Here is a 288,358-nt window from a genome sequence, read left to right on the forward strand (position 1 = left end):
ATCTTCACACCAACACCTGCATAATGTTGACTTGGTTCTGCACTGTTCTTGTACTGTACATCTTATGATTTACTCATTGCAAATATTTGTATACCTAATTCATGAAAGGCCACGTACCAAAAGTGTATATAAAACTATACAAAATTGCAGACTGCATGAATGAATGACTGGGTAAGTGAGGGTTTGGTCCAGTAAGACGCAGCAAATATGCACTACTTGGGGATTGGCCGTACAAGCTTCCATCCACTAGAGAACAGGTAACACATAAAAGCCTCCCTCATCCCAATGAAGCACAGCATAAAGCTCTGCACAGCAAAGTCCCCTCTCACAGAATAGGCACAGCAAGAGCATAAGAAATGAAATATTTCTTCTTTCACAGAACAAATACAGCAGTGGTACCAGCAGCACAACCCTCACCCACCTATTGCATTATGAGTGGCAGAGGAAAAGGAGCAGTGCAGTTTTCAAAGAAGGTGCAGCAGCACAGAGTTCAAGAGGCATATGGAGAAAGACGGCAGGGTGCAGTGCACTGCAAAATCTCTCCACTTGCTTCACATTCTCTTGAGCAGCCACTATGGATCACTAAGGGCCTGATTACAACTTTGGAGGAGGTGTTAATCCGTCCCAAAAGTGACGGATATACCACCAGCCGTATTACGAGTTCCATAGGATATAATGGACTCATAATACAGCTGGTGGTATATCCGTCACTTTACCGTCACTTTTGGGACGGATTAACACCTCCTCCAAAGTTGTAATCAGGCCCTAAGTCTCTTTCTCATCCCCACATGCTCCCCTAAGCATTCCCTTCCTTCCCAGCACAGCACCTCATTCGTCATCTCACTTTCCCATGTCAATATCCTCATCTTCAGCAAACTCCTCTCCCAGGGCCTCCTACTCCACTATGTATGTCTCTTTTACTGTGGTATCTCACTACTCATATCACATTCCTCTGAACACATCCTCCTTACCTCCAACTTCATTTTCCAGGGACATGGCCAGCAATATGGTGTAGCAGAGGTAACAGCAGAGTGCCCCGTTCCTTCTAAAATGAATCCAGCAAAATCATGAGGCTGAATTACAGGTGGCTACCTCCACAGATTATAAATAAACGGTGCATCAAATGCTGAGACAACAACCATTCAAGAGACAAAGAAGAGAAAGGAAAGGAAGTAAGGCAGAGTAACACAACAGAATCCCCATGGACTTGAGTGCCTGAGTCGGAAGAGGAAGATGAGGACTTGGATTGTATTAAGGCAAAGACAAAATGGAGTCAACACCACCTGCCTGTACTGCTAAGGAGTGAGAGGGAGCTGAAACCACCAGCAAACAGAAACTGAAAGGAGACTGGCTGGGAAGAACATCACCATTTGCTCCGCGAGGGAAGAGGCTTGAGGTATCAGCTGGCACTACTCCTCCCGAACTTGCAGGACGAACACAGACAAGAATGCTCCTGAGTGGAAGCAGTAGAGAGGACAGGTGGAGCGGGAGACAATAATGTCACAGAACGAGAGTATTGGGAGTAGTTCAACCCACACACACTCCTGTTTGAGTCAGAAACTGTACACCCACAAACTGTGTGATGCCAGATTGAATAAGACTGGTTTTCTTCCCTTCCTCTCCTACAGTGGTGGTATTGTCTCCCAGTCCACAAACTGTGTGGGGGATTTAGTAGAGAAAAAGGGACTCTTTGGCCTGTTCAGATTGCGCTATATTGGCGCGTAATCTCCAGCTTAGATGAGGGTGTAAGAAATGGCTGTTCGTCAGAGGGAGTTCCTTTTACAAACTAGGTGACATCACACAAATTATAGTGTCATGCTTCATCATATGACCACCTAGCCCCACCCAGGTAAAATGATACTACCTGGGCGGACTCAACCTCGTTGTTGTAAGAATTACAGAGGGAGTTCTGAAATAAAATTTTACTGGATAATACAAGGGATCCATATGAATAGTAAAATTTCCTTACAAAACACCTATTTGTTAACCATTACTTTAATCAGGGTGTTTGCAGGCAAGGATAAAAGCAACGTGTAGGACTCCGTCGAGAATTATGACTCAAGGGGTCTAAAAGTGGTAGGGGACCAACATGGTTCTGCCCTCGCTAAGAGCTGGGAGGTCTGGGGCATTTGTCAGGGTCAGGATCCCTACAGAGAAAAGAGCAGGCAGATAAGTGCTCAGTAATTATTATAAAGAGGGGGGTCTACCTGGATACTTTGAACAAGGCCCTACAAGATTGGGTGACTCGTCCCTGGTCTGGAACTAAACGGAGGGGGGTTACCCCTTATAGTCACACTTACTCCACAGGGTGCAACCGGTGGTTTCACCTAGATTCTGCGTTCCTGCCGCTCATCTAAGCTGGAGATTACACACCAATAGAATACAATCTGAACAGAGCTAAAGGGTCCCTTTCTCTCTACTAAATCCCCCACACAGTTTGTGGAGTGGGAGACAATACCACCACTGTAGGAGAGGAAGGGAAGAAAACCAGTCTTATTCCATCTGGCAGGAATGGAGTGAAATGGGAGAAAACACTAACAGGCTGGGAAGTGGGTGCACCAGTCCTTGGGACTCGCTTCGAAGTCGACCCCCTCCCCTTGTAACTAGAAAGAAACATTAAACCAAGCTAATAGAGAGCAGAGAACAAGTTCTGAAGGGACTTAAAGCTGGGCCCTGCACAGGAAGGACTCAAATCAAAAGGCCTACTGTAGGAGGCTGGCCTGGCTTGTAGTGGGTACCAGAGGTACTTACACCTTGTGCCAGGTCCAGTTATCCCTTATTAGTGTAGAAGAGGTGTTTCTAGCAGCTTAGGCTGATAGAAGGTAGCTATAGCAGAGCAGCTTAGGCTGAACTAGGAGGCATGCAAAGCTCCTACTATACCACTGGTGTCATATGCACAATATCATAAGAAAACACAATACACAGATATACTAAAAATAAAGGTACTTTATTTTTATGACAATGTGCCAAAAGTATCTCAGTGAGTACCCTCAGAATGAGGATGCCAAATATACACAAGTTATATGTACACAATACCAAAATTATGCAGTAATAGCAAAAGGAAGTAATGCAAGCAGTGTAAAGTTACAATAGATTGCAATAGGAGCACATAGGTATTGGGGCAACACAAACCATATACTCCAAAAGTGGAAAGCGAACCACGAATGGACCCCAAACCTATGTGAGCTTGTAGAGGGTCGCTGGGACTGTAAGAAAACAGTGAGGGTGAGGTAAATAGCCCACCCCAAGACCCTGTAAGGTAGGTGTAAAGTGCACCTACAACCCCCAGAGAGCACAGAAGTCGTGATAGGGGGATTCTGCAAGGAAAACCAACACCAGCAAAGCAACAACAGTGGATTTCCGGACCTGAGTACCTGTAAGACAAGGGGACCAAGTCCAAGAGTCGCGACAGTGTCGAGAGTGGGCAGGAGCCCAGGGAATGCCAGCTGAGGGTGCAAGGAAGCTGCCACCGGATGGAAGAAGCTTGGTGTTCTGCAAGAACGAAGAGGACTAAGAACTTCCCCTTTGGAGGATGAATGTCCCACGTCGTGAAGAAGCTTGCAGAGGTGTTCCCATGCAGAAAGACCGCAAACAAGCCTTGCTAGCTGCAAGGGTCGCGGTTAGGGTTTTGGGATTCTGCTGTGGCCCAGGAGGGACCAGGATGTCGCCACTTGAATGAGGAGACAGAGGGGGCACCCAGCAAGTCAGGGAGCCCTCACAGAAGCAGGCAGCACCCGCAGAAGTACCAGAACAGGCACTTAGAAGGAGTGAACCGGAGTCCACCCGAAGTCACAAAAGGGAGTCCCACGACGCCGGAGGACAACTCAGAAGGTTGTGCACTGCAGGTTAGAGTGTCGGGGACCCAGGCTTGGCTGTGCACAAAGGAAATCCTGGAAGAGTGCACATGAGCCAGAGCAGCTGCAAATCACGCAGTACCCAGCAATGCAGTCTAGCGTGGGAGGCAAGGACTTACCTCCACCAAACTTGGACTGGAGAGTCACTGGACTGTGGGAGTCACTTGGACAGAGTTGCTGAGTTCCAGGGACTACGCTCGTCGTGCTGAGAGGGGACCCAGAGGACCGGTGATGCAGTCTTTTGTTGCCTGCGGTTGCAGGGGGAAGATTCCGTCGACCCACGGGAGATTTCTTCAGACCTCCTGGAGAAGAAAGGAGGCAGGCTACGCCCAGAACATGCACCACCAGGAAACAGGCGAGAAAGCCGGCAGGATGAAGCAATACAAGGTTGCGGTTTTGCAGGCGTCCTGAGCAGTCAGCGGTCGATCCTTTGGCAGAAGGTGAAGAGGGAAATGCAGAGGAACTCTGGTGAGCTCTTGCATTCGGTATCTAAGAATTCCCCAAAGCAGAGACCCTAAATAGCCAGAAAAGGAGGTTTGGCTACCTAGGAAGGAGGATAGGCTAGTAAGAAAGGTAAGAGCCTATCAGAAGGAGTCTCTGACGTCACCTGCTGGCACTGGCCACTCAGAGCATTCCAGTGTGCCAGCAACACCTCTGTTTCCAAGATGGCAGAGGTCTGGGGCACACTGGAGGAGCTCTGGCCCCCCCCCTTGGGAGGTGCAGGTCAGGGGAGTGGTCACTCCCCTTTCCTTTGTCCAGTTTCGCGCCAGAGCAGGGCTGGGGGATCCCTAAACCGGTGTAGACTGGCTTATGCAGAGATGGGCAGCATCTGTGCCCATCAAAGCATTTCCAGAGGCTGGGGGAGGCTACTCCTCCCCAGCCTTCACACCTATTTCCAAAGGGAGAGGGTGTTACACCCTCTCTCATAGGAAATCCTTTGTTCTGCCTTCCTGGGCCAGGGCTGCCTGGACCCCAGGGGGGCAGAAACCTGTCTGAGGGGTTGGCAGCAGCAGCAGCTACAGTGCAAACCCTGAAAAGGCAGTTTGGCAGTACCTGGGTTCTGTGCTAGTGACCCGGGGGATCATGGAATTGTCACCCCAATGCCAGAATGGCATTGGGGTGACAATTCCATGATCTTAGACATGTTACATGGCCATGTTCGGTGTTACCATTGTGAAGCAATACATAGGTAGTGACCTAGGTATAGTGCACATGTGTAATGGTGTCCCAGCACTCACAAAGTCCGGGGAATTTGCACTGAACGATGTGGGGGCACCTTGGCTAGTGCCAGGGTGCCCACACACTAAGTAACTTTGCACCCAACCTTCACCAGGTGAAGGTTAGACATATAGGTGACTTATAAGTTTCTTAAGTGCAGTGGTAAATGGCTGCGAAATAACGTGGACGTTATTTCACTCAGGCTGTAGTGCCAGGCCTGTGTAAGAATTGTCAGATCTCCCTATGGGTGGCAAAAGAAATGCTGCAGCCCATAGGGATTTCCTGGAACCCCAATACCCTGGGTACCTCAGTACCATATACTAGGGAATTATATGGGTGTACCAGTATGCCAATATGAATTGGTGAAATTGGTCACTAGCCTGTTAGTGACAATTTGGAAAGCAGAGAGAGCATAACCACTGAGGTTCTGGTTAGCAGAGCCTCAGTGAGACAGTTAGGCATCACACAGGGAACACATACATATAGGCCACAAACTTATGAGCACTGGGGTCCTGGCTAGCAGGGTCCCAGTGACACATAACAAACATACTGACTACATAGGGTTTTCACTATGAGCACTGGGCCCTGGCTAGCAGGATCCCAGTGAGACAGTGAAAACACCCAGACATATACTCACAAACAGGCCAAAAGGGGGGGGGGTAACAAGGCTAGAAAGAGGCTACTTTCTCACACAACCCCCCCCCCCAAACGAAGGACAATAATGCTAACCTTGGACAGTTGAGACTTTATTGTCTAAGTGGTGATAAGTGGAGAGTAGCTCTGCAATAAATTGGTTACTCCCTTTATCATCCACTATATAGTTACTTCCCTGTGGGGATATAAACCACCCTGTTTGAAGTTTGTTAGCTAACCAACAATGTGAAGATATATTTTCAGAGTTCCTATCAGTAATTTTTAGTTTAGAACAGTGGGCATTGTCCACTGGACCTATTTCTAGTGATGAGAATGCCAGACAGGGATGCTGTCTCAGTAAAGCCATAGCTGAGGAAAAACTTTGTTTATATGGCTGTAAGAGAGAACAGGGATGCTGTTTCTCTCTAGTTGGAGCAGGGCAGGGATGCTGTCCTATGAGCTCCACACTAGGGCAGGGCTGCTGTCCTAAGTGTTGTGAGGCAGTGCAGGGTTGCTGCACTAAAGTTTCTCTGGGTGGGTTGGAGGGATGCTCCATGTTAACTACAATAATGGACTTTTTCTCACCAATATTAGTTATCCCCCAGAGAGGTACTTCCACCTCAGGGAGTACAGCTATGCCAGCTGATGATTCCCTTGGTACAGGTGCCACTCCAGGAGAGGTTTCTCCCACCAAAGGAATGGTATCCTGAATGGCAGGGTGGGTAGGGGATACTGTGATACCCTTTTTACCTGTTGTTGGAGAAGGATCTTGAGTTTTCAGGCCTTTTTCTCTCCTTTGCTTTTTCATTTCAGTAGAAATGAGAGGGAACACATCCTCAGGGATACCCAGCATGGCTGCATGGGTATAAAACTCTACATCAGCCCAACCTGAGGTCTTTAGGTCATTACCTAAGAGACAGTTTACAGGTAAGCTAGGTGATACTACCACCTGCTTAGGGCCAGTAACTCCACCCCAACTAAGCTGAACTATAGCTAAGGGAAGAAACTTAGTGGAGTTATGGACATCAATAATCTTGTACTGTTGTCCAATGATGTGTTGTTCAGGAGCCACTAGGTTTTCAGTCACCAAAGTTATAGTGGCACCTGTGTCCCTGTAGGCTTGGGCCTCAACACCATTTATTGAAACTGTCTGCCTGTACTTATCCATTGTAAGGGGACAAGCAGCCAGTGTGGCAAGGCCAATGCCACTTGGTGTGACAGAAACTGTCTTGGGACTGACTACCCCAGTTTTTATGATGGACCCATAAGTGAACCCAACTACACCCTTACTTTGACTGTTGCCAGGAGTCCCACCACTATTACCACTACTGCTAGGGGCACTAGAGTTTGATATATTAGTGGTGGTTGACTCAGGGGGTTTACCTGGACAGGACTTATCCCCTTGCCAATGGCCTTTATTTTTACACACATAGCACCAAGGCTTTTTAATGTGTGTATGTGGTGAAGAAGAGGAAGAATTTGATTTATCCCCACCCCTGAAGAGTGTTTAGGATTTGAAGAAGGATCTTTGGTTTTACCCTTATCCCCATGCTTATCCTGAGATTTCTCACCATCTTTCTTCTTGCCATCCTTGTCACCCCCTGTATGAACTTTTCTGTTCACTCTTGTTCTGACCCATTTGTCTGCCTTCTTTCTTTCCCAATTCTTGGGGAGAGGTCAGATCTGAGTCCACTAGATATTGGTGTAACAAGTCAGACACACAGTTATTCAGAAAATGCTCTCTCAGAATAAGATTATACAGGCTTTCATAGTCAGAAACTTTACTGCCATGTAACCACCCCTCCAAGGCCTTCACTGAACAGTCAACAAAGTCTATCCAATCTTGTGAGGACTCTTTTCTGCTGTCTCTGAACTTAATCCTGTATTGTTCAGTGGTTAAGCCAAGTCCATCCAAGAGTGGATCCTTCAAAACTGCAAAATTATTGGCATCACTTTCTCTAACAGTCAGGAGCCTATCCCTACCCTTTCCATTGAAAGATAGCCGTAGGATAGCAGCCCACTGCCTTTGAGGGACCCCCTGTACCATACAGGTCCTCTCAAGTGCAGCAAACCACTTGTTAATGTCATCCCCCTCCTTGTAAGGGGGGACTATCTTGTGCAGATTCTTGGAATCATGCTCTCTCACAGGATTGCTATCAGGAATACTGCTGCTGCCACCATGGGGTACAAACCCCAACCTCTGTCTCTCCTTCTCCAGGTCTAGGGATTCCCTGTCTAGAGCCAGCTGTTGCTGTTTAAGCTTCAGCCTGGTCTCTTCCACTCTCAACTTTTTGAGTTCCATTTCTAACATGTTGTCTTCAGGGTGGGTGGGTTGGGAATGTTTAGACACTGAGGATATATTGGAACCACCAGAGGGAGACCTGTCCCTAACAGCTTGCACTCTAACAACCTGGCCTTCAGGAACAAAAACATCCCTACTATGATGGGAGCTTCTATTACTACCAGCATTGCTATGTGGTCTGCTAAGGGGCAGATTTGGAAGAGAACCCTGTACACCTCCCTCCAGGGGCTCCCCTGAGTCAGAGTGTGAGTTATCTACTAACTTCTCAGTTGAAGTGCCAGCTAGGGACTTATCATTCTCAATGAGCATGTTAAACAGAAATTCTCTAGAAGGGTTCTTTCCTACCACTAAACCTCTATCAATGCAAAGACTCCTTAGGCTCTTAAAGTTAAGATTGTCATATGTTGTATTGAGCATTTTAAGAGAAGTTCCTACATCAGACATGATAGAAGAAGGTTTAGAGACAGTGAGTGGAGAGATAAAGTTTCAGGACTTTTTAAAGAACAGGAAAAAAAAACTTTCCAAACTTTTTGAAACTTTTAGAAAGTTTAGGAGTACTTTTCAGCACTTAGCAGAAAGTGTAAGAGAAGAAAAGCCAAACTTTTTGGTTAGGTGTACATACACTGAACTTGTTTTGTATATTTTTCTCTTATGAAAAGTACAATATGACAAAGTGGTAAGCAGTTACAAGTACTTATCCCAAAGCTGCACAACCAATGTAGGAGGCTGGCCTGGCTTGTAGTGGGTACCAGAGGTACTTACACCTTGTGCTAGGTACAGTTTTCCCTTATTAGTGTAGAAGGGGTGTTTCTAGCAGCTTAGGCTGATAGAAGGTTGCTATAGCAGAGCAGCTTAGGCTGAACTAGGAGACATGCAAAGCTCCTACTATACCACTGGTGTCATATGCACAATATCATAAGAAAACACAATACACAGATATACTAAAAATAAAGGTACTTTATTTTTATGACAATATGCCAAAAGTATCTCAGTGAGTACCCTCAGTATGAGGATGCCAAATATACACAAGATATATGTACACAATACCAAAATTATGCAGTAATAGCAAAAGGAAGTAATGCAAGCAGTGTAAAGTTACAGTAGATTGCAATAGGAGCACATAGGTATAGGGGCAACACAAACCATATACTCCAAAAGTGGAATGTGAACCCCGAATGGACCCCAAACCTATGTGAGCTTGTAGAGGGTTGCTGGGACTTTAAGAAAACAGTGAGGGTTAGGAAAATAGCCCACCCCAAGACCCTGTAAGGTAGGTGTAAAGTGCACCTACAACCCCCAGAGAGCACAGAAGTCGTGATAGGGGGATTCTGCAAGGAAAACCAACACCAGCAAAGCCAGAACAGTGGATTTCCGGACCTGAGTACCTGTAAGACAAGGGGACCAAGTCCAAGAGTCGTGACAGTGTCGAAAGTGGGCAGGAGCCCAGGAAATGCCAGCTGAGGGTGCAAGGAAGCTGCCACCGGATGGAAGAAGCTTGGTGTTCTGCAAGGACTAGGAACTTCCCCTTTGGCGGATGGATGTCCCACGTCATGAAGAAGCTTGCAGTGGTGTTCCCACGCAGAAAGACCACAAACAAGCCTTGCTAGCTGCAAGGGTCGCGGTTAGGGTTTTTGGATGCTGCTGTGGCCCAGGAGGGACCAGGATGTCGCCACTTGTATGAGGAGACAGAGGGGGCGCCCAGCAAGTCTTGGAGCTTTCACAGAAGCAGGCAGCACCCGCAGAAGTACCGGAACAGGCACTTAGAAGAGGAGTGAACCGGAGTCCACCCGAAGTCACAAAAGGGAGTCCCACGACGGCGGAGGACAACTCAGAAGGTTGTGCACTGCAGGTTAGAGTGTCGGGACCCAGGCTTGGCTGTGCACGAAGGAAATCCTGGAAGAGTGCACAGGAGCCGGAGCAGCTGCAAATCACGCTGTACCCAGCAATGCAGTCTACTGTGGGGAGGCAACGACTTACCTCCACCAAACTTGGACTGGAGAGTCACTGGACTGTGGGAATCACTTGGACAGAGTTGCTGAGTTCCAGGGACCACGCTCATCGTGCTGAGAGAGGACCCAGAGGACCGGTGATGCAGTCTTTTGTTGCCTGCGGTTGCAGGGGGAAGATTCCGTCGATCCACGGGAGATTTCTTCAGGGCTCCTGGTGCAGAAAGCGGTTGTGAAGCGGTGGGATAAGTACTTGCAACTACTTACCACTTTGTCATATTGTACTTTTCATAAGAGAAAAATATACAAAACAAGTTCAGTGTATGTACACCTAACCAAAAAGTTTTGCTTTTCTTCTCTTACTCTTTTTCTAAGTGCTGAAAAGTACCTCTAAAACTTTCAAAAAGTTCTTAAAAAGTTGTAAAAGTTTTTTTTTCTGTTCTTTAAAAAGTTCTGAAACTTTTTCTTTCTTTTTCTGTCCCTTAAACCTTTTCTATAATGTCTGGTACAGGCCAAACTGTTGATCTGACCAAACTTGCTTATGATCACCTTAGCTGGAAAGGAGCAAGGAGTCTCTGCATTGAAAGAGGTTTAGGGGTAGGGAAGAATTCCTCTAGAGAACTGTTAGTTAATATGCTCATTGAACAAGATAAGACCTTAGTTGGCACTTCTGGTGAGAGATTAGCTGATGGTTCCCACTCTGATTCTGGGGCACCCCTGGTAAAGGAGTTAGAAGGGAACCTTCCCAACCTGCCCATTAGCAGACCACCTAGCTGGGTTGGTACTGATGTGAGTTCTCATCATAGTATAGAGGTAACTCCTTTAGGCCAGGTTGTTAGAGTGCCATCTGTTAGGGACAGGTCTTCCTCTGTTCATTCTCACCATTCTTCTGTGTCAAGGCATGCCCAACCCACCCTCCCTGAAGACAGAGTGTTAGAAAGGGAGCTCAATAGATTGAGAGTGGAAGAATCCAGGCTGAAGCTCAAGAAGCAACAGCTGGATTTAGATAGACAAGCATTTGACTTAGAAAAAGAAAGACAGAGGTTGGGGTTTGGACCCCATGGTGGCAGCAGCAGTATTACAGATAGTAATCCTGTAAAAGAGCATGATTCTAGGAATCTGCACAAGATAGTTCCCCCTTACAAGGAGGGGGATGACATTAACAAGTGGTTTGCTGCACTTGAGAGGGCCTGTAATGTACAGGGGGTCCCTCAAAGGCAGTGGGCTGCTATCCTATGGCTATCCTTCAGTGGAAAGGGCAGGGTTAGGCTCCTTACTGTTAAGGAAAGTGATGCCAATGATTTCAAAGTTCTTAAGAATGCACTCCTTGATGGTTATGGCTTAACCACTGAACAGTACAGGATCAAGTTCAGAGAAACCAAAAAGGAGTCTTCACAAGACTGGGTAGACTTTGTTGACCATTCAGTGAAGGCCTTGGAGGGGTGGTTACATGGCAGTAAAGTTTCTGACTATGAAAGCCTGTATAACTTAATCCTGAGAGAGCATATTCTTAATAATTGTGTGTCTGATTTGTTACACCAGTACCTGGTAGACTCTGATCTGACCTCTCCCCAAGAATTGGGAAAGAAGGCAGACAAATGGGTCAGAACAAGGGTGAACAGAAAAGTTCATTCAGGGGGTGACAAGGATGGCAAGAAGAAGGATGGTAAGTCTTCTGACAAGGGTGGGGACAAATCTAAAAATGAGTCTTCATCAGGCCCACAAAAACACTCTGATGGGGGTGGTGGGCCCAAATCCTCTTCAAATCAAAACAAAGAAAAGAAACCATGGTGCTATTTATGTAAAATAAAAGGCCATTGGACAACAGATCCCAGTTGTCCAAAGAAAAGCACCAAGCCTCCCACTACCACAACCCCTACTGCTACACCTAGTGCCCTTAGTAATAGCAGTGGTGGTGGGAGCAAACCTACTAATAGCCAATCCAAGGAAGTAGCTGGGATCACTTTTGGTAATTTAGTTGGGGTTGGTCTTGTTAGGGAGACCACAGAGGCTGTGTTAGTCTCTGAGGGGGCCATTGATTTGGCCACCTTGGTTGCTTGTCCCCTTAACATGGATAAGTAAAAGCAACTGCCCCTAATAAATGGTGTTGAGGTTCAGGCCTACAGGGACACAGGTGCCAGTGTTACAATGGTAATAGAGAAACTGGTCCACCCTGAACAACACCTACTTGGTCACCAGTACCAAGTGACTGATGCTCATAACAACACTCTTAGCCACCCCATGGCTGTTGTGAATCTCAACTGTGGGGGGGGTTACTGGTCCAAAGAAAGTTGTGGTTGCCTCAGATTTACCTGTAGACTGTCTACTAGGGAACAATTTAGAGACATCAGCTTGGGCAGAAGTGGAGTTGGATGCTCATGCAGCAATGCTGGGCATTCCAGGGCATATTTTTGCTTTAACCAGGGCTCAGGCCAAAAAGAAAAAAGGACAGGGTGTAGGAGGCTGGACTGGCATGTAGTGAGTACCTAGGAGTACTTGCACCTTGCACCAGGCCCAGTTATCCCTTATTAGTGTATAGGGTGTCTAGCAGCATAGGCTGATAGATAATGGTAGCTTAGCAGAGCAGCTTAGGCTGAACTAGGAGACGAGTGAAGCTCCTACAGTACCACTTAGTGTCATATGCACAATATCATAAGAAAACACAATACACAGTTATACTAAAAATAAAGGTACTTTATTTTTATGACAATATGCCAAAGTATCTCCGAGTGTACCCTCAGTGAGAGGATAGGAAATATACACAAGATATATATATACACAATACCAGAAATATGCAGTATAGTCTTAGAAAACAGTGCAAACAATGTATAGTTACAATAGGATGCAATGGGGACACATAGGGATAGGGGCAACACAAACCATATACTCCAAAAGTGGAATGCGAACCACGAATGGACCCCAAACATATGTGACCTTGTAGAGGGTCGCTGGGACTATTAGAAAATAGTGAGGGTTAGAAAAATAGCCCACCCCAGGACCCTGAAAAGTGAGTGCAAAGTGCACTAAAGTTCCCCAAAGGACAAAGAAGTCGTGATAGGGGAATAAGGCAGGAAAGACACAAACCAACAATGCAACAACAATGGATGTCCAGTCGAGGGTACCTGTGGAACAAGGGGACCAAGTCCAAAAGTCACAAGCAAGTCGGAGATGGGCAGATGCCCAGAAAATGCCAGCTGCGGGTGCAAAGAAGCTTCTACTGGACAGAAGAAGCTGAGGTTTCTGCAGGAACGAAAAGGGCTAGAGACTTCCCCTTTGGTGGACAGATCCCTCTCGCCGTGGAGAGTTGTGCAGAAGTGCTTTCCTGCCGAAAGAACGCCAACAAGCCTTGCTAGCTGCAAATCGTGCGGTAAGCGTTTTTGGATGCTGCTGTGGCCCAGGAAGGACCAGGATGTCGCAAATTATGTCAGGAGAGAGAGGGGACGTCGAGCAAGACAAGGAGCCCTCTTAGCAGCAAGTAACACCCGGAGAAGTGCCAGAAACAGGCACTACGAGGATGCGTGAAACGGTGCTCGCCCGAAGTTACACAAAGGAGCCCCACGTCGCCGGAGACCAACTTAGAAAGTCGTGCCATGCAGGTTAGAGTGCCGTGGACCCAGGCTTGGCTGTGCACAAAGGATTTCCGCCGGAAGTGCACAGGGGCCGGAGTAGCTGCAAAAGTCGCGGTTCCCAGCAATGCAGTCTAGCGAGGTGAGGCAAGGACTTACCTCCACCAAACTTGGACTGAAGAGTCACTGGACTGTGGGGGTCACTTGGACAGAGTTGCTGGATTCGAGGGACCTCGCTCGTCGTGCTGAGAGGAGACCCAAGGGACCGGTAATGCAGCTTTTTGGTGCCTGCGGTTGCAGGGGGAAGATTCCGTCGACCCACGGGAGATTTCTTCGGAGCTTCTAGTGCAAAGAGGAGGCAGACTACCCCCACAGCATGCACCACCAGGAAAACAGTCGAGAAGGCGGCGGATCAGCGTTACAGAGTTGCAGTAGTCGTCTTTGCTACTATGTTGCAGGTTTGCAGGCTTCCAGCGCGGTCAGCAGTCGATTCCTTGGCAGAAGGTGAAGAGAGAGATGCAGAGGAACTCGGATGATCTCTTGCATTCGTTATCTAAGGAATCCCAAGAGACAGAGACCCTAAATAGCCAGAAAAGAGGGTTTGGCTACCTAGGAGAGAGGATAGGCTAGCAACACCTGAAGGAGCCTATCACAAGGAGTCTCTGACGTCACCTGGTGGCACTGGCCACTCAGAGCAGTCCAGTGTGCCAGCAGCACCTCTGTTTCCAAGATGGCAGAGGTCTGGAGCACACTGGAGGAGCTCTGGGCACCTCCCAGGGAGGTACAGGTCAGGGGAGTGGTCACTCCCCTTTCCTTTGTCCAGTTTCACGCCAGAGCAGGGCTAAGGGGTCCCTGAACCGGTGTAGACTGGCTTATGCAGAAATGGGCACCAAATGTGCCCATGAAAGCATTTCCAGAGGCTGGGGGAGGCTACTCCTCCCCTGCCTTCACACCGTTTTCCAAAGGGAGAGGGTGAACACCCTCTCTCAGAGGAAGTCCTTTGTTCTGCCCTCCTGGGCCAGGCCTGGCTGGACCCCAGGAGGGCAGATGCCTGTCTGAGGGGTTGACAGCAGCAGCAGCTGCAGTGAAACCCCGGGAAAGGCAGTTTGGCAGTACCAGGGTCTGTGCTACAGACCACTGGGATCATGGGATTGTGCCAACTATGCCAGGATGGTATAGAGGGGGCAATTCCATGATCATAGACATATTACATGGCCATATTCGGAGTTACCATTGTGAAGCTACATATAGGTAGTGACCTATATGTAGTGCACGCGTGTAATGGTGTCCCCGCACTCACAAAGTCCGGGGAATTGGCCCTGAACAATGTGGGGGCACCTTGGCTAGTGCCAGGGTGCCCTCACACTAAGTAACTTAGCACCCAACCTTTACCAGGTAAAGGTTAGACATATAGGTGACTTATAAGTTACTTAAGTGCAGTGTAAAATGGCTGTGAAATAACGTGGACGTTATTTCACTCAGGCTGCAGTGGCAGGCCTGTGTAAGAATTGTCAGAGCTCTCTATGGGTGGCAAAAGAAATGCTGCAGCCCAGAGGGATCTCCTGGAACCCCAATACCCTGGGTACCTCAGTACCATATACTAGGGAATTATAAGGGTGTTCCAGTAAGCCAATGTAAATTGGTAAAATTGGTCACTAGCCTGTTAGTGACAATTTGAAAGAAATGAGAGAGCATAACCACTGAGGTTCTGATTAGCAGAGCCTCAGTGAGACAGTTAGTCATAACACAGGGAACACATACCTATAGGTCACAAACTTATGAGCACTGGGGTCCTGACTAGCAGGGTCTCAGTGACACATAACAAACATACTGAAAACATAGGGTTTTCACTATGAGCACTGGGCCCTGGCAAGCAGGATACCAGTGAGACAGTGAAAACACCCTGACATACACTCACAAACAGGCCCAAAGTGGGGGTAACAAGGCCAGAAAGAGGCTACTTTCTCACACAGGGTGACTTGGATCCTGGAAGAATGGACCAAGTGCTCCCTAGAGCTAGGGTTAGTAAAGGTAAGACACTAGCTACTATCCCTCCCTCTACAGTGGATTCAACTTCTGAGGAAGAAGAATTTCCACCCTGTGCAGAACCTACACCAGAGGAGCTGGAAGCAGACACTGCTGAGCTTTTGGGTGAAGGGGGGCCTGCCAGGGAGGAGCTGAGTGTGGCACAGCATACCTGTCCCACACTAGAGGGTCTAAGGCAGCAAGCTGTCAAACAAGCAAATGGGGATGTCAGTGACTCTCACAGAGTTTACTGGGAGGACAACCTTTTGTATACTGAAGCAAGGGATCCAAAACCTGGAGCTGCCAGGAGATTGGTGATTCCTCAGGAATACAGAAAGTTCCTCCTAACTCTAGCCCACGACATTCCCTTAGCTGGACATTTGGGGCAAATGAAAACTTGGGACAGGCTTGTCCCCTTGTTTCATTGGCCTAGAATGTCAGAGGACACAAAGGAATTTTGTAAGTCCTGTGAAACCTGTCAAGCCAGTGGCAAGACAGGTGGCACTCCAAAGGCACCCCTTATTCCACTGCCTGTGGTTGGGGTTCCCTTTGAAAGGGTAGGGGTTGACATAGTTGGCCCCCATGACCCTCCTACTGCTTCAGGCAATAGGTTTATCTTGGTGGTAGTGGACCATGCCACCAGATATCCTGAAGCAATTCCTCTAAGGACCACTACAGCTCCTGCAGTGGCAAAGGCCCTCCTGGGAATCTTTTCCAGGGTGGGCTTCCCAAAAGAGGTGGTATCAGACAGGGGAAGCAATTTCATGTCTGCTTACTTAAAGGCCATGTGGAAGGAATGTGGTGTGACATACAAGTTCACCACACCCTATCATCCACAAACAAATGGACTGGTTGAGAGGTTTAATAAAACCCTCAAAGGAATGATAATGGGACTCCCTGAAAAACTCCGGAGGAGATGGGATGTCCTGTTACCTTGCCTCCTTTTTGCTTACAGGGAGGTACCCGAAAAAGGAGTGGGCTTCAGCCCCTTTGAACTCCTATTTGGACACCCTGTAAGAGGTCCTCTAACACTTGTGAAGGAGGGTTGGGAACAACCTTTAAAAGCTCCTAAGCAAGACATAGTGGACTATGTACTTGGCCTAAGATCCAGAATGGCTGAGTACATGAAAAAGGCCAGTAAAAACCTTCAGGCCAGCCAAGAGCTCCAAAAGCAATGGCATGACCAGAAGGCTGTTCTGATTCAGTACCAACCAGGGCAGAAAGTGTGGGTCTTGGAAGATAAATGGAGTGGACCCCACATTATTGTTGAGAAAAAGGGTGAAGTCACCTACTTAGTTGACTTAGGCACTGCCAGGAGTCCCCTTAGGGTGCTCCATGTCAATCGCCTGAAACCCTACTATGACAGGGCTGATCTCACCCTGCTCATGGCAACAGATGAAGGACAGGAAGAAGAGAGTGACCCTCTCCCTGATCTCTTATCTTCCACAGAACAAGATGCTCTAGTGGAAGGTGTAGTTCTGGCAGATTGTCTTACTGCTGAGCAGAAAGACCACTGCATAAATCTCCTGGGTCAGTTTTCGGAACTCTTTTGTACTGTGCCAGGCACCACTTCTTGGTGTGAGCACACTATAGATACTGGAGACAGCTTGCCTGTCAAAAGTAAGATCTATAGGCAGCCTGACCATGTCAGAGACTGCATAAAACAAGAGGTTCAGAAAATGCTTGAACTGGGAGTGGTTGAGCACTCTGAAAGTCCATGGGCCTCTCCTGTGGTACTTGTACCAAAACCTCATTCCAAAGATGGAAAGAAGGAAATGAGATTTTGTGTAGACTATAGAGGTCTCAACCAAGTAACTAAAACTGATGCTCACCCTATACCCAGGGCAGATGAGCTAATAGATACACTGGCATCTGCCAAGTATCTAAGCACCTTTGATTTGACTGCAGGGTATTGGCAGATCAAGTTATCAGAGGATGCAAAAGCAAAAACTGCATTTTCTACCATTGGGGGGCACTACCAATTCACAGTAATGCCTTTTGGGTTGAAAAATGCACCTGCCACTTTTCAGAGGTTGGTGAATACAGTCCTGCAAGGGTTGGAGGCTTTTAGTGCAGCATATCTAGATGATATAGCTTTTTTTAGCTCCAGCTGGGATGATCACCTGGTCCACCTATGAAAAGTTTTGGAGGCCCTGCAAAAGGCAGGCCTCACTATCAAGGCTTCAAAGTGCCAGATAGGGCAGGGGAAAGTGGTTTATCTGGGACACATGGTAGGTGGAGAACAGATTGCACCACTTCAGGGGAAAATCCAAACTATTATAGATTGGGTTCCCCCTACAACTCAGACTCAGGTGAGAGCCTTCTTAGGCCTCACTGGGTACTACAGGAGGTTCATAAAGAACTATGGCTCCATTGCAGCCCCTCTTAACGACCTCACATTTAAGAAAATGCCTAAAAAGGTATTATGGACAGCAAACTGTCAGAAAGCTTTTGAGGAGCTCAAGCAGGCCATGTGCTCTGTACCTGTCCTGAAAAGCCCCTGTTACTCCAAAACATTCATTGTCCAAACTGATGCATCGGAATTAGGGATAGGGGCAGTCTTATCACAACTTAATTCTGAGGGCCAGGATCAACCTGTTGCTTTTATCAGCAGGAGGTTGACCCCTAGAGAAAAGCGTTGGTCTGCCATAGAGAGGGAGGCCTTTGCTGTGGTCTGGGCACTGAAGAAGTTGAGGCCATACCTGTTTGGCACTCACTTCATTGTTCAGACAGACCACAAACCTCTACTTTGGCTAAAACAAATGAAAGGTGAAAACCCTAAATTTCTGAGGTTGTCCATATCCCTACAGGGAATGGACTATACAGTGGAACATACACCTGGGAGTACCCACACCAATGCAGACGGACTCTCCAGATATTTCCACTTAGACAGTGAAGTCTCATCAGGTCATGGCAAGTCTTATTGTCCTTCGTTTGGGGGGGGGTTGTGTAGGAAAGTACCATCTTGCCTCGCATGTTACCCCCATATTTCACTGTATATATGTTGTTTTAGTTGTATGTGTCACTGGGACCCTGCCAGCCAGTGCCCCAGTGCTCATAAGTGTGCCCTGTATGTGTTACCTGTGTTATGACTAACTGTCTCACTGAGGCTCTGCTATCCAGAACCTCAGTGGTTATGCTCTCTCATTTCTTTCCAAATTGTCACTAACAGGCTAGTGACCAATTTCACCAATTTACATTGGCATACTGGAACACCCTTATAATTCCCTAGTATATGGTACTGAGGTACCCAGGGTATTGGGGTTCCAGGAGATCCCTATGGGCTGCAGCATTTCTTTTGCCACCCATAGGGAGCTCTGACAATTCTTACACAGGCCTGCCCTTGCAGCCTGAGTGAAATAACGTCCACGTTATTTCACAGCCATTTACCACTGCACTTAAGTAACTTATAAGTCACCTATATGTCTAACCTTTACCTAGTAAAGGTTGGGTGCTAAGTTACTTAGTGTGTGGGCACCCTGGCACTAGCCAAGGTGCCCCCACATTGTTCAGGGCAAATTCCCCGGACTTTGTGAGTGCGGGGGACACCATTACACGCGTGCACTATACATATGTCACAACATATGTATAGCGTCACAATGGTAATTCCGAACATGGCCATGTAACATGTCTAAGATCATGGAATTGTCACCCCAATGCCATTCTGGCATTGGTGAGACAATTCCATGACCCCCCGAGTCTCTAGCTCAGACCTGGGGACTGCCAAACTACCTTTCCCAGGGTTTCACTGCAGCTGTTGCTGCTGCCAACCCCTCAGACAGGTTCCTGCCCTCCTGTGGTCCAGCCAGGCTTGGCCCAGGAAGGCAGAACAAAGGACTTCCTCAGAGAGAGGTGGTAGTGTAGGAGGCTGGACTGGCTTGTAGTGAGTACCAAGGGGTACTTACACCTTGCACCAGGCCCAGGTATCCCTTATTAGTGTATAGGGTGTCTAGCAGCTTAGGCTGATAGATAATGGTAGCTTAGCAGAGCAGCTTAGGCTGAACTAGGAGACGAGTGAAGCTCCTACAGTACCACTAGTGTCATATGCACAATATCATAAGAAAACACAATACACAGATATACTAAAAATAAAGGTACTTTATTTTTATGACAATATGCCAAAAGTATCTCAGTGAGTACCCTCAGTATGAGGATAGCAAATATACACAAGATATATGTACACAATACCAAAAATATGCAGTATAATATTAGAAAACAGTGCAAACAATGTATAGTTACAATAGGATGCAATGGGGACACATAGGGATAGGGACAACACAAAAGAATACTCCAAAAGTGGAATGCGAACCACGAATGGACCCCAAACCTATGTGACCTTGTAGAGGGTCGCTGGGACTGTAAGAAAACAGTTAGGGTTAGAAAAATAGCCCACCCCAAGACCCTGAAAAGTGAGTGCAAAGTGCACTAAAGTTCCCCAAAGGACATAGAAGTCGTGATAGGGGAATTCTGCAGGAAAGACACAAACCAGCAATGCAACAACAATGGATTTCCAGTCGAGGGTACCTGTGGAACAAGGGGACCGAGTCCAAAAGTCACAAGCAAGTCGGAGATGGGCAGATGCCCAGGAAATGCCAGCTGTGGGTGCAAAGAAGCTGCTACTGGACAGTAGAAGATGAGGATTCTGCAGGAACGACAAAGGCTAGAGACTTCCCTTTTGGAGGATGGATTCCCCACGCCGTGGAGAGTCGTGCAGAAGTGTTTTCCTGAAGAAAGACCGCCAACAAGCCTTGCTAGCTGCAAGTCGTGCGGTTAGCGTTTTTGGATGCTGCTGTGGCCCAGGAGGCACCAGGATGTCGCCAATTGCGTCAGGGGACAGAGGGGGTGCCCAGCAAGACAAGGAGCCCTCTCAGAAGCAGGCAGCACCCGCAGAAGTGCCGAAACAGGCACTACGAACAGGAGTGAAACCGGTGATGCAGTTCTTTGGTGCCTGCGGTAGCAGGGGGAAGATTCCGTCGACCCACGGGAGATTTCTTCTGAGCTTCTAGTGCAGAGAGGAGGCAGACTACCCTCACAGCATGCACCACCAGGAAAACAGTTGAGAAGGCGGCAGGATCAGCGTTACAGAGTTGCAGTAGTCGTCATCGCTACTTTGTTGCAGTTTTGCAGGCTTCCAGCGCGGTCAGCAGTCGATTCCTTGGCAGAAGGTGAAGAGAGAGATGCAGAGGAACTCTGATGAGCTCTTGCATTCGTTATCTAAGGAAATCCCCAAAGCAGAGACCCTAAATAGCCAGAAAAGAGGGTTTGGCTACTTAGGAGAGAAGATAGGCTAGAAACACCTGAAGGAGCCTAGCAGAAGGAGTCTCTGACGTCACCTGCTGGCACTGGCCACTCAGAGCAGTCCAGTGTGCCAGCAGCACCTCTGTTTCCAAGATGGCAGAGGTCTGGAGCACACTGGAGGAGCTCTGGGCACCTCCCAGGGGAGGTGCAGGTCAGGGGAGTGGTCACTCCCCTTTCCTTTGTCCAGTTTCGCGCCAGAGCAGGGCTAAGGGGTCCCTGAACCGGTGTAGACTGGCTTATGCAGAAATGGGCACCATCTGTGTCCATGAAAGCATTTCCAGAGGCTGGGGGAGGCTACTCCTCCCCAGCCCTAACACCATTTTCCAAAGGGAGAGGATGTAACACCCTCTCTCTGAGGAAGTCCTTTGTTCTGCCTTCCTGGGCCAATCCTGGCTGGACCCCAGGAGGGCAGAAACCTGTCTGAGGGGTTGGCAGCAGCAGCAGCTGCAGTGAAACCCCGGGAAAGGCAGTTTGGCAGTACCCAGGTCAGAGCTACAGACCTGTGGGATCATGGGATTGTGCCAACTATGCCAGGAAGGCATAGAGGGGGCAATTCCATGATCTTAGACATGTTACATGGCCATATTCGGAGTTACCATTGTGAAGCTACACATAGGTAGTGACCTATATGTAGTGCACGCGTGTAATGGTGTCCCCGCACTCACAAAGTCCGGGGAATTGGCCCTGAACAATGTGGGGGCACCTTGGCTAGTGCCAGGGTGCCAACACACTAAGGGGGTCATTCTGACCCTGGCGGTCATGGACCGCCAGGGCCAACGACCGCGGAAGCACCGCCAACAGGCTGGCGATGCTTCCTGGCCAATTCTGACTGCGGCGGTAAAGCCGCGGTCAGAAAAGGGAAACTGGCGGTTTCCCGCCGGTTTTCCCCTGGCCATAGGAATCCTCCATGGCGGCGCTGCAAGCAGCGCCGCCATGGGGATTCCGACCCCCTTCCCGCCATCCTGTTCCTGGCGGTTCTTACCGCCAGGAACAGGATGGCGGGAACGGGTGTCGTGGGGCCCCTGGGGGCACCATAATGATTTTCAGTGTCTGCTTAGCAGACACTGAAAATCGCGACGGGTGCCACTGCACCCGTCGCACCCCAGCAACTCCGCCGGCTCCATTCGGAGCCGGCTTCATCGTTGGTGGGTCTTTCTCGCTGGGCGGGCGGGCGGCCTTTTGGCGGTCGCCCGCCCGCCCAGCGGGAAAGTCAGAATGACCGCCGCGGTCATTTGACCGCAGTGTGGTCTTCTGGCGGGGGAACTTTGGCGGGCGGCCTCCGCCACCCGCCGAAGTTGGAATGACCCCCTAAGTAACTTAGCACCCAACCTTTACCAGGTAAAGGTTAGACATATAGGTGACTTATAAGTTACTTAAGTGCAGTGTAAAATGGCTGTGAAATAACGTGGACGTTATTTCACTCAGTCTGCAGTGGCAGTCCTGTGTAAGAATTGTCAGAGCTCCCTATGGGTGGCAAAAGAAATGCTGCAGCCCATAGGGATCTCCTGGAACCCCAATACCCTGGGTACCCCAATACCCTGGGTACCTCAGTACCATATACTAGGGAATTATAAGGGTGTTCCAGTATGCCAATGTAAATTGGTAAAATTGGTCACTATCCTGTTAGTGACAATTTGTAAAGAGAGAGCATAACCACTGAGGTTCTGGTTAGCAGAGCCTCAGTGAGACAGTTAGGCATCACACAGGGAACACATACCTATAGGCCACAAACTTATGAGCACTGGGGTCCTGGCTAGCAGGGTCCCAGTGACACATAACAAACATACTGAAAACATAGGGTTTTCACTATGAGCACTGGGCCCTGGCTAGCAGGATCCCAGTGAGACAGTTGTAGGAGGCTGGACTGGCTTGTAGTGAGTACCAAGGGGTACTTGCACCTTGCACCAGGCCCAGTTATCCCTTATTAGTGTATAGGGTGTCTAGCAGCTTAGGCTGATAGATAATGGTAGCTTAGCAGAGCAGCTTAGGCTGAACTAGGAGACGTGTGAAGCTACTACAGTACCACTTAGTGTCATATGCACAATAACATAAGAAAACACAATACACAGTTATACTAAAAATAAAGGTACTTTATTTTCATGACAATATGCCAAAGTATCTTAGAGTGTACCCTCAGTGAGAGGATAGGAAATATACACAAGATATATATACACAATAGCAAAAATATGCAGTATAGTCTTAGAAAACAGTGCAAACAATGTATAGTTACAATAGGATGCAATGGGGAAACATAGGGATAGGGGCAACACAAACCATATACTCCAAAAGTGGAATGCGAACCACGAATGGACCCCAAACCTATGTGACCTTGTAGAGGGTCGCTGGGACTATTAGAAAATAGTGAGAGTTAGAAAAATAACCCTCCCCAAGACCCTGAAAAGTGAGTGCAAAGTGCACTAAAGTTCCCCTAAGGACAAAATAGTCGTGTTAGAGGAATAATGCAGGAAAGACACAAACCAGCAATGCAACAACTGTGGATTTCCAATCTAGTGTACCTGTGGAACAAGGGGACCAAGTCCAAAAGTCACAAGCAAGTCGGAGATGGGCAGATGCCCAGGAAATGCCAGCTGCGGGTGCAAAGAAGCTTCGACTGGACAGAAGAAGCTGAGGTTTCTGCAGGAACGAAAAGGGCTAGAGACTTCCCCTTTGGTGGACGGATCCCTCTCGCCTTGGAGAGTTGTGCAGAAGTGTTTTCCCGCCGGAAGGACGCCAACAAGCCTTGCTACACGCAAATCGTGCGTTTGGCGTTTTTGGACGCTGCTGGGGCCCAGGAGGGACCAGGAGGTCGCAAATTGGACCTGAAGAGAGAGGGGGACGTCGAGCAAGACAAAGAGCCCTCACTAAAGCAGGTAGCACCCGGAGAAGTGCCAGAAACAGGCACTACGAGGATGCGTGAAACGGTGCTCGCCGAAGTTGCACAAAGGAGTCCCACGTCGCCGGAGACCAACTTAGAAAGTCGTGCAATGCAGGTTAGAGTGCCGTGGACCCAGGCTTGGCTGTGCACAAAGGATTTCCGCTGGAAGTGCACAGGGGCCGGAGTAGCTGCAAAGTTGCGGTTCCCAGCAATGCAGCCCAGCGAGGTGAGGCAAGGACTTACCTCCACGAAACTTGGGCTGAAGAGTCACTGGACTGTGGGGGTCACTTGGACAGCGTCGCTGGATTCAAGGGACCTCGCTCGTCGTGCTGAGAGGAGACCCAAGGGACCGGTAATGCAGCTTTTTGGTGCCTGCGGTTGCAGGGGGAAGATTCCGTCGACCCACGGGAGATTTCTTCGGAGCTTCTGGTGCAGAGAGGAGGCAGACTACCCCCACAGCATGCACAAGCAGGAAAACAGTCGAGAAGGCGGCAGGATCAGCGTTACAGAGTTGCAGTAGTCGTCTTTGCTACTATGTTGCAGGTTTGCAGGCTTCCAGCGCGGTCAGCGGTCGTTTCCTTATCAGAAGGTGAAGAGGGAGATGCAGAGGAACTCGGCTGAGCTCATGCATTCGTTATCTAAAGTTTCCCCAGAGACAGAGACCCTAAATAGCCAGAAAAGAGGGTTTGGCTACCTAGGAGAGAGGAAAGGCTACTAACACCTGAAGGAGCCTATCAGCAGGAGTCTCTGACGTCACCTGGTGGCACTGGCCACTCAGAGCAGTCCAGTGTGCCTGCAGCACCTCTGTTTCCAAGATGGCAGAGGTCTGGAGCACACTGGAGGAGCTCTGGACACCTCCCAGGGGAGGTGCAGGTCAGGGGAGTGGTCACTCCCCTTTCCTTTGTCCAGTTTCGCGCCAGAGCAGGGGCTAAGGGGTCCCTAAACCGGTGTAGACTGGCTTATGCAGAATTGTGCACATCTGTGCCCAACAAAGCATTTCCAGAGGCTGGGGGAGGCTACTCCTCCCCTGCCTTCACACCATTTTCCAAAGGGAGAGGGTGTCACACCCTCTCTCAGAGGAAGTTCTTTGTTCTGCCATCCTGGGCCAGGCCTGGCTGGACCCCAGGAGGGCAGCTGCCTGTCTGAGGGGTTGGCAGCAGCAGCAGCTGCAGTGAAACCCCAGGAAGGGCAGTTTGGCAGTACCAGGGTCTGTGCTACAGACCACTGGGATCATGGGATTGTGCCAACTATGCCAGGATGGCATAGAGGGGGCAATTCCATGATCATAGACATGTTACATGGCCAGATTCGGAGTTACCATTGTGAAGCTACATATAGGTAGTGACCTATATGTAGTGCACGCGTGTAATGGTGTCCCCGCACTCACAAAGTTCAGGGAATTGGCTCTGAACAATGTGGGGGCACCTTGGCTAGTGCCAGGGTGCCCTCACACTAAGTAACTTTGCACCTAACCTTTACCAGGTAAAGGTTAGACATATAGGTGACTTATAAGTTACTTAAGTGCAGTGTAAAATGGCTGTGAAATAACGTGGACGTTATTTCACTCAGGCTGCAGTGGCAGGCCTGTGTAAGATTTGTCAGAGCTCCCTATGGGTGGCAAAAGAAATGCTGCAGCCCATAGGGATCTCCTGGAACCCCAATACCCTGGGTACCTCAGTACCATATACTAGGGAATTATAAGGGTTTTCCAGTAAGCCAATGTAAATTGGTAAAAATGGTCACTAGCCTGTTAGTGACAATTTGGAAAGAAATGAGAGAGCATAACCACTGAGGTTCTGATTAGCAGAGCCTCAGTGAGACAGTTAGTCACTACACAGGTAACACATTCAGGCACACTTATGAGCACTGGGGCCCTGGGTTACCAGGGTCCCAGTGACACATACAACTAAAACAACATATATACAGTGAAAAATGGGGGTAACATGCCAGGCAAGATGGTACTTTCCTACACAACCCCCCCCCAAACGAAGGACAATAAGACCAGCCATTACCTGATGAGTCTTCATTGTCTAAGTGGAAATATCTGGAGAGTCCATCTGCATTGGAGTCGCTACTGCCAGGTCTATGTTCCACTGTATAGTCCATTCCCTGTAGGGATATGGACCACCTCAACAATTTAGGATTTTCACCTTTCATTTGTTTTAGCCAAAGTAGAGGTTTGTGGTCTGTCTGGACAATGAAGTGAGTGCCAAACAGGTATGGCCTCAACTTCTTCAGAGCCCAGACCACAGCAAAGGCTCCCTCTCAATGGCAGACCAACGCTTTTCTCTAGGGGTCAACCTCCTACTAATAAAAGCAACAGGTTGATCCTGGCCCTCAGAATTAAGTTGTGATAGGACTGCCCCTACTCCTAATTCAGATGCATCAGTTTGGACATAGAATTTTTTAGAGTAACAAGGGCTTTTCAGGACAGGTGCAGAGCACATGGCCTGCTTTAGCTCCTCAAAAGCTTTCTGACAGCTTGCTGTCCATAATACCTTTTTAGGCATTTTCTTGGATGTGAGGTCATTAAGAGGGGCTGCAATGGAGCCATAGTTCTTAAGGAACCTCCTGTAGTACCCAGTGAGGCCTAGGAAGGCTCTCAGCTGAGTCTGAGTGGTAGGGGGAACCCAATCAATAATAGTTTGGATTTTCCCCTGAAGTGGTGCAATCTGTTCCCCACCAACAAGGTGTCCCAGATAAACCACCTTACCCTGCCCTATCTGGCACTTTGAAGCCTTGATAGTGAGGCCTGCCTTTTGCAGGGCCTCCAAAACTTTCCATAGGTGGACCAGGTGATCATCCCAGCTGGAGCTAAAGACAGCTATATCGTCCAAATATGCTGCACTGAAAGCTTCCAGCCCTTGCAGGACTGTGTTCACCAACCTCTGAAAAGTGGCAGGTGCATTTTTCAAACCAAAAGGCATTACAGTAAACTGGTAATGTCCTCCAATGGTAGAAAATGCAGTCTTAGGTTTAGCATCTTCTGACAATTTGATCTGCCAATACCCTGCAGTCAAATCAAAAGTGCTTAGATACTTGGCAGATGCCAGTGAATCTATAAGCTCATCTGCCCTGGGTATAGGGTGAGCATCAGTTTTGGTTACCAAGTTGAGACCTCTATAGTCTACACAAAACCGCATTTCTTTCTTTCCATCTTTAGAATTGGGTTTTGGTACCAGTACCACAGGAGAAGCCCATGGACTGTCAGAGTGCTCAACCACTCCTAGTTCCAACATTTTCTGAACTTCTTGCTTTATGCAGTCCCTGACATGGTCAGGCTGCCTATAGATCTTACTTTTGACAGGTAAACTGTCTCCAGTATCTATAGTGTGCTCACACCAAGAAGTGGTGCCTGGCACAGTAGAGAAGAGTTCTGAAAATTGTCCTAGGAGATTTATGCAATTATCTTTCTGCTCAGCAGTAAGACAATCAGCCAAAACTACACCTTCCACAAGAGCATCTTGTTCTGTGGAAGAGAAGAGATCAGGTAGAGGATCACTGTCTTCTTCCTGTCCCTCATCTGTTGCCATGAGCAGGGTGAGATCAGCCCTGTCATAGTAGGGTTTCAGGCGGTTGACATGGAGCACCCTAAGGGGACTCCTGGCAGTGCCTAAGTCCACCAAGTAGGTGACTTCACCCTTCTTTTCAACAATTGTGTGGGGTCCACTCCATTTATCTTGGAGTGCTCTTGGGGCCACAGGCTCCAAGACCCACACTTTCTGCCCTGGTTGGTACTGAACCAAAACAGCCTTCTGATCATGCCATTGCTTCTGGAGCTCTTGGCTGGCCTGAAGGTTGTTACTGGCCTTTTTCATGTACTCAGCCATCCTTGATCTGAGGCCAAGTACATAGTCCACAATATCCTGTTTAGGAGCTTTTAAAGGTTGTTCCCAACCCTCCTTCACAAGTGTGAGTGGACCCCTAACAGGGTGTCCAAAAAGAAGTTCAAAGGGGCTGAAGCCCACTCCTTTCTGGGGTACCTCCCTGTAGGCAAAAAGGAGGCATGGTAGGAGGATATCCCATCTCCTGCGGAGTTTTTCAGGGAGTCCCATAATCATGCCTTTGAGAGTTTTATTAAATCTCTCCACCAGTCCATTTGTTTGTGGATGATAGGGTGTTGTGAACTTGTACGTTACACCACACTCCTTCCACATGGCCTTTAAGTATGCAGACATGAAATTGCTTCCTCTGTCTGATACTACTTCCTTTGGGAAGCCCACCCTGGAAAATATTCCCAGGAGGGCCTTTGCCACTGCAGGTGCTGTAGTGGTCCTTAAAGGAATAGCTTCAGGATATCTTGTGGCATGGTCCACTACCACTAAGATAAACCTATTGCCTGAAGCAGTAGGAGGGTCAAGGGGGCCAACTATGTCAACCCCTACCCTTTCAAAGGGAACCCCAACCACAGGCAGTGGGATAAGGGGTGCCTTTGGAGTGCCACCTGTCTTGCCACTGGCTTGACAGGTTTCACAGGACTTGCAAAATTCTTTTGTGTCCTCAGACATCCTAGGCCAATGAAACAGGGGAACAAGCCTGTCCCAAGTTTTCATTTGTCCTAGATGCCCAGCTAAGGGAATGTCATGTGCCAGTGTTAGGAGGAACTTTCTGTACTCCTGAGGAATCACTAATCTCCTGGCAGCTCCAGGTTTAGGATCCCTATGCTCAGTGTACAAGAGGTTGTCCTCCCAGTAAACTCTGTGAGAGTCACTGACATCCCCATTAGCCTGTTTGACAGCTTGCTGTCTGAGACCCTCTAATGTGGGACAGGTTTGCTGTGCCACACTCAGCTCCTCTCTGGCAGGCCCCCCTTCACCCAAAAGCTCAGCAGTGTCTGCTTCCAGCTCCTCTGGTGTAGGTTCTGCACAGGGAGGGAATTCTTCTTCCTCAGAAGTAGAATCCACTGTAGAGCGAGGGATAGTAGGAAGTGGTTTGCTTCTACTAGCCCTAGCTTTAGGGAGCACTTGGTCCATTGTTCCAGGATCCAAGCTTCCCTGTCCTTTTTGCTTTTTGGCCTGAGCCCTTGTCAAAGCAAAAATATGCCCTGGAATGCCCAGCATTGCTGCATGGGCCTCCAACTCCACATCTGACCAAGCTGATGTCTCCAAATCATTCCCTAATAGACAGTCTACAGGTAAATCTGAAGCTACCACAACTTTCTTTGGACCAGTTACCCCCCCCCAGTTGAGATTTACAACAGCCATGGGGTGGCTTTGTGTTATGTTGTGAGCATCGGTTACTTGGTACTGGTGTCCAAGTATGTGTTGTTCAGGGTGCACCAGTTTCTCAATCACCATTGTGACACTGGCACCTGTGTCCCTGTAGGCCTGGACCTCAACACCATTTATTAGGGTTAGTTGCTTGTACTTCTCCAAGTTATGGGGGCAAGCAACCAAAGTGGCTAAATCAATAGCCCCTTCAGAGACTAAAGTAGCCTCTGTGGTCTCCCTAATCAGACCAACCCCAACTAAATTACCAAAAGTGAGCCCAGCTACTCCCTTGGATTGGCTATTAGTAGGTTTGCTCCCACCACCACTGCTATTAGTAGGGACACTAGGTGTAGCAGTAGGGGTTGTAGTGGTAGGAGCTGTGGTGCCTTTCTTTGGACAACTGGGATCTGTTGTCCAATGGCCTTTTATTTTACATAAATAGCACCATGGTTTCATTTCCTTGTTCTGATTAAAGGCGGATTTGGGCCCACCACCCCCACCAGAGTGTTTTTGTGGGCCTGATGAAGACTCATTTTTAGATTTGTCCCCACCCTTGTCTGAAGACTTACCATCCTTCTTTTTGTTGCCATCTTTGTCACCCCCTGTATGAACTTTTCTGTTCACTCTTGTTCTGACCCATTTGTCTGCCTTCTTTCCCAATTCTTGGGGAGAGGTCAGATCAGAGTCCACCAAGTACTGGTGCAACAAATCAGACACACAATTATTAAGAATATGCTCTCTCAGGATTAAGTTATACAGGCTGTCATAATCAGTAACTTTACTGCCATGTAACCACCCCTCCAAGGCCTTCACTGAATGGTCAATGAAATCAACCCAGTCTTTTGAAGACTCCTTTTTGGTCTCTCTGAACTTTATCCTGTACTGTTCAGTGGTTAAGCCATAACCATCCAGAAGTGCATTCTTAAGAACTTGGAAATTATTGGCATCATTTTCTTTCACAGTAAGGAGCCTATCCCTACCTTTTCCACTAAATGATAGCCATAGGATAGCAGCCCACTGCCTTTGAGGGACATCCTGTACAACACAGGCCCTCTCAAGTGCAGCAAGCCACTTGTTAATGTCATCCCCCTCCTTATAAGGGGGAACTATCTTGTGCAGATTCCTGGAATCATGCTCTTTTGCAGGATGACTATGGGGAATACTGCTGCTGCCACCATGGGTATCTAAACCCAACTTCTGTCTTTCCTTCTCTAATTCAAAAGACTGTCTATCCAAATCCAGCTGTTGCTTTTTAAGCTTCAGTCTGGTTTGTTCCACCCTCAACTTATTGAGTTCCCTCTCTAACATTCTGTCATCAGGGTTGGTGGGAGGGACATTTCTAGAAACAGAGCTATGATGGGAATGAACAGAAGGAGACCTGTCCCTTACAGAAGCCAACTTAACAGCTTGGTTTACAGAAACATTACTACCAGTATGGTGAGAATAAATGCTTTTGCTATGATGTGAGACAACACTATTTCCTTGGTGTGGCTCATCATCATTACCATCTATGCTAGATTGTCTAGTAATGGGCAGGCTAGGAAGTTTCTTTCCTGAATCTTTTCCTGGGGGAGTCCCTGAATCAGATTGGGAACTATTAGGTACTTTTTCAACAGATGGGCCACCTCTGGCCTTATCCTGTTCTCTAAGCATGTTAATTAACAGTTCCAAGGCAGGATTCTTCCCTACACTCAAACCTCTCTCTATACAGAGACTCCTTGCTCTTTTCCAGCTAAGGTTGTCATATGCAAGTTTGGACAGATCAACACCTTGGCCTGTGCCAGACATTTTTTAGAGAGAGTTAAAGTGATAGAGAAAGAGACAAAAGTTTTCAGAACTTTTTGGAAAGACAGAAAAAAAAACTTTTAAGAACTTTTTGAAAGTTTAGGAGTACTTTTCAGCACTTAGAAAAGAGTGAAAAGAGGAAATGCAAAACTTTTTGGCTATGTGTATATACACTGACCTTGTTTTGTATATTTTTCTCTTATGAAAAGTACAATGACAAGAGTGGTAAGTAGTCTCAAGCACTTATCCCACCAATGCACAACCAATGTAGGAGGCTGGACTGGCTTGTAGTGAGTACCAAGGGGTACTTGCACCTTGCACCAGGCCCAGTTATCCCTTATTAGTGTATAGGGTGTCTAGCAGCTTAGGCTGATAGATAATGGTAGCTTAGCAGAGCAGCTTAGGCTGAACTAGGAGACGTGTGAAGCTACTACAGTACCACTTAGTGTCATATGCACAATATCATAAGAAAACACAATACACAGTTATACTAAAAATAAAGGTACTTTATTTTCATGACAATATGCCAAAGTATCTTAGAGTGTACCCTCAGTGAGAGGATAGGAAATATACACAAGATATATATACACAATAGCAAAAATATGCAGTATAGTCTTAGAAAACAGTGCAAACAATGTATAGTTACAATAGGATGCAATGGGGAAACATAGGGATAGGGGCAACACAAACCATATACTCCAAAAGTGGAATGCGAACCACGAATGGACCCCAAACCTATGTGACCTTGTAGAGGGTCGCTGGGACTATTAGAAAATAGTGAGAGTTAGAAAAATAACCCTCCCCAAGACCCTGAAAAGTGAGTGCAAAGTGCACTAAAGTTCCCCTAAGGACAAAATAGTTGTGTTAGAGGAATAATGCAGGAAAGACACAAACCAGCAATGCAACAACTGTGGATTTCCAATCTAGGGTACCTGTGGAACAAGGGGACCAAGTCCAAAAGTCACAAGCAAGTCGGAGATGGGCAGATGCCCAGGAAATGCCAGCTGCGGGTGCAAAGAAGCTTCGACTGGACAGAAGAAGCTGAGGTTTCTGCAGGAACGAAAAGGGCTAAAGACTTCCCCTTTGGTGGACGGATCCCTCTCGCCTTGGAGTGTTGTGCAGAAGTGTTTTCCCGCCGGAAGGACGCCAACAAGCCTTGCTACACGCAAATCGTGCGTTTGGCGTTTTTGGACGCTGCTGGGGCCCAGGAGGGACCAAGAGGTCGCAAATTGGACCTGAAGAGAGAGGGGGACGTCGAGCAAGACAAAGAGCCCTCACTGAAGCAGGTAGCACCCGGAGAAGTGCCAGAAACAGGCACTACGAGGATGCGTGAAATGGTGCTCGCCGAAGTTGCACAAAGGAGTCCCACGTCGCCGGAGACCAACTTAGAAAGTCGTGCAATGCAGGTTAGAGTGCCATGGACCCAGGCTTGGCTGTGCAGGAAGGATTTCCGCCGGAAGTGCACAGGGGCCGGAGTAGCTGCAAAGTCGCGGTTCCCAGCAATGCAGCCCAGCGAGGTGAGGCAAGGACTTACCTCCACCAAACTTGGGCTGAAGAGTCACTGGACTGTGGGGGTTACTTGGACAGTGTCGCTGGATTCGAGGGACCTCGCTCGTCGTGCTGAGAGGAGACCCAAGGGACCGGTAATGCAGCTTTTTGGTGCCTGCGGTTGCAGGGGGAAGATTTCGTCGACCCACGGGAGATTTCTTTGGAGCTTCTGGTGCAGAGAGGAGGCAGACTACCCCCACAGCATGCACAAGCAGGAAAACAGTCGAGAAGGCGGCAGGATCAGCGTTACAGAGATGCAGTAGTCGTCTTTGCTACTATGTTGCAGGTTTGCAGGCTTCCAGCGCGGTCAGCGGTCGTTTCCTTATCAGAAGGTGAAGAGGGAGATGCAGAGGAACTCGGCTGAGCTCATGCATTCGTTATCTAAAGTTTCCCCAGAGACAGAGACCCTAAATAGCCAGAAAAGAGGGTTTGGCTACCTAGGAGAGAGGAAAGGCTACTAACACCTGAAGGAGCCTATCAGCAGGAGTCTCTGACGTCACCTGGTGGCACTGGCCACTCAGAGCAGTCCAGTGTGCCTGCAGCACCTCTGTTTCCAAGATGGCAGAGGTCTGGAGCACACTGGAGGAGCTCTGGACACCTCCCAGGGGAGGTGCAGGTCAGGGGAGTGGTCACTCCCCTTTCCTTTGTCCAGTTTCGCGCCAGAGCAGGGGCTAAGGGGTCCCTGAACCGGTGTAGACTGGCTTATGCAGAATTGGGCACATCTGTGCCCAACAAAGCATTTCCAGAGGCTGGGGGAGGCTACTCCTCCCCTGCCTTCACACCATTTTCCAAAGGGAGAGGGTGTCACACCCTCTCTCAGAGGAAGTTCTTTGTTCTGCCATCCTGGGCCAGGCCTGGCTGGACCCCAGGAGGGCAGCTGCCTGTCTGAGGGGTTGGCAGCAGCAGCAGCTGCAGTGAAACCCCAGGAAGGGCAGTTTGGCAGTACCAGGGTCTGTGCTACAGACCACTGGGATCATGGGATTGTGCCAACTATGCCAGGATGGCATAGAGGGGGCAATTCCATGATCATAGACATGTTACATGGCCAGATTCGGAGTTACCATTGTGAAGCTACATATAGGTAGTGACCTATATGTAGTGCACACGTGTAATGGTGTCCCCGCACTCACAAAGTTCAGGGAATTGGCTCTGAACAATGTGGGGGCACCTTGGCTAGTGCCAGGGTGCCCTCACACTAAGTAACTTTGCACCTAACCTTTACCAGGTAAAGGTTAGACATATAGGTGACTTATAAGTTACTTAAGTGCAGTGTAAAATGGCTGTGAAATAACGTGGACGTTATTTCACTCAGGCTGCAGTGGCAGGCCTGTGTAAGATTTGTCAGAGCTCCCTATGGGTGGCAAAAGAAATGCTGCAGCCCATAGGGATCTCCTGGAACCCCAATACCCTGGGTACCTCAGTACCATATACTAGGGAATTATAAGGGTGTTCCAGTAAGCCAATGTAAATTGGTAAAAATGGTCACTAGCCTGTTAGTGACAATTTGGAAAGAAATGAGAGAGCATAACCACTGAGGTTCTGATTAGCAGAGCCTCAGTGAGACAGTTAGTCACTACACAGGTAACACATTCAGGCACACTTATGAGCACTGGGGCCCTGGGTTACCAGGGTCCCAGTGACACATACAACTAAAACAACATATATACAGTGAAAAATGGGGGTAACATGCCAGGCAAGATGGTACTTTCCTACAACAGTGAAAACACCCTGACATACACTCACAAACAGGCCAAAAGTGGGGGTAACAAGGCTGGAAAGAGGCTACTTTCTCACAGGTAGTCTGCCTCTTCTCTGCACTAGAATCTCCGAAGAAATCTCCAGTGGGTCGACAGAATCTTCCCCTTGCAACCGCAGGCACCAAAGAACTGCATCACCTGTCCTCTGGGTCTCCTCTCAGCACGACGAGCGAGGTCCCTTGAACTCAGCAACTCTGTCCAAGTGACTCCCACAGTCCAGTGACTCTTCAGTCCAAGTTTGGTGGAGGTAAGTCCTTGCCTCCCCACGCTAGACTGCATTGCTGGGAACCGCGTGTTTTGCAGCTGCTCCGCCTCCTGTGCACTCCTCCAGGATTTCCTTTGTGCACAGTCAAGCCTGGGTCCCCGGCACTCTAACCTGCAGTGCACGACCTCCTGAGTTGTCCTCCGGCGTCGTGATACCCTCTTTTGTGACTTCGGGTGAGCTCCGGTTCACTCCACTTCGTAGTGCCTGTGCCGGCACTTCTGCGGGTGCTGCTTGCTTCTGAGTGGGCTCTTTGTCTTGCTGGACGCCCCCTCTGTCTCCTCACGCAATTGGCGACATCCTGGTCCCTCCTGGGCCACAGCAGCATCCAAAAACCCTAACCGCGACCCTTGCAGTTAGCAAGGCTTGTTTGCGGTCTTTCTGCACGGAAACACCTCTGCACGACTCTTCACGACGTGGCACATTTATCCTCCAAAGGGGAAGTTTCTAGCCCTTGTCGTTCTTGCAGAATCCACAGCTTCTACCATCCGGTGGCAGCTTCTTTGCACCCACAGCTGGCATTTCCTGGGCATCTGCCCACTCCCGACTTGATCGTGACTTTTGGACTTGGTACCCTTGTTCCACAGGTACTCTCATCAGGAAATCCATCGTTGTTGCATTGCTGGTGTTGGTCTTCCTTGCAGAATTCCCCTATCACGACTTCTGTGCTCTTTGGGGAACTTAGGTGCACTTTGCACCCACTTTTCAGGGTCTTGGGGTGGGCTATTTTTCTAACCCTCACTGTTTTCTTACAGTCCCAGCGACCCTCTACAAGGTCACATAGGTTTAGGGTCCATTCGTGGTTCGCATTCCACTTCTAGAGTATATGGTTTGTGTTGCCCCTATCCCTATGTGCCCCCATTGCATTCTATTGTGACTATACATTGTTTGCACTGTTTTCTATTACTATTACTGCATATTTTGGTACTGTGTACATATATCTTGTGTATATTTGCTATCCTCATACTGAGGGTACTCACTGAGATACTTTGGCATATTGTCATAAAAATAAAGTACCTTTATTTTTAGTATATCTGTGTATTGTGTTTTCTTATGATATTGTGCATATGACACTAGTGGTACTGTAGGAGCTTTACTCGTCTCCTAGTTCAGCCTAAGCTGCTCTGCTAAGCTACCTTTTCTATCAGCCTAAGCTGCTAGACACCCCTCTACACTAATAAGGGATACCTGGACCTTGTGCAAGGTGTATGTACCTCTTGGTACCCACTACAAGCCAGGCCAGCCTCCTACAGCCTGTTAGTGACAATTTGGAAAGCAGAGAGAGCATAACCACTGAGGTTCTGGTTAGCAGAGCCTCAGTGAGACAGTTAGGCATCACACAGGGAACACATACATATAGGCCACAAACTTATGAGCACTGGGGTCCTGGCTAGCAGGGTCCCAGTGACACATAACAAACATACTGACTACATAGGGTTTTCACTATGAGCACTGGGCCCTGGCTAGCAGGATTCCAGTGAGACAGTGAAAATACCCTGACATATACTCACAAACAGGCCAAAAGTGGGGGTAACACGGCTAGAAAGAGGCTACTTTTTCACACCTACAGACGACAGGGGAGAGGATTCCCCCTCCCCCTTCTTTCTTCCCCACCCCAGAAGCAAAGATCTCTAAAGGGAAAGGGCAATAAAACACAGTTGGGTCAATGAACAGTGGTAAAAACAGAGACATGGGCCGCCTCCTTGTATGCCCTTAGGCATACCATAGTACAGAGCATAGGAAAAACGAGCAACCAAAACAGAGTCTGTAGTAGAAGGAACACCAAAAAGGCACAATAACATGGACCCACAGCACAGCCAGAGAGCAGAAAGGTGAAAGAGACCACACAAAGAACATAGTACATTGGGAGTACTGAACAAAACTGTGGAAGCGGAAGCTGCAAACAGAGCAGAGCAGAAGCGGGCGGTGCAGAGTGGAGGAGCTCGCAGTCCGCAGCCCGCCATCCGCACTCGGCACTTTTCGGCAACCATCCATCCAGGTCCCAGACCCAGCCCCCCTTCGCTAAGGAGAGGAGGAGGGAGAGGAGAAAGTGGTGAGGTGAGGTGAGTGGGGCTGAGGGGCGGCCGCAAGATGTTGTGAGGAGGTCGCGGCAGTGAGGGATTGGGTGTGCCGGGTTGCAGGGGATCGGAGGGGTGTCGAGCTGGGCTGTGTGGCTGCGGGAGGTGTCTGAAAACAGTGGACAGCTGACACAGGGGCTGGCAGGATTGGCCAGGCGGGGGCGTATCTGTGGCACATCTGTGGGTCTCACAGTCACTCACCTGGATTGCCGTCTCTGCTGCCACTGCTGCCGCTGTTGCTGCAACTGTCACCTGCCTCCTGCCTCCCTTCCTGTTCTCCCTCTTCGGTTTTCCGCTCCCCTTACCCCCTTGTCCTCGCTCCTCCCTGTCTCTGCGACTGGGGGCTCTGCTCCCCCTTGCCTTGCATCTTGCTCCTCGAGCCCCCAAGCTCCTGATCCCCTGAGCCTCCCCGCTCCGACCAGGCTCCTGGTGCAGCCGACAAGCAGTAAGGGCAGGCAGAGGGGAGAGGGTGGCAGAGGGAGTTGGAGCTGATCAGGGCAGGTGGCGAAGCAGGGGTCTGCTCTGCCTTGACCATCCCCATCCCCTGCCTCTCCCCACCCTTTGTGCTCCCGCAGCTCAACAGGCTCATTGGTCCCGTGCATTTGGATTTCCTGGCCCCCTCCATCCTCAGGAGACCATTCTTGGAGCAGCTAGAAGGGTGTGCCCCAGCATCTGCTGAAGCGGCCCTCCTAGGGTGGGTGCGGCTTGCGGACGGCTGGTGACCCTCACCTGCCAAGCCAGCAGCACTAGTAGCACCAGCATCAGTACTTTCAGGTACTCTTCAATCTGCACCTGTCTCTGCCCCAGCGGAATCCAGTGTGACAGATTTAACAGCTGACCAACAACTTTTCTGCGCCACTACTTTTACTACCTCTACTACCTCTAACACCTCACCAGCTCAAGCCCACGGGGCTTGCAGGAGGCAAAAGAAGGGAAGGAAGAGAAGGAAGGGGAATACATGACCATGCGGTCAGGCAAAACAAGAAAGCCCCCCCCCCCAAACAAAACTGCAACAGGAAAAAGGAAGAGGAGACCTCAAGCTCCAGACAGCCATCACGCGGCACAGAATGCTCCACCTCTTATTGAGAGTGAGTCAGAGCCAGACCAGGAAGGGGAGCAACCTATCCCTAGACTTCACGCTCGGCACAGTGTGGAACCCCAAAACAGCATGGAACAATCTACAAAAACATTGCAACACTAACTGCCAACCGAAAATTTACACCAAGTTCTCCTTTCTAAAAAATGGCGGATCTGTCCTCCTTTCAAATAGCAATGACACAAAGGGGTTACAGTCACCACTAATTCACAAACACAGCAGAAAGCTCTCCATCTCCAAACGACCCTGCCACAACAGGGGCCACACCAATCCTAAGCCCTACTCAGCCTCTTGTAACCAGCACAACCTTGTTGCTAATGGAGCAATCCGCTCAATTCTTCAGGGCAGAGGTCCATGAGGAGCCTAGGCAGGCTTCAGCAGAGTGCGACCCACTAAATCCACCTAGCGCTCGGTTGACTAAAAGCAGCTCAGCTCGCCTTCATCAACACTAAAGGCCAGCTGCCCACAGACGTTCCGGCCACAACTTTGGCTCCAGATACTGCTTGTCAGGGAACCACAACAAATTAAGGATCTCAGCCCCCTTCCCCATTATCTCTTCCAGCAAATAGGAAAACAGAGGGTCCCAGCAGGGGGGGCGAACAAAGAAACCCTACCCTTTTTAAAGATGCAAGAGTGGGAGGACATGCTTGTCGCATACTCCCAAGATTCCCCTTCTGATACTCGATTTACTTTAGATCCTAGATAGCAGTCTACAGATGATGGCGCAAGGACCAACATGACCACTGATACAAACATTCCACCCGTCAGTCAGCCTCTCCCAATGATGGCGTAAGGATTAGAGTAAGCACAGACACAAGCACTGCATAAAAAACAGGTCAGGATCCTGTTACAAACTGCCATAATCCGCGTAAGGATTGCGCCTGGGCTTCCCTGCTCAAAACCATGCTGCTTCTAGTCGAAACGCTTCATTATCAATTGGACAAAATGAATGTTCAGCTAACTTTGCTCATCACCTTGGCAGTATTCGTAGCGGGAATAGATGAGAAACTAGGTGACCTCAAATACCTCTTCACGCAGTCACAAGAAAACCCCACAAGCACTTTCATGAGCTGCTCACGTGGGCTAATAATAGACAAACTAGCCACACTACCTTCCATGCTCAAAAACCTCTGTGCGTCTCTAAAAGTGGGAGCCTCCAGTCATTATGCACATTCGCACCTCAAATCTGACCCTTCCGCACATGTCTTGAAAAAAATCCACCTGGATCCATCTGAGACTACAACCATCGGCCTCGGAACAAGAAGTGATGACAGGCAAATGGTTCCAATCAGGCGTCTCCTGCAACAGCAACCCCTCTCAACCTGCCTCCAACAGCAACTGCCCCCCAACTTCTAAGGAACCAGCTCCAATCTGGCAGTCCTGTGGATGGCAACGTCATGGTGAAACCTAATGCCAAGCAGAGATGCACCCCGCTGAAGAAGGGCCGCAGGAAGGGACTTGCAGGAAACGAGAGAACATAGTAGACAACCACAAACTAACAATACCCGTCATTTGGGCCTCCAATGAAGCCATGTTTCCGGGATCACCTGCCCCAGCAACAATCTCTGAGGACCCATCCTCAAATTTGGCTATCAAGGATAGGAACGCAGCCACAAACTACCTCACTTGGCCAGCAGAGGGGGTGGACAATGCTAGGGCACTGCAATCCCAGCAGCTCCTGCGTACCGCTGTGGCTTTAACTCCCGGAAGTTATAGTCAACCTACACAAGCAACTTCCTCCATTTCCTCCCCTGCTCAGTTAATGGCACCTCTTCTACAGGAACAGGGAGCGATTATTATACCTCCTAGCCCCACACATCATGTTCAAGTGGGGAGTTCTACAATCAACAGGTCCAAGACCTGCTGGAATCAGGGAGGGGGTTCCTCTTGAGGGAACCCTCTGCACACGGTGCAGAAGTTTGAAACTCAACCAGATCCCCTAACCACCAATATATACATTTTTCATCCTCACTACAAATCCATGGGAGTGGGCGATATCTTGTATAGGGGGAACATTCTCCGGCTTCTATCACACTTTCCCTCTACAAGCGGCCTGAGCACAACTGATCTCCTAGCAGTGGAATTTCTCCACCCAACCAACGCTACTGCCCTTGACGCCACCAAGGCCACGTGGAAGACAAGACTAATCGTCCACAATCCTATGAGAAAGAGCAACCTTTGAATGCTGGGGCAATAGTATTATCACGCACCGTTAGGTTGGCTACCCAACCCCTTTACTAACACAGGGTTTCGCCTTCAAATCAGACCCTCAGAGCAGGGACACACACTCCATACTTAGGATTGCCCAGGGCTGCTCTCCTGTGACCTCAAGTTCCTCTACTACTGCCAGGGGTGAATCTTGGCCCCAAAAGCTCTCCAACGCAGCCAATTTCTCTTTAAATAACAACTTAAGGAGGCTTTAAAAAACAATTAACAACTGCAATAGGCCAGAGTGACAAACCTCAGACAAAAAGCTTAGCCCCATATCATCAAAGGATATCCTCTGCCTGTGTTCTTGGAATATAAATAGCCTCCTTTCCAAAGTTTTGGACCATGATTTCATCCAATATATCAGCACCTTTGACATCATATCAATGCAGGAAACTTGGCTGGATGAACCATTCCAATTGCAGGGCTATATGTGCTTCTTCACCCCAGCAATCAGGAAGGCAAAGTATGGTCACCTTCAAGGTGGCCTGGCTACTATTTATGTCTCTTTAGCACTATCAGTCAGAGTCACCCCTTTGCTCTCCATCTGCTCCTTTATCAATATTGTGACAATTGTCACAAGGAAGAGTGTGCCCACAGTAGAGATAGTCCTCGTAAAGACCTACCTCCACCCCAAACTTAAATCCAGTGACGCCAATAACCTAGTGGTACTACTCGAGAATCACATAAGCAGTGGTGGCATAGCCGATAAGGCCGATATCATAATTTTAGGTGACTTTAATTTGCACATACTAGGATCCTCCACAGACAAAACCACAATTGCCCTCTCTAGCGCTGGGATCTTCCTACACAGGGGGCCAACAAACTCGGCCACCCCACAAAGACCAGCAGGTCATTGTTCAATGGCCTAGAATTGTTACAGCTAAAAGCCCTGAGTGGCAGATTTATTGAGGACTTGCCTCCAGCAGCATCATATTTTTTTACCACAGCCTCAACTCCAATTGAGTATGCATTTGTCACTCTTTCACTGTTCAAACAAGTAGCTTCGTACCATCTAGGCAACAGGAGTGAGAGCGACCACTGCCCATAGGAATAAGCCATCATCCTGGGTCAAATGTGGGCAATCAAACATATATCTTGTCACCAAAGCAGCAATGGATCTGGCACTTGAATTTGAAACAAAAAACGACAGTGAAGTGCAGAAATGGGAACAACTAACAACCAGGCTAAGTGGAATTTTTGAGGAGCCAATCACCAACAGGCGACTGCCACCTCTCTCAGCACTAACTTACCTGACACAAGCCCATAGGTGAGCACTACGAGACCCAAAGAGGAAAATAAACTCCAGTATAAGGCGTCTCCGTAGCAGCCCTGGCAATCCAGACCTGCTCACAATCTTAAGGCACCACAAACAGTCATTGAACAAGCTAAAATGGGCAATCAATAGGAAACGTAGTGAAGACTTGTGGGCCAGGCTACACTCGGACACAAAGAGCAACAACAGCGCCCGCTTCTGGTGCACAATATGCAACCTGACGCACCTATACCACGGCGACATTACATCGCATATACCTGAACTTGTTTGGGCCCAACATCCTGGAGTCCACTTCAATGGCCAGACATCACTCAGCATGGCCACACAAAGCATGACTTCTACAGGAATTCTCCTTTCACACAGGCCCTCACTAAAGTCCACACTTACACTACTTACTGACTCGGTTACAATAAAAATTAGATAGCCAGGGTAGGGGAAAAGGTGCCCCGGGCACGAATGAACTTCCACTCTCAGTTTCTAAGCATAACAGACCCTTCTGGGAAAAGATTTTCGAACCTCTCTACCTGGAAATAGGTCTGACAGGAACCATTCCACAGTCCTGGAAGGGGTCCATAATCTCCCCCATTTTCAAAACCAGGTACAGATCACTCCCCAATAGCTATCGTCTGATTGCCTTAATTGACAATGACGCAAAGTACTTTGCTGGTCTCTTACTGGATCATCTGCTTGCATGGACTACTGAAAAGGGAATAATCCCCAAGATCCAAACAGTATTTTCCAAACAGACTGGCACCATCACGAACATCATGGCCATTGTCCTATTAATTAAGAAAGCTATAACACTGAAAAGTCAGCTCCATCTATGTTTTGTTGACCTCAAGTCCGCATTTGACCACGTGGATTGGAATCTGTTGTGGAAGAAGCTTAAAACCTGGGGGCTTCCATATCCACTCCTATGCCTGATAATAGCCCTCCATTTGGACACATGGGTCCAGATAAAACTGGGTACAGGCCTCATCTTTCAAGGCAGATCCCCACTACCAAAGGCTTAAAACGGGGTTGTGTTTTGGCCCCAACACTATTCAATCCATATTTAGCAGACTGAGCAGGCTCACTCACCCTCACAAACTCGCACCCCCCAGAAATCAGGGACTTGGAACTACCATGCCTCATGTACGGTGGATGATCTCGTATTGATCAGTCATACAGAAATTGGCCTTCAGAGACTATTAAATGCTACTCAAAATTACTCAGCCACTAACACCTTAAAAGCACACTTTGGAAAAGCATGTACATTGTCAATCAGATCTAAGTCACCTTCAAGAGCGTGGTTTTGGGGTAAGACACGACTTGCTCAAACAGACAAGTATAAACGTTTTGGAGTTGTTATTGACAAATCAGGGAACTTTGTGCATCAACAAAAATGCATAATGGCGAAAAGCCTAGCTATAGCGCTAGCCTTACCAAGACTAAAAATTCATCTGAATGATCCTTCATACACCCCCTAATAAAAGTACTGAAAGCCAAGCTCCATCCCACAATAACGTATGAGAGCGAAGTACAAAGAGGCAGGGATATAGACATCATAAACCATGCAGTGAGCAAAGTCTATCGGATGATCTTCAACATCCCCAGATTCACCTCCCCCACCCAAATGAGATTGGAGTTTGGCCTACTGGATCAATCTCTGGCCCTACGAAGTGCATATACAAACTTCTGGAGTAAAGCCTGTGGTACCACTCCAGACTCTCTTAACTACTATATGTGGCAAGAGCTCGAAAGTAAGAACAGCTCCCCGTTTAGAATCCACCTAGATGATTCACTTAAGACGACTGGGCTCACCGACCTTTGAAGGATCTCAATCCCGCACAGCGCCGTTAAGAAAGCAGTTGGGAAATCAATTGGGTTTCAGTTACTACTGGATGAGAAAGCAGCCTTCTCACGGAGGTCTCATGCATGGATGACTGCACACATACATGCCTCTGGCACCACAGTAATATCTAGGCCAGGGCTTCTCGAGACGAACAAAGGAGCAATTTTTAAAGTATTGTCTTGGCCTCTTACCACTTGCTTTATATGCAGCCCTTTGGCTGAGGGATGTAACCAATTCTATCTGGCGTCTGTGTAATGAGGACACGGAAGACCTCTTACATGTCCTCTGCTCATGCAACTGTCTTGCACCAGAACGAAAAGCCTTACTAAAGAACAAACTCAACGAAAAGGCATACGGCCACAGAGACAAGCGGTGTTGGTGTGCTTTGCGTCTGGGGACCTGCAGCTGAATTGTGCTTTAGTAAAATTTCTATTGCTGGTGACTCAAAAGCAACATTTAATTAACTAGTACCACCATCCCTGAGACTCAAAAGAGGACAGTTCTCACCGTTTCACATCGGTCCCTAACAGTATCAAGCAACACTCTATCCACAATGGAGCCAGTAAAGTTTTAAGAAGCAACTGTTCCATTATGTTTTAAAACAAGTTCATACAGAGTGCAGATCCAAACGATTGGAGAACGCACAAAATGATGATTTAGTAATATCGCAAATGCATTTTAAAAGTTTTTGTTTCTTTTTTCACTTTTATGGTTTTAAATAACTAAACAATAAAATATTACCTACCTTACCTACCTACTGAACAAAACGCAGAGTGAGCACTGGACAACAAATAACAAAATATCTTAAATAGAGCACCAGCATACATCAAGAGATCAGACACCCAACCAGGTCTGCTATGGATTTCACAGAGTCTCAGTTGGCTACAATAGCTTGCTTTCTGAATCAAGACACTATGGTGGTCATTACAACCCTGGCGGTTGGTGTTAAAGCGGCGATAAGACCGCCAACAGGCCGCGGTAAAATTTTAGCAATTACGACAGTGGCGGAAACCGCCAACAAAGACAGCCACTTTAACACTCCGACTGCTACGGCGGTACAGACAAACAGCGTGGCGGTCACCGCCAACAGACAGGCGGAGGACAAAGTACCGCCCACAGTATCACAACCAACCAATCCGCCACCTTTTCCGGGGCGGATTCACCGTGGATAAAAACACGGCGGAAACAGGATTCCGAAGGGAAAACGCTCACCTCTACACACCCTACGAGGAACTAGGACACCATGGAGCCGAAACTCCAAATTCTCCCTGCGATAGTCTCCTGCTCCTCTACCAGGAGCATGAATGCCGGCGGCGAAGACCACGGTGAGTACTGCACCTACGACACAGGGGAGGGGGGAGGGAAAAAACAGGGACACACACACACGCAACACCCCCACCCACTACAACACACACACTAATACATATTAATACATGATAGACACCCCCCCCCAAACCACCCGGAAGAATGCAAAGACAAAAGGAAATGAGTGTAACCATTGTAATATATTAAAAGCAAGTATGCAAAAAAAAATATATATACACCATTAAAAAAATATACACCAAGCATAGTAGTCCAGGTAGTGCTCCAATTAAGTCAGTGGAACACTGGGCCCACACAAGATCCCCGACCATGACGGAGAGAACACTGCAGGGGCATCAGACAGCAAAAAAACAGGCACCTCAGGGGGAGGGAAAGGGGGGGCACCTCAGCCGGTTGAGTGCACAACGCCAAATCCATGAGATGGCCACATGCCCACTGTTCAATCCTGGGGAGTGCAAAGCCACAGTCTCTCAAGTCTATACATTGGGTGGGTTGCCCACTGTTCAATCCTGGGGAGTGCAAAGCCACAGTCTCTCAAGTTTCTACAGTGGGTGGGTTGCCCACTGTTCAATCCTGGGGAGTGCAAAGCCACAGTCTCTCAAGTCTCTACAGTGGGTGGTTTGCCCACTGTTCAATTCTGGGGAGTGTAAAGCCACAGTCTCTCAAGTGGATAACAGTCACCACAGGTTCTGGAGGGGGCATTGTGCCCAGAGTGCTTCATCCTGCCAAGGACTGAGGTAGTGGATGTCATTCTCCACTGGTTCTGGAGGGGGCCTTGTGCCCAGAGTACTTCATCCTGCTAAGGACAGAGGTAGTGGATGTATCTCCCCACTGGTTCTAGAGGGAGCATTGTGCCCAGAGTGCTTCATCCTGCTAAGGACAGAGGTAGTGGATATATCTCTCCACTGGTTCTGGAGGGGGCATTGTGCCCAGAGTACTTCATCCTGCTAAGGATAGAGGTAGTGGATGGATCTCTCCACTGGTTCTGGAGGGGGCATTGTGCCTAGAGTGCTTCATCCTGCTAAGGACAGAGGTAGTGGATGTCATTCTCCACTGGTTCTGGAGGGGGCATTGTGCCCAGAGTGCTTCATTCTGCCCGTGACGGACTCGGTAGCATCAGTGCCCTTGACGCTCATGGGCCAGCGTTGCTTGAGGTGGCGGTGCCCTGTTCAGCGGTGCTTGAGACAGCGGTGCCCTGTTCAGCGGTGCTTGAGATGGTGGTGCCCTGTTCAGCGGTGCTTGAGACGGCGGTGCCCTGTTCAGCAGTGCTTGGAGCGGCGGGCTCCTTTGCAGTGACTCAGCTGCTGGCGGTCCATCATGTCCCAGCAGGGCTTGTGCTGGCAGTCCTTCTTGGCCCAGCGGGGCTTGTGCTGGCGGTCCTCTCTAGCCCAGCGGGGTTTGTACTGGTGGTCCTCTCTGTCCCAGCGGTGCTTGTGCTGGCGGTCCTCTCTGTCCCAGCGGTGCTTGTGCTGGCGGTCCTCTCTGTCCCAGCGGGGTTTGTGCTGGCGGTCCTCTCTGTCCCAGCAGGGCTTGTGCTGGTGGTCCTCTCTAGCCCAAGGGGCTTGTGCTGGTGGTCCTCTCTAGCCCAGCGGGGCTTGTGCTGGCGGTCCTCTCTGTCCCAGCGGGGATGATGGCTGTGGCCTCCTGGTCAGCGGGGATGATGGCTGTGGCCTCCTGGGCAGCGGGGATGATGGCTGTGGCCTCCTGGGCAGCGGGGATGAAGGCTGTGGCCTCCTGGGCAGCGGGGATGATGGCGGTGTCCTCCGCTGTGCTGCTCTTCCCAGACTTTCCTGGTTTCATTTGGCCCTTCCCCACCTTGGAAGGTGTCACAGCTGACTCCACACTCCCACCGGGACCTCTGGGAGCGGCTTTGGTGGCTGGAGTCTTCCCCCTCTCCCGCCGGGCACTGGCCAACTTCTGATGCGTCACAGGTGGGGGACTCTCTGTGCTGTGGGTCCGTGCCACACTGGCTGCCCTGGTGGCCGGTGCACTCCAGATTCCGGTGACTACAGGCACCACTGGTCCCGGAGATGTTGTGGCTGAGGTGCTAGTTCGGGACCTAGGAGACGGACTGGGTAGGGGAGGTGTGGGAAAGAGGTCAAGGTTGGACAGGAAAAGATTTTGGGAGACACTGGGACGGGTAGCTGGAGGGGGTTTGGGAGTGGAGGAAGAGGTTGTGGTTGTAGGAGGTGTTCGTTTGCTGACTTTGGGTGAAGGCGCATGCGCTGGAGGCTGTTGTGAGGTGGATGGCTGTTGGGTGCACGTGAGCGGGTGTGGTGGTGGGTGTGCTGGTGATGGCAGTAGTTGCTGTACAGGTAGTGCATGCAGTTGTGAGTGTAGACCAGACTGGGAGGGAGGAGGGAGACGAGGAGGAGGGGGACACAGTGGAGGCAGTGGATGTTGGTGTGTCTGCATGTGTCTGATGCTTGTGTGAGTGCCTGTGGGATGTGTGGTGCTTATGTTTGCTTGAGCTTCCCTTGTGTGTTGACGTGTGTGCATGCTGGTCTAGAGGTGTGCTTGGTATAGGCTGGGGTACAGGGGATTGGGTCTGGGTGGAGGAAGTTGGAGGGGGGAGGCTAGAGACAGGGACAATGGCTGCCATCAGTGCTGAGGCCAGAGTCTGAAAAGCTCGCTGAAGGGCCGTCTGACCAGAATGAATGCCCTCCAGGAATGCATTGGTTTGTTGCAACTGCCTTTCTACACCCTGGATGGCATTCAAAATTGTAGACTGCCCAACAGTGAGGGACCTGAGGAGGTCAATGGCCTCCTCACTGAGGGCAGCAGGGGTGACTGGGGCAGGGGCTAAGGTGCCTGGGGCGAAGGTGATGCCCACCCTCCCGGGTGAGCGGGCACGGGGTAAAGGCTGAGGGGCTGCTGGGAGGGCGGTGCTGGAAGGGGGGGTGGCGGCTGTGCCTGCAGATGGGGGGCCACAGATGTTGCCACCACCACAAAGGAGCTCCCATCAGACGACGAGTCCGTGTCACTGGTCTCAGCTCCTGTCCCCGCTGTGGAGCTCCCCTCACCCTCCGTCCCACTGGTGAAGTCGGATTCCGTAGTGTGGCCCTCCATGGCCATGTGGGATGCAGCCCCCTCGTGCTCCGGTGCCACTGCTCCTCCGCCTGATGATGCTAATGCACACAAGAACAGGGAGACCACAAAAAAGGGGTGACGACAGTAGAAAGACATGTTCCGTGCATGCATTACCGCTACCGTTGGCGGACACGACAGACACACAAGCCCCCTGCACTACGCCGCGCTCTTTGGCTCCACTGTTCAATTCCTGGGAAATGGCCTACTAGGCTATGGACGACATCTGCACACATGGATGACACAGGGGCATGACTAGGTGTACTTGGCACTCTACAGAGGTGCAGTGGGGTGCCACATGGCCTGCCTTACGGAGGGACCTTGCCTACAGAACTCGTCCTGGCCTAGGGAAACCCACAGCCTACCTCCCCCACCCAGACCCCTCCACTGCATGCAAAATCAGCAGGATGAGAGTGTACTCACCCCCTTGTGGCTGCTGTGATGCCCTCAAGCGCCCATCCAACTCCGGGTACGCCACCGCCAGGATTCAGAACATCAGGGGGGTCATGGTGCGATGGGCACCCCTCCCACGTTGGGAGGCCATCCCCAGCTGAGCCTCCGCCGTCTTCTTGCTCCAGCGGCGAATGTCCTCCCATCTTTTCCAGTAGTGGGTGCTCCGTCTGTGGTAGACCCCCAGGGTCCGGACGTCCTTGGCGATGGCATGCCAAATATATTTTTTCTGGTGGGCGCTGACCTACATGATTTGTACTGGGGGAAGAGAAACTTATTACCAACTGCACAGTCATTGGCCCCCATCCCTACCCTTGGCATGTGGCACATGCACTCACCGTTGTTTCATGCACGCGCACTCTCCCCCCTTCCATCTTACATCCACCCCTCTCCACACAGGCATAGCCCATACAGCATGCTCCCAGTGTACTTACCTGCTTGTCTGGAGGACCGTAGAGTAGCGTGTACTGGGGGAGGACCCCATCCACGAGTTTCTCCAACTCCTCCGATGTGAAGGCAGGGGCCCTCTCCCGAGACACTCGAGCCCTTGTCTCTTCCAGACCGAGGTCACAGCAGCACTTGCAGTGTAGGTCCTCTCCAGTCGAAGATCAGATATCGAGTGATTGAACAGATAGAAAATGGCGGTCACGTCCGCGGTGGTGAGTACCGTCACCACCAGCGTACATCGTCATTGGCTCCTGGGACCCCTAGTGTCCAATGTTAACCAATGCAGCATTGTGCGGTCTTCGACCGCCTATCGCGACGGTGTACAATGCCAGCGCAGTTACCTCACATCCCATTGTCCCACTTTAGAGGTCAGGCAGCCGCCATTTCAGGGGCCCACATGGCTTCATTTTTAACTGCGTCACACATACCTAGGCCTAGACTCAACACACATACAGGCCTCTTTTTAGATTATGATTGGTGTTCTGTGTAAGCTGTGTGTACGTACCTCTGAGTTGTTTGACTCTGTTCTCGCTGTTGTCCTTTATAGGCACCGTCCGCTGGGACACGTGAGGAGATGGCGGCATCCTCCAGTGTATCGACCGTTGGTGGACCTGTTGACAATTGAGGAAAGACATGTGATCATCACATACAGGCTTGACCGTGCCACAATCCAGGAACTGTGTACCCAGTTGGAGCCAGACCTGATGTCAGCTATCCGCCATCCCACAGGAATCCCCCCTCAAGTGCAGGTGCTCTCAGTGCTCCATTTCCTTGCAAGTGGGTCATTTCAAACAACAGTGGCCATAGCATCAGGGATGTCCCAGCCTACGTTTTCCAACGTGTTGTCCAGAGTGTTGTCTGCCCTGCTGAAACACATGCGGAGCTACATCGTTTTCCCTCAGGTGGAGGATTTGCCTACAGTGAAAGGTGATTTCTATGCCCTGGGACATATCCTCAACATCATAGGTGCCATTGATGGGACACATGTGGCTTTGGTCCCCCCGACAGGAGTGAACAGGTGTACAGAAACCGGAAGAGTTATCATTCGATGAATGTACAGATGGTATGTTTGGCAGACCAGTACATCTTCCATGTGAATGCCAAGTTCACTGGGTCAGTGCATGACGCCTACATCCTGCTGAATAGCAGCATCCCTTATGCGATGGGTCAACTCCAGAGGCATCGTGTGTGGCTATTAGGTGAGCACCTGGAAGCAAGACAGTGGGAATGGTTGTCTGGGTCTGGGGATATCCCTACAGGGTAACAGTTGTCCCTCGCCATTTGCAGGTGACTCTGGTTTTCCTAACCTGTCATGGCTAATGACCCCAGTGAGGAATCCCAGGACAAGGGCAGAGGAACGCTACATTGGGGCCCATGGGTGAACTAGGAGGGTGATCGAGCGGACCTTCGGCCTGAAGGCCAGGTTCAGGTGCCTCCATATGACAGGTGGATCCCTATTCTACTCACCAAAGAAGGTGTGCCAGATCATGGTGGCCTGCTGTATGCTTCACAACTTGGCTTTGCAACGACAGGTGCCTTTTCTGCAGGAGGATGGTCCAGATGGCGGTGATGTTGCAGCTGTGGAGCCTGTGGACTTTGAAGACGAGGAAGCAGAAGAAGAAGACATGGACAACTGGGACTCAGTGATCCAGCAATATTTCCAGTGAAACACAGGTAAGAATACAAACCTGCCAACTACATGTACTTAAACACTACTACCTCTCTACTGTCTGTCGTTTTCTCCCAGTGTATGGTCACTGAGCTGTCACTTTCCCTTACGATTTCACAGATGTGAGTCCCAATGTGTGACATCTGCTTTGATTCCTCATGGACTACAGCTGTGTGACATAGGTATGTTGACATTACAAATGAAAGAGCTTTTTGCCACAGTAATTGCTAATACACTATTCCGAAATCACAGACTGACTCCAGATTGTTTTGTGCTTTAAGGGTGTTTATTTAAGTGCTCAATATTGGAGGGGGTAGCAAAATGGTGAGGGGTGATGGTGGAGGAATGTCCATGGCAGAGTCCAGTCTATTAGTCTCACAGGTGCATTGCCCTAATGGGCATAGGAAGTGGATCTGGGGCAGTTTAATGATGGACAGGGTGACAAAGTGGGATAGTAGGATGACATTCAGGGTAGTCTCATTTCTTGGCGGGGGTCTTGGCATCGTTCTCTGTCTTTGTCCGGGATCTCAGGGACCGTTTGTGAGGTGTTTCTCCCTCTGCAGGGGGTGGGGTGCTGGTGTGGTGGTCCTGTGGCGGTGCGTCCTGTCCACTAGCGCCGGCGGAGGTGGTGGGCAGTTCATCATCCATGCTAGTGTCAGGGGCCCCTTGTAGTGCCACAGTGTCCCTCCTGGTGTTGAGTACTTCCTTCAGCACCCCTACGATAGTGCCCAGGGTGGAATTGATGGCTCTGAGTTCCTCCCTGAAGCCCGAATACTGTTCCTCCTGCAGGTGCTGGGTCTCCTGAAACTTGGCCAGTACCGTTGCCATTGTCTCCTGGGAGTGGTGGTAGGCTCCCATGATGTTGGAGAGGGCCTCGTGGAGAGTGGGTTCCCTGGGCCTGTCCGCCCCCTGTCACACAGCAACCCTCCCAGTTCCCCTGTGTTCCTGGGCCTCCGTCCCCTGGACCGTGTGCCCACTACCACTGACCCCAGGTCCCTGTTGTTGTTGGGGTGTTGGGTTATCCTGGGTTAACTGTAGTGGTGGACACACTGCTGATTGACGTGTCCTGGGGACGGAGGTATGGGCCCGCTGGGTGGGTGCTGCGCTGGTGTTTCCAGAGGGGGGAAGGTCTGTGGTGGCCTGTGACTGGGTGAGGGGCACCGACTGTCCAGAGGTCCCCGATGGGCCCGGCTGGTCATCTAGATACAGTTGGACAGAGGTGCTGTCATCACTGTGGGCCTCTTCTGTTGGTGGTGTGGACAAGTCTGGACCCTCCTGTCCGGTGACGTTGGGTAGGGGTCCTGCAGAGGTTTAAAAGGATGTTTATTACATCTGTGTGTGCCATGGTGTGCAATAGGCGGGTGACTGTGTGCCCCGGTGCTTGTATTCCTGTGTGGGACCTTGTGTGATGATGGTTTAGGGGGGTGTATGGGTATGTGCAGTGGGCATGCTTTAGTGATGGGTGTCCATGCTTTGTTGTTGCATGCAGGGCTTGGTGTTAGGATGTGTGGTTTGTGATGTTGGGACATTTGTGAGGAGTTAGAGTGATGGGGGTGAGGGTGGGGGTATGTGCTGGCATGCAGGTAGGGTGGGGGATGTAATAGTTAAGATTTGACTTACCAGAGTCCATTCCTCCACCTACTCCTGCGAGGCCCTCAGGATGCAGAATCACCAAGACCTGCTCCTCCCATGTTGTTAGTTGTGGGGGTGGAGGTGGTGGTCCGCCACCAGTCCGCTGAACCGCAAGGTGGTGTCTTGAGACCACGGAACGCACCTTCCCCCGTAGGTCATTCCACCTCTTCCTGATGTCCTCCCGATTTCTTGGGTGCTGTCCCACTGCGTTGACCCTGTCCACTATTCTTCACTATAGCTCCATCTTCCTTGCAATGGATGTGTGCTGCACCTGTGCTCCGAATAGCTGTGGCTCTACCTGGACGATTTCCTCCACCATGACCCTGAGGTCCTCCTCCGAGAACCTGGGGTGTCTTTGCCGTGCCATGGGGTGGTGTAGGTGATGTGTGGGGTGGTGTGGGGGGTGATAAGTGTGCTGATATTTAATTATGTGTAGTGTGAGGTGCGTAGAAGTTATGTGGGTGATGGTGTTGTGTGCCTGTGGATGCTAGTATTGTTGATGGTGGTGTCTCTCTCTGGCCTTCTCTCAGTAATTGTGGTCATAGGGGTTTGTGGGTGATGTGGGTGTGTGTTTTATATTGTATTGGGTGTGTTGGAGTGGTGTGTGTATGTGTATCAGGTGTGTGTATTTCGAATTGTCCAATGTGGTAGTGTTTTGTATATGTGTGTGTATTTTGAGCGTGGATTCGTGGGTCGTGATAGTGTGGGCGTATTTCTGTTGGCGTGACGGTGGAGGATTTGTTTTCGCCAGTTTATCACTGACCTTTGGTGTGGCGGACTTGTGTGTGGTCTCTGAATTTTGGCGGATTCCGTGCTTGTGGGTCATAATAGCTGTGGCGGATTTCCGCTGCCGCGGCGGTGTGTTGGCGGTCTTCTGCACGGCGGTAAGTGGCCTAAAGTAATGAACTCAACTTTGGCTCAACATACATAGATTGGGTCAAAGCAGAGAGATGTCTTACAGATGGAAATTTTGAAAGGGACACGAAACAGGTATATACCTTGTCGCCCTTCCTTTTTGCCCAGGACTTGGAGCTCAGGTCAGACTTGGCAGAATGGGTTATTAAAATAGGAGACACTGGGCACAGGACCAGGTGCAGACAGAAATGATGGTCTAGAAAGAGAAACCAAGAGTAAAATTGGAAACACTAAAACTGCAATATGAGCAAGGAGGGCTGCCCCGCCTCAATTTAAAATGAGTACAAAGTGCCCACTAGCACCATCTGGGACTGTGGTGGGTACTAACCCAAACAGAGAAACCAAATTATTGGAGGGATATTATGGGAATAAAGCATATAAAGCACTGGTAAATATATTCAAGCTAAAAGAAAAACCACACACGGGACAAACATACCTGATAAAATACGTATGGAACTGGACAGTGAATAAAGTATTTTTCCTTTTTATTTGTGGGTACTCAGTCCCACCCGGGCATCCTCTTGTCGCCACTTGCTGGGGGCAGTCAAGGGAGCCCACCCTCGCTGCCTTGCCAGCTCACTAGGCAGGCAGCACTCCTCCATGGGAGCCTGCAGCTTCCTTCTGCCCAGGCTCATCGGGGTAGCCTCCCGCCCACCCACACAGGCTCAGGGATTGAGGTGAGCATGCCACTACTGAGGGGAGCGTGATGGAGCTTCCCCTGCACCTGCCTGCTGGGACGCAGTGGTGTCCTCGATTTCCTTTGGTGGTGGGGGTCTGGAGATAGGGGTCTCAGCCCCCTATCTGTAGCCTGACCTGGGGGTTGGGATCCCACGGACACCAGGTCTCTGGGGGGGCTTGGGGGGGGAGGGGGCTCAATGCACTCCCCCTCGCCGGGGCTTAAAGTGTGAAGGATTCCTTGCTGTGACCCCGGGGTCCCGGCCAATCCTGGGGGCTTGAAGTGCTCGGGCAGTGGAGCTCCATGCATTCCAGCTCCTTTGTCTACTTGTATCTCAGGCCCAAATGGGCCATTTTACATGCTTTTGGGCTTTTTTGCTCTTAGTGGTGAGCCTTAGCCATATACAGTACTTTCTTTAGGCCTCTTAAGTAACACACTTTGCAGAGGGCTGTAGGAAAGTATCATCTTGCCTGGCATGTTACCCCCATATTTCACTGTATATATGTTGTTTTAGTGTATGTGTCACTGGGACCCTGCCAGCCAGGGCCCCAGTGCTCATAAGTGTGCCCTGTATGTGTTCCCTGTGTGATGACTAACTGTCTCACTGAGGCTCTGCTAACCAGAACCTCAGTGGTTATGCTCTCTCTGCTTTCCAAATTGTCACTAACAGGCTAGTGACCAATTTCACCAATTCACATTGGCATACTGGAACACCCTTATAATTCCCTAGTATATGGTACTAAGGTACCCAGGGTATTGGGGTTCCAGGAGATCCCTATGGGCTGCAGAATTTCTTTTGCCACCCATAGGGAGCTCTGACAATTCTTACACAGGCGTGCCACTGCAGCCTGAGTGAAATAACGTCCACGTTATTTCACAGCCATTTACCACTGCACTTAAGTAACTTATAAGTCACCTATATGTCTAACCTTCACCTGGTGAAGGTTGGGTGCAAAGTTAGTTAGGGTGTGGGCACCCTGGCACTAGCCAAGGTGCCCCCACATTGTTCAGGGCAAATTTCCCGGACTTTGTGAGTGCGGGGACACCATTTCACGCGTGCACTATACATAGGTCACTACCTATGTATAGCGTCACAATGGTAACTCCGGAAGTGGCCATGTAACATGTCTAAGATAATGGAATTGTCACCCCAATGCCACTCTGGCATTGGGGAGACAATTCCATGATCCCCTGAGTCTCTAGCACAGACCCGGGTACTGCCAAACTTCCTTTCCCGGGGTTTCACTGCAGCTGCTGCTGCTGCCAACCCCTCAGACAGGTTTCTGCCCTACTGGGGTCCAGCCAGGCCTGGCCCAGGAAGGCAGAACAAAGGACTTCCTCAGAGAGAGGGTGTTACACCCTCTCCCTTTGGAAAAAGGTGTCAGGGCTGGGGAGGAGTAGCCTCCCCCAGCCTCTGGAAATGCTTTGATGGGCACAGATGGTGCCCATCTCTGCATAAGCCAGTCTACACCGGTTCAGGGATCCCCCAGCCCTGCCCTGGCGCGAAACTGGACAAAGGAAAGGGGAGTGACCACTCCCCTGAACTGCACCTACCGGGGAGGTGCCCAGAGCTCCTCCAGTGTGCTCCAGACCTCTGCCATCTTGGAAACAGAGGTGTTGCTGGCACACTGGACTGTTCTCAGTGGCCAGTGCCATCAGGTGACGTCAGAGACTCCTTCTGATAGGCTCTTACCTGTGTTACTAGCCTATTCTCCTTCCTAGGTAGCCAAACCTCCTTTTCTGGCTATTTAGGGTCTCTGCTTTGGGGAATTCTTCAGATAACGAATGCAAGTGCTCATCAGAGTTCCTCTGCATCTCTCTCTTCACCTTCTGCCAAAGGATTGACCGCTGACTGCTCAGGACACCTGCAAAACCGCAACAAAGTAGCAAAGACGACTACTGCAACCTTGTATCGCTTCATCCTGCTGGCTTTCTCGCCTGTTTCCTGGTGGTGCATGCTCTGGGGGTAGCCTGCCTCCTTCATGCACCAGGAGCTCTGAAGAAATCTCCTGTGGGACGACGGAATCTTCCCCCTAAAACCGCAGGCAACAAAAGACTGCATCACCGGTCCTCTGGGTCCCCTCTCAGCATGACGAGCGTGGTCCCTGGAACTCAGCAACTCTGTCCAAGTGACTCCCACAGTCCAGTGACTCTTCAGTCCAAGTTTGGTGGAGGTAAGTCCTTGCCTCCCCACGCTAGACTGCATTGCTGGGTACTGCGTGATTTGCAACTGCTCCGGCTCCTGTGCACTCTTCCAGGATTTCCTTCGTGCACAGCCAAGCCTGGGTCCCCGACACTCTAACCTGCAGGGCACAACCTTCTGAGTTGTCCTCCGGCGTCGTGGGACTCCCTTTTGTGTCTTCGGGTGGACTCCGGTTCACTCCTCTTCTAAGTGCCTGTTCCGGTACTTCTGCGGGTGCTGTCTGCTTCTGTGAGGGCTCCCTGACTTGCTGGGCGCCCCTTCTGTCTCCTCATCCAAGTGGCGACATCCTGGTCCCTCCTGGGCCACAGCAGCATCCAAAAACCCTAACCGCGACCCTTGCAGCTAGCAAGGCTTGTTTGCGGTCTTTCTGCGTGGGAACACGTTTGCAAGCTTCTTCACGACGTGGGACATCCATCCTCCAAAGGGGAAGTTCCTAGTCCTCTTCGTTCTTGCAGAATCCACAGCTTCCTCCACCCGGTGGCAGCTTCCTTGCAACCTCAGCTGGTATTTCCTGGGCATCTGCCCACTCACAACACTGTCGCGACTCTTGGACTTGGTCCCATTGTCTTACAGGTACTCAGGTCTGGAAATCCACTGTTGTTGCTTTGCTGGTGTTGGTCTTCCTTGGAGAATCCCCCTATCACTTCTTCTGTGCTCTTTGGGGGTTATAGGTGATCTTTACACCTACTTTTCAGGGTCTTGGGGTGGGCTATTTTTCTAACCCTCACTGTTTTCTTACAGTCCCAGCGACCCTCTACAAGCTCACATAGGTTTGGGGTCCATTCGTAGTTTGCATTCCACTTTTGGAGTATGTGGTTTGTTTTGCCCCTACACCTATGTGCTCCTATTGCAATCTATTGTACCTTTACATTGCTTGCATTACTTCCTTTTGCTATTACTGCATATTTTTGGTATTGTGTATATATCTTGTGTATATTTGGCATCCTCATACTGAGGGTACTCACTGAGATACTTTTGGCATATTGTCATAAAAATAAAGTACCTTTATTTTTAGTATATCTGTGTATTGTGTTTTCTTATGATATTGTGCATATGACACCAGTGGTATAGTAGGAGTTTTGCATGTCTCCTAGTTCAGCCTAAGCTGCTCTGCTATAGCTACCTTCTATCAGCCTAAGCTGCTAGAAACACCTCTTCTACACTAATAAGGGATAACTTGACCTGGTACAGAGTGTAAGTACCCCTTGGTACCCACTACCAGCCAGGCCAGCCTCCTACATTGGTTGTGCAGCGGTGGGATAAGTACTTGCAACTACTTACCACTTTCTCATTTTGTACTTTTCATAAGAGAATAATATAAAAAACAAGTTCAGTGTATGTACACCTAACCAAAAAGTTTTGCTTTTCTTCTCTTGCACTGTCTGCTAAGTGCTGAAAAGTACTCCTAAGCTTTCAAAAAGTTTCAAAAAGTTGAAAACGTTTTTTTTCTTGTTCCTTAAAAAGTCCTGAAACTTTTTCTATCCTTTATCTGTCTCTAAACCTTTTTCTCTCATGTCTGGTGTAGGAACCCCTCTTAATTTGGTCAGTACAACTTATGACCACCTTAACTTTAAGAGCCTAAGGAGTCTCTGCATTGATAGAGGTTTAGTGGTAGGTAAGAACCCTTCTAGAGAGTTACTGTGTAATATGCTTATTGAGAATGATAAGGCCAAGGGTGGCACCTCATCTGAAAAGTTGATAGATAGCTCACACTCTGACTCAGGGGAGCCCCTTGAGAGAGTGTTACAGGGTTCCCTTCTTAATCTGCCCCTGGACAGAACACCTAGCATAGCTGGTAGTAATAGAAGCTCACATCACAGTAGGGATGTTTTTGTTCCTGAAGGCCAGGTTATTAGGGTGCCAACTGTTAGGGACAGGTCTCCCTCTGCTCATTCAAATCTTTCGTCTGTGTCAAAACATTCCCAACCCACCCACCCTGATGACAAGATGTTAGAAAGGGAACTCAATAAGTTGAGAGTGGAAGAGACCAGGCTGAAGCTTAAACAGCAACAGCTGGCTCTAGACAGGGAATCCCTAGACTTAGAAAAAGAGAGACAGAGGTTGGGGTTTGGACCCCATGGTGGCAGCAGCAGTATGCCTGATAGCAATCCTGTGAAAGAGCATGATTCTAGGAATCTGCACAAGATAGTTCCCCCTTACAAGGAGGGGGATGACATTAACAAGTGGTTTGCTGCACTTGAGAGGGTCTGTATGGTACAGGGGGTCCCTCAAAGGCAGTGGGCTGCTATCCTATGGCTATCTTTCAGTGGAAAGGGTAGGGATAGGCTCCTTACTGTTAAGGAAAGTGATGCCAATAATTTTACAGTTTTGAAGAATGCACTCTTAGATGGATTTGGTTTAACCACTGAACAATACAGGATTAAGTTCAAAGAAACCAGAAAAGAGTCCTCACAAGACTGGGTAAACTTTGTTGACTATTCAGTGAAGGCCTTGGAGGGGTGGTTACATGGCAGTAAAGTTTCTGACTATGAAAGCCTGTACAATCTAATCCTGAGAGAGCATATTCTGAATAACTGTGTGTCTGATTTGTTACACCAATATCTAGTGGACTCAGATCTGACCTCTCCCCAAGAATTGGGAAAGAAGGCAGACAAATGGGTCAGAACAAGAGTGAACAGAAAACTTCATACAGGGGGTGACAAGGATGGCAAGAAAAAGGATGGTAAGTCTTCAGAAATGTTGGGTGGGGACAAATCTAAAAATGAGTCTTCATCAGGCCCACAAAAACACTCTGGTGGGGGTGGTGGGTCCAAATCTTCTTCTAATCAAGTAAAGAAACCATGGTGCTATTTATGTAAAGTAAAAGGCCACTGGACAACTGATGCCAGTTGTCCAAAGAAAAGCACCAAGCCTCCCACTACCACAACCCCTACTGCAACCTCTAGTGCCCCTAGTAATAGCTGTGGTGGTGGGAGCAAACCTACTAATAGCCAATCCAAGGGAGTAGCTGGGCTCACTTTTGGTAATTTAGTTGGGGTTGGTCTTGTTAGGGAGACCACAGAGGCTGTGTTAGTCTCTGAAGGTGCTATTGATTTGGCCACCTTGGTTGCTTGTCCCCCTTAATATGGATAAGTACAAGCAACTTCCCCTAATAAATAGTGTTGAGGTTCAGGCCTACGGGGACACAGGTGCCAGTGTTACCATGGTAATAGAGAAACTGGTATACCCTGAACAACACCTACTTGGTCACCAGTACCAAGTGACAGACGCTCATAACAACACTCTTTGCCACCCCATGGCTGTTGTGAATCTCAACTGGGGGGGGGTTACTATTCCAAAGAAAGTTGTGGTTGCCTCAGATTTACCTGTAGGCTGACTACTAGGGAATGATTTAGAGACATCAGCTTGGGCAGAAGTGGAGTTGGAGGCTCATGCAGCAATGCTGGGCATTCCTGGGCATATTTTTGCTTTGACAAGGGCTCAGGCCAAAAAGCAAAAAGGACAGGGTGACTTGGATCCTGGAACAAAGGACCAAGTGCTCCCTAAAGCTAGGGTTAGTAAGGGTAAATCCCTACCCACTATCCCTCCCTCTACAGATGATTCAACTTCTGAGGAAGAAGAATTTCCCCCTGTGCAGAACCTTCACCAGAGGAGCTGGCAGCAGACACTGCTGAGCTTTTGGGTGGAGGAGGGCCTGCCAGGGAGGAGCTGAGTGTGGCACAGCAAACCTGTCCCACATTAGAGGGTCTCAGACAGCAAGCTGTCAAACAGCAAAATGGGGATGTCAGTGACTCACATAGAGTTTACTGGTAGGACAACCTCTTGTACACAGAGGCAAGGGATCCAAAACCTGGAGCAGCCAGGAGATAAAGGCTCCCCTTATTCCACTGCCTGTGGTTGGGGTTCCCTTTGAAAGGGTAGGGGTTGAAATAGTTGGGCCCCTTGACCCTCCTACTGCTTCAGGTAATAGGTTTATCTTGGTGGTAGTGGACCATGCCACAAGATATCCCGAAGCTATTCCTCTAAGGACCACTACAGCTCCTGCAGTGGCAAAAGCCCTCCTGGGAATCTTTTCCAGGGTGGGTTTCCTAAAAGAGGTTGTATCAGACAGGGGTAGCAACTTTATGTCTGCATACTTGAAGGCCATGTGGAAGGAATGTGGTGTAACATACAAATTCACCACACCTTATCATCCACAAACAAATGGACTGGTAAAGAGGTTTAATAAAACTCTCAAAGGAATGATAATGGGACTCCCTGAAAAACTCAGGAGGAGATGGGATGTCCTGTTACCTTGCCTCCTTTTTGCTTACAGAGAGGTACCCCAGAAATGAGTGGGCTTCAGCCCCTTTGAACTCCTATTTGGACACCCTTTAAGAAGTCCCCTAACACTTGTGAAGGAGGGTTGGGAACAACCTTTAAAAGCTCCCAAGCAAGACATAGGGCCTCATTATGACCCTGGCGGGCGGCGGAGGCCGCCCTCCAGGATCCCGCCCTCCAAATTACCGCGCCGCGGTCAAAAGACCGCGGCGGGTATTACGAGTTTTCCCCTGGGCTGGCGGGCGGTTCCAGTAAAACCGCCCGCCAGCCCAGGGGAAAACGACCTTCCCACGGGAAGGTGCGACGGGTGCAGTGGCACCCGTCGCGTATTTCAGTGTCTGCAAGGCAGACACTGAAATACTTTTCGGGGCCCTCTTACGGGGGCCCCTGCCGTGCCCATGCCATTGGCATGGGCACGGCAGGGGCCCCCAGGGGCCCCGCGACCCCCCCTACCGCCATCCTGTTCATGGCGGCTTTCCCGCCATGAACTGGATGGCGGTAGGGGGGGTCAGAATCCTCATGGCTGCGGAGCGCGCTCCGCAGCCATGGAGGATTCCAAAGAGCAGCGGAAAGTCAGCGGGAGACCGCTGACTTTCCGCTTCTGACCGCGGCTGAACCGCCGCGGTCAGAATGCTCATTGGAGCACCGCCAGCCTGTTGGCGGTGCTCCCGTGGTCGGTGGCCCTGGCGGCCACCGGCCGCCAGGGTCAGAATGACCCTCATAGTGGACTATGTACTCGGCCTAAGATCCAGAATGGCTGAGTACATGGAAAAGGCCAGTAAAAACCTTCAGGCCAGCCAAGATCTCCAAAAGCAGTGGCATGACCAGAAGGCTGTTCTGATTCAGTACCAACCAGGACAGAAGGTGTGGGTATTGGAGCCTGTGGCCCCAAGCGCACTCCAAGACAAATGGAGAGGACCCCATCTCATTGTTGAAAAGAAGGGCGAGGTCACCTACTTAGCTGACCTGGGCACTGCCAGGAGTCCCCTTAGGGTGCTCCATGTCAATCGCCTTAAACCCTACTATGACAGGGCTGATCTCACCCTGCTCATGGCAACAGATGAAGGACAGGAAGAAGAGAATGACCGTCTCCCTGATCTCTTCTCTTCCACAGAACAGGATGCTCTAGTGGAAGGTGTAGTTTTGGCAGACCGTCTTACTGCTGAGCAGAAAGACAACTGCATAAATCTCCTAGGTCAGTTTTCTGAACTCTTTTCTACTGTGCCAGGCACCACTTCTTGGTGTGAGCACACTATAGATACTGGAGACAGTATGCCTGTCAAAAGTAAGATCTATAGGCAGCCTGACCATGTCAGGGACTGCATAAAACAAGAAGTTCAGAAAATGCTTGAACTAGGAGTGGTTGAACATTCTGAAAGCCCATGGGCCTCTCCTGTGGTGCTTGTACCAAAGCCTCACTCCAAAGATGGAAAAAGGGAAATGAGGTTTTGTGTAGATTACATAGGTCTCAACCAGGTAACTAAAACTGATGCTCACCCTATACCCAGGGCAGATGAGCTCATAGATACACTGGCATCTGCCAAGTATCTAAGCACCTTTGATTTGACTGCAGGGTATTGGCAGATCAAGTTATCAGAGGATGCTAAAGCAAAAACTGCATTTTTGACTATTGGAGGGCACTACCAATTCACAGTAATGCCCTTTGGTTTGAAAAATGCACCTGCCACTTTTCAGAGGTTGGTGAATACAGTCCTGCAAGGGTTGGAGGCTTTTAGTGCAGCATATCTGGACGATATAGCTGTCTTTAGCTCCACCTGGGATGATCACCTGGTCCACCTGCAAAAGGCAGGCCTCACTATCAAGGCTTCAAAGTGCCAGATGGGGCAGTGGAAGGGGAAAATCCAGACAATCATGGATTGGGTTCCCCCTACAACTCAGACCCAGGTGTGAGCCTTCTTAGGCCTCACTCGGTATTACAGGAGGTTCATTAAGAACTATGGCTCCATTGCAGCCCCACTTAATGATCTCACTTCCAAGAAAATGCCTAAAAAGGTATTGTGGACAGCTAGCTGTCAGAAAGCTTTTGATGAGCTGAAACAGGCCATGTGCACTGCACCTGTCCTAAAAAGCCCATGTTACTCCAAGAAATTCATTGTTCAAACTGATGTATCTGAATTAGGGGTAGGGGCAGTTTTATCACAACTCAATTCCGAGGGCCAGGATCAACCTGTTGCTTTTATCAGCAGGAGGTTGACCCCTAGAGGAAAGCGTTGGTCTGCCATTGAGAGGGAGGCCTTTGCTGTGGTCTGGGCACTGAAAAAGTTGAGGCCATACCTGTTTGGCACTCACTTTATTGTTCAGACAGACCACAAACCTCTACTTTGGCTAAAACAAATGAAAGGTGAAAATCCTAAATTGTTGAGGTGTCCATATCTCTACAAGGAATGGACTATACAGTGCAACATAACCCTGGGAGTACCCACTCCAATGCAGATGGACTCTCCAGATATTTCCACTTAGACAATGAAGACTCATCAGGTCATGGCTAGTCTTATTGTCCTTCGTTTGGGGGGGTTGTGTAGGAAAGTACCATCTTGCCTGGCATGTAACCCCCATATTTCACTGTATATATGTTGTTTTAGTTGTATGTGTCACTGGGACCCTGCCAGCCAGGGTCCCAGTGCTCATAAGTGTGCCCTGTATGTGTTCCCTGTGTGATGACTAACTGTCTCACTGAGGCTCTGCTAACCAGAACCTCAGTGGTTATGCTCTCTCTGCTTCCCAAATTTGTCACTAACAGGCTAGTGACTAAATTTACCAATTCACATTGGCATACTGGAACACCCTTATAATTCCCTAGTATATGGTACTGAGGTACCCAGGGTATTGGGGTTCCAGGAGATCGCTATGGGCTGCAGCATTTCTTTTGCCACCCATAGGGAGCTCTGACAATTCTTACACAGGCCTGCCACTGCAGCCTGAGTGAAATAACGTCCACGTTATTTCACAGCCATTTACCACTGCACTTAAGTAACTTATAAGTCACCTATATGTCTAACCTTTACCTGGTAAAGGTTGGGTGCTAAGTTACTTAGCGTGTGGGCACCCTGGCACTAGCCAAGGTGCCCCCACATCGTTCAGGGCAAATTCCCCGGACTTTGTGAGTGCGGGGACACCATTACATGCGTGCACTATACATAGGTCACTATCTATGTATAGCGTCACAATGGTAACTCCGAACATGGCCATATAACATGTCTAAGATCATGGAATTGTCACCCCAATGCCATTCTGACACTGGGGAGACAATTCCATGATCCCCCGAGTCTCTAGCACAGACCCGGGTACTGCCAAACTACCTTTGCCGGGGTTTCACTGCAGCTGGCAAAATTACTGTATACAAACTGGCTAAATTACTGTATTCAAATTTGTTTGTATCCAAGCTATCGGTTGAGGGGTATGAATATTGGTCCAAAACTATTGATTTGAAAAGTGTTTGGGGAACAAAAAATTGGCAAATGCGGGGTAGGCACACATTGTTTAGGGCATGTATTATTCCTGTCCAGATGATTTTCTTAAATGACACTGTACAACAGACTAGCTGTTTAGGCTTAGCAACGATTAAGGAGTTAAATATGCCTGGCATACCTGTCCCTTCCAAATTGAAAGATTGGCAACATTATATAAATGCCACGTTTAGTGAGCTTACAGACTGGGTCCAGAATGGTACGCTTAACACTTCATTGACACGTCCGGGTGGGTGGTTATTGTGGCCCATAGACACTAATGGGTGTCATCAACATTTTGTCACCTCTTCGGGAGGTTTCAGGACTAGTAGGGCGGACCCTCGCTACACATCACCAGAGCATGCTGATATCATTACTACATATAGCATGGGGAAACTTTGTCAACAATGGTTAAAGTCATCCACGCTAGATGCAGTTAAGACACATCTCACTTTGCTGTCTAAGTATACTGACTTGCAAGATTTTTTGTCAGGTCCAAGAGTGCTCCGGAAGAAACGTTTTTTATATGTAGTGTACAATGAGATATGGAAACTTTCACAACAGGAGGCAGCGGCCCGGTTGCGGCAGATAGATCAGGAAAATTTGAAACAAGCATTGTCTGTTGTGGATAATGGGATGCATACCCTGTCCGATCGTGTATATACGACTGACAATATTGTTTCCTCTGCTATAGACATTATTAGATCAGATATGTCTTCTTTATATCATGGGCAGAGTCAAACGCGGTCCATTATGCAGTTGGGTTGGACTCTACAGGCATTGAAGGCGGGTCGCGTTCCGTGGCAGCACATCAGGGCCACAGAGATATTTTTTCCCTTTAATTTGACACATCATCAGCAGCTGATGGCTAAAAAGGAGGCGACATATGTCATGTTGAATATTGAAAAGTTGGAGAAGTTGCCTTTTACTGTGGCTGAGATTCCGTCGGCTGAATGGTTAATACACGGGGTTATAAATTTGCCTATTTCTACTCTGCAGTTCACTTCTTGTTTGAAGCATATTCCGGTGGGCAGATATGAGAAATTGGGAGACAGTTACATACATGAGGTGTGGGAGCTTCCCTTTTTATACAGATGTCTTAATGGGATGAGAGAGGTTTTTCTTAGCGGTAGTGAATGTGAAACTTCTGTCAGCCATTCGATGGTTTGTAAGCAGCTGTCCTTGTATGGGGCGTGTAATGCCTCGGTTGCGAATTTAGCTTACTATCTAAAGGGAGTTCCAGTCCCCGTAATTAAAAACACATTGCAGGTGCTTTCAAACGGCAGCTACGTCCTTCTTAACAGTGAAGCCTGTTGTGGCATGCGTGCCGGAATAGTTTACGTGGTCGTTGTCACCAAGGCCGTTACGTGCTGTGGGAATGTGTTGTTTCCCCCCACTCAATTTAGGGAGGTAGCGGACATCTGGCCTCACATTGTTACTTCCAAGGTGAATTTCGACAAGTTGAGTCGACTGAAGGCTCTATTGTTTCAAAAGCATGTGGCCCTTACATCTGCCCGCGAGACCTACGCACTTCAGGTGGCGAGGTCATAGGCGGAAATACAGTCCCTTTTAAATACTAACTTTCCGAGCCACTTTGGTGAACTCATGGGACGTATATTTAATGCGTCCAGCACTGCTGGAATTGCACATTTTTTCAAAGTCGTTGGTGTTGGGTTTGCTCATGCCTTCTCTTCCATATTCGGTTTGATACCTTCGGCTATACATTCTATTTTCGGAAGCATCTTTGGGGGATTTCCGATCACTTTGGCTTTATTGACTGGTGGTTTGCTGTTGCTGTTGTTCTTCCGCAATGGCTGTCCCGCCGCGCAGCTGTGTCGTGAGCGCATGATGCAGCATTTTAGAGCAACACTCCTGGGACATTTGGAGTGTGACTGGTCTCTGTCATTCCGACCAGTTTTGAATAGTGTGCAACCCGTGTTTCGGTGCCTCTGGTGCTCTTTTGAACATGCAATGGCTCTCTGTTTCTCACTGCAGCGCCCCCCAGTGGTTTATGCTAATCTGTTGATGTTCCCGATGAGGGCTCATTCCCAGACATGTGCACTGCGGTTGCGTTTGCTTCGTGAGGCAGTTTACGAGATTCCCTTCCTGGAGGAAGATGGTATTGTCTCGTTCATAGGCCCTACACGGGATGCCGCCTTGGATGGTTCTGGGGCTTCGGAGCACACCTGCTCCATGATAGTATTTGGCGTGGATTTTCCGATGTTGATATCTGCCGAAGTGGAGGATATCCTGCTTTCCGTGGCTTCCTTTTGAAATTGGATTTTCTTCTAAATTGACATTATGTTGATTTGGCTTTACCGTCACATGCTTAAAAATTCAAGTGTGCTTTGCTGTCCTCTGGACTTGTCGAAATATATATTGTGTATTTTTTTATCTGGGGCATGTTATTAGTGTTTGATTAGAACCACTTACTACCGACATGGGGAGGGTGTAGTGTGGTCGGGTATATGTATCCTTTGCGCGTTTGCTTCAGGCGTTAGGCCTTTGTGCACTTTGCCCTAGGTATATTTTATTCCTTTGCTTGCAGCATTGAGCCCTTGTGCACTTTGCTCTAAATGCATTTTATTCAGCTTCGTACTGTTATTTTTCAAATAGCCAGTTCTACGGTCTTGTTTTATTTTTGATATCACACTGTTTAGCCTACTTCTGCGCTGGAGTTCTCAATAACACATTCTTGCTCACTCTGGGCTCCAGTCAAGGATACAGTCTGGTACATTGCCGATAGACGTGGTAGGAGTTTAGTCTTTGAATACATTCTTGCGTAGGGACATTTCGTGATCACACTGACATGTTAGTTATAAAAACACTTCCTTGTCCTAATACACGCAAGAGGGAGATTCCGACCAGGGAACCACAACTAGACGCTGACTGCCCTGTTGCAGATGCTGAACCAGATCACAGGCCTTTGCTCAGGTATGAGGGTTGATGTCTTCCCGGGGATTCTGAAAGGCAAGTTAATAGCTTAACATGCTGTGCTCGAAATATAACTTAATGAGAGAGAATAGAATCTATTAACACCATTATAGCGTTATTCCTATGTTTCACTCTCATTGTGACTATTTCAATCTTACTGTGTTGTATGGTTCTGGTTATTGCGGCTCACGCCTTAATATCTAAAATGCAGTCGTTTTATTAAAAACAATTTATAAAACCTAAACTGCCTCTGTCATTTGTATATGAGATCATACTGTAAATGAGAGAGCTGGTTGGGACCTGAGTGACCACGACTTCCCTGAGAAGTTCTATAGATGTCATGCGCTCGGCTGCCCAATCATCCCTTCCCCTTGGGAGAGATGAGGCACTGCTAGTTAGCCGGAGCAAAACCGGATTGAAGGTGACAGAGGTCCTTCTAAGTGGGTAAGACTCAGTCCCCCACACCAGGAACGACCCTGCTTCCTAGAAAATCCAGTAGTCTCATTTAATAATATATAAAATAATGAGGGATAATGAGAGCCCACGCGACACCATCATGCCTCAAGGATCCCAAAGAAATTCTGAATCTACACAATATACTTAATTTTGACCCAGTTTCACAAATGATGATCTCATTATATGAGAAGGGTCTTCACGGGAATACCCCAGAAGAAGCGTATCAGAGTAACTATTGAGAAAAAGTGAATGGTCCTCTAACCCCCCTGTCAATTTCACCATGAATTATGCCACTTTAATACTTTAAAAACTGCTTCTTAGTTGAAGATGACCTTTTTCTCCAGATTGGAGGTAGGGACTAGCACGTGAAGTTCTGGAGCCATTGGTGTGGCCAATTTAGATGTATAGACCGGGCCTGATTCACAAACTGCACTTTGTAGTGCTACAAAACGTACTACAAAGTGTAAGTTTTGCCTATATTTATTTGCGTGGAGTTCTCCGGCCCGACTGCGGGGTCTCCACACATGTAAGTACAGTTTTGTAGTAGTAAATGTGGGAGGGACACAGAAGAGTGGGTTGGAAAAGGGCAGACTTAGTACTAAAGAGGGTGGGATTAGGGAGGAGTAAGCGGGATTTCGGCAGGGCTAGGAGAGGGTTTAGGGAGGGATGTCACCCACCCACACAAGTGTAAGCCGATTACTTTATTCTGGGAGTGGAGACAAGTACCTTACACTTTTGAAGTAAGTTTATGAATAGCAAAAGTAGTAAACTTATTACTAAAGTGTAACTTACCTTCGTAAAATCAGGTCTCTTCTGTTTAAACAGTTCACACTGGATCACCCCTTACTAAACCAAGATAGTAGTCTAGCATTGCCACATTGATGGTATGCTGCTTTTATGAGAGGATGATGATTTAGAAGCACAGCCCTTTCTAGAATGGTTAAATGAGTATGATCAATATCTTACATTTACCATGACCCAAGCCAGGTATTAACAGTCTATTTAGATCTCTGTTTAGAACCCAAGAATTCGAAACTTACCACCAAAGTTTTCTGTGAACCTACAGACAAACCACTCTAGCACTGGTAAAGACCATTTACCAATAGGTCAGTTTGTACAACTACAGGATAACTGTACAACACTAAACACTCATGATAGGCATAGACTTCCAAAGAGAATTTAGGGGAGACGCTCTACCCAGAAAGCTTTATAAAGAAGGCAATAAAACAGACATGTAAGAATCAGTGTGAAGCCTTCCTAGAAACACATTAAAGAGGAGTAACTGTCTAACATGCATTACTAACACTTCCACTCAACCCAACCAGATTAGACAATCAATTAACAAAACATTGGGGACTTACAAACACACCCATGAAAGCCAGTACTTGGATTCAGGTTTAACGTCTTAACTGCTGGGCCTTTACACCCCCTAGTCCTGAGCCTTTTTTTGGCTATTAGGGGGTAGTTTGTGTTTACGCCTCCATAATGTTTTGTCTACATAATATACCCACGCCAAATATGGGTCCTTTTTCCAACATCCTTGGGAATATAAAGACACCCAGGGTCTGTGGGTTCCCCTGGAGGGGACCGTCAAAATACCAAAACTATAGCTAAATTATGAGTGTTTAAGAAAAATAGGAAAAAGTGCTCGTGATATGTATCATAAAAATGGCATCAACGAACGGTTTGCTGTGCTAAAGTCCCCATCTTCCTAGCTTTCAGGAACATGCAGAGCTCAATCAAAAAACGAATTTTTCACCATAGTTGGGCCACAGTTCAAAGAGGTAGCCCATTTTTTGTGCTTTCAACCTACTTCCAGTTTGCAGTGTGAACTAGTGTGAAATCCATGGATGATCCAGGAAAGCTATTTTTTCTGAAAAGTATACAAAATTCCAAATTCAGAAAGGGGGTCATATGTGTAGATCCCTTAAGGTTTTCCCAAAGTAACTAACTGTTGAATTAAAGAAATATTGAATGTGAGTAGGAAAAACATGTGTGACAATGATTTCATCTGTAACTTTTTGTCTTGATGGCATATTTACAAAAGCAATGTACAATTATGTTTGCTAGACCTTTTTGGTTGTGGGGATATATAGGGTTTGTAGGTTCTCCAGGAATCTGAGGAACCTAGAGACAACAACTGAGCTGTACTGTACAATGGTTTTTCGTTGTTTATGGACAGTAGAACAATTCACATGGTGAAATATGTAGACTGAAAAATAGGTATCTAGGTAACCTACGTACTGCTAAAACGGGCACAAGGTATGAGGTTTAGGAGCAGTGGTTATTTGTACATTTCTGAATTTGTGGGTACCCGTACGAGCATATGATTTAAAGGGTATTTTTCAAAATGTCCTCTTTCTCACACACTGGCTTACATTTGGAAGGTACAAACGAAGCAAAATCGAATTGGTAATAACAAATATTCTACTGTTCTATGCTTCTGTGTGTTTCTGATAAAAATGGTACCTCATTTCTGTGCGTAGGTCCAGTTCCTGCAACAGGAAACAGCCCAAAACACAACATGGATAAATCATATTCTTCCACTCCAAGCTGACCATTTTTTTGCAAAGTGGGTAGCTACTGATTTTCGGCCCTAGGTCAGCCTGCATCTAGCAACCTAGCAAGCTTGTACATTTTTTCAAACTAGGCACCTAGGGGAATCTGAGCTGGATTGACTTGCGTGGCTCTCACCAGGCTGTTTTACCCAGATTCCTTTTCAAATCTCAATCTTTGTCTAAAAAAACACAGTTTCCTCACATTTCAGTCATGGAAAGTTCTGCAATCTGCGGGGAACCACAAACTTCCTCCACCCAGCATTGTTCTAAATCTTCCCATAAAAATGGTACTTCACTTGTGTGGGCTGGCCCAGTGCCCGCAACAGGAAATGGCCCAAAACGCAACATGGATACTTCACAAAATTCCACTCAAAACTGACCTGTTTTTTGCAAAGTGTGTAGCTGTGAATTGTGGGCCCTGAGGCGGCACCTAGGGAAACCTAGCAAAACTGCAAATTTTTAAAAACTAGACAACTAAGGGAGTACAGGGTGGTGTGTCCTGCGTGGATCCCATGAGGTTTTTTACCCACAATGCCAAGCATGCAATACATTTCTGTGATGGAAACTTCCAGAATCTTCAAGAATCCACAAAATTCCTACCACCCAGGATTGCCCTACTTGTGCCGATAAAACGTTAAACCACTTGTGTGGCTGAGCCTAGTGCCTGCGACAGGAACGGATCAAACCAAGGTCAATGAAAGCCCTTGCATGGGGACTCCCAGTGACCTCGGTTTGATCTGTTCCTGTCGCAGGCACTAGGCCCAACCACACAAGTGGGGCTGCATTTTTACTGACACAAGTGTGGCAAAGGTGTGTAGTAGGAAGTATGTGGTTCTTGTGGATTACAGATGTTTCCATCACAGAAATGTATGATTTCAGGCAAAATCTGTGGTTTGCAGGTTAGAAAATCTTGCAGGATTCACAACACACAACCCTGGAATCCCCGGACTGTCTACTTTTGAAAAATGCCTGTGGTTGGTAGGTTTTTTATGGGTGGAGGCTGAGCACTGCCTCAAATCAAGCAACTACCTCTATTGCTGATGGCTCCCTGTCGCACTTTAGGACCTTTTGTGTCAAGGTCTCTTGGCCCACCCACACAGCTGAGGTATCTTTTCAGGGACTTGAGGGAATGCTGTATGGTAGGAAAGCTGTGGCTCCTTGCAGATTTCAGAGGTTTTCATCTCAGAATTTCAAGGAAACCATGTTTTTGTAGTAAATGTTTGACGTTAGCAGGGCACTGTAAGTGAGAAAATGGTGTCAGATGCATGGAAAGCAGACCACCCTGTACTCTCCCAGATGTCTAGTTTTCAGAATGGTTCGGGCCTCGTAGATATTTCCAGATGACAGCTTACCCAAGTCCAAAAGTGCACCATTCAGTATTGCGAGTGGGACAATATTGGGAGTTAGCCACACTCTCCTGGCCCGTATGTAAAAAAACACCCAAAAGAATCAAATGTCCTCACGCTTGCCATTGGAATGGGATGCTTAAGTCCACAGGAGAGTAGAAAGACTGTTGAGGTTTTAGGGGTGAAGGTGGGGCTAGATGTTAGGATGGGCAAAACCTATCCCATTAGTTTATTAAAAGTATATATTCCTGCCAAACAGTGGGCTTTATGTCCAATGGGGAGTCACATGGGGGTAAATATAACATGTAACCCCCAAGGGAGGGCAGAAAGAATGTTGCCTCATTTTCTTTGGGGGGGGCATGGCCATGGCCATGCTGGGCAGCCCCAGCCCTATATTTAAAAAAATATATCCCTGGCGTCTAGTGGGCTTTTTGCATCCTGGGCAGAAGATCGGGGTAATTACACCCCCTTCCGCCACAGAGGGTGCAGAAATACTGTTGCCCCATTTAGCTGGGGTGGGGGCACAGCCATGCCCGTGGTGGGCAGCCCCACCCATATCGTTTTAAAAAAGAAAAACCTTTCCTGGCATCCCTGAAAGAGCAGAGTACGGTTATTTACCCCCATCTGACCCTTGGAGGGATTTGGGGGGGCAGAAAGGCTGTTGCCACATTTATTTGGGGTGGGAGCATAGCCATGTAAGCTGAGTAGCCCACATGCTTATATATATTTATTTTTAAATCCCTGGTATCTATTAGGCTTTCTGCCACGGCGGACAGAGTGGGGTGGATAATTATCCCGATATACCCCCCAGGGGGGGCAGAAAGACTTCAGCTCCCTTTATTTGGGGGTGGGGGCATAACCATGCCCATGCATGGGCAGTGCACCCCTAAATTTTGTATATGACAATCAATGCTCGGGGGGGAGATGAGATATGAAGAAAACACTGATTCAGCCAAACATGCCCATCGGCCCAATTCACTTTCACTTTTCCTGCAATTACATCAGCGCACCCTGCGCACTGATCGTCATTGCAGTAAAAACAAGCATTTACAAAGCAACGGGTCTCGTGTTTGCTCATGTTAGAGCTGATCGCGTTGTAAACTCCTAACCCGACTTTTCACCTATCGGGCAAAAGTGTATTTATGTACATAACCCAAAAAAGTGAAATTAACTATGTAAAGCGCTCGACTTCTGCCAAGAGAGATCGCGCTCGTAAATTAGAGAAAAAGAAGTCCACGAGCCCGATGGAAAACAGCGAGCCTCGCATGTTTTCTGTACTTGGTCGCTGCGCTCGAGGAGGGCTAGCTACCGGAAAAGACATGACGTATGCGTGCCTTCGACTAATGAAAGCAAGCAGATTTTATAAGGCAAGCCCACGAACCAATAAAAAACACTGACGTGAAGTTGACAGGGCTCCGAGCCCTTTTCTAAATACTAAAGCGTCTCGCTGCGATACGCATGCGCGAGCGCATGCAACGCAGGCTCGACCCTAAAAAAGGTCTGGAAGCCTGATGTTAAAAAAAACCTAAAACATAAAGGACTCTCTCTGGTGCTGCACAGAGGGTCCTTTATTACACACACACACACAAACAGTGAAGGTAGTGTGGATGTCAGCCATTGCCAAATGACCACACTTAAAAGATTTTAAAAGAAATTTGCTCATATGCCCTGAAGCTTAAATTATGTTAGGCTAATCACATGAAAAGCGAGCATGACAAAATTAGAATTTAAGAGCAGCAGGAGATGTTGAATTCTCACAACAAAATTGGTCAGCTATTTTTCAGAGGAAAACATAGCAAAAATGACATTAATTAGACAGTTCTAGAAAAAAAATCACTAACTTTGAATGTAAGGCTTCCACAAACTTAATTTTACAGAAGAAGCAGCAAAGATGGATTTTACGCTTCGATTGAGTAAAATGTTTGAAATATGGAATAAAGGGCCAGATGTAGCAATTTCCGATTTTGCGAATCGGAAATTGCGAGTCAGTGCGACTCGCAATTTCCAATTTGCAAAATCGGATGCAGTACGGTGTCTCAGACACCGACTGCGAGTCGCTATGGGGTCGCAAAGACCCACCTCATGAATATTAATGAGGTGGGTCGCATTTTGCGACCCCATAGCGAGTGCCTGCACTCACAGGGATGGTGGCCTGCTGAAGTCAGCAGACCTCCATGTCTGTGACTGCTTTTTAAATAAAGCATTTTTTTAATTTATTTTGCAGCCCGTTTTCCTTAAAGGAAAACGAGTTGCAAAATAAAAAAAATAACAAAACGATTTGGTTTCGGTTTTTCAGAGTAGGCAGTGGTCCATTGGACCACTGCCTACTCCGAAAACCCCTTTTTGGCAACATTCACAAAGGGGAAGGGGTCCCATGGGGACCCCTTCCCTTTTGCGAATGGGTTACCACCAGTGTGACACTGGTGGTAACTGCAAATTGCTTTGCAACCGCATTCGCGGTCACAAAGCAATTTAGCATAGCGATGCGAGTCGCAAATAGGAAGGCGACACACCTTCCTATTTGCGAGTCGCATTCACAATTTGCGAGTCGGTACCAACTCGCAAATTGTGAATGTGCATTGCAAAAGGCATTTTGCATGGCGCAAACTGCGATTTTCGCAGTTTGCACAATGCAAAATGCTTTCTACATCTGGCCCCAAATGACCAAAAATGAAAGTACTGTATATGACAATGACACATTGAGATACGAGTTCATATCTACTACCTAGACAAAATGCTCCATACATTAGCATTAGTATTGAAACTATTACGTTCTACATTGGTGATTCTACCTAAACTGCAATTACTATAGCGCAATGTGAATTATGAATATGTTGGAGAAAGAAAAAGAGTGACAGTACGTATAGAGACACTGTAAGAAATAAGCCACTAGTACTGCGGCCTGCACAAGTAATTGGTCCACATTTCCACACCAATGGGAACCAAATACCAGAAGGTGGTAGAAAGGCTGTTGCCACATTTATTTGGGGTGGGAGCATAGCCATGTAAGCTGAGTAGCCCACATGCTTATATATATTTATTTTTAAATCCCTGGTATCTATTAGGCTTTCTGCCACGGCGGACAGAGTGGGGTGGATAATTATCCCGATATACCCCCCAGGGGGGGCAGAAAGACTTCAGCTCCCTTTATTTGGGGGTGGGGGCATAACCATGCCCATGCATGGGCAGTGCACCCCTAAATTTTGTATATGACAATCAATGCTCGGGGGGGAGATGAGATATGAAGAAAACACTGATTCAGCCAAACATGCCCATCGGCCCAATTCACTTTCACTTTTCCTGCAATTACATCAGCGCACCCTGCGCACTGATCGTCATTGCAGTAAAAACAAGCATTTACAAAGCAACGGGTCTCGTGTTTGCTCATGTTAGAGCTGATCGCGTTGTAAACTCCTAACCCGACTTTTCACCTATCGGGCAAAAGTGTATTTATGTACATAACCCAAAAAAGTGAAATTAACTATGTAAAGCGCTCGACTTCTGCCAAGAGAGATCGCGCTCGTAAATTAGAGAAAAAGAAGTCCACGAGCCCGATGGAAAACAGCGAGCCTCGCATGTTTTCTGTACTTGGTCGCTGCGCTCGAGGAGGGCTAGCTACCGGAAAAGACATGACGTATGCGTGCCTTCGACTAATGAAAGCAAGCAGATTTTATAAGGCAAGCCCACGAACCAATAAAAAACACTGACGTGAAGTTGACAGGGCTCCGAGCCCTTTTCTAAATACTAAAGCGTCTCGCTGCGATACGCATGCGCGAGCGCATGCAACGCAGGCTCGACCCTAAAAAAGGTCTGGAAGCCTGATGTTAAAAAAAAACTAAAACATAAAGGACTCTCTCTGGTGCTGCACAGAGGGTCCTTTATTACACACACACACACAAACAGTGAAGGTAGTGTGGATGTCAGCCATTGCCAAATGACCACACTTAAAAGATTTTAAAAGAAATTTGCTCATATGCCCTGAAGCTTAAATTATGTTAGGCTAATCACATGAAAAGCGAGCATGACAAAATTAGAATTTAAGAGCAGCAGGAGATGTTGAATTCTCACAACAAAATTGGTCAGCTATTTTTCAGAGGAAAACATAGCAAAAATGACATTAATTAGACAGTTCTAGAAAAAAAATCACTAACTTTGAATGTAAGGCTTCCACAAACTTAATTTTACAGAAGAAGCAGCAAAGATGGATTTTACGCTTCGATTGAGTAAAATGTTTGAAATATGGAATAAAGGGCCAGATGTAGCAATTTCCGATTTTGCGAATCGGAAATTGCGAGTCAGTGCGACTCGCAATTTCCAATTTGCAAAATCGGATGCAGTACGGTGTCTCAGACACCGACTGCGAGTCGCTATGGGGTCGCAAAGACCCACCTCATGAATATTAATGAGGTGGGTCGCATTTTGCGACCCCATAGCGAGTGCCTGCACTCACAGGGATGGTGGCCTGCTGAAGTCAGCAGACCTCCATGTCTGTGACTGCTTTTTAAATAAAGCATTTTTTTTATTTATTTTGCAGCCCGTTTTCCTTAAAGGAAAACGAGTTGCAAAATAAAAAAAATAACAAAACGATTTGGTTTCGGTTTTTCAGAGTAGGCAGTGGTCCATTGGACCACTGCCTACTCCGAAAACCCCTTTTTGGCAACATTCACAAAGGGGAAGGGGTCCCATGGGGACCCCTTCCCTTTTGCGAATGGGTTACCACCAGTGTGACACTGGTGGTAACTGCAAATTGCTTTGCAACCGCATTCGCGGTCACAAAGCAATTTAGCATAGCGATGCGAGTCGCAAATAGGAAGGCGACACACCTTCCTATTTGCGAGTCGCATTCACAATTTGCGAGTCGGTACCAACTCGCAAATTGTGAATGTGCATCGCAAAAGGCATTTTGCATGGCGCAAACTGCGATTTTCGCAGTTTGCACAATGCAAAATGCTTTCTACATCTGGCCCCAAATGACCAAAAATGAAAGTACTGTATATGACAATGACACATTGAGATACGAGTTCATATCTACTACCTAGACAAAATGCTCCATACATTAGCATTAGTATTGAAACTATTACGTTCTACATTGGTGATTCTACCTAAACTGCAATTACTATAGCGCAATGTGAATTATGAATATGTTGGAGAAAGAAAAAGAGTGACAGTACGTATAGAGACACTGTAAGAAATAAGCCACTAGTACTGCGGCCTGCACAAGTAATTGGTCCACATTTCCACACCAATGGGAACCAAATACCAGAAGGTGGTATTTGAGTCACACAGCGTAGCGCAGCAGAGCAGCCCAAGGCCTACTCAAGTGAGATGGTGTGGGCTACTAATCAACATTCGCTGGCATACAATAATAACACTCAATACATAATTGTCTGGTCTGTGCTTTAGAAAAAGAAACGGACATTTATTACACACACACAAACACACAAACACACACACACACACACTACTAAATACTATGCAGTAATTTACAAATGCACCTAAGGCAGGATGACATTGTGTTATCACCTCTGACCCCTAAAGGCTAATATAAATACCTCAGATAAGTCTATTGCCTTGGTCAAAGGTTCAAGATCAACAAACCACATGTCAAACATCATCCTTTTTAGTAAATGCAACAATAAATAATAAGCATGCATGCATACACTTATTAAGGTTCATAAAGCATATGCACATTGATCAGTAAACAATGTCAGCAATATCATATCAATAAAGCATTTATAAATAAACTTCATATGTGTCTGTGTGCTTTTTTATATAGTCTCAGATCATGAAAACACAATCATAAAGACAGCCCCTAGACGGAATCAAATTTTGATCACACCATATGTGACCACAGACTTAACCCGTAGAGTGGACTGTACAACATGTATCTTCCTTAAGACACCTTCAGGCCACACTAACAGCAGCCACAGACTTCACCTAGAGAGGACGCTGCACTCTCAGCTGTAGAGCTCCAGCTCCAGCCTAGGGAGTACTTGGAAACCGAAGAAAAATCCCGGGTTAGTCACTTTCATGTGCTCCCTTGTAAACTTCCTGAGGGACGCTGCTGTGCCTCTGCTGCTTCCTTGCATTCTTTTCATATTGTTGCCGTCTTGGGACCACCAAAAGCACCAGAAATGATTTTGACAGTTTCAAGGCCCGCAATGCATTATGGGGCCCTTCCTCGGGAGAGTGCATATTAAATTGGAGACTCTGCTACTTCTCTTTGTTGTGTAACGCGGGATGTCCTTTTTCCTCTTTTTGTTTTTGTAAGGGTGTGTGTGTGCTCAGTAACACCTGCGCAACCCCGGGAGCTGGCAGTTCTCTTTCCTTGCTTCCTCTTGCAGATAGGGCTCCTCCTGTGGTGGTGTTCATCCCCTGCCCCCAGACATGGGCATGGTGCGTTGGGCAGGCTCCCATCCGGTGTGGGGGAGAGCTGCTGCACTCCCCCATCCCATCCCTCTTTGCTTTGTTGGGGGTCTAGAGGTGGGAGACCAGGGTCCCTCCCTTGACTCCATGGGGCTGTGAGAAAGTAGCCTCTTTCTAGCCTTGTTCCCCCCACTTTTGGCCTGTTTGTGAGTGTATGTCAGGGTGTTTTCACTGTCTCACTGGGATCCTGCTAGCCAGGGCCCAGTGCTCATAGTGAAAACCCTATGTTTTCAGTATGTTTGTTATGTGTCACTGGGACCCTGCTAGTCAGGACCCCAGTGCTCATAAGTTTGTGACCTATAGGTATGTGTTCCCTGTGTGATGCCTAACTGTCTCACTGAGGCTCTGCTAACCAGAACCTCAGTGGTTATGCTCTCTCATTTCTTTCAAATTGTCACTAACAGGCTAGTGACCAATTTTACCAATTTACATTGGCATACTGGAACACCCTTATAATTCCCTAGTATATGGTACTGAGGTACCCAGGGTATTGGGGTTCCAGGAGATCCCTATGGGCTGCAGCATTTCTTTTGCCACCCATAGGGAGCTCTGACAATTCTTACACAGACCTGCCACTGCAGCCTGAGTGAAATAACGTCCACGTTATTTCACAGCCATTTTACACTGCACTTAAGTAACTTATAAGTCACCTATATGTCTAACCTTTACCTGGTAAAGGTTGGGTGCTAAGTTACTTAGTGTGTGGGCACCCTGGCACTAGCCAAGGTGCCCCCACATTGTTCAGGGCCAATTCCCCGGACTTTGTGAGTGCGGGGACACCATTACACGCGTGCACTACATATAGGTCACTACCTATATGTAGCTTCACAATGGTAACTCCGAATATGGCCATGTAACATGTCTATGATCATGGAATTGCCCCCTCTATGCCATCCTGGCATAGTTGGCAAAATCCCATGATCCCACGGGTCTCTAGCACAGACCCTGGTACTGCCAAACTGCCTTTCCCGGGGTTTCACTGCAGCTGCTGCTGCTGCCAACCCCTCAGACAGGTGTCTGCCCTCCTGGGATCCAGCCAGGCTTGGCCCAGGAAGGCAGAACAAAGGACTTCCTCAGAGAGAGGGTGTTACACCCTCTCCCTTTGGAAAATGGTGTGAAGGCAGGGGAGGAGTAGCCTCCCCCAGCCTCTGGAAATGCTTTAATGGGCACACATGGTGCCCATTTCTGCATAAGCCAGTCTACACCGGTTCAGGGACCCCTCAGCCCTGCTCTGGCGCGAAACTGGACAAAGGAAAGGGGTGTGAACACTCCCCTGACCTGCACCTCCCCTGGGAGGTGCCCAGAGCTCCTCCAGTGTGCCCCAGACCTCTGCCATCTTGGAAACAGAGGTGCTGCTGGCACACTGGACTGCTCTGAGTGGCCAGTGCCAGCAGGTGACGTCAGAGACTCCTTCTGATAGACTCCTTCAGGTGTTGCTAGCCTATCCTCTCTCCTAAGTAGCCAAACCCTCTTTTCTGGCTATTTAGGGTCTCTGCTTTGGGGAATTCCTTAGATAACGAATGCAAGAGCTCATCAGAGTTCCTCTGCATCTCTCTCTTCACCTTCTGCCAAGGAATCGACTGCTGACCGCGCTGGAAGCCTGCAAAACTGCAACAAAGTAGCGAAGATGACTACTGCAACTCTGTAACGCTGATCCTGCCGCCTTCTCGACTGCTTTCCTGGTAGTGCATGCTGTGGGGGTAGTCTGCCTCCTCTCTGCACTAGAAGCTCTGAAGAAATCTCCCGTGGGTCGACGGAATCGTCCCCCTGCAACCGCAGGCACCAAAGAACTGCATCACCGGTACCCTGGGTCTCCTCTCAGCACGACGAGCGAGGTCCCTTGAATCCAGCAACTCTGTCCAAGTGACTCCCACAGTCCAGTGACTCTTCAGTCCAAGTTTGGTGGAGGTAAGTCCTTGCCTCCCCACGCCAGACTGCATTGCTGGGAACCGCGACTTTTGCAGCTACTCCGGCCTCTGTGCACTTCCGGTGGAAATCCTTCGTGCACAGCCAAGCCTGGGTCCACGGCACTCTAACCTGCATTGCACGACTTTCTAAGTTGTCCTCCGGCGACGTGGGACTCCTTTGTGCGACTTCGGGTGAGCACCATTTCACTCCTCTTCGTAGTGCCTGTTCCGGCACTTCTGCGGGTGTTGCCTGCTTCTGAGAGGGCTCCTTGTCTTGCTGGGCGCCCCCTCTGTCCCCTGACGCAATTGGCGACATCCTGGTCCCTCCTGGGCCACAGCAGCATCCAAAAACCCTAACCGCACGACTTGCAGCTAGCAAGGCTTGTTTGCGTTCTTTCTTCAGGAAAACACTTCTGCACGACTCTCCACGGCGTGGGGCATCCATCCTCCAAAGGGGAAGTCTCTAGCCCTTGTCGTTCCCGCAGAATCTTCAGCTTCTACTGTCCAGTAGCAGCTTCTTTGCACCGACAGCTGGCATTTCCTGGGCATCTGACCATCTCCGACTTGCTTGTGACTTTTGGACTTGGTCCCCTTGTTCCACAGGTACCCTCGTTTGGAAATCCATTGTTGTTGCATTGCTGATTTGTGTCTTTCCTGCAGAATTTCCCTATCACAACTTCTGTGCTCTTTGGGGAACTTTAGTGCACTTTGCACTCACTTTTCAAGGTCTTGGGGTGGGCTATTTTTCTAACCCTAACTGTTTTCTTTCAGTCCCAGTGACCCTCTACAAGGTCACATAGGTTTGGGGTCCAATTGTGCTTCGCATTTACTTTTGGAGTATATGGTTTGTGTTGCCCCTGTCCCTATGTGTCCCCATTGCATCCTATTGTAACTATACATTGTTTGCACTGTTTTCTAATACTATACTGCATATTTTTGGTATTGTGTACATATATCTTGTGTATATTTGCTATCCTCATACTGAGGGTACTCACTGAGATACTTTAGGCATATTGTCATAAAAATAAAGTACCTTTATTTTTAGTATATCTGTGTATTGTGTTTTCTTATGATATTGTGCATATGACACTAGTGGTACTGTAGGAGCTTCACTCGTCTCCTAGTTCAGCCTAAGCTGCTCTGCTAAGCTACCATTATCTATCAGCCTAAGCTGCTAGACACCCTATACACTAATAAGGGATACCTGGCCTGGTGCAAGGTGTAAGTACCCCTTGGTACTCACTACAAGCCAGTCCAGCCTCCTACTGGGGCGCAACAGCATCCCCTGATCTGCAGCGGCTGTGAGGGGTCCCAGAATTGAGGGTCCCAGGCCCATGTGAATGAAATCCAGATCGGAGGTTGAGATCTGAGGGCCCTTGGTGCCATGGAAAGGGATCCCCAAGTACACCTTCTCCCGGGGTAAAGATTATGAATTCCTCCTTCCGGCGGCCCCTGGCCCACCCCAGGGGTAGGGAGTTGTCTTGGTAGTGGAGCTCCATGTGCTCCTAGGCCCCACTGGGGGTCAAAGGTCGAATCATTCTGCATATATCTCAGGCCCCACTGGGCCATTTTGCATGTTCTTGGGCTCATTTTGCTCCCAAGGTGCAAGCTAATTTTACTCCCAAGGGGAACTATTGCCACCTGGAGCTCTTTTCACAGGCCTCCTAGCCTCCAAAGTGGTAAAGACCTCTAAGGTGGCAAACTTTGCAGAGGAGGTGGTTCTAATGACCTATTGCGCCAGCTTCTCTCCCTTTTCTTCCTCTGGGTCTTCTCTCGTTCCTGTAGTAGAAGTCCAAATCTTTCCCCAAACTAGTCCTTAGAAGGTGATCAGCTTCCCTTATCCTGGGGAGAGCCACACTGATCCTGAGGGCACTTGTAGTTAGAGTCCTGCGTCCAGATGGCCACCAGGGGGTTTCTCCTTCCAGATGTCCATGGCTGCCACCTCCAGTCCCAGTGTCCAGCACAAATTCACACCGAAGAGAGAGCTCTCCCCTTGCATAAAACCTTTTAACTGGGAGCAGAAGGTTCCAGAAGCAAGGCACCTCTGGCAGATCCTGGGGTGCCACATCACCTCTCCTCCCCTGTACCATCCTTCCTGCACAGCCTGCTGGGACATTTCAAAATGGCATCATCCAGGAGTCACTAGTCACATTTGCTCTGGGGGCCTCATCTCCGCCCCTGGCTGAAATCACTGCCAGGGTTTTTACAACCAAATCTTCAAAGGCAGGCCACTCCTGTGTTGGCTCCATGGGCTTCTTCCATTGTTAAGCAGGCTTGGGCTGGTCATTCCCTGGTACTGTGTGACTGCTGATTGAGTGATGCAGGTCCTTCATCCCAACCCCTTTCCTTCTCAGGGGCTGAGTCAATCTCTGTTAATTGCTCCCTTTGCGTAGGCCTCTGTTCCTGCTGTTGGAGACAAAAGTAAATAACTTGGCACAGCAGTGTGACAAAAGGCCTGTACTCTGATCCTGAGTTGAGCCAGAGAAATACGATAATCATGGATGACCTATAAGTTGTACAGATATCTTTTTGGAACTCTCATATTTGGGTTTGGCATATAGATTCTACCCCAGTTTGATAAGTAGCTGGTCTCTGTAGGCCAAAGGGAAGCTGCACTTTAAGGCAGTCTTCCGCATAGGTGTATATTGGCGTACCACTGGAGACAAGACAGTAAACTACACTGACTTTCCCTAAGAGTGTACACTAACATTACGAGACCCACCCCAGGTCAATATCTAATCCTGCAGAGTTCCCTCTGCTAAAGGCTACCGATGTCACTGGCCTGTGCACTATGGAGTTTCCCACACGCAGCCCTCACACGTGCACATCTCTGTGCACACATATTCACGTATTACCAGCTAAGTGCCTTGCTTCCTCACAGCGGGCTTATTTTAGAAGTCGGGCACTCGCACTAAACGTGTGCAGTTCATTTACAGTGAGTTTCCAGTTGGTGAGCCCTGGGTTGTAAGACTCGCCCACAGTTAAAAGGTCAAAAAATTAGGTGACCAAAAAGTGAAAAATCCAGATGGATTTGATGGGAAGAACCAATCAACTTACATGACACCGCCAGCTGATTATTACGAATAAGAGTTAGCCACTATGCTTGGGTAATCTTTGCACTGTCAACAATAACAAGAGATGAGAGGTTCTGACCAGACGCCCTTTCTCATCTGTTGTCCTCTGCTTCAGATACCTTACCCTGTCCATCTGCTGCCAAGACCAATGACCTCACTCAGCCATAAGGCCACCTCTCCCTATTGGAAACCCAGATTGCACTAAGAACCCTCTTGGTTTTAGGCTAGATGCACCCAAAACACTAAGGGGGTCATTCTGACCTTGGCGGTCCATGACCGCCATGGCGGAGTGCGGCGGAAGCACCGCCAACAGGCTGGCGGTGCTTCCGGGCGATTAACCCAGGCTAGTAACCAATTTCACCAATTTACATTGGCATACTGGAACACCCTTATAATTCCCTAGTATATGGTACTAAGGTACCCAGGGTATTGGGGTTCCAGGAGATCCCTATGGGCTGCAGCATTTCTTTTGCCACCCATAGGGAGCTCTGACAATTCTTACACAGGCCTGCCACTGCAGCCTGAGTGAAATAACGTCCACGTTATTTCACAGCCATTTACCACTGTACTTAAGTAACCTATAAGTCACCTATATGTCTAACCTTTACCTGGTAAAGGTTGGGTGCTAAGTTACTTAGCGTGTGGGCACCCTGGCACTAGCCAAGGTGCCCCCACATCGTTCAGGGCAAATTCCCTGGACTTTGTGAGTGCGGGGACACCATTACATGCGTGCACTATACATAGGTCACTATCTATGTATAGCGTCACAATGGTAACTCCGAACATGGCCATGTAACATGTCTAAGATCATGGAATTGTCACCCCAATGCCATTCTGACACTGGGGAGACAATTCCATGATCCCCCGAGTCTCTAGCACAGACCCGGGTACTGCCAAACTACCTTTGCCGGGGTTTCACTGCAGCTGCTGCTGCTGCCAACCCCTCAGACAGGTTTCTGCCCTCCTGGGGTCCAGCCAGACTTGGCCCAGGAAGGCAGAACAAAGGACTTCCTCAGTGTTACCTGGTAAAGGTTTGGTGCTAAGTTACTTAGTGTGTGGGCACCCTGGCACTAGCCAAAGTGCCCCCACATTGTTCAGGGCAAATTCCCCGGACTTTGTGAGTGCGGGGACACCATTACACGCGTGCACTACACATAGGTCACTACCTATGTGTAGCTTCACAATGGTAACTCCGAACATGGCCATGTAACATGTCTAAGATCATGGAATTGCCACCCCAATGCCATCCTGGTATTGGGGAGACAATCCCATGATTCCCCGGGTCTCTAGCACAGACTCGGGTACTGCCAAACTGCCTTTTCAGGGGTTTCACTGCAGCTGCTGCCAACCCCTCAGACAGGTTTCTGCCCTCCTGGGGTCCAGCCAGGCTTGGCCCAGGAAGGCAGAACAAAGGACTTCCTCAGAGAGAGGGTGTTACACCCTCTCCCTTTGGAAAAAGGTGTTAAGGCAGGGGAGGAGTAGCCTCCCCCAGCCTCTGGAAATGCTTTCATGGGCACAGATGGTGCCCATTTCTGCATAAGCCAGTCTACACCGGTTCAGGGATCCCCCAGCCCTGCTCTGGCGTGAAACTGGACAAAGGAAAGGGGAGTGACCACTCCCCTGACCTGCACCTCCCCTGGGAGGTGCCCAGAGCTCCTCCAGTGTGCTCCAGACCTCTGCCATCTTGGAAACAGAGGTGCTGCTGGCACACTGGACTGCTCTGAGTGGCCAGGGCCAGCAGGTGACGTCAGAGACTCCTTCTGATAGGCTCCTCCAGGTGTTGCTAGCCTATCCTCTCTCCTAGGTAGCCAAACCTCCTTTTCTGGCTATTTAGGGTCTCTGCTTTGGGGAATTCTTTAGATAACGAATGTAAGAGCTCATCAGAGTTCCTCTGCATCTCTCTCTTCACCTTCTGCCAAGGAATCGACTGCTGACCGCGCTGGAAGCATGCAAAACTGCAACAAAGTAGCAAAGACGACTACTGCGACCTTGTAACGCTGATCCTGCCGCCTTCTCGACTGTTTTCCTGGTGGTGCATGCTGTGGGGGTAGTCTGCCTCCTCTCTGCACTAGAAGCTCCGAAGAAATCTCCCGTGGGTCGACGGAACCTTCCCCCCTGCAACCGCAGGCACCAAAGAACTGCTTCACTGGTCCTCTGGGTCTCCTCTCAGCACGACGAGCAAGGTCCCTTGAACTCAGCAACTCTGTCCAAGTGACTCCCACAGTCCAGTGACTCTTCAGTCCAAGTTTGGTGGAGGTAAGTCCTTGCCTCCCCACGCTAGACTGCATTGCTGGGAACCGCGTGTTTTGCAGCTACTCCGGCTCCTGTGCACTCTTCCAGGATTTCCTTTGTGCACAGCCAAGCCTGGGTCCCCGGCACTCTAACCTGCAGTGCACGACCTCCTGAGTTGTCCTCCGGCGTTGTGGGACCCTCTTTCGTGACTTCAGGTGAGCTCCCGTTCACTCCACTTTGTAGTGCCTGTTCCAGCACGTCTGCGGGTGCTGCTTGCTTCTGAGTGGGCTCCTTGTCTTGCTGGGCGCCCCCTCTGTCCCCTCACGCAATTGGCGACATCCTGGTCCCTCCTGGGCCAAAGCAGCATACAAAAACCCTAACTGCGACCCTTGCAGCTAGCAAGGCTTGTTTACGGTCTTTATGCGTAGGAACACCTCTGCAAGCTTCTTCACGACGTGGGACATCCATCCTCCAAAGGGAAAGTTTCTAGCCCTCTTCGTTCTTGCAGAACCCACAGCTTCTACCATCCGGTGGCAGCTTCTTTGCACCCTCAGCTGGCATTTCCTGGGCATCTGCCCACTCTCGACATTGTCGCTACTCTTGGACTTGGTCCCCTTGTTCCACAGGTTCTCTCGTCAGGAAATCCATTGTTGTTGCATTGCTGGTGTTGTTGTTTTTGGCAGAATTCCCCTATCACGACTTCTGTGCTCTTTGGGGAACTTAGGTGCACTCTGCACCCACTTTTCAGGGTCTTGGGGTGGGCTATTTTTCTAACCCTCACTGTTTTCTTACAGTCCCAGCGACCCTCTACGAGCTCACATAGGTTTGGGGTCCATTCGTGGTTCACATTCCACTTCTAGAGTATATGGTTTGTGTTGCCCCTATCCCTATGTGCTCCCATTGCATTCTATTGTGACTATACATTGTTTGCACTGTTTTCTATTGCTATTACTGCATATTTTGGTATTGTGTACATATATCTTGTGTATATTTGCTATCCTCATACTGAGGGTACTCACTGAGATACTTTGGCATATTGTCATAAAAATAAACTACCTTTATTTTTAGTATATCTGTGTATTGTGTTTTCTTATGATATTGTGCATATGACACTAGTGGTACTGTAGGAGCTTCACTCGTCTCCTAGTTCAGCCTAAGCTGCTCTGCTAAGCTACCTTTTCTATCAGCCTAAGCTGCTAGACACCCCTCTACACTAATAAGGGATACCTGGGCCTGGTGCAAGGTGTAAGTACCCCTTGGTACTCACTACAAGCCAGTCCAGCCTCCAACATTGGTGGCAGCGGTGGGATTGGAACCCACACCTCCAAAGAGACTGACTATGACAGCCTGTATAACTTAATCCTGAGAGAGCATATACTTAATAATTGTGTGTCTGATTTGTTGCACCAGTACCTGGTAGACTCTGATCTGACCTCTCCCCAAGAATTGGGAAAGAAGGCAGACAAATGGGTCAGAACAAGGGTGAACAGAAAAGTTCATACAGGGGGTGACAAGGATGGCAAGAAGAAGGATGGTAAGTCTTCTGACAAGGGTGGGGACAAATCTAAAAATGAGTCTTCATCAGGCCCACAAAAACACTCTGGTGGGGGTGGTGGGCCCAAATCCTCTTCAAATCAAAACAAAGAAAAGAAACCATGGTGCTATTTATGTAAAATAAAAGGCCATTGGACAACAGATCCCAGTTGTCCAAAGAAAAGCACAAAGCCTCCTACCACTACAACCCCTACTGCTACACCTAGTGTCCCTACTAATAGCAGTGGTGGTGGGAGCAAACCTACTAATAGCCAATCCAAGGGAGTAGCTGGGCTCACTTTTAGTAACTTAGTTGGGGTTGGTCTTGTTAGGGAGACCACAGAGGCTGTGCTAGTCTCTGAGGGGGCCATTGATTTGGCCACCTTGGTTGCTTGTCCCCTTAACATGGATAAGTACAAGCAACTTCCCCTAATAAATGGTGTTGAGGTTCAGGCCTACAGGGACACAGGGAAACTGGTCCACCCTGAACAACACCTACTTGGTTACCAGTACCAAGTAACTGATGCTCATAACAACACACTTAGCCACCCCATGGCTGTTGTAAATCTCAACTGGGGGGGGGGGTTACCGGTCCAAAGAAAGTTGTGGTTGCCTCAGATTTACCTGTAGACTGTCTACTAGGGAATGATTTAGAGACATCAGCTTGGTCAGATGTGGAGCATGCAGCAATGCTGGGCATTCCAGGGCATATTTTTGCTTTAACCAGGGCTCAGGCCAAAAAGCAAAAAGGACAGGGTGACTTGGATCCTGGAAGAATGGACCAAGTGCTCCCTAAAGCTAGGGTTAGTAAAAGTAAAACACTACCTACTATCCCTCCCTCTACAGTGGATTCAACTTCTGAGGAAGAAGAATTTCCACCCTGTGCAGAACCTACACCAGAGGAGCTGGAAGCAGACACTGCTGAGCTTTTGGGTGAAGGGGGGCCTGCCAGGGAGGAACTGAGTGTGGCACAGTATACCTGTCCCACACTAGAGGGTCTAAGGCAGCAAGCTGTCAAACAAGCAAATGGGGATGTCCGTGACTCTCACAGAGTTTACTGGGAGGACAACCTTTTGTATACTGAAGCAAGGGATCCAAAACTTGGAGCTGCCAGGAGATTGGTGATTCCTCAGGAATACAGAAAGTTCCTCCTAACTCTAGCCCACGACAATCCCTTAGCTCGACATTTGGGGCAAATGAAAACCTGGGACAGGCTTGTCCCCTTGTTTCATTGGCCTAGAATGTCAGAGGACACAAAGGAATTTTGTAAGTCCTGTGAAACCTGTCAAGCCAGTGGCAAAACAGGTGGCACTCCAAAGGCACCCCTTATTCCACTGCCTGTGGTTAGGGTTCCCTTTGAAAGGGTAGGGGTTGACATAGTTGGCCCCCTTGACCCTCCTACTGCTTCAGGCAATAGGTTTATCTTGGTGGTAGTGGACCATGCCACCAGATACCCTGAAGCAATTCCTCTAAGGACCACTACAGCTCCTGCAGTGGCAAAGGCCCTCCTGGGAATCTTTTCCAGGGTGGGCTTCCCAAAAGAGGTGGTATCAGACAGGGGAAGCAATTTCATGTCTGCTTACTTAAAGGCCATGTGGAAAGAATGTGGTGTGACATACAAGTTCACTACACCCTATCATCCACAAACAAATGGACTGGTTGAGAAGTTTAATAAAACTCTCAAAGGAATGATAATGGGACTCCCTGAAAAACTCCGCAGGAGATGGGATATCCTGTTACCTTGCCTCCTTTTTGCTTACAGGGAGGTACCCCAAAAAGGAGTGGGCTTCATCCCCTTTGAACTCCTATTTGGACACCCTGTGAGAGGTCCTCTAACACTTGTGAAGGAGGGTTGGGAACAACCTTTAAAAGCTCCTAAGCAAGACATAGTGGACTAGGTACTTGGCCTAAGATCTAGAATGGCTGAGTACATGAAAAAGGCCAGTAAAAACCTTCAGGCCAGCCAACAGCTCCAAAAGCAATGGCATGACCAGAAGGCTGTTTTGGTTCAGTACCAACCAGGGCAGAAAGTGTGGGCTTGGAGCCTGTGGCCCCAAGAGCACTCCAAGACAAATGGAGTGGACCCCACATTATTGTTGAGAAAAAGGGTGAAGTCACCTACTTAGTTGACTTAGGCACTGCCAGGAGTCCCCTTAGGGTGCTCCATGTCAATCGCCTGAAACCCTACTATGACAGGGCTGATCTCACCCTGCTCATGTCAACAGATGAGGGACAGGAAGAAGAGAGTGACCCTCTCCCTGATGTCTTCGCTTCCACAGAACAAGATGCTCTAGTGGAAGGTGTAGTACTGGCAGATTGTCTTACTGCTGAGCAGAAAGACCACTGCATAAATCTCCTGGGTCACTTTTCTGAACTCTTTTCTACTGTGCCAGGCACCACTTCTTGGTGTGAGCACACTATAGATACTGGAGACAGCTTGCCTGTCAAAAGTAAGATCTATAGGCAGCCTGACCATGTCAGAGACTGCATAAAACAAGAGGTTCAGAAAATGCTTGAACTGGGAGTGGTTGAGCACTCTGAAAGTCCATGGGCCTCTCCTGTGGTACTTGTACCAAAACCTCATTCCAAAGATGGAAAGAAGGAAATGCGGTTTTGTGTAGACTAGAGAGGTCTCAACCAGGTAACTAAAACTGATGCTCACCCTATACCCAGGGCAGATGAGCTCATAGATACACTGGCATCTGCCAAGTATCTAAGCACCTTTGATTTGACTGCAGGGTATTGGCAGATCAAGTTATCAGAGGATGCAAAAGCAAAAACTGCATTTTCAACCATTGGAGGGCACTACCAATTCACAGTAATGCCTTTTGGGTTGAAAAATGCACCTGCCACTTTTCAAAGGTTGGTGAATACAGTCCTGCAAGGGTTGGAGGCTTATAGTGCAGCATATCTAGATGATATAGATGTCTTTAGCTCCAGCTGGGATGATCACCTGGTATACCTATGGAAAGTTTTGGAGGCCCTGCAAAAGGCAGGCCTCACTATCAAGGCTTCAAAGTGCCAGATAGGGGAGGGCAAAGTGGTTTATCTGGGACACCTGGTAGGTGGAGAAGAGATTGCACCACTTCAGGGGAAAATCCAAACTATTATAGATTGGGTGCCCCCTAAAACTCAGACCCAGGTGAGAGCCTTCTTAGGCCTCACTGGGTATTACAGGAGGTTCATAAAGAACTATGGCTCCATTGCAGCCCCTCTTAATGACCTCACATCTAAGAAAATGCCTAAAAAGGTATTGTGGACAGCTAGCTGTCAGAAAGCTTTTGAGGAGCTGAAGCAGGCCATGTGCTCTGCACCTGTCCTGAAAAGCCCCTGTTACTCCCAAAAATTCATTGTCCAAACTGATGCATCTGAATTAGGGGTAGGGGCAGTCTTATCACAACTTAATTCTGAGGGCCAGGATCAACCTGTTGCTTTTATCAGCAGGAGGTTGACCCCTGGAGGAAAGCGTTGGTCTGCCATAGAGAGGGAGGCCTTTGCTGTGGTCTGGGCACTGAAGAAGTTGAGGCCATACCTGTTTGGTACTCACTTCATTGTTCAGACAGACCACAAACCTCTACTTTGGCTAAAACAAATGAAAGGTGAAAATCCTAAATTGTTGAGGTGGTCCATATCCCTACAGGGAAAGGATTATACAGTGGAACATAGACCTGGGAGTACCCACTCCAATGCAGATGGACTCTCCAGATATTTCCACTTAGACAATGAAGACTCATCAGGTCATGGCTAGTCTTATTGTCCTTCGTTTGGGGGGGGGTTGTGTAGGAAAGTACCATCTTGCCTGGCATGTTACCCCCATATTTCACTGTATATATGTTGTTTTAGTTGTATGTGTCACTGGGACCCTGCCATCCAGGGCCCCAGTGCTCATAAGTATGCCCTGTATGTGGTACCTGTGTTATGACTAACTGTCTCACTGAGGCTCTGCTAACCAGAACCTCAGTGGTTATGCTCTCTCTGCTTTCCAAATTGTCACTAACAGGCTAGTGACCAATTTCACCAATTCACATTGGCATACTGGAACACCCTTATAATTCCCTAGTATATGGTACTAAGGTACCCAGGGTATTGGGGTTCCAGGAGATCCCTATGGGCTGTAGCATTTCTTTTGCCACCCATAGGGAGCTCTGACAATTCTTACACAGGCCTGCCACTGCAGCCTGAGTGAAATAACGTCCACGTTATTTCACAGCCATTTACCACTGCACTTAAGTAACTTATAAGTCACCTATATGTCTAACCTTCACCTGGTGAAGGTTGGGTGCAAAGTTAGTTAGGGTGTGGGCACCCTGGCACTAGCCAAGGTGCCCCCACATTGTTCAGGGCAAATTCCCCGGACTTTGAGATTGCGGGGACACCATTACACGCGTGCACTACACATAGGTCACTACCTATGTGTAGCTTCACAATGGTAACTCCGAACATGGCCATGTAACATGTCTAAGATCATGGAATTGCCACCCCAATGCCATCCTGGTATTGGGGAGACAATCCCAGACCCGGGTACTGCCAAACTGACTTTTCAGGGGTTTCACTGCAGCTGCTGCTGCTGCCAACCCCTCAGACAGGTTTCTGCCCTCCTGGGGTCCAGCCAGGCTTGGCCCAGGAAGGCAGAACAAAGGACTTCCTCAGAGAGAGGGTGTTACACCCTCTCCCTTTGGAAAAAGGTGTTAAGGCAGGGGAGGAGTAGCCTCCCCCAGCCTCTGGAAATGCTTTCATGGGCACAGATGGTGCCCATTTCTGCATAAGCCAGTCTACACCGGTTCAGGGACCCCCCAGCCCTGCTCTGGTGCGAAACTGGACAAAGGAAAGGGGAGTGACCACTCCTCTGACCTGCACCTCCCCTGGGAGGTGCCCAGAGCTCCTCCAGTGTGCTCCAGACCTCTGCCATCTTGGAAACAGAGGTGCTGCTGGCACACTGGACTGCTCTGAGTGGCCAGGGCCAGCAGGTGACGTCAGAGACTCCTTCTGATAGGCTCCTCCAGGTGTTGCTAGCCTATCCTCTCTCCTAGGTAGCCGAACCTCCTTTTCTGGCTATTTAGGGTCTCTGCTTTGGGGAATTCTTTAGATAACGAATGCAAGAGTTCATCAGAGTTCCTCTGCATCTCTCTCTTCACCTTCTGCCAAGGAATCGACTGCTGACCGCGCTGGAAGCCTGCAAAACTGCAACAAAGTAGCAAAGACGACTACTGCGACCTTGTAACGCTGATCCTGCCGCCTTCTCGTCTGTTTTCCTGGTGGTGCATGCTGTGGGGGTAGTCTGCCTCCTCTCTGCACTAGAAGCTCCGAAGAAATCTCCCGTGGGTCGATGGAATCTTCCCCCCTGCAACTGCAGGCACCAAAGACTTGCTTCACTGGTCCTCTGGGTGTCCTCTCAGCACGACGAGCGAGGTCCCTTGAACTCAGCAACTCTGTCCAAGTGACTCCCACAGTCCAGTGACTCTTCAGTCCAAGTTTGGTGGAGGTAAGTCCTTGCCTCCCCACGCTAGACTGCATTGCTGGGAACCGCGTGTTTTGCAGCTACTCCGGCTCCTGTGCACTCTTCCAGGATTTCCTTTGTGCACAGCCAAGCCTGGGTCCCCGGCACTCTAACCTGCAGTGCACGACCTCCTGAGTTGTCCTCCGGCGTCGTGGGATCCTCTTTCGTGACTTCGGGTGAGCTCCGGTTCACTCCACTTCGTAGTGCCTGTTCCGGCACTTTTGTGGGTGCTGCTTGCTTCTGAGAGGGCTCCTTGTCTTGCTGGGCGCCCCCTCTGTCCCCTCACGCAATTGGCGACATCCTGGTCCCTCCTAGGCCACAGCAGCATCCAAAAACCCTAACCCCGACCCCTGCAGCTAGCAAGGCTTGTTTGCGGTCTTTCTGCACAGGAAAACTTCTGCACGACTCTGCACGACTCTTCACGACGTGGGACATCCATCCTCCAAAGGGGAAGTTTCTAGCCCTTGTCGTTCTTGCAGAATCCACAGCTTCCACCGTCCGGTGGCAGCTTCTTTGCACCCACAGCTGGCATTTCCTGGGCATCTGCCCACTCCCGACTTGATCGTGACTCTTGGACTTGGTCCCCTTGTTCCACAGGTACTCTCGTCAGGAAATCCATTGTTGTTGCATTGCTGGTGTTGTTGTTTCTGGCAGAATTCCCCTATCACGACTTCTGTGCTCTTTGGGGAACTTAGGTGCACTTTGCACCCACTTTTCAGGGTCTTGGGGTGGGCTATTTTTCTAACCCTCACTGTTTTCTTACAGTCCCAGCGACCCTCTACGAGCTCACATAGGTTTGGGGTCCATTCGTGGTTCACATTTCACTTCTAGAGTATAATGTTTGTGTTGCCCCTATCCCTATGTGCTCCCATTGCATTCTATTGTGACTATACATTGTTTGCACTGTTTTCTATTGCTATTACTGCATATTTTGGTATTGTGTACATATATCTTGTGTATATTTGCTATCCTCATACTGAGGGTACTCACTAAGATACTTTGGCATATTGTCATAAAAATAAACTACCTTTATTTTTAGTATATCTGTGTATTGTGTTTTCTTATGATATTTGCATATGACACTAGTGGTACTGTAGGAGCTTCACTCGTCTCCTAGTTCAGCCTAAGCTGCTCTGCTAAGCTACCTTTTCTATCAGTCTAAGCTGCTAGACACTCCTCTACACTAATAAGGGATACCTGGGCCTGGTGCAAGGTGTAAGTACCCCTTGGTACTCACTACAAGCCAGTCCAGCCTCCTACACATGCCTGTCCCCTATTCAGATTTATAGTCTCTAGCTTTAATTGTGCAACAAACTGAACCACCTCATCTGGGGCCAGATGTATCAAAATATTTTGCACTCGCAAACGGCAAAATCGGCCGTTTGTGAGTGCAAAATAGTGGTCTGCAATGCATCAAAGGCATTCGCAGACCACAAAATAGAAATCGCAAAAATTTCGATTTTTTGTGTTGCGACCTGGATTTTGCGAATCGAAATTTGCGATTCGCAAAATCCAGGTCGCAAGGCAATTGTGCAAAAAATCGCAAATTGTGATTTTTCGCAGAATGGTATTTTGCACATGCAAAATACCATGGTCTGCAACCAGGTGGTAACCTGGTGCAAAATTAAAAAATGCAGTAAAACTGCATTTTTAAATGTAACATGTAAAGCACACATGCCCTTCTGGCATGTGTGTACTTTACATGTTAAAAAAAAAAAAAATGGGGTGCAGGAGAGGGGGCCTTAGGCCCCCAGCACCCTGGCCTTTTGCATTTCCAAAATTGCGATTTCTGGTTCAGAAATCGCAATTCTGGAAATGCAAAAAATTTGCAGCTATGGGCCAACAGGCCCATAGCTGCGAATGGGGCCAGTATCGCAATTTGCGATTCGGTAATTGCATTTGCGATTTTTAAGAAATCGCTATTACCGATTCGCAAATGTGATACATGGCCCTTTGCGAGTCGGTAATAGCGATTTCTTAAAAATCGCAATTACCGAATCGCAATGGGCCAGAATCATACATCTGGCCCCTGGCTCCTTAAAGTTATGCACAGTATTTTTATGCATGATCTTTAGTAGTGCAAGGATTTTCACTCTTGCTGTTGCCTTCAACAACTTTAAATCATCTATTCACTTACCCAACTCCCATTGTGTGCCCTGTGTTGCGTTAGAATTGTCTGACCTAATTGTAAAAGTATACATATTAGCTCCCCAAGGTCCAGTCTTAAGTGCAGCACAAGGTATCTGCTCTTTTACTGTGTATTCCAGAACTTAACCAGAATCTTTCTGGGGTTTTTTCTTACTGGGCTAACTTTAAATCGGTCATGATGCATTCTCTGAACTTCCTTTGACAGATCTATACCAGAGTTAGCAATCACTTCAGACTCCTCCAGGAGGCTTAATACAGGTGATTTTCTGTAACTCTCCTCTGCGCCTTCTGTGACATTGATAATTCTTACATTGTTTCTCCTTGCACTGTTACCCAACCTCTCCATCTTTTCCAATATCACCCTATTCTTCTGCGTCAATTGCTTTGTCTCAGTGTAGGTTCCCTCTGCAAGAAGTTTTAGTTAATGAACTACTTTCCCTAGGACTTCAGTGTTTTCTGCCAAAGAGTCTAGTTTTTCTTTTCAAATGTAGCACAAGTATTTTGAATGCTCCTCTTATTTGCCTCTGAGTTCTCGAACCCCCTTTTCATCTTCTCAGATAGTCCCAGTTGCTTTCCTCAAATACTTTCATCTTCACTCTTCCTCACTCCTGTTGCCCCTTGCGAGGTCTGCTCATCTGTGTGACCTATTTCTTCTCCTGGTGGCTTTTATTGCCAAGCTGAGGCATCTTACCCCCCCCCCCCCCCCTGTCCAGCCCACCACTTCAGATCAAATCTGGTAAGACTTGAAATCTATTTCTAGTCCTAATTCCAACACTACAAATTTTCTCTTCCAATCGTGGCACCAACTTGAACCCTACTACCTCCCTCAATGCTGCTCCACTCTGCTCACCAGCCATATACTCTTTAGTAATGCCTCTCACACTCATCTCTTCAATGGATCTCTGCTCATTCATAGTTCTAATCCCAAACCTCTTGTGTGGTTTGGGTGTTATTCTTAAAAAAGCTATTAGTGAAGGAATCACTTTTACCCTCCGAGTGTCCCCTAGGCGTTTATCTTCTTTCACCCTTAAAGGTCCTATGAGGCCCTATGAGGTTTCATCACAAGTTTCACAAAATTCAATGGCTGTTGGGAGTCACTTCTTCTCCCTCTCTGGTTAGTGTCTTTAGCCATTCCCTTTACGACAATAAGGAACATACTAAGTGCCAAGGCAACCAGTAATCCAAGGAAAAGACGGTACAGAGGGTAAAACAAGCTGTGCTGGTGTCTTCTTAACCTTCACCAGGTCTCCGGTACCTAAGTCAACCAGGACTGTTCGGTGGATATTGTGCTATACTCTCATAGGTTGAGGAAAGGCAGCAGCAGCTGTTGCACTGACTTTCACCAATTCCACATCATCAACATAGTATTACCATTAAAGACCCAGTTGAGGTCAGGAAGAACCCATCAACCCCTGACTCACGAAGTTAGTAAACGTTCAAAACAAATGGTCTCAACACAGGGTCAAAACCCTCAAATGAGTAAAATAACAAAGTCCCCTAAACCAGGAGCCCTTCAAGAGAGTCCTATCTAACCTCTCCAATAATGCACTTTTTCGGGGAAGCTAAGGCACATCACAAATTTGATTTTCCTAAAAGATATTGTTGCAGCAATATATGTAACACCCAAAATGCCAGCTAGCCTGCCACATCCCCTAACATCCCAAAAAGTTGATGAAGGACTAGAGGCTCAAGGACAAGTTAAAGTCACTCTTGGCGCACAACAAGAAGTTATGCAAACCACAACAGCCCAATTAAGTCATATAAAACAAATGCAATCATAAGCATGTACAGATAGGAAGCAGCCAACACTAGAGTCTGTAGTAGCCGCTAAAACAATACTAGTGGAACTTAGATTCATGCACCTCACCAACAGCATTCCACACCGTGCCCGGCTGATGGGAATAATTTAGACCATGTCAAATTCTGGAACAGTAAACAAAATTCTACAGCAGAGAATAACATAGTCCAAGAAGCACAGGGCACCTATTGGTCACACTCAATCCCCATTTCAAACAACATTGACTTAGTCCAGGCTCTAGAAGTTAGAACAATAGTTTTCAACAATCTCCAGGACCATATAATGGCAGACTTATTGGGGAAACAATTAAACATAAGAAAGGCAATGAGTAAATCACAAAGGCATCATTTTAGAACATCTCTCAAATGAAGCAAGTATAACAAACATAAGAGCCAAGTTGGCAGGCAAACCAACAGCCTTTGATCAGAAAATAAAAAGTCCTAAGGACCTCATTACTCAGGATCAAACAGTGGCATCAGAAGTCACAGATAATGTACAATTTGGAAAAAAGAATCAAAGCCCAGGGAACTGGTGGCACAGTAAACCAGCCCATACAAGCAGATAAAACCCCAGACTAGTTAAATTTGCTCTTAACAATGCTAGAATCTTCAATACGTGTTCCAAATCTCCAGTATGACAAACTGGAGGTCCAGGTAGACCTTATGAACCTAACAGCCTCTTATATTTCTAGCTTAAATACAAAACTGGAATATATGATAAACCTGATCCCTATGGTTCAAGCGGTATACTCACCGTCCCTGAGGACGTCCTGGTATGGCCCGATAGTAGACAAACTGCCTACATTGCCAGAAATCCTTTAAAGCTTTCTGGAAATTAAAAGTAAAACAAGTCTCATCACCAAACACCCAGCAGGCTCTTCCTTTAGTGCCCAGCATGGACAAGAACAGGAACAAGCGTAGGGCCAGCAGCCTGCAACACCAAAGTCTGGCTTCTGCCAAGAAGACAGCACAAATGCTAGAAATAAAAAAGTAGCACAAGGGTGTGCAATCCCAGGCCTCCCCACTGGAGATATTGCCCCCTATGAAAAACGAAAGCCCACACCTCCGCTAAACTCACCAACAGACAATGCAAACAGGCGAGGAAAGCTAGGAATAAGACACAGAAACCTATAGATCTTGTATCAAAGGGGATATATCCATTTTTCATAACAAGGCGAAATAACAGTGAAAGGCGCTCCTCAAGCAGTGGAGCAAGACTCTCTAATCGACAAACAGTGGACAAGCGATTCCATAACTGCTGCTTCATGGCCTTCACCGAATGAATCAATAAATAAGTCAGAGGTCCACAATTAAACTTGCAAACTAGATGAAACACACAGCAATACCCGCAAAACATCGAAGAAAGATATGCCCCACACTAGCAGCTCAGCAACCTCGCATTCAGCAACTCATAAAAACACAAGGATCTCAATACAGGCAGCCATAAGCGACTATATCGCTATGCCACATAAGCCCTTCCCCTTCAGGTCAAAGCTAGAAATCCCTCCCCCCAAATAAAAGGAAGTGGGATTCACAATCTGACTTATCATGAACAGACTGAAAAAGAGGTGCTGCAAATTATTATCAATAGAAAAGCAGCTCAAGGCCGAAGCATGATACAACATAATAAGTGGGCAAACTGCATGACAACAATTTCGACTAAACGGCGGCATGCATCTGCCAGGAAAGCTCAAACAAAACTATCATGTGTGATAACAACATCTAATGAAGCAACGCCCCCCCCCCAAATATCAAAACAACACAAAAGGAAAGTTATGTAGGGTGTCTTGCAGTAATCAACTGATACTTGAACCTGAATACACCACACAAGGTCCACATGATATCCTCAATATAGGTAATATCCTGAGGTTAATGGCTGAAATCCCCGAGTTGAACGATATAAGCTCCCCGAGTGTACTATTGGTGGAATTCCTGGCAAATAACAACTCCCAGTTACCAGAACTCACACTAACAACATGGAGATCCAGGAAAATAGTGACATCAATTTTAGCATTCACCAACATCTTTGAAAAATTGGCAATAGTAATAGGAAGAAGTAGCAACTCAAGATATCCTTTCCCCTTGGTACAGAGGATGAAAACCCCAGCCACTGGAAGAACTGTTCCCACCTACTCAGTCCTGCGGATTGCAAGAAGTAACATCATCATTAAAACAATGGGGAAAGCCAAAGAGGGGACGTCAGGGAACACAATAGAAGCACAGTGGAACTGGATTTCTGCAGCACTAAACTCTCCCCAAAAAACACATGAAGCAGAAATCGAGGAACAACTAGATTTGAAGCGTCTGTCTCTGCGCCTAAGGTCATGGAACATAGCTGGGCCAAAATCTTACTACACGACAGTTCTCCACCAGACATTTGGAAAAACTTTGACATTATAACCCTGCAGGAAACAGGGTCTCTTGTAGCACTCCCAGTTGGTGGCTTTGTACATTATCATATTCCGGTCACCAAATCACAACATTATGGAAAGACTAAAGGGTGCCTCGCAGTATACATATCGCTCAGTTTAGACATCTGTACCCACACATTACCCTCTGCAGATCCTGGTCTACACATGATGAAGTAAGTAACAAATGTGTAGAGCGCACAATTGCCCTGAGGCTTCTTGGCACTAGCGTTCCCAGTAGAATTTACCAAAAGACAAGTCCGTATATAAAAGTTGCAGAAAACAGACAGGTTTTAAGCATTTTCCGAAACAGAGGTAAACTATCTAGATATCTCAGATCCCAAGGCAGAGAATTCCAGAGTATGGGTGCACAGTAGGTGTAACGTCGACCCCCTCGAACCCCCACCCCATCTAGCTTTATTTATTTTGGTGACCTCGCAAGTTTGGCAGAACTAAATCGGAGAAAACGAACTGGTGTATACGACACAAAAAATGTGCAAAGATATTCCGGGCCAGTCCCGTGAAGAGCCTTGTACACAAGGCATTGCGCTTTGAATTTGATCCTATCCCTCACCAGTAGCCAATGGAAGCTGCTACTGGACTGCAAGACTGGTAAGAATTGGTTTTTTTTCAACAGTATCCTAGCGGCTGCAGTTTAAAGCAGTTTAACTTTTTTTTAACAAACGCTTCTGAGTGCCCAGATCGAAAGAATTGCAGTACTCTATTTTCGAAAGTGACCAGTGTCACAAAGAGTTTTTTGTAGCTGTTGGGAAATAAAAGGAAAAAATATTTTTTAAGATTCTAAGAAAAGAGACACAGGTTGAGATAATCCGATTTATTTGTTCAGAAAAAGATAGCTTATCATCAAATATGACTCTCAGATTTCTCACTTGTTGTACTGGGGCGAGCAAAGCACCCAGGTTGGAAGGCCACCAAATAGTGTTCCAAAAAAGTCGCTTCCTTACTGAAGAGTAATACCTCAGTTTTATCATAGTTTAATTGTAAACAGTTTTCCTGCATTCAACTATTTGACAACAATTTGTGTATCATCTGCATATGAAATAACAAGAAACCATTACTACGAATGCAATTGGCCAGAGGGGTGACATAAATATTAAACAGGGTGGGGCTCAGTGAGTAACCCTGAGGCACCCCACATGGGAGAAGGAATGATTTGGATACAGAAATGCCTAAGGTCACTGATTGCTTTCTACCTTGTAAAAAAAGAGCTCAGCACAGCAAGTGCATCATCTCTGAAGTCAATCGCTTCTAGCCTATTGACAAGAAGTGAATGGTACACAGTACTGAAGGCAGCGGAGAGATCTTAAAGAATCAGCACTGCCTCCCTGTTAGAAATGGGGTCTTTGGTTGACAGTCAGGTTACCCCCTGTTCAAGCAAGGACCCTCACTCTAGTTAGGATAAAAGAGAATCACCCTCAGCTAACCCCTGCTTACCCCCTTGGTAGCTTGGCAGAGCAGTAGGCTTAACCTCAGAGTGCTGGGCGTAAAGTATTTGTACCAACACACACAGTAACTTAATGAAAACACTACAAAATGACACAACACCAGTTTAGAAAAATAGGAAATATTTATCTAGACAAAACAAGACCAAAACGACAAAAATCCAACATACACAAGTCAAGTTATGATTTTTAAAAGGTTTAAAATAAAAAGAGTCTTTAGGTAGTTGTAACAACACACTAGCGCTGCTAGCGTGTAAATGTACCTGGTTTGCGGCAAAAATAACCCCGCACGGGCGGTGTGCGTCGAAAATAACCCGTCACGGGTATATGCGTCGAAAACAGCTCGGCTCGGCGAGGCGCGTCGAAAAAGCCAGCCACGCGACGGTCCGAAGTCCCGCGGCGCTGGTTGCGATCTCTCAGCCTTCGTCAGCGATGCTGCGCGTCGTTTCTCCTGCTCCGGGCGTCGATTCTCCGGTCGCGTTTCCAGCGGCGTCGTTTCTCAGCTGCGGAGCCGGCGTCGCGTCGTTTTCTCAGCCGCGATCGGGTTCGCGTCGATCTTTTCTCCGCACGGTGCTCGGTGCGTGTATTTTTGTCCTTAGGCTGCCAGCCTCTCCTTTCAGGGTCCCAGGAACTGGAAGGGCACCACAGAGCAGAGTAGGGGTCTCTCCAGAGACTCCAGGTGTTGGCAGGAAGAAGTCTTTGCTATCCCTGAGACTTCAACAACAGGAGGCAAGCTCTACATCAAGCCCTTGGAGATTTCTTCTTCAAGATGGAAGGCACACAAAGTCCAGTCTTTGCCCTCTTACTCTGGCAGAAGCAGCACTGCAGGAAAGCTCCACAAAGCACAGTCACAGGCAGGGCAGCACTTGTTCCTCAGCGATCAGCTCTTCTCCAGGCAGAGGTTCCCCTTGATTCCAGAAGTGTTTCTAAAGTTTGTAAGTTTGGGTGCCCTTCTTATACCCATTTTAGTCTTTGAAGTCACCTTTCTTCAAAGGGGACTCACACCTTCTTGTGAAATCCTGCCTTGCCCAGGCAAGGCCTCAGACACACACCAGGGGGCTGGAGACAGCATTGTCAGAGGCAGGCACAGTCCTTTCAGATGAGAGTGACCACTCCACCCCTCCCTCCTAGCAGAGATGGCTAATCAGGAAATGCAGATCACACCCCAGCTCCCTTTGTGTCACTGTCTGGTGTGAGGTGAAAAACAACCCAACTGTCAGACTGACCCAGACAGGGAATCCACAAACAAGGCAGAGTCACAGAATGGTTTAAGCAAGAAAATGCTCACTTTCTAAAAGTGGCATTTTCAAACGCACAATCTCAAAATCAACTTTACTAAAAGATGCATTTTTAAATTGTGAGTTCAGGGATCCCAAACTCCACCTGTCCATCTCTTCTCTAGGGGAATCTACACTTTAATCATATTTAAAGGTAGCCCCCATATTATCCTATGAGAGAGAGACAGACCTTGCAACAGTGAAAACGAAATTGGCAGTATTTCACTGCCAGGACATATAAACCACATTACTATATGTCCTACCTTATCCATACACTGCACCCTGCCCTTGGGGCTACCTAGGGCATACCTTAGGGGTGCCTTACATGTAAGGAAAGGGAAGGTTTAGGCCTGGCAAGTGGGTACACTTGCCAAGTCGAATTTACAGTGTAAAAATACACATACAGACACTGCAGTGGCAGGTCTGAGACATGATTACAGAGCTACTTATGTGGGTGGCACAACCAGTGCTGCAGGCCCACTAGTAGCATTTGATTTACAGGCCCTGGCACCTCTAGTGCACATTACTAGGGACTTACTAGTAATTCAAATATGCCAATCATGGATGAACCACTTACATACAATTTAAACAGGAGCACTTGCACTTTAGCACTGGTTAGCAGTGGTAAAGTGCCCAGAGTAACAAAAACAGCAAAATCAGAGTCCAGCACACATCAACAACCTGGGGAACAGAGGCAAAAAGTTAAGGGAGACCACGCCAAGGATGAAAAGTCTAACACGTGTCCCCCCCAGCTAAAAGTGGGGAGCAACTACCCAACCTCATGGGAGTTCTCATCACTAAGGCGGAAGAACCTGGACAGACCATCAGCATTGGCGTGTTCTGTACCGGGTCGATGTTCCACCGTAAAGTCCATCCCCTGTAGGGAAATGGACCACCTCAACAGTTTTGGGTTCTCACCCCTCATCTGCATTAACCATCTGAGGGGTCTGTGGTCGGTCTGAACTCGGAAGTGAGTCCCAAACAAGTAGGGTCTTAGCTTCTTCAGTGCCCAGACCACAGCAAACGCTTCACGTTCTATGGCACTCCACCTACGTTCCCTGGGTAGTAACCTCCTGCTAATGAAGGCTACGGGTTGATCTAGGCCCTCTTCATTCAGCTGTGAGAGTACTGCTCCAATACCATGCTCTGAGGCGTCTGTCTGAACAACAAACTCCGTGGAGTAGTCAGGTGCCTTCAGCACAGGTGCTGTGCACATGGCAGCCTTCAGGGCATCAAAAGCGTTCTGGCAGGCCTCTGTCCAGATCACTTTCTTGGGTTGCTTCTTAGAAGTCAACTCAGTTAAGGGGGTAACAATGGTACCGTATCCCTTAACGAACCTCCTATAGTATCCTGTGAGACCTAAAAAGGCTCTCACTTCAGTCTGGGTCTTGGGAGGCTCCCAAGCCAGAATCGTGTCAATCTTAGGCTGTAGGGGTGCCACCTGGCCACTCCCCACCTGGTGTCCTAAGTACACAACAGAACCCTGCCCTATTTGGCACTTGCTCGCCTTAATAGTGAGGCCTGCCTTCTGCAGGGCCTCTAACACTCTCCAGTGGTGTTGCAGGTGTTCCTCCCATGTGGAACTAAACACAGCAATGTCATCCAGGTAGGCGGCACTGAACTCATCCAGTCCTGCCAACACCTGGTTGACCAACCTCTGAAAGGTGGCAGGGGCATTCTTCATCCCAAAGGGCATCACATTGAAGTGGAAGTGCCCATCGGGGGTAGAGAATGCTGACCTCTCCTTTGCCCCTTCAGTTAAGGCAATCTGCCAGTACCCAGATGTTAAATCAAACGTACTGAGGTACTTGGCAGCTCCTAACCGATCAATGAGCTCATCAGCTCGGGGGATGGGGTGTGCGTCAGTCTTGCTGACCGCATTGAGACCCCGGTAGTCCACACAGAACCTAAGTTCTGGAGTGGCACCAGGAGCAGTAGCCTTTGGGACCAAGACCACTGGGCTGGCCCAAGGACTGCTGGAGTGCTCAATAACCCTTAGGGCTAACATTTTGGAGACTTCCTCCTTAATGCAAGCCCTCACCCTGTCAGTCACCCTGTAAACCTTATGTTTAACAGGTGTACTGTCCCCAGTGTCCACATCATGTGTGCACAGGTGTGTGACTCCTGGGATCAGGGAAAACAGTGAGGCGAACTGTCCCAGCACGTGGCGACAGTCCCTCTGCTGTTCCTCAGTCAGGGAGGGGGAGAGGATCACTCCCTCCACAGACCCATCTTTCTCTCCTGCAGACAGGAGGTCAGGAAGAGGCTCACTCTCTTCCTCCACCCCGTCATCTGTCGCTAGGAGCATGGATAGCTCAGTTCGCTCAAAGTGGGGTTTGAGGCGGTTGACATGTAGGACCCTCAAGGGGTTCCTGGGAGATTGCAAGTCTACCAGATAGGTGACCTCGCTCTTTCTTTCCACCACCTCAAAAGGCCCAGTCCACTTATCTTGGAGAGCCCTAGGCTCTACTGGTGCCATGACCCACACTTTTTGTCCAGGCTGAAACTCAACCAGAGTGGCATTCTGGTCGTACCACCGTTTCATGTCCTCCTGGCTTGCTTCCAGGTTCTCCTGAGCGAGACGCCTGAAGCGGGCAGTCTGGTTTCTTAGTGCCAGCATGTAGCTAAATACATCCTGGGGTGGTTTACTAGGAGCTTTCTCCAAAGCCTCCTTCACCAGACTGAGCGGTCCCCTCACAGGGTGGCCATAGATGAGCTCAAAGGGGCTAAAGCCAAGTCCCTTTTGAGGCACCTCCCTGTAAGCGAACAGAAGGCATGGCAAGAGGACGTCCCACTTACGCCTCAAGGGCTCTGACAGGCCCTGAATCATGCCTTTCAAGGTGCGGTTGAATCTCTCAACCAGACCATTACTTTGGGGGTGGTAAGGGGTGGTGAACTTGTAGGTTACCCCACACACCTTCCACAGAGACTTCATATAAGTGGATATGAAGTTTGTACCCCTATCAGATACTACCTCCTTGGGGAACCCCATGCGGGTAAAAACCCCCATCAAGGCACGTCCCACCACGGGGGCGGTGACCGTCCTTAGAGGAATAGCTTCTGGGTACCGTGTGGCATGGTCCACCAAGACCAGGATGAACCTGTTGCCCAGGGCTGTCTTGGGATCCAGAGGCCCCACAATGTCAATTCCTACCCTTTCAAAGGGAGTACTGACTACCGGTAAAGGTTGGAGGGGAGCTTTGCATTTCCCCCCACTCTTGCCACTTGCCTGACAAGTCTGACAAGATCTACAATAAGCAGCTGACTGCTTGTTCATCAAGGGCCAGTAAAAGTGGGAGACAAGCCTCTTATAGGTCTTGTCCTGCCCTAGATGTCCTGCCAAAGGCACATCATGAGCCAAACCCAGTAGGAAGGTCCTGAAGCCCTGGGGTACCACCAGCATACGAGCTGACCCCGGCTCAGGAACCTTAGGCTCACTATACAGGAGGCCATCCTCCCAATAAATCAGGTGAGTACCTGGCGCTCCGCCAGCCGCCTGGGCTGCAGCCTGCTGCCGCAGTCCCTCAAGAGTAGGGCATTCCTTCTGCGCTGTGCAGAATACTTCCCTGGTGGGTCCCCCTTCCTGCTGCCACTGCGACAGCTCAGGGACCTCCCCCAGTTCAGCCACCTGTTCCCCTGTAGGCTCCGGGGCATCACCCTCAGGCTCTGCCTCCTCCCGGACCGTGGGAACTTCTGGGGCGGGTTTCCCGCGCCTCCTGCCTTTCCTCTTCTTGGCGGTCCCCTGGGCCACTGTTTCAGGCTCCAGGGGCTCTTGACTACCCTGATTGGCTGCCATAGACCGGGTGGATACGCATACCCACCCAGGCAGACCCAACATCTCCAAGTGAGACCTGTGTTCCACCTCCTTCCAAGGGGAATCCTCCAGGTCGTTGCCTAGCAAACAATCAACAGGCATGGTTGGACTCACAGCTACTTTCCAGGAACCTGAGACCCCCCCCCATTCAAAGGGAACCTGCGCCACTCTGCAGAGGCGCTCAGAGTTGTCTACTGCAACTACTTGGTGAAGTACCCGGGGATCAATCTGCTCTTCAGACACCAGGTGACTCCTCACTGTAGTCACACTGGCTCCTGTGTCTCTCAGAGCCTCCACCCTCTGTCCATTGATGGTCACCCATTGCCTGTACTTCTTAGTGTTATCAGGCACTAGGTTTCTCTGGACCATCTCACTGTCCCCTAGTGAGACAAGGGTCATTTCTGCTGGTTCCCACCCACCTGAAACCAACTCCTCCCCAAGCGCTACACTGGCCAAACCCTGGGACGGTGCACCAGTGGGTGCCGGTGTACTTTTGGGGCATTTGGGGTCCCCCCTCACATGACCCACCTGGTTACATGAATAGCACTTACGTAGGGGACCACCTGCCATTGGCTTCCCTCTGGAGAACCATGGCTTGTTTTCACTGGGGGGTTGGGAATTCTTACCCTGGGAATCAGTTTGGGGCCCTTTAGAGAACTCATCCTGTTTGCCCTTACCCCCCCCTTTCGTCTGAGAGGGACCCTGCCCACCCTTGGCGTGGTCTCCCCCATACCTCTTCTGGACCCTGGTGCTCTCCCAGCGGTCCGCTTCCTGTGCAAGCTTCCTGGGGTCAGTCAGCTTGCTGTCAATGAGGTGCTGGCGCAGCTCTGGAAAACATAAACTGTACAAGTGCTCCCAAGCAATTAAATTGTAAAGCCCCTCATACGTGTTTACCTTACTGCCCTTCACCCAACCATCCAGTGACCTGCAACAAGAATCAACACATTCCAACCATGTTTGGGATTCCTTTCTCTTGTAGGATCTAAACTTCTCTTTGTACTGCTCAGGGGTGAGACCATACCTGGTAAGTAAGGCCTCCTTCATGGCAGGGTAGGTGAGACTCTGAGCATCCCCTAAGGCCGTCAGTGTGTCCCTCCCCTCTGCCTCAAAATGCTTCCACAGGGCTGCCCCCCAATGAGCTTCAGGGACCAGGTTCATGTGGAGAGCTGACTCATAACCCTTGAACCACAAGTAGATATCATCCTCCCTCTTATAATCCCTCACAAGGTCTTTTGGGATGTGTACCCTTCTCTCAGGCTGCACTGTAGAATTGCTGCCACCATCCCTACTGGACTGACTCCTCTGATCAATCTCTTTTAAACTGAGCTCATGAGCCAGGTTTATCTTCCTTTCCTCAAGGGCCAGCTTCCTCTGTTCCATCTCTAGACTGAGCTTTGTCAGCTCCAACTGGTACTCCCTCTCTGCCTGTCTGTCCTGTAACTCTCCAGGTGTCAGACTCTTGGAGGACACACTGCTACCTGCCCTGGAGATTCTCCCCTGAGACATAGCAGGCCCACCCACTACATCAGTGTGAGTGACTTGCAACTCCTCTTCTCCCTCTGGCTCCTCATCTGTGTGCCCCTCAGCTGCTTTGGCTGCCACCCAGGCCCTCAGCGCCTTTTGCAGCTCATCCTTCTTGGATGAGCTCTCAATGGGACAGCCAACATTCCTACAAAACTGCTTCAACTGAGCCACCTTGTAGCTCTCCAATTTCTCCAAATCAAAAGCAGTTTCAGCTAGGGCATCTCCAGACTGAGACATGATGAGAGGTTAAAAAGAAAATATGCACAGTTCCAAAAACAGAAAAGCAAGTTCTCAAATGAAGTTTCAGCAAAGTCAATCCCGGGATCAGTGAAAAAAAGAAACTGAATGCAGAGAAAAACAGTCCAAGTAAAAAACAAAAAATCACAAGACTAGTAGTATGTGGTCACGTAGTGGTCTGAGATCAAAACAGTAGTGTACACTTAATTACTGTATGTCAAGTACAAATACAAGTCCAAATCCCGACCGCTGGTCACCAATGTTAGAAATGGGGTCTTTGGTTGACAGTCAGGTTACCCCCTGTTCAAGCAAGGACCCTCACTCTAGTTAGGATAAAAGAGAATCACCCTCAGCTAACCCCTGCTTACCCCCTTGGTAGCTTGGCAGAGCAGTAGGCTTAACCTCAGAGTGCTGGGCGTAAAGTATTTGTACCAACACACACAGTAACTTAATGAAAACACTACAAAATGACACAACACCAGTTTAGAAAAATAGGAAATATTTATCTAGACAAAACAAGACCAAAACGACAAAAATCCAACATACACAAGTCAAGTTATGATTTTTAAAAGGTTTAAAATAAAAAGAGTCTTTAGGTAGTTGTAACAACACACTAGCGCTGCTAGCGTGTAAATGTACCTGGTTTGCGGCAAAAATAACCCCGCACGGGCGGTGTGCGTCGAAAATAACCCGGCACGGGTATATGCGTCGAAAACAGCTCGGCTCGGCGAGGCGCGTCGAAAAAGCCAGCCACGCGACGGTCCGAAGTCCCGCGGCGCTGGTTGCGATCTCTCAGCCTTCGTCAGCGATGCTGCGCGTCGTTTCTCCTGCTCCGGGCGTCGATTCTCCGGTCGCGTTTCCAGTGGCGTCGTTTCTCAGCTGCGGAGCCGGCGTCGCGTCGTTTTCTCAGCCGCGATCGGGTTCGCGTCGATCTTTTCTCCGCACGGTGCTCGGTGCGTGTATTTTTGTCCTTAGGCTGCCAGCCTCTCCTTTCAGGGTCCCAGGAACTGGAAGGGCACCACAGAGCAGAGTAGGGGTCTCTCCAGAGACTCCAGGTGTTGGCAGGAAGAAGTCTTTGCTATCCCTGAGACTTCAACAACAGGAGGCAAGCTCTACATCAAGCCCTTGGAGATTTCTTCTTCAAGATGGAAGGCACACAAAGTCCAGTCTTTGCCCTCTTACTCTGGCAGAAGCAGCACTGCAGGAAAGCTCCACAAAGCACAGTCACAGGCAGGGCAGCACTTGTTCCTCAGCGATCAGCTCTTCTCCAGGCAGAGGTTCCCCTTGATTCCAGAAGTGTTTCTAAAGTTTGTAAGTTTGGGTGCCCTTCTTATACCCATTTTAGTCTTTGAAGTCACCTTTCTTCAAAGGGGACTCACACCTTCTTGTGAAATCCTGCCTTGCCCAGGCAAGGCCTCAGACACACACCAGGGGGCTGGAGACAGCATTGTCAGAGGCAGGCACAGTCCTTTCAGATGAGAGTGACCACTCCACCCCTCCCTCCTAGCAGAGATGGCTAATCAGGAAATGCAGATCACACCCCAGCTCCCTTTGTGTCACTGTCTGGTGTGAGGTGAAAAACAACCCAACTGTCAGACTGACCCAGACAGGGAATCCACAAACAAGGCAGAGTCACAGAATGGTTTAAGCAAGAAAATGCTCACTTTCTAAAAGTGGCATTTTCAAACGCACAATCTCAAAATCAACTTTACTAAAAGATGCATTTTTAAATTGTGAGTTCAGGGATCCCAAACTCCACCTGTCCATCTCTTCTCTAGGGGAATCTACACTTTAATCATATTTAAAGGTAGCCCCCATATTATCCTATGAGAGAGAGACAGACCTTGCAACAGTGAAAACGAAATTGGCAGTATTTCACTGCCAGGACATATAAACCACATTACTATATGTCCTACCTTATCCATACACTGCACCCTGCCCTTGGGGCTACCTAGGGCATACCTTAGGGGTGCCTTACATGTAAGGAAAGGGAAGGTTTAGGCCTGGCAAGTGGGTACACTTGCCAAGTCGAATTTACAGTGTAAAAATACACATACAGACACTGCAGTGGCAGGTCTGAGACATGATTACAGAGCTACTTATGTGGGTGGCACAACCAGTGCTGCAGGCCCACTAGTAGCATTTGATTTACAGGCCCTGGCACCTCTAGTGCACATTACTAGGGACTTACTAGTAATTCAAATATGCCAATCATGGATGAACCACTTACATACAATTTAAACAGGAGCACTTGCACTTTAGCACTGGTTAGCAGTGGTAAAGTGCCCAGAGTAACAAAAACAGCAAAATCAGAGTCCAGCACACATCAACAACCTGGGGAACAGAGGCAAAAAGTTAAGGGAGACCACGCCAAGGATGAAAAGTCTAACACTCCCCATCACTGTCCACCATCTTTCTTATTTCCTCAGTTGCTACGATTAATGTAGACTCTGTACAATGATTGGGTCTGAACCCATAATGAGATGAGTTCAAAAGCAGAAATGTAGAAAAGCCATGATTTCGTCATTCATGGCTTTTTCTAGTATTTTAGCAGGAAACTGCAGGCGTGTAATTGGACGATAGCTTCTCACATCTTGAGGGTCCAAGGAAGGTTTCTTTAGCAGAGGAAGGGCGGAAGCTGTCTTCCATATTGCTGGGAAATATCCTGTTGTTTGGTTTAGCACTTCAATAAGATGAGTTGATACTGTGTTTCTTGCGCAAAATGTGAGGGGCCATGGGTCAGAGGGTGCCCCTGATTTAAATACCTCAATAGGTTTAGCAACCTTCTCTACCGAAAGAGAAGTACATTTTGTGAAGGTGACAAAAATCACCTGAGTATCAGTACAAGAGCGAGTAGAATTCCTGGCGTCACCTAATGAATTATTGTTAATTCTGGGTAAACTGAAAAACTAGGCTCACCTTCTCCAGAAAAAAAGTCTGCTCGTTTGTCGCAAAAGGATACGCTCTGAGTATTAATGTTGACATTATGTAAGTTAGATAGAGCATTTAAGGTTTTAAAGAGCTCTCTGGTCGAGTTTTTGGGCAAGCTATTTTTTTCAAAAAAGTATTTAGATTTAACAGAAGTGACTAAGGCTTTATATTACTTAAGAAGAGCTTTAGATTTGAATTTTCCATCTGGACTGTAATCCCTTCTCCACCTACTTTCTTGGTGTCTGCATTTTGTCAAAAGATAACAGACCCCCCCCCCCCCCCCAATACTATTAATTGATGTTTATGTTCAGCCTAACTCTGCGAGAAACAAAAAGCTTTTGGAAGTAATAACTTTGAGCCAAACTGACCTGACACAAGCAAATCCAACATGGAATTGTTGCATAGGCTCTCATTATTCTAATGAGACTACTGGATTTGAGCGGCAGAATCTCCTGCGAGGTGTGAAACTGAGTCTTAACCCACTAGAGGTGACACCTGTTGCCCCAATCCGGGTTTTGCTTCAGCTAACTAGCAGTGCCTCATCTCTACCCAAAAGCAGGGATGATTGGGCAGCTGAGCGCATGACACAATTGACTCCTCAGGGAAATCGTGATCACTCAGATCGCATCCGTTTCTCTCAGTTACATTAGCCTCACATGTACAATGATAAACAGAGCCAGTATATGTTTCAATAAGGTTTTAATTAAGCAACTGCATCTTAGATAATAAAGCATGTACTGCAATAACCAGGACGATAAAGCCTGACAGGATTAAAATTGTGACAAGGAGAGTGAAGCATAGAAATAACACTACAATGCTGTCACTAGAGTCAACAGACTAATTCCTACCTAAGCTATATTAGAGCACAGCATGATAGGCTCTAGTTCTGCCCTTCAGGTTCCCCTGGAAAGACATCATCCCCCATACCTGAGCAAAGGCCTGAACTCTGCATAAGCAGCTGTAGCGAAGCGTTCAGCAATCAGCATACAGTTGTGGTAATCTGGCTGGCATCTCCCTTTAACGTGTATGGGACAGGGAAGTGTTTTTATAATAAAACAGCTGATGTTCTGAGAAAATATTCCTATGTAAGGATGTGTATGTTTCTATGAATACCAGAGGCAAAGCGTTTCCACGTTTTACTGGCAACCTATCTTACTGCAGCCTTGAGAGAGGCATAGAGTGCTTGTTTAAGAACACAGTGCTGGACTAAGTAAAGAACAGCTAGATAGAGAGAAATAAAACAAGACCGCAAATGTGGCATTTGTTAAAATAATAAACAAAGCTGAATAAAATATATCTAGGTTAAAGTACACAACGGCAGGCCTACTGTGCTAAAATAACGTGCATGGAGCTATAACTAAAATAGCTACACAATGGGATATCATTTTAACAGGAGATTTCAACACAAACTTGATTTATTCCCCGGATAATCATGACATGCTGGCCGCAGAGAACTTCTTCTGCCAAGTCCCAGCTCAGGCAAACCACGTCACTAAACAGTGTTCTTTAATTGGCTAAGAATTTCTTGCAACCCTGGAATACTCTGGCACGAGAGTTCTGAATGGACAGTCCCTTGAAGACACCCCACCCAACTACATTTATTTTGGCCCGAATTCAAGATCAATTATCGACTACACAATAGTCTCACTGTCACTAATTCCGTTGACCTGGTAATATAAAATTTTAAGTTCCACAGAAAGTAGTCATTCATATCAGACACTAACTTTAGAGTTAATGCCCCAACGACATGCACAGGCCCCAGCGGACATGGGTCTATTAGACTTGGTAAACTTAAAGCTTCTGAGCTGGAACAGCAAATCTATAGTAGAATTTGCTATCTTGCCGATAAGCCTTATGAACAACAATTTAAGTATCAACAGTAACCACATAGAAGGATGGATAAAGTTCTGCATGGAATTATTAGCACAAGCTGGGCCCGGGAAAACTCTTCTACCCAAAACAAGACACCAAAATACGCTTTTGGCTAAGAGCATTGTTATAAAAAAAAAGAGCTGAGAAAATTTACCAGATTCCTAAGAACTTGAACCCAGCAGTGTTCCCTCTCAGAAAGAATTAAAACTCTTAAAAAACAAAATGAAAACAAATCCGGGAGGATAGGAAGGCTGCTAATGAGGATTCCTTGTTGAAACTAATGTTTAACACCAGGCTGACAAATTCCATGAAAATATGGTAAACGGCCTCAAAAGACCAGCGAATGCAATAAGCTACTCCAGCATACCAGAGGCGCAATGTGTTTCTCCAGCGAAGATATGCCACTGTCGACCAGTGAGGTTAAAAAAGTTATACGTGCAGGACAAAGCGATAGAGCCCTAAGCCCCAACGGTATACCACATGCCATCTTCAAAGAAGACCCCGAGTATTTGTCAAGGGTGCTATCAGCTCTTTTCAAAGAAGTTCAGATAAAAGTTGCTATAACAGAGAGTTGGTGTAGCTCCATTGTAAATCCAATGCACAAAAGAGGAGACAGGGTCAACCCTGCAAATTATAGGCTCATTGCGCTCTTGGACGTAGAAGCAAAATATTACACCTTGCTAGTATTTGCAGATCTAACTGACTGGTCAACCTTGAACATTATTCCATTGAACCAAACAGGCTTTCAGAAAGCCACATGCACCATAACAAATATTCCAGCAACCACTCTTACGACAGAACAAAGTGAAAGATCAAGGAAGAAGTCACATCTCTGCTTTGTCGATCTTAAGCTTTTGACTCTGTCAATAGAGGACTACTATGGTACAAACTAAGGAAATTAGGAATTCCACCAAAGCATCTCCGAGCTATACAACAGCTGTAGTCAGAAACCTGGAACCAGGTGAAAATAGGCAGAGATATAAGGACATCCCAAAAAATCCCCACCAATCAAGGTTTAAAGAAGGGATGCGTGTTGGCGCCTTATCTTTTTAATTTATTCATGGCAGATTTTTCTCCATCACTAAACTGACCAGGTAAACTCGCATCCGCCTCGACTTGGTTTACTGAGACTGACCCACCTTTTTATGCCGATGACATAGTGCTGTTCAGTAAGAAGAAAGTAGGCCTGCAAAGACTAGTAAATGTACTGGCCACCTATGCCATGACAAACCATCTAGAGGTTAACACAGCAAAATCTAAGACAATGTCTATTACAAGACAGCCAAGGAGCGCCTCCTGGAGGTGGTAGATACCTACAAGTACCTTGGCATTTATTTATACTCAAATGGTAATTTTTCACACCAAAAACAATATACGCCACTAAAAGTGAAGACTTTAATTTATGCCTTACATCTTTTAGCAAAAAACTTGGATGGCCCCTCCTTTCAGATGCTGTTAGCAAAATTACTCCCTACGGTCAAGATGCAGTCCTAGACAAATTGCAGACTAACGTATTCAGGTGAGCATTTTCTCTGCCACAAGTTCGCCTTGAGTTTGGCCTTAAAAAACAAGACCTGGAGAGAAGATCTACTACAATTAAATGTTGGCATAAAATCCGCCAATCGCAGGACGCCCTATTAAAGAGTGCTTTATGGGAGGCCATGCAAAATGACCTACAGTCAGTCTATCAAAAATATTTAGACAGCTCAAAATTATGGGCTTGACCGACCTATGGGCCATGAATACAACTTATACTACCTTCAAAAATTTAGTCAACAAAGCAGCTAAACTACACTTGTCTAGTAGATAAAATCCTCTTCAGCGCCTGATTCCATGCCTGGACAGTGATCAACAGCTATGGCCCCCTGAAAACAGCAGTGTATCTTGGCATCCCTTATCCAGCTTACATGAAACACAGACTAAAGGCCATCTGCTTCGGCCACACGCCGGCATTGGCAAGCCGGCCTGAATGGGAATACAGTGGGCCTATAGAATGCAGATTCTGTAAAGCACCAAAGGAGGATTTCATCCACCTAGTCTGCACCTGTCCTACTTTGCACCCACTCGGAATTAGGGGCCAGATGTAGGAAAACCCTGCATTGCGACTGGCAAATTGTGATTCGCAATGCAGGATGCAGGATGGTGTCCCTGACACCATCTGCGAGTCACAAGGGGGTCGCAAAGGCCCACCTCATTAATATTAATGAGGTGGGTCGCCATTTGCGAGCCCCTTGCGAATCGCAGCACTCACAGGGATGGTGGCCTGCTGGATACAGCAGACCACCATGTCTGTGACTGCTTTTAAATAAAGCAGTTTTTGTTTTTTTGTAATGCAGCCCATTTTCCTTAAAGGAAAATGAGATGCATTACAAAATGAAAAAAATGAGACATTTCAGTTTCATTTTTTCAGAGCAGGCAGTGGTCCATAGGACCACTGCCTGCTCTGAAAAAATGTTTTCAAGGCCATTCACAAAGGGGAAGGGGTCCCTTGGGGACCCCTTCCCTTTTGCGAATGGGTTACCACCAGTGTGACTGGTGGTAACTGCGACTACTTTGCGACGGCGTTCGCGGTCACAAAGCAATCCTGCACCCCTTCCTATTTGCAACTTGCAGTCCCGTTTTGCGAGTCGGTAACCAGGTTACCGACTCGCAAAATGGGAATGGGCATCGCAATGTGAGTTTTACCCGTAAAACCCTTTCTACATCTGGCCCAAAGTTACTAAAGAACAAGTTACTTACGTTCGGTAACGCCTTTTCTGGTGGATACATTAGCTACCTGTGGATTCCTCACCTAAAGAATTTTCCCCACGCGCCAGCTTTAACGGAAATTTTCTTCTAGCTCTGCACGTCGACGTCACAATTGCCCGACTCCACGCGACGCCGTATGACGTCATCCAGGCAATAAGAAGCCCTCGTCGACGTGCAGACGTCAGTTATCACCATTTTTTATGTGCCTTTGAGGCGAACAGATGAACATTGACTTTGCAGAGAAATATAATTACATCAAATAAAATTATATACCAACATTTATTGCAAGAATATAAAACAATACTAATGGAAACAACACACTCATATGGAACAAATATATATATATACATATACATATCCAAACATGTTTCCTTTGAAAAATACCATATATATAAAGAAAAATATATATATACATCTCATTGTGAGATACAAATATACAATAAACCGGTGCTCACCCAAGGAATTTGTGGTAAGACCAATCAGGCAACGGGGAGGCGGGAGGGACCATGAGGAATCCACAGGTAGTTAATGTATCCACCAGAAAAGGCGTTACCGAAGGTAAGTAACTTGTCCTTCTGATGGATACAACTACCTGTGGATTCCTCACCTAAAGAATAGAGTCCCAAAGCAGTACCACCTCCGGAGGTGGGTGCCTGAACGGTCAAACCAAGAAATCCTGCAGCACTGAGCGGGCAAAATGGCCATCCCTCCTGACCTCAGAGTCCAAACAATAATGTTTGACAAAGGTATGGAGGGACACCCAAGTTGCCGCTTTGCAGATGTCAACCACAGGAACACCCCTAGATAAGGCTGATTAAGCAGCCTTAGCCCTGGTGGAATGAGCTCGGAGTCCTACAGGGGGTTCTTTCTTTGCTAAGGAATAACAAAGTTTGATACAGAGAATGACCCACCTGGACAACTTTCTCTTGTGGACTGCTCTGCTTCTCCTCTTCCCCACGTATCCAACGAAGAGCTGATCGTCTTGCCGGAACTCCCTCGTCCTGTCGACAAAGAAGCTCAACGCTCTTCGTGGATCCAACCGGTGAAGCCTCTCTTCCTCCTCAGATGGATGAGGCGGAGGGTAAAAGGAAGAGGGAGTAATGGACTGCCCCAAATGAAAGGGTGTAACAACCTTCGGGAGGAAAGCCGCCTTGGTCATTAACACCACTTCTTCTCTAAAAAAGGAAAGATATGGGGACTCTACACTAAGAGCCTGGAGCTCACTCACTCTTCTGGCCGATGGTATGGCCACTGAAACACAGTCTTTAAAACTAGGAATCGTAAGGAACAAGAGTGCATCGTCTCAAATGGCGATCCCATAAGAAAAGTCAATACTAAATTAAGATCCCACTGAGGCATAACAAATGGAATGGGCGGAAACTTATTAGTGAGACCCTTAATGAACCTCAATACTAAAGGTGACCTAAACAGAGAGGGTTGGTCTGGAAGGCACAGAAAAGCCGACAGCACTGATAAATAGCCCTTAACTGTGGCAACTGCACAACCCTTCTATGCCAAGGTTAAAGCAAATATCAATACATCAGACAAATGGACCTTCAAGGGATCAATTTGGTTCTCTCAACGCCAACTGACAAATCTGGCCCACCTGCTTGCATAGATTGATTTGGTGGAGTGTTGCCTGGCCGATAAAATTACATCCACCACCTCTGGCAGGAGAGAAAAGGAACCCAGATTGCCCAGTTCAATCTCCAGGCATGAAGGTGCAGGCTCTGGAGGTGGGGGTGTAGAACCTGCCCCTGCAACTGCGAGAGGAGGTCTGCCCTGTAAGGGAGACGGAGCGGAGGGCACAGAGAGAGTTGGAGAAGGTCTGAATACCACACCCTTCTTGGCCAATCCGGGGCTATTAAGATGACTTGGGCCCAGTCTTGGCGGATCTTCCTCAGAACCCGAGGAATCAAGGGTATGGGGGGAAACGCATAAAGCAACTGACCCTTCCAGGACATCTGAAACGCGTCCCCCAAAGCTCCTTGCACTGGATACTGGAGGCTACAAAACGACGGGCAGTGCGTGTTCTCCTGAGTGGCAAACAGATCTATCTGAGGAAGATGTAAAGAACCAGATCCGGATGAGGATGCCACTCGTGATCGGTCGAGATGATCCGACTGAGACCGTCCGCACGCACGTTCAGAACTCCAGCCAAATGATTTGCTACCAAGCAAATCTTGTGGTCCTGAAGCCAGGACCAGAGTCGAAGAGCTTCTATGTAGAGAAGGTACGACCCCACTCCTCCCTGCTTGTTTATATACCACATCGCGGTACTGTTGTCCGTCAGGACCTGAACTGACTAACCGCGAAGGGAAGGGAGGGAGGCCTTGAGAGCCAGACATATTGCCCGCAATTCCAACAGATTGATGTGAAACCTCTGTTCCACCGGAGACCAACAACCTTTGATCTCCAGGTCCCCCAGATGAGCTCCCCACCCTAGAGTGGAAGCATCTGTTACAACTGTGGCTACTGGCGGAGGCAGCGAGAATGGCCTTCCTTGCGACAGGTTGCCGACCGCAGCCAACCACTGAAGATCCGCTGCAGCGTTTCTGGAGATCCTTATCGAATCCTCGAGGTCTCCTTTGTGCTGAAACCAATGCCAGCGGACGCACCACTGAAGAGACCTCATATGCCAGCATGCATGCATGACCAGCAAAATGCAAGAAGCGAACAAACCGAGCAGCCGAAGGACCTCGAGGACTGGAATGACCGCTCCATCTTGAAACATTGGAATCAACACCTGAATGTCCTAAATCCGCTGCAGCGGAGAAAAGGCCTGATTCAATGTTGTGTCCAGTACTGCCCCTATGAACAGGAGGCATTGAGAGGGCTCCAGGTAAGATTTGGGCACATTCACTGAGAAACCCAGGTCGAACAACAACTGAGTTGTCGACTGCAGGTGACACTGCAAGAGCTCCGGAGACTTGGCTTTGATCAATCAATCGTCCAGATAAGGAAATACTGCTATTCCCTTTCTTCTGAGCTCCGCTGCTACCACTGCCATCTCCTTCGTAAAGACTCGAGGTGCCGAAGTAAGACCAAATGGAAGGACCACAAACTGATAGTGTTGCGACCCCACCACAAACTGGAGATACTTCCTGTGCGACTTGAGGATCGGAATATGGAAGTACGCATCCTGCAAATCGACAGACACCATCCAATCTCCTTCGTTCAACGCCAAAAGAACCTGTGACAAGGTCAGCATCTTGAACTTTTCCTGATTGAGGAACCAATTCAAAATCCTCAGGTCCAGGATTGGCCTCAACCGACCATCCTTTTTGGGGATCAGGAAGTACCTTGAATAGGAGCCCTGACCCCTCTCCTGCTCTGGAACCAACTTCATTGCGCCTTTCGACAAAAGGGACATCTCCTCCTGTTGCAATAACAGAAAATGGTCGTCCGAACAGGAGGATGGGCGGGGAGGGAAGGGAGGAGGAAATTCCCGAAAGGGAAGAGCATACCCCTTCTCCACAATGCCAGTGACCCAGGAGTCTGATGTTATGGACTCCCAGATGCGAATAAAGTGAGTAAGTCTCCCCCCTACCGGAGATGTGTGAGCAGGGGGTGGTGGAGGACTAAGGCTGCTTCCCTGCTGCACCCCTCCGGAGGAAGAGGAAGAGGCAGAGTGCTGCTGGGTCGCACCTCTAGTGCGTACTCTACCCCTGCCCCTGAAGGATCTGTAAGGAAGAGTTCCTGCAGATTGTTGTCCTGCCGCATGGAGCCTGCCACGAAAGGAAGCGCCACAACCAAAACCTCTAAACCTCCTAAACGATCTGAAAGCAGAGGAAGTGGCTGCCTGGAGACCCAATGACCTCGCCGTGGCTCTACTCTCTTTAAAACGTTCTAGAGCAGAGTCGGCTTTTGATCCAAAAAGTTTGTCTCCATCAAATGGCAGGTCCAGGAGAGTAGTCTGAACATCAGGGGAGAACTCTGACGATCGCAGCCAGGCCTGCCACCTCATCGCTATGGATGTGCCCATAGCTCTGGCCACCGAATCCGAGGTGTCCAGCCCAGATTGAATTACCTGGGTCGCCGCCGCCTGAGCGTCCGACAACAGGTTCAACATCTCCTGTGACAAACCAGGGTGGCCCTTAGCCTCATCCATAAGGGCATGAATATAACGCCCCAAAATGCAAGTCGCATTGGTAGACTTTAAAGTCATGCTACAAGAAGAAAAGGTATTTTTTGCTGCCTGGTCCATCTTCTTAGACTCTCTGTCTGCAGGGGCCCCGGGGAACAAACCAGGAACAGAACGGGAGGAGCACGACGCCTGGACAACCAAACTCTCAGGAGTTGGGTGCTTGGTCAGAAAGTCCAGATCACCTGGTGCTACACGATAGCGTCTCGCTACCGCCCTGTTGACGGCCGCCGAAGACACTGGGTTTTTCCAAATATCCTAAATAGGGTCCGAAAGAGCCTCATTGAAAGGCAAAAGAGGCTCCGCCATCGCTGAATGCAGCACTTCGGTCAGGAGGTTTGTCTTCACCCACGCAGCAGGAAGTGGAAGGTCCAAAAAGTCTGCTGCCTTCCTCACCACGGCATGAAATGAAGCAGCCTCCTCCGTATACTCCCCCGGGGAAGCCAGGTCCCATTCCGGGGAACTGTCCAGGCCACTTGCTGTATCAAAGCCTTGTAGGTCCCCTGAAGGCTCCACGATTTCACCCTCCAAATGCTGCCTCTCATACTCTTCTTCTTCCAGCAGCCTTAAAGCCAACCTCCTGGATCGGAGCCTGGACTCGAGCCCCGGTGTCGATAAGGCGTCGGCCGATGCCAAAGATCTTCAACGGCACCGACCATCCGAGCCATCTGACGCGGGACCCTCCGTGCCACAGGTAACTTCACAGTCGACTGGATCCGTGGCGAATCCATCGGCGCCGAAGCAGTTCCTCCAGAAGGAAGAAAGGGCATAAAGGGTGTTGGCTTGTAAGGAGCCGGAGCACCCAAGGTAAAGGCCAAAGGACCTGACGGACCCGCATGCCCACCACCAGGCGCCATGGTGGCAAAAAGGTTAAACATTGCATTAAAAAATGCTGCGGGGTCCGTGCCCGGGCCCGGGAAAGCCGGATAACTTTGAGGAAATGGTGCCGGAGGGGAAGACGATGATCTTCCAGGCATCTCCTGCTCCGGAGAAGCCCTCGGCTCCTGATGTGGTTCCACTTCATACCGACAGTGGAGACGTCGGAGAAGCTGGAGACGTCGGAGGAGGAGGTGAGACAGTCGGGCTGATCTCATACATCGGCTGGCGGCGAACAGATGGCGAACTTGAACGGGAACGTTCTCTGCTCGATCGGTGCCGTGAGTCATGACGATGCCGAGAGTCCCTAAGGCGCCGATGAGTCTTCGAAGATCTTGAAGAAGACTCTCTCCGATGATGCCTCTCCTTCCTCTTCTTAGAAAGAGCAAGAAACTATTTTGCCTCTTGTTCCTTAAGGGCCTTAGGATTCATGCGTTGGCATGAACCGCATGACTCGACCTCATGGTTGGAACTAAGGCACCATAAGCAATTTTTATGGGTGTCCATGACCGACATTCGACCCCCACACTGTTTACAGGGTTTAAAACCCGACTTCCTTGGTTGTGACATAGTTACACCGGAGTGAAACTGTAGCTCCTTGGTAGCCTCGAAGAAAAACCGTTACTTGAAGGCACGGAAAAAAGGAAACTGATGTCTGCACGTCGACAATGGCTTCTTATTGCCTGGATGACATCATACGGCGTTGCGTGGAGTCGGGCAATTGTGACGTCATTGTCGACGTGCAGAGCTAGAAGAAAATTTCCATCGAAGCTGGTGCATGGGGGAAAATTCTTTAGGTGAAGAATCCACAGGTAGCTGTATCCATTAGAAAGAGGCTTTCAATGACAGAAGCATACTCTCATGCAGAGGTGCCATAATAGCGAGCCTCGACCCTGATGGCCCACAATTAAACTGTAAACTGGTTAAATATCTGCTGATGGCGCATGTCTGATCTCTCCACATAGCAATTGCTATTAACAATCCTGGAGTTGGAGAGATCAATGCTAGATTCCTGGAGGGAAGCTTAGAGGGGGCAGCATTTACAAAATGTAAGTACACCTTTTCCAGTTTTTCCTTTTAACTATTAAAGAAGTGTGCATAGGCATTTTTCATGTACTTTTACCTTATTCATCTTAAATTATAATTGTGATATTGTTATACATTTAATTAACTAAAACAATAAACGTTTCATTTGACACTCCCTTTACGCCACCAATGCACTTGCAATGGTGTTGCTACCCTTCACAATATTGGCAAGGCACTCCTGCCCAACCTCAAGCTATAATCGCTATCCCTGCTGCCCTTCCTACTCCATTCTTCCGTCAACTCTTACTTCAATTCTTTAGCAAAACCCACTTTCAGAATATTAGGACTTACTGTCTATTATGCGGATAGCAGCAGCTCCTCCTGACCCACCTCTCAAAATTCACCAGGGTCCATCTCACGCACACTCGACTTTCACCAAGGGAAGAAGAGAAACTAGCCCGGTATGAATGCTGGATCTGATATCCAGCCAGGAAGTCCTTTATCACAGATCGCATGTCCTGAAACTGATGCACCTTCTATTGCAGCACTGCACCCAGGGCACAAGTCGGGGGTAAAAGGGGATGAACAGCGTCCACCCACTGTTTTAACAGGGTGGATGCCCCCGCCAAGAAGCTGGACCCGAGTATAATATTATGGAATTCTCCCAATGTAATTTGGTTCTGAGTCCTGTTGTTTCAGAGTGAGCCTGGCTTAGAGCTATCTGAGCCTCACAGACAGGTGCCAATACAATGCCGAGGAAATATAGGGCCAGGTTATGTTTTCACAAGTATTTAAAAGAAACTACAATTTGGGGGCAAGCTTTTGAATCTCTTCAATTGCTGTGTATATGCATGCACTTTGAGAGTGCTGGATGTATTGGTCTGGACGAGTATCTACATGCACAAACAAATACAAATATTTTTTTAATGAAATTTTTTATAGCGCTACTCATTCCAAGTAGGGTGTCTGAGTGCTTTACATCACATGCACACATTTTAAATTGACAATAAATCCTAAAAGTGTGTAAATCAATGTATAGGATTGTGACTGTAATTGTATTTATATAGCGCTTACTACCACAACGAGGCATTGAAGCGATTTTCAGTGAATAGCACGCTACTCTGGAACCCAAAAGGGAATAATGGTGGAATATTTTAAGGAAATATGAGGATGAGTTACAGACAGTGAGGATAACAAGTTGTAAAAGTTACTTGCCCTTCATAGATCACTGTGCTTTCATGACTAACTGCTGGAAATATACATCTCTGAGGCAGGATCACCTTTATGTTACATTTATAGACTTATGAGCGGCCTTTGACCTGGTACCAAGAGACACCTCATGGGGGGGGGGGGGTTTAAAAGCCTATGGCATTCCTGGTTGCCTTTTGGGGATTCTGAGAGATTTGCACCAAGACACATATGCAAAAGTTAGATGAAGTAGAGGATGGGACCGCACATCTAGGACCCCCATAAGGCGAGGAGTTAGGCAAGGGTGCATGCTCACACCAACACTATTTAGTTTGTACATAAACAGCGCACTGAAAAGGTTGTTGCAATGTAGGCACAATGCGCTTAAAATCACTGTGGCTCCTGTTCCACTTGTTATGTTCATGGATGACATGCTCCTAATATCAAGATCCCCTATGGGATTACAATTTGAGCTGGATACTTTTGCAGCTTTCTGCCATGAAAGGGGATTAGAAATAAATCAAAGTCCAAGTTTATGGTGATTAACCCACATCGGTCCTTTAGAAAAAAGGTGACAATTTCTTGTGTCTCACTTGAACAAGTTAAAAACTTTGACTATTTGGGGGTAAGGCTGGCAGATAATACACACTCAGGACCACAATTAGACAAAAGTAAGACCATTCTATTTCAGATGGCAATGGCCATAGGGGGAAGATATAAAGCAACCGAGGGGGGCTCACTGTAACTTGTTTTAAATGTTTAAGGGGCCGCGGCTGTGTCAGCAGCCATATATGGGGCTGAGATATGAGGTTATGCGAATGTAACACTACTGTCTCAGACAGAAAATAAGGCCCTCATTATGACACTGGCGGTAAATCCCACTTACCGCCATGCTGACTGCCGCCAACATACCGCCGCGGATATCCACTTACCATATTATGACACACACTCACCAATCCGTCACTATTCAGCCACAGATGCAAATCCGCCAGACCAAAGGTCAGTGATAAACTGGCGGTATCAAAACCCTCACCGTTACGCCAATGGAAAAAACGCCCACCACATCATGACCCAAGAATCACCACAGTGGACATTCAATGGCGGTAAACCATTGGCGGTACATACCGCCACACTCAAAATACACACACACATACAAAACAAAACCACATTGGACAATTCAAACTACACACACCTGACACACATACACACACCACACCCACACCACTATAAAACACCCACCCACATTACCCATAACCCTTTACGACTACAAACAATTGCCACTAGAGAGAGACAGCAAGACCACAGACAAGACCAGAGACACACACCACTATCACCTATACACAACCCACGCACCTTACATGACACACCCCAACACATCACCCTGCATACCCTCACCCACACCAGTCACACTACACCCATGGCACCACAATAACACCCCAGATTCTCTGAGGAGGAGCTAAGGGTCATGGTGGAGGAAATGATCCGGGTACAGCCACACCTATTTGGATTACAGGTGCTGCATATCTCCATTGTTAGGAAGATGGAACTATGGCGGATGATTGTGGACAGGGTCAACGCCGTGGTACAGCACCCCAGAACAAGGGACGACATCAGGAATAGATGGAACGAACTACAGGGGAAGGTGCGTTCCAATGCAGCAAGACACCAACTCGCTGTACAGAGGACTGGAGGTGGACCCCCATCTCCTCCCCCATAACTAACAACATGGGAGGAGCAAGTCTTGGCAATCATGCATCCTGAGGGCCTGGCAGGAGTAGGAGGAGGACTGGACTCTGGTAAGTCAACTCGCTATTACTATCACCTCCTACCTGCATGCCATCACATACCCCCACCCTCACTCTCACTCCCATCACTCCACAACCTCCCACACACTCCAGCCGTCACAACCCACCCATCCCAATGCTAAGCCCTGCATGCACCACCAATGCATGGACACCACTCACAGACCTGCATGGACACCAATCATTAAAACATGCACACTAGAGACAATCAGCTAGCCCAACAAATAACAACTCACACAAGGCAAAGCTGCCAGGGCAAATACAACCATAGAGGGCAACCCACCCATGCACAATACGTCACACTCGGAAACGATTACACTGCATTTACATACCCACAGGTATCCCAGCCAATGTCACTGGAGAAGAGGTGCCAGCAACATCCAGTCACCCCACATAAGAGGCCCACAGTGATGACAGCAGCTCTGGTCACCTGGATCTGGATGACCAACCTGGCCCATCAGGCACCTCCGGAAGTGGGAATTCACAGCCTGCCAGTGACAATGTCAAACATGAAACTGTCAATGAATTGTTATATAACACTGTCTTACCTGTGTGTCATTGGAAGTTTTGATGAATTACTGCAGTTCTGTTGTCTTCATCCTCTGCCTCATCTTCACTGTCCACAGGGTCCACTGCTGCCACACAGCCATCTCCAGCCTCCTCCTCCTGCAGAAAAGATACATGACGTCCCAAGGCAAGGTTGTGCAACATACAGCATGCCACTATGATCTGGCAGACCTTCTTGGGTGAGTGGCACAGGGATCCACCTGTTAGATGGAGGTACCGAAACCTCGCCTTCAGGAGGCCAAATGTACGTTCAATTATCCTTCTTGTTCGCCCATGTGCCTCATTGTAACGTTCCTCTGACCTTGTCCTGGGATTCCTCACAGGGGTCAGTAGCCATGAGAGGTTGGGGTAACCAGAGGGTAACCAGAGTCACCTGCAAATATCGAGGGACAACTGTTAGCCACACACTAACCCTTATGGCCCACACCATACGCATACACCAACATCCACGGGGTGGGAACCAGGGTTCACCTACTAGCCACACCCTGTGCCTCTGGAGTTGGGACATCACATTTGGGATGCTGCTTTTCCCCAGGATAAAAGCATCATGCACCGAGCCTGGATACTTAGCATTGTTATGGGAGATGTACTGGTCCGCCAAACGCACCATTTGCACACTCATGGAGTGAAAACCTTTTTGATTTCTGAACACCTGTTCATTTTGCCGGGGGACAACAACTGTAATATGTGTCCATCAATCGCCCCAATGATGTTGGGGATATGTACCATTGCATATAAGTCAGCCTTCACTGTGGCCATATCCTACACCTGGGGGAAAACAATTTAGCTGCACATGTGTTTAATCAGGGGAGATAACAGTCTGGTCAGCACTATTGAGAACATTGGCTGTGACATTCCTGCTGCCACACCCACTGTCACTTGGAAAGAACATGTTGTGAGAAAGTAGCCTCTTTCTAGCCTTGTTACCCCCACTTTTGGCCTGTTTGTGAGTGTATGTCAGGGTGTTTTCACTGTCTCAATGGGATCCTGCTAGCCAGGGCCCAGTTCTCATAGTGAAGGCCCTATGTTTTCAGTATGTTTGTTATGTGTCACTGGGACCCTGCTAGCCAGGACCCCAGTGCTCATAAGTTTGTGACCTATATGTATGTGTTCCCTGTGTGATGCCTAACTGTCTCACTGAGGCTCTGCTAACCAGAACCTCAGTGGTTATGCTCTCTCTGTACAAATTGTCACTAACAGGCTAGTGACCAATTTCACCAATTCATATTGGCATACTGGAACACCCTTATAATTCCCTAGTATATGGTAACTGAGGTACCCAGGGTATTGGGGTTCCAGGAGATCCCTATGGGCTGCAGCATTTCTTTTGCCACCCATAGGGAGCTCTGACAATTCTTACACAGGCCTGCCATTGCAGCCTGAGTGAAATAACGTCCACGTTATTTCACAGCCATTTACCACTGCACTTAAGTAACTTATAAGTAACTTATAAGTCACCTATATGTCTAACCTTTACCTGGTAAAGGTTGGGTGCTAAGTTACTTAGTGTGTGGGCACCCTGGCACTAGCCAAGGTGCCCCCACATCGTTCAGGGCAAATTCCCTGGACTTTGTGAGTGTGGGGACACCATTTCACGCATGCACTATACATAGGTCACTACCTATGTATAGCGTCACAATGGTAACTCCGAACATGGCCATGTAACATGTCTAAGATCATGAGGGTCCCCTCTCAGCATGACAAGCGTGGTCCCTGGAACTCAGCAACTCTGTCCAAGTGACTCCCACAGTCCAGTGACTCTTCAGTCCAAGTTTGGTGGAGGTAAGTCCTTGCCTCCCCACGCTAGACTGCATTGCTGGGTACCAAGTGATTTGCAGCTGCTCCGGCTCCTGTGCACTCCTCCAGGATTTCATTCGTGCACAGCCAAGCCTGGGTCCCCGACACTCTAACCTGCAGTGCACAACCTTCTGAGTTATCCTCCGGCGTCGTGGGACTCCCTTTTCTGACTTTGGGTGGACTCCGGTTCCCTCCTCTTCTAAGTGCCTGATCCGGTACTTCTTTGGGTGCTGCCTGCTTCTGTGAGGGCTCCCTGACTTGCTGGGCTCCCCCTCTGTCTCCTCACCCAAGTGGCGACATCCTGGTCCCTCCTGGGCCACAGCAGCATCCAAAAACCCTAACCGTGACCCTTGCAGCTAGCAAGGCTTGCTTGTGGTCTTTCTGCGTGGGAACACCTCTGAAAGCTTCTTCACGACGTGGGACATCCTGTAGGAGGCTGGACTGGCTTGTAGTGAGTACCTAGGGGTACTTGCACCTTGCACCAGGCCCAGTTATCCCTTATTTGTGTATAGGGTGTCTAGCAGCATAGGCTGATAGATAATGGTAGCTTAGCAGAGCAGCTTAGGCTGAACTAGGAGACGAGTGAAGCTCCTACAGTACCACTTAGTGTCATATGCACAATATCATAAGAAAACACAATACACAGTTATACAAAAAATAAAGGTACTTTATTTTTATGACCATATGCCAAAGTATCTCAGAGTGTACCCTCAGTGAGAGGATAGGAATTATACCCAAGATATATATACACAATACCAAAAATATGCAGTATGGTCTGAGAAAACAGTGCAAACAATGTATAGTTACAATAGGATGCAATGGGGACACATAGGGATAGGGGCAACACAAACCATATACTCCAAAGGTGGAATGCGAACCACGAATGGACCCCAAACCTATGTGACCTTGTAGAGGGTCGCTGGGACTATTAGAAAATAGTGAGGGTTAGAAAAATAGCCCACCCCAAGACCCTGAAAAGTGAGTGCAAAGTGCACTAAAGTTCCCCAGAGGACAAATAAGTCGTGATAGGGGAATAATGCAGGAAAGACACAACCCAACAATGCAACAACAATGGATTTCCAATCTAGGGTACCTGTGGAACAAGGGGACCAAGTCCAAAAGTCACAAGCAAGTCGGAGATGGACAGATGCCCAGGAAATGCCAGCTGTGGGTGCAAAGAAGCTTCTACTGGACAGAAGAATCTGAGGTTTCTGCAGGAACGCAAAGGGCTAGAGACTTCCCCTTTGGAGGACAGGTCCCTCTCGCCTTGGAGAGTCGTGCAGAAGTGTTTTCCCGCCGAAAGAACGCCAACAAGCCTTGCTAGCTGCAAATCGTGCGGTAAGCGTTTTTGGATGCTGCTGTGGCCCAGGAAGGACCAGGATGTCGCAAATTGCATCAGGAGAGAGAGGGGACGTCGAGCAAGACAGGGAGCCCTCTTAGCAGTAGGTAGCACCCGGAGAAGTGCCAGAAACAGGCACTACGAGGATGCGTGAAACGGTGCTCACCCGAAGTCGCACAAAGGAGTCCCACGACGCCGGAGAACAACTTAGGAGGTCATGAAATGCAGGTTAGAGTGCCGTGGACCCAGGCTGGACTGTGCACAAAGGATTTCCGCCGGAAGTGCACGGAGGCCGGAGTAGCTGCAAAAGTTGCGGTTCCCAGCAATGCAGTCTGGCGTGGGGAGGCAAGGACTTACCTCCACCAAACTTGGACTGAAGAGTCACTGGACTGTGGGAGTCACTTGGACAGAGTTGCTGGATTCGAGGGACCTCGCTCGTCATGCTGAGAGGAGACCCAAGGGACCGGTAATGCAGCTTTTTGGTGCCTGCGGTTGCAGGGGGACGATTCCGTCGACCCACGGGAGATTTCTTCGGAGCTTCTAGTGCAGAGAGGAGGCAGACTACCCCCACAGCATGCACCACCAGGAAAACAGTCGAGAAGGTGGCAGGATCAGCGTTACAGAGTTGCAGTAGTCGTCTTTGCTACTATGTTGCAGTTTTGCAGGCTTCCAGCGCGGTCAGCAGTCGATTCCTTGGCAGAAGGTGAAGAGAGAGATGCAGAGGAACTCGGATGAGCTCTTGCATTCGTTATCTAAGGAATCCCAAGAGACAGAGACCCTCAATAGCCAGAAAAGAGGGTTTGGCTACCTAGGAGAGAGGATAGGCTAGCAACACCTGAAGGAGCCTATCACAAGGAGTCTCTGATGTCACCTGGTGGCACTGGCCACTCAGAGCAGTCCAGTGTGCCAGCAGCACCTCTGTTTCCAAGATGGCAGAGGTCTGGGGCACACTGGAGGAGCTCTGGGCACCTCCCAGGGGAGGTACAGGTCAGGGGAGTGGTCACTCCCCTTTCCTTTGTCCAGTTTCGCGCCAGAGCAGGGCTAAGGGGTCCCTGAACCGGTGTAGACTGGCTTATGCAGAAATGGGCACCAAATGTGCCCATGAAAGCATTTCCAGAGGCTGGGGGAGGCTACTCCTCCTCTGCCTTCACACCATTTTCCAAAGGGAGAGGGTGTAACACCCTCTCTCAGAGGAAGTCCTTTGTTCTGCAATCCTGGGCCAGGCCTGGCTGGACCCCAGGAGGGCAGATGCCTGTCTGAGGGGTTGGCAGCAGCAGCAGCTGCAGTGAAACCCCGGGAAAGGCAGTTTGGCAGTACCAGGGTCTGTGCTACAGACCACTGGGATCATGGGATTGTGCCAACTATGCCAGGATGGTATAGAGGGGGCAATTCCATGATCATAGACATATTACATGGCCATATTCGGAGTTACCATTGTGAAGCTACATATAGGTAGTGACCTATATGTAGTGCACGCGTGTAATGGTGTCCCCGCACTCACAAAGTCCGGGGAATTGGCCCTGAACAATGTGGGGGCACCTTGGCTAGTGCCAGGGTACCCTCACACTAAGTAACTTAGCACCCAACCTTTACCAGGTAAAGGTTAGACATATAGGTGACTTCTAAGTTACTTAAGTGCAGTGTAAAATGGCTGTGAAATAACGTGGACGTTATTTCACTCAGGCTGCAGTGGCAGGCCTGTGTAAGAATTGTCAGAGCTCCCTATGGGTGGCAAAAGAAATGCTGCAGCCCATAGGGATCTCCTGGAACCCAATACCCTGGGTACCTCAGTACCATATACTAGGGAATTATAAGGGTGTTCCAGTAAGCCAATGTAATTTGGTAAAATTGGTCACTAGCCTGTTAGTGACAATTTGAAAGAAATGAGAGAGCATAACCACTGAGGTTCTGATTAGCAGAGCCTCAGTGAGACAGTTAGTCACTACACAGGTAACACATTCAGGCACACTTATGAGCACTGGGGCCCTGGGTGACAGGGTCCCAGTGACACATACAACTAAAACAACATATATACAGTGAAAAATGGGGGTAACATGCCAGGCAAGATGGTACTTTCCTACACAACCCCCCCCCCAAACGAAGGACAATAAGACTAGCCATGACCTGATGAGTCTTCATTGTCTAAGTGGAAATATCTGGAGAGTCCATCTGCATTGGAGTGGCTACTCCCAGGTCTATGTTCCACTGTATAGTCCATTCCCTGTAGGGATATGGACCACCTCAATAATTTAGGATTTTCACCTTTCATTTGTTTTAGCCAAAGTAGAGGTTTGTGGTCTGTCTGAACAATGAAGTGAGTGCCAAACAGGTATGGCCTCAACTTCTTCAGAGCCCAGACCACAGCAAAGGCCTCCCTCTCAATGGCAGACCAACGCTTTTCTCTAGGGGTCAACCTCCTACTAATAAAAGCAACAGGTTGATCCTGGCCCTCAGAATTAAGTTGTGATAGGACTGCCCCTACTCCTAATTCAGATGCATCAGTTTGGACATAGAATTTTTTAGAGTAACAAGGGCTTTTCAGGACAGGTGCAGAGCACATGGCCTGCTTCAGCTCCTCAAAAGCTTTCTGACGGTTTGCTGTCCATAATACCTTTTTAGGCATTTTCTTGGATGTGAGGTCATTAAGAGGGGCTGCAATGGAGCCATAGTTCTTAATGAACCTCCTGTAATACCTAGTGAGGCCTAGGAAGGCTCTCACCTGAGTCTGAGTGGTAGGGGGAACCCAATCAATAATTGTTTGGATGATTTTCCCCTGAAGTGGTGCAATCTGTTCCCCACCAACAAGGTGTCCCAGATAAACCACCTTACCCTGCCCTATCTGGCACTTTGAAGCCTTGATAGTGAGGCCTGCCTTTTGCAGGGCCTCTAAAACTTTCCATAGGTGGACCAGGTGATCATCCCAGCTGGAGCTAAAGACAGCTATATCGTCCAAATATGCTGCACTGAAAGCTTCCAGCCCTTGCAAGACTGTGTTCACCAACCTCTGAAAAGTGGCAGGTGCATTTTTCAATCCAAAAGGCATTACTGTGAACTGGTAATGTCCTCCAATGGTTGAAAATGCAGTTTTAGGTTTAGCATCTTCTGATAATTTGATCTGCCAATACCCTGCAGTCAAATCAAAAGTGCTTAGATACTTGGCAGATGCCAGTGTATCTATGAGGTCATCTGCCCTGGGTATAGTGTGAGCATCAGTTTTGGTTACCAGGTTGAGACCTCTCTAGTCTACACAAAACCGCATTTCCTTCTTTCCATCTTTGGAATGGGGTTTTGGTACAAGTACCACAGGAGAAGCCCATGGACTTTCAGAGTGCTCAACCACTCCTAGTTCTAACATTTTCTGTACCTCATGCTTTATGCAGTCCCTGACATGGTCAGGCTGCCTATAGATCTTACTTTTGACAGGCAAGCTGTCTCCAGTATCTATAGTGTGCTCACACCAAGAAGTGGTACCTGGCACAGTAGAGAAGAGTTCAGAGAATTGATCTAGGAGATTTATGCAATGGTCTTTCTGCTCAGCAGTAAGACAATCTGCCAAAACTACACCTTCCACAAGAGCATCTTGTTCTGTGGAAGAGAAGAGATCAGGTAGAGGATCACTGTCTTCTTCCTGTCCCTCATCAGTTGCCATGAGCAGGGTGAGATCAGCCCTGTCATAGTAGGGTTTCAGGTGATTGACATGGAGCACCCTAAGGGGACTCCTGGCAGTGCCTAAGTCAACTAAGTAGGTGACTTCACCCTTCTTTTCAACAATTATGTGGGGTCCACTCCATTTATCTTGGAGTGCTCTTGGGGCCACAGGCTCCAAGACCCACACTTTCTGCCCTGGTTTGTACTGAACCAAAACAGCCTTCTGATCATGCCATTGCTTCTGGAGCTCTTGGCTGGCCTGAAGGTTTTTATTGGCCTTTTTCATATACTCAGCCATCCTTGATCTGAGGCCAAGTACATAATCCACTATATCTTGCTTTGGAGCTTTTAAAGGTTGTTCCCAAACCTCCTTGAGAAGTGTTAGTGGACCCCTAACAGGGTGACCAAAGAGGAGTTCAAAGGGGCTGAAGCCCACTCCTTTCTGGGGTACCTCCCTGTAGGCAAAAAGGAGGCATGGTAACAGGATATCCCATCTCCTGCGGAGTTTTTCAGGGAGACCCATAATTATGCCTTTGAGAGTTTTATTAAATCTCTCCACCAGTCCATTTGTTTGTGGATGATAGGGTGTAGTGAACTTGTAAGTCACACCACACTCCTTCCACATGGCCTTTAAGTATGCAGACATGAAATTGCTTCCTCTGTCTGATACTACTTCCTTTGGGAAGCCCACCCTGGAAAATATTCCCAGGAGGGCCTTTGCCACTGTAGGTGCTGTAGTGGTCCTTAAAGGAATTGCTTCAGGATATCTTGTGGCATGGTCCACTACCACCAAGATAAAGCTATTGCCTGAAGCAGTAGGAGGGTCAAGGGGGCCAACTATGTCAACCCCTACCCTTTCAAAGGGAACCCCAACCACAGGCAGTGGAATAAGGGGTGCCTTTGGAGTGCCACCTGTCTTGCCACTGGCTTGACAGGTTTCACAGGACTTACAAAATTCTTTGGTGTCCTCAGACATTCTAGGCCAATGAAACAAGGGAACAAGCCTGTCCCAAGTTTTCATTTGTCCCAGATGTCCAGCTAGGGGAATGTCGTGGGCTAGAGTTAGGAGGAACTTTCTGTACTCCTGAGGAATCACTAACCTCCTGGCAGTTCCAGGTTTAGGATCCTTTGCTTCAGTGTACAAGAAGTTGTCCTCCCAGTAAACTCTGTGAGAGTCACTGACATCCCCACTAGCCTGTTTGACAGCTTGCTGTCTTAGACCCTCTAGTGTGGGACAGGTATGCTGTGCCACACTCAGCTCCTCCCTGGCAGGCCCCCCTTCACCCAAAAGCTCAGCAGTGTCTGCTTCCAGCTCCTCTGGTGTAGGTTCTGCACAGGGTGGAAATTCTTCTTCCTCAGAAGTAGAATCCACTGTAGAGGGAGGGATAGTAGGAAGTGGTTTGCTTCTACTAGCCCTAGCTTTAGGGAGCACTTGGTCCATTGTTCCAGGATCCAAGCTTCCCTGTCCTTTTTGCTTTTTGGCCTGAGCCCTTGTTAAAGCAAAAATATGCCCTGGGATGCCCAGCATTGCTGCATGGGCCTCCAACTCCACATCTGACCAAGCTGATGTCTCCAAATCATTCCCTAATAGACAGTCTACAGGTAAATCTGAAGCTACCACAACTTTCTTTGGACCAGTAACCCCCCCCCCAGTTGAGATTTACAACAGCCATGGGGTGGCTAAGTGTGTTGTTGTGAGCATCGGTTACTTGGTACTGGTGACCAAGTAGGTGTTGTTCAGGGTGGATCAGTTTCTCTATGACCATAGTTACACTGGCTCCAGTGTCCCTGTAGGCCTGAACCTCAACACCATTTATTAGGGGTAGCTGCTTGTAATTATCCATGTTAAGGGGACAAGCAACTAAGGTGGCTAAATCAATAGCCCCCTCAGAGACTAATATAGCGTCGGTGGCCTCCCTAACCAGACCAACCCCAACTAAGTTACCAATAGTGAGCCCAGCTACTCCCTTGGATTGGCTATTAGTAGGTTTGCTCCCACCACCACTGCTATTAGTAGGGACACTAGGTGTAGCAGTAGGGGTTGTAGTGGTAGGAGGCTTGGTGCTTTTCTTTGGACAACTCGGATCTGTTGTCCAATGGCCTTTTATTTTACATAAATAGCACCATGGTTTCTTTTCCTTGTTTTGATTAGAAGAGGATTTGGGCCCATGTAGGAAAGTACCATCTTGCCTGGCATGTTACCCCCATTTTTCACTGTATATATGTTGTTTTAGTTGTATGTGTCACTGGGACCCTGGTAACCCAGGGCCCCAGTGCTCATAAGTGTGCCTGAATGTGTTACCTGTGTAGTGACTAACTGTCTCACTGAGGCTCTGCTAATCAGAACCTCAGTGGTTATGCTCTCTCATTTCTTTCCAAATTGTCACTGACAGGCTAGTGACCATTTTTACCAATTTACATTGGCTTACTGGAACACCCTTATAATTCCCTAGTATATGGTACTGAGGTACCCAGGGTATTGGGGTTCCAGGAGATCCCTATGGGCTGCAGCATTTCTTTTGCCACCCATAGGGAGCTCTGACAATTCTTACACAGGCCTGCCACTGCAGCCTGAGTGAAATAACGTCCACGTTATTTCACAGCCATTTTACACTGCACTTAAGTAACTTATAAGTCACCTATATGTCTAACCTTTACCTGGTAAAGGTTAGGTGCAAAGTTACTTAGTGTGAGGGCACCCTGGCACTAGCCAAGGTGCCCCCACATTGTTCAGAGCCAATTCACTGAACTTTGTGAGTGCGGGGACACCATTACACGCGTGCACTACATATAGGTCACTACCTATATGTAGCTTCACCATGGTAACTCCGAATATGGCCATGTAACATGTCTATGATCATGGAATTGCCCCCTCTATGCCATCCTGGCATTGTTGGTACAATTCCATGATCCCAGTGGTCTGTAGCACAGACCCTGGTACTGCCAGACTGCCCTTCCTGGGGTTTCACTTCAGCTGCTGCTGCTGCCAACCCCTCAGACAGGCAGCTGCCCTCCTGGGGTCCAGCCAGGCCTGGCCCAGGATGGCAGAACAAAGAACTTCCTCTGAGAGAGGGTGTGACACCCTCTCCCTTTGGAAAATGGTGTGAAGGCAGGGGAGGAGTAGCCTCCCCCAGCCTCTGGAAATGCTTTGTTGGGCACAGATGTGCCCAATTCTGCATAAGCCAGTCTACACCGGTTCAGGGACCCCTTAGCCCCTGCTCTGGCGCGAAACTGGACAAAGGAAAGGGGAGTGACCACTCCCCTGACCTGCACCTCCCCTGGGAGGTGTCCAGAGCTCCTCCAGTGTGCTCCAGACCTCTGCCATCTTGGAAACAGAGGTGCTGCTAGCACACTGGACTGCTCTGAGTGGTCAGTGCCACCAGGTGACGTCAGAGACTCCTGCTGATAGGCTCCTTCAGGTGTTAGTAGCCTTTCCTCTCTCCTAGGTAGCCAAACCCTCTTTTCTGGCTATTTAGGGTCTCTGTCTCTGGGGAAACTTTAGATAACGAATGCATGAGCTCAGCCGAGTTCCTCTGCATCTCCCTCTTCACCTTCTGATAAGGAATCGACCGCTGACCGCGCTGGAAGCCTGCAAACCTGCAACATAGTAGCAAAGACGACTACTGCAACTCTGTAACGCTGATCCTGCCGCCTTCTCGACTGTTTTCCTGCTTGTGCATGCTGTGGGGGTAGTCTGCCTCCTCTCTGCACCAGAAGCTCCGAAGAAATCTCCCGTGGGTCGACGGAATCTTCCCCCTGCAACCGCAGGCACCAAAAAGCTGCATTACCGGTCCCTAGGGTCTCCTCTCAGCACGACGAGCGAGGTCCCTCGAATCCAGTGACGCTGTCCAAGTGACCCCCAGAGTCCAGTGACTCTTCAGCCCAAGTTTGGTGGAGGTAAGTCCTTGCCTCACCTCGCTGGGCTGCATTGCTGGGAACCGCGACTTTGCAGCTACTCCGGCCCCTGTGCACTTCCGGCGGAAATCCTTCGTGCACAGCCAAGCCTGGGTCCACAGCACTCTAACCTGCATTGCACGACTTTCTAAGTTGGTCTCCGGCGACGTGGGACTCCTTTGTGCAACTTCGGCGAGCACCGTTTCACGCATCCTCGTAGTGCCTGTTTCTGGCACTTCTCCGGGTGCTACCTGCTTCAGTGAGGGCTCTTTGTCTTGCTCGACGTCCCCTCTCTCTGCAGGTCCAATTTGCGACCTCCTGGTCCCTCCTGGGCCCCAGCAGCGTCCAAAAACGCCAAACGCACGATTTGCGTGTAGCAAGGCTTGTTGGCGTCCTTCCGGCGGGAAAACACTTTTGCACGACTCTCCAAGGCGAGAGGTATCCGTCCACCAAAGGGGAAGTCTCTAGCCCTTTTCGTTCCTGCAGAAACTTCAGCTTCTTCTGTCCAGTCGAAGCTTCTTTGCACCCGCAGCTGGCATTTCCTGGGCATCTGCCCATCTCCGACTTGCTTGTGACTTTTGGACTTGGTCCCCTTGTTCCACAGGTACCCTAGATTGGAAATCCTCAGTTGTTGCATTGCTGGTTTGTGTCTTTCCTGCATTATTCCTCTAACACGACTCTTTTGTCCTTAGGGGAACTTTAGTGCACTTTGCACTCACTTTTCAGGGTCTTGGGGAGGGTTATTTTACTAACTCTCACTATTTTCTAATAGTCCCAGCGACCCTCTACAAGGTCACATAGGTTTGGGGTCCATTCGTGGTTCGCATTCCACTTCTGGAGTATATGGTTTGTGTTGCCCCTATCCCTATGTTTCCCCATTGCATCCTATTGTAACTATACATTGTTTGCACTGTTTTCTAAGACTATACTGCATATTTTTGCTATTGTGTATATATATCTTGTGTATATTTCCTATCCTCTCACTGAGGGTACACTCTAAGATACTTTGGCATATTGTCATAAAAATAAAGTACCTTTATTTTTAGTATAACTGTGTATTGTGTTTTCTTATGATATTGTGCATATGACACTAAGTGGTACTGTAGTAGCTTCACACGTCTCCTAGTTCAGCCTAAGCTGCTCTGCTAAACTACCATTATCTATCAGCCTAAGCTGCTAGACACCCTATACACTAATAAGGGATAACTGGGCCTGGTGCAAGGTGCAAGTACCCCTTGGTACTCACTACAAGCCAGTCCAGCCTCCTACAGCCCACCACCCCCACCAGAGTGTTTTTGTGGGCCTGATGAAGACTCATTTTTAGATTTGTCCCCACCCTTGTCAGAAGACTTACCATCCTTCTTCTTGTTGCCATCTTTGTCACCCCCGTATGAACTTTTCTGTTCACCCTTGTTCTGACCCATTTGTCTGCCTCCTTTCCCAATTCTTGGGGAGAGGTCAGATCAGAGTCCACCAAGTACTGGTGCAACAAATCAAACACACAATTATTAAGAATATGCTCTCTCAGGATCAAGTTATACAGGCTGTCATAATCAGTAACTTTACTGCCATGTAACCACCCCTCCAAGGCCTTCACTGAATGGTCAATGAAATCAACCCAGTCTTGTGAAGACTCCTTTTTGGTCTCTCTGAACTTTATCCTGTATTGTTCAGTGGTTAAGCCATAACCATCCAGGAGTGCATTCTTAAGAACTTTGGAATCATTAGCTTCATTTTCTTTCACAGTAAGGAGCCTCTCCCTACCTTTTCCACTAAATGATAGCCATAGGATAGCAGCCCACTGCCTTTGAGGGACATCCTGTACAGCACAGGCCCTCTCAAGTGCAGCAAACCACTTGTTAATGTCATCCCCCTCCTTATAAGGGGGAACTATCTTGTGCAGATTCCTGGAATCATGCTCTTTTGCAGGATGACTATGGGGAATACTGCTGCTGCCACCATGGGTTTCTAAACCCAGTTTCTGTCTCTCCTTCTCTACTTCTAAGGTCTGTCTATCCAAATCCAGCTGTTGCTTCTTAAGCTTCAGTCTGGTTTGTTCCACTCTCAATCTATTGAGCTCCCTTTCTAACAATCTGTCATCAGGGTGGGTGGGAGGGACATGTCTTGAAACAGAAGTATGATGAGAATGGACAGAAGGAGACCTGTTCCTTACAGAGGGCACCCTAACAGCTTGGCTGACAGTGTAATGTGAGAGCACATCATCTGTATGATGTGACTCCACCTCAGTACCAACTATGCTAGACTGTCTAGTAATGGGCAGGCTAAGAAGTTTCTTTCCTGAATCTTTTCCTGGGGGAGTCCCTGGATCAGATTGGGAACCATTAGCTACTTTTTCAACAGATGGGGCACTTTTAGCCTTATCTTGTTCTCTAAGCATGTTAAGCAATAATTCCAAGGAAGGATTCTTCCCTACACTCAAACCTCTTTCTACACAGAGACTCCTTGCTCCTTTCCAGCTAAGGTGGTCATATGCAAGTTTGGACAGATCAACACTTTGGCCTGTGCCAGACATTTTTAGAAAGAGTTAAAGTGATAGAAAAAGGATAAAAAGTTTGTCAGAGCTTTTAGAAAGACAGAGAAAAAAAACTTTTAAAAACTTTTTAGAACTTTTTAGAAAGTTAGAAGTACTTTTCAGCACTTAGAAAAGAGTGAAAAGAGGAAATGCAAAACTTTTTGGTTATGTGTATATACACTGAACTTGTTTTGTATATTTTTCTCTTATGAAAAGTACAATGACAAGAGTGGTAAGTAGTCTCAAAGCACTTATCCCAACGCTGCACAACCAATGTAGGAGGCTGGACTGGCTTGTAGTGAGTACCTAGGGGTACTTGCACCTTGCACCAGGCCCAGTTATCCCTTATTAGTGTATAGGGTGTCTAGCAGCATAGGCTGATAGATAATGGTAGCTTAGCAGAGCAGCTTAGGCTGAACTAGGAGACGAGTGAAGCTCCTACAGTACCACTTAGTGTCATATGCACAATATCATAAGAAAACACAATACACAGTTATACTAAAAATAAAGGTACTTTATTTTTATGACAATATGCCAAAGTATCTCAGAGTGTACCCTCAGTGAGAGGATAGGAAATATACCCAAGATATATATACACAATACCAAAAATATGCAGTATAGTCTTAGAAAACAGTGCAAACAATGTATAGTTACAATAGGATGCAAAGGGGACACATAGGGATAGGGGCAACACAAACCATATACTCCAAAAGTGGAATGCGAACCACGAATGGACCCCAAACCTATGTGACCTTGTAGAGGGTCGCTGGGACTATTAGAAAATAGTGAGGGTTAGAAAAATAGCCCACCCCAAGACCCTGAAAAGTGTGTGCAAAGTGCACTAAAGTTCCCCAGAGGACAAAGAAGTCGTGATAGGGGAATAATGCAGGAAAGACACAAACCAACAATGCAACAACAATGGATTTCCAATCTAGGGTACCTGTGGAACAAGGGGACCAAGTCCAAAAGTCACAAGCAAGTCGGAGATGGGCAGATGCCCAGGAAATGCCAGCTGTGGGTGCAAAGAAGCTTCTACTGGACAGAAGAAGCTGAGGTTTCTGCAGGAACGCAAAGGGCTAGAGACTTCCCCTTTGGAGGACGGGTCCCTCTCGCCTTGGAGAGTGGTGCAGAAGTGTTTTCCTGCCGAAAGAACGCCAACAAGCCTTGCTAGCTGCAAATCGTGCGGTAAGTGTTTTTGGATGCTGCTGTGGCCCAGGAAAGACCAGGATGTCGCAAATTGCATCAGGAGAGAGAGGGGACGTCGAGCAAGACAAGAAGCCCTCTCAGCAGCAGGTAGCACCTGGAGAAGTGCCAGAAACAGGCACTACAAGGATGCATGAAACAGTGCTCACCCAAAGTCGCACAAAGGAGTCCCACGTCGCCGGAGAACAACTTAGGAGGTCGTGCAATGCAGGTTAGAGTGCCGTGGACCCATGCTGGACTGTACAGAAAGGATTTCCGCCGGAAGTGCACGGAGGTCGGAGTAGCTGCAAAAGTCGCGGTTCCCAGCAATGCAGTCTGGCGTGGGGAGGCAAGGACTTACCTCCACCAAACTTGGACTGAAGAGTCACTGGACTGTGGGAGTCACTTGGACAGAGTCGCTGGATTCGAGGGACCTCGCTCGTCGTGCTGAGAGGAGACCCAAGGGACCGGTAATGCAGCTTTTTGGTGCCTGCGGTTGCAGGGGGACGATTCCGTCGACCCACGGGAGATTTCTTCGGAGCTTCTAGTGCAGAGAGGAGGCAGACTACCCCCACAGCATGCACCACCAGGAAAACAGTCGAGAAGGCGGCAGGATCAGCGTTACAGAGTTGCAGTAGTCGTCTTTGCTACTATGTTGCAGTTTTGCAGGCTTCCAGCGCGGTCAGCAGTCGATTCCTTGGCAGAAGGTGAAGAGAGAGATGCAGAGGAACTCGGATGAGCTCTTGCATTCGTTATCTAAGGAATCCCAAGAGACAGAGACCCTAAATAGCCAGAAAAGAGGGTTTGGCTACCTAGGAGAGAGGATAGGCTAGCAACACCTGAAGGAGCCTATCACAAGGAGTCTCTGACGTCACCTGGTGGCACTGGCCACTCAGAGCAGTCCAGTGTGCCAGCAGCACCTCTGTTTCCAAGATGGCAGAGGTCTGGAGCACACTGGAGGAGCTCTGGGCACCTCCCAGGGGAGGTACAGGTCAGGGGAGTGGTCACTCCCCTTTCCTTTGTCCAGTTTTGCGCCAGAGCAGGGCTAAGGGGTCCCTGAACCGGTGTAGACTGGCTTATGCAGAAATGGGCACCAAATGTGCCCATGAAAGCATTTCCAGAGGCTGGGGGAGGCTACTCCTCCCCTGCCTTCACACCATTTTCCAAAGGGAGAGGGTGTAACACCCTCTCTCAGAGGAAGTCCTTTGTTCTGCCATCCTGGGCCAGCCCTGGCTGGACCCCAGGAGGGCAGATGCCTGTCTGAGGGGTTGGCAGCAGCAGCAGCTGCAGTGAAACCCCGTGAAAGGCAGTTTGGCAGTACCAGGGTCTGTGCTACAGACCACTGGGATCATGGGATTGTGCCAACTATGCCAGGATGGTATAGAGGGGGCAATTCCATGATCATAGACATATTACATGGCCATATTCGGAGTTACCATTGTGAAGCTACATATAGGTAGTGACCTATATGTAGTGCACGCGTGTAATGGTGTCCCCGCACTCACAAAGTCCGGGGAATTGGCCCTGAACAATGTGGGGGCACCTTGGCTAGTGCCAGGGTACCCTCACACTAAGTAACTTAGCACCCAACCTTTACCAGGTAAAGGTTAGACATATAGGTGACTTATAAGTTACTTAAGTGCAGTGTAAAATGGCTGTGAAATAACGTGGACGTTATTTCACTCAGGCTGCAGTGGCAGGCCTGTGTAAGAATTGTCAGAGCTCCCTATGGGTGGCAAAAGAAATGCTGCAGCCCATAGGGATCTCCTGGAACCCCAAAACCCTGGGTACCTCAGTACCATATACTAGGGAATTATAAGGGTGTTCCAGTAAGCCAATGTAAATTGGTAAAATTGGTCACTAGCCTGTTAGTGACAATTTGAAAGAAATGAGAGAGCATAACCACTGAGGTTCTGATTAGCAGAGCCTCAGTGAGACAGTTAGTCACTACACAGGTAACACATTCAGGCACACTTATGAGCACTGGGGCCCTGGGTGACAGGGTCCCAGTGACACATACAACTAAAACAACATATATACAGTGAAAAATGGGGGCAACATGCCAGGTAAGATGGTACTTTCCTACACATCCATCCTCCAAAGGGGAAGTTCCTAGTCCTCTTCGTTCTTGCAGAATACAAAGCTTCTTCCATCCGGTGGCAGCTTCCTTGAACCCTCAGCTGGCATTTCTTGGGCATCTGCTCACTCTCGACACTGTCGCGACTCTTGGACTTGGTCCCCTTGTCTTACAGGTACTCAGGTCCGGAAATCCACTGTTGTTGCATTGTTGGTGTTGGTTGTCCTTGCAGAATCCCCCTATCACGACTTCTGTGCTCTTTGGGGGTTGTAGGTGCACTTTACACCTACCTTACAGGGTCTTGGGGTGGGCTATTTTTCTAACCCTCACTGTTTTCTTACAGTCCCAGCGACCCTCTACAAGCTCACATAGGTTTGGGGTCCATTCGTGGTTCGCATTCCACTTTTGGAGTATATGGTTTGTGTTGCCCCTATACCTATGTGCTCCTATTGCAATCTATTGTAACTTTACGCTGCTTGCATTACTTCCTTTTGCTATTACTGCATATTTTTGGTATTGTGTACATATATCTTGTGTATATTTGGCATCCTCATACTGAGGGTACTCACTGAGATACTTTTGGCATATTGTCATAAAAATAAAGTACCTTTATTTTTAGTATATCTGTGTATTGTGTTTTCCTAATATATTGTGCATATGACACCAGTGGTATAGTAGGAGCTTTGCATGTCCCCTAGTTCAGCCTAAGCTTCTCTGCTATAGCTACCTTCTATCAGCCTAAGCTGCTAGAAGAACGAGTTACTTACCTTCGGTAACGACTTTTCTGGTGGATACATTAGCTACCTGTGGATTCCTCACCTCATGAATACTCCCATGGCGCCAGCATTCGACGGAAATCTTCTTACTAGTCTCTGCACGTCGACGAGGACGTCACTCTAGCCCACGCGACGCCGTCTGACGTCATACAGGCAATAAGAGGTCCTCGACGACGTGCGGACGTCAGTACCAATCATTTTTTACGTGCATGAGAACAACCAGGCAATGCAATGAAAGAGCAAGGCAACATCCCATTATATTGTAAAAACACACAACAGTGTATGAATAACTGTAAATCTTTTTATATAAATATATATAAAACTTTCTCTTTTAAAATATATACACACACCAAGTATATACACAAAGATATATACATATATACATATATATAAATATATTATATACACATCTATTGCACCCTCAAAGACCAAGAGGAGCGCACTCAAGGATTACTTGGTAAGACCAGAAAGGCAACGGGGAGGCGGGTGGGACCGTGAGGAATCCACAGGTAGCTAATGTATCCACCAGAAAAGTCGTTACCGAAGGTAAGTAACTCGTTCTTCTGATGGATACAACTACCTGTGGATTCCTCACCTCATGAATAGAGTCCCAAAGCAGTACCACGCCCGGCGGTGGGTGCCTAAATGGTCAAACCAAGAAATCCTGCAGCACTGACCGTGCAAAATGGCCGTCCCTTCTAACCTCAGAATCCAAACAGTAATGCTTTGCAAAAGTGTGAAGGGACGACCAAGTTGCGGCCTTGCAGATGTCGACCACAGGAACACCCCTGGCCAAGGCCGAAGTGGCCGACTTAGCTCTGGTGGAATGAGCTCTAATGCCCTCAGGAGGATCCTTCTTTGCCAAAGAGTAACATATTTTAATGCAAAGAACAACCCACCTGGATAGTGTTCTCTTGTGGACTGCCTTTCCTCTCCTCTTGCCCACGTATCCAATAAACAGCTGATCCTCCAGCCTGAAATCCTTTGTTCTATCAATAAAGAAGCTCAACGCTCTCTTTGGATCCAGACGGTGCAGTCTTTCTTCCTCTTTGGAAGGATGAGGCGGAGGATAGAACGTGGACAAAGTAATTGCCTGAGCCAAATGGAAGGGTGAAACAACCTTCGGGAGGAAAGCAGCGTTGGTCCTCAACACCACCTTATCCCCATAAAAAGTTGTATAAGGGGGCTTTACTGATAAGGCCTGCAACTCACTCACTCTCCTTGCTGATGTTATAGCTATCAGGAAGACTGTTTTTAAAACCAAATACCTCAAGGGGCAAGAATGCATAGGTTCAAAAGGGGACCCCATAAGGAAAGTCAGGACCAAGGACAAATCCCATTGCGGCATAATGAATGGCTTTGGAGGATATTGATTTAGAAGACCTTTCAAGAATCTGATAACAATAGGGGATTTAAATAAAGATGGTTGGTCTGGAAGACATATGAAGGCTGACAAGGCCGATAAATAACCCTTAATGGTAGCCACTGCACAACCTTTCTGCGCCAGAGATAGAGCAAAAGACAAAACGTCCGATAGATGAGCATGCAAAGGATCAATCTGCCTCTCTCCACACCACGCAACAAATTTAGACCACCTATTAGCGTAGATAGATTTAGTGGAGTGTCGCCTGGCCGCTAATATAACATCCACTACCTCAGGCGGGAGAGAGAAGGAACTCAGGTTGCCCCGTTCAATCTCCAGGCATGTAGGTGCAGACTCTGGAGGTTGGGGTGTAGAACCTGCCCCTGCGACTGCGAGAGGAGGTCTGCCCTGAAAGGGAGACGGAGCGGCGGGCACATTGAGAGTTGGAGAAGGTCGGAGTACCACACCCTCCTTGGCCAATCCGGAGCTATTAAGATTACTAGAGCCCGGTCTTGGCGAATCTTCCTCAATACTCGAGGAATCAAGGGTATGAGAGGAAACGCGTAAAGCAACTGGCCGCACCAGGTTATTTGAAACGCGTCCCCCAACGCTCCCTGCATCGGATACTGAAGGCTGCAGAACAACGGACAATGCGCGTTCTCTCGAGTGGCGAACAGATCTACCCGAGGAAACCCCCACCTCTGGAAGATTAAACGGACTTGATCTGGATGGAGACGCCACTCGTGGTCTGCCGAGAAGTGGCGACTGAGACTGTCCGCACGCACGTTCAAAACTCCGGCCAGATGGTTTGCTATCAAGCAAATCGGATGGTCCTTTGCCCAGGACCATAGTCGAAGAGCTTCTCTGCAGAGAAGGTACGACCCCACTCCTCCCTGCTTGTTTATGTACCACATCGTGGTAGTATTGTCCGTTAGGACCTGTACCGACTGACCACGAAGGGAAGGGAGGAAGGCCTTGAGAGCCAGACGTACAGCCCGTAACTCTAACAGATTGATGTGAAACATCTGTTCCTCTGGAGACCAAAGACCTTTGATCTCCAGATCCCCCAGATGAGCTCCCCACCCTAGAGTGGAAGCATCCGTTATGACTGTGGCCACTGGTGGCGACTGCTGGAACGGCTTTCCTTGTGAAAGATTGTTGCTTGCAATCCACCACTTCAAATCCACAGCAGCATCTCTGGAGATCTTGACAGTACCCTCTAGATCCCCTCTGTGTTGAGACCACTGCCTTCGGAGGCACCACTGAAGAGCCCTCATGTGCCAGCGAGCATGCGTGACCAACAGAATGCAGGAGGCAAAAAGACCGAGCAGACGAAGGACCTTGAGGACTGGAACTACCGCTCCATTTCGAAACATTGGAACCAAATCCTGAATATCTTGAATCCGCTGAGGCGGAGGAAAGGCCCGACCCAATGTTGTATCCAGTACTGCCCCTATGAACAGGAGGCGCTGAGAGGGCTCTAGGTGAGATTTGGGCTCGTTCACCGAAAAACCCAGGTCGAACAACAACTGAGTTGTTGACTGCAGATGATGCGACACAAGCTCCGGGGACTTGGCTTTGATCAACCAGTCGTCCAAGTAAGGGAATACTGCTATCCCCTTCCTTCTGAGTTCTGCCGCAACCACCGACATCACCTTCGTGAAGACTCGAGGTGCTGAAGTAAGACCAAACGGAAGGACCGCAAACTGATAGTGTTGCGATCCCACCACAAACCGGAGATACTTCCTGTGTGACTTGAGTATCGGTGTAGGAAAGTACCATCTTGCCTGGCATGTTATCCCCATTTTTCACTGTATATATGTTGTTTTAGTTGTATGTGTCACTGGGACCCTGGTAACCCAGGGCCCCAGTGCTCATAAGTGTGCCTGAATGTGTTACCTGTGTAGTGACTAACTGTCTCACTGAGGCTCTGCTAATCAGAACCTCAGTGGTTATGCTCTCTCATTTCTTTCTAAATTGTCACTAACAGGCTAGTGACCATTTTTACCAATTTACATTGGCTTACTGGAACACCCTTATAATTCCCTAGTATATGGTACTGAGGTACCCAGGGTATTGGGGTTCCAGGAGATCCCTATGGGCTGCAGCATTTCTTTTGCCACCCATAGGGAGCTCTGACAATTCTTACACAGGCCTGCCACTGCAGCCTGAGTGAAATAACGTCCACGTTATTTCACAGCCATTTTACACTGCACTTAAGTAACTTATAAGTCACCTATATGTCTAACCTTTACCTGGTAAAGGTTAGGTGCAAAGTTACTTAGTGTGAGGGCACCCTGGCACTAGCCAAGGTGCCCCCACATTGTTCAGAGCCAATTCACTGAACTTTGTGAGTGCGGGGACACCATTACACGCGTGCACTACATATAGGTCACTACCTATATGTAGCTTCACCATGGTAACTCCGAATATGGCCATGTAACATGTCTATGATCATGGAATTGCCCCCTCTATGCCATCCTGGCATTGTTGGTACAATTCCATGATCCCAGTGGTCTGTAGCACAGACCCTGGTACTGCCAGACTGCCCTTCCTGGGGTTTCACTGCAGCTGCTGCTGCTGCCAACCCCTCAGACAGGCAGCTGCCCTCCTGGGGTCCAGCCAGGCCTGGCCCAGGATGGCAGAACAAAGAACTTCCTCTGAGAGAGGGTGTGACACCCTCTCCCTTTGGAAAATGGTGTGAAGGCAGGGGAGGAGTAGCCTCCCCCAGCCTCTGGAAATGCTTTGTTGGGCACAGATGTGCCCAATTCTGCATAAGCCAGTCTACACCGGTTCAGGGATCCCTTAGCCCCTGCTCTGGCGCGAAACTGGACAAAGGAAAGGGGAGTGACCACTCCCCTGACCTGCACCTCCCCTGGGAGGTGTCCAGAGCTCCTCCAGTGTGCTCCAGACCTCTGCCATCTTGGAAACAGAGGTGCTGCTGGCACACTGGACTGCTCTGAGTGGCCAGTGCCACCAGGTGACGTCAGAGACTCCTTGTGATAGGCTCCTTCAGGTGTTAGTAGCCTTTCCTCTCTCCTAGGTAGCCAAACCCTCTTTTCTGGCTATTTAGGGTCTCTGTCTCTGGGGAAACTTTAGATAACGAATGCATGAGCTCAGCCGAGTTCCTCTGCATCTCCCTCTTCACCTTCTGATAAGGAATCGACCGCTGACCGCGCTGGAAGCCTGCAAACCTGCAACATAGTAGCAAAAACGACTACTGCAACTCTGTAACGCTGATCCTGCCGCCTTCTCGACTGTTTTCCTGCTTGTGCATGCTGTGGGGGTAGTCTGCCTCCTCTCTGCACCAGAAGCTCCGAAGAAATCTCCCGTGGGTCGACGGAATCTTCCCCCTGCAACCGCAGGCACCAAAAAGCTGCATTACCGGTCCCTTGGGTCTCCTCTCAGCACGACGAGCGAGGTCCCTCGAATCCAGCGATGCTGTCCAAGTGACCCCCACAGTCCAGTGACTCTTCAGCCCAAGTTTGGTGGAGGTAAGTCTTTGCCTCACCTCGCTGGGCTGCATTGCTGGGAACCGCGACTTTGCAAGCTACTCCGGCCCCTGTGCACTTCCGGCGGAAATCCTTTGTGCACAGCCAAGCCTGGGTCCACGGCACTCTAACCTGCATTGCACGACTTTCTAAGTTGGTCTCCGGCGACGTGGGACTCCTTTGTGCAACTTCGGCGAGCACCATTTCACGCATCCTCGTAGTGCCTGTTTCTGGCACTTCTCCGGGTGCTACCTGCTTCAGTGAGGGCTCTTTGTCTTGCTCGACGTCCCCTCTCTCCGCAGGTCCAATTTGCGACCTCCTGGTCCCTCCTGGGCCCCAGCAGCGTCCAAAAACACCAAACGCACGATTTGCGTGTAGCAAGGCTTGTTGGCGTCCATCCGGCGGGAAAACACTTCTGCACGACTCTCCAAGGCGTGGGGGATCCATCCTCCAAAGGGGAAGTCTCTAGCCTTTGTCGTTCCTGCAGTATTCACAGTTCTTCAGCCTAGTAAGAGCTTCTTTGCACCAACCGCTGGCATTTCTTGGGCATCTGCCCATCTCCGAGTTGCTTGTGACTTTTGGACTTGGTCCCCTTGTTCCACAGGTACCCTCAGTCAGGAATCCATCGTTGTGGCATTGCTGATTTGTGTTTTCCTTGCATTTTCCCTCTAACACGACTATTTTGTCCTTAGGGGAACTTTGGTGCACTTTGCACTCACTTTTCAGGGTCTTGGGGAGGGTTATTTGTCTAACTCTCACTATTTTCTAATAGTCCCAGCGACCCTCTACAAGGTCACATAGGTTTGGGGTCCATTCGTGGTTCGCATTCCACTTCTGGAGTATATGGTTTGTGTTGCCCCTATCCCTATGTTTCCCCATTGCATCCTATTGTAACTATACATTGTTTGCACTGTTTTCTAAGACTATACTGCATATTTTTGCTATTGTGTATATATATCTTGTGTATATTTCCTATCCTCTCGCTGAGGGTACACTCTAAGATACTTTGGCATATTGTCATAAAAATAAAGTACCTTTATTTTTAGTATAACTGTGTATTGTGTTTTCTTATGATATTGTGCATATGACACTAGGTGGTACTGTAGTAGCTTCACACGTCTCCTAGTTCAGCCTAAGCTGCTCTGCTAAGCTACCATTATCTATCAGCCTAAGCTGCTAGACACCCTATACACTAATAAGGGATAACTGGGCCTGGTGCAAGGTGCAAGTACCCCTTGGTACTCACTACAAGCCAGTCCAGCCTCCTACATTGGTTGTGCAGTGGTGGGATAAGTGCTTGAGACTACTTACCACTCTTGTCATTGTACTTTTCATAAGAGAAAAATACACAAAACAAGGTCAGTGTATATACACATAGCCAAAAAGTTTTGCATTTCCTCTTTTCACTCTTTTCTAAGTGCTGAAAAGTACTTCTACACTTTGGAAAAAGTTCTTAAAAGTTTAAAAAGTTTTTTCTGTCTTTCCAAAAAGTTCAGAGAACTTTTTTCTCTTTTTCTATCACTTTAACTCTCTCTAAAAAATGTCTGGCACAGGAAAAAATGTTGAACTGTCCAAACTTGCATATGATCACCTTAGCTGGAAAGGAGCAAGGAGTCTCTGCATAGAGAGAGGTTTGAGTGTAGGGAAGAATCCTTCTTTAGAACTGTTAATTAATATGCTTAGAGTACAGGATAAGGCCATAAGTGCCCAATCTGTAGAAAAAGTAGCTAATGGTTCTCAATCTGATCCAGGGACGCCCCCAGGAAAAGGTTCAGGAAAGAAACTTCTCAGCCTGCCCATTACTAGACAGTCTAGCATAGTTGGTACAGAGGTTGAATCACACCATACTAATGGTGTGCTCTCACATTATACTGGTAGCCAAGCTGTTAGGGTGCCCTCTGTAAGGGACAGGTCTCCTTCTGTTCATTCCCATCATACCTCTGTATCTAGAAATGTCCCTCCCACCCACCCTGATGACAGATTGTTAGAAAGGGAGCTCAATAGATTGAGAGTGGAACAAACCAGACTGAAGCTCAAGAAGCAACAGCTGGATTTGGATAGACAGTCTTTAGAAGTAGAGAGGGAAAGACAGAAGTTGGGTTTAGAAACCCATGGTGGCAGCAGCAGTATTCCCCATAGTCATCCTGCAAAAGAGCATGATTCCAGGAATCTGCACAAGATAGTTCCCCCTTATAAGGAGGGGGATGACATTAACAAGTGGTTTGCTGCACTTGAGAGGGCCTGTGCTGTACAGGATGTCCCTCAAAAGCAGTGGGCTGCTATCCTATGGCTATCATTTACTGGAAAAGGTAGGGATAGGCTCCTTACTGTAAAAGAAAATGATGCCAATAATTTCCAAGTTCTTAAGAATGCACTCCTGGATGGTTATGGCTTAACCACTGAACAGTACAGGATAAAGTTCAGAGAGACCAAAAAGGAGTCTTCACAAGACTGGGTTGATTTCATTGACCAGGCAGTGAAGGCCTTGGAGGGGTGGTTACATGGCAGTAAAGTTACTGATTATGACAGCCTGTATAACTTGATCCTGAGAGAGCATATTCTTAATAATTGTGTGTCTGATTTGTTGCACCAGTACTTGGTGGACTCTGATCTGACCTCTCCCCAAGAATTGGGAAAGAAGGCAGACAAATGGGTCAGAACAAGAGTGAACAGAAAAGTTCATACAGGGGGTGACAAAGATGGCAACAAAAAGAAGGATTGTAAGTCTTCAGACAAGGGTGGGGACAAATCTAAAAATGAGTCTTCATCAGGCCCCCAAAAACACTCTGGTGGGGGTGGTGGGTCCAAATCCTCCTTTAATCAGAACAAGGAAAAGAAACCATGGTGCTATTTATGTAAAATAAAAGGCCATTGGACAACAGATCCCAGTTGTCCAAAGAAAGGCACCACAGCTCCTACCACTACAACCCCTACTGCTACACCTAGTGTCCCTACTAATAGCAGTGGTGGTGGGAGCAAACCTACTAATAGCCAATCCAAGGGAGTAGCTGGGCTCACTTTTGGTAATTTAGTTGGGGTTGGTCTGATTAGGGAGACCACAGAGGCTACTTTAGTCTCTGAAGGGGCTATTGATTTAGCCACTTTGGTTGCTTGCCCCCATAACTTGGAGAAGTACAAGCAACTAACCCTAATAAATGGTGTTGAGGTCCAGGCCTACAGGGACACAGGTGCCAGTGTCACAATGGTGATTGAGAAACTGGTGCACCCTGAACAACACATACTTGGACACCAGTACCAAGTAACCGATGCTCACAACATAACACAAAGCCACCCCATGGCTGTTGTAAATCTCAACTGGGGGGGGGTAACTGGTCCAAAGAAAGTTGTGGTAGCTTCAGATTTACCTGTAGACTGTCTATTAGGGAATGATTTGGAGACATCAGCTTGGTCAGATGTGGAGTTGGAGGCCCATGCAGCAATGCTGGGCATCCCAGGGCATATTTTTGCTTTGACAAGGGCTCAGGCCAAAAAGCAAAAAGGACAGGGAAGCTTGGATCCTGGAACAATGGACCAAGTGCTCCCTAAAGCTAGGGCTAGTAGAAGCAAATCACTTCCTACTATCCCTCCCTCTACAGTGGATTCTACTTCTGAGGAAGAAGAATTCCCTCCCTGTGCAGAACCTACACCAGAGGAGCTGGAAGCAGACACTGCTGAGCTTTTGGGTGAAGGGGGGCCTGCCAGAGAGGAGCTGAGTGTGGCACAGCAAACCTGTCCCACATTAGAGGGTCTCAGACAGCAAGCTGTCAAACAGGCTAATGGGGATGTCAGTGACTCTCACAGAGTTTACTGGGAGGACAACCTCTTGTACACTGAGCATAGGGATCCTAAACCTGGAGCTGCCAGGAGATTAGTGATTCCTCAGGAGTACAGAAAGTTCCTCCTAACACTGGCACATGACATTCCCTTAGCTGGGCACCTGGGTCAAATGAAAACTTGGGACAGATTGGTACCATTGTTTCATTGGCCTAGGATGTCTGAGGACACAAAAGAATTTTGTAAGTCCTGTGAAACCTGTCAAGCCAGTGGCAAGACAGGTGGCACTCCAAAGGCACCCCTTATCCCACTGCCTGTGGTTGGGGTTCCCTTTGAAAGGGTAGGGGTTGACATAGTTGGCCCCCTTGACCCTCCTACTGCTTCAGGCAATAGGTTTATCTTGGTGGTAGTGGACCATGCCACAAGATATCCTGAAGCTATTCCTTTAAGGACCACTACAGCTCCTACAGTGGCAAAGGCCCTCCTGGGAATATTTTCCAGGGTGGGCTTCCCAAAGGAAGTAGAATCAGACAGAGGAAGCAATTTCATGTCTGCATACTTATAGGCCATGTGGAAGGAGTGTGGTGTAACTTACAAGTTCACAACACCCTATCATCCACAAACAAATGGACTGGTGGAGAGATTTAATAAAACTCTCAAAGGCATGATTATGGGTCTCCCTGAAAAACTCCGCAGGAGATGGGATATCCTTCTACCATGCCTCCTTTTTGCCTACAGGGAGGTACCCCAGAAAGGAGTGGGCTTCAGCCCCTTTGAACTTCTTTTTGGACACCCTGTTAGGGGTCCACTCACACTTGTAAAGGAGGGTTGGGAACAACCTTTAAAAGCTCCTAAGCAGGATATTGTGGATTATGTACTTGGCCTCAGATCAAGGATGGCTGAGTACATGAAAAAGGCCAGTAAAAACCTTCAGGCCAGCCAAGAGCTCCAGAAGCAATGGCATGATCAGAAGGCTGTTTTGGTTCAGTACCAACCAGGGAAGAAAGTGTGGGTCTTGGAGCCTGTGGCCCCAAGAGCACTCCAAGATAAATGGAGTGGACCCCACACAATTGTTGAAAAGAAGGGTGAAGTCACCTACTTGGTTGACTTAGGCACTGCAAGGAGTCACCTTAGGGTGCTCCATGTCAATCGCCTGAAACCCTACTATGACAGGGCTGATCTCACCCTGCTCATGGCAACAGATGAGGGACAGGAAGAAGACAGTGATCCTCTACCTGATCTCTTCTCTTCCACAGAACAAGATGCTCTTGTGGAAGGTGTAGTTTTAGCTGACTGTCTTACTGCTGAGCAGAAAGACAATTGCATAAATCTCCTAGGACAATTTTCAGAACTCTTCTCCACTGTGCCAGGCACCACTTCTTGGTGTGAGCACACTATAGATACTGGAGACAGTTTACCTGTCAAAAGTAAGATCTATAGGCAGCCTGACCATGTCAGGGACTGCATAAAGCAAGAAGTTCAGAAAATGTTGGAACTAGGAGTGGTTGAGCACTCTGACAGTCCATGGGCTTCTCCTGTGGTACTGGTACCAAAACCCAATTCTAAAGATGGAAAGAAGGAAATGAGGTTTTGTGTAGACTATAGAGGTCTCAACTTAGTAACCAAAACTGATGCTCACCCTATACCCAGGGCAGATGAGCTTATAGATACACTGGCATCTGCCAAGTATCTAAGCACTTTTGATTTGACTGCAGGGTATTGGCAGATCAAATTGTCAGAAGATGCTAAACCTAAGACTGCATTTTCTACCATTGGAGGACATTACCAGTTTACTGTAATGCCTTTTGGTTTGAAAAATGCACCTGCCACTTTTCAGAGGTTGGTGAACACAGTCCTGCAAGGGCTGGAAGCTTTCAGTGCAGCATATTTGGACGATATAGCTGTCTTTAGCTCCAGCTGGGATGATCACCTGGTCCACCTATGGAAAGTTTTGGAGGCCCTGCAAAAGGCAGGCCTCACTATCAAGGCTTCAAAGTGCCAGATAGGGCAGGGTAAGGTGGTTTATCTGGGACACCTTGTTGGTGGGGAACAGATTGCACCACTTCAGGGGAAAATCCAAACTATTATTGATTGGGTTCCCCCTACCACTCAGACTCAGGTGAGAGCCTTCCTAGGCCTCACTGGGTATTACAGGAGGTTCATTAAGAACTATGGCTCCATTGCAGCCCCTCTTAATGACCTCACATCCAAGAAAATGCCTAAAAAGGTATTATGGACAGCAAGCTGTCAGAAAGCTTTTGAGGAGCTGAAGCAGGCCATGTGCTCTGCACCTGTCCTGAAAAGCCCTTGTTACTCTAAAAAATTCTATGTCCAAACTGATGCATCTGAATTAGGAGTAGGGGCAGTCCTATCACAACTTAATTCTGAGGGCCAGGATCAACCTGTTGCTTTTATTAGTAGAAGGTTGACCCCTAGAGAAAAGCGTTGGTCTGCCATTGAGAGGGAGGCCTTTGCTGTGGTCTGGGCTCTGAAGAAGTTGAGGCCATACCTGTTTGGCACTCACTTCATTGTTCAGACAGACCACAAACCTCTACTTTGGCTAAAACAAATGAAAGGTGAAAATCCTAAATTGTTGAGGTGGTCCATATCCCTACAGGGAATGGACTATACAGTGGAACATAGACCTGGGAGTAGCCACTCCAATGCAGATGGACTCTCCAGATATTTCCACTTAGACAATGAAGACTCATCAGGTAATGGCTAGTCTTATTGTCCTTCGTTTGGGGGGGGGGGGGGTTGTGTAGGAAAGTACCATCTTGCCTGGCATGTTACCCCCATTTTTCACTGTATATATGTTGTTTTAGTTGTATGTGTCACTGGGACCCTGGTAACCCAGGGCCCCAGTGCTCATAAGTGTGCCTGAATGTGTTACCTGTGTAGTGACTAACTGTCTCACTGAGGCTCTGCTAATCAGAACCTCAGTGGTTATGCTCTCTCATTTCTTTCTAAATTGTCACTAACAGGCTAGTGACCATTTTTACCAATTTACATTGGCTTACTGGAACACCCTTATAATTCCCTAGTATATGGTACTGAGGTACCCAGGGTATTGGGGTTCCAGGAGATCCCTATGGGCTGCAGCATTTCTTTTGCCACCCATAGGGAGCTCTGACAATTCTTACACAGGCCTGCCACTGCAGCCTGAGTGAAATAACGTCCACGTTATTTCACAGCCATTTTACACTGCACTTAAGTAACTTATAAGTCACCTATATGTCTAACCTTTACCTGGTAAAGGTTAGGTGCAAAGTTACTTAGTGTGAGGGCACCCTGGCACTAGCCAAGGTGCCCCCACATTGTTCAGAGCCAATTCACTGAACTTTGTGAGTGCGGGGACACCATTACACGCGTGCACTACATATAGGTCACTACCTATATGTAGCTTCACCATGGTAACTCCGAATATGGCCATGTAACATGTCTATGATCATGGAATTGCCCCCTCTATGCCATCCTGGCATTGTTGGTACAATTCCATGATCCCAGTGGTCTGTAGCACAGACCCTGGTACTGCCAGACTGCCCTTCCTGGGGTTTCACTGCAGCTGCTGCTGCTGCCAACCCCTCAGACAGGCAGCTGCCCTCCTGGGGTCCAGCCAGGCCTGGCCCAGGATGGCAGAACAAAGAACTTCCTCTGAGAGAGGGTGTGACACCCTCTCCCTTTGGAAAATGGTGTGAAGGCAGGGGAGGAGTAGCCTCCCCCAGCCTCTGGAAATGCTTTGTTGGGCACAGATGTGCCCAATTCTGCATAAGCCAGTCTACACCGGTTCAGGGATCCCTTAGCCCCTGCTCTGGCGCGAAACTGGACAAAGGAAAGGGGAGTGACCACTCCCCTGACCTGCACCTCCCCTGGGAGGTGTCCAGAGCTCCTCCAGTGTGCTCCAGACCTCTGCCATCTTGGAAACAGAGGTGCTGCTGGCACACTGGACTGCTCTGAGTGGCCAGTGCCACCAGGTGACGTCAGAGACTCCTTGTGATAGGCTCCTTCAGGTGTTAGTAGCCTTTCCTCTCTCCTAGGTAGCCAAACCCTCTTTTCTGGCTATTTAGGGTCTCTGTCTCTGGGGAAACTTTAGATAACGAATGCATGAGCTCAGCCGAGTTCCTCTGCATCTCCCTCTTCACCTTCTGATAAGGAATCGACCGCTGACCGCGCTGGAAGCCTGCAAACCTGCAACATAGTAGCAAAAACGACTACTGCAACTCTGTAACGCTGATCCTGCCGCCTTCTCGACTGTTTTCCTGCTTGTGCATGCTGTGGGGGTAGTCTGCCTCCTCTCTGCACCAGAAGCTCCGAAGAAATCTCCCGTGGGTCGACGGAATCTTCCCCCTGCAACCGCAGGCACCAAAAAGCTGCATTACCGGTCCCTTGGGTCTCCTCTCAGCACGACGAGCGAGGTCCCTCGAATCCAGCGACGCTGTCCAAGTGACCCCCACAGTCCAGTGACTCTTCAGCCCAAGTTTGGTGGAGGTAAGTCCTTGCCTCACCTCGCTGGGCTGCATTGCTGGGAAGCGCGACTTTGCAAGCTACTCCGGCCTCTGTGCACTTCCGGCGGAAATCCTTCGTGCACAGCCAAGCCTGGGTCCACGGCACTCTAACCTGCATTGCACGACTTTCTAAGTTGGTCTCCGGCGACGTGGGACTCCTTTGTGCAACTTCGGCGAGCACCGTTTCACGCATCCTCGTAGTGCCTGTTTCTGGCACTTCTCCGGGTGCTACCTGCTTCAGTGAGGGCTCTTTGTCTTGCTCGACGTCCCTTCTCTCTGCAGGTCCAATTTGCGACCTTCTGGTCCCTCCTGGGCCCCAGCAGCGTCCAAAAACGCCAAACGCACGATTTGCGTGTAGCAAGGCTTGTTGGCGTCCATCTGGCGGGAAAACACTTTTGCACGACTCTCCAAGGCGTGGGGGATCCATCCTCCAAAGGGGAAGTCTCTAGCCCTTGTCGTTCCTGCAGTATTCACAGTTCTTCAGCCTAGTAAGAGCTTCTTTGCACCAACCGCTGGCATTTCTTGGGCATCTGCCCATCTCCGAGTTGCTTGTGACTTTTGGACTTGGTCCCCTTGTTCCACAGGTACCCTCAGTCAGGAATCCATCGTTGTTGCATTGCTGATTTGTGTTTTCCTTGCATTTTCCCTCAAACACGACTATTTTGTCCTTAGGGGAACTTTGGTGCACTTTGCACTCACTTTTCAGGGTCTTGGGAGGGTTATTTGTCTAACTCTCACTATTTTCTAATAGTCCCAGCGACCCTCTACAAGGTCACATAGGTTTGGGGTCCATTCGTGGTTCGCATTCCACTTCTGGAGTATATGGTTTGTGTTGCCCCTATCCCTATGTTTCCCCATTGCATCCTATTGTAACTATACATTGTTTGCACTGTTTTCTAAGACTATACTGCATATTTTTGCTATTGTGTATATATATCTTGTGTATATTTCCTATCCTCTCACTGAGGGTACACTCTAAGATACTTTGGCATATTGTCATAAAAATAAAGTACCTTTATTTTTAGTATAACTGTGTATTGTGTTTTCTTATGATATTGTGCATATGACACTAGGTGGTACTGTAGTAGCTTCACACGTCTCCTAGTTCAGCCTAAGCTGCTCTGCTAAGCTACCATTATCTATCAGCCTAAGCTGCTAGACACCCTATACACTAATAAGGGATAACTGGGCCTGGTGCAAGGTGCAAGTACCCCTTGGTACTCACTACAAGCCAGTCCAGCCTCCTACAATCGGGATATGAAAGTAAGCATCCTGCAAGTCGACAGACACCATCCAGTCTTCCATGTTCAACGCCAAAAGCACCTGTGCTAGGGTCAGCATCTTGAACTTTTCCTGCTTGAGGAACCAATTCAAGATCCTCAGGTCCAGAATTGGTCTCAAACGACCATCCTTCTTGGGAATCAGGAAATACCTTGAGTAAACTCCTCGACCCCTTTCCTGCTCCGGGACCAACTCCACCGCGCCCTTTGAAAGGAGGACTTGCACCTCCTGTGCTAGCAACAGGAGGTGTTCTTCTGAACAATACGAAGGGCGGGGCGGGATGAGGGGCGGGAACTCCCGAAAGGGAAGGGTGTAGCCTTTTCCCACAACACTGAGAACCCAAGTGTCCGATGTAACAGTCTTCCATTTGGTGAGAAAATGCTGTAATCTTCCCCCTACAGGAGAGGAGTGAGTGGGAAATGGTGGAAGCCTAAGGCTGCTTCCCCTGCTGCACCCCGCCAGAGGATGAGGAAGAGGCAGAGTGCTGCTGAGAGGCTCCTCTGGTGCGGACCCTACCTCTCCCCCTGAAAGATCTATAGGGATGGGAAGAAGCAGGTTGCTGATATCTCCCCCGAAAGGAAGAGGAGGAAGAGCCACGCCCAAATCCACGAAACCTCCTGAAGAATCTGGAAGAGGCCGTGGAAGAAGGAGCTTGGAGCCCTAACGACTTAGCCGTGGCCCTGCTTTCTTTAAAACGTTCCAAGGCCGAATCAGCCTTAGCTCCAAACAGTTTGTCCCCATCAAACGGGAGATCCAACAATGTGGACTGTACATCTGCCGAAAAGCCCGAGTTACGGAGCCAGGCCTGTCTCCTTGCCACCACAGTTGTGCCCATTGCCCTGGCTACCGAGTCGGTGGTATCCAGTCCCGTCTGGATAATTTGGGTCGCAGCAGCCTGGGCATTTGAGACAAGATCCAAAAGACCCTGGGGAAGCTCTGTAAACGAAGAGGAAATGTCATCCATCAGAGCATGAATATACCTCCCCAGGATACAGGTTGCATTGGTGGCTTTTAACGCCAGACTGCAGGATGAAAAACTCTTCTTCGACTGCGCCTCTAGCTTCTTTGAATCTCTGTCCCCAGGCACCGTCGGAAAAGAACCAGGCGCTGACTTGGACGAACAGGAGGCCTGCACCACCAAGCTCTCCGGCGTAGGGTGCCTAGATAGGAAACCAGGGTCAGTCAGAGCCGTCCGATACCTCCTGGCCACGGCTCTGTGAGCTGCTGGGGAAGATGCCGGCCTCTTCCACACCTCTAACACCGGATCCAGCAGAGCGTCATTAAATGGTAGCAGAGGCTCCGCCGCGGCTGAGGCCGGATGTAACACCTCTGTCAAAAGATTTTGTTTTGCCTCCACCACCGGCAAAGGCAGGTCCAAAAAACTAGCTGCCTTCCGTACCACTGCATGAAAGGAAGCAGCCTCCTCAGTATATTCCCCCGGGGACGAAAGGTCCCACTCAGGGGAAGTGTCCAGCCCACTGGCCGACTCCAGTCCACGCAGCCCATCACCCGAGTCCTCTAGCTCTCCTTCCTCTAGGGCTCGTTGGTACTCCTGCTCTTCCAATACACGGAGAGCACGTCTCCTTGAATGAAGTCGTTGCTCAATACGCGGAGTCGACAATGCCTCCGCCGAAGTCGAAGATCGGCGCCGATCTTCAGAAGCCACCGACGCCGCATCCGGCGCCACAGGTAACTTCGGCGCCGACGGAAGAGCAACTGCCGCAGATGGACCCACCGGGACGAAAGGTCCCACTCAGGGGAAGTGTCCAGCCCACTGGCCGACTCCAGTCCACGCAGCCCATCACCCGAGTCCTCTAGCTCTCCTTCCTCTAGGGCTCGTTGGTACTCCTGCTCTTCCAATACACGGAGAGCACGTCTCCTTGAATGAAGTCGTTGCTCAATACGCGGAGTCGACAATGCCTCCGCCGAAGTCGAAGATCGGCGCCGATCTTCAGAAGCCACCGACGCCGCATCCGGCGCCACAGGTAACTTCGGCGCCGACGGAAGAGCAACTGCCGCAGATGGACCCACCGGAGTCACAGGCCGAAATCCCGATGTCGACGGGATGGAAATCCCCGGGGCCAATCCTTCTGAAGCCACCGGAGCGGCCACCGGCGCCGACAGTGGCGCCGAGCCCACGTTCCCAAACGGGAGAAAGGGCATAAAGGGTGCCGGCCGAAGAGGCGCAGGATCACCCAAAGAAAAGGCCAAAGGCCCAGCCGGAGCACCCCCTGGAGCCATCTGTTGGAAGATGGCATACATCGCATTCAAGAATGCGGAACTATCGGCTCCAGGGGTGGGAAAAGCCGGATACTGGGGTGCCTGTCTCGGAGGCGACCCCGACGCCGGCCTCGGCGTCTGCGCTGGAGAAAACACTTGAGGCTCCAATACCTCAATCACCGACGCCTGTCCAGGTGAAGTTGGAGACGCCGGAGAGGGCAACGGCGTCGAAGGATGCGGCGTAACCGTGGGACTGACCTCCCATGTCTTTCGGCGCCGATCCGGAGACCTGGAGCGAGTCTCCTTTGAATGACGCCGAGATTCTCTACGGCGCCGGGAGTCTCGATGACGCCGATGTCTTGGGGAAGAAGACTTCTTGTGATGTTTCCCCTTTGACTTGCCCATAAACAGCTTCGCCTCCTGTTCCTTGAGGGCCTTTGGATTCATGTGCTGACATGAATCACAAGTCGAGACGTCGTGGTCGGAGCTCAAACACCAAAGGCAATCGGAATGAGGATCCGTCACCGACATCTTGCCTCCACACTCACGACAAGGCTTAAATCCAGACTTCCTCTGCGACATTATTTCCACAGCGAAAGACTACGCTAGCAAGATATACACTGTAACCGCAAGAGTAACAGTTGCTCCCTCGAAGATAACCGTTTCGAATGCACGGAAAAAAGGGAACTGACGTCCGCACGTCGTCGAGGACCTCTTATTGCCTGTATGACGTCAGACGGCGTCGCGTGGGCTAGAGTGACGTCCTCGTCGACGTGCAGAGACTAGTAAGAAGATTTCCGTCGAATGCTGGCGCCATGGGAGTATTCATGAGGTGAGGAATCCACAGGTAGTTGTATCCATCAGAAACACCTGTTCTACACTAAAAAGGGATAACTGGACCTGGTACAGAGTGTAAGTACCCCTTGGTACCCACTACAAGCCAGGCCAGCCTCCTACAAAGACCCCATCCACCAGTCTCTCCAACTCCACCGAGGTGAAGGCAGGGGCCCTTTCCCCAGTCACACTCACCATGGTAGGTTCCTGACACAGGTCACAGCACCACATGCAGTGTAGGTCCTCTCCTGTTAAAGGTAAGGTAGCAAGTGAGTGAACAAATAGAAAATGGCGGTAACGTCCGTGGCTGTGCATACCGTCACTGCCGGCGTACATCATCATTGGCCACTGTACCCCTTAGGGCCCAATATTATCCAATGAGGCGTTGCACGGCGGTTCCCGGCTGTCTCCCACAACGGCGCACAACGTCAGCAGAATGACCTCATTTCCACCTGTCCCTCCACACAGTACAGGCGGACGCCATTTCGGGGGGGGCAGGCCCTGTATTATAACTGCATCACAGTTCACAATTGTACATACAGGACAGATGCCACTTATACATTTCAAATTAACTTCATGCATTGTAGTGTTGTGGCTATAATGTACAGTTTGTGACCAGCTCCTCCTCTTATGTCCCATAGATTGACACCGCTGCGGATGAATAGGAGTTGGAGACATAACCCCGTGTATAGATCCCTGGTGGACTTGGCAACAATGGAAGACAGGCACATTATCCTCACCTATTGACTTGGCAGGGCTACAATCACAGAGCTGTGTGCCCAATTGGAGCCTGACCTGATATCTGCTATCCGTCACCCCACTGGGATCCCCCCTCTTGTGCAAGTCCTATCTGCGCTCCATTTCTTGGCAATTGGTTCCCTTCCAAGTGACAGTGGGCTTGGCAGCAGGAATGTCACAGCCAATAAACACACATGCAGCTACATTGTTTTCATCCAGGTGGAGGATTTGCCCACACTGAAGGCTGACTTCTATGCAATGGGACATATCCCCAACATCATGGGGGCAATTGATGGCACACATACTGCATTTGTTCCCCCACGGCAAAATGGACAGGTGTTCAGAAATCAAAAGAGTTTTCCTCAGTGAATGTCCAGATGGTGTGCCTGGCGGACCAGTACACCTCCCATGTCAATGCTAAGTATCCTGGGTCTATGCATGATGCCTTTATTCTGAGGAATAGCAGCATCCCAAATGTAATGGCTCAACTGCAGAGGCAAAGGGTGTGTCTAATAGGTGAGCCCTGGTTCCCACCCAGTGGACGTTGATGTTTGGGTATGGTGTGGGCCATATAGGATATTGTGTGGCTACATTTTGTCCCTCAATATTTGCAGGTGACTCAGGTTACCCCAACCTTTCATGGCTACTGACCCCTGTGAGGAATCCCAGGACAAGGGCAGAAGAACTTTACCATGAGGCACATGGGCGTACAAAAAGGACTGCAGAACATACCTTTGCCCTCCTGAAGGCCAGGTTTCGCTGCCTCCATCTAATATGTGGATTCCTGTGCTACTTACCGAAGAAGGTCTACCAGATAATCGTGGCATGCTGCATGTTGCATAACCTTGACTTGAGACGCCATGTGCCTTTTCTGCAGGAGGAGGAGGTTGGAGATGCCTGTGTGGCAGCAGTTGACCCTGTGGACAGTGAGGATCAGGAGGCAGAGGATGAGGATGAGGACAACAGAACTGCTGTGATTCGACAATACTGCCAATGAAACACAGGTAAGACAGTCTAACTTCACATTTCAATGTAATTTGGGGCATATTTATACTCCGTTTGCGCCGAATTTGCGTCGTTTTTTTAGACGCAAATTCGACGCAAAACCAACGCCAACTAACGCCATATTTATACTATGGCGTTAGACGCTTCGGGCGCCAAAGTGCCCGGAGTGTGCGTCATTTTTTAGCGTGAACCCCTTCCTTGTGTTAATGATATGCAAGGGAGGCGTTCCCGTCTTAAAAAATGACTCCCAGGCCTTTACGTGGTATTTATACTCCCGGGCAAAAGAGACGCCCGGGAGTGGGCGTGGCCAAAAACGGCGCATTTGCGCCGCTTTTTAACGCCTGGGTCAGGGATGGCGTTAAGGGACAAGTGGGCTCAAAATGAGCCCAGAGTGCCCTCCCCTGCCCCCAGGGACCCCCCCTGCCACCCTTGCCCACCCCAGGAGGACACCCAAGGACGGAGGGACCCATCCCATGGACATTAAGGTAAGTTCAGGTAAGTATTTTTTTTTTTTTTTTTTGTGGCATAGGGGGGCCTGATTTGTGCCCCCCTACATGCCACTATGCCCAATGACCATGCCCAGGGGACAGAAGTCCCCTGGGCATGGCCATTGGGCAAGGGGGCATGACTCCTATCTTTACAATGATAGGAGTCATGTTGATGGGGGATGGGCGTCGAAAAAATATGGCGCAAATCGGGTTTAGACGATTTTTTAGCGTCAACCCGACTTGCACCATTTTAAGACGCCCTAGCGCCATTTTCCCCCTACGCCGGCGCTGCCTGGTCTACGTGGTTTTTTGCCACGCACACCAGGCAGCGCCGGTCTGCTTGCGCCGGCTAACGCCATTCCATAAATACGGCGCCCGCATGGCGCTTCGGAATGGCGTTAGACGGCGCTAAAATTTTTGACGCTAAACTGCGTTAGCGCAGTTTAGCGTCAAAAAGTATAAATATGGGCCTTTGTTTGTTTCACATTGTCACTGGCAGGCTGTGATTTCCCACTTCTATGCCCACTCACTGTACCTTTTTGAATACTCTTTTTGCAGATGTTGGTGCCCCACTATCACTCCTGGTGTGTTCACTGCAGCCAACTACAGGTCTATACTAGGTGCACATTACAGGGGTGGTGCCGAGAGCTCCTCCAGTGTATCCCAGACCTCAGCCATCTTGATTTCCAAAGTGTGGGGACACTCTGGAGGCCTCTGAGAGGCCAGTCCCAACTGGGAACGTCAGAGACCCCTCCTGATAGGTCCATACCAGATAAGGTAGCCAATCCCCCTCTCAGGGCTATTTAGGGTCTCTCCTGTGTATTTCTCTTCAGATTCTTCTTGCAAGTTTCCATCAGGAATCCTCTGCAACTACTACTTCATCCTCTGACCTCGGATCGAACGCAGACTGCTCCAGGAACAGCTGTAACAGCAACAAAGTATCCAGGAGGGCTACTTTTCCTCTGCAACTTCAGCTCCAGCCAGAAACTGCAACAGTTTCCACGGTGTGCACGCTCTGGGGACTCCCTGTCGTCATCCTGCACCAGAAGGACCAAAGAAATCTCCTGTGGAGTGACTGAGTCACTTCCTTGCTCAAGCAGGCACCTTCTAAGTCGACAACCGATTCTCCTGGACTCCTCTCCTGGCGACGAGTGTGCTCCTTGGAACACAGAGGATGGACCCCTTCGACACAGACTGTCCTGAGGTCCTGCTGTCCCAAGTTGGAGGAGGTAAGACCTTGCCTTCCCCGAGAACAACAGTACCCCTGTGGACTGCGTCTTCTTCACCTCCTGAGGCCTCTGAGCACTCTTTACAAAATTCCTTAATGCACAACCAAGCCCTGGTCCACAGCACTCTATCCTGTGACGCTCAACTCGCTGAGATGACCTCCGGCGGCGTCTTACCCTCCTTTGTAGTGCTGCACCAACTGCATTTTGAACCTCCTTTGTCCCCGTGTCCTGGGACTCACATGGGTGCAGTCTGATCTTCTGAGGGCTCTCTGAAGTGCTGAGAGCCCCCTCTTCCTCCTCACACAGAGTTGAGGCACCCAGGTCCATACAGCGCCACTATGACTCAAAACGCGACTTTGCCAGAACCAAGGCTTGTTGGAGAAATCCTGTGCCAAAACTCGCCTGCATCCAACTTCTCTTCGTGGGACATCCAGTGCATCATGCAGGAACCCTCTGGCATCTTCCTAGGGTGCATTCCTGCAGTCTTCAAATAACCAGGGACTCTTCTTTTGCACCCTCTTCTAGGATGGCAGGGGCTCCTGTCCTTCCTGGAATTTCTTTCGACTTTTGGACTTGGTTCCCTTCCTTTGCAGGTCTTCTGGTCCAGGAATCCAGCAGTTGTTCTTTGCAGACTTGGTTGGTTGCTGCAAAATCCCAATCACGAGGTGTAGTGTGTCCTAAGAAAACTTGCAGTACTTTACTCCTGTTTTTTTGGGCTCTGGGGTGAGGTAATTTGCTTAACTCTACTGTATTCTTACTCTCCCACCGATTCTGCACACACTACACTTGTCTAGGGGGAATTTGTAATTCGCATTCCACTTTCCTAGTATATGGTTTGTGTTGCCCCAGCCCTATTTACTCCCATTGCATTCTATAGTAATTCCTATTGTTTGCATTGGTCTATGACTAGTTACTTGTCTAATTTTGGTGTCTAGTGTATATATTGTGTATAATACTGATCAGTATAGGGAAAGGTGCGGAAGACATTGTGACACAAAGGTTTAATTAGCTGGAGCAGTGTAGATGAGCGTGATGCCTGCTGAAACCCCCGAACAACGTGGAAAAGTTCATGATATTATTTTCAAGCTTGTTTGTGTAGGATACTCCGTCTCAACCTTGAGAACGAGAGTACAGGGAGTAGATGGAATGAAAACAAAGGCTGGGGAAGGGCAGAGCAGCCAAGAGACAAGTACTGATAACATAGCTAGAAAATGCCAGAAAGAGATAAAATCCAAGCTTTGAGTTATTTAAGCACTGAAGTGCGGGTGAGGGATTTGAAGCTCGCAGATGGGGTTGTGAAAGCTGCCATGCCCCAGCTCTGCCTCCCTGTTTTGCTGTTCAGTGACCGTGATGCTTGAAGGGGAGAGAGGTCCAAGCAGGCAGTAGAGGGCTTCCCAGCATTTCATGGACTAAGTTAAGTTCCACACAGGGATGAAAGGCCTTTGTTTCTCTGCTCTATTTTTTCTGATTGATTATTATGCTTGCACTGTGTTTATCTGTGGCAGTCGTGTTGTAAAGTTTGGAACTGGAATGGAAAACGCTCTGGTGGTGAGGAGCCACCCCACTGGCTCCCCAGATCTTCTCGCTGTTGGAGATGGTTGCCTAAGCCAGGCCGGAGTAGCAGAATTAACTTTTACAAACTTTACACACTTTACAGTAACCAGTGCTTGCTTGTGGTTGGATTAAATTGTAGTTTTCTTTAAAAATCTGTATCTCTGGAACCCTCCGGTGGATTTTACTCATCCTGGACTCTAAAAATGAATAGAAATGTAATCTGTTTTTATAAAATGGTGTGTTTCTTTTGTGTTGTCTGGCTTTCGTATGTTGTTGTTTGGTACTGTTAAATGCTTTACACTAGTTCCTTTGTTCAAGCCTTGCTGCTCGAAGCCATAGCTACCCAGGGCTGAGCTTAAGATCGTACAAACAAGTCTGTCTGGGCCCAAGACAGTTTTTGTAAGTGTATTCCACGGCAAGGACACACAACCTTACCATATGTAGGAGGCTGGCCTGGCTTATAGTGAGTACCTGATGGTACTTACACCTTGTGCCAGGTCCAGTTATCCCTTATTAGTAGATTAGTAGTGTTCTAGCAGCTTAGGCTGATAGAGGTAGCTATAGCAGAGCAGAGCAGCTTAGACTGAACTAGGAGACATGCAAAGCTCCTCCTATACCACTTATATCATATAGCACTATATCACAAGAATCACAATACTCAGAGTTACTAAAAATAAAGGTACTTTATTTTAGTGACAATGTGGCAAAAATATCTCAGAGGATATACTCCCTTAGGAGGTAATAAAAATACACAAAATATACACACAAACCAAGATCAGGTAAGTAAACAGTTAGAAAAGTAGTGCAAACACTGTAGAATACAATAGCATGCAATAGGCCTAGGAGCAACACAAACTATATACTAAGAAAGTGGAATGCGAACCACTTAAGGACCCCTGGTCTAGTGTAGTGTGTAGAGGGTTGCTGGGATTGTAAGAAAACACTAAGGGTGTACAAGATTCCCCACCCCAGGACTCTGAAAAGCAGGAGTAAAGTGATACTACTTTCCCAGAAACACACTAAACTCGTGAAAGAAGATTCTGCAAAGACCACAACAGACTGCCAAGCACTGAAGACGGATTCCTGGACCTGAGGACCTGTAAAGGAAGGGGACCAAGTCCAAGAGTCACAAAAGTGTTGAGAGGGGGCAGGAACCCTCCAAACCTCGGATGAAGGTGCAAAATGGCTGCCTCCGGATAGAAGATGCTGAAGATTCTGCAACAACGAAAGGTGCCAGGAACTTCTCTTTGTGCAGAAGAAGTCCCACGGAGTGCTGGAGGATGCAGAGCTGTTTCTTTGGAGAAAGACCACAAACAGAAATTGCTAGCTGCAAAGGTCGTGGATGAAGAAAAAGGGTGCTACCCGGGCCCAGGAAGGACCAGTAGGTCGCCACTTGGAAGAGGAGGCAGAGGGGGCCCTCAGCAACACAGAGAGCCCACACACAAGAAAGCATGACCCGCAGAAGTATTTGAACACAATTTCAAGAAAACTGAGCACGGCAGTCATCTAAAATCTACAAAAGAGGGTCTCACGAAGCCAGTGGTCAATTCAGCGAGTTGAGCAATGCAGGACAGAGTGCTGGGGACCTGGGCTATGCTGTGCATGAAGGATTCCTTGCAAAAGTGTACAGAAGCCCTACCAGCTGCAGTTCACGCTGTACACAGGATTACTGTCTGGTGTGGGGAGGCAAGGACTTACCTCCACCAAATTTGGAGCCACGCTCGTCAGGATGAGAGGGGTCCCTGAGTACCGGTGACGCTGAAGTTTGGTGGCTGCTGGAGTAGGGGGAAGATGCCGTCGACTCACAGGAGATTTCTTCTTGGCTTCCAGTGCAGGGTGAAGGCAGACAGCCCTCAGAGCATGCACCACCAGAAAACAGTCGAGAAAGCCAGCAGGATTAGGCGCTACAATGTCGCTGGTAGTCTTCTTGCTACTTGGTTGCAGTTTTGCAGGCGTCCTGGAGCAGTCAGCGGTCGATCCTTGGCAGAAGTTGAAGAGGGAGATGCAGAGAAACTCTAGTGAATTCTTGCAAGTCGTTATCTGAGAAAAAGCCCACAGAGAGACCCTAAATAGCCCTCAGAGGAGAATTGGTTACCTAGTGAGGTAAGCACCTATCAGGAGGGGTCTCTTACGGCGCCTGCTGGCACTGGCCACTCAGAGGCCTCCACTGTGCCCTCACAGCTCTGCATTCAAGATGGCAGAGGTCTGGGACACACTGGAGGAGCTCTGGGCACTACCCGTGGAGTGGTGATGAACAGGGGAGTGGTCACTCCCCTTTCCTTTGTCCAGTTTTGCGCCAGAGCAGGGTCTAGGGGTTCCCTGAACCTGTGTAGACTGGCTTATGCAAGGAGGGCACCATCTGTGCCCTTCCAAGCATTTCCAGAGGCTGGGGGAGGCTACTCCTCCCCAGCCCTTAACACCTATTTCCAAAGGAAGAGGGTGTAACACCCTCTCTCAGAGGAAATTCTTTATTCTGCCTTCCTGGGACTGGGCTGCCCAGACCCCAGGAGGGCAGAAGCCTGTCTGTGGGTTGGCAACAGCGGTAGCTGCAGAGAAAACCCCAGAGAGCTGGTTTGGCAGTACACTGGGTCCATGGTGGAGCCCCGGGATGCATGGGATTGGCACCCCAATATCAGATGTGGCATAGGGGGACAATTCCATGATCTTAGACATGTTACCTGGCCATATTCGGAGTTACCATTGTGAAGCTACATATAGGTATTGACCTATATGTAGTGCACGCGTGGAATGTGTCCCAGCACTCACAAAGTCCGGGAAAATTGCCCTGAGCTATGTGGGGGGCACCTTGGCTAGTGCCAGGGAGCCCTCACACTTAGTAACTTTGCTCCTAACCTTCACCAAGTGAGGGTTAGACATATAGGTGACTTATAAGTTACTTAAGTGCAGTGAAAAATGGCGTGTGTGTTATTTCACTCAGGCTGCAGTGGCAGTCCTGTGTAAGAATTGTCTGAGCTCCCTATGGGTGGCTAAAGAAATGCTGCAGCCCATAGGGATCTCCTTGAACCCCAATACCCCAGGTACCTAGGTACCATATACTAGGGAATTATAAGGGAGTTCCAGTGTGCCAATTAGAAGTGATGAAAATGTTCACTAGCCTATAGTGACAATTTTAAAGGGAGAGAGAGCATAAGTGTAGGAGGCTGGACTGGCTTGTAGTGAGTACCAAGGAGTACTTGCACCTTGCACCAGGCCCAGTTATCCCTTATTAGTGTATAGGGTGTCTAGCAGCTTAGGCTGATAGATAATGGTAGCTTAGCAGAGCAGCTTAGGCTGAACTAGGAGACGTGTGAAGCTACTACAGTACCACTTAGTGTCATATGCACAATATCATAAGAAAACACAATACACAGTTATACTAAAAATAAAGGTACTTTATTTTTATGACAATATGCCAAAGTATCTTAGAGTGTACCCTCAGTGAGAGGATAGGAAATATACACAAGATATATATACACAATAGCAAAAATATGCAGTATAGTCTTAGAAAACAGTGCAAACAATGTATAGTTACAATAGGATGCAATGGGGAAACATAGGGATAGGGGCAACACAAACCATATACTCCAAAAGTGGAATGCGAACCACGAATGGACCCCAAACCTATGTGACCTTGTAGAGGGTCGCTGGGACTATTAGAAAATAGTGAGAGTTAGAAAAATAACCCTCCCCAAGACCCTGAAAAGTGAGTGCAAAGTGCACTAAAGTTCCCCTAAGGACAAAAGAGTCGTGTTAGAGGAATAATGCAGGAAAGACACAAACCAGCAATGCAACAACTGTGGATTTCCAATCTAGGGTACCTGTGGAACAAGGGGACCAAGTCCAAAAGTCACAAGCAAGTCGGAGATGGGCAGATGCCCAGGAAATGCCAGCTGCGAGTGCAAAGAAGCTTTGACTGGACAGAAGAAGCTGAGGTTTCTGCAGGAACGAAAAGGGCTAGAGACTTCCCCTTTGGTGGACGGATCCCTCTCGCCTTGGAAAGTCGTGCAGAAGTGTTTTCCCGCCGGAAGGACGCCAACAAGCCTTGCTACACGCAAATCGTGCGTTTGGCGTTTTTGGACGCTGCTGGGGCCCAGGAGGGACCAGGAGGTCGCAAATAGGACCGGAAAAGAGAGGGGACGTCGAGCAAGACAAAGAGCCCTCACTGAAGCAGGTAGCACCCGGAGAAGTGCCAGAAACAGGCACTACGAGGATGCGTGAAACGGTGCTCACCGAAGTTGCACAAAGGAGACCCACGTCGCCGGAGACCAACTTAGAAAGTCGTGCAATGCAGGTTAGAGTGCCGTGGACCCAGGCTTGGCTGTGCACAAAGGATTTCCGCCGGAAGTGCACAGGGGCCGGAGTAGCTTGCAAAGTCGCGGTTCCCAGCAATGCAGCCCAGCGAGGTGAGGCAAGGACTTACCTCCACCAAACTTGGACTGAAGAGTCACTGGACTGTGGGGGTCACTTGGACAGAGTCGCTGGATTCGAGGGACCTCGCTCGTCATGCTGAGAGGAGACCCAAGGGACCGGTAATGCAGCGTTTTGGTGCCTGCGGTTGCAGGGGGAAGATTCCGTCGACCCACGGGAGATTTCTTCGGCGCTTCTGGTGCAGAGAGGAGGCAGGCTACCCCCCACAGCATGCACAAGCAGGAAAACAGTCGAGAAGGCGGCAGGATCAGCGTTACAGAGTTGCAGTAGTCGTCTTTGCTACTATGTTGCAGGTTTGCAGGCTTCCAGCGTGGTCAGCGGTCGTTTCCTTATCAGAAGGTGAAGAGAGAGATGCAGAGGAACTCGGATGAGCTCTTGCATTCGTTATCTAAAGTTTCCCCAGAGACAGAGACCCTAAATAGCCAGAAAAGAGGGTTTGGCTACCTAGGAGAGAGGATAGGCTACTAACACCTGAAGGAGCCTATCAGCAGGAGTCTCTGACGTCACCTGGTGGCACTGGCCACTCAGAGCAGTCCAGTGTGCCAGCAGCACCTCTGTTTCCAAGATGGCAGAGGTCTGGAGCACACTGGAGGAGCTCTGGACACCTCCCAGGGGAGGTGCAGGTCAGGGGAGTGGTCACTCCCCTTTCCTTTGTCCAGTTTCGCGCCAGAGCAGGGGCTAAGGGGTCCCTGAACCGGTGTAGACTGGCTTATGCAGAATTGGGCACATCTGTGCCCAAGAAAGCATTTCCAGAGGCTGGGGGAGGCTACTCCTCCCCTGCCTTCACACCATTTTCCAAAGGGAGAGGGTGTCACACCATCTCTCAGAGGAAGTTCTTTGTTCTGCCATCCTGGGCCAGGCCTGGCTGGACCCCAGGAGGGCAGATGCCTGTCTGAGGGGTTGGCAGCAGCAGCAGCTGCAGTGAAACCCCAGGAAGGGCAGTTTGGCAGTACCAGGGTCTGTGCTACAGACCACTGGGATCATGGGATTGTGCCAACTATGCCAGGATGGCATAGAGGGGGCAATTCCATGATCATAGACATGTTACATGGCCATATTCGGAGTTACCATTGTGTAGCTACATATAGGTAGTGACCTATATGTAGTGCACGCGTGTAATGGTGTCCCCGCACTCACAAAGTTCAGGGAATTGGCTCTGAACAATGTGGGGGCACCTTGGCTAGTGCCAGGGTGCCCTCACACTAAGTAACTTTGCACCTAACCTTTACCAGGTAAAGGTTAGACATATAGGTGACTTATAAGTTACTTAAGTGCAGTGTAAAATGGCTGTGAAATAACGTGGACGTTATTTCACTCAGGCTGCAGTGGCAGGCCTGTGTAAGAATTGTCAGAGCTCCCTATGGGTGGCAAAAGAAATGCTGCAGCCCATAGGGATCTCCTGGAACCCCAATACCCTGGGTACCTCAGTACCATATACTAGGGAATTATAAGGGTGTTCCAGTAAGCCAATGTAAATTGGTAAAAATGGTCACTAGCCTGTTAGTGACAATTTGGAAAGAAATGAGAGAGCATAACCACTGAGGTTCTGATTAGCAGAGCCTCAGTGAGACAGTTAGTCACTACACAGGTAACACATTCAGGCACACTTATGAGCACTGGGGCCCTGGGTTACCAGGGTCCCAGTGACACATACAACTAAAACAACATATATACAGTGAAAAATGGGGGTAACATGCCAGGCAAGATGGTACTTTCCTACACAACCCCCCCCCCCAAATGAAGGACAATAAGACTAGCCATGACCTGATGAGTCTTCATTGTCTAAGTGGAAATATCTGGAGAGTCCATCTGCATTGGAGTGGCTACTCCCAGGTCTATGTTCCACTGTATAGTCCATTCCCTGTAGGGATATGGACCACCTCAACAATTTAGGATTTTCACCTTTCATTTGTTTTAGCCAAAGTAGAGGTTTGTGGTCTGTCTGAACAATGAAGTGAGTGCCAAACAGGTATGGCCTCAACTTTTTCAGAGCCCAGACCACAGCAAAGGCCTCCCTCTCAATGGCAGACCAACGCTTTTCTCTAGGGGTCAACCTCCTACTAATAAAAGCAACAGGTTGATCCTGGCCCTCAGAATTAAGTTGTGATAGGACTGCCCCTACTCCTAATTCAGATGCATCAGTCTGGACATAGAATTTTTTAGAGTAACAAGGGCTTTTCAGGACAGGTGCAGAGCACATGGCCTGCTTCAGCTCCTCAAAAGCTTTCTGACAGCTTGCTGTCCATAATACCTTTTTAGGCATTTTCTTGGAAGTGAGGTCATTAAGAGGGGCTGCAATGGAGCCATAGTTCTTAATGAACCTCCTGTAATACCCAGTGAGGCCTAGGAAGGCTCTCACCTGAGTCTGAGTGGTAGGGGGAACCCAATCAATAATAGTTTGGATTTTCCCCTGAAGTGGTGCAATCTGTTCCCCACCAACAAGGTGTCCCAGATAAACCACCTTACCCTGCCCTATCTGGCACTTTGAAGCCTTGATAGTGAGGCCTGCCTTTTGCAGGGCCTCCAAAACTTTCCATAGGTGGACCAGGTGATCATCCCAGCTGGAGCTAAAGACAGCTATATCGTCCAAATATGCTGCACTGAAAGCCTCCAGCCCTTGCAGGACTGTGTTCACCAACCTCTGAAAAGTGGCAGGTGCATTTTTCAAACCAAAAGGCATTACAGTAAACTGGTAATGTCCTCCAATGGTAGAAAATGCAGTCTTAGGTTTAGCATCTTCTGACAATTTGATCTGCCAATATCCTGCAGTCAAATCAAAAGTGCTTAGATACTTGGCAGATGCCAGTGTATCTATAAGCTCATTTGCCCTGGGTATAGGGTGAGCATCAGTTTTGGTTACCAAGTTGAGACCTCTATAGTCTACACAAAACCGCATTTCTTTCTTTCCATCTTTAGAATTGGGTTTTGGTACCAGTACCACAGGAGAAGCCCATGGACTGTCAGAGTGCTCAACCACTCCTAGTTCCAACATTTTCTGAACTTCTTGCTTTATGCAGTCCCTGACATGGTCAGGCTGCCTATAGATCTTACTTTTGACAGGTAAACTGTCTCCAGTATCTATAGTGTGCTCACACCAAGAAGTGGTGCCTGGCACAGTAGAGAAGAGTTCTGAAAATTGTCCTAGGAGATTTATGCAATTGTCTTTCTGCTCAGCAGTAAGACAATCAGCCAAAACTACACCTTCCACAAGAGCATCTTGATCTGTGGAAGAGAAGAGATCAGGTAGAGGATCACTGTCTTCTTCCTGTCCCTCATCTGTTGCCATGAGCAGGGTGAGATCAGCCCTGTCATAGTAGGGTTTCAGGCGGTTGACATGGAGCACCCTAAGGGGACTCCTGGCAGTGCCTAAGTCAACTAAATAGGTGACTTCTCCCTTCTTTTCAACAATTGTGTGGGGACCACTCCATTTATCTTGGAGTGCTCTTGGGGCCACAGGCTCCAAGACCCACACTTTCTGCCCTGGTTGGTACTGAACCAAAACAGCCTTCTGATCATGCCATTGCTTCTGGAGCTCTTGGCTGGCCTGAAGGTTTTTACTGGCCTTTTTCATGTACTCAGCCATCCTTGATCTGAGGCCAAGTACATAATCCACAATATCCTGCTTAGGAGCTTTTAAAGGTTGTTCCCAACCCTCCTTTACAAGTGTGAGTGGACCCCTAACAGGGTGTCCAAAAAGAAGTTCAAAGGGGCTGAAGCCCACTCCTTTCTGGGGTACCTCCCTGTAGGCAAAAAGGAGGCATGGTAGAAGGATATCCCATCTCCTGCGGAGTTTTTCAGGGAGACCCATAATCATGCCTTTGAGAGTTTTATTAAATCTCTCCACCAGTCCATTTGTTTGTGGATGATAGGGTGTTGTGAACTTGTACGTTACACCACACTCCTTCCACATGGCCTTTAAGTATGCAGACATAAAATTGCTTCCTCTGTCTGATACTACTTCCTTTGGGAAGCCCACCCTGGAAAATATTCCCAGGAGGGCCTTTGCCACTGCAGGTGCTGTAGTGGTCCTTAAAGGAATAGCTTCAGGATATCTTGTGGCATGGTCCACTACCACTAAGATAAACCTATTGCCTGAAGCAGTAGGAGGGTCAAGGGGGCCAACTATGTCAACCCCTACCCTTTCAAAGGGAACCCCAACCACAGGCAGTGGAATAAGGGGTGCCTTTGGGGTGCCACCTGTCTTGCCACTGGCTTGACAGGTTTCACAGGACTTACAAAATTCCTTTGTGTCCTCAGACATCCTAGGCCAATGAAACAATGGAACCAATCTGTCCCAAGTTTTCATTTGACCCAGGTGCCCAGCTAGGGGAATGTCATGTGCCAGTGTTAGGAGGAACTTTCTGTACTCCTGAGGAATCACTAATCTCCTGGCAGCTCCAGGTTTAGGATCCCTATGCTCAGTGTACAAGAGGTTGTCCTCCCAGTAAACTCTGTGAGAGTCACTGACATCCCCATTAGCCTGTTTGACAGCTTGCTGTCTGAGACCCTCTAATGTGGGACAGGTTTGCTGTGCCACACTGAGCTCCTCTCTGGCAGGCCCCCCTTCACCCAAAAGCTCAGCAGTGTCTGCTTCCAGCTCCTCTGGTGTAGGTTCTGCACAGGGAGGGAATTCTTCTTCCTCAGAAGTAGAATCCACTGTAGAGGGAGGGATAGTAGGAAGTGGTTTGCTTCTACTAGCCCTAGCTTTAGGGAGCACTTGGTCCATTGTTCCAGGATCCAAGCTTCCCTGTCCTTTTTGCTTTTTGGCCTGAGCCCTTGTCAAAGCAAAAATATGCCCTGGGATGCCCAGCATTGCTGCATGGGCCTCCAACTCCACATCTGACCAAGCTGATGTCTCCAAATCATTCCCTAATAGACAGTCTACAGGTAAATCTGAAGCTACCACAACTTTCTTTGGACCAGTTACCCCCCCCCCCAGTTGAGATTTACAACAGCCATGGGGTGGCTTTGTGTTATGTTGTGAGCATTGGTTACTTGGTACTGGTGTCCAAGTATGTGTTGTTCAGGGTGCACCAGTTTCTCAATCACCATTGTGACACTGGCACCTGTGTCCCTGTAGGCCTGGACCTCAACACCATTTATTAGGGTTAGTTGCTTGTACTTCTCCAAGTTATGGGGGCAAGCAACCAAAGTGGCTAAATCAATAGCCCCTTCAGAGACTAAAGTAGCCTCTGTGGTCTCCCTAATCAGACCAACCCCAACTAAATTACCAAAAGTGAGCCCAGCTACTCCCTTGGATTGGCTATTAGTAGGTTTGCTCCCACCACCACTGCTATTAGTAGGGACACTAGGTGTAGCAGTAGGGGTTGTAGTGGTAGGAGCTGTGGTGCCTTTCTTTGGACAACTGGGATCTGTTGTCCAATGGCCTTTTATTTTACATAAATAGCACCATGGTTTCTTTTCCTTGTTCTGATTAAAGGAGGATTTGGACCCACCACCCCCACCAGAGTGTTTTTGTGGGCCGGATGAAGACTCATTTTTAGATTTGTCCCCACCCTTGTCAGAAGACTTACCATCCTTCTTTTTGTTGCCATCTTTGTCACCCCCTGTATGAACTTTTCTGTTCACTCTTGTTCTGACCCATTTGTCTGCCTTCTTTCCCAATTCTTGGGGAGAGGTCAGATCAGAGTCCACCAAGTACTGGTGCAACAAATCAGACACACAATTATTAAGAATATGCTCTCTCAGGATCAAGTTATACAGGCTGTCATAATCAGTAACTTTACTGCCATGTAACCACCCCTCCAAGGCCTTCACTGCCTGGTCAATCAAATCAACCCAGTCTTGTGAAGACTCCTTTTTGGTCTCTCTGAACTTTATTCTGTACTGTTCAGTGGTTAAGCCATAACCATCCAGGAGTGCATTCTTAAGAACTTGGAAATTATTAGCATCATTTTCTTTCACAGTAAGGAGCCTATCCCTACCTTTTCCACTAAATGATAGCCATAGGATAGCAGCCCACTGCCTTTGAGGGACATCCTGTACAACACAGGCCCTCTCAAGTGCAGCAAACCACTTGTTAATGTCATCCCCCTCCTTATAAGGGGGAACTATCTTGTGCAGATTCCTGGAATCATGCTCTTTTGCAGGATGACTATGGGGAATACTGCTGCTGCCACCATGGGTATCTAAACCCAACTTCTGTCTTTCCTTCTCTAATTCAAAAGACTGTCTATCCAAATCCAGCTGTTGCTTTTTAAGCTTCAGTCTGGTTTGTTCCACCCTCAACTTATTGAGTTCCCTCTCTAACATTCTGTCATCAGGGTTGGTGGGAGGGACATTTCTAGAAACAGAGCTATGATGGGAATGAACAGAAGGAGACCTGTCCCTTACAGAAGCCAACTTAACAGCTTGGTTTACAGAAACATTACTACCAGTATGGTGAGAATAAATGCTTTTGCTATGATGTGAGACAACACTATTTATTTGGTGTGGCTCATCCTCATTACCATCTATGCTAGATTGTCTAGTAATGGGCAGGCTAGGAAGTTTCTTTCCTGAATCTTTTCCTGGGGGAGTCCCTGAATCAGATTGGGAACTATTAGGTACTTTTTCAACAGATGGGGCACCTCTGGCCTTATCCTGTTCTCTAAGCATGTTAAGTAATAGTTCCAAGGCAGGGTTCTTCCCTACACTCAAACCTCTCTCTATACAGAGACTCCTTGCTCTTTTCCAGCTAAGGTTGTCATATGCAAGTTTGGACAGATCAACACTTTGGCCTGTGCCAGACATTTTTTAGAGAGAGTTAAAGTGATAGAAAAAGAGAAAAAAGTTTTCAGAACTTTTTGGAAAGACAGAAAAAAACTTTTTAAACTTTTAAGAACTTTTTGAAAGTTTAGAAGTACTTTTCAGCACTTAGAAAAGAGTGAAAAGAGGAAATGCAAAACTTTTTGGCTATGTGTATATACACTGACCTTGTTTTGTATATTTTTCTCTTATGAAAAGTACAATGACAAGAGTGGTAAGTAGTCTCAAGCACTTATCCCACCACTGCACAACCAATGTAGGAGGCTGGACTGGCTTGTAGTGAGTACCAAGGGGTACTTGCACCTTGCACCAGGCCCAGTTATCCCTTATTAGTGTATAGGGTGTCTAGCAGCTTAGGCTGATAGATAATGGTAGCTTAGCAGAGCAGCTTAGGCTGAACTAGGAGACGTGTGAAACTACTACAGTACCACTTAGTGTCATATGCACAATATCATAAGAAAACACAATACACAGTTATACTAAAAATAAAGGTACTTTATTTTTATGACAATATGCCAAAGTATCTTAGAGTGTACCCTCAGTGAGAGGATAGGAAATATACACAAGATATATATACACAATAGCAAAAATATGCAGTATAGTCTTAGAAAACAGTGCAAACAATGTATAGTTACAATAGGATGCAATGGGGAAACATAGGGATAGGGGCAACACAAACCATATACTCCAAAAGTGGAATGCGAACCACGAATGGACCCCAAACCTATGTGACCTTGTAGAGGGTCGCTGGGACTATTAGAAAATAGTGAGAGTTAGAAAAATAACCCTCCCCAAGACCCTGAAAAGTGAGTGCAAAGTGCACTAAAGTTCCCCTAAGGACAAAAGAGTCGTGTTAGAGGAATAATGCAGGAAAGACACAAACCAGCAATGCAACAACTGTGGATTTCCAATCTAGGGTACCTGTGGAACAAGGGGACCAAGTCCAAAAGTCACAAGCAAGTCGGAGATGGGCAGATGCCCAGGAAATGCCAGCTGCGGGTGCAAAGAAGCTTCGACTGGACAGAAGAAGCTGAGGTTTCTGCAGGAACGAAAAGGGCTAGAGACTTCCCCTTTGGTGGACGGATCCCTCTTGCCTTGGAGAGTCGTGCAGAAGTGTTTTCCCGCCGGAAGAACGCCAACAAGCCTTGCTACACGCAAATCGTGCGTTTGGCGTTTTTGGACGCTGCTGGGGCCCAGGAGGGACCAGGAGGTCGCAAGTTAGACCTGAAGAGAGAGGGGACGTCGAGCAAGACAAAGAGCCCTCACTGAAGCAGGTAGCACCCGGAAAAGTGCCAGAAACAGGCACTACGAGGATGCGTGAAACGGTGCTCGCCGAAGTTGCACAAAGGAGTCCCACGTCGCCGGAGACCAACTTAGAAAGTCGTGCAATGCAGGTTAGAGTGCCGTGGACCCAGGCTTGGCTGTGCACAAAGGATTTCCGCCGGAAGTGCACAGGGGCCGGAGTAGCTTGCAAAGTTGCGGTTCCCAGCAATGCAGCCCAGCGAGGTGAGGCAAGGACTTACCTCCACCAAACTTGGACTGAAGAGTCACTGGACTGTGGGGGTCACTTGGACAGAGTCGCTGGATTCGAGGGACCTCGCTCGTCGTGCTGAGAGGAGACCCAAGGGACCGGTAATGCAGCTTTTTGGTGCCTGCGGTTGCAGGGTGAAGATTCCGTCGACCCACGGGAGATTTCTTCGGAGCTTCTGGTGCAGAGAGGAGGCAGGCTACCCCCCACAGCATGCACAAGCAGGAAAACAGTCGAGAAGGCGGCAGGATCAGCGTTACAGAGTTGCAGTAGTCGTCTTTGCTACTATGTTGCAGGTTTGCAGGCTTCCAGCGTGGTCAGCGGTCGTTTCCTTATCAGAAGGTGAAGAGAGAGATGCAGAGGAACTCGGATGAGCTCTTGCATTCGTTATCTAAAGTTTCCCCAGAGACAGAGACCCTAAATAGCCAGAAAAGAGGGTTTGGCTACCTAGGAGAGAGGATAGGCTACTAACACCTGAAGGAGCCTATCAGCAGGAGTCTCTGACGTCACCTGGTGGCACTGGCCACTCAGAGCAGTCCAGTGTGCCAGCAGCACCTCTGTTTCCAAGATGGCAGAGGTCTGGAGCACACTGGAGGAGCTCTGGACACCTCCCAGGGGAGGTGCAGGTCAGGGGAGTGGTCACTCCCTTTTCCTTTGTCCAGTTTCGCGCCAGAGCAGGGGCTAAGGGGTCCCTGAACCGGTGTAGACTGGCTTATGCAGAATTGGGCACATCTGTGCCCAAGAAAGCATTTCCAGAGGCTGGGGGAGGCTACTCCTCCCCTGCCTTCACACCATTTTCCAAAGGGAGAGGGTGTCACACCATCTCTCAGAGGAAGTTCTTTGTTCTGCCATCCTGGGCCAGGCCTGGCTGGACCCCAGGAGGGCAGATGCCTGTCTGAGGGGTTGGCAGCAGCAGCAGCTGCAGTGAAACCCCAGGAAGGGCAGTTTGGCAGTACCAGGGTCTGTGCTACAGACCACTGGGATCATGGGATTGTGCCAACTATGCCAGGATGGCATAGAGGGGGCAATTCCATGATCATAGACATGTTACATGGCCATATTCGGAGTTACCATTGTGTAGCTACATATAGGTAGTGACCTATATGTAGTGCACGCGTGTAATGGTGTCCCCGCACTCACAAAGTTCAGGGAATTGGCTCTGAACAATGTGGGGGCACCTTGGCTAGTGCCAGGGTGCCCTCACACTAAGTAACTTTGCACCTAACCTTTACCAGGTAAAGGTTAGAAATATAGGTGACTTATAAGTTACTTAAGTGCAGTGTAAAATGGCTGTGAAATAACGTGGACGTTATTTCACTCAGGCTGCAGTGGCAGGCCTGTGTAAGAATTGTCAGAGCTCCCTATGGGTGGCAAAAGAAATGCTGCAGCCCATAGGGATCTCCTGGAACCCCAATACCCTGGGTACCTCAGTACCATATACTAGGGAATTATAAGGGTGTTCCAGTAAGCCAATGTAAATTGGTAAAAATGGTCACTAGCCTGTTAGTGACAATTTGGAAAGAAATGAGAGAGCATAACCACTGAGGTTCTGATTAGCAGAGCCTCAGTGAGACAGTTAGTCACTACACAGGTAACACATTCAGGCACACTTATGAGCACTGGGGCCCTGGGTTACCAGGGTCCCAGTGACACATACAACTAAAACAACATATATACAGTGAAAAATGGGGGTAACATGCCAGGCAAGATGGTACTTTCCTACACAACCCCCCCCCCCCAAATGAAGGACAATAAGACTAGCCATGACCTGATGAGTCTTCATTGTCTAAGTGGAAATATCTGGAGAGTCCATCTGCATTGGAGTGGCTACTCCCAGGTCTATGTTCCACTGTATAGTCCATTCCCTGTAGGGATATGGACCACCTCAACAATTTAGGATTTTCACCTTTCATTTGTTTTAGCCAAAGTAGAGGTTTGTGGTCTGTCTGAACAATGAAGTGAGTGCCAAACAGGTATGGCCTCAACTTTTTCAGAGCCCAGACCACAGCAAAGGCCTCCCTCTCAATGGCAGACCAACGCTTTTCTCTAGGGGTCAACCTCCTACTAATAAAAGCAACAGGTTGATCCTGGCCCTCAGAATTAAGTTGTGATAGGACTGCCCCTACTCCTAATTCAGATGCATCAGTCTGGACATAGAATTTTTTAGAGTAACAAGGGCTTTTCAGGACAGGTGCAGAGCACATGGCCTGCTTCAGCTCCTCAAAAGCTTTCTGACAGCTTGCTGTCCATAATACCTTTTTAGGCATTTTCTTGGAAGTGAGGTCATTAAGAGGGGCTGCAATGGAGCCATAGTTCTTAATGAACCTCCTGTAATACCCAGTGAGGCCTAGGAAGGCTCTCACCTGAGTCTGAGTGGTAGGGGGAACCCAATCAATAATAGTTTGGATTTTCCCCTGAAGTGGTGCAATCTGTTCCCCACCAACAAGGTGTCCCAGATAAACCACCTTACCCTGCCCTATCTGGCACTTTGAAGCCTTGATAGTGAGGCCTGCCTTTTGCAGGGCCTCCAAAACTTTCCATAGGTGGACCAGGTGATCATCCCAGCTGGAGCTAAAGACAGCTATATCGTCCAAATATGCTGCACTGAAAGCCTCCAGCCCTTGCAGGACTGTGTTCACCAACCTCTGAAAAGTGGCAGGTGCATTTTTCAAACCAAAAGGCATTACAGTAAACTGGTAATGTCCTCCAATGGTAGAAAATGCAGTCTTAGGTTTAGCATCTTCTGACAATTTGATCTGCCAATATCCTGCAGTCAAATCAAAAGTGCTTAGATACTTGGCAGATGCCAGTGTATCTATAAGCTCATTTGCCCTGGGTATAGGGTGAGCATCAGTTTTGGTTACCAAGTTGAGACCTCTATAGTCTACACAAAACCGCATTTCTTTCTTTCCATCTTTAGAATTGGGTTTTGGTACCAGTACCACAGGAGAAGCCCATGGACTGTCAGAGTGCTCAACCACTCCTAGTTCCAACATTTTCTGAACTTCTTGCTTTATGCAGTCCCTGACATGGTCAGGCTGCCTATAGATCTTACTTTTGACAGGTAAACTGTCTCCAGTATCTATAGTGTGCTCACACCAAGAAGTGGTGCCTGGCACAGTAGAGAAGAGTTCTGAAAATTGTCCTAGGAGATTTATGCAATTGTCTTTCTGCTCAGCAGTAAGACAATCAGCCAAAACTACACCTTCCACAAGAGCATCTTGATCTGTGGAAGAGAAGAGATCAGGTAGAGGATCACTGTCTTCTTCCTGTCCCTCATCTGTTGCCATGAGCAGGGTGAGATCAGCCCTGTCATAGTAGGGTTTCAGGCGGTTGACATGGAGCACCCTAAGGGGACTCCTGGCAGTGCCTAAGTCAACTAAATAGGTGACTTCTCCCTTCTTTTCAACAATTGTGTGGGGACCACTCCATTTATCTTGGAGTGCTCTTGGGGCCACAGGCTCCAAGACCCACACTTTCTGCCCTGGTTGGTACTGAACCAAAACAGCCTTCTGATCATGCCATTGCTTCTGGAGCTCTTGGCTGGCCTGAAGGTTTTTACTGGCCTTTTTCATGTACTCAGCCATCCTTGATCTGAGGCCAAGTACATAATCCACAATATCCTGCTTAGGAGCTTTTAAAGGTTGTTCCCAACCCTCCTTTACAAGTGTGAGTGGACCCCTAACAGGGTGTCCAAAAAGAAGTTCAAAGGGGCTGAAGCCCACTCCTTTCTGGGGTACCTCCCTGTAGGCAAAAAGGAGGCATGGTAGAAGGATATCCCATCTCCTGCGGAGTTTTTCAGGGAGACCCATAATCATGCCTTTGAGAGTTTTATTAAATCTCTCCACCAGTCCATTTGTTTGTGGATGATAGGGTGTTGTGAACTTGTACGTTACACCACACTCCTTCCACATGGCCTTTAAGTATGCAGACATAAAATTGCTTCCTCTGTCTGATACTACTTCCTTTGGGAAGCCCACCCTGGAAAATATTCCCAGGAGGGCCTTTGCCACTGCAGGTGCTGTAGTGGTCCTTAAAGGAATAGCTTCAGGATATCTTGTGGCATGGTCCACTACCACTAAGATAAACCTATTGCCTGAAGCAGTAGGAGGGTCAAGGGGGCCAACTATGTCAACCCCTACCCTTTCAAAGGGAACCCCAACCACAGGCAGTGGAATAAGGGGTGCCTTTGGGGTGCCACCTGTCTTGCCACTGGCTTGACAGGTTTCACAGGACTTACAAAATTCCTTTGTGTCCTCAGACATCCTAGGCCAATGAAACAATGGAACCAATCTGTCCCAAGTTTTCATTTGACCCAGGTGCCCAGCTAGGGGAATGTCATGTGCCAGTGTTAGGAGGAACTTTCTGTACTCCTGAGGAATCACTAATCTCCTGGCAGCTCCAGGTTTAGGATCCCTATGCTCAGTGTACAAGAGGTTGTCCTCCCAGTAAACTCTGTGAGAGTCACTGACATCCCCATTAGCCTGTTTGACAGCTTGCTGTCTGAGACCCTCTAATGTGGGACAGGTTTGCTGTGCCACACTGAGCTCCTCTCTGGCAGGCCCCCCTTCACCCAAAAGCTCAGCAGTGTCTGCTTCCAGCTCCTCTGGTGTAGGTTCTGCACAGGGAGGGAATTCTTCTTCCTCAGAAGTAGAATCCACTGTAGAGGGAGGGATAGTAGGAAGTGGTTTGCTTCTACTAGCCCTAGCTTTAGGGAGCACTTGGTCCATTGTTCCAGGATCCAAGCTTCCCTGTCCTTTTTGCTTTTTGGCCTGAGCCCTTGTCAAAGCAAAAATATGCCCTGGGATGCCCAGCATTGCTGCATGGGCCTCCAACTCCACATCTGACCAAGCTGATGTCTCCAAATCATTCCCTAATAGACAGTCTACAGGTAAATCTGAAGCTACCACAACTTTCTTTGGACCAGTTACCCCCCCCCCAGTTGAGATTTACAACAGCCATGGGGTGGCTTTGTGTTATGTTGTGAGCATTGGTTACTTGGTACTGGTGTCCAAGTATGTGTTGTTCAGGGTGCACCAGTTTCTCAATCACCATTGTGACACTGGCACCTGTGTCCCTGTAGGCCTGGACCTCAACACCATTTATTAGGGTTAGTTGCTTGTACTTCTCCAAGTTATGGGGGCAAGCAACCAAAGTGGCTAAATCAATAGCCCCTTCAGAGACTAAAGTAGCCTCTGTGGTCTCCCTAATCAGACCAACCCCAACTAAATTACCAAAAGTGAGCCCAGCTACTCCCTTGGATTGGCTATTAGTAGGTTTGCTCCCACCACCACTGCTATTAGTAGGGACACTAGGTGTAGCAGTAGGGGTTGTAGTGGTAGGAGCTGTGGTGCCTTTCTTTGGACAACTGGGATCTGTTGTCCAATGGCCTTTTATTTTACATAAATAGCACCATGGTTTCTTTTCCTTGTTCTGATTAAAGGAGGATTTGGACCCACCACCCCCACCAGAGTGTTTTTGTGGGCCGGATGAAGACTCATTTTTAGATTTGTCCCCACCCTTGTCAGAAGACTTACCATCCTTCTTTTTGTTGCCATCTTTGTCACCCCCTGTATGAACTTTTCTGTTCACTCTTGTTCTGACCCATTTGTCTGCCTTCTTTCCCAATTCTTGGGGAGAGGTCAGATCAGAGTCCACCAAGTACTGGTGCAACAAATCAGACACACAATTATTAAGAATATGCTCTCTCAGGATCAAGTTATACAGGCTGTCATAATCAGTAACTTTACTGCCATGTAACCACCCCTCCAAGGCCTTCACTGCCTGGTCAATCAAATCAACCCAGTCTTGTGAAGACTCCTTTTTGGTCTCTCTGAACTTTATCCTGTACTGTTCAGTGGTTAAGCCATAACCATCCAGGAGTGCATTCTTAAGAACTTGGAAATTATTAGCATCATTTTCTTTCACAGTAAGGAGCCTATCCCTACCTTTTCCACTAAATGATAGCCATAGGATAGCAGCCCACTGCCTTTGAGGGACATCCTGTACAACACAGGCCCTCTCAAGTGCAGCAAACCACTTGTTAATGTCATCCCCCTCCTTATAAGGGGGAACTATCTTGTGCAGATTCCTGGAATCATGCTCTTTTGCAGGATGACTATGGGGAATACTGCTGCTGCCACCATGGGTATCTAAACCCAACTTCTGTCTTTCCTTCTCTAATTCAAAAGACTGTCTATCCAAATCCAGCTGTTGCTTTTTAAGCTTCAGTCTGGTTTGTTCCACCCTCAACTTATTGAGTTCCCTCTCTAACATTCTGTCATCAGGGTTGGTGGGAGGGACATTTCTAGAAACAGAGTTATGATGGGAATGAACAGAAGGAGACCTGTCCCTTACAGAAGCCAACTTAACAGCTTGGTTTACAGAAACATTACTACCAGTATGGTGAGAATAAATGCTTTTGCTATGATGTGAGACAACACTATTTATTTGGTGTGGCTCATCCTCATTACCATCTATGCTAGATTGTCTAGTAATGGGCAGGCTAGGAAGTTTCTTTCCTGAATCTTTTCCTGGGGGAGTCCCTGAATCAGATTGGGAACTATTAGGTACTTTTTCAACAGATGGGGCACCTCTGGCCTTATCCTGTTCTCTAAGCATGTTAAGTAATAGTTCCAAGGCAGGGTTCTTCCCTACACTCAAACCTCTCTCTATACAGAGACTCCTTGCTCTTTTCCAGCTAAGGTTGTCATATGCAAGTTTGGACAGATCAACACTTTGGCCTGTGCCAGACATTTTTTAGAGAGAGTTAAAGTGATAGAAAAAGAGAAAAAAGTTTTCAGAACTTTTTGGAAAGACAGAAAAAAACTTTTTAAACTTTTAAGAACTTTTTGAAAGTTTAGAAGTACTTTTCAGCACTTAGAAAAGAGTGAAAAGAGGAAATGCAAAACTTTTTGGCTATGTGTATATACACTGACCTTGTTTTGTATATTTTTCTCTTATGAAAAGTACAATGACAAGAGTGGTAAGTAGTCTCAAGCACTTATCCCACCACTGCACAACCAATGTAGGAGGCTGGACTGGCTTGTAGTGAGTACCAAGGGGTACTTGCACCTTGCACCAGGCCCAGTTATCCCTTATTAGTGTATAGGGTGTCTAGCAGCTTAGGCTGATAGATAATGGTAGCTTAGCAGAGCAGCTTAGGCTGAACTAGGAGACGTGTGAAACTACTACAGTACCACTTAGTGTCATACGCACAATATCATAAGAAAACACAATACACAGTTATACTAAAAATAAAGGTACTTTATTTTTATGACAATATGCCAAAGTATCTTAGAGTGTACCCTCAGTGAGAGGATAGGAAATATACACAAGATATATATACACAATAGCAAAAATATGCAGTATAGTCTTAGAAAACAGTGCAAACAATGTATAGTTACAATAGGATGCAATGGGGAAACATAGGGATAGGGGCAACACAAACCATATACTCCAAAAGTGGAATGCGAACCACGAATGGACCCCAAACCTATGTGACCTTGTAGAGGGTCGCTGGGACTATTAGAAAATAGTGAGAGTTAGAAAAATAACCCTCCCCAAGACCCTGAAAAGTGAGTGCAAAGTGCACTAAAGTTCCCCTAAGGACAAAAGAGTCGTGTTAGAGGAATAATGCAGGAAAGACACAAACCAGCAATGCAACAACTGTGGATTTCCAATCTAGGGTACCTGTGGAACAAGGGGACCAAGTCCAAAAGTCACAAGCAAGTCGGAGATGGGCAGATGCCCAGGAAATGCCAGCTGCGGGTGCAAAGAAGCTTCGACTGGACAGAAGAAGCTGAGGTTTCTGCAGGAACGAAAAGGGCTAGAGACTTCCCCTTTGGTGGACGGATCCCTCTTGCCTTGGAGAGTCGTGCAGAAGTGTTTTCCCGCCGGAAGAACGCCAACAAGCCTTGCTACACGCAAATCGTGCGTTTGGCGTTTTTGGACGCTGCTGGGGCCCAGGAGGGACCAGGAGGTCGCAAGTTGGACCTGAAGAGAGAGGGGACGTCGTGCAAGACAAAGAGCCCTCACTGAAGCAGGTAGCACCCGGAGAAGTGCCAGAAACAGGCACTACGAGGATGCGTGAAACGGTGCTCGCCGAAGTTGCACAAAGGAGTCCCACGTCGCCGGAGACCAACTTAGAAAGTCGTGCAATGCAGGTTAGAGTGCCGTGGACCCAGGCTTGGCTGTGCACAAAGGATTTCCGCCGGAAGTGCACAGGGGCCGGAGTAGCTTGCAAAGTTGCGGTTCCCAGCAATGCAGCCCAGCGAGGTGAGGCAAGGACTTACCTCCACCAAACTTGGACTGAAGAGTCACTGGACTGTGGGGGTCACTTGGACAGAGTCGCTGGATTCGAGGGACCTCGCTCGTCGTGCTGAGAGGAGACCCAAGGGACCGGTAATGCAGCTTTTTGGTGCCTGCGGTTGCAGGGTGAAGATTCCGTCGACCCACGGGAGATTTCTTCGGAGCTTCTGGTGCAGAGAGGAGGCAGGCTACCCCCCACAGCATGCACAAGCAGGAAAACAGTCGAGAAGGCGGCAGGATCAGCGTTACAGAGTTGCAGTAGTCGTCTTTGCTACTATGTTGCAGGTTTGCAGGCTTCCAGCGCGGTCAGCGGTTGTTTCCTTATCAGAAGGTGAAGAGAGAGATGCAGAGGAACTCGGATGAGCTCTTGCATTCGTTATCTAAAGTTTCCCCAGAGACAGAGACCCTAAATAGCCAGAAAAGAGGGTTTGGCTACCTAGGAGAGAGGATAGGCTACTAACACCTGAAGGAGCCTATCAGCAGGAGTCTCTGACGTCACCTGGTGGCACTGGCCACTCAGAGCAGTCCAGTGTGCCAGCAGCACCTCTGTTTCCAAGATGGCAGAGGTCTGGAGCACACTGGAGGAGCTCTGGACACCTCCCAGGGGAGGTGCAGGTCAGGGGAGTGGTCACTCCCCTTTCCTTTGTCCAGTTTCGCGCCAGAGCAGGGGCTAAGGGGTCCCTGAACCGGTGTAGACTGGCTTATGCAGAATTGGGCACATCTGTGCCCAAGAAAGCATTTCCAGTGGCTGGGGGAGGCTACTCCTCCCCTGCCTTCACACCATTTTCCAAAGGGAGAGGGTGTCACACCCTCTCTCAGAGGAAGTTCTTTGTTCTGCCATCCTGGGCCAGGCCTGGCTGGACCCCAGGAGGGCAGATGCATGTCTGAGGGGTTGGCAGCAGCAGCAGCTGCAGTGAAACCCCAGGAAGGGCAGTTTGGCAGTACCAGGGTCTGTGCTACAGACCACTGGGATCATGGGATTGTGCCAACTATGCCAGGATGGCATAGAGGGGGCAATTCCATGATCATAGACATGTTACATGGCCATATTCGGAGTTACCATTGTGTAGCTACATATAGGTAGTGACCTATATGTAGTGCACGCGTGTAATGGTGTCCCCGCACTCACAAAGTTCAGGGAATTGGCTCTGAACAATGTGGGGGCACCTTGGCTAATGCCAGGGTGCCCTCACACTAAGTAACTTTGCACCTAACCTTTACCAGGTAAAGGTTAGACATATAGGTGACTTATAAGTTACTTAAGTGCAGTGTAAAATGGCTGTGAAATAACGTGGACGTTATTTCACTCAGGCTGCAGTGGCAGGCCTGTGTAAGAATTGTCAGAGCTCCCTATGGGTGGCAAAAGAAATGCTGCAGCCCATAGGGATCTCCTGGAACCCCAATACCCTGGGTACCTCAGTACCATATACTAGGGAATTATAAGGGTGTTCCAGTAAGCCAATGTAAATTGGTAAAAATGGTCACTAGCCTGTTAGTGACAATTTGGAAAGAAATGAGAGAGCATAACCACTGAGGTTCTGATTAGCAGAGCCTCAGTGAGACAGTTAGTCACTACACAGGTAACACATTCAGGCACACTTATGAGCACTGGGGCCCTGGGTTACCAGGGTCCCAGTGACACATACAACTAAAACAACATATATACAGTGAAAAATGGGGGTAACATGCCAGGCAAGATGGTACTTTCCTACAATAAGCACTGAGGTTCTGGTTAGCAGAGCCTCAGTGACACAGTTAGTCACTACATAAATACACACATTCAGGCCACAAACTATGAGCAGTGGGGTCTTGGCTAGCAGGATCCCAGTGAGACAGGCAAAAACAAAGTTACCTACATGTAAAAAAAATGGGGGTAACATGCCAGGCAAGATGGTACTTTCCTACACCATATAATACACTGAAATCCTAACAATGTCCAATGGTTTAACAGTGCAATCAATAAGGATATGGATGGCAACAGCACTGGGCAAGATCCTGGCTAACTGCATGATTGCCATGCATTGAGTCTCTGCTAGGACCCTTAGCAACTAAGCTTTGGGAAAGGATTTACTTGAATCGAAGATTGCAGATGAACACAATTTGAAAGGTACAAGATGGGATGAGCGTGGGACTGAGGACCTTGCTGAATGGGCTGAGGTGCTTACCAAATAAATAGATCCCTGATTAATAGGCCACCTCGAATCAGCATTTTTATGACCGTATTAAACAGATGTGCTGTGTCTCTGGCAAAGTATTACGGCAGGGGATATGGTTGGGATTGGGTTACTGGTAGGGCAATGCTAGTGAGGGTTGTGTGGGTGGGCTGGGCAGTGCAGCGAGTTACAGTAGAAGTACAGACACCTATGTATGTTGTCATGTCTCAATTTTTTCTCTTTGTTTTTTATCTTCTGATAAAATGCAATAAAACGTATTGAAAAACTGTTGTATTTTGTTTATTTTTACTTTGTTTCATTGCTTCTTCTGTGTAGATTTTATTTCACTTGTTATACTACTTGTATTCTGTGCTTTCGTTGTGCCGCATGACTCCTGTTTGTCCACTACTGTTAAAGAAGTCTGACTGTGCTTTTTGCTCAAACAATTACAAATGTTTTATATTGCGGCTTTTCCCATCAGAATCTTTTTGCTCTCAACTTTTAGGTACGACTTTACACATGATGTCTGGTGCTTTTGCACTGGAGCAGCTTCCAGAATCCAAATCAGAATTTGAGATGATGCATGTGTCCGAGAATGACAGTGCATCAGATGTTGAGGTTGGAGAGGGCTTTGGCAGTAATTTCTCTGTCAGAAAGGAATTTTCCTAGGAGTCTGATTTCTCTGATGATAGTGAAAGATGTCACAGTCAAAGTCTGGACTTGAGAGTTGAGCAGGGTGTGGAAGCTCCACAGGTAACGGTACCTCAGGCTTATGTAAAATCCCTTAGTCTTGTGCCTGTTAGAGGAGGAGGAAAAGCAAATGTGGGTTTGTCTGGATGGCGCCCAGCCTGTTCTACCTCTTTTAGTGGAGTTTCTGGTTGTTCTGTGGACACAGACAATTTCACTCCAATTGAACATTTTAATTTCTTCATAGATAATGGTTTTCTAGGCAAGACAGTCCTTCAAATAAGCCTCTTTGCTAAACAATATTTGAAGCAGCACAGGGACAAGCTTTAGCCCCATTCAAGAGTACACCAGTGGATTCCAAACAGTGTTGAAGATGTTGAAGACGCTTTGGGGCCTTACTCTTCTGATGGGCATTATTTACAAACCAAGAATGTCCTCTTACCGGTCTTGTGACCTGTTTGGTGCATGCCATTGTTTTCTGTTACCATTAGCAGAGATTGTTTTTTGCTTCTGCAGGACATGCTATATGGAGAGGGTGCGATGAGTGCATCCAGACACCCCTGTGAGACTGGCAGCCCTGGGCCCTGTCGCTGGTGCGACTGCAGACTCGTCTCTGAGCTGGGAGACGCAATGGTTGGCTGCCTGAGAGGCGCGGAGTGTGAGCTTGCCAAGCCTGGGACACCCTTGAGGGCCGACGGGCCCAGACTCTGAAACCTGTGTGAGTGCTGGGAAGAGCTGCATGGCTGGGTGGCCATGCAGTCTTTGGATCAGGAGATGAAGTAACGCCCTTCTGCCAGTTGGCTACTGTGATGGGGAGAGGAACATGTTCTTGGATTTGCAGCAGTCGGTTCCCGGTGGGACTAGCGGGCCAGGACTTTGCTCACTTGACCTCCAGGGGTCCTGTGCATACGGTCAGCTGTGTGGTCTTCAGATTAGGAGATGCCCCGACCCTGGAGAGCCTGGTGAGTTGTCCTGCTCGGGCAGTGTGGGCTATGGAACAGGGACATACTTGTGCGGCCAGTGGGCCTGGGCCTGAACAAGTGTTCCCATGGGGGACCACCCAGATGAAATACCCACGTGGTCTCCTCTTCAGGAGACGCAATGGTGTGGAGGCTCCGGACTACATGAAGTTCATAAGGGCAGATACTCTGTGACGGGGCACACCTGTGAAGCCAGTGGGCCACAAACCTTCTCTTTTTGTACCTGTGGGCACTGCTGCCTTGGTGTCCACTGGTGACTAGCTACTGGAAGTTTGTAATAATGCTGCAAGCGTGAAGGCCGAGCCCTGGGACCTTTGCGCCTCAGTGGATGGACCCAACCCCTACCTTCAGCTGTGTTGAAAGGCCCCTTTGACAGTGATTGTTGCTGGCCTCGCCGGGAGGTGCGACTGTGACTCTGGGGACTGGAAGTGCGCTGAGAGACAAATTCGGATAAGAGATGGAGCACACAGGAACCCTGTGAGCTTGTGATGTTCATAGACCAATGACTCCTACCGGATGGAGAACCCTGCTTTTGAAGAGTCATAAACGCCTTGCTTCGTCCTGGGCTGTGACCTGCACCAGGTGAGACTGGATTGGCCCTGCTTTGCCAGGTTACTCTGAGGAACTTGCAGCCTAGGATCTTCATTCCTGTGGCCTCCTGGGGGATGACTCTTGGCAGAGACTGACTATTGTCTGACGAAGGCTGTGAGAAATCCTACTACCTAAATCAATGGGGACTGCGCCACCAGGGACAGGACCTGTCGACTAATATTACAGACACCAGAGTGTGAGGTGGTGTGTGCTACGTGAAGGTGTATCCAACTCCCCTGGCGGGGAGAAGCCTTCTATGGGGAAAAATAGACCACAGAGGGGGGCACAGTAGACCAAGATGGACCAGTACACAGCATAGGGGTCGAACGCAGCAACAAATTCTCCACTGCCGGAGCAGGTGGACATCCGGCAGGAACTGCAGTGCCTGACGGGTGCCCCAATATTATCAGTGATTGCGGCTGTTCAGGGAAAAATCAAAACTGTTTCTCAGGATGTTGGCTTACTGAGGGCAAACTTCCGTAAAGTGGCAGAATGCTCCGTGGCCATGTAGCAAGACGTTTCCAAACTTCAAGGGGAGGTGGCCCTTCTGGGTGCTCTCTCGACCACAAAAGCCACGTTGGAAGCTGAAGATGCAGAGGGACGCTCCTGCTGCTGCAACCTGTGCTTCGTTGGTGTCCCAGAAGATGCAGAAGGACAGAGCCCAGAGCTGTTTCTTGAATGCTGGATAGTGACAATGTGACAATGATCCCCTCAGCCCAACTGTCCCCATTTTTTTGTGTTTGAGAGAGCTCATCATACCCTGGCTCTGATGCCACAGGCTGGGGTGCCCCCTGTAGGAAAGTACCATCTTGCCTGGCATGTTACCCCCATATTTCACTGTATATATGTTGTTTTAGTGTATGTGTCACTGGGACCCTGCCAGCCAGGGCCCCAGTGCTCATAATTGTGCCCTGTATGTGTTCCCTGTGTGATGACTAACTGGCTCACTGAGGCTCTGCTAACCAGAACCTCAGTGGTTATGCTCTCTGCTTTCTAAATTGTCACTAACAGGCTACTGACCAATTTCACCAATTCACATTGGCATACTGGAACACCCTTATAATTCCCTAGTATATGGTACTGAGGTACCCAGGGTATTGGGGTTCCAGGAGATCCCTATGGGCTGCAGCATTTCTTTTTCCACCCATAGGGATCTTTGACAATTCTTACACAGGCCTGCCTCTGCAGCCTGAGTGAAATAACGTCCACGTTATTTCACAGCCATTTACCACTGCACTTAAGTAACTTATAAGTCACCTATATGTCTAACCTTCACCTGGTGAAGGTTGGGTACAAATTTACTTAGTGTCTGGGCACCCTGGCACTAACCAAGGTGCCCCCCCATCGTTCAGGGCAAATTCCCCGGACTTTGTGAGTGCGGGGACACCATTTCACACGTGCACTATACATAGGTCACTACCTATGTATAGCGTCACAATGGTAACTCCGAACATGGCCATGTAACATGTCTAAGATCATGGAATTGTCACCCCAATGCCATTCTGGCATTGGGGAGACAATTCCATGATCCCCCGAGTCTCTAGCACAGATCCGGGTACTGCCAAACTGCCTTTCCCGGGGTTTCACTGCAGCTGCTGCCAACCCCTCAGCTAGGTTTCTGCCCTCCTGGCGTCCAGCCAGGCCTGGCCCAGGAAGGCAGAACAAAGGACTTCCTCAGAGAGAGGATGTTACACCCTCTCCCTTTGGAAAAAGGTGTCAGGGCTGGGGAGGAGTAGCCTCCCCCAGCCCCTCTGGAAATGCTTTGATGGGCACAGATGGTGCCCATCTCTGCATAAGCCAGTCTACACCGGTTCAGGGATCCCCCAGCCCTGCTCTGGCGCAAAACTGGACGAAGGAAAGGGGAGTGACCACTCCCCTGACCTCCCATGGGAGGTGCCCAGAGCTCCTCCAGCGTGCCCCAGACCTCTGCCATCTTGTATTCAGAGGTGTGCTGGCACACTGGACTGCTCTGAGTGGCCAGGGCCAGCAGGTGACGTCAGAGACTCCTTCTGATAGGCTCTTACCTGTGTCACTAGCCTATCCTCCTTCCTAGGTAGCCAAACCTCCTTTTCTGGCTATTTAGGGTCTCTGCTATGGGGAATTCTTCAGATACCGAATGCAAGAGCTCACCAGAGTTCCTCTGCATCTCTCTCTTCACCTTCTGCCAAAGGATCGACCACTGACTGCTCAGGACGCCTGCAAAACCGCAACAAAGTAGCAAAGACGACTACTGCAACCTTGTATCGCTTATCCTGCTGCTTTCTCGCCTGTTTCCTGGTGGTGCATGCTCTGGGGTTAGCCTGCCTCCTTTCTGCACTAGGAGCTCTGAAGAAATCTCCCGTGGGACGACGGAATCCTGCCCCTGCAACCGCAGGCAACAAAATACTGCATCACCGGTCTTCTGGGTCCCCACTCAGCACAACGAGCGTGGTCCCTGGAACTCAGCAACTCTGTCCAAGTGACTCCCACAGTCCAGTGACTCTTCAGTCCAAGTTTGGTGGAGGTAAGTCCTTGCCTCCCCACGCTAGACTGCATTGCTGGGTACAGCGTGATTTGCAGCTGCTCCGGCTCCTGTGCACTCTTCCAGGATGTCCTTCGTGCACAGCCAAGCCTGGGTCCCCGACACTCTAACCTGCAGTGCACAACCTTCTGAGTTGTCCTCCGGCATCGTGGGATCCCTTTTGTGTTTTCGGGTGGACTCCGGTTCACTCCTCTTCCAAGTGCCTGTTCCGGTACTTCGGCGGGCGCTGCCTGCTTCTGTGAGGGCTCCCTGACTTGCTGGGCGCCCCCTCTGTCTCCTCATCCAAGTGGCGACATCCTGGTCCCTCCTGGGCCACAGCAGCATCCAAAAACCCTAACCGCGACCCTTGCAGCTAGCAAGGCTTGTTTGCAGTCTTTCTGCGTGGGAACACCTCTGCAAGCTTCTTCACGACGTGGGACATCCATCCTCCAAAGGGGAAGTTTCTAGCCCTCTTCGTTCTTGCAGAATCCACAGCTTCTACCATCCGGTGGCAGCTTCTTTGCACCCTCAGCTGGCATTTCCTGGGCATCTGCCAACTCTCGACATTGTTGCGACTCTTGGACTTGGTCCCCTTGTTTCACAGGTACTCAGGTCCGGAAATCCACTGTTGTTGCTTAGCTGGTGTTGGTCTTCCTTGCAGAAACCTCCATCACGACTTTTGTGCTCTCTGGAGGTTGTAGGTGCACTTTACACCTACTTTTCAGGGTCTTGGGGTGGGCTATTTTTCTAACCCTCACTGTTTACTTACAGTCCCAGCGACCCTCTACAAGCTCACATAGGTTTGGTGTCCATTCGTGGTTCGCATTCCACTTTTGGAGTATATGGTTTGTGTTACCCCTATACCTATGTGCTCCTATTTCAATATACTATAACTTTACATTGCTTGCATTACTCCCTTTTGCTATTACTGCATATTGTTGGTATTGTGTACATATATCTTGTGTATATTTGGCATCCTCATACTGAGGGTACTCACTGAGATACTTTGGGCATATTGTCATAAAAATAAAGTACCTTTATTTTTAGTATATCTGTGTATTGTGTTTTCTTATGATATTGTGCATATGACACCAGTGGGAGTTTTGCATGTCTCCTAGTTCAGCCTAAGCTGCTCTGCTATAGCTACCTTCTATCAGCCTAAGCTGCTAGAAACACCTCTTTTACACTAATAAGGGATAACTGGACCTGGTACAGAGTGTAAGTACCCCTTGGTACCCACTACAAGCCAGGCCAGCCTCCTACACCCCCACATACTGTGATAGCGGAAGTGCTCAACTACCGAGACAGGGAAGACAATCTGCGTGTCGTTCGGAAGTCTAGGGACCCCAAATACAAGAACCAGGTGATCCATATCTTTCCAGATTACACAAAGCATGCAACAGCTGCTCCTCACTTTTGATGGAGTCAAGCAAAAATTGAAAGCCATGGAACTGTGCTACATGCTTCTCTACCCAGAAGAGCTGAAGGCGCTCCACGATGGCCGATCACACTTCTTTACCACACCCGAGGCAGGGTAGGACTTCCTGGAGGCCCGGGGTGATGGGTGAATCCCGGCGCACTACTCCTGCATCACTGGAGACCGGGCGGGAGGTTTGTGCCACCAACAGGGAGCCAGAAACAGAAAGAGGTTGGAGCCTCTAAATCCTCTTTGTGAGTAGGGGTCAGACACAATGACACAGTGGATTTAGAGCAACAGGCAATGGAAAGGGAATCTGCAAGGGCACTGGTGGAGACGGTGACAGCCTCCAATTCCGACAAGAGCACCAGGGATGTGATAGAGGAATCCCCAGACCTGGGAGAGGCCTGACTTTGTATCTGGTCTTGAGAACACTGCTGACTTTATACCCTGGTACAACGCAATGTGGTCACCCCACTATGGGCGCATGCCATGACTCTCCCATCAGACTGTGAAAATTGGGGGAGCCCCCGTGAGAGGGTCCCTTTTGGGGTGGCCATTTACAGGGAAGTTCTGTTCTATGAGGACACACACGAGCGAGTGTGTTGCAGTGAGTCTGGAGAGGTGCAGGTGTGTATGCAGGGACAGAGAGTACCTAAGGATAGAGACTATGGTTGTAATCACTGGGTGCAGTTCTCCCGATCTTCTTTTGTGTGTCTCTGGATTGACTGCAGGGTTATTTGGGAACCAGGAGTTAACATGGAGTAGGGGTGGGAGTGCCAGGATTGAGATGACTGAGGAGACACATGTTCAGTTATGTCTACCTGGTGGGAGGGATAGGTTGGTTATGTTTTATATTGTTATGTTTGGCAGTGGTGGCAGTGCGGTCAGTAATAGGGAGTGTGGGGATGGGAAGGTGGGGGGGTTGCCTGGGACTTTGAGCCATTTAAGATGGTGCCGTGGAATGTGTGAGGGCTGAACTCCTATTTTAAACAGCACAGGGTACGAACCTATTCTGACAACTGGGCATAAACATCGCTCTGATGCAGGAGACATACCTGATGGAGAGTGAAATCCAGGAGTTGCATAAGAAGTGGAAGAGGCAAATGTACTCCACCACATACTCTAATTATGCCTGAGGAGTTTCAATATGGGTCGCCCCTCAGGTCCCTTTCCGGATTCAGAGCTTTAAAGCAGATGCCGAGGGTAGACATTTATTACCCTGTGGTTTACTGGATGGTGAAGAAGTGTGTCTATTGAATTTGTACGTGCCCAATACAGATAACGGGCATTCTGTCTTGATATGGAGCGGGAGCTCCTTCTCCATGCTAGAAACCCCCTGCCTGGTGTGGGTAGTGCGTGGAGATAGACCCAAAGTGCCGCTGTGGTGGCTGCCCCCAGCAGCACTTGGTGACACTCAGTTCTGCGAGGAGATTAGGATGGTGGAAGTTGGTTATTTCGAAACCAATTGGTCCACAACTATACAAAGAGGGGCAGAGTGGGATGCTCTGAAAGCAGTGACCCGGGGAAAGTGCTTATCCTGTATAAGTGTCACTAGACACCACCTGGAGGCACAACTAATGGAGGAGAAGCGATGGCTGGTGGGTCTCCAGCGCGACGTCCATGCCCTAGGGGAGCGACGTGACATGCTGCTGACTGACCAAAAAGCATTGGAGGAGACCTGAAATAGATCAGACCACCTGACTAAGAGAGACTACCGCCAGCTACCGCATAGGGAGAATGACAAATCAGTGCGACTCCTGGCATGGCTGCTTAACAGGGAACAACAGCTGCCGGTGATCCTATTGCTTCAATGCCAGGATGGCAGTGATTGGGTCACAAGTTGGTATCAATCTGCTCCTAAGAGATCATCTCACAACTGTTTATAAGGAGATGGGGGTCGTCGCTGGTCGGAGATCTGCAGGTGTCTGGATGGCCTTGCGCTCCCTCAACTCACAGCTACCAGTGGAATATTACCATACATATTCGGGGCTGCTCCTCCGAGCTTGCAGGAAATGCATCAGGAAACATGGGGTTGTAGAAGGCTGCCACAAACCATACGAGAGGCCCAGATAGTCTGCAGTAAAGTACCATCTTGCCTGGCATGTTACCCCCATTTGTACTTGTGTGTATGTTTGTTTTTGCCTGTGTCACTGGGATCCTGCTACCAGGACCCCAGTGCTCATAACGTATGCCCTGTATGTGTTCCTTGTGTGGTGCCTAATTGTATCACTGAGGCTCTGCTAACCAGAACCTCAGTGTTTATGCTCTCTCTGCTTTTAAAATTGTCACTGCAGGCTAGTGACCATTTTCGCCAATCCTAATTGGCACACTGGAACACCCTTATAATTCCCTAGTATATGGTACCTAGGTACCCAGGGTATTGGGGTTCCAGGAGATCCCTGTGGGCTGCAGCATTTCTTTTGCCACCCATAAGGAGCTCAGACAATTCTTACACAGGACTGCCACTGCAGCCTGAGTGAAATAACGTCAAAGTTATTTCACATCCATTTTACACTGCACTTAAGTAACTTATAAGTCACCTACATGTCTAACCCTCACTTAGGGAAGGTTAGGTGCAAAGTTACTAAGTGTGAGGGCACCCTGGCACTAGCCAAGGTGCCCCCACGTTGTTCAGGGCAATTTCCCTGGACTTTCTGAGTGCGGAACACCATTACACGCATGAACTACTTATAGGTCAATACCTATGTGTAGCTTTACAATGGTAACTCCGAACATGGCCATGTAACATGTCTATGATCATAGTATTGTCCCCCCAAGCCAAATCTGGTATTGGGGTGCCAATCCCATGCATCCCCGGGGCTCCAGCATGGACCCCGGGTACTACCAAACTAGCTCTCTGGGTTTTTCTCTGCAGCTACCGTTGCTGCCAACCCTCAGACAGGTTTCTGCCCTCCGGGGGTCTAGCCTTGTTACCCCCACTTTTGGCCTGTTTGTGAGTATATGTCAGGGTGTTTTCACTGTCTCACTGGGATCCTGCTAGCCAGGGCCCAGTGCTCATAGTGAAGACCCTATGTTGTCAGTGTGTTTGTTATGTGTCACTGGGATCCTGCTAGCCAGGACCCCAGTGCTCATAAGTTTGTGGCCTATATGTGTTCCCTGTGGGGTGCCTAACTGTCTCACTGAGGCTCTGGTAACCAGAACCTCAGTGGTTATGCTCTCTCTGCTTTCCAAATTTGTCACTAACAGGCCAGTGACAAAATTTACCAATTCACATTGGCATACTGGTACACCCATATAATTCCCTTGCATATGGTACTGAGGTACCCAGGGTATTGGGGTTCCAGGAGATCCCTATGGACTGAAGCATTTCTTTTGCCACCCATAGGGAGCTCTGACAATTCTTACACAGGCCTGCCACTGCAGCCTGCGTGAAATAACGTCCATGTTATTTCACAGCCATTTACCACTGCACATAAGTAACTTATAAGTCACCTATATGTCTAACCTTCACCTGGTGAAGGTTGGGTGCCAAGTTACTTAGTGTGTGGGCACCCTGGCACTAGCCAAGGTGTCCCCACATCGTTCAGGGCAAATTCCCCGGCCTTTGTGAGTGAGGGGACACCATTTCAAGCGTGCACTATACATAGGTCACTACCTATGTATAGCGCCACAATGGTAACTCCGAACATGGCCATGTAACATGTCTAAGATCATGGAATTGTCACCCCAATACCATTCTGGTATTGGGGGGACAATTCCATGTTCCCCGGGTCTCTAGCACAGAACCCGGGTACTGCCAAACTGCCTTTCTGGGGTTTCCACTACAGCTGTTGCTGCTGCCAACCCCTCAGACAGGTTTCTGCCCTCCTGGGGTCCAGGCAGCCCTGGCCCAGAAAGGCAGTGTAGGAGGCTGGCCTGGCTTGTAGTGGGTACCAGAGGTACTTACACCTTGTGCCAGGTCCAGTTATCTCTTATTAGTGTAGAAGAGGTGTTTCTAGCAGCTTAGGCTGATAGAAGGTAGCTATAGCAAAGCGGCTTAGGCTGAACTAGGAGACATGCAAAGCTCCTTCTATATCACTGGTGTCATATGCACAATATCATAAGAAAACACAATGCACAGAAGTACTAAAAATAAAGGTACTTTATTTTTATGACAATATGCCAAAAGTATCTCAGTGAGTAACCTCAGTATGAGGATAAGATATATACACAAGATATATGTACACAAACCAAAATGAGGTAGGTAATAGCAAGAAAAGTAATGCAAACAGTGTAGAATTACAGTAGATTGCAATAGGAGCACATAGGTATAGGGGCAACACAAACCATATACTCCAAAAGTAGAATGGGAACCACAAATGTACCCCAAACCTATGTGAGCTTGTAGAGGGTCGCTGGGACTGTAAGAAAACAGTGAGGGTTAGAAAATAGCCCACCCCAAGACCCTGAAAGGTAGGTGTAAAGTGCACCTACTACCCCCAGAGAGCACAGAAGTCGTGATAGGGGAATTCTGCAGGAAGAACAAACACCAGCAATGCAACCACAGTGGATTTCCGGACCTGAGTACCTGTAAGAAAAGGGGACCAAGTCCAATAGTCGTGACAGTGTCGAGAGTGGGCAGGAGCCCAGGAAATGCCAGCTGAGAGTGCAAGGAAGCTGCCACCGGATGGAAGAAGGTTGGAGTTCTGCAAGAAAGAAGAGGACTGGGAACTTCTCCTTTAGAGGATGGATGTCCCACGTCTCGATGAAGCTTGCAGAGGTGTTCCCACGCAGAAAGACCGCAAACAAGTCTTGCTAGCTGCAAGGGTTGCTGTAGAGGTTTTTGGGTGCTGCTGTGGCCCAGGAGGGACCAGGATATCGCCACTTGGAGGAGGAGACAGAGAGGGTGACCAGCAACTCAGGGAGCCCTCACAGAAGCAGGCAGCACCCGCAAAAGTACCTGAACAGGCACTTGGAAGGAAAGTGAACCGAGGTCCACGCAAAGTCACAAAATGGAGTCCCATGACGCCTGAGGACAACTCAGAAGGTTGTGCACTGCAGGATAGAGTGTTGGGGACCCAGGTTTGGCTGTGCACAAAGGAAATCCTGGAAGAGTGCACAGGAGCCGGAGCAGCTGCAAATCATGCGGTACCCAGCAATGCAGTCTAGCGTGGGGAGGCAAGGACTTACCTCCACCATACTTGGATTGAAGAGTCACTGGACTGTGAGAGTCACTTGGAGAGAGTTGCTGAGTTCCAGGGACCACGCTCGTTGTGCTGAGAGGGGACCCAGAGGACCAGTGATGTATTGGTGCCTGCGTTAGCAGGGGGAAGATTCCGTCGACCCACGGGAGATTTCTTCAGAGCTCCTGGTGCAGGGAGGAGGCAGGTTACCCCCAGAGCATGCACCACCTGGAAACAGTAGAGAAAGCCGGCAGTGTGAGGCGATACAAGGTTGCTAGTAGTCGTCTTGCTACTTTGTTGCGGTTTTGCAGGCGTCCTGAGCAGTCAGCAGTCGATCCTTTGGCAGAAGGTGAAGAGGGAGATGCAGAAGAACTCTGGTGATCTCTTGCATTCGTTATCTGAAGAATTCTCCAAAGCAGAGACACTAAATAGCCAGAAAAGGAGGTTTGGCTACCAGGTTAGGAGGATTGGCTACCAAGAGAGGTAAGAGCCTATCAGAAGGAGCCTCTGACGTCACCTGATGGCACTGGCCACTCAGAGCAGTCCAGTGTGCCCCCAACACCTCTGTTTCCAAGATGGCAGAGGTCTGGGACACACTGAAGGAGCTCTGGGCACCTCCCCTGGGAGGTGCAGGTCAGGGGAATGGTCACTCCCCTTTCCTTTGTCCAGTTTCGCGCCAGAGCATGGCTGGGGGATCCCTAAACTGGTGTAGACTGGCTTATGCAGAGATGGGCACCATCTGTGCCCATCAAAGCATTTCCAGAGGCTGGGGGAGGCTACTCCTCCCCAGCCCTCACACCTATTTCCAAAGGGAGAGGGTGTTACACCCTCTCTCAGATCAAGTCCTTTGTTCTGCCTTCCTGGGCTAGGGCTGCCTGGACCCCAGGAGGGCAGAAACCTGTCTGAGGGGTTGGCAGCAGCAGCAGCTGCAGTGGAGACCCCGGAAAGACAGTTTGGCAGTACCCGGGTACTATGCTAGAGACCCGGGGGATCATGGAATTGTCCCCCCAATGCCAGAATGGCATTGGGGTGACAATTCCATGATTTTAGACATGTTACATGGTCATGTTCGGAGTTACTATTGTGACGCTATACATAGGTAGTGACCTATGTATAGTGCACGCGTGTAATGGTGTCCCCGCACTTACAAAGTCTGGAGAATTTGCCCTGAACGATGTGGGGGCACCTTGGCTGGTGCCAGGGTGCCCACACACTAAGTAAATTTGCACCCAACCTTCACCAGGTGAAGGTTAGTGATATAGGTGACTTATAAGTTACTTAAGTGCAGTGGTAAATGGCTGTGAAATAACGTGGACGTTATTTCACTCAGGCTGCACTGGCAGGCCTGTGTAAGAATTGTCAGAGCTCCCTATGGGTGGCAAAAGAAATGCTGCAGCCCATAGGGATCTCCTGGAACCCCAATACCCGGTGTACCAGTATGCCAATGTGAATTGGTAACTTTAGTCACTAGCCTGTTAGTGACAAATTTGGAAAGCAGAGAGAGCATAACCACTGAGGTTCTGGTTAGCAGAGCCTCAGTGAGACAGTTAGGCATCACACAGGAAACGCATATAGGCCACAAACTTATGAGCACTGGGGTCCTGGCTAGCAGGGTCCCAGTGACACATAACAAACATACTGACAACATAGGGTTTTCACTATGAGCACTGGGCCCTGGCTAGCAGGATCCCAGTGAGACAGTGAAAACACCCTGACATATACTCACAAACAGGCCAAACGTGGGGGTAACAAGGCTAGAAAGAGGTTACTTTCTCACACAACCCCACCCCCAAATGAAGGACAATCAGGCTAACCATGGCCAGTTGAGTCTTTATTGTCTAAGTGGTGATAAGTGGAGAGTAGCTCTGCAATAGACTGGTTACTCCCTTTATCATCCACTATATGGTTACTTCCCTGTGGGGATGTAAACCACCCTGTTTGAAGTTTTGTAGCTAACCAACAATGTGAAGATATATTCTCAGAGTTCCTATCAGTAAGTTTTAGGTTAGAACAGTGGGAATTGTCCACTGGACCTATTTCTAGTGATGAGAATGCCACACAGGGATGCTGTATCAGTAAAGCCATAGCTGGGCAAAAACATTGTCCATATGGCTGTAAGGGAGAACAGGGATGCTGTTTCTCTTGTTTTTGAGCAGGGCAGGGATGCTGTCCTATGAGCTCCACACTTGGGCAGGGCTGCTGTCCTAAGTGTTTTGAGGCAGTGCAGGGTTGCTGCACTAAAGTTTCTCTGGGAGGGTTGGAGGGATGCTCCATGTTAACTACAATGGTGGACTTTTTCTCACCAATATTAGTTATCCCACAGAGAGGTACTTCCACCTCAGGGAGTACAGCTGTGCCAGCTGATGGTTCCCTTGGTTCAGGTGCCACCCCAGGAGAGGTTTCTCCTACCACAGGAATGGTATCCTGAATGGCAGGGGGGTTAGGGGATACTGTGATGCCCTTTTTACCTGTTGTTGGAGAAGGATCCTGAGTTTTCAGGCCTGTTCCTCTCCTTTCCTTTTTCATTTCAGTAGAAATGAGAGGAAGCAATTCCTCAGGGATACCCAGCATGGCTGCGTGGGTATAAAACTCTACCTCAGCCCAACCTGAGGTCTCTAGGTCATTACCTAAGAGACAGTCTACAGGTAAGCTAGGTGACACTACCACCTGCTTAGGGCCAGTAACTCCACCCCAACTAAGCTGAACAAAACTAAGGGAAGAAACTTAGTGGAGTTATGGACATCAATAATCTTGTACTGTTGTCCAATGATGTGTTGTTCAGGAGGCACTAGATTTTCAGTCACCAAAGTGATACTGGCACCTGTGTCCCTGTAGGCCTGGGCCTCAACACCATTTATTGAAACTGTCTGCCTGTACTTATCCATTGTAAGGGGACAAGCAGCCAGTGTGGCAAGGCCAATGCCACTAGGTGTGACAGAAACTGTCTTGGGACTGACTACCCCAGTTTCTATGATGGACCGATAAGTGAACCCAACTACACCTTTCCTTTGACTGTTGCCAGCAGCCCCCCACTATTACCACTACTACTAGGCGCACTAGAGTTTGATCTATTAGTGGTGGTTGGCTCAGGGGGTTTACCTGGACAGGACTTATCCCCTTGCCAAAGGCCTTTATTTTTACACACATAGCACCAAGGCTTTTTAATGTGTGTATGTTGTGAAGAAGAGGAAGAATTTGATTTATCCCCACCCCCTGAAGAGTGTTTAGGATTTGAAGAAGGATCTTTGGTTTTACCCTTATCCCCATGCTTATCCTGAGATTTCTCCGAATCTTTCTTCTTGCCATCCTTGTCACCCCCTGTATGAACTTTTCTGTTGACTCTTGTTCTGACCCATTTGTCTGCATTCTTTCCCAATTCTTGGGGAGAGGTCAGATCTGAGTCCACTAGATATTGGTGTAACAAGTCAGACATACAGTTATTCAGAATATGCTCTCTCAGAATAAGATTATACAGGCTTTCATAGTCAGATACTCTACTACCATGTAACCACCCTTCCAAGGCCTTCACTGAACAGTCTACAAAGTCTCTCCAGTCTTGTGAGGACTCTTTTTTGGTGTCTCTGAACTTAATCCTGTATTGTTCAGTGGTTAAGCCAAATCCATCCAAGAGTGCATCCTTCAAAACTGTAAAATTGTTGGCTTCACTCTCTCTACCAGTAAGGAGCCTATCCCTACCCTTTCCAGTGAAAGATAGCCACAAAATAGCAGCCCACTGCCTTTGAGGGACCCCCTGTACCATACAGGTCCATTCAAGTGCAGCAAACCACTTGTTGATGTCATCCCCCTCCTTGTAAGGGGGGACTATTGTAGGAAAGTACCATCTTGCCTGGCATGTTACCCCCATATTTCACTGTATATATGTTGTTTTAGTGTATGTGTCACTGGGACCCTGCCAGCCAGGGCCCCAGTGCTCATAAGTGTGCCCTGTATGTGTTCCCTGTGTGATGACTAACTGTCTCACTGAGGCTCTGCTAATCAGAACCTCAGTGGTTATGCTCTCTCTGCTTTCTAAATTGTCACTAACAGGCTAGTGACCAATTTCACCAATTCACATTGGCATACTGGAACACCCTTATAATTCCCTAGTATATGGTGCTGAGGTACACAGGGTATTGGGATTCCAGGAGATCCCTATGGGCTGCAGCATTTCTTTTGCCACCCATAGGGAGCTCTGACAACTCTTACACAGGCCTGCCACCGCAGCCTGAGTGAAATAATGTCCATGTTATTTCACAGCCATTTACCACTGCACTTAAGTAACTTATACGTCACCTATATGTCTAACCTTTACCTGGTAAAGGCTGGGTGCTAAGTTACTTAGTGTGTGGGCACCCTGGCACTAGCCAAGGTGCCCCCACATCGTTCAGGGCAAATTCCCCAGACTTTGTGAGTGCGGGGACACCATTTCACGCGTGCACTATACATAGGTCACTACCTATGTATAATGTCACAAAGGTAACTCCGAACATGGCCATGTAACATGTCTAAGATCATGGAATTGTCACCCCAATGCCATTCTGGCATTGGGGAGACAATTCCATGATCCCCTGAGTCTCTAGCACAGACCCGGGTACTGCCAAACTGCCTTTCCCGGGGTTTCACTGCAGCTGCTGCTGCTTCCAACCCCTCAGACAGGTTTTTGCCCTCCTGGGGTCCAGCCAGGCCTGGCCCAGGAAGGCAGAACAAAGGACTTCCTCAGAGAGAGGGTGTTACACCCTCTCCCTTTGGAAAAAGGTGTCAGGGCTGGGGAGGAGTATCCTCCCCCAGCCTCTGGAAATGCTTTGATGGGCACAGATGGTGCCCATCTCTGCATAAGCCAGTCTACACCGGTTCAGGGATCCCCCAGCCCTGCTCTGACGCGAAAATGGACAAAGGAAAGGGGAGTGACCACTCCCCTGACCTGCACCTCCCAGGGGAGGTGCCCAGAGCTCTTCCAGTGTGCTCCAGACCTCTGCCATCTTGGAAACAGAGGTGCTGCTGGCACACTGGACTGCTCTGAGTGGCCAGTGCCAGCAGGTGACGTCAGAGACTACTTTTGATAGGCTTTTACCTGTGTTGCTAGCCTATCCTCCTTCCTAGGTAGCCAAACCTCCTTTTCTGGATATTTAGGGTCTCTGCTTTGGGGAATTCTTTAGATAACGAATGCAAGAGCTCATCAGAGTTCCTCTGCATTTCTCTCTTCACCTTCTGCCAAAGGATCGACCGCTGACTGCTCAGGACGCCTGCAAAACCGCAACAAAGTAGCAAAGATGACTACTGCAACCTCCTATCGCTGATCCTGCTGCTTTCTCGTCTGTTTCCCGGTGGTGCATGCTCTGGGGGTAGCCTGCCTCCTTTCTGCACCAGGAGCTCTGAAGAAATCTCCCGTGGGTCGACAGAATCTTCCCCCTGCAACCGCAGGCAACAAAAGACTGCATCACCGGTCCTCTGGGTCCCCTCTCAGCACGACGAGCGTGGTCCCTGGAACTCAGCAACTCTGTCCAAGTGACTCCCACAGTCCAGTGACTCTTCAGTCCAGGTTTGGTGGAGGTAAGTCCTTGCCTCACCACGCTAGACTGCATTGCTGGATACCACGTGATTTGCAGCTGCTCCGGCTCCTGTGCACTCTTCCAGGATTTCCTTTGTGCACAGCCAAGCCTGGGTCCCGGCACTCTATCCTGCAGTGCACAACCTCCTGAGTTGTCCTCCGGCGTTGTGGGACTCCCTTTTGTGTCTTCGGGTGAGCTCTGGTTCACTCCTCTTCCAAGTGCCTGTTCCGGTACTTCTGCGGGTGCTGCCTGCTTCTGTGAGGGCTCCCTGACTTGCTGGGCTTCCCTCGTTCTCCTCATCCAAGTGGCGAAATCCTGGTCCTTCCTGGGCCACAGCAGCATGCAAAAACCCTAACCGCGACCCTTGCAGCTAGCAAGGCTTGTTTGCGGTCTTTTTGCGTGGGAACACCTCTGCAAGCTTCTTCACGACGTGGGACATCCATCCTCCAAAGGGGAAGTTTCTATCCCTCTTCGTTCTTGCAGAATCCACAGCTTCTACCATCTGGTGGCAGCTTCTTTGCACCCTCAACTGGCATTTCCTGGGCATCTGCCCACTCTCGACTTTGTCGCGACTCATGGACTTGGTCCCCTTGTTCCACAGGTACTCTCGTCCAGAAATCCACTTTGGTTGCATTGCTGGTGTTGGTCTTCCTTGCAGAATTCCCCTATCACCACTTCTGTGCTCTCTGGGGAATATATGTGCCCTTTACACCTACTTTTCAGGGTCTTGTGGTGGGCTATTTTTCTAACCCTCACTGTTTTCTTACAGTCCCAGCGACCCTCTACAAGCTCACATAGGTTTAGGGTCCATTCGTGGTTCGCATTCCACTTTTGGAGTATATGGTTTATGTTGCCCCTCTACCTATGTGCTCCTATTGCAATCTACTGTAATTTTACATTGCTTGTATTACTTCCTTTTGCTATTACTGCATATTTTTGGTATTGTGTACATATATCTTGTGTATATTTGGCATCCTCATACTGAGGGTACTCACTGAGATACTTTTGGCATATTGTCATAAAAATAAAGTACCTTTATATTTAGTACATCTGTGTATTGTGTTTTCTTATGATATTGTGCATATGACACCAGTGGAATAGTAGGAGCTTTGCATGTCTTCTAGTTCAGCCTAAGCTGCTCTGCTATAGCTACCTTCTATCAGCCTAAGCTGCTAGAAACACCTCCTCTACACTAATAAGAGATAATTGGACCTGGTACAGAGTGTAAGTACCCCTTGGTACCCACTACAAGCCAGGCCAACCTCCTACATTGGTTGTGCAGCGGTGGGATAAGTACTTGTAACTACTTACCACTTTGTCATATTGTACTTTTCATAAGAGAATAATATACAAAACAAGTTGAGTGTATGTACACCTAACCAAAAAGTTTTGCTTTTCTTCTCTTACACTATCTCCTAAGTGCTGAAAAGTACTCCTAAACTTTCAAAAAGTTTCTAAAAAGTTGAAAAAGTTTTTTTTCTGTTTCCTTAAAAAGTCCTGAAACTTTTTTCTCTTTTATCTGTCCCTAAACCTTTTCTATCATGTCTGATGTAGGAACTTCTACTAACTTGGTCAGCTCAGCTTATGACCACCTTAACTGGAAGGGTTTAAGGAGTCTCTGCATTGATAGAGGTTTAGGGGTGGGAAAGAATCCCTCAAGAGAATTGTTGTCTAACATGCTTATTGAGAATGATAAGGCCTTAGCTGGCACTTCCATTGAGAAGTTAGGAGATAGTTCACACTCTGACTCAGGGGAGCCCCCAGAAAGAGTGTTAGAAGGTGACCTTCCCAACCTGCCCCTTAGCAGACCACCTAGCATAGCTGGCAGTAATGTGAGCTCACATCACAGTAGGGGTGACTTTATTCCTGCAGGCCAGGTTGTTAGGGTGCCAACTGTTAGGGGCAGATCTCCCTCTGTTCATTCACATCATTCTTCTGTGTCAAAGCATTCCCAACCCACCCACCCTGAAGAAAGACTGTTAGAACGGGAACTCAATAGATTGAGAGTGGAAGAGTCCAGGCTGAAGCTTAAACAGCAACAGCTGGCTCTAGACAGGAAATCTTTAGACTTAGAAAAAGAGAGGCAGAGGTTGGAGGTTGGATCCCATTAGGCAGCAGCAGTATTCCAGATAGTAATCCTGTGAAAGAGCATGATTCTAGGAATCTGCATAAGATAGTTCCCCCTTACAGGGAGGGGGATGACATTAACTAGTGGTTTGCTGCACTTGAGAGGGCCTGTGTTGTAGAGGGGTTCCCTCAAAGGTAGTGGGCTGCTATCCTATGGCTATCTTTCAGTGGAAAGGGTAGGGATAGGCTCCTTACTGTGAAGGAAAGTGATGCCAATAATTTTACAGTTTTGAAGAATGCACTCTTGGATGGATTTGGCTTAACCTCTGAACAATACAGGATTAAGTTCAGAGAAACCAGAAAAGAGTCCTCACAAGACTGGGTAGACTTTGTTGACTATTCAGTGAAGGCCTTGGAGGGGTGGTTACATGGCAGTAAAGTTTCTGACTATGAAAGCCTGTATAATCTGATCCTGAGAGAGCATATTCTGAATAACTGTGTGTCTGATTTGTTACACCAATATCTAGTGGACTCAGATCTGACCTCTCCCCAAGAATTGGGAAAGAAGGCAGACAAATGGGTTAGAACAAGAGTGAACAGAAAAGTTCATACAGGGGGTGACAAGGATGGCAAGAAGAAGGATGGTAAGTCTTCAGACAAGGGTGGGGACAAATCTAGAAATGAGTCTTCATCAGGCCCACAAAAACACTCTGGTGGGGGTGGTGGGTCCAAATCCTCTTCTAATCAAGTAAAGAAACCATGGTGCTATTTATGTAAAGTAAAAGACCATTGGACAACTGATGCCAGTTTTCCAAAGAAAAGTACCAAGCCTCCCACTACCACAACCCCTACTGCAACCTGTAGTGCCCCTAGTAATAGCAGTGGTGGTGGGAGCAAACCTACTAATAGCCAATCCAAGGGAGTAGCTGGGCTCACTTTTGGTAATTTAGTTGGGGTTGGTCTTGTTAGGGAGACCACAGAGGCTGTGTTAGTCTCTGAAGGTGCCATTGATTTGGCCACCTTGGTTGCTTGTCCCCTTAATATGGATAAGTACAAGCAACTTCCCCTAATTAATGGTGTTGAGGTTCAGGCCTACAGGGACACAGGTGCCAGTGATACCATGGTAATAGAGAAACTGCTACACCCTGAACAACACCTACTTGGTCACCAGTACCAAGTGACAGACGCTCATAACAACACTGTTAGCCACTCCATGGCTGTTGTGAATCTCAACTGGGGGGGGGGGTTACTGGTACAAAGAAAGTTGTGGTTGCCTCAGATTAACCCTTAGACTGTCTACTGGGGAACGATTTAGAGACATCAGCTTGGGCAGAAGTGGAGTTGGAGGCTCAGGCAGCAATGCTGGGCATTCCTGGGCATACTTTTGCTTTGACAAGGGCTCAGGCCAAAAAGCAAAAAGGACAGGGTGACTTGGATCCTGGAAGAATGGACCAAGTGCTCCCTAAAGCTAGGGTTAGTAAGGGTAAATCCCTACCCAAGACCCCTCCCTCTACAGATGATTCTACTTCTGAGGAAGAAGAATTTCCCCCCTGTGCAGAACCTTCACCAGAGGAGCTGGAAGCAGACACTGCTGAGCTTTTGGGTGGAGGGGGGCCTGCCAGGGAAGAGCTGAGTGTGGCACAGCAATCCTGTCCCACATTTGAGGGTCTTAGACAGCAAGCTGTCAAACAGCAAAATGGGGATGTCAGTGACTCACATAAGAGTTTACTGGGAGGACAACCTCTTGTATACAGAGGCAAGGGACCCAAAACCTGGAGCAGCCAGGAGATTGGTCATTCCCCTGCAATACAGAGAGTTCCTCCAAACTCTAGCCCACGACATTCCCTTGGCTGGACATTTGGGTCAAATTAAAACATGGGAAAGGCTTGTCCCCCTGTTTCATTGGCCTAGGATGTCAGAGGACACAAAAGACTTTTGTAAGTCCTGTGTGACCTGCCAAGCCAGTGGCAAGACTGGTGGCACACCAAAGGCTCCCCTTATTCCACTGCCTGTGGTTGGAGTTCCCTTTGAAAGGGTAGGGGTTGACATAGTTGGCCCCCTTCACTCTCCTACTGCTTCAGGCAATAGGTTTATCTTGGTGGTAGTGGACCATGCCACAAGATATCCTGAAGCAATTCCTCTAAGGACCACTACAGCACCTGCAGTGGCAAAAGCCCTCCTGGGAATCTTTTCCAGGGTGGGTTTCCCAAAAGAGGTTGTATCAGACAGGGGTAGCAACTTTATGTCTGCATACTTGAAGGCCATGTGGAAGCAATGTGGTGTAACATACAAATTCACCACACCTTATCATCCACAAACAAATGGACTGGTAGAGAGGTTTAATAAAACTCTCAAAGGAATTATAATGGGACTCCCTGAAAAACTCAGGAAGAGATGGGATGTCCTGTTACCTTGCCTCCTTTTTTCTTACAGGGAGGTACCCCAGAAAGGAGTGGGCTTCAGCCCCTTTGAACTCCTATTTGGACACCCTGTAAGAGGTCCTCTAACACTTGTAAAGGAGGGTTGGGAACAACCTTTAAAAGCTCCTAAGCAAGACATAGTGGACTATGTACTCGGCCTAAGATCCAGAATGGCTGAGTATATGAAAAAGGCCATTAAAAACCTCAGGCCAGCCAAGAGCTCCAAAAGCAATGGCATGACCAGAAGGCTGTTCTGATTCAGTACCAACCAGGACAGAAGGTGTGGGTCTTGGAGCCCCAAGAGCACTCCAAGACAAATGGAGTGGATCCCACATCATTGTTGAAAAGAAGGGAGAAGTCACCTACTTGGTTGACTTGGGCACTGCCAGGAGTCCCCTTAGGGTGCTCCATGTCAATCGCCTAAAACCCTACTATGACAGGGCTGATCTCACCCTGCTCATGGCAACAGATGAAGGACAGGAAGAAGAGAGTGACCCTCTCCCTGATCTCTTCTCTTCCACAGAACAAGATGCTCTAGTATAAGGTGTAGTTCTGGCAGACTGTCTTACTGCTGAGCAGAAAGACAACTGCATAAATCTCCTGGGTCAGTTTTCTGAACTCTTTTCTACTGTGCCAGGCACCACTTCTTGGTGTGAGCACACTATAGATACTGGAGACAGCATGCCTGTCAAAAGTAAGATATATAGGCAGCCTGACCATGTCAGAGACTGCATAAAACAAGAGGTTCAGAAAATGCTTGAACTGGGAGTGGTTGAACATTCTGAAAGCCCATGGGCCTCTCCTGTGGTGCTTGTACCAAAGCCTCACTCAAAAGATGGGAAAAGAGAGATGAGGTTTTGTGTAGATTACAGAGTTCTCAACCAGGTAACAAAAACTGATGCTCACCCTATACCCAGGGCAGATGAGCTAATAGATACACTGGCATCTGCCAAGTATCTTAGCACCTTTGATTTGACTGCAGGGTATTGGCAGATCAAGTTATCAGAGGATGGTAAAGCAAAAACTGCATTTTCGACTATTGGAGGGCACTACCAATTCACAGTAATGCCTTTTGGTTTGAAAAATGCACCTGCCACTTTTCAGAGGTTGGTGAATACAGTCCTGCAGGGGTTGGAGGCTTTTAGTGCAGCATATCTGGACGATATAGCTGTGTTTAGCTTCACCTGGGATGATCACCTAGTCCACCTGTGGAAAGTTTTGGAGGCCCTGCAAAAGGCAGGCTTCACTATCAAGGCTTCAAAGTGCCAGATAGGGCAGGGGAAAGTGGTTTATCTGGGACACCTTGTAGGTAGAGAACAGATTGCACCACTTCAGGGGAAAACCCAAACTATCATGGATTGGGTTCCCCCTACAACTCAGACCCAGGTGAGAGCCTTCTTCGGCCTCACTGGGTATTACAGGAGGTTCATCAAGAACGATGGCTCCATTGCAGCCCCTCTTAATGACCTTACTTCTAAGAAAATGCCTAAAAAGGTATTGTGGACAGCTAGCTGTCAGAAAGCTTTTGAGGAGCTGAAACAGGCCATGTGCACTGCACCTGTCCTAAAAAGCCCATGTTACTCCAAGAAATTCATTGTTCGAACTGATGCATCTGACTTTGGCGTAGGGGCAGTCTTATCACAACTCAATTCTGAGGGCCAGGATCAACCTGTTGCTTTTATCAGCAGGAGGTTGACCCCTAGAGAAAAGCGTTTATCTGCCATAGAGAGGAAGGCCTTTCCTGTGGTCTGGGCACTGAAGAAGTTGAGGCCATACCTGTTTGGCACTCACTTCATTGTTCAGACAGACCACAAACCTCTACTTTGGCTAAAACAAATGAAAGGTGAAAACCCTAAATTGTTGAGGTGGTCCATATCTCTACAGGGAATGGACTATACAGTGGAACATAGACCTGGGAGTACCCACTCCAATGCAGATGGACTCTCCAGATATTTCCACTTAGACAATGAAGATTCATCAGGTCATGGCTAGTCTTATTGTCCTTCGTTTGGGGTGGGGGGGGTTGTGTAGGAAAGTACCATCTTGCCTGGCATGTTACCCCCATATTTCACTGTATATATGTTGTTTTAGTGTATGTGTCACTGGGACCCTGCCAGCCAGGGCCCCAGTGCTCATAAGTGTGCCCTGTATGTGTTCCCTGTGTGATGACTAACTGTCTCACTGAGGCTCTGCTAATCGGAACCTCAGTGGTTATGCTCTCTCTGCTTTCTAAATTGTCACTAACAGGCTAGTGACCAATTTCACCAATTCACATTGGCATACTGGAACACCCTCATAATTCCCTAGTATATGGTACTGAGGTACCCAGGGTAATGGGGTTCCAGGAGATCCCTATGGGCTGCAGCATTTCTTTTGCCACCCATAGGGAGCTCTGACAATTCTTACACAGGCCTGCCACTGCAGCCTGAGTGAAATAACGTCCAAGTTATTTCACAGCCATTTACCACTGCACTTAAGTAACTTATAAGTCACCTATATGTCTAACCTTTACCTGGTAAAGGTTGGGTGCTAAGTTACTTAGGTGGTCATTCTAACCCTGGCGGTAAAAACCGCCAGGGCGAATGACCGCGGTAGCACCGCCAACAGGCTGGCGGTGCACCGCTGGGCATTCTGACCGCGGCGGTTCAGCCGCAGCCAGAAACGGAAAGTCGGCGGTGTACCGGCGACTTTCCGCTGCCCTTGAGAATCCTCCATGGCGGCGCTCTGATACCCCCTACCGCCATCCTGTTCCTGGCGGGTCTCCCGCCAGGAACAGGATGGCGGTAGGGGGTGCCGCGGGGCCCCTGGGGGCCCCAAAAAGAATTTCAGTGTCTGCCTAGCAGACACTGAAATTCGCGACGGGTGCTACTGCACCCGTCGCACTCCAGCAACTCCGCCGGCTCCATTCGGAGCCGGCTTCATCGTTGCTGGGTCTTTCCCGCTGTGCTGGCGGGCGGCCTTTTGGCGGTCGCCCGCCAGCACAGCGGGAAAGCCAGAATGGCCGCCGCGGTCTTGTGACCGCGGTGCGGTCATTTGGCGGTAACCGCATGGCGGGCGGCGGTCGGTTAGAATCACCGCCTTAGTGTGTTGGCACCCTGGCACTAGCCAGGGTGCCCCCACATTGTTCAGGGCAAATTTCCCAGACTTTGTGAGTGCGGGGACACCATTTCAAGCGTGCACTATACATAGGTCACTACCTATGTATAGCGTCACAATGCTAACTCCGAACATGGCCATGTAACATGTCTAAGATCATGGAATTGTCACCCCAATGCCATTCTGGCATTGGGGAGACAATTCCATGATCCCCGAGTCTCTAGCACAGACCCGGGTACTGCCAAACTGCCTTTCCTGAGGTTTCACTGCAGCTGCTGCTGCTACCAACCCCTCAGACAGGTTTCTACCCTCCTGGGGTCCAGTGAGGTCTGGCCCAGGAAGGCAGAACAAAGGACTTCCTCAGAGAGAGGGTGTTAAACCCTCTCCCTTTGGAAAAAGGTGTCAGGGCTGGGGAGGAGTAGCCTCCCCCAGCCTCTGGAAATGCTTTGATGGGCACAGATGGTGCCTATCTCTGCATAAGCCAGTCTACACCGGTTCAGGGATCCCCAAGCCCTGCTCTGGCGCGAAAATGGACAAAGCAAAGGGGAGTGACGACTCCCCTGACCTGCACCTCCCAGGGGAGGTGCCCAGAGCTCCTCCAGTGTGCTCCAGACCTCTGCCATCTTGGAAACAGAGGTGCTGCTGGCACACTGGACTGCTCTGAGTGGCCAGTGCCAGCAGGTGACGTCAGAGACTCCTTCTGATAGGCTCTTACCTGTGTTGCTAGCCTATCCTCCTTCCTAGGTAGCCAAACCTCCTTTTCTGGCTATTTAGGGTCTGTGCTTTGGGGAATTCTTTAGATAACGAATGCAAGAGCTCATCAGAGTTCCTCTGCATTTCTCTCTTCACCTTCTGCCAAATGATCGACCGCTGACTGCTCAGGACGCCTGCAAAACCGCAACAAAGTAGCAAAGACGACTACTGCAACCTTCTATCGCTGATCCTGCTGCTTTCTCGTTTGTTTCCTGGTGGTGCATGATCTGGGGGTAGTCTGCCTCCTTTCTGCACCAGGAGCTCTGAAGAAATCTCCCGTGGGTCGACGGAATCTTCCCCCTGCAACCGCAGGCAACAAAAGACTGCATCACCGGTCCTCTGGGTCCCCTCTCAGCACGACGAGCGTGGTCCCTGGAACTCAGCAACTCTGTCCAAGTGACTCCCACAGTCCAGTGACTCTTCAGTCCAAGTTTGGTGGAGGTAAGTCCTTGCCTCCCCACGCTCGACTGCATTGCTGGGTACCACGTGATTTGCAGCTGTTCCGGCTCCTGTGCACTCTTCCACGATTTCCTTTGTGCACAGCCAAGCCTGGGTCCCCGACACTCTAACCTGCAGTGCACAACCTCCTGAGTTGTACTCCGGCGTCGTGGGACTCCCTTTTGTGTCTTTGGGTGAGCTCCGGTTCACTCCTCTTCCAAGTGCCTGTTCTGGTACTTCTGCGGGTGCTGCCTGCTTTTGTGAGGGCTCCCTGACTTGCTGGGCACCACCTCTGTTGCCTCATCCAAGTGGTGACATTCTGGTCCCTCCTGGGCCACAGCAGCATACAAAAACCCCAACCGCAACCCTTGCAGCTAGCAAGGCTTGTTTGCGTTCTTTCTGCATGGGGACACCTCTGCAAGCTTCTTCACGACGTGGGACATCCATCCTCCAAAGGGGAAGTTTCTAGCCCTCTTCGTTCTTGCAGAATCCACAGCTTCTACCATCCGGTGGCAGCTTCTTTGCACCCTCAGCTGCCATTTCCTGGGCATCTGCCCACTCTCGACTTTGTCGCGACTCTTGGACTTGGTCCCCTTGTTCCACAGGTACTCTCGTCCGGAAATCCACTTTGGTTGCATTGCTGGTGTTGGTCTTCCTTGCAGAATTCCCCTATCACAACTTCTGTGCTCTCTGGGGAATATAGGTGCCCTTTACACCTACTTTTCAGGGTCTTGGGGTGGGCTATTTTTCTAACCCTCACTGTTTTCTTACAGTCCCAACGACCCTCTACAAGCTCACATAGGTTTGGGGTCCATTCGTGGTTCGCATTCCACTTTTGGAGTATATGGTTGTGTTGCCCCTATACCTATGTGCTCCTATTGCAATCTACTGTAATTTTACATTGCTTGCATTACTTCGTTTTGCTATTACTGCATATTTTTGGTATTGTGTACATATATCTTGTGTATATTTGGCATCCTCATACTGAGGGTACTCACTGAGATACTTTTGGCATATTGTCATAAAAATAAAGTACCTTTATTTTTAGTATATCTGTGTATTGTGTTTTCTTATGATATTGTGCATATGACACCAGTGGTATAGTAGGAGCTTTGCATGTCTCCTAGTTCAGCCTAAGCTGCTCTGCTATAGCTACCTTCTATCAGCCTAAGCTGCTAGAAACACCTCTTCTACACTAATAAGGGGTAACTGGACCTGGTACAGAGTGTAAGTACCCCTTGGTACCCACTAAAAGCCAGGCCAGCCTCCTACAACTATCTTGTGTAGATTCCTGGAATCATGCTCTCTAACAGGATTACTACCAGGAATACTGCTGCTTCCACCATGGGGTCCAAATCTCAATCTCTGTCTTTCCTTCTCCAGGTCTAGGGATTCACTGTCTAAGGCCAGCTGTTGCTGTTTAAGCTTCAGTCTGGTCTCTTCAACTGGTCCTCTGGGTCCCCTCTCATCCTGACAAGCGTGGTCCCTGGAACAAGGCAACTTTATCCAAGTGACTCCCACAGTCCAGTGACTCATCAGTCCAAGTTTGGTGGAGGTAAGTCTTTGCCTCCCCACGATAGACTGCAAAGCTGTGTACCGCGTGATTGCAGTCCTGTGCACTCTTCCAGGATTTCCTTCATGCACAGCCAAGCCTGGGTCCCCAGCACTCCGTCCTGCAGTGCACAACCTTCTGAGTTGTCCTCCGGCGTCATGGGACTCCCTTTTGTAACTTTGCGTGGACTCCGGTACTTCTGCGGGTGCTGCCTGCTTCTGTGAGGGCTCTCTGAGTTGCTGAGTGTGCCCTCTGTCTCCTCCTCGAAAAGGCGACATCCTGGTCCTTCCTGGTCTTCAGCAGCACCCAAAAACCTCTACCGTGACCCTTGCAGCTAGCAAGGCTTGTTTGCGGTCTTTCTGTGTGGGAACACCTCTGCAAGCTTCATCGCAACGTGGGACATCAGTCTTCCAAAGGAGAAGCCCCTAGTCCTCTTCCTTCTTGCAGAACCCCAAGCTTCTTCCAACTGGTGGCAGCTTCCTGGCACCTTCAGCTGGGGTTTCCTGGGCTCCTGCCCCCCCTGGACACTGTCGAGACTATTGGTCTTGGTCCCCTTGTCTTACAGGTACTCAGGTCTGGAAATCCGTTGTCAGTGCACTGCTGGTGTTTGTTCTTCCTGCAGAATCCCCCTATCACGACTTCTGTGCTCTCTGGGGGTAGTAGGTGTACTTTACTCCTACTTTTCAGGGTCTTGGGGTGGGGTATTTTTCTAACCCTCAATGTTTTCTTACAGTCCCAGCGACCCTCTACAAACTCACATAGGTTTGGGGTCCGTTCGTGGTTCACATTCCACTTTTGGAGTATATGGTTTGTGTTGCCCCTATACCTATGTGCTCCCATTGCAACCTATTGTAATTCTACACTGTTTGCATTACTTTTCTTGCTCTTACTTACCTAATTTTGGTTTGTGTACATATAACTTGTGTATATAACTTATCTTCTTACTGAGGATACTCACTGAGATACTTTTGGCATATTGTCATAAAAATAAAGTACCTTTATTTTTAGTAACTCTGTGCATTGTGTTTTCTTGTGATATTGTGCATATGATATAAGTGGTATAGTAGGAGCTTTGCATGTCTCCTAGTTCAGCCTAATCTGCTTTGCCATAGCTACCTTTTATCAGTCTAAGCTACTAGAAACACCTCTTCTACACTAATAAGGAACAACTGGACCTGGCACAAGGTGTACGTACTTCTGGTACCCACTACAAGCCAGGCCAGCCTCCTACAGTTACTGTGTATATTCTGAAGTATTTGGTATATGTTTTTCTTATGAAAAGCACCAGTGACAAAGTGGTAAAGCAGTTACAAGTACTTATCCCACCGCTGCACCATCAATGTAGTAGCCTGGCCAGGCTTATAGTGGGTACCGATTGGTAATTACACCTTCTGCCAGGTCCAGTTATCCCTTATTAGTAGATTAGAGGTGTTTTAGCAGCTTAGGCTGATAGAGGTAGCTATAGCAGGGCAGCTTAGGCTGAACTAGGAGACATGCAATGCTCCTACCATACCACTTATATCACTTAGCACTATATGATAAGAAAACACAATACTCAGAGTTACTAAAAATAAAGGTACTTTATTTTAGTGACTATATGCCAAAAGTATCTCAGAGGATATACTCCCTTAGGAGGTAAGTAAACTACACAAAATATAAACACAAACCAAAATCAGGTAAGTAAACAGTTAGAAAAGTAGTGCAAACACTCCAGAACACAATAGAAAGTAATAGGAGACAATAGGCCTAGGGACAACACAATCCATATACTCCAAAAGTGGAATACAAACCACGAATGGACCACAGGCCTAGTCTAGTGTGTAGTGGGTCGCTGGGAGTGTAAGAAAACACTGAGGGTGTCCCAGATACCCCACCCCACCCTGAAAAGTAGGAGTAAAGTTACCCTACTACCCCAGAAAGACAGTGAAGTTGAGATAGGGGATTCTGCAAAGACAACAACTGACTGCAAAGCACTGAAGACGGATTCCTGGACCTGAGGACCTGTAAAGGAAGGGGACCAAGTCCAAGAGTCAGGCAAGTGTCCAGGGGGGCAGAAGCCCACTAAACCCCGGATGAAGGTGCAAAAGGGCTGCCTCCGGGTGGAAGAAGCCAAAGCTTCTGCAACAACGGAAGGTGCCAGGAACTTCTCCTTTGGTCAGAAGATGTCCCACGGTGTGCTGGAGGATGCAGAGTTGTTTCCACGCAGAAAGACCGCAAACAAGCCTTGCTAGCTGAAAGAGTCGCGGTTGAAGGTTTTGGATTGCTGCCAAGGCCCAGGAAGGACCAGGAGGTTGCCCCTTGGAGGAGGAGACGGAGGGGGCGCTCAGCAACACAAAGAACCCATGCAGAAGCAGGCAGCACCCGCAGAAGCACCTGAACAGGCGTTCAGAAGATCTGAGCACGACGGTCGTCTCAGCACAACAAAAGAGGGTCCCACGAAGTCGGAGTCCAACTCAGCGAGTTAGGCTATGCATGATGGAGTGCTGCGGACCTGGGCTAGGCTGTGCACAAAGGAAGTCTTGCAAAAGTACACAGAAGCCCTAGCAGCTGCAGTTCATGCAGTAAACAGGATTATTGTCTGGTGTGGGGAGGCAAGGACTTACCTCCACCAAATTTGGACAGAAGGGCCACTGGACTGTTGGGGACACTTGGATCCAGCTCCTGTGTTCCAGGGACCAGGCTCGTCAAGATGAGAGGGGACCCAGAGGACCGGTGATGCAGAGGTTTGCTGCCTGCGTTAGCAGGGGGAAGATTCCGTCGACCCACAGGAGATTTCTTCTTGGCTTCCAGTGCAGGGCGAAGACAGACAGACCTCAGAGCATGCACCACCAGGAAACAGTCGAGAAAGCTGGCAAGATGAGGCGCTACAATGTTGCTGGTAGTCTTCTTGCTACTTTGTTGCGGTTTTGCAGATGTCCTGGAGCAGCCAGCGGTCGATCGTTGGCAGAAGTCAAAGAGGGAAGTGCAGAGGAACTCTGGTGAGCTCTTGCATTTGTTATCTGAGGAAGAGCCCAGAGGAGAGACCCTAAATAGTCAGAAAAGGAGGTTTGGCTACCAAGAAAGGAGGTTTGGCTACATAGAGAGGTAAGAACCTATCAGGAGGGGTCTCTGACGACACCTGCTGGCACAGGCACTCAGAGCAGTCCAGTGTGCCCCGAAAACCTCTGAATCCAAGATGGCAGAGGTCTGGGACACACTGGAGGAGCTCTGGGCACCTCCCCTGGGAGGTCCTGGTCAAGGGAGTGGTCACTCCCCTTTCCTTTGTCCAGTTTTGCACCAGAGCAGGGCTGGGAGATCCCTGAACCGGTGTAGACTGGCTTATGCAGAGATGGGCACCACCTGTGCCCATCAAAGCATTTCCAGAGGCTGGGGGAGGCTACTCCTCCCCAGCCCTTCACACCTATTTCCAAAGGGAGAGGGTGTCACACCCTCTCTCAGAGGAAATCCTTTGTTCTGCCTTCCTGGGACCAGGCTGCCCAGGCCCCAGGGGGGCAGAAATCTGTGTGTGGTTGGCAGCAGCGGTAGCTGCAGTGGAGACCCCGGAATGTTAGTTTGGCAGTACCCGGGCTCTATGCTGGAGACTCGGGGATGCATGGAATTGTCACCCCAATACTAGAATAGTATTGGGGTGACAATTCCATGATCCTAGACATGTTACATGGCCATGTTCGGAGTTACCATTGTGACGAAATCCAGGGAATTTGCCCTGAACAATGTGGGGGCACCTTGGCTAGTGCATCTTTCAAAACTTTGTAATTATTGGAATCACTTTCTCTGACAGTAAGGAGCCTATCCCTACCCTTTCCAGTGAAAGATAGCTACAAGATAGCAGCCCACTGCCTTTGAGGAACCAACTGTACCATACAGGCCCTCTAAAGTGCAGCAAACCACTTATTAATGTCACCCCACTCCTTGTAAGGGGGGACTATCTTATGCAGATTCCTGGAATGTTGCTTTCTAACAGGATTATTATCTGAAACACTGCTGCTGCCACCATGGGGAACTAACCCCAACCTCTGTCTTTCCCTCTCTATGTCTGGGGATTCCATGTCTAAGGCCAGCTGCTGCTGTTTAAGCTTCAGTCTGGTCTCTTCTACCCTCAGCTTTCTGAGTTCCCTTTCCATCAAGTTATCCTCAGGGTGGGTGGGTTGGGAATGTTTGGACACAGAGGAAATGTGGGAATTTTCAGAGGAAGACCTGTCCCTGACTGTCTGGACCCTAGTAACCTGCCCTCTAGGAGTGAAAGATGCCCTACTGGTGTGGGACCATCTAACACTACCAGTGTCACTAGGTGACGTGCTGGGGGGCAGGACTCTGTAAGAACCCTCCCCAGCATCTTCAGGGAACTCCTCTGAGTCTGACTGGGAAGCCTCCCCTTTTGCTACCCTCTCCTGAGAAGGGCCAGACTGGTTCTGGTCATCCTGTAAGAGCATATTAAACAGAAACTCTTTAGTTGGGTTCTTACCTATACTCAAACCTCTATCCAGGCAGAGACCCCTCAAACATTTGTAGTTTAAACTTTCATAAGTTGCCTGAGCAACTTTGGAAGTAGCCTCTACTGTAGACATGATAGAAAAAGGTTTAAGGATAGTGGGAGAACAAGTTTTTGAACTTTAGAAAGCACAGAGAAAAAACTTTTTCAAACTTTGGGAAAACTTTTAGAAGTTTTCAAAACTTTTCAGAAACTTTGTTAAACGTTTTAGAGTAGAAACGTAAACTGTTTTGGTTAAGTGTACATATACTGAACTATTTGGTATAAGATTTTCTTATGAAAAGCACCAAATGACAAAGTGGTAAAGCAGTTACAAGTACTTATCCCACCGATGCACCACCAATGTAGGAGGCTGGCCTGGCTTATAGTGGGTACCTTAAGGTACTTGCTCTCTGTGCCAGGTCCAGTTATCCCTTATTAGTAGAATATAGTTGTTTCTAGCAGCTTAGGCTGATAGAAGGTAGCTATGGCAAAGCAGCTTAGGCTGAACTAGGAGACATGCAAAGCTCCTACTATACCACTTATATCATATAGCACAATATCATAAGAAAACACAATACTCAGAGTTACTAAAGATAAAGGTACTTTATTTTAGTGACAATATGCCAAAAGTATCTCAGAGAATACCCTCACTTAGGAGGTAGGTAATATACACAAATTATATGTACACAAACCCAAAACAGATAAGTAACAGTACGAAAAGTAGTGCAAACAATGTAGCATCACAATAGGATGCAATAGGTAAACATAGGTCTAGGGGCAACACAAACCATAATCTCCATAAGTGGAATGCGAATCACAAATGGACCCCAGACCTATGGGAGATTGTAGAGGGTCGCTGGGACTGTGAGAAAACAGTAAGGGTGTCCAAAATACCCCACCCCAAGACCCTAGAAAGTAGGAGTAAAGTTACCCTACTACCCCAGAAAGACACAATAGTTGTGATAGGGGAATTCTGCAAGAACCACAAGCACCAGCAAAACACTGAAGACGGGTTCCTGGACCTGAGGACCTTAAAAGGAAGGGGACCAAGTCCAAGAGTCGCGATAGTGCCCAGGGGGGCAGGAGCCCAGGAAACCCCGGATGAAGGTGCAAAAGGGCTGCCTCCTGGTGGAAGAAGCCGAAGATTCGGCAACAACGAAAAGGGCTAGGAACTTCCTCTTTGGATGGAAGATGTCCCACGGCGTGCTGGAGGTTGCAGAAGTGTTTCCTTGCAGAAATACTGCAAACAAGCCTTGCTAGCTGCAAGGGTCGCAGTAGAGGTTTTTGGGTGCTGCTGGGGACCAGGAAGGACAAGGATGTCGCCCCTTGGAGGAGGAGACAGCGGGGACGCTCAGCAACTCAAAGAGCTCCCGCAGAAGCAGGCAGCACCCGCAGAAGTAGTGGAGCAGGCACTTGGAAGTTCTGTGAACTCAGAGTCACAAAAGGTGGGTCCCACGACGTCGGAGTCCAACTCAGCAGGTTGAGTACTGCAGGACAGATTGCTGGGGACCCAGGCTAGGCTGTGCACAAAGGAATCCTTGGAGAAGTGCACAGAAGCCGGAGCAGCTGCAAATCACGTAGTACACAGGTTTGCTGTCTGGCGTGGGGAGGCCCGGACTTATCTCCACCAAATTTGGACAGAAGGGCCACTGGACTGTGGGAGACACTTGGACCCAGCTCCTGTGTTCCAGGGACCAGGCTCGTCAGGATGAGAGGGGACCCAGAGGACCGGTGATGCAGGGCCTGATTACAACTTTGGAGGAGGTGTTAATCCATCCCAAAAGTGACGGATATACCACCAGCCGTATTACGAGTTCACCCTCACTTGGTGAAGGTTAGGTGCAAAGTTACTTAGTGTGTGGGCACCCTGGCACTAGCCAAGGTACCCCCACATTGTTCAGGTCAAATTCCCCAAACTTTGTGAGTACGGGGACACCATTACACACGTGCACTGCACATAGGTCACTACCTATGTGTAGCGTCACAATGGTAACGCCGAACATGGCCAAGTAACATGTCTAAGATCATGGAATTGTCACCCCAATACCATGTGGTATTGGGGGGACAATTCCATGATCCCCCGGGTCTATAGCACAGAACCCGGGTACTGCCAAACTGCCTTTCCGGGGTTTCCACTGCAGCTGCTGCCAACCCCTCAGACAGAATTCTGCCTTTCTGGGGTCTGGGCAGCCCTGGCCCAGGAAGGCAGAACAAAGAATTTCCTCTGAGAGAGGGTGTTACACCCTCTCCCTTTGGAAATAGGTGTGAAGGGCTGGGGAGGAGTGGCCTCCCCCAGCCTCTGGAAATGCTTTGATGGGCACAGATGGTGCCCATCTCTGCATAAGCCAGTCTACACCAGTTCAGGGATCCCCCAGCCCTGCTCTGGCGTGAAACTGGACAAAGGAAAGGAGACTGACCACTCACCTGACCAGTACCTCCCAGGGGAGGTGCCCAGAGCTCCTCCAGTGTGTCCCAGACCTCTGCCATCTTGGATTCAGAGGTGTTGGGGGGACTCTGGACTGCTCTGAGTGGCCAGTGCCAGCAGGTGACGTCAGAGACCCCTCCTGATAGGTTCTTACCTCTCTTGGTAGCCAAACCTCCTTGCTTGGTAGCCAAACCTCCTTTTCTGGCTATTTAGGGTCTCGTCTCTGGGCTATTCCTCAGATAACGAATGCAAGAGTTCACCAGAGTCCTACATTGGTGCTGCAGCTGTGGGATAAGTACTTGTAACTGCTTTACCACTTTGTCATTGGTGCTTTTCATAAGAAAAACATATACCAAATACTTCAAGATATACACATTGAACTAAACAGTTTAACTTTCCTTCTCTAAAACTATTAACAACGTTTCTGAAAAGTTTTGAAAACTTTAAAAAGTTTTTAAAACATTTGAAAAAGTTTTTTTTCTCTGTTCTTTCAAAAGTTCAAAAAACGTTTTCTCTCTGTCCTAAACCTTTTCTATCATGTCTGCAGTAAAGCTTACAGTTGTTCATGAAACATATGAGAGTTTAAACTTTAAACGTTTGAGGGGTCTCTGCATAGAAAGAGGTTTAAGCATTGGCAAGAATCCTACCAAAGACTTTCTCTTTAGCCTTCTCCTAGAAAATGACCAGAACCAGTCTGGCCCATTCCAGGAACTGGAGGTAGAAGAGGGGGGTACCCAGAGAGACTCAAAGGAGTCCCCTGAGGATGCTGGGGAGGGTTCTTCCAAAGACCTACCAGCTAGCAGGGCACCTAGCGCCACTGGTAGTGGGAGGGGGTCACACATTAGTAGGGCACATTTCCCTCTTAAGGGCCAGGTTACTAGGGTCCAGCCAGTTAGGGACAGGTCTCTCTCTGTCAATTCCCATATTTCCTCTGTGTCTCACAATTCCTAAGCCTCCCACCCAGAGGATAACTTAATGGAAAGGGAACCCAAAAAGCTGAGGTTGGAATAGGCCAGGCTGAAGATTAAACAGCAGCAGCTGGCCTTAGACAGAATCTCTGGATGTGGAAAGGGAAAGGCAGAGGTTGGGGTTAGTTCCCCATGGTGGCAGCAGCCGTGTTTTTGATAGTAATCCTGTTAGAGAGCAAGATTCCAGAAACCTGCATAAGATAGTCCCCCCTTACAAGGAGGGGGATGACATTAACAAGTGGTTTGCTGCACTTGAAAGGGCCTGTGTGGTACAGTTGGTCCCTCAAAGGCAGTGGGCTGCTATCTTGTGGCTATCTTTCACTGATAAGGGTAGGGATAGGCTCCTTACTGTCACAGAAAGTGATGCTAATAACTATAAAGTTTTTTAGGATGCACTCTTGGATGGATTTGGCCTAACCACTGAACAATACAGGATTAAGTTCAGAGACACCAGAAAAGAGTCCTCTCAAGACTGGACAGCCTTTGTAGACTGTTCAGTGAAGGCCTTGGAGGGTTGGTTACATGGCAGTAAGGTGACTGACTATGAAAGCCTGTATAATCTAATCCTGAGAGAGCACAGCTTAGGCTTATAGAAGGTATCTATGGCAAAGCAGTTTAGGCTGAACTAGGAGACATGCAAAGCTCCTTCTATACCACTTATAGAGCACAATATCATAGGAAAACACAATACTCAGAGTTACTAAAAACAAAGGTACTTTATTTTAGTGACAATATACCAAAAGTATCTAAGAGAATACCCTCACTTAGGAGGTAAGTAATATACACAAGTTATATGTACACAAACCCAAAACAGGTAAGTAACAGTTAGAAAAGTAGTGCAAACAATGTAGAATCACAATAGGATGCAATAGGTAAACATAGGTCTAGGGGCAACACAAACCATATACTCCAAAAGTGGAATGCGAATCACAAATGAACCCCAGACCTATGGGAGATTTAGAGGGTCGCTGGGACTGTGAGAAAACAGTAAGGGTGTCCAAAATACCCCACCCCAAGACCCTAGAAAGTAGGAGTAAAGTTACCCTACTACCCCAGAAAGACACAATAGTCATGATAGGGGGATTCTGCAAGAACCACAAGCACCAGCAAAACACTGAAGATAGATTCCTGGACCTGAGGATCTGAAAAGGAAGGGGACCAAGTCCAAGAGTCGCAATAGTGTCCGGGGGGGCAGGAGTCCAGGAAACCCTGGATGAAGGTGCAAAAGGGCTGCCTCCGGGTGGAATAAGCTGAAAATTCTGCAACAACGAAAAGGGCTAGGAACTTTTTCTTTGGGTGGAAGATGTCCCACGGCGTGGTGGATGTTGCAGAAGTGTTTCCATGCAGAAATGCTGCAAACAAGCCTTGCTAGTTGCAAGGGTCGCAGTACAGGTTTCTGGGTGCTGCTTGGGACCAGGAAGGACCAGGATGTCGCTCCTTGGAGGAGGAGACAGAGGGGGCGCTCAGCAACTCAGAGAGCCCCTGCAGAAGCAGGCAGTACCCACAGAAGTACCGGAGCAGGTACTTGGAAGTCCTCAGAGCATGCACCACCAGGAAATAGTCGAGAAAGCCGGCAGGATGACGCGCTACAATGTTGCTGGTAGTCTTCTTCCTACTTTGTTGCGGTTTTGCAGGCGTCCTGGAGCAGTCAGCGGTCAATCCTGGGCAGAAGTCGAAGAGGGAAGTGCAGAGGAACTCTGGTGTGCTCTTGCATTCATTATCTGGTGAGATACCTACAGGAGAGACCCAAAATAGCCCTCAGAGGAGGATTGGCTACAGAGAAAGCTAAGCACCTATCAGGAGGGGTCTCTGACGTCACCTGCTGGCACTGGCCACTCAGAGCTGTCCATTGTGCCCTCACACCTCTGCATCCAAGATGGCAGAGGTCTGGGACACACTGGAGGAGCTCTGGATACCTCCCCTGGGAGGTGATGGTCAGGGGAGTGGTCACTTCCCTTTCCTTTGTCCAGTTTCGCGCCAGAGCAGGGCTGGGGGGATCCCTGAATCGGTTTAGACTGGCTTATGCAAGGAGGGCACCATCTGTGCCCTTCAAAGCATTTCCAGAGGCCAGGAGAGGCTACTCTTCCCAGGCCCTTCACACCTATTTCCAAAGGGAGAGGGTGTAACACCCTCTCTCAGAGGAAATCCTTTGTTCTGCCTTCCTGGGACTGGGCTGCCCAGGCTGTAAGGGGGCAGAAACCTGTCTGAGGGGTTGGCATCAGCGGTAGCTGCAGAAGAAACCCCGGAAGGTTAGTTTGGCAGTACCCGGGCTCTAAGCAGGAGACCCGGGGATGCATGGAATTGTTCCCCCAATACCAGAATGGTATTGGGGGATAATTCCATGATCCTAGACATGTTACATGGCCATGTTCGGAGTTACCATTGTGACGGTACATATAGGTATTGACCAATATGTAGTGCACGCTTGTAATGGTGTCCCCGCACTCACAAAGTCCGGGAATTTGCCCTGAACAATGTGGCTAGTGCCAGGGTGCCCACTAGAAACTTTGCACCTAACCTTCACTAAGTGAGGGCTAGACATATAGGTGACTTATAATTTACTTAAGTGCAGTGTAAAATGGCTGTGAAATAACGTGGACGTTATTTCACTTAGGCTGCAGTGGCAGTCCTGTGTAGGAATTGTCTGAGCTCCCTATGGGTGGCAAAAGAAATGCTGCAGCCCATAGGGATCTCCTGGAACACCAATACCCTGGGTACCTCAGTACCATATGCTAGGGAATTATAATGGTGTTCCAGTGTGCCAATCAGAATTTGTAAAATTAGTCACTAGCCTGCAGAGACAATTTTAAAAGCAGAGAGAGTATAAACACTGAGGTTCTGGTTTGCAGAGCCTCAGTGATACAGTTAGGCACCACACAGGGAACACATACAGGGCACACTTTATGAGCACTGGGGTCCTGGCTAGCAGGATCCCAGTGACACATAGGCAAAAACAAACATACATACAGTAAAAATGTGGGTAACATGCCAGGCAAGATGGTACTTTCCTACACCAAGACATCTGAAACGCATCCCCCAACGCTCCTTGCACTGGCTACTGGAGGCCACTTGTGGTCGGTCAAGAAATGCTGACTGAGACCGTCCGCACGTACGTTGAGAACTCGGGCCACATGGTTTGCTCCTATGCAAATCCAATGGTCCTGTGCCCAGGACCAGAGCCACAGAGCCTCTCTGCAGAGAAGGTACGACCCTTCTCCTCCCTGCTTGTTGATGTACCACATCGCAGTAGTGGTGTCCGTCAAGATCTGAACTGACTGACAGCGAAGGGACAGGAGGAAGCCCTTGAGAGCCAGACGTATCGCCTGCAATTCTAACAGATTGATGTGAAAAGTCTGTTCCACTGAGACCAAAGACCTTTGATCTCCAGGTCTCCAAGATGAGCACCCCACCCTAGAGTGGAAGCATCAGCTATGACCATGGCCACTGGAGGTGGTAGAGCAAACGGCCTTCCTTTGGAAAGGTTGCCGTCCACAGCCCACCATCATAGATCCACTAAAGCATCTCTGGAGATTGTTATCCACTCTTCAAGATACCCTTTGTGTTGAAACCACTGCTTGCGGAGGCACCACTGGAGAGCCCTCATGTGCCAACGCGCATGAGTATACCCACAGAATGCAAAAAGCAAACAGACCGATCAGACGTAGGACCTTAAGGACTGGAACAACCGCTCCTTTATGAAACATTGGAATCAACGCCTGAATGTCCTGGACCAGCTGATGCGGAGGATAGGCCTGATTCAATGTTGTATCCAGTACTGCCTCTATGAACAGGAGGTGTTGAGAGGGCTCAAGGTGAGACTTGGGCAAGTTTACTGTAAAACCCAGACTGAACAACAACTGCGTTGTCATTTGGAGGTGATGCAGCACAAGCTCTGGAGGCTTGGCTTTGATCAGCCAGTCGTTCAGGTAAGGGAATACCAATATTCCCTTCCTACTGAGATCCAATGCAACCACCGCCATCACCTTCGTAAAGACTCGAGGTGCGGGAGTAAGACCAAAAGGAAGGACCGCAAACTGGTAGTGTTGCGATCCCACCACAAACCGGAGATACTTCCTGTGTGACTTGAGAATGGGGATATAAAAGTAAGCATCCTGCTAGTCCACCACCACAATCCAATCCTCTTTGTTCGATGCCAAAAGCACCAGCGCTAGAGTCAGCATCTTGAATTTCTCCTGTTTGAGGAACCAATTCAAAATCCTCAGATCCAGTATAGGTCTCAATCGACCATCCTTCTTGGGAATCAGGAAATATCTCAAATAGCATCCCTGACCCCTTTCCTCCTCTGGAACCAACTCCACTGCTCCTTTTGATGAAAGGACCTGAACCTCCTGCTGAAGCAACAGGAGATGATACTCTGAACAAAACGAAGTACGGGGAGGGATGGGAGGGGAAACTCCCGAAAGGGAAGGGCATACCCTTTACCCACAATATTCAGTACCCAGGAGTCTGATGTGACTAACTCCCACTCGTGGAGAAAATGAAATAACCTTCCCCCTACGGGAGAAGCATGACTTAAAACAGATGGAAAACTAGGGCTGCCTTCCTTGTTGTGCTCCCCCAGAGGAAGATGGGGCATGGTGCTGCTGGGTGGCTCCTCGCGTTCTAACCCTCCCCGTCCTCTAAAGGACATATATGAAAGGTTGGCAGACTGTTGAGTCACAGATTGAGGCCTCCCACGATAAACGGCTCCACAGCCAAACCCCCTAAACCTCCGAAGGGACCTGAAAGGAGCAGATGTGGAAGCCTGCAGTCCCAAAGACTTTGCCTTGGCCCTAATATCTTTAAAGCTCTCTAAGGCAGAGTCCTCTTTGGCCCCATTTTCTCAGTCGAAAGGAAGTTCTAATAAAGTTGCCTGGACATCGGCTGAAAACCCAGAAGACCTCAGCCACGCATGTCTCCTAGTGGCGACTGAAGTACCCATTGCCCTGGCCACTGAGTCTACAGTATCCAGACAAGACTGGATGATCTATTTGGCCGCAGCTTTGGTGACCGACAGGAGTTCATGGAACTGTCCCTGCATATCCTGCGGCAAGTTAGGCACAACAGCTCTAGCCGTGTCCATTAGGGCGTGCACATATTTACCCAACACACAGGTAGCATTAACTGACTTTAGGGCCATACTGCAGGATGAAAAAGTCTTCTTAGCCGTCTGCTCCATCCTCTTGGACTCCGTATCCGATGGAGTAACACGAAAGGAGCCTGGTGCAGAATGAGACGAACAAGAAGCCTGGACCACCAAGCTTTCCGGAGTTGGATGTTATGACAAAAATCCCGGATCTCCTGGAACAACCCTGTACCTTCTTGCAACAGTTCTGGACACAGCTGGTGATGTAACAGGCTTTCTCCAGATCTATAAGATAGGCTCCGTATGAGCATCATTAAATGGGAGCAAGGGCTCCACTGAAGTAGAAGAAGGATGTAAGACTTCAGTCAAAATGTTAGTTTTAACTTCAGTGGCTGGCAATGGAAGGTCCAAAGATTCTGCAGCTTTCTTGATACCAGAGTGGAAGGAAGCTGCCTCCTCAGTAAACTCCCGTGGGGATGAAAGATCCCACTCAGGGGAAGTGTCCAGCACACTAGCTGAGTCTAGGCTCTGAAATTCTCCAAGGGCTCAGAAATCTCTCCTTCCTCCAATAATTGTCGTTGGTACTCTTGCTCTTCCAAGAGCCTCAATGCTCTGCTCCGCGATCTCAACCTGGCCTCCAACTTATGCGTCGACATAGAGTTAGCTCATGTCGATGACAACGGCTTCAAAACCGATGGGCGTGGACCAGGAGAAGAAGGAGATGCACTTTGTCCCAACCGGGATCCATCCCGCGCCGGGGTTGACTCCATCGGCTCCATCGACATATGAGGCGCTGTCATTGGCGTCGTCTGCCACAACCAGACAAGTTTCTGGCCACATGGGGTGAGTGCCATTGTCACTCTGTAGCCAGAAACCAAGCCTGTACTGGGTGGAGGTGCTTCTCACCTCCTCCTGCAGGAACTGTAACACCTGGTGGTGAGCCTCAAAGGCTCATGCCTTTTGTTACAGCACCCAAGGGCATCCCAGCTAGTGGGGACAACCGCTCCTCTGGCCACTGCCCCCACTTTTGGCGGCAAGGCTGGAGGAGATAATGAGGAAAACAAGGAGGAGCCATCCACCAGTCAGGACAGCCCCTAAGGTGCCCTCAGCTGAGGTGGCTCCTGCCCTTAGGAATCCTCCATCTTGAGATTGGAGGATTCCCCCAGTAGGAATAGGGATGTGCCCCCCTCCCTTCAGGGAGGAGGCACAAAGAGGGTGTAGCCTTCCTCCAGGACAGTAGCCACTGGCTACTGCCCCCCAGACCTAAACACATCCCTACATTTAGTATTTAGGGGCGACCTTGAACCCAGGAAATCAGATTCCTGGAACCTACATAAAGAAGAAGGACTGCTGACCTGAAAGCCCCACAGAGACGACGGACACGCAACTGACTTGGCCCCAGCCCTACCGGCCTGTCTTCAGACTCAAAGAACCTGCACAGCGACGCATCCAACAGGGACCAGCGACCTCTCTGGACTCAGAGGACTGCACTGAACCTGAAAGACCAAGAAACTCCCAAGAACAGCGGCACTGTTCAAAAACAGCAACAACTTTGCAACATTTTAGCAACTTTGAAAGAACTCTCCCTTCCCACCGGAAGCGTGAGGCTTCACACTCTGCACCCGACGCCCCCGGCTCGAGCTCCAGAGAACTTACACCGCAGGGAGGGCTCCCAGGCGACTGCAACGACGTGAGTAACCTGAGCCGCCCCCCCTGCATCCCCACAGCGACACCTGCAGAGAGGATCCAGAGGCTCCCCCTGACCGAACCTGCCTGGTAACAAGGTGTCAGGAATCCCCAAGGTGCCTCCTGCGTTATCTGTCAGCATCCCAAGGGATTAGGGTTAAATCATATCTCTGTTCTGGGTTAAATCTTCATGTTTCTAAGTAAACATAATGTGCTGTGTTACACAATCGGATTGATCAATGCTTGTTTTACCAATGCTTGTTTGTTAATGTGAGCAGGTGTAGACATGTGCTTCTAATTGGGTGTGGTGTAGACAGGTGCTTACAATTGGGTGTGGTGACTCACCCACATGTGGAAACTCAACTGATTTCGTGATTGGCTATAAATAGCAGAGTGAAGCATGACTCCCTGCTTGGCTTTGTTTTGGTTCCTGATCTCAGCATCTGATTTGGCAGTCCAGCCCCTGCTGTCATCCTCATATTCAGGACTTTTGAGGCAATTCTTTTCTTTGTTCCTGTACCAGCTGACACCAGGCATTCCTCCAGCACTCTGGAAAAGACTGCAGCTAAGTGACTAGTGTTCTCCAGGGAGTTTGTTCTTTGAGCTAGAACAGCTGGTGTATTTCAGACCTCATATTTTGGCACTTTGCTTATCTTGAAGAGACAAATGTGTTTCTGAACATTCTACATTATTATTGCAGTTACTTGCCTAAATGTGCTTTAGAAAATCTGCTTGACCTCAAATACTACAAAAAGTGACAGTGCAATTTTAAAAGAGCATTTACGTGACTTTTCTTCTCAAATAGCATAATTATTGGATTTAAATTGTGTCATTCATGCCTGTGTTTCAGGTTTGAGAAATTTGCTTTTGAAGGGGTTTTCACACAGACAGTGTAACCAAATCAAACTGTGCCACCCTAACAGTTTAAACCCAGAGTGGACATTTGTATTTCTTGGATTGTTTTTGTTCCTTTTAGTTTAACCCTATGCATGCAGGAAAGTTATATGTGATATAATTAATGCCCTTGTTCGTCTTTCTTGTGCATGATAAGTGCAACCACAGTTCTAACTGTAGTGTGCAACAGTGAATCTCTGTGAAGCCAGCCCTAGTGTCACAGTACTTATTGTTATGGTACTCAGTTTGGGTTTTTGGTAATGGAGTGTTAGTAATTGTGCCAACAGTTATTATTATCCAAGAAAAGTGCTGGAGAATCCCAGTGATCTTCTACCACTCCTGTGCCCATATCAGAAAGAGAGATTCGGTTTCGAGGAAGTTGAGTCCACTAACTCTACTATCACTCTGTCAACAACGACCTGCCCCCCTAAAGATACAGGGTGCCTGGCTGAAAAGCAAGACGTGGCAGTGTTTTCTCTCTTTCTCTTCCACGCTCCCTTTCCTTTTGGGACACCTGCCGGGGTTTCTGTGCCCACCAGGAAGTGCCAAGAGGTGTTCCAGGAGGTCGGGGAGCATACCATCGCCCATGCAGACATCCTGCTTTTCAGGGGAGTGGCCCGTCTCAACATAAAGCCAGGTCACAACATACAGGGCTGCCTGGCCAATGGATTCCTCAATGGGTACTTCCAAAGGTTTAGCACAGGCTTTACCAGCTGATCAGGATGCTCCATCATTATTAGATTTAACTAGGGCCCTAGCGGGATTACAGAAGGAAGTTCTTTCCTTAAAGCAAGAGAACCTGGAGTTGCTCACTGAACTACAGTGATATAAACCACAAGACACCCCCTGGGAGGAGTCAAACTAAAACAAAGATCTCCAGTACTACAGGCCCCTCGGTTTGACCCGTCTAATCATGTTCCTAGACCTGATTCAGGCCCAACGACTTCTACTACACAACCCATGCAGGTAATGGTCACAACACCAACCCCTGTGCCCTTAGCTCATCCAGAAAGGTTTTTTGGAGATAGTGCCAATTTCAACATTTTTCTTATCCAGTGCCAGCTACAGTTTTTGTGTAGGGTAGCTGCATTCCCCAACAATGCTGCAAAGGTAGCTTTTACTAGCTCTTATTTGGGAGGCAATGCAGCTAATTGGTCTATTCCGCTGGTGGAGCGCAATGACCATATACTGTGTGATTTCAACCGGTTCAAGGAAGCCTTGCGGAAACTGTTCGCCAAACGCCTCTTCGTGCAAAGCAAGTGACAAAGAGTAGCTGAATTTGCGCCAGAGAACCAAGGATCTACTGTCCTATACCACCTCTTTCAATCGGTTGGTGGCAGAGTCTGAGTGGCCCAAGGAGAAGAGGACCCCCCTCTTCTATCGTGGCCTTCGGGACAATCTCAAGGATGTTCTAGCCCAAATTGTGGAACCTCCTAAGGAGTGTTTTGAGTTCACAGACCTGGTGGTACGATTGGATCACCGCTGGAGTGAACGTAAGGGAGAAACATTCCGGGGTGACACACGCTTAGTGGTGTTCAAATATGAGAAAAGGGAGTCCACCATTCCTACTCATGATACATCTGAGCCCATGCAAATTGGCAGTGTGTGGGCCCTTTATCTAAGGAAGAGAAAGAATGTAGGAAAAAATAGAAACTGTGTTTATACTGCGGCAAGGCAGGGCATTTTGCTCAGAAATGTCCTAACAAGCCTACTGCTCCAAAGAAAGCCATTGGAGCAGTGACAGAATCTGAATTCTCTCTTCCTGACCAGGCGGAAAACTAACTGGCCCGATAACTTCTGAGACCATTTTATTGAGCGCTTCTTTCAATATGGTCTCACATCTTCTGGCTAATACCACCAGTCAAGTACCTCGACATCTAACTATTATTGTGACGTTAGTGTTGTCCCCTCAGGTTCGTAAAGTCATTCCCATATTGCTTGACTCTGGGGCTACCGGAAACTTCTTAGACTTGGGTTTGGCTAAAACCCTAAATATTACGACTGTCAGAAAAGACGTACCAGAACCAGTCAGAGCCGTGGATGGCTCAGAATTGTCCTCCGGGCTTATCGTTTATCAAACAACACCCTTGTGCATGCTTTGTGCAAGCAACCATACAGAACAAATTCAGTTTGACCTTATTGATACCCCAGTATTTGGAGCTGTTGCGTAGGCTCTCATTATTCTAATGAGTCTACTGGATTTTGAGCGGCAGAATCGCCCACGGCGTGGGAGACTAAGGGGGTCATTACAACATTGGCGGTAAAAGCCACTTACCGCCGTGCAGAAGACCGCCAACACACCGCTGCGGAATTCCGCCACAGCTATTATGACCCACATCTCGAAATCCGACAAAATCCAGACACCCACACAAGTCCGCCACACCAAAGGTCAGTGATAAACTGGCGGAAAAAAAAACTCCACCTTCACGCCAACAGAAATACGCCCATGCTATCACGACCCACGAATCCACGCAGCGGTCTTTCAACCGCGGTATTCCATTGTCGATACACACCACTGCGCTCAAAATACACACACTTCTACAAAACACCGCCACATTGAACAATTTGAAATACACACACCTGATAGACATACACACACCACTCCCACACACCCATTACAATATAAAACACACACCCACATCACCCACAAACCCCTACGACAAAATTCACAGAGAGAAAGCCAGAGAGAGACACCACCATCCACAAACTAGCATCCACAGGCACTCAACACCATCACCAACACAACTTCCACACACAAAACACCACACACCACTACATATCACCACACTTATCACCACACATCACCTACACCACCCCATGGCACGGCAAAGACACCCCAGGTTCTCGGAGGAGGAGCTCAGGGTCATGGTGGAGGAAATCGTCCGGGTAGAGCCACAGCTATTTGGAGCACAGGTGCAGCACACCTCCATAGCTAGGAAGATGGAGCTATGGCGAAGAATAGTCAACAGGGTCAAGGCAGTGGAACAACACCCAAGAAATAGGGACGACATCAGGAAGAGGTGGAACAACCTACGGGGGAAGGTGCGTTCCGTGGCCTCCAGACACCACCTGGCAGTACAGCGGACTGGCGGCAGACCCCCACCTCCTCCCCCACAACTAACAACATGGGAGGAGCAGGTCTTGGAGATTCTGCATCCGGAGGGCCTCGCAGGAATCGGTGGAGGAATAGACTCTGGTAAGTCAAACCTTTAACTATCATATCCCCCACCCTACCTGCATGCTATCACAGACCCCCACCCTCACCCCCTCCCCTATCACTCCAACTCCTCACAAATGTACTAATAACACAAACCACACATCCCAACAGCAAGCCCTGCATGACACAACAAAGCATGGACACCCATCACTAAAGCATGCCCACTGCACATACCCATAACACCCCCCTCAACCATCATCACACAAGCCCACAAACAGGAATGCTAGCACTGGGGTACACGGTCACCCACCCATTGCACACATGACACACACAGATGCAATAATCATGCTTTTACACCCCTGCAGGACCACTACCCAACGTCACCAGGAGGGTCCAGACATCTCCACCCCACCCACAGAAGAGGCCCACAGTGATGACAGCAGCTCTGTCCAACTGGATCCAGATGACCAGCCCGGACCATCATGGGCCTCGGGACAGTCGGTTCCCCTCACACAGGCACAGCCCACCACAGACCTTCCACCCTCTGGTAACACCAGCACAGCACCCACCCAGCGGGCCCATACCTCCGTCCCCAGGACACGTCAATCAGCTGTGTGTCCACCACTACAGGGAACCCAGGATAACCTACCACCCCAACAACAACAGGGTCCTGGGGGCAGTGGTAGTGGGCACACGGTCCAGGGTACAGAGGCACAGGAACACAGGGGAACTGGGAGGGCTGCCGTGCGACAGGGGGCGGACAGGCCAAGGGAACCCACTCTCCACGAGGCCCTCTCCTCCATCATGGAGGCATACCACCACTCCCAGGAGACGATGGCAACGGTCCTGGCCAAGTTTCAGGAGACCCAGCACATGCAGGAGGAACAGTATTTGGGCTTCAGGGAGGAACTCAAAACCATCAGCTCCGCCCTGGGCACCATCGTAGGGGTGCTGAAGGAAATACTTAACACCAGGAGGGACACTGTGGCACTACAAGGGGCCCCTGACACTAGCATGGACGATGAACTGCCCACCACCTCCGCCGGCGCTAGTGGACAGGAGGCACCGCCACAGGACCACCACACCAGCACCCCACCCCCTGCAGACGGAGAACCACCCCGCAAGCGGTCCCTGAGATCCAGGAACAAGACAGAGCACGATGCCAAGACCCCACCAAGAAATGAGACCAACCTGATTGTCAAACCACTGTCCCACTTTGTAACCCTGTCCATATTGGAACTGCCTCAGCTCCACTTACTATGCCCATATGGGCAATGCACCTGTGAGACTAATAGACTGGACTCTGCCATGGACATTCGTCCACCATCACCCCTCAACATTTTACAACCCCCTCCAATATTGAGCACTTCAGTAAACACCCTTGAAGCACAAAACAATCTGGAGTCAGTCTGTGATTTCGAAAATGTGTATTAGCAATGACAGTGACAAAATGCTTTTTCAAATGTAATGTCAACATACCTATGTCACACATCTCAAGTCCATGAGGAATCTAAGCAGATGACACAAGTTGGAAACCACACCTGTGAAACCGTAAGGGAAATGTACTACTCAGTGACCATATACTGGTTGAAATCGACAGACAGGATAGAGGTAGAAGTGTTAAAGTACTTGTAGTAGGCAGGAATGTTTTCTCACCTGTGTGTCACTGGAAATATTGCTGGATAACTGAGTCCCTGTTGTCAATGTCTTCTTCCTCTGCTTCCTCCTCATCACTGTCCACAGGCTCCACAGCTGCCACAACACCGCCATCTGGACCATCCTCCTGCAGAAAGGGCACCTGTCGTCGCAAAGCCAAGTTGTGAAGCATACAGCAGGCCACGATGATCTGGCACACCTTCTTTGGTGAGTAGAATAGGGAACCACCTGTCATATGGAGGCACCTGAACCTGGCCTTCAGGAGGCCGAAGGTACGTTCGATCACCCTCCTAGTCCGCCCATGGGCCTCACTGTAGCGTTCCTCTGCCCTGGTCCTGGGATTCCTCACTGGGGTCAGTAGCCATGACAGGTTGGGGTAACCAGAGTCCCCTAATAGCCACACCCGGTGCCTCTGGAGTTGACCCATCACATAAGGGATGCTGCTATTCCGCAGGATATAGGCGTCATGCACAGAGCCAGGGGACACAGCATTTACCTGGAAAATGTACTGGTCTGCCAAACATGCCATCTGTACATTCATCGAATGATAACTCTTCCGGTTCCTGTACACCTGTTCACTCCTGTGGGGGGGGGACAAGAGCTACATGGGTCCCATCAATGGCACCTATGATGTTGGGGATATGTCCAAGGGCATAGAAGTCACCTTTCACTGTAGGCAAGTCCTCCACCTGAGGGAAAACGATATAGCTCCGCATGTGTTTCAGAAAGGCAGACAACACTCTGGACAACACGTTGGAAAACATAGGCTGGGACATCCCTGATGCCATGGCCACTGTTGTTTGAAATGACCCACTTGCCAGGAAATGGAGCACTGATAGCACCTGCACTTGAGGGGGGATTCCTGTGGGATGGCGGATTGCTGACATCAGGTCAGGCTCCAACTGGGTACACAGTTCTTGGATTGTGGCACGGTCAAACCTGTAGGTGATGATCAAACTTCTTTCCTCCATTGTCAACAGGTCCACCAGCGGTCGGTACACCGGAGGATTCCGCCATCTCCTCACATGTCCCAGCGGTGCCTAGGAACGGTGCCTAGGAAGGACAACAGCGACCACAGAGTCAAACAACTCAGAGGTATGTACCCACAGTCTACACAGAACACCATTGATACACAAAATGTGGCCTGTATTTGTGTTGTGAGACAAGGCCTAGGTATGTGTGATGCAGTTGGAAATTAGGCCATGTGGGCCCCTGAAATGGCGACTGCCTGACCTCTAAACTGGGATAATGGGATGTGAGGTAACTGCGCTGGCGTTGTACACCGTCGCGGTAGGCGGTCAAAGACCGTGGCGCAATGCTGCAGTGGTTAACATTGGACCCTATGGGTCCCAGGAGCCAATGACGATGTACGCCGGCGGTGATGGTACGTGACCGCCGCGGGCGTGACCGCCATTTTCTATCACTTCAATCACTCGATACCTGATCTTCGACAGGAGAGGACCTACACTGCAAGTGCATTCTGTGACCTCGGTCTGGAAGAGACAATGGCTCATGCGTCTGGGGAAAGGGCCCCTGCCTTCACTGCAGAGGAGTTGGAGAAACTCGTCGACGGGGTCCTCCCCCAGTACACGCTACTCTACGGTCCTCCAGACCAACAGGTAAGTACACAGGGAGCATGTTGTATGGGCTATGCCTGTGTGGAGAGGGCTGGTTGTAAGAATGAAGGGGGCACAGTTCTGCGTGCATGAAGGACTGTGAATACATATGCCACATGGCAAGGGTAGGGATGTGGGCCACTCACTTAGATGGTGCAGTTGGTAATGACTTCTCTTCTTCCCCTGTACATGTCATGTAGGTCAGCGCCCACCAGAAGAAGGATATTTGGCGTGCCATCGCTAAGGATGTCCGGACCCTGGGGGTCCACCACAGACAGAGCACCCACTGCCGGAAAAGATGGGAGGACATTCGCCGCTGGAGCAAGAAGACGGCGGAGGCTCAGCTGGGGAAGGCCTCCCAACGTGGGAGGGGTGCCCGTCGAACCATGACCCCCCTGATGTTCAGGACCATGGCTGTGGCCTACCCTGAGTTGGATGGGTGCTTGAGGGCATCACAGCAGACACAAGGGGGTGAGTACACTATCATTCAGTGGACTTTGCGCGCAGTGAAGGTGTCTGGGTGAGGGAGGAGGGTTGTGGGTTTCCCTAGGCCAGGGCGCGTTCCATAGGCTAGATCCCTCTGTAATGCAGGCCATGTGGCACCCCACCCCACCTCTGTAGAGTGCCAAGTACAGGTATTAATTCCCCTGTGTCATCTATGTGTGCAGATGTCGTCCATAGCCATGTAGGCCATATCCCAGGAATTGCATCTGTAGAGCCCAACAGTGCGACGTAGTGCAGGGGGCTGCTGTGTCTGTATTGTCCGCCAACGGTAGCAGTAAGCCATGCACTCAACCTGTCTTTCTTCTGTGGTCCCCCTGTTCTTGTGTGCATTAGCATCATCAGGCGGAGGTACAGTGGCACCGGAGCATGAGGGAGCTGCATCCCACATGGCCATGGAGGGCCACACCATGGACTCAGAATACACCAGTGGGACGGAGGGCGAGGGGAGCACCACGGCGGTCACAGGATCTGCAACCAGCGACACTGACTCATCCTCCGATGGGAGCTCCCTTGTGGTGGCGGCAAAATCTGTGCCCCCCACTTCTACAGGTATAGCCGCCACCCCCCCTACCAGCACCGCCCTCCCAGCAGCCCCTCAGCCTTCGCCCCGTGCCCGCTCACCCAGGAGGGTGGGCATTACCTTTGCCCCGGGCACCTCAGCCCCTGCCCCTGTCACCTCTGCTGCCCTCAGTGAGGAGGCCATTGACCTCCTCAGGTCCCTCACTGTTGGGCAGTCTACCATTTTGAATGCCATCCAGGGTGTATAAAGGGAATTGCAACACACAAATGCATTCCTGGAGGGCATTCATTCTGGTCAGCCTGCCCTTCATCGAACCCTGCAAACTCTGGCCTCAGCACTGATGGCAGCCATTGTCCCTGTGTCTAGCCTCCCCCCTCCAATTTCCTCCACCCAGACCCAATCCCCTGTACCCCAGCCTATCCCAAGCATACCATCAGACCAGCCTGCACACACCTCACCACACAAGGGAAGCTCAGGCAAACATAAGCACCACACATCACACAGGCACTCACGCAAGCATCACACACATACAGACACACTAACATCCACTGCGTCCACTGTGTCCCCCTCCTCCTCGTCTCCCTCCTCCCTCCCAGTCTCGTCTACACTCACACCTGCATGCACTGTCACTACAGCCACTAAGTCCCGCACCAGCACACCCACCACCACACCCCGCTCACGTGCACTCACCACCCCCACTACCATTTACACGTCCCCTGTGTCCTCTCCCAGTGTCTGTGACGCCCCCTCCGAAGATACACAAACGCAGGCACACACCCACCCAACAGCCATCCACCTCACAACAGCCTCCAGCTCATGCACATGCACCCAAATCCACTAAAGTTACACCTCCTACAACCACCACCTCTTCCTCCACTCCCAAACCCCCTCCAGCTACCCGTCCCAGTGTCTCCAAACAACTTTTCCTGTCCAGCCTTAACCTATTTCCCACCACCCCCTCCAACTCATAGGTCCCGTACTAGCACCTCAGCCAAAAAATCTCCGGGACCATTGGTGCCTGTTGTTACAGGTATGTGGAGTGCACCGGCCACCAGGCCAGCCAGTGTGGCACGGAGCCACAGCACAGCCAGTCCCCCCCCCTGTGAAGCACCAGAAGTTGGACAGTGCCGGCGGGAGAGGGGGAAGACGCCAGCCAGCAAAGCCGCTCACAGGGGTCACGGGGGGAGTGTCGACTCAGCTGTGACTCCTCCCAAGGTGGGGAAGGGGCAGAAGAAATCTCCAAAGTCTGGGAGGAGCAGCACAGCGGAGAAGACCGCCATCATCCCCGTTGCCCAGGAGGCCACCGCCAGCCCCATCGTCACTGGCCAGGAGGCCACCGCCAGTGTCACTGCCCAGGAGGCCCCCACCATCCCCAGAGTCACTGCACAGGAGGCCCCCGCCATCCCCAGAGTGACTGCCCAGGAGGCCACCGCCAGTCCCATCATCACTGGCCAGGAGGCCACCGCCAGAGTCACTGCCCAGGAGGCCCCCGCCAGCCCCAGAGTGACTGCCCAGGAGGCCACCGCCAGTCCCATCGTCACTGGCCAGGAGGCCACCGCCAGAGTCACTGCCCAGGAGGCCACCGCCAGCCCCATCGTCACTGGCCAGGAGGCCACCACCAGAGTCACTGCCCAGGAGGCCACCGCCAGCCACAGCCCATCTGGCCAGGAGGGCCCCGCAAGCCACAGCCCAGCTGACCCATGAAGGACCGCCAGCCACAGCCCTGCTGGGCAATGAAGGACCGCCTTGCCAAGGACCGCTGAACAAGGCAAAGACCGCCATGGAATGCACCGCTGAACAGGTCTGGCACTGGCAACTCAAGCACCGCTGAAGAGGCCAATGACCGCTGAACAGGGCAAAGACCGCCATGGAATGCACTACTGAACAGGTCTGACACTGGCAACTCAAGCACCGCTGAACAGGCCAAGGACCGCTGAACAGGGCAAAGACCGCCATGGAATGCACGCTAGCCCATTTGCAGCAGGGGCAGTAACGCAACTGGGACCTTCACGGGGTGTGTGCTGCACTCTGGGCACCAGTCCCCCTCCAGAACCAGTGGAGAACAGCATCCACTCCGTCGTCCTTGGCAGGATGAAGCACTCTGGGCACCAGTCCCCCTCCAGAACCGGTGGAGAACAGCATCCACTCCGTCTGTCCCTGGCAGGATGAAGCACTCTGGGCACCAGTCCCCCTCCAGAACCAGTAGAGAACAGCATCCACTCCGTCTGTCCTTGGCAGGATGAAGCACTCTGGGCACCAGTCCCCCTCCAGAACCAGTGGAGAAAGGCATCCACTACCTCTGTCCTAGGCAGGATGGAGCACTCTGGGCACAAAGCCCCCTCCAGAACCAGTGGAGAACAGCATCCACTACCTCTGTCCTTGGCAGGATGAAGCACTCTGGGCACAAAGCCCCCTCCAGAACCAGTGGAGAATGACATCCACTTGAGAGACTGTGGCTTTGCACTCCCCAGGATATGGCAGTGGGCAACCCACCCACTGTAGAGACTTGAGAGACTGTGGCTTTGCACTCCCCAGGATATGGCAGTGGGCAACCCACCTACTGTAGAGACTTGAGAGACTGTGGCTTGGCACTCCCCAGGATATGGCAGTATGCAACCCACCCACTGTAGAGACTTGAGAGACTGTGGCTTTGCACTCCCCAGGATTGAACAGTGGGCAAACCACCCACTGTAGAGACTTGAGAGACTGTGGCTTTGCACTCCCCAGGATATGGCAGTATGCAACCCACCCACTGTAGAGACTTGAGAGACTGTGGCTTTGCACTCCCCAGGATTGAACAGTGGGCAAACCACCCACTGTAGAGACTTGAAAGACTGTGGCTTTGCACTCCCCAGGATTGAACAGTGGGCAAACAACCCACTGTAGAGACTTGCGAGACTGTGGCTTTGCACTCCCCAGGATACCACAATGGGCATGGAGCCCCATCATGGATCTGGCATGGTGCACTCATCCGGCTGAGGTGCCCCCCTTTCCCTTCCCCCTGAGGTGCCTGTTGTATTTCGATCTGATGCCCCTGCAGTGTTCTCTCCGTTTTGATCAGGTATTGAGTGTGGGCCTCGCCCATGTATTTTGGGCCCAGTGGTCCACGGACTATGAATGGTGCAATACCTGCACTACTAATCGTGGTGTATATTTTGTTTATTGTATATATATATATATATGTATATATTTGCTTCCTGTATTTTGATATATTACAATGGTTCAACTCATTTCCTTTTGTCTTTGCATTCTTCCGGGGGGTGGGGGGTGTTACTGTAATGTATAGATATGCATTGGTGTGTGTTGTAGTGGGTGAGGGTCGGGGTGGGGGTTGGGATGTTGGTTGTGTGTGTCCCTGTTTTTTTGCCTCCCTATGTCGTAGGTGCAGTACTCACCGTGGTCTTCGCCGCCGGCGTTGATGATCCTCGTAGAGGAGCAGGAAGACTAGTGCTGGCAAAATATGGAGTTCTGGCTCCATGGTGCCCTCCTTCCTCGTGGAGTGTGTAGAGGTGAGCATTTTCCCTTTGAAATGGCTGTTTCCGCCGTGTTTTTATCCGCTGTGAATCCGCCCCGGAAAAGGTGGTGGATTGATAGGTTGTGATACAGTGGGCGGTACATTGTCTTCCGCCTGTCTGTTGGCGGTGACCGCCGCGCTGTTTGTCTGTACCGCCGTGGCGGTCGGAGTGTTAAAGTGGCTGTCTTTGTTGGCGGTTTCCGCCACAGTCATAATTCCAAATTTTTTACCGCCGGCCTGTTGGCGGTCTTACCGCCGCTTTAACACCGTCCGCCAGGGTTGTAATGACCACCTAAGTCTGACTCACTGTGGGTGACACCTGTTGCTCCAATCCGGGTTTTGCTCTGGCTAACTAGCAGTGCCTCATCTCTACCTGAGGGCAGGGATGACTGGACAGCCAAGCGCATGACATAATCGGTTACTCAGGGAAGCCGTGGTCACTCAGGTCTCATCCCTTTCTCTCAGTTACCATAGTCTCATATTTAAATGACAAACAGAGGCAGTATATGTTTTAATAATGACTTTAATAAAACAACTGCATCTTAGATAGAAAAGCGTGAGCTGGAATAACCAGGACGACAGTATGACAGTATTAAAATTGTGGCAAGGAGAGTGAAGCATAGAAACAGCGCTATCATTGTAGGAAAGTACCATCTTGCCCGGCATGTTACCCCCATTTTTACTTGTGTGTCAGTTTGTTTTTGCCTGTCTCACTGGGATCCTGGTAGCCAGGACCCCAGTGCTCATTGTTTGTGGCCTAGATGTGTTCCCTGTGTGGTACCTAACTGTGTCACTGAGACTCTGTTAACCTAAATCTCAGTGCTTATGCTTTCTCTGCTTTTAAAATTGTCACTGCAGGCTACTGACCATTTTACCAATTTTGTTACACAGCAGCGCTCGCTGCGGCCGCGGGCTCAGGTTGCCGCGGCGCGGCACGTTAATTTTGCCGCGGCCGACGCCCGGGCCGCGGTAGACGCCGAGGCAGACACCCAGGTCGCGGGGGTCGCCGCGGCTCCGGCGAGGGCCATAAAGGCTCCAGGGAGCCGGTCTGGGGGTCACGGCGCTCGCCGCTCCCCCTTTTTCAAGTTCTGCCTTAAAGGCAGACGCGGCAGAGCCTGAAACCCCGAGGGGGTTTCAGGCATGGCCGCACACAGCGCATTATGCGCTTAACATTTATTTCTCTTGCATGTATTCACCTGCCCACCACCACTTACCGATGTTCCTAGGACAAACCGAACCCTTACACTGGGGGTTCTTTATACTTGCCTTTTTTCTCTTCCCAGCATGCTTACCACTTCCTCTCTACCCAGCATGCATTGTCTAACACACATACCTAATTCATTACTGTTTTCTTTTCCCCAATCCAAGATGGCGGTGTTCTACTTCCTGTTTCCTGTTTCCTCTCCAGGGGTATTTAAGGGGATTCCAACTGCCTGTTCATTGCGTTGCAACACTCCTTGGTGATAGTCACGCTCCTATTTGATATCCTTCTGCGAATCCTGTCTGTTCCTGATTTGCTTTGTTTTCCTGCCTTCCTGAACTGCGGTCCTAATACCCTGGTGTCCTCCTTTTCGTTTCAGGGAGTTCCTGTGGAGGTTTTTTACCCTACTGGGGTTTTTCCTCTGGGACTCCTTCTGGAGGGCACGGACTGTAGTGGTTCGCTCATACCAAACAGCACCGTGGCTACCGGAAGGGGTCGCCCCTACCTCGGCCAGAGCAGAACCCGTCGGAACAAGGACCGTTCCCCTACGCCTCTCCGCTCCGAGGGTAAGACCGTTGAGAACCGCGACAGATTGCAACGCCTACAATTCCTGTTGCAGTCCGGAACTATGGATAACCCAGTGGTAAACACGGAACCTACTAACCAGGACCTACTGGCGACGATACAACAACAGGCTCAAGAACTCCAGCAATTACGTACTGAGAATACTGTTTATCGACAAACCTTTGCCTCCAGGACCACAGATGTCCCTGCAGTAGCCGCCTCTACACCTCGATTTTCCGGGGATCCCACCACATTAAAAGAATTCCTGGATACCTTAACGGTGTACTTTGCCTTTCGCCCCTCGCAATTTGTACAAGATAAGACCAAGGTGGGGTATTTGATTAGTGCCTTATCAGGACCAGCCTTGGCCTGGGCCACACCTCTAGTAACCAGAAACGATCCCTGTCTATCTAATTATTCCACCTTTATCACTACTTTTAAACAGATGTTTGAACGCCCTGGACTCGAGGCGTCAGCAGAAGAGGCTCTTTGCGAAGTCCAACAAGGGAGTCAGGATGTATTACAATACATCACCTGTTTCAGACAATTAGCTGCAGAAACAACCTGGGTGGAACGTACCTTGGTGACACTCTTTCGTAGAGGTCTAAGAGAGGACATCAAAGATGAACTAGTACATTCTGCCAGGATAGAAAACCTCAAAGGGTTGATGGACCAAGCACTAACTATAGAGTATCGGTTAAATGAACGACGAATGGAGAAAAAGAAGAGTCGTTTGCCTTTTCACTCAGTACCATCTCGTCCCTTCGCCCATCGTTCCGAGGAAGCCCGCCCTGAATCCAAAGGGAATACCGAGGAAGAGCCCATGCAGATTGACACAGCTCGCGGACCTCTATCCGCCAGCGAAAGGGAACATAGACGAAGGAAGGGGCTTTGCCTATATTGTGGTGCAGCTGGTCACCTAATTCGCGCCTGCCCCATTCGTCCAACCAAGCCCTTGGGAAACGCCAACTCCCGTCCCCAGTAAGAAGGGTGAGGACGGGATATCGTGATATACCTTCTATTTGCTCTTCCAGGGAGGAAGGAACTGCTCTTTTTCTCTTACCAGTTATCCTCCATTTAACTGATGGCCGTGAAGCAAGAACTTTGGCTTTATTGGATTGCGGAGCCAGTGGCCTATATTTAGATGAAACCTGGGCCAAAGAACAACAAATAACACAAATACCCAAAGAAATACCAGAACAGGTACATACTGTTGATGGGTCACTCTTGGCCTCTGGACCGGTACAATACACCACCCCTACTTTCTGTTTACAGTTCGGTAAACATCAGGAAATTCTCTCGTTTGACTTAATCTCATCACCACACCATGTCATGATCCTGGGAATTCCATGGCTTACACGGCACAATCCTTACATCAACTGGGAAACAAAAACCATTTCGTTATCCTCCCATTTTTGTCAACACCATTGCTATCCGGCCGGGGATTATTGGTCCCCAAAAAGTCTCTCAACAGCACCTGCCAAGGTGGGAGGATCCATTAATGTTCTACAGGGAGTTCCCAGACAGTATCAGGACTATATCGATGTATTCCAGAAGCCAGAAAGACCTGAATTGCCACCCCACAGAGAATACGACTGTGCCATTTCTTTAGAGCCAGACACTGTAGTTCCTTTTGGGCGGATGTACTCCCTCACCGAACCAGAGAAACAAATTCTGAAGGAGTACCTAGATGAGAATCTACAAAGTGGGTTAATAACTCCCTCCTCTTCACCCGCCGGGGCTCCTCTTTTCTTTGTACCAAAGAAAACCAAAGACCTGCGTCCCTGTATCGACTTCAGAGGGTTAAACAGGATCACTATCAAAGACCGGTATCCGCTACCCCTCATCAAAGACATCTTAGAAGCAGTCAGAGGAGCCAAGAGGTTCACTAAGCTGGATCTCCGAGGAGCCTATCATCTGCTAAGAGTCAGAGAAGGTGATGAGTGGAAGACCGCCTTTAGAACACCTTTTGGTCACTACGAATATAGAGTAATGCCCTTCGGACTCACTAATGCCCCGTCCATCTTTCAAAGATTCATGGATTCTATCTTTTCTGATCTTTTGCAACAAACAGTGGTAGTGTATCTTGACGATATCCTAATTTATTCGGTTCATCCAGAGGAACATTCCAAACACGTCCGCCAAGTCTTAGAAAGACTCCGACAACATCATTTGTTCTGTAAGCCTGAAAAATGCGAATTTGATCAGATAGAAGTGAAATATTTGGGATACTGTATAGACCAAACCGGAATTGCCATGGACTCAGACAAAGTACAGGCTATATTGAACTGGCCATCTCCTTCTTCCATCAAGGAGACTCAATGTTTTCTGGGACTAGCCAACTTCTACCGGCAGTTCATAGCAGACTTTGCCCAGAGAACCAGCTTCATTACTCAAACCCTCAAAAAGGAACACCTAAAGAAAGGTTTTTGTTGGACACCAGGCGCTGAGTCAGCTTTTCAGGACTTAAAGAAAGCCTTTAGTCAAGCCCCTATTCTTCGACACCCAGACACTAGCAAACAATTCATTGTTGTCACAGACGCCTCAGAAAGAGCCATTGGGGCTGCCTTGTTACAAAGACAAGACGATGATGACCTAGAACACCCTGTATTCTATCTATCCCACATTCTATCTGATTCTGAGCGAAACTATTCCGTGCTAGAACGCGAATTACTCGCCTTAAAGGTCGCGTGCACTGAATGGAGACACTTTTTGATGGGATCAAAGGAGCCCTTCGAAGCCCGGACCGATCATAGAAATCTACAGTGTTTAAGAAATTTCCAGTGCCAAAATAGCCGGCAAGCTCGATGGGCCTTCTTCTTCAGCCAGTATGATTTCTATATCACCTACATCCCTGGTTCTCAGAACATCCTGGCGGATGCCCTGTCCCGACGTTATCCTGGGTGCGGTGATTCCGCGGTTCAAAACTTATTCGACAACAATAAAATCATAGGGGTAGCACAGACCTTTTTAGATCAAGTTAAGTCTGAATATGCCCGTCTACACGAAACAGAACTAAAGAGGTTACGTCCACAGCTGCACATAGATCATGACTACTATTATCATGATAAGGCCCTGTTTTTACCCACTAAAACAGTGCAAATCAAAGCCTTACACATGTGCCATGATTCTCCTATTGCGGGTCATCGAGGAGTGAAAGCGACTCAAGATCTCTTGCTTCGCTCTTTCTGGTGGCCAACTCTCAAGGCTGACACTGAGGCATATGTGTTATCCTGTCCTACATGTGCTCAAGCCAAGACACCCCGAACCAGACCTGTGGGCTTACTCCGCCCATTACCTGTTCCCCCAGGCCCATGGCTTACCATATCCACCGATTTTATGTGCGCCTTACCTTCCTCAATGGGAAACCACGTCATAATGGTAACTGTGGACTCCTTCACCAAGATGGCCCACTTCACGGCCTTGAGAAAGTTACCCACGGCAAAGGAGTTAAGTCAGGTCTTTACTCAAGAAATTTTCAGGCTACATGGGCTACCCCAAGTTATTATATCAGACAGAGGTCCCCAATATATCTCCCGTTTCTGGAACCAATTCTGCAAGATCTTGGGGATCCAGGTGGCCTTGTCATCCGGGTTCCACCCTCAAACCAATGGACAAACAGAACGACTCAATCAGGGTCTCGAGCAGTACTTACGTAGCTTCTGTAACGCTACACAAAGTAATTGGGCTCCCTACTTACCGCTTGCCGAATTCTCCTATAATAACTCTCTACACAGTGCCTCTAAAGTCTCTCCTTTCTATGGCTCCTATGGTTTCCATCCCAGGGCCTTCCCAACTCCCCTGAGAGACAACTCCAACCTTCCCGCCATCTCCTCTTTCGTTCGACAGCTACGGGGTATACAGCGAATTATCCATTCTAACCTTGTGTCCACCAAGTCCCGCATGAAGACAATAGCAGATAGGAGACGCTGTGCGGCTCCTCTATATCAAGTCCATGATAAGGTCTGGCTCTCCTCTAGATTCCTACCTCTCCGACTCACCCAAAACAAATTCAAGCCCCGCTTTTATGGTCCCTTTCTCATTCTCAAGAAGATCAACCCAGTGTCCATGCGTCTTCGCCTACCTCGGACATGGAAGATCCACCCAGTATTCCATGTCTCGCAACTGAAACCTTACCGTCCTGATCTCTTTCATAGGCAGTTGCCCTGTCCCCCTCCTTTGTTGGTTGACAATGTGCCTGAATACGAAGTGCAGGAGGTCTGTGACTCTCGATTTTTCCATGGGCGCCTCCAATACCTTATTCATTGGAAGGGGTACCCTTTGAGTGAGTGTTCCTGGGAGGATGCCTCTTCAGTCCATGCTCCTCTTTTAATCCGCCGCTTTTTTCGGCTCTTCCCTCACAAACCCGGGGCCTCGGGGAGGGGGCATACTGTTACACAGCAGCGCTCGCTGCGGCCGCGGGCTCAGGTTGCCGCGGCGCGGCACGTTAATTTTGCCGCGGCCGACGCCCGGGCCGCGGTAGACGCCGAGGCAGACACCCAGGTCGCGGGGGTCGCCGCGGCTCCGGCGAGGGCCATAAAGGCTCCAGGGAGCCGGTCTGGGGGTCACGGCGCTCGCCGCTCCCCCTTTTTCAAGTTCTGCCTTAAAGGCAGACGCGGCAGAGCCTGAAACCCCGAGGGGGTTTCAGGCATGGCCGCACACATCGCATTATGCGCTTAACATTTATTTCTCTTGCATGTATTCACCTGCCCACCACCACTTACCGATGTTCCTAGGACAAACCGAACCCTTACACTGGGGGTTCTTTATACTTGCCTTTTTTCTCTTCCCAGCATGCTTACCACTTCCTCTCTACCCAGCATGCATTGTCTAACACACATACCTAATTCATTACTGTTTTCTTTTCCCCAATCCAAGATGGCGGTGTTCTACTTCCTGTTTCCTGTTTCCTCTCCAGGGGTATTTAAGGGGATTCCAACTGCCTGTTCATTGCGTTGCAACACTCCTTGGTGATAGTCACGCTCCTATTTGATATCCTTCTGCGAATCCTGTCTGTTCCTGATTTGCTTTGTTTTCCTGCCTTCCTGAACTGCGGTCCTAATACCCTGGTGTCCTCCTTTTCGTTTCAGGGAGTTCCTGTGGAGGTTTTTTACCCTACTGGGGTTTTTCCTCTGGGACTCCTTCTGGAGGGCACGGACTGTAGTGGTTCGCTCATACCAAACAGCACCGTGGCTACCGGAAGGGGTCGCCCCTACCTCGGCCAGAGCAGAACCCGTCGGAACAAGGACCGTTCCCCTACGCCTCTCCGCTCCGAGGGTAAGACCGTTGAGAACCGCGACAAATTCTGATTGGCACACTGGAACACCATTATAATTCCCTGGTATATGGTACATAGGTACCCAGGGTATTGGGGTTCCAGGAGATCCCTATGGGCTGCAGCATTTCTTTTGCCACCCAAAGGGACCCCAGACAATTCTTACACAGGACTGCCACTGCAGCCTGAGTGAAATAACATCCACGTTATTTCACAGACATTTTACACTGCACTTAAGTAACTCATAAGTCACCTATATGTCTAACCCTCACTTGGTGAAGGTTAGGTGCAAAGTTACCCACATTGTTCAGGGCAATTTCCCCGGACTTTGTGAGTGCAGGGACACCATTACACGAGTGCACTACATAAAGGTCAATACCTATATGTAGCTTCACAATGGTAACTCCGAATATGGCCATGTAACATGTCTAAGATCATGGAATTGTCCCCCCATGCCAAATCTGGTATTGGGGTGCCAATCCCAGGCATCCCCGGGGCTCCAGCATGGACGCCGGGTACTGCCAAACTAGCTCTCTGGGGTTTTCACTGCAGCTACTGCTGCTGCCAACCCACAGACAGGCTTCTGCCCTCATGGGGTCTGGGCAGCCCAGCCCCAGGAAGGCAGAACAAAGGATTTCCTGTGAGAGAGGGTGTTACACCCTCTCCCTTTGGAAATAGGTGTTAAGGGCTGGGGAGGAGTAGCCTACCCCAGCCTCTGGAAATGCTTTAAATGGCACAGATGGTGCCCTCCTTGCATAATCCAGTCTACACCGGTTCAGAGATCCCCCAGCCCCTGCTATGGTGCGAAACTGGACAAAGGAAAGGGGAGTAACCACTCCCCTGTCCATCACCACCCCAGGGGTGGTGCCCAGAGCTCCTCCAGTGTGTCCCAAACCTCCGCCATCTTGAATGCAGAGGTGTGAGGGCACAATGGAGGCCTCTGAGTGGCCAGTGCCAGCAGGTGACGTCAGAGACCCCTCCTGCGTACCTGGCTAGGTGGCCAATCCTCCTCTGAGGGCTATTTAGGGTCTCTCCTGTGGGTTTCTCCTCAGATAACGAATGCAAGAGCTCACGAGAGTTCCTCTGCATCTCCCTCTTCAACTTCTGCCAAGGACCAACCGCTGACTGCTCCAGTACGCCTGCAAAACCGCACCAAAATAGCAAGATGACTACCAGCAACATTGTAGCGCCTAATTCTGCCGGCTTTCTCAACTGTTTCCTGGTGGTGCATGCTCTGAGGGCTGTCTGCCTTCACCCTGCACTGGAAGCCAAAACAAAATCCCCCGTGGGTTGACGGAATCTTCCCCCTGCCAACGCAGGCACCAAACTTCTGCATCACCGGTCCTGTGGGTCCCCTCTCATCTTGACGAGCGTGGTCCCTGGAACACAGGAGCTGGATCCAAGTGACCCCGACAGTCCAGTGGTCCTTCTGTCCAAATTTGGTGGAGGTAAGTCCTTGCCTCCCCATGCCAAACAGTAATCCTGTTTACTGCGTGATCTGCAGCTGCTATGGATTCTGTACACTTTTGCAAGGAATCCTTCATGCACAGCATAGCCCAGGTCCCCAGCACTCCGTCCTGCATTGCTCAACTCGCTGAGTTGACCACCGGCTTTGTGGGACCTGCCTTTGTAGTGTTGAGACGACCGCCATGCTCAGATTTCTTGAACGCCTGTTCAAGTGCTTCTGTGGATGCTGCCTGCTTCTGCATGGGCTCTCTGTACTGCTGAGTGCCCCCTGTCTCCTCCTCCAAGGGGCGACCTCCTGGTCCTTCCTGGGCCCAGGCAGCACCCATTTTCTTCAACCGCGACCTGTGCAGCTAGCAAGACTTGTTTGCGGTCTTTCTGCATGGAAACAACTCTGCATCCTCCAGCATGCCGTGGGGCATCTTCTGTGCAAAGGAGAAGTTCCTGGCATCTTCCGTTGTTGCAGAATCTTCAGCTTCTTCCACCCGAAGGCAGCCCCTTTGCACCTTCATCAGGGGTTTAGTGGGCTTCTGCCCCCCCCCGGACACTTGCCTGACTCTTGGACTTGGTCCCCTTCCTTTACAGGTCCTCAGGTCCAGGAATCCGTCTTCATTGCTTTGCAGTTAGTTGTTGTCTTTGCAGAATCTCCTATCACGACTTTAGTGTGTTTCTGGGGAAGTAGGGTGACTTTTCAGGGTCTTGGGGGTGGGGTATCTTGGACACCCTTAGTGTTTTCTTACACTCCCAGTGACCCTCTACACACTACACTAGGCCTGGGGCCATTTGTGGTTTGCATTCCACTTTTAGAGTATATGGTTTGTGTTGTTCCTAGGCCTATTGCATCCTATTGTATTCTACAGTGTTTGCACTACTTTTCTAACTGTTTACATCCCTGATTTTGGTTTTTGTGTATATGTTGTGTATTTTACTTACCTCCTAAGGGAGTATATCCTCTGAGATATTTCTGACACATTGGGGGTCATTACAACATTGGCGGTATAAGGCGCTTACCGCCGTGCAGAAAACCGCCAATACACCGCCGCAGCCGCGATAGACCGCCACAGCTATTATGACACACATCACGGAATCCGCCGAAATTCAGACACCCACACAATACCGCCACACCAAAGGTCAGCGATAAACTGGCGGAAACACATCCTCCACCTCCACGGCAACAGAAACACGCCCATGCTATTACGACCCACGAATCCAAGCGGCGGTCTTTCAACCGCGGTATTCCATTGGCGGTACACACCGCTGCGCTCAAAATACACACACATCTACAAAACACCGCCACATTGGACAAATCGAAATACACACACCTGATACACATACAAACAACACTCCCACACACCCAACACAATATAAAACACACACCCACATCACCCACAAACCCCTACGACCAGAATTTCTGAGAGAAGGCCAGAGAGACAGCACAGCTATTGACAACCCCATCACACAGAGGCACACAACACCATCACCCACACTACATCCACGCACAAAACACCACATACCACTACACTCACCACACTCATCAACACATACACCACCCCACACATCACACACACCACCCCATGGCACGCCAAAGACACCCTTGCTTCTCCGAGGAGGAGCTCAGGGTCATGGTGGAGGAAATCGTACGGGTACAGCCACAGCTATTTGGCTCACAGGTACAGCACACATCAATAGCCAGGAAGATGGAGCTATGGCGCAGAATAGTCAACAGGGTCAACGCCGTGGGACAGCACCCAAGAAATAGGGAGGACATCAGGAAGAGGTGGAACGACCTACGGGGGAAGGTGCGTTCAACGGTATCCAGGCACAACATCGCAGTGCAGCGGACTGGCGGCAGAACCCCACCTCCTCCCCCGCAACTAACAACATGGGAGGAGCAAGTCCTGACCATCTTGCATCCTGAGGGCCTCGGAGGAGTCGGTGGAGGATGGGACACTGGTAAGTCAAATCTTAACTATCACATCCCCCACCCTACCTGCATGCCATCACCCCCCCACCCTCACACCGTCCCCTATCACCCCAAATCCTCACTAATCTACCCATGACACCAACCACCCATCCCAACACCAAGCCCTGCATGACAAAACTAAGCATGGGCACCCATCGCTAAAGCATGCCCACTGCACATACCCAGAACACCCCCCCAACCATCACCACACAAGCCCCCACACAGGAATGCTTGCACTGGGGTACACAAACACCCACCCATTGCACACCATTACACACACACATGCAATAATCATGTTCTTATACCCCTGCAGGAACCCGAAGGAACGTCACCACACCAGAGGGTCCAGACAACACCACTCCACCCCCAGAAGAGGCCCACAGTGACGACAGCAGCTCTGCCCTACTGGATCCTGATGACCAGCCCGGACCATCGTGGGCCTCAGGACTGTCGGTTCCCCTTGCCCAGCCACAGCCCAACACCGAGCTGCCACCCTCTGGTAACACCAGCACAGCACCCACCCAGCGGGCCCAAACCTCCCTACCCAGGACAGGTCAATCAGCGGTGTGTCCACCACTACAGGGCACCCAGGCAAACCCACCACCCCAACAACAACAGGGACCTGGGGGCAGTGGTAGTGGGCACACGGTCCAGGGGACTGAGGCACAGGAACACAGGGGAACTGGGAGGGCTGCTGTGCGACAGAGGAAGGACAGGCCAAGGGAACCAACTCTCCACGAGGCCCTCTCCTCCATCATGGAAGCATACCACCACTCCCAGGAGACGATGGCCACGGTCCTGGACAAGTTGCAGGAGACCCTGCGTCTGCAGGACGAACTGTGTTTGGGTTTCAAGGAGGAGCTCAGGACCATCAGCTCCGCCCTGGGCACCATCTTAGGGGTGCTGACGGACATTCAAAAGACCTTGAGGGACACCGTGGCACTCCAAGGGGCCCCTGACACTAGCCAGGACGACGAACTGCCCACCACCTCCGTCGGCGCTAGTGGACATGACGCCCCGCCACAGGACCAACACACCAGCACCCCATCCCCTGCAGACGGACAACCACCATGCAAGCGGGCCCTGAGATCCAGGAACAGGACAGAGCAAGATGGCAAGACCACCACCAGGAAATAAGACCACCCTGATTGTCCCCCCACTGTCCCACTTTGTCACCCTGTCCAGATTGGAACTGCCCCAGCTCCACTTCCAATGCGCAGATGGGCAGTGCACCTGTGAGACTAATAGACTGGACTCTGCCATGGACATTCCTCCACCATCACCCATCCCCATTTTACAACCTTCCTTGATTTTTTTATCACTTAAATAAACACCCTTGAAAGCCAAAAAAATCTGGAGTCAGTCTATGATTTGGAACTTTGTATTATCAATTACAGTGTCATAATGGGTTACCCACTGTAAGGCTAACATACCAATGTCACACACCACAAGCCCTTCAAGGATGCAAGCAGTTGACACGTAGGTAACCACACCTGTGAAACTGAAATGGAAGGGTACAACTCAATTAACAAATAGTGAGTGAAATGTAGGTAAAGGATAGAGGTAGACGTGTGAAAGTTAATGTAATGTTAAACCAGAAAATATTCTCACCTGTGTGTCACTGGAAATATTGCTGTATGACTGACTCCCTGTTGTCGTTTTCTTCATCCTCAGCTTCATCCTCATCACTGTCCACTCGCTCCACAGGCTGCACAGCTGCCACAACACCCTCATCTGGATCATCCTCCTGTAGAAAAGGCACCTGGCGTCGCAATGCTAAATTATGGAGCATGGAGCAGGCGATGATGATGTCGCACACCTTCTTCGGTGAGTAGAATAGGGATCCACCTGTCATATGGAGGCACCTGAACCTGGCCTTAAGAAGGCCGAAGGTGCGTTCGATAACCCTCCTAGTCCGCCCATGGGCATCATTGTACCGTTCCTCTGCCCTGGTCCTGGGATTCCTCACTGGGGTCAATAGCCAGGAAAGGTTGGGGTAACCAGAGTCCCCCAATAGCCATACACGGTGCCTCTGGAGTTGACCCATCATATCAGGGATGCTGCTATTCCGCAGGATGTAGGCATCATGCACTGAGCCAGGGAACATTGCATTTACCTGCGAGATGTACTGGTCTGCCAAACAGACCATCTGGACATTCATCGAATGATAATTCTTCCTGTTCCTGTACACCTGTTCACTCCTGTGGGGGGGGGACCAGAGCTACATGGGTCCCATCAATAGCACCTATGACGTCCGGGATATGTCCAAGGGCATAGAAGTCACCTTTCACTGTAGGCAAATCCTCCACCTCAGGGAAAATGATGTATCTCCTTACGTGTTTCAGCAGGGCAGACAACACTCTGGACAACACGTTGGAAAACATAGGCTGGGACGTCCCTGATGCCATGGCCACTGTTGTCTGAAAAGAGCCACTTGCAAGGAAATGGAGCACTGACAGCACCTGCACGTCAGGGGGGATTCCAGTCGGATGGCGGATCGGTGACATCAGGTCTGGCTCCAACTGGGTACATAGTTCCTGGATTGTGGCACGGTCAAACCGGTAGGTGACGATGATATGTTTTTCTTCCATTGTCAACAGGTCCACCAGCGGTCGGTACACCGGAGAATTCTGCCATCTTCTCATATGTCCCAGCTGACGGTGCCTAAGAAGGACAACAGCGAAGAACCAGTCATTATTCCTCCAGGTATGTACCCACAGTTACACACAAGACTACACCAGACAAAACCCCTTCCTGTATGTGTGTTGAGTATAGGCCTAGCTATGCGTGACGCAGTTGAAAATGAAGCCATGTGGGCCCCTGAAATGGCGGCTGCCTGACCTCTAAACTGGGACAATGGGATTGTGGGGTAACTGCGCTGGCGTTGCACACCGTCGTGGTAGGCGGTCGTAGACCGCGGCGCAATGCTGCATTGGTTAACATTGGACCCTATGGGTCCCAGGAGCCAATGAACAGGTGCGCCGGCAGTGATGATGCGCACCGCCGCGGACGTCACCGCCGCGGACGTCACCGCCATTTTCTATCTGTTCAATCACTAGATATCTACACTGCTAGTGCTGCTGTGACCTCGGTCTGGAAGCAACGATGGCTACTGCGTCTGGGGAAAGGGCCCCTGCCTTCACTGCACAGGAGTTGGAGAAACTTGTGGATGGGGTCCTCCCCCAGTACACGCTACTCTACGGTCCTCCAGACCAACAGGTTAGTACACAGGGAGCACGTTGTATGGGCTAGCCCTGGGTGGAGAGGGCTGGGTGGAAGAGGGAAGGGGGCAGAGTACATAGATCAGTTATGCATGGGAATGAATGGGCCACATGGCCAGAGTAAGGAGGGGGCCACTCACATTGACGGTGCAGTTGGTAATGACTGTTCCTCTTTCCTTGTGCATGTCATGTAGATCATCGCCCACCAGAAGAGGGACATTTGGCGTGCCATCGCCAAGGAGGTCCGGACCCTGGGGGCCCACCAGAGACGGGGCACCCACTGCCGTAAGAGATGGGAGGACATTCGCCGCTGCAGCAAGAAGACGGCGGAGGCTCAGCTGGGGATGGCCTCCCAACGTGGGAGGGGTGCCCGTCGCACCATGACCCCCCTGATGTTCCGGATCCTGGCGGTGGCCTACCCGGAGTTGGATGGGTGCTTGAGGACATCAGAGCAGACACAAGGGGGTGAGTACAACCTCATTCTGTGGACTTTGCGTGCAGTGGAGGTGTCTGGGTGGGGGAGGTGGGCTGTGGGTGTCCCTAGGCCAGGGCGAGTTAGGTAGGCAAGGCCCCTCCGTAATGTAGGCCATGTGGCACTCAACCCCACCTCAGCAGAGTGCCAAGTTGAGGTATAGTTGCCCTTGTGGCATCCATGTGCGCAGATTTCCACCATTGCCATGTAGGCCATGTCCCAGAAATTGCATGTGCAGAGGTCAGGAGCACGGCGTAATGCAGGGGGCGGCTGCGTCTGTCTTGTCCGCCAACGGTAGCGGCATGCCATGCACTAAAACTCTCTTTCTTCTGTCTCCCCCCCTTTTCCTGCTCTCCCTGTACTTTTGTACATCAGCATCATCAGGCGGAGGTACAGTGGCACCGGAGCACGAGGGAGCTGCATCCCACATGGCCATGGAGGGCCACACCACAGACTCTGAATGCACCAGTGGGAAGGATGGCGAGGGGAGCTTCACGTCGGCCACCGGATCACCAACCAGCAGCACGGACTCGTCCGCCGATGGGAGCTCCCCTGTGGTGGCGGCACCACCTGCGCGCCCCACTTCTACAGGTACAGCCGCCACCCCCCCTACCAGCACCGCCCTCCCAGCAGCCCCTCAGCGTTCGCCCCGTGCCCGCTCACCCAGGAGGGTGGGCATCACCTTCGCCCCAGGCACCTCAGGCCCTGCCCCAGTCACCCCTGCTGCCCTCAGTGAGGAGGCCATTGACCTCCAGGTCACTCACTGTTGGGCAGTCTACCATTGTGAATGCCATCCAGGGTGTAGAAAGGGAGTTGCAACACAGTAATGCATTCCTGGAGGGCATTCATTCTGGTCAGGCTGTTCTTCAGCGAACCCTGCAATCTCTGGCCTCAGCACTGATGGCAGCCATTGTCCCTGTGTCTAGCCTCCCCCTCCAACTTCCTCCACCCAGACCCAATCTCCTGTACCCCAGCCCATCCCAAGCACACCTACAGACCAGCATGCACACAAGTCAACACAAACAAGTAGCTTAAGCAAACATAGGCACCACACACACCACAGGCACTCCCGCAAGCCTCACCCACATACAGACACAGCAACATCCACTGTCTCCACTGTGTCCCCCTCCTCCTCTTCTCCCTCCTCCCTCCCAGTCTCGTCTACACACACACCTGCATGCACCACATCTACAGGCACTAGGACTCGCACCAGGACACCCAGCACCACAAGCCGCTCACCTGCACTCACCACCTCCACTGCCATTTACACGTCCCCTGTGTCCTCTCCCAGTGTGTCTGTGACGCCCCCTCCCAAAGTACACAAACGCCGGCAATCACTCACCCAACATCCATCCACCTCACAACAGCCTCCAGTACCTGCACCCAAAACAGCTAAAGTGACACCTCCTACAACCACCTCCTCTTCCTCCACTCCCAGACCCCCTCCAGCTACCCATCACAGTGTTCGTCAGAAACTGTCCCTCTGTCAAATTGACCTTTTTGCCCCCACCCCCCCCCTCCAATTCATCAGTCCCGTCGTAGCGCCTCAGCCAAAAAGCCTCCAGTACCAGTGGTGCGTGTTCCAGGTTTTTGGAGTGCACCGTCCACCAGGGCAGGCAGTAGGACCCGGAGCCAAGGCACTGGCTGCCCACCCCCTGTAAATGCTCTGAAAATGGAGAGTGGACTACGGGACCGTCTTAAGACCCCTGGTGGAACAACAAGTGACATGGGATCGAAGGGGATTGGTGAGTCAGCTGTAACTCCAACAAAGGTGGGGAAGGTCCAGAGGAAGTCTGCCCAGCCTGTTCTGAGTGTCACTGCGGAGAAGTGCGCCATCATTTCCGGCGGTCCAGACACAACCGCCAGCACCGTCGTCACTGGTCCAAAGACCACCGCCAGAGTCACAGCCCAGGAGTGCCCAAGTATCGTCATTGGTTAGGAGACCACTGCCGGAGTCACAGCCCAGGAGGGCACAAGTATCGTTACTGGTCCACAGACCACCGCCAGAGTCACAGCCCAGGAGGGCCCAAGTATCGTCACTGGTCAGGAGACCACCGCTGGAGTCACAGCCCAGGAGGGCACAAGTATCGTTACTGGTCCAGAAACCACCACCGGAGTCACAGCCCAGGAGGTCCCAAGTATCGTTACTGGTCCAGAAACCACCGCCGGAGTCACAGCCCAGGAGGGCACAAGTATCGTTACTGGTCCAGAAACCACCGCCGGAGTCACAGCCCAGGAGGGCCCAAGTATCGTCACTGGTCCAGAGACCACCGCCAGAGTCACAGCCCAGGAGGGCACAAGTATCGTCACTGGTCAGGAGACCACCGCCGGAGTCACAGCCCAGGAGGGCACAAGTATAGTTACTGGTCCAGAAACCACCGCCGGAGTCACAGCCCAGGAGGGCACAAGTATCGTCACTGGTCCAGAAACCACCGCCGGAGTCACAGCCCAGGAGGGCACAAGTATAGTCACTGGTCCAGAGACCACTGCCAGAGTCACAGCCCAGGAGGGCACAAGTATCGTCACTGGTCCAGAGACCACCGCCGCAGTCACAGCCCAGGAGGGGCCAGGATGCCACAGCCCCGCTGGGTAATGATGGAACGTCGTGCCACACACCAATGCCCAGTGTAGAGATCGTCATGCCACACACCAATGTCCAGTGTGGAGATCGTCATGCCACACACCAATGTCCAGTGTAGAGATCGTCATGCCACACACCAATGTCCAGTGTGGAGATCGTCATGCCACACACCAATGTCCAGTGTAGAGATCGTCATGCCACACACCAATGTCCGTATCAGAACCGCCATGGCAAAGCACCGCTGAACTGTCCTGAACTGCCATTTCAAAGCACCGCTGAACAGGGCAAAGACCGCCATGGCAAAGCACCGCTGAACAGCGCAAAGACCGCCATGGCAAAGCACCGCTGAACTGTCCTGAACCGCCATGACAAAGCACCGCTGAACAGGGCAAAGACCGCTATGGCAAAGCACCGCTGAACAGGGCAAAGACCGCCATGGCAAAGCACCGCTGAACTGTCCTGAACCGCCATGGCAAAGCATAGCTGAACAGGGCAAAGACCGCCATGTCAAAGCACCGCTGAACAGGGCAAAGACCGCCATGGCAAAGCACCGCTGAACAGTGCAAAGACCGCCATGGCAAAGCACCGCTGAACTGTCCTGAACCGCCATGGCAAAGCACCGCTGAACAGGGCAAAGACCGCTATGGCAAAGCACCGCTGAACAGGGCAAAGACCGCCATGGCAAAGCACCGCTGAACAGGGCAAAGACCGCCATGGCAAAGCACCGCTGAACAGGGCAAAGACCGCCATGGCAAAGCACCGCTGAACAGGGCAAAGACCGCCATGGCAAAGCACAGCTGAACAGGGCATGCACTGTGTAGGAATGAATGGACCGCCACATCAGGCATCCTTATCCCATGTGCAGCTGGGACAGTGACAGGACAGGTACTTTCACGTGGAGACTCATCCAGTCTGGGCACCAGTCCCCCTCCAGAACCAGTGGAGACCTGCATCTACTTGAGAGACTGTGGCTTTGCACTCCCCAGGATGGCACAGTGGGCAAACCACCCACTGTAGAGACTTGAGAGACTGTGGCTTTGCACTCCCCAGGATAGCACAGTGGCAAGCCACCCACTGTAGAGACTTGAGAGACTGTGGCTTTGCACTCCCCAGGATGGCACAGTGTGCAAGCCACCCACTGTAGAGACTTGAGAGACTGTGGCTTTCAACTCCCCAGGATGGCACAGTGGGCAAACCACCCACTGTGGCACAGTGGGCAAACCACCCACTGTAGAGACTTGAGAGACTGTGGCTTTGCACTCCCCAGGATATGGCAGTGGGCAAACCACTGTAGGAAAGTACCATCTTGCCTGGCATGTTACCCCCATATTTCACTGTATATATGTTGTTTTAGGTGTATGTGTCACTGGGACCCTGCCAGCCAGGGCCCCAGTGCTCATAAGTGTGCCCTGTATGTGTTACCTGTGTGATGACTAACTGTCTCACTGAGGCTTTGCTATCCAGAACCTCAGTGGTTATGCTCTCTCATTTCTTTCCAAATTGTCACTAACAGGCTAGTGACCAATTTCACCAATTTACATTGGCATACTGGAACACCCTTATAATTCCTTAGTATATGGTACTGAGGTACCCAGGGTATTGCGGTTCCAGGAGATCCCTATGGGCTGCAGCATTTCTTTTGCCACCCATAGGGTACTCTGACAATTCTTACACAGGCCTGCCATTGCAGCCTGAGTGAAATAACGTCCACGTTATTTCACAGCCATTTACCACTGCACTTAAGTAACTTATAAGTCACCTATATGTCTAACCTTTACCTGGTAAAGGTTGGGTGCTAAGTTACTTAGTGTGTGGCACCCTGGCACTAGCCAAGGTGCCCCCACATTGTTCAGGGCAAATTCCCCGGACTTTGTGAGTGCGGGGACACCATTACACGTGTGCACTATACATATGTCACTACATATGTATAGCGTCACAATGGTAACTCCGAACATGGCCATGTAACATGTCTAAGATCATGGAATTGTCTCCCCAATGCCATTCTGGCATTGGGGAGACAATTCCATGATCCACTGAGTCTCTAGCACAGACCCGGGTACTGCCAAACTACCTTTCCCGGGGTTTCACTGCAGCTGCTGCTGCTGCCAACCCCTCAGACAGGTTTCTGCCCTCCTGGGGTCCAGCCAGGCTTGGCCCAGGAAGGCAGAACAAAGGACTTCCTCAGAGAGAGGGTGTTACACCCTCTCCCTTTGGAAAAAGGTGTCAGGGCTGGGGAGGAGTAGCCTCCCCCAGCCTCTGGAAATGCTTTGATGGGCACAGATGGTGCCCATCTCTGCATAAGCCAGTCTACACCGGTTAAGGGATCCCCCAGCCCTGCTGTGGCGCGAAACTGGACAAATGAAAGGGGAGTGACCACTCCCCTGACCTGCACCTCCCCTGGGAGGTGCCCAGAGCCACTCCAGTCAAATCAAATCATTAACATTTATAAAGCGCGCTACTCACCCGTGCGGGTCTCAAGGCGCTACCCAGTGTGCTCCAGACCTCTGCCATCTTGGAAACAGAGGTGCTGCTGGCACACTGGACTGATCTGAGTGGCCAGTGCCAGCAGGTGACGTCAGAGACTCCTTCTGATAGGCTCTTACCTGTGTTGCTAGCCTATCCTCCTTCCTAAGTAGCCAAACCTCCTTTTCTGGCTAATTAGGGTCTCTGCTTTGGGGAATTCTTTAGATAACGAATGCAAGAGCTCATCAGAGTTCCTCTGCATCTCTCTCTTCACCTTCTGCCAAGGAATCGACCGCTGACTGCTCTGGAAGCCTGCTAAACTGCAACAAAGTAGCAAAGACGACTACTGCAACCTTGTAACGCTGATCCGGCTGCCTTCTCGACTGTTTTCCTGGTGGTGCATGCTGTGGGGGTAGTCTGCCTCCTCTCTGCACTAGAAGCTCCGAAGAAATCTCCCGTGGGTCGACGGAATCTTCCCCCTGCAACCGCAGGCACCAAAAGACTGCATCACCGGTCCTCTGGGTCCCCTCTCAGCACGACGAGCGTGGTCCCTGGAACTCAGCAACTCTGTCCAAGTGACTCCCACAGTCCAGTGACTCTTCAGTCCAAGTTTTGTGGAGGTAAGTCCTTGCCTCCCCACGCTAGACTGCATTTCTGGGTACCGCGTGATTTGCAGCTGCTCCGGCTCCTGTGCACTCTTCCAGAATTTCCTTTGTGCACAGTTAAGCCTGGGTCCCCAACACTTTAACCTGCAGTGCACGACCTCCTGAGTTGTCCTCCGGCGTCGTGAGACCTTCTTTTGTGACTTCGGGTGAGCTCCAGTTCACTCTACTTCATAGTGCCTGTTCTGGCACTTCTGCGGGTGCTGCTTGCTTCTGAGTGGGCTCTTTGTCTTGCTGGACACCCCCTCTGTCTCCTCACGCAATTGGCGACATCCTGGTCCCTCCTGGGCCACAGCAGCATCCAAAAACCCTAACCGCGACCCTAGCAGCTAGCAAGGCTTGTTTGCGGTCTTTCTGCACGGAAACACCTCTGCAAGCTTCTTCACGACGTGGGACATCCATCCTCCAAAGGGGAAGTTCCTAGTCCTCTTTGTTATTGCAGAATCCACAGCTTCTACCATCCGGTGGCAGCTTCTTTGCACCCACAGGTGGCATTTCCTGGGCATCTGCCCACTCCCGACTTGATCGTGACTTTTGGACGTGGTCCCCTTGTTCCACAGGTGCTCTCGTCTGGAAATCCATCGTTGTTGCATTGCTGGTGTTGATCTTCCTTGCAGAATTCCCCTATCACGACTTCTGTGCTCTCTGGGGAACTTAGGTGCACTTTGCACCCACTTTTCAGGGTCTTGGAGTGGGCTATTTTTCTAACCCTCACTGCTTTCTTACAGTCCCAGTGACCCTCTGCAAGGTCACATAGGTTTGGGGTCCATTCGTGGTTCGCATTCCACTTCTAGAGTATATGGTTTGTGTTGCCCCTATCCTTATGTGCTCTCATTGCAATCTATTGTGACTGTACATTGCTTGCATTGCTTTCTATTGCTATTACTGCATAATTTTGGTATTGTGTACATATATCTTGTGTATATTTGCTATCCTCATACTGAGGGTACTCACTGAGATACTTTGGCATATTGTCATAAAAATAAAGTACCTTTATTTTTAGTATATCTATGTATTGTGTTTTCTTATGATATTGTGCATATGACACCAGTGGTATAGTAGGAGCTTCACACGTCTCCTAGTTCAGCCTAAGCTGCTCTGCAAAGCTACCTTTTCTATCAGACTAAGCTGCTAGACACCTCTTCTACACTAATAAGGGATAACTGGACCTGGTGCAGAGTGTAAGTACCCCTTGGTACCACTACAAACCAGGACAGCCTCCTACAACCACCCACTGTAGAGACTTGAGAGACTGTGACTTTGCACTCCCCAGGATATGGCAGTGGGCAAACCACCCACTGTAGAGACTTGAGAGACTGTGGCTTTGCACTCCCCAGGATGGCACAGTGGGCAAACCACCCACTGTAGAGACTTGAGAGACTGTGGCTTTGCACTCCCCAGGATGGCACAGTGGGCAAACCACCCACTGTAGAGACTTGAGAGACTGTGGCTTTGCACTCCCCAGGATACTTCAATGGGCATGGAGCCCCGTCGTGGATCTGGCTTTGCATTCATGTGGCTGAGGTGCCCCCCCTTCCCTTCCCCCTGAGGTGCCTGTTTTATTTCTATCTGATGCCCCGGCAGTGTTCTCTCCGATTTTGGTCAGGTATCTATTGTGGGCCTCGCCCATGCATTTTTGGACTGTTGGTGCACGGACATTGTTGTGTACATATCTGCACTACTTCTCGGATTGTATGTGTAAATAAGAGTGATTTTGAGATATATATATCTGTATATTTTTTTATGACATGTATATTGGCACATTACAATGTTTGCCCGAATTTCGCTTTGTGTTTTCATTCTTCCGGGGGGATTGTGGGTTGTTACTGTGATTTTTGATAATGCATTGGTGTGTATGTTGTAATATGCGAGGGTGGGGGTGGGGGTGTTTGGTGGGTGTCCCCCTAACTTTTGCCTCCCCCCTTCCCCGTGTTGTAGGTGCAGTACTCACCGGTATCTTCTGCGCCTACGTAGCTGTTGGTTGTAAAGGAGCAGAAAAACAAGCGCAGGGAGTATTTGAAGTTCGGGCTCCATGGTGTCCTCGTTCCTCGTGGGATGTTTTCAGGTGAGCGTTTTCCCATAGCAAAAGCTGTTTCCGCCATGTTTTTATCCGCGGTGCATCTGCCACGGAAAAGGTGGGCGGTACATTGTTTCCCACCTGTCTGTTGGCGGTGACCGCCGCGCTGCTTGTCTGTACCGCCGTGGCGGGCGGTGTGTTAAAGTGGCTGTCTTTGTTGGCGGTTTCCGCCACGTCATGATTCCCTTTTTTTGTCCGCCGGCCTGTTTGCGGTATTACCGCACCTTTAACACCGTCCGCCAGTGTTGTAATGACCCCCATTGTCACTAAAATAAAGTACCTTTATTTTTAGTAACTCTTGAGTATTGTGATTCTTATGATATAGTGCTATATGATATAAGTGGTATAGTAGGAGCTTTGCATGTCTCCTAGTTCGGCCTAAGCTGCTCTGCTATAGCTACCTCTATCAGCCTAAGCTGCTAGAACACTACTACTCTACTAATAAGGGATAATTGGACCTGGCACAAGCTGTAAGTACCATCAGGTACCCACTATAAGCCAGGCCAGCCTCCTACAATCATATTGTCACTGGTCAATAGACTAACTCCTACCTATGCTATAATAGGGCACAGCATGTTAAGCTCTAATTCTGCCCTTCAGGTTCCCCTGGGAAGACATCATTCCCCGTACCTGAGCAAAGGCCTGCGGTCTGCGTTAGCATCGGTAGCGAAGCATTCGGCAATCAGCATGCAGTTGTGGTTCTCCGGCTGGAATCTCCCTCCAACGTGTAAGGGACAAGGAAGTGTTTTTATAACAACACAGCGGTGTGTGTTTTCTACGAATGTTGGAGACTAAACTTCTACCACGTTCACCGGCAATGTACCGTGCTGTAGCCTAGGAAGAAGCACAGAGTGAGCAAGAATGTCTTGAGAACATCAATGTTTATTATGACAAGTCGAAGGGACACGTGAGCATGTAGAAGGGCAATTTAAAACGTGAACATGTGGCATAAAAGACCGAATTTCAAAAGGCAAAGTTATTTTTGAAAAATTCCAATTGATTCCGGGACCATAGAGGACAGGAAATCTTCCACTTAGGCAGATGTTAAAGTTGGAAAGGCATTGCCAAGAAGGATTACGGAGCAGTCATGTTCCATAGCCTCAGCTACAGCCAAGGCAGCATTCCGTGGTGTACCCAAAGATGAGTCGAGAGCCACATCCTCCAGGAAGGGCAACTCATAAGTAGCTTCCTGTAGCAAACGCAACCTCAGCACGCATGTGCTCACATGAGCCCTCAGCTAGCACATCAACAGATCAGTGTCCAATGAAAGCAAGCGCTGCGTAGAAAGACAGACTTCCAGTGAGTGTTCGAAAGAACACCAGAGGCACCGAAACACGGGTTGCACACAATATAAAACCAGTCTAAATGACAGAGACCAGCCACACTCCAATTGCTCCAGGAGTGTTGCTCCAAAATACTGCATCATGCGTTCATGACACAGCTGCGCTGATGGGAGCGCTTTCATTCCTCCTTGTTGCCGCGTGACAGCCATTGCGCATAACAAATAGCAACAGCAAAATGCCATCTAATAATGCCAAAGTTATTGGAAATCCCCCGACAATACTAAAAAAAATTGAGTGGATGGCTGATGGTATTAAACCGAATATGGAGGAGAAAGTATGAATGAAACCAGAACCAACAGCCTTAAAGAAATGTGCGATTCCAGTTGTACTGGACGCATTAAATATCGGTCCCACGAGTTCACCAAAGTGTCTTGGAAAGTTTGTACTTAAAAGGGACTGTATTTCTGCTGACGACCTTGCCACCTGAAGTGTGTAGGTCTCGCGTGCAGATGTAAGTGCCACATGCTTTTGAAACAATAAATCTTTGAGTCTGCTCAACTTGTCAAAATTCACACTTGAAGTAGCAATGTGAGGTCAAATGTAAGCTACCTCTTTTATCTTAGTGGGGGGGAAAGTAAGTTCCCGCCGCATGTAACTATCTTAGAGACCGAAACAACATAAACTATTCCAGCTTGCATCCCACAACAGTCTTCACCGTGGAGGAGGACATAGCTGCTGTTTGAAAGCACCTGGAGCGTAGGTCTAATCAAGGGGCCTGGAACTCCATTCAGATAACAAGCCAAGTTCGTTGCAGACACGTTACACACCCCATGCAAGGACAGCTGTTTATAAACCATCGAATGGCTGACTGAAGTTTCACATCCACTACCGCTAAGAAAGACTTATTTCATGCCACTGAGACATTTGCATGAGAAGGGAAGCTCCTACACCTCATGGATATAACTATCTCCCAGCCTTTCATATCTGCCTACCGGATTGTGTTTTAAACAGATGGTGAACTGAAGTGTAGAAATAGGCAGATTGATGACCCAGTGTATTAGCCACTCAGAAGATATTTCAGCCATAGTGAAAGGCACTTTTTCTAATTTCTCGATGTTTAGCATGACATAAGTCGCTTCTTTCATAGCCATTAGTTGTTGTTGCGTTAAATTAAAGGAGGAAAATATTTCCCTTGCGCTGACATGCTGCCAGGGAATGCGACCCGCCCTCAATATTTGTAGTGCCCAACCCAATTGCATAGTGGACCTTAGCCGACTCTGTCCATGGTATAAAGAAGACATATCTGTTTGTATAATGTCTATAGCAGAAGAGACAATGTTATTTAAGGTGTATATTTAGTCAGACAGGGTATTAATCCCATTATCCACAACAGCTAATGCCTTTTTTTTTTATTTTTCTGGTTTATTTGCCTTAACTGGGCAGCTGCCTCTTGTTGGGAAAGCTTCCAAATGTCATTATATACTTCATATAAGAAAAGCTTTCTGTGGTGTTTTCAGGGGCCTAACAGGAAATCCTGTAAATCAGTATTATTAGACAGGAGACTGAGGTGTTCTCTAACCGCATCTAGTGAGGAAGTTCTTAACCATTGCTGGCATAGTTTCCCTACACTGTATGTTGTAACTATACCCACATGTTAGGATGATATATAGCGAGGATCCGGCCTATTAGTTATAAAACTCCCTGATGAATTAATAAAACGTTGGTGACACCCATTGGTATCTACTGGCCACAATACCCACCCAACAGGACGTGTCAGTGAAACATTAAATGTACCATTCTGGACACTTTCATCGAGCTGATCTTCAATTGCATTTGTATATTTTTGCCATTTATAAAAATTTTCAGGGGCTAGTATACTGGGCGTGTTTAATTCTTTACTCAGCATTGTTTACATCATGCTCAGAAAAATATGTAAACTTTTCAGAATATGTTTTTGAACTCCCTTGTGGTGGAGTCAGACAATGTTCCCATTGTGTATAATTAAAAACAGTTTTGGGGCTGCTCACTCTGTGTATGAAATGGTGCCCATAATAATTATAGCAAAACATATCACCATATTTTTTTTTAGATTGATAAACATCTTTGTTTTCAAATACAGTATAATACTGCACTTCAGTCATCAAAGAATCAACTGTTTTCACATCCCAATCATCAGAAACAATGCCTGTATTATTATATCATTCATTGATAGTTTGAACACATATGGTATTTGAATAACCTCTGTGGGACCGTATATATCAAATATTACTTTATCCCAAACAATCCCATCAGGAATTGGTATCGCGGAAATGTTCACAAAAGATAAGTCTCTTCGGACCTTATGTGATGAAAAATATGGTTTTAGGACCTCATCGACCAATTCAACTGTTGATTATTCAGGAAGAAAATTACCATGTATTAATAAAAAGAAAGTGATAACAAAACCAATCCAAAGTAGGAAAGCTAGTATAGTCAAGGAAAGCTATAGATAGTTCCATGGAAAAATAAAATCTGCTATTTTAAGCCAGTTCATTAGCTTACGTGTTTTTGACAGCTCAAGTGTTGAAGAGGCAAATGAGTCTGAGACGTCGTCGTTGATGTCAGTAAAATATCCAGAAGCAGTTCATGCGAAAGCTGGAACTGTGTTCATTGGTGGAGTTGGTGTTTCTCGTGGTGGCACTGAATAAATAGCACCATCCGTTTGTGATGAAGCTGTTTCGAATCAATCAATTTTCTCTGTATTATTCGATGTTAGTGGAACCAATGCGAGATCATTTTCCACCCTCCCCATGCTCGGAGACGTATCAGTGTTGCTGCTTACAACTTGTAGAAGGACTTCTTGACCAGTAGTGAGAGGGATTCAGGAACTACTGGCTGTTCCTCTTGGTCTGGTGTGCAGGATCAGCCACATGGTGTAGTTTGACATTGTCGATGGAGACAAAACTATTTTCTTTGGCACCAGCCAACGACGGTAGAATTATAGTTCTGGTACTGTGTATCCCCAAGACTGGGACCGGTGCTCGATAGGAAAGACCAAATTCCTTTTTCACAGCAACCTTTTCACGCACTAGATCCCCAATGCTAGGAATCCAGCCAGTAGATGTTACTGGTATATCCTTAATTTCTACGGAGGCAGTACTGGCAGAAGAACTGTCGTCACAGAACTGTTGTAATTCCTGTAAGACAGTGACACGATCATTTATGTCAAAAGGTGCTTCTGCCGCTTCCATGCCAAGACCATCAAGATCTGGAACATACATTTGAGTTCCGAACAGGCACTCATAAGAAGTACGACCCCCCAGGGACCTTCTAAGCAGATTGTTAAGTGCTCTCTGAACTCCATACAGGTGATTAGGCCAACTACAACCCGTACCTAACACTCTGGCTATTAAGGATTGCTTTAAATCACGGTTTAATCGCTCCACGACACTATTTACCTCGGGATGAAATGGAGACGAGTACTGGACTTGGACACCTAATGAAGCCATGGCATCCCTGAATGCCCTTGAGGTGAAAGCAGGGCCCTGGTTCGAGTGGAAAGCCACAACCACATATGTACTGATAAAGACTCGCAAATCTTTATTAACAGTACGAGCGTCAGCCGAGCGTTATGGCCACACCCATAAAAATCTGGAGCAAGAATCAACAGCGACTAATATATACTTGTATGCACTATCCATTGTTAGGGGACCGCAATGGTCCAAGTACACACATTGTAAGGGTTTATTTGAAATCAAGAGGGGTGTCTGCGGCGGGCGTTTGGCAGTTGAAACTTTAATTTGTTGGCGGTTGTCACACCAAAGGACATACTGCTTGGCCTTTTTGTAGAGGCCTGGCCACCAATAACAGGCTTGTAAAATTGATACTGTAGCCGCCACACCAGCATGGACAGATGCCACCCCTTCATGCGCTGCTTTAAATCAATTGTGATCTTATGTCTCTGTTGGGAATATCTCGTACCCCTACGCCTGGTATCTCAACTTCAGCATTCAGCATACCTCCCATTCGGTAGGAATATTTGTCAGGAAATCCTTTTGATTAGGGCGTACCATCCACAGTAGCTGTCACGCCAGCCCATATGTCTGCGTCCGGTTTTGAACTCAAACGAGTTACTGCAGCAACAGCAGCCACAGCTACTGCTGACTTTGCGGCTTCATCAGCCAATGTATTCCCAGCAACGTGTATTCCAAAGCGCTGGTGTCCAAGTGTGTGTACAACATGGACATTTGGTAGCGTATCTTTCATATCTGCTACTTTCCCCCACAGAACTCTGTTTAATGGTGTTACCTTTAGAATCTCTGAACCCATTCTGGCGCCGGTAATGCAGGTATTCATTGAAGGACTTGATATAATAGTACGAATCACAAACAATCAGCGTTGGCTGTGCAGGATCCGTATGTTCCAGTGCCATCAACAGAGCTTTTAGCTCTGCCAATTGTGCTGTGCAATCCCCTAGGGCTTGCTTAAATGTATGTAGGGGACAAAATGTATTGTCCTCCATATAGCCGCGTACGACTGCGCAAGCAGCAGAATATTGGTGCTTTGTGCCAATTGCAGGTTGTGCAGAGCCATCGGTGTACATGACTCTATGATATTGTTCGATAGGCAGTGTGTTTGCTGGAAGTGGGTATTCTAGTTCATACTGCAAAAATTCTTGAGTTTGTAATTTTGGGCCAAAAATGTAGTCTACATCAGTGGCTGTCAAAGACGTGGCCCATTGTATTCAGCGTGGATGTAATGCTTTTGTGTTTGGAACGCTGGCTTTTGTAAAAGCCTCTAGGGGTGGGATTGGGGAAGCAACAATTATGCATTTGCCCTGGTCTAGAGGTCTTTCTTTAATGACCACCATCTGTACAGCAGTGAGTACTTTCTCAGAGGGAGCAAAGCGTTGTTCTGCTGCTGAGTACAAGTGTGATTTGTATGCAATCAGGACTGTCTCACTTTCATTAAATGTCACATAGGTGAACCCGATGGCACCAGCAATTACTCTGTTGACTAAATGTGTTTTGTGGCCCTTGTGTGTAAATGTTGTGCTGCAAGCATGTCTGTCTGCAGTTCTCTGAGAATGTATGTAAGTTCAATTGTCCAAAATTTACTTGAAAAATCATGACATATCAAATCATATGAAGGTTTTATACTTGAAGCATAATCTGGAATGTAAGTTCTGCCAAAAGTTAGGAAACCCAATAGAGATTGGAGTTTTTTTTATCCCTTTTGGGGGTTGTAGTTGTGCACATTTTTCTAAGAGTTGTGGCGCTAGGCTCTTACTCTCACTTGACAGCTCATATCCCAGAAACAGGACGCTGAGGAAGGCAATTTTTGTTTCTCTGAAGTTGAATTTGTAGCCAAATTCAGCAAATCCGACAACAATGCGGGCTACCCATCTTAAATGTTGTAGCAAGCTGTGAACAGTCCTGGGCTATTCTTATACCCCTGGGGTAAATGACAGATTTTTTTCTGGGAGCCTAGTGCACTGAAACTTGTTAAGTCTCTACTCTCAGGCGCTATATTCTGGCAGAAGAAACCATTGGAAATGTCCAGTGTTGTTTTGTATTTTTACGCACTATATTGTTCATTAGTGCTGTGCTATGTGAGTTTTGTATAGCATATGTGCGTGTATGACTGTTTAAGTGTTTGTAGTCTAAGACTATTCTGTATGAATAGTCTGGTTTATCTACTGGGAATAATGGATTATTCATTGGGAAGACACAGGGTTCAATTACGCCCTGGTACTCTAATTGTGTGAGTATTTCCCTCACAGGTGCTTTTACATCATGTTTTATTGGATACTGAGGTTGTGGTTGGGGTTGATTTTTAATAGGAATTACATGGTAGGGGGATTCTTTATCCCATCCTACGTGATTGTGATGTAACGCAGGTGCCTGTGCCAAAACCCAATCAGTTGCATATGATTCAGCGAGTTCCTCTGGAACAAGGGGCAAGAAAGAAGGTTTAATAACATCTTCTCCAGATGGGCAGGTACGGCCAAATTCAGGTGGCCAATCCTGTTCGGCCAACAAAACACCATATATGTTTACTATGCGATCCCAAAAGATTGTGTCTATTTTGTGCTCAATGTCTCCTTCTAGCTGTAGCGTTACTTGATACACCCTATCAGGCATGGAGACACACATGTCCGCAGTTTCTACTTGTATAAAGTCATCAGTTGCTTTCACCTCCAGATGCTCTAGAAGACTCCGGCGAACTATTGTGACCTATGCCGCACTGTCTAGCAGTGCTTGAGCCCACTTCCTGTTCTTCAAGAGGACCCTCTTCCTGAGTGGCATGTCGGACTGCGACTGCTGCCACTTTTTTCTTTTTGAATTGGGGTTTTTGTTGAGCAGGTTTCTCTTCCTTTTTAACAGAAACCTCAGATGAGTGTTGTGATTCCTGTCTAGGTTTCACATACTCTGATCTTCGCTCTGATCGCCCACCTCTCTCATTTCATTTTTCCGATGAGTCGTGAAAGGAATGAGATTGGAGTGTATCAGTATATTGATATCTATCAGGCGTTTTTATGTTATCTCTATTTCTGAGATTATATCTATTCTGTGGGGTCTCCATACGTGGAGATTCTCCCTCTCTCTTTTTTAGGAGTTTGTTGTTTTTTATCCCAGTGTTTCTTAATACCCTCAGGAGCTTTCTTGGAAAAACTTTTGTTAGATTTGTCCTGAAATTGTGGTTTAGTTGGTCTGGCCCCTAAACTATCTCGACCAATGCTAGAATAGGTCTCTGTAATAATCTTAGGCAGCTCATGCTCCTGATCCTCTTGACGAACGTCATGAAGTCACATGCGCACTGCTAATGCGACCACTTCCCCTTTAAGATTACTTAAAATAATTGAGGATACTGTGGCAAAATTGCCCATTAGTTGCATCCCCAAGTCCAGGGCTGCCCCATATTCATCTTGAATTTGTTTCAACACTTCCGGCAAACTGGCAAGTGTTGGTGTACCGTATGTGGTCGTATAGAGCGCGGCAAATACCGAGCTCCACGTATTACAGTTATCTACTGGAGGGACCATCCCAAATGGCAAGTACATCGTTAGGATTCTATGTTTATTCTGAGGTCCCGTATGGGGAAATACTGCTTCCAGCGCATTTATTTTTTGTGCTAACCAAAACTGAGTTTCCTCTCGTTTGGCGGGTACTTCACCCATGATCAAATGTACAGTCGCAGGGTTTATGCCTGGCGTCACTGCATGTGGTTGTGCTGGCGCAGCACGTGCTGGTTTTGTATTTAATGTTTGCAACACAAACTGTACTAATCGTCTATATGTCACTGTTAATTCAGTATATAAGCGACAAACCTCAGCTACCGCTAAATTCACTACTGCAAGATGTGGTGTATAGGTGGCTGTAGGAGGCTGGACTGGCTTGTAGTGAGTACCAAGGGGTACTTACACCTTGCACCAGGCCCAGTTATCCCTTATTAGTGTATAGGGTGTCTAGCAGCTTAGGCTGATAGATAATGGTAGCTTAGCAGAGCAGCTTAGGCTGAACTAGGAGACGAGTGAAGCTACTACAGTACCACTAGTGTCATATGCACAATATCATAAGAAAACACAATACACAGATATACTAAAAATAAAGGTACTTTATTTTTATGACAATATGCCAAAAGTATCTCAGTGAGTACCCTCAGTATGAGGATAGCAAATATACACAAGATATATGTACACAAATACCAAAAATATGCAGTAATAGTATTGGAAAACAGTGCAAACAATGTATAGTTACAATAGGATGCAATGGGGACACATAGGGATAGGGGCAACACAAACCATATACTCCAAAAGTGGAATGCGAACCACGAATGGACCCCAAACGTATGTGACCTTGTAGAGGGTCGCTGGGACTGTAAGAAAACAGTTAGGGTTAGAAAAATAGCCCACCCCAAGACCCTGAAAAGTGAGTGCAAAGTGCATTAAAGTTCCCCAAAGGACAAAGAAGTCGTGATAGGGGAATTCTGCAGGAAAGACACAAACCAACAATGCAACAACGATGGATTTCCAGTCGAGGGTACCTGTGGAACAAGGGGACCAAGTCCAAAAGTCACAAGCAAGTCGGAGATGGGCAGATGCCCAGGAAAGGCCAGCTGTGGGTGCAAAGAAGCTGCTACTGGTCAGTAGAAGCTTAGGTTTCTGCAGGAACGACAAGGACTAGAGACTTCCCCTTTAGAGGACTGATCCCACACGCCGTGGAGAGTCGTGCAGAAGTGTTTTCCCGCCGAAAGACCGCCAACAAGCCTTGCTAGCTGCAAATCGTGCGGTTACTGTTTTTGGATGCTGCTGTGGCCCAGGAGGGACCAGGATGTCGCCAATTGCGTCTGGGGACAGAGGGGGCATCGAGCAAGACAAGGAGCCCTCTCAGCAGCAGGCAGCACCCGCAGAAGTGCCAGAAACAGGCACTACAAGGATGCATGAAACGGTGCTCACCCGAAGTCGCACAAAGGAGTCCCACGTCACCGGAGAACCACTTAGGAGGTCGTGCAATGCAGGTTAGAGTGCCGTGGACCCAGGCTGGACTGTGCACAAAGGATTTCCGCCGGAAGTGCACGGAGGCCGGAGTAGCTGCAAAAGTCACGGTTCCCAGCAATGCAGTCTGGCGTGGGGAGGCAAGGACTTACCTCCACCAAACTTGGACTGAAGAGTCACTGGACTGTGGGAGTCACTTGGACAGAGTTGCTGGATTCAAGGGACCTCGCTCGTCGTGCTGAGAGGAGACCCAGGGTACCGGTGATGCAGTTCTTTGGTGCCTGCGGTTGCAGGGGGACGATTCCGTCGACCCACGGGAGATTTCTTCGGAGCTTCTAGTGCAGAGAGGAGGCAGACTACCCCCATAGCATGCACCACCAGGAATACAGTCGAGAAGGCGGCAGGATCAGCGTTACAGAGTTGCAGTAGTCATCTTCGCTACTATGTTGCAGTTTTGCAGGCTTCCAGCGCAGTCAGCAGTCGATTCCTTGGCAGAAGGTGAAGAGAGAGATGCAGAGGAACTCGGATGAGCTCTTGCACTCGTTATCTAAGGAGTCCCCAGAGACAGAGACCCTAAATAGCCAGAAAAGAGGGTTTGGCTACCTAGGAGAGAGGATAGGCTAGCAACACCTGAAGGAGCCTATCAGAAGGAGTCTCTGACGTCACCTGTTGGCACTGGCCACTCAGAGCAGTCCAGTGTGCCAGCAGCACCTCTGTTTCCAAGATGGCAGAGGTCTGGAACACACTGGAGGAGCTCTGGGCACCTCCCAGGGGAGGTGCAGGTCAGGGGAGTGGTCCAGTTTGTCCAGTTTTGCGCCAGAGCAGGGCTAAGGGGTCCCTGAACCGGTGTAGACTGGCTTATGCAGAAATGGGCACCATGTGTGCCCATGAAAGCATTTCCAGAGGCTGGGGGAGGCTACTCCTCCCCTGCCTTCACACCATTTTCCAAAGGGAGAGGGTGTAACACCCTCTCTCAGAGGAAGTCCTTTGTTCTGCCATCCTGGGCCAAGCCTGGCTGGACCAGGTGCCACCCCAGGAGAGGTTTCTCCCACCACAGGAATGGTATCCTGAATGGCAGGGTGGTTAGGGGATACTGTTATTACCCTTTTTACCTGTTGATGGAGGGGGATCCTGAGTTTTCAGGCCTTCTCTCCTTTGCTTTTTCATTTCAGTAGAAATGAGAGGGAACAATTCCTCTGGGATGCCCAGCATGGCTGCATGGGCATAAAACTCTACATCAGCCCAACCTGAGGCCTCTAGGTCATTACCTAAGAGATAGTCTACAGGTAAGCTAGGTGATACCACCACCTGCTTAGGGCCAGTAACTCCACCCCGACTAAACTGAATTATAGCTAAGGGAAGAAACTTAGTGGAGTTATGGACATCAATAATTTTATACTGTTGTCCAATGATGTGTTGTTCAGGAGCCGCTAGGTTTTCAGTCACCAACGTGATACTGGCACCTGTGTCCCTGTAGGCCAAGGCCTCAACACCATTTATTGAAACTGTCTGCCTGTACTTATCCATTGTAAGGGGGCAAGCAGCCAGTGTGGCAAGGCCAATGCCACTAGGTGTGACAGAAACTGTCTTGGGACTGACTACCCCAGTTTCTATGATGGACCCATAAGTGAACCCAACTACACCCTTAACTTGACTGTTGCCAGCAGTCTCACCACTAGTACCACTACTGCTAGGGGCACTAGAGCTTGATGTATTAGTGGTGGTAGGCTCAGGGGGTTTACCTGGACAGGACTTATCCCCTGGCCTATGGCCTCTGTTTTTACACACAAAGCACCAAGGCTTTTTAAATTGTGTAGGTTGAGAAGAAGAGGAAGAATTTGTTTTATCCCCACCCCCTGACGAGTGTTTAAGATCAGAAGTGGGATCTTTGGTTTTACCCTTATCCCCATGCTTATCTTGAGATTTTTCACCATCTTTCTTCTTACTGCTATCTTTGTCCCCACCTGTATGAACTTTTCTGTTCACCCTTGTTCTGACCCATTTGTCTGCCTTCTTTCCCAATTCTTGGGGAGAGGTCAGATCAGAGTCCACCAAGTACTGGTGCAACAAATCAGACACACAATTATTAAGAATATGCTCTGTCAGGATCAAGTTATACAGGCTGTCATAATCAGTAACTTTACTGCCATGTAACCACCCCTCCAAGGCCTTCACTGAATGGTCAATGAAATCAACCCAGTCTTGTGAAGACTCCTTTTTGGTCTCTCTGAACTTTATCCTGTACTGTTCAGTGGTTAAGCCATAACCATCCAGGAGTGCATTCTTAAGAATTTTGAAATCATTGGCTTCACTTTCTTTCACAGTAAGGAGCCTATCCCTACCTTTTCCACTAAATGATAGCCATAGGATAGCAGCCCACTGCCTTTGAGGGACATCCTGTACAACACAGGCCCTCTCAAGTGCAGCAACCCACTTGTTAATGTCATCCCCCTCCTTATAAGGGGGAACTATCTTGTGCAGATTCCTAGAATCATGCTCTTTTGCAGGATGACTATTGGGAATACTGCTGCTGCCACCATGGGTCCACTGTGGGAGTCACTTGGACAGAGTTGCTGGATTCAAGGGACCTCGCTCGTCGTGCTGAGAGGAGACCCAGGGTACCGGTGATGCAGTTCTTTGGTGCCTGCGGTTGCAGGGGGACGATTTCGTCGACCCACAGGAGATTTCTTCGGAGCTTCTAGTGCAGAGAGGAGGCAGACTACCCCCACAGCATGCACCACCAGGAAAACAGTCGAGAAGGCGGCAGGATCAGCGTTACAGAGTTGCAGTAGTCATCTTCGATACTATGTTGCAGTTTTGCAGGCTTCCAGCGCGGTCAGCAGTCGATTCCTTGGCAGAAGGTGAAAAGAGAGATGCAGAGGAACTCGGATGAGCTCTTGCATTCGTTATCTAAGGAATCCCCAGGACAGAGACCCTAAATAGCCAGAAAAGAGGGTTTGGCTACCTAGGAGAGAGGATAGGCTAGCAACACCTGAAGGAGCCTATCAGAAGGAGTCTCTAACGTCACCTGTTGGCACTGGCCACTCAGAGCAGTCCAGTGTGCCAGCAGCACCTCTGTTTCCAAGATGGCAGAGGTCTGGAGCACACTGGAGGAGCTCTGGGCACCTCCCAGGGGAGGTGCAGGTCAGGGGAGTGGTCACTCCCCTTTCCTTTGTCCAGTTTCGCACCAGAGCAGGCGTGGGGGGTCCCTGAACCGGTGTAGACTGGCTTATGCAGAAATGGGCACTATATGTGCCCATGAAAGCATTTCCAGAGGCTGGGGGAGGCTACTCCTCCCCTGCCTTCACACCATTTTCCAAAGGGAGAGGGTGTAACACCCTCTCTCAGAGGAAGTCCTTTGTTCTGCCATCCTGGGCCAAGCCTGGCTGGACCCCAGGAGGGCAGAAACCTGTCTGAGGGGTTGGCAGCAGCAGCTGCAGTGAAACCCCGGGAAAGGCAGTTTGGCAGTACCAGGGTCTGTGCTACAGACCACTGGGATCATGGGATTGTGCCAACTATGCCAGGATGGCATAGAGGGGGCAATTCCATGATCATAGACATGTTAAATGGCCATATTCGGAGTTACCATGGTGAAGCTACATATAGGTAGTGACCTATATGTAGTGCACGCGTGTAATGGTGTCCCCGCACTCACAAAGTCCGGGGAATTGGCCCTGAACAATGTGGGGGCACCTTGGCTAGTGCCAGGGTGCCCTCACACTAAGTAACTTTGCACCTAACCTTTACCAGGTAAAGGTTAGACATATAGGTGACTTATAAGTTACTTAAGTGCAGTGTAAAATGGCTGTGAAATAACGTGGACGTTATTTCACTCAGGCTGCAGTGGCAGGCCTGTGTAAGAATGGTCAGAGCTCCCTATGGGTGGCAAAAGAAATGCTGCAGCCCATAGGGATCTCCTGGAACCCCAATACCCTGTGTACCTCAGTACCATATACTAGGGAATTATAAGGGTGTTCCAGTATGCCAATGTAAATTGGTAAAATTGGTCACTAGCCTGTTAGTGACAATTTGTAAAGAGAGAGCATAACCACTGAGGTTCTGGTTAGCAGAGCCTCAGTGAGACAGTTAGGCATCACACAGGGAACACATACCTATAGGTCACAAACTTATGAGCACTGGGGTCCTGACTAGCAGGGTCCCAGTGACACATAACAAACATACTGAAAACATAGGGTTTTCACTATGAGCACTGGGCCCTGACTAGCAGGATACCAGTGAGACAGTGAAAACACCCTGACATACACTCACAAACAGGTCAAAAGTGGGGGTAACAAGGGTAGAAAGAGGCTACTTTCTCACAGTGGCCAATAAAGGCCAGGTAAGACCATCATTACTTAGAGAACATACCCTTACTGGTAATATTTGTGTGGGGTAGGGTGCCATCAAGCCAATTATTATGTTCTTGATAAGATAATGGTATTTCTAAATATGCATATGCCATGTATTGTCTAGGTACGTTTACAGGTGTATAATGATGAAATGTGTTTGTGTTCCCATCAACTGCTGGAAATGTGACCCAAGAATAGAAGAGTTCTGTTCTATAAGCTGGATGGGCATCCACCACAAATGAGACTGGACCCCCCTGGGCCGTTAGGCCATTTGCTAGTAAGTGTGTAGTCAGAGGTTGTCTCAGATTGACTGCTATTGCTACCTGCTGCGGATTTGCCATGTTAGATAAAAGATATGTCCAGAGAACGAACACCAAAGAGGGTTTTTCCTTTTAAAGTTCAAGATTGAACAACCTCCAGCCTCAGACAGGATAGCCTACGTAGCTGGAGTGGAAATCCTCAGTACCACGGACGTCTCTGTATACAGTACTGTGGTATCATTGTATATATTGAGACAGAGCTACTCCGGAGGACCCGAAAATTAGAGCCTGACCAAACATTGGCAGCGCCATGTCGCGTAGGCTCTCATTATTCTAATGAGACTACTTGATTTTGAGTGGTAGAATCGGCCACTGTGTGGGAGACTAAGTCTGACCCACTGCAGGTAACACCTGTCGCTCCAATCTGGGTTTTGCTCTGAGTAACTAGCAGTGCCTCATCTCTACCCGAGGGCAGGGATGACTGGGCAGCCGAGCGCATGACATAATTGGTTTCTCAGGGAAGCCGTGGTAACTCAGGTCTCATCCGTTTCTCTCAGTTACCTTAGTCTCATATATAGATGACAAACAGGGGAAGTATATTTTTTAATAATTACTTTAATAAAACGACTGCATCTTAGATAGCAAAGCGTGAGCTGCAATAACCAGGACAACACAGCATGACAGTATTAAAATTGTGACGAGGAGAGTGAAGCATAGAAATAACGCTATCATATTGTCACTATGGTCAAAAGACTAACTCCTACCTACGCTATAATAGAGCACAGCATGTTAAGCTCTAATTCTGTCCTTCAGGTTACCCTGGGAAGACATCATCCCCCATACATGAGCAAAGGCCTGCGGTCTGCCTTAGCATCGGTAGCGAAGCATTCGGCAATCAACATGCAGTATTGGTTCTCTGGCTGGAATCTCCCTCTAACGTGTAAGGGACAAGGAAGTGTTTTTATAACAACACAGCTGATGTTCTCAGAAAAGGTCCTTACGTAAGGATGTGTGTTTTCTATGAATGTTGGAGACTAAACTTCTACCACGTTCACCGGCAATGTACCGTGCTATAGCCTTGGAAGAAGCACAGAGTGAGCAAGAATGTCTTGTTTGAGAACAGAGTGCTGGCCTAGGCAAAAACAGTTAGATAAATAGAAAATAAAACAAGTCCGTAAAAGTGGCTATTGTAACAATAATAAAGTAAAGCTGAATAAAATATATCTAGGTTAGAGTGCACAGTGGCTTGGCCTAGTGTGTTAAAATAACGTGCATGGAGCTATAGCTAAAATAGCTACGCAACAGAGCCATTTTGGGGATACCCTGGCTTCAGTTACACAATCCCAAAATTGACTGGGCAGCAAGCAGTGACAGTGACATTAGACTCTAAACATTGTTACCAAGACAAACCATTACTAGTGACACCCTTGCATTGTGGGTCCACACATAGTACGGCTATCGGACGACACACTGGCCATTCCTGCACCGTATCAAGACTTCCATGATGTCTTTAGTGAACAGAAGGCCATCCAGCTGCCGCCACATAGGTCATACGATTGTCGTATAGACTTGATTTCAGGGGCAACGTTATCATATAGTAGGGTGTATGCTCTTTCTGTGCCTGAGAATCGATACCTGCAAGACTACCTGGATGATCTATTAGCTAAGGGTTTCATTCATCATTCAACATCACCACTATCGTCGTCTTTGTTCTTCGTGCCCAAGAAGAATCGCGAGCTGCGCACCTGTATAGATTATTGCACAGTGAACAAAGTGACCATAAAAAATCAGTATCTACTTCCGTTGATTCCGGTACTTTTAGATCAGGTACGTCAGTCTACCATTTATACTAAACTCGCCCTCTGAGGCGCCTACCACTTGATCCGAGTGATGAAGGGGGATGAGTGGAAGACGGCGTTCAGAACTAAATTCAGACTCTTTGAGTACAAATTGATGCACTTCGGGTTGTGTAATGCTCCTGCAGCGTTTCAATTATTCATCAATGAAGTGCAGCAGGAGTTTCTGGATATCTGTGTAGTGGTATACATAGACGACATTTTGATCTATTAGTCTTCCACTGAGGAACATATAGGGCATGTAAGAGCGGATTTACAACGGCTTCATGAGCATCATCTCTTCGCCAAGCTGGAAAAATGTGTTTTTCATGCTACAAATGTAGAATTCCTGGGATATGTGATCATTTCCGATGGAATTTCCATGGACAGGTCCAAGGTACAGCCCATCCTGGATTGGGTAGCCCGAAGATCCATTAAGGAAGTGCAACAGTTTTTGGGCTTCGCAAATTTTTATCAGAGATTTATACCCCACTTTTCTACCGTGGTATCTCCCATAACTCGTCTCCTCCAAAAGGGGGTTTAGTTCCTCTGGGATGCAGAAGCTGAGAAAGCCTTTCAAAATCTTAAAAACACATTCACTGAAGCACCCATTCTCCATCATCCCGACCCGGCGCTTTTCAAATGGCATTGGGTGGTGTCTTCTCCCAACGAGATCCTGAGTCTGGGCATTTCCATCCAGTAGCTTACTTCTCAAAGAAATTGCTACCGGCAGAGCAAAATTACACGGCGATGGAGCGGGAACTTCTGGCCATCAAGCTTGCCTTCCAAGAATGGCGTTACCACTTACTAGGAGCCAGACACACCGTAACTATTTACACAGATCACCGTAATTTACAGTTTTTTCAAGCGACCTAGGCCCTAACACCTCGTCAATTACGCTGGCTTCTATTATTTAACGAGTTTGACTTTGTAATCACCTATAGGCCTGGTACTACACAACAAAAGGCAGACACGTTGTCTTGGATGGGTTTCTCCTCTGATGTGGCGCTAGAACAGGTCAGAAGCATTATACTCCCAGAAAAACTGTGGCTGTGTGCACTTCCCAAGAGTTCCTTGAGAAAATACAGGTAGCCCAACACAAGGTTCCCTGTTCAACTGATGTGTCTGAAAGCAGGTGTAGACATGTGCTTCTAATTGGGTGTGGTGACTCATCCACGTGTGGAAACTCAACTGCTTTCCTGATTGGCTATAAAGAGCAGAGTGAAGCATGCCTCCCTGCTTGGCTTTGTTTTGCTTCCTGATCTCAGCATCTGATTTGGCAGTCCAGCCCCTGCTGTCATCCTCGTATTCAGGACTTTTGAGGCAATTCTTTTCTTTGTTCCTATACCAGCTGACACCAGGCATTCCTCCAGCACTCCGGAAAAGACTGCAGCCAAGTGACTAGTATTCTCCATGGAGTTTGTTCTTTGAGTGACACGCTTTCCTAGAACAGCTGGTGTATTTCAGACCTCGTAGTTTTGGCAGAGTGCTTATCTTGAAGAGACAAATGCATTTCTGAACATTCTCATTATTATTGTAGTTACTTGCCTAAATGTGCTTCAGGAAATCTGCTTGAGCTCAAGTACTACAAAATGTGACAGTGCAATTTTAGAAGGGCATTTACATGACTTTTCTTTCTCTAATAGCATAATTCTTGGATTTAAATTGTGTCATTCATGTCTGTGTTTCAGGATTGAGGAATTTGCTTTTGAAGGGGTTTTCAGACACACAGTGAAACCAAATCAAACTGTGCCACCCTAACTGTTTAAACACAGAGTGGACATTTGTATTTCTTGGATTGTTTTTGTTCCTTTTAGTTTAACCCTATGCGTGCAGGAAAGTTATATGTGATATAATTAATGCCCTTGTTTGTCTTTCTTTTTGCATGACAAGTGCAACTACAGTTCTAATTGTAGTGTGCATCAGTGAATCTCTGTGAAGCCAGCCCTAGTGTTGCAGTACTTATTGTTATAGTTTGGTTTTTTGGTAATGCAGTGTTAGTAATTGTGCCAACAGTTATTATTATCCAAGAAAAGGGCTTGAGCATCCCGGTGTTCTTCTACCGCTCCCGTGCCCATATCAGAAAGAGAGATTCAGTTTCAAGGAAGTTGAGTGCACTAGCTCTACTATCACTCTGTCAACAACGACCTGCCCCCTGAAGATACAGGGTGCCTGGCTGGACTAGCAAGACGTGGCAGTGTTTTGTCTTTTTCTCTTCCACTTCCCCTTTCCTTTTGGGACACCTGTTGGGGTTTCTGGGTCCACCAGGAAGTGCCGAGAGGTGGTCCAGGAGGTCGGGGCATACCATCGCTGCTGCAGAAATCCTGCTTTTCAGGTGAGTGGCCCCATCTCGACACAAGGAACCCGACGCCTGGACCAAGCACTGCACTCGCAGCCACGAGGACCGAGAGGAACCATATTCCAGTGCAGGAGTGACCAGCAGGTGACCTCCTTCCTATCCCAGTCGGTGGCTGGTCCAAAAAGCCCCCCTGTGCCCTGCCTGCATCGCCTAAGTGACCCCCGGGTCCCTCCATTGCTTCCTATAGCAAACTTGACGCCTACTTTGCACACTGTTTTGTGTGTCTGTTTCTGTCCCCCCCCCCCCCCCAGTGCTCTACAAAACCCCCCTGGTCTGCTCCCCGAGGAAGCATGTACTTACCTGCCAGCAGACCGGAACCAGAGCACCCCTGTTCTCCATAGGCGCCTATGTGTTTTGGGCCTCCTTTGACACTGCACCTGACCGGCCCTGTGTTGCTGGTGTGGTGACTTTGGGGTTGCCTTGAACCCCCAATGGTGGGCTGCCTATGCCCAGGAGACTGACTGTGTAAGTGCTTTACTTACCTGCAAAACCTAACCAAACTTACCTCCCGCAGGAACTGTTGATTTTTCCAGTGTCCACTTTTAAAATAGCTTATTGCCATTTCAACTAAAACCCTGTGTACTTCTGCTTTGAATCAAATTTCTATACTTACCTGTGTGAAGTACCTTGCATTTTGAGACTTGTGGTTCTAAAATAAACTATTGGCCTGGAGTTAAGTCTTTGAGTATGTGTTCCTCATTTATTGCCTGTGTGTGTACAGCAAGTGTTTAACACTACCCTCTGATAAGCCTACTGCTTGACCACACTACCACAAAATAGAGAATTAGAATTATGAAATTTTGCCACTATCAACCTCTAAGGGGAACCCTTTGACTCTCTGCAGGCTATCTCTCACTTTGAGATAGTATATACAGAGCCAACTTCCTACATTGGTGGATCAGCGGTGGGGTCTAAGATTTTGCATTTGCTGGACTACTCAGCCAATACCTGATCACACGACTAAATTCCAAAAATTGTCATTATAAATAGATTTTTGAAATTTGACTATTTTTCAAATTTTTTAAAAGTCCTGCTAGGGCCTCGTGTAAGTCCCTGTTAGCATTTCTTTTAGAGTTTAAAAGTTTGGATTTAAGTTCTAGAAGTAGTTTTTAGATTCTTAAAAAGTAATTCCAACTTTTAGAGTGATAATGTTTAATACAGATGAGATGGTGATGGAACTCAACCTCACCCCTTATCTGCATCTAGGGATTTCAGAGTTAAGGTCTCTCTGTAAAATAAAACAGATAAAAACTGGGTCCAACCCTACCAAGGCAAAGCTCCAGGAGATCTTGGTAGAGTTCACAAGGGACCACCTCTCTTATATGGAGGATCCTCCCTCAGATGGGGAAATTAGTGAACAGGAGGATGAACTCACCCCTCCTGTCCTAAATAGGGAGGACAGGGTTCCTAGTTCTTCCACAGGGAAGACCAGTACCTCTGTAAGCAATGATGGCAGCCTCAAGGAAGAGGACATCATTTTAGCAAGGATGGCCAAGAGATTGACTTTGGAGAAGCAGCTCCTATCCATAGAAAGTAAAAGAAAAGAAATGGGTTTAACTCCCATAAATGGTGGCAGCAACTTAAATAGGGTCAGAGAGAATACTGACAACCTAAAAATCCCCAAAGGGATTGTAAGTAATTATGAAGAAGGTGATGATATCACTAAATGGTTCACAGTTTTTGAGAGGGTTTGTGCAACCAGAAAATTATGCAGACCTCACTAGGGAGCTCTCCTTTGGGAAATGTTCACTGGAAAGTGTAGGGATAGACTCCTCACACTAGAAGTAGTTTTTAGATTCTTAAAAAGTAATTCCAACTTTTAGAGTGATAATGTTTAATACAGATGAGATGTTAATGGAACTCAACCTCACCCCTTACCTGCATCTAGGGATGTCAAAGTTAAGGTCTCTCTGTAAAATTAAAACGATAAAAACTGAGTCCAACCCTACCAAATTAAAGCTCCAGGAGCTTTTGGCAGAGTTCACGAGGGACCACCCCTCTGAAGATAATCCTTCAGATGGGGAAGTTAGTGAACAGGAGGATGAATTCCCTCCCCCTGCCCTAACCAGGGAGATCAGGGTTCCTCAAACCCTGCCTCCACAAATCATAGTCAGAGAAACAGGTTCTTCCACAGGGGAGACCAGTACCTCTAGAGGCATTGAGGGCAGCCTCAATGAAGAGGACCTCCTGTTAGCCAGGATGGCCAAAAGATTGGCTTTGGAGAAGCAGCTCCTAGCCATAGAAAGGGAACGCCAAGAGATGGGTTTAGCTCCCATTAATGGTGGCAGCAACATAAATAGGGTCAGAGAGAATACTGACATCCTAAAAATCCCCAAAGGGATTGTAACAAAATATGAAGATGGTGATGACGTTACCAAATGGTTCACAGTTTTTGAGAGGGCTTGTGCAACCATAAAAGTAAACAGATCTCACTGGGGTGCTCTCCTTTGGGAAATGTTCACTGGAAAGTGTAGGGATAGACTCCTCACACTCTCTGGTAAAGATGCAGAATCTTATGACCTCATGAAGGCTACCCTCATTGAGGGCTTTGGATTCTCAACTGAGTAGTACAGGATTAGGTTCAGGGGGGCTCAAAAATCCTCAAGCCAGACCTGGGTTGATTTTGTTGACTTCTCAGTCAATACACTAGATGGTTGCATAACTGGCAGTGGTGTAAATGATTATGATGGGCTGTATAACTTGTTTATGAAAGAACATCTGTTAAGTAATTGTTTCAATGACAAACTGCATCAACATCTGATAGACCTAGGTCCAATTTCTCCCCAAGAATTGGGAAAGAAGGCAGACTACTGGGTCAAAACTAGGGTGACCAAGACTTCCACAGGGGGTGACCAAAAGAAAGGGGTCACAAAGCCTCCCTAGGGGAAGAGTGGTGAGACATCCAAGGGAAAAAGTAAAGAGTCTTCAACAGGGCCCCAAAAACCTGCTCGAGGGGTGGGCCCGAGCCTCTTCACAATCCTCAAATGGGTATAAGGGTAAAAACTTTGATCCCAAGAAGGCCTGGTGTCAAATCTGTAGCCAGCATGGACACCAAACTGGAAGAAAGGCCTGCCCCAAGAAAAGTCCCACAACAAATACTACTCCAGTTGTTAGAAATGGGGTTTTTGGTTGGCAGTCAGGTTGCCCTCTGTCCAAGCAAGAACCCTCACTCTAGTCAGGGTAAGTCACACACAATCCAAAATCAGCCTGTGCTCACCCTCCAGTAGCTTGGCACGAGCAGTCAGGCTTAACTTAGAAGGCAATGTGTAAAGCATTTGTGCAATAAATCATACAACACCATAGCATAACACCACAAAAATACACCACACAGTGTTTAGAAAAATATATAATATTTATCTGGGTATCTTCAGGTCAAAACGATCAAAGTTGCAATATGAATTTGTAAAGATATCACTGAAAAGTGATATAAAGCGTCTTAAGTCTTTAGAAAGTAAACAGAGTCTCTTTCAAACACAAAGTACCTGGTTTCTGGTGGAAAATCTCCTCAGAGGGCCACAAAGGAAGAGGTGCGTGGAAAAAGGGTGTGTGCGTCGATTTCTCCCCAGCACACACGGACTTGCGTCGTTATTTTCCACGCGGGGAAGTCGGCGTCGTTTTCCGGCGCGCGGACAGTCTCTTTCTGTGGATCGCAGGGATTACCAGATGTCCCGGGTCTGTGCGTGGATTTTCCTGCTTGTTCTCCGGCTGCGCGTCGGTCTGCGGGGCTGTGCGTCGAAATTACGATCTCACGGCAGGCGTTGCGTCGATTTCTCCTCTAGACTTCGATCTGCGGGGCTGCGCGTTGAAATTACGATCTCACGGCAGGCGTTGCGTCGATTTCTCCTCTAGAGGACGGGCGGCGTTGCCCTTGCGAGGCCGTGCGTCGGATCTTCGATCGTCCCAAGAGCGTTGCGTCGATCAGCGTCGGAGTGCGGCGTTTTTCTCGCCGCGAAACAAGCTGTGCGTCGACATTTTCGGCGCCCGGAGCGTCCAAGTAAAAGAGAGAAGTCTTTTTGGTCCTGAGATTTCAAGGAACAGGAGGCAAGCTCTATCCAAGCCCTTGGAGAGCACTTTCACAGCCAGACAAGAGTTCAGCAAGGCAGCAGGGCAACAGCAAGGCAGCAGTCCTTTGTAGAAAGCAGACAGGTGAGTCCTTTGAGCAGCCAGGCAGTTCTTCTTGGCAGGATGTAGTTTCTGGTTCAGGTTTCTTCTCCAGCAAGTGTCTGATGAGGTAGGGCAGAGGCCCTGTTTTAAACTAAGTTGTGCCTTTGAAGTGGGGGTGACTTCAAAGAGTCTCTAAGAAATGCACCAAGTTCCCTTTCAGCTCAATCCTGTCTGCCAGAGTCCCAGTAGGGGGTGTGGCAGTCCTTTGTGTGAGGGCAGGCCCTCCACCCTCCCAGCCCAGGAAGACCCATTCAAAATGCACATGTATGCAAGTGAGGCTGAGTACCCTGTGTTTGGGGTGTGTCTGAGTGAATGCTCAACTAAACCTAGCCAGACGTGGACTGAAGGGCACAACAAGATTTTAGTGCAAAGAAATGCTCACTTGCTAAAAGTGGCATTTCTAGAATAGTAATATTAAATCCGACTTCACCAGTCAGCAGGATTTTGTATTACCATTCTGGCCATACTAAATATGACCTTCCTGCTCCTTTCAGATCAGCAGCTGCCACTTCAACAGTGTATGAGGGCAGCCCCAATGTTAGCCTATGAAAGGAGCAGGCCTCACAGTAGTGTAAAAACGAATTTAGGAGTTTCACACTACCAGGACATATAACTACACAGGTACATGTCCTGCCTTTTACCTACACAGCACCCTGCTCTAGGGGTTACCTAGGGCACACATTAGGGATGACTTATATGTAGTAAAAGGGGAATTCTAGGCTTGGCAAGTACTTTTAAATGCCAAGTCGAAGTGGCAGTGAAACTGCACACACAGGCCTTGCAATGGCAGGCCTGAGACAGGGTTAAGGGGCTACTGAGGTGGGTGGTGTGAGAAAGTAGCCTCTTTCTAGCCTTGTTACCCCCACTTTGGGCCTGTTTGTGAGTGTATGTCAGGGTGTTTTCACTGTCTCACTGGTATCCTGCTTGCCAGGGCCCAGTGCTCATAGTGAAAACCCTATGTTTTCAGTATGTTTGTTATGTGTCACTGGGACCCTGCTAGTCAGGACCCCAGTGCTCATAAGTTTGTGACCTATAGGTATGTGTTCCCTGTGTGATGCCTAACTGTCTCACTGAGGCTCTGCTAACCAGAACCTCAGTGGTTATGCTCTCTAATTTCTTTCAAATTGTCACTAACAGGCTAGTGACCAATTTTACCAATTTACATTGGCTTACTGGAACACCCTTATAATTCCATAGTATATGGTACTGAGGTACCCAGGGTATTGGGGTTCCAGGAGATCCCTATGGGCTGCAGCATTTCTTTTGCCACCCATAGGGAGCTCTGACAATTCTTACACAGGCCTGCCACTGCAGCCTGAGTGAAATAACGTCCACGTTATTTCACAGCCATTTTACACTGCACTTAAGTAACTTATAAGTCACCTATATGTCTAACCTTTACCTGGTAAAGGTTAGGTGCAAAGTTACTTAGTGTGAGGGTACCCTGGCACTAGCCAAGGTGCCCCCACATTGTTCAGAGCCAATTCCCTGAACTTTGTGAGTGAGGGGACCCCATTACACGCGTGCACTACATATAGGTCACTACCTATATGTAGCTTCACAATGGTAACTCCGAATATGGCCATGTAACATGTCTATGATCATGGAATTGCCCCCTCTATGCCATCGTGGCATAGTTAGCACAATCCCATGATCCCAGTGGTCTGTAGCACAGACCCTGGTACTGCCAAACTGCCCTTCCTGGGGTTTCACTGCAGCTGCTGCTGCTGCCAACCCCTCAGACAGGCATCTGCCCTCCTGGGGTCCAGCCAGGCCTGGCCCAGGATAGCAGAACAAAGAACTTCCTCTGAGAGAGGGTGTGACACCCTCTCCCTTTGGAAAATGGTGTGAAGGCAGGGGAGGAGTAGCCTCCCCCAGCCTCTGGAAATGCTTTCTTGGGCACAGATGTGCCCAATTCTGCATAAGCCAGTCTACACCGGTTCAGGGGACCCCTTAGCCCTGCTCTGATGCGAAACTGGACAAAGGAAAGGGGAGTGACCACTCCCCTGACCTGCACCTCCCCTGGGAGGTGTCCAGAGCTCCTCCAGTGTGCTCCAGACCTCTGCCATCTTGGAAACAGAGGTGCTGCTGGCACACTGGACTGCTCTGAGTGGCCAGTGCCACCAGGTGACGTCAGAGACTCCTTGTGATAGGCTCCTTCAGGTGTTACTAGCCTATCCTCTCTCCTAGGTAGCCAAACCCTCTTTTCTGGCTCTTTAGGGTCTCTGTCTCTGGGGAAACTTTAGATAACGAATGCAAGAGCTCAGCCGAGTTCCTCTGCATCTCTCTCTTCACCTTCTGATAAGGAATCGACTGCTGACCGCGCTGGAAGCCTGCAAAACTGCAACAAAGTAGCTAAGACGACTACTGCAACTCTGTAACGCTGATCCTGCCGCCTTCTCGACTGTTTTCCTGTTTGTGCAATCTGTGGGGGTAGTCTGCCTCCTCTCTGCACCAGAAGCTCCGAAGAAATCTCCCATGGGTCGACGGAATCCTCCCCCTGCAACCGCAGGCACCAAAAAGCTGCATTACCGGTCCCTTGGGTCTCCTCTCAGCACGACGAGCGAGGTCCCTCGAATCCAGCGACTCTGTCCAAGTGACCCCCACAGTCCAGTGACTCTTCAGTCCAAGTTTGGTGGAGGTAAGTCCTTGCCTCACCTCGCTGGGCTGCATTGCTGGGAACCGCGACTTTTGCAGCTACTCCGGCCCCTGTGCACTTCCGGTGGAAATCCTTTGTGCACAGCCAAGCCTAGGTCCACGGCACTCTAACCTGCATTGCACGACTTTCTAAGTTGGTCTCCGGCGACGTGGGACTCCTTTGTGCGACTTCGGGTGAGCACCATTTCACACATCCTCGTAGTGCCTGTTTCTGGCACTTCTCCGGGTGCTACCTGCTGCTGAGAGGGCTCCTTGTCTTGCTCGATGTCCCCTCTCTCTCCTGGTCCAATTTGCGACCTCCTGGTCCCTCCAGGGCCACAGCAGCGTCCAAAAACGCTAACCGCACGATTTGCAGCTAGCAAGGCTTGTTGGCATTCTTTCGGCGGGAAAACACTTCTGCACGACTCTCCACGGCGACAGGGATCCGTCCACCAAAGGGGAAGTCTCTAGCCCTTTTCGTTCCTGCAGAAACCTCAGCTTCTTCTGCCCAGTAGAAGCTTCTTTGCATCCACAGCTGGCATTTCCTGGGCATATGCCCATCTCGGACTTGCTTGTGACTTTTGGACTTGGTCCCCTTGTTCCACAGGTACCCTAGATTGGAAATCCACAGTTGTTGCATTGTTGGTTTGTGTCTTTCCTGCATTATTCCTCTAACACGACTTCTTTGTCCTTAGGGAAACTTTGGTGCACTTTGCACTCACTTTTCAGGGTCTTGGGGAGGGTTATTTTTCTAACTCTCACTATTTTCTGATAGTCCCAGCGACCCTCTACAAGGTCACATAGGTTTGGGGTCCATTCGTGGTTCACATTCCACTTTTGGAGTATATGGTTTGTGTTGCCCCTATCCCTATGTTTCCCCATTGCATCCTATTGTAACTATACATTGTTTGCACTGTTTTCTAAGACTATACTGCATATTTTTGCTATTGTGTATATATATCTTGGGTATATTTCCTATCCTCTCACTGAGGGTACACTCTAAGATACTTTGGCATATTGTCATAAAAATAAAGTACCTTTATTTTTAGTATAACTGTGTATTGTGTTTTCTTATGATATTGTGCATATGACACTAAGTGGTACTGTAGTAGCTTCACACATCTCCTAGTTCGGCCTAAGCAGCTCTGCTAAGCTACCATTATCTATCAGCCTAAGCTGCTAGACACCCTATACACTAATAAGGGATAACTGGGCCTGGTACAAGGTGCAAGTACCCCTTGGTACTCACTACAAGCCAGTCCAGCCTCCTACATTGGTTGTGCAGCGGTGGGATAAGTGCTTTGAGACTACTTACCACTCTTGTCATTGTACTTTTCATAAGAGAAAAATATACAAAACAAGGTCAGTGTATATACACATAGCCAAAAAGTTTTGCATTTCCTCTTTTCACTCTTTTCTAAGTGCTGAAAAGTACTTGTAAACTTTCAAAAAGTTCTTAAAAGTTTAAAAAGTTTTTTTTTCTGTCTTTCTAAAAAGCTCTGACAAACTTTTTACTCTTTTTCTATCACTTTAACTCTCTCTAAAAATGTCTGGCACAGGCAAAAATATTGATCTGTCCAAACTTGCATATGATCACCTTAGATGGAAAGGAGCTAGGAGTCTCTGCATAGAGAGAGGTTTGAGTGTAGGGAAGAATCCTTCTTTGGAATTATTGCTTAACATGCTTAGAGAACAAGATAAGGCCATAGGGGCCACATCTGTTGAAAAGGTAGCAAATGGTTCCCAATCTGATCC

The sequence above is a fragment of the Pleurodeles waltl genome, chromosome 3_1, assembly GCF_031143425.1.
Source record: "Pleurodeles waltl isolate 20211129_DDA chromosome 3_1, aPleWal1.hap1.20221129, whole genome shotgun sequence".
Classification (NCBI taxonomy): Eukaryota; Metazoa; Chordata; class Amphibia; order Caudata; family Salamandridae; genus Pleurodeles; species Pleurodeles waltl.